The 288,358-nt window shown below is 36.3% G+C and overlaps 1 protein-coding gene across 1 annotated transcript; it reads left to right on the top strand.

Moving 5' to 3' along the window:
• Nucleotides 1-60,800: 60,800 nt before the first annotated feature.
• Cntn6 (contactin 6) lies at nt 60,801-272,605 on the top strand. The gene is made up of 21 exons (XM_038319610.1): nt 60,801-60,919; nt 67,607-67,782; nt 111,608-111,703; nt 136,148-136,351; nt 138,349-138,451; nt 184,444-184,628; nt 189,277-189,413; nt 191,087-191,216; nt 194,769-194,919; nt 219,691-219,818; nt 244,878-245,053; nt 245,394-245,511; nt 246,100-246,258; nt 248,063-248,212; nt 251,310-251,380; nt 256,726-256,960; nt 257,081-257,196; nt 259,085-259,271; nt 270,535-270,647; nt 271,479-271,647; nt 272,508-272,605. Exons 2-21 carry the CDS (start codon nt 67,641-67,643, stop codon nt 272,603-272,605), a joined length of 2,868 nt encoding a protein of 955 aa, XP_038175538.1. The 5' UTR covers nt 60,801-60,919; nt 67,607-67,640.
• The last annotated feature ends 15,753 nt before the right edge of the window (nt 272,606-288,358 follow it).

The raw sequence follows: 288,358 nt of genomic DNA, 5'->3' as shown, positions 1-288,358 counted from the left end.
ACATCATATTGAGTGAGGTATCCCAGACCCAAAAAGACAAATATAACATGTATTCACTCACAAGTGGCTTTTAGATATAAAGCAAAGGAAACTAACCTACAATTCATAATCCTAGACAACAAAGAGGATCCTAAAAGAGACATACATGGATCTAATCTACATGAGAAGCAGAAAAAGACAAGATTTCCTGAGCAAATTGTGAGCATGGCGACCTTGGGAGAGGGTAGGAGGGGAGGAGAGAGGAGGGGAGAGGAGTGAAGAAAAATATATAGCTCATTAAAAAAATTAAAAAAATAAAATCAAGACAGAAACTGAAAAAAAAAAAAAAACTGCATCCAGCATCAAATTCTACTAAGGAGCATAGTGCCCTAGTTGAAACCTGCTGCTGTGCACTTTGAAGATCTACCTGCAACAGGCTGAGAGAGGTAAGGTCAGTAATGTACTTAGCTGTAAGCATCAGGACCTAGGCTTGATAGCCCGAATTCATTTAAAAAGTTAGCTTGGTGGTGGGATGTGTAATATTATTACTGGAGAACAAAGATAGGTGTACTACAGTGATTACTGGCCATACAACTGAACCTACTGTGTATAAAAAGAATAAAAGATTCAGACTCAAAATAAGCAAAAAGACAGACAGGTAGGAAGAAAGAAAGAAAGAAAGAAAGAAAGGAAAGAAGGAAGAAAGAAGAAAGAAAGAAGGAAGGAAGGAAGAAGGAAGGAAGGAAGAAAGAAAGAAAGAAAGAAAGAAAGAAAGAAAGAAAGAAAGAAAAAGAAAGAGGGGGACGGAGGTAAGGAGGAAGGGAGGAAGAGAAGAATGGAAGGGGTGGATAATAGAGAAAGGGAGGAAAAAAGAAAAAAAGAAAGAAGTGGATGATGTCCTAAATAATAGAGAGAGAGAGAGAGAGAGAGAGAGAGAGAGAGAGAGAGAGGGAGAGGAAAGAAAAAGGTGGATGGTGTCCTAGGAAATAACATCAGAATCACACACACACACAGAGAGAGAGAGAGAGAGAGAGAGAGAGAGAGGGAGAGGGGGGAGGTGGGAGGAAGGGAGGCAGGAAGAGGGAGAGAGAGCTATGTCATTCTAAGCAAGTATTAATTATATTCCATCTTTCAGAAAAGCCATTCCCTTTAATTCCACACCACTGAGAACCAGCAGAGCTATCTAGGACCTTCTAAATTATTTTACTGTTGGTCTCCCTTCCAGCATCTGGGAATAGTTACTGCATGAACCCACATAATTTTCTCTGTCTTCCAACTTCATATCTATTTTTCATGAAACAGTTTTAAAAAGTCTTTGATTTACTTAAGTGTTTGTTTACTCCATTTATCTGTTTCTGAAGTTCTACAAGAAGAACAAAAGAACATATGTATGTCCTCTGCATATGGCACTCATAATAAAAAAAATAAAATGAAGCAGATTTTTAACATTAAAGTGGTATATGAGGAAGGGAGATACAGGACATTGCTATTGATGAAGTTCTCAGCAAGCTTGAGCATCTGGACTCAGCAGCTTGTAAATATTACTCACCAAATGTAATTCTTACAGAAAAATTGTAGCTAAAGAAACTAAAGGCTGAGAAGAACTGTTTTCAGTATCATACTCTCAGTGGCCATTCCAGATCGTTCTGCCTGGGTAAATGCCCAGTCACAGCATTGAGATATTCTTGTCAAAAGAAGGAATAGCCTGTGATAACAATATTGTCATGTTTCTCTTTTCATATATTAAAACCCTGAATGAAATGTGTTCTAGAAGGTTACATTTTCTTGACATGACAGATTTTGGACAAACAAACCCTATATGCATGGGAGCAAAGGTAAGTTTCTTTCCACAGACCTGTCAGGAGGCAAACTTTCTCTTTGTAAAAATGATTTAGTGGCGACTGGCCTTTCCTCTGCTGGTCTCTTCAGGTCTAACTTGGCCATTCATCATCGGAGGCAGAAATCTCTGCCTATTTTCACATCAGACATGTGTCCTCCTGCTGGAAGGTCTTTATCCTGGCAGAGATAGGTTCAAGTCAAGGTCTGTGCTTGCAAAATAGAGAACTTGAATCTCTTTATATCACACCAGAACTGACTTGGTGCCACTGACCATTTAACCTACTTCTCTTCCAATTTTAAGGCACTTTTCCCTCTTTGGCTTTTCGGTCAGCTATGACATCTGTCTGAAAGAGAAAATATTTTTCAGGATCTAGTTCACACTAAGAGAGTCCCCCATCCTCACTGCAGCTCTAGACAGGCCTTGCATTGAACAGCTCTCTTTCTCCTTACTCAGGATTATAGAGGATCTTCTGGCTACTTGGCTTCTCCTATTAGAAACCTAATCCTTATGCTAAATCCCTTTGTGTGATCTGAACATTCACAGGAACTCAATATGAATGCTCAAGGAAGACAAACAAAGAAGAGCTGACATGTTTTCCATAAATCCTTTGCATGAGTTTTCTTAGATATTCAGAAAATTCTGAAGGTTAAGATACATACATTTCTATTTTAAATAAGAAGAATGAGTCAAGAGAAACTCAGTAAGTGTCCAGCTTCATAGAGCTGGCATGGGATAGAATTGGGATTTGAACACAGGTCTACCCAATCCAAATACACAGGATTTTCCCTAGATTACCCTGTCTTTCTTTAATTTTCTAAAAATTGATGTGAGCATCTACTTAGGATAATATTTCACTGTTTTCATCATTGTATTTTTTATTTTCCTTTTATTGTTGCATAGTGTACATGCATATATCGTTGTGTACAGGCGTGTGTATGAGTCCATGAAGGTGTGTAAAGAGGTCAGAGGTTAAATATCGGTATCTTCCTTAGTTACATTCCATTTGTTTTTTTTTCCCCACTGAACTGGAGATCACGAACTTCGATAGGTTAGTAGGTCATTGAGCTCAGCAGTTCCTGCTGTCACAGCATCCCCCTATCTGGAACTACAGGCACATGTTATCCTCTAAGACTTTTTGTCTAGAATTAACTCTTTTATCACTAATATTTCATATGTAAGGAACCTAGACTATGCCAGGCAGTGGTGGTGCATGCCTTTATTCCCAGTACTAGTGCCAGCTTAGTCTAAAGAGCAAGTTCCAGGACAACCAATGGTAGACAGAGAAACCCTGTTTAGAGAAAAACAGAACAATAAAACAAACAAAGAACATATTAGACTAGAATTCCTACTCTAGACATGTTTTACTTCCTCTCATAAATACTATATATCTCTCCATCTGTTGCTTTATTTGTAAGCTGATAGAGTGGTAATTATGACTTCTTAATACTCTTCTCTCTCTGATATTATGAAGTTTTCTGATATGTCTCACATTTCTGCCTAACAAAGGGATTACAGAATATAGTAGAAGAATACCAGTAATAGAAAATTCTATATTCACATCTACTTAGCTTTACTCTCATTCAAATATCTCCGTAGTTCTCTCTAGAGACTCCAAAAACTTGCTTAATTTAATTTATCCCTTTATAAAATGGATCTTCTCAGAAAACTCCCTGCTGGAGGCACTTCTCTTGTACCCACACAATACATTGACTTTTACAGAGGATTTGCTTTTTTCCCCTAAGAATTTCCTGTTCATTTATCTACAGCCAGAGGTAACGTTAACAATTTGTACATCTCTTCAGAGGCACACAGTTTACTAAATGTCTCTTAATTGGCATGGGAGCTCGTGAAGCACTTTGCAAAAGGCAATGGGAAGAATTATTTCCTTAATTACAAATGTATAGAGAGGGCATTTTAGTATGTATCTTTCTATATGCAATAGAATATCCTGAACTCCAAACTGATTATAGAGCAGTATCAAACACATCTTTCCAGGCTTTCTTTCTGAAGTATTCTGTATATCCATTCCAAATGTGACCCTGAATGTTGAAAATCTCTCCAAATGACCCATCCATGTCCCCTTAAGGCTGAAACCGTGACTAATCAGTAAGAATGATCTAGTGTTTTGTTCTGAAGCAACTTTCTAAGATTAGACTCTAAGCAAAGTACTAAAAAAACTGATGTTGGCTCACTCCATAGGATATATACTGCAGTGACTGTTTATTCTTACATTTACACATCCATTCCTGTGAGGACTTCCTTTGTTACTTGTTTTTTATACAATAATGGGCTTCGTAAAGGTCCTTCTGTTCAAGTATATCATATGTTTTCACTGTGTTCCTCCTTTTCCTTGTCCTGTCTCCACTGTACCCCTCATTTCGTCCTTCTCTTCCCAAGTAATCCTCTTTTATTTCCATTCATAATATAATTTATATATGTAATTATATTACATATTTTAAATCACACTTATTATCAATGCATTAAAATATTCATGCCATTAAGAGATTTCAACAGCAAACTTGCTTGCTTTGGAAAGCTCAAAAGAAACACTCTTAAAGAATGACCGTTCTCCCTATAGTCAGATTATTTACTAAATATTATTTAACTAGAAATATCAGATAAAACATTCTTGAGAAATACATAATAAGCAAACAACAGAAAAAGAAAGAATAGAAAATCTAGGTGAAACAAATACAGGCCGCCCAATGTCAAAAGAAAGAAGACAATGAAGATAATGTGCAGAAAAGATGCTGATAGGTCAGCAGCAAGTGGAGGACCAAATCATGTGAAACACTAGGGTTTGTTAGGTTTTCTTTTTTTTAATTATTGTGTTCTAGTATTTCAGTTGTTGCTATGGTTGCATAAATATACTGAAGGATTTCCAGCTGTAAAATGGATAATGAGTCAGGAGAATGATCAAGCTATGTTGGATATGCTGTTGCTCTGGCAAATGCACATTGAAAATGGAAAAATGGAAGTTATAAGACAATCATAGAAATAATAGCCAAAAATGGTAACTGGAAATGTCTAACTATAGCAAGAAAGTACTTGAATAGACATAGGAGAAACTTAAAGGTTGAAAGTTGATGAGGTATCATATTTATAAAAAGGCAAGAACTGAAAGCTGCTAAGGAAGTCATGAACGTGTTTGATTTCACAAATTAATTTAATGGTGTGGATGGTCTCTGAATTAGAAGGAAAAGTGAACTCTACTGATAGATGGATCGTGTTTTCTCTGTGTAGACTTGAGGGGACTTTGAGGGTTTTTTACTTTTTTGTTCATATAGAAATATTGAGTAGAAAAATTAATGTCTGTGTAACACAGCAGGATAAGAATGACTTGGAGCCTTGATGACTTTAGGAATAACCATTATATCAGTACGGATAAAAAACGGCAGAAACAGAGGAGAGAAGAGTCTCCAGACCAAACATGGGGCAACCCAGTTATAAATGGTTAATTAAGGAGAGTGGCTATCAGAAACTAATTAGCATACCAATGTTAATGCAGGTGCCTAAGTTAGAAAGATAAAAGCAGGGGAGAGTCCAGATCATAAACTTGAAAATAAAATTTAATTTCTAAAGGAGCTATGGAGATAGCTCTTTGGGCAGAATACTTGTCCTACATGCATGAATACTTGAGTTTAGATCCCCAGTATCCTCAAAAAATTGAGTGATGTCATCATCACTCTGTAACTCCAGGTCTAGAGGGTAGAGAAAAAAGACAATCAATGTAGCCTAAATTGTAAACTCCCTCTCTATCTCCAAAAACTTAGGTGGAGAAGTGCTGAAGTTCTTGAAAACGACATCTAGATGTGGAACTCTGACACATCTCCACATGCGCCCACACCAGCAAGCACACTCCTGCACAGCAAATGCATTCACCTCCATCCCCTCCACAAAGTCAGTAGTGAAAAGTACTTGTAAGGAGAAATGGCTCAGTGATACTACCACTTATGTCTCTTGGAGGGCACCTGGGTTCCCTTCACATCACACAATCATATCTCCCAACCAGCTGCAACCTCAGTTCCGTAGAATCCAATGTCCTTCTCTGGCGGTCACTGCATGCATGTGATGTACATACAGACAGACAACCAAAATATACATACATATAAAATAAACAAATCATTTATTTATTTGCTTTGAGATTGGGTTTCTCTGTGTAGCCCTGACTATCCTAGAACTCACTTTGTAGATCAGGCTTCTCTAGAACTCAAATACCTACCTGTCTCTGCCTCCCAAGATCTGGGATAAAAGGCATATGTCACTATTCTTAGAAATAAATTAAATTTAAAAAGTATTTACAAGGGAGATAACTATCAGTTTTCACTGTTTACTTAAATCAATGGAGAACAAAAAATAATTAAACATTTCTTCTATGTGATATAATATTTTTAAAAATCTATGTGACAAAACAATTTTACTTTTATGTTACTTCTATGTTATGTGTGTTTACTTTAGAAAGATAAAATTTGAATTTTGTGAATAGAAAATAAAAAATAGAACAATGAAAATACAAAAAATTTATAGGTGTTTATCAGTGATTTAAAAGCTCACTTATCTGTGTCACATCTGTTTGTAGTGTGTTGACTGCCATGTATTATTGTTGCCCCCTCACCAAGCTCATTTTTCTTTTCATGGTTTTCAGTTGAAGCTAGCCACAATTTCTACGTTAAAGACTAAAGAATAAATGTTTTCCAAGGTCAACATGAAAGCTTTAATAGTTGTGAGCCTGAGAGGTGCTGATACAATAGTTAGTCCTCCCTGTTCTTAAGATTTCTTTGAGGACATTTGTGTCTATGATGAGAATTGGTTTTCATGAAGATTTTTCTCAGTATGTACTCTCCACCATCTTTGGAGTTTTCTCTTTACTTTTTTTTTGTCTAATGTGCTTTCCACAAAGATGGCTCATACACAGGTTTGTAACTGACAAGGTTGTATTCCAATTAGTTGTCACTCAAAAATCTTAGTTTTAGATAAATTCTCTGCAGCTGGATTTTAGACATGCAACTTTGTCAATATCCCGTTGATTGCTTTCCCTGGATATAATGCTATAATTCCACAATCTCTCTCTCTCTCTCTCTCTCTCTCTCTCTCTCTCTCTCTCTCTCTCTCTCTCTCTCTCTCTCTCTCTCTCTCTCACACACACACACACACACACATACACATGCACCTTTGTCTCTCTCCTTCACCCTCTCTCTTCTTCTTTTTCCTCTTCTATCTACATTTGCAATAATTGTGCACCAACTCCCTAAGATCCCTCCCCCTGCCTTGATAAACTCTTAGGAGAACAGGGGAGGGCACATCTTTCCTTATATGGTTAGTCTCTTCACTGTGTTTTGTGTAGTGTTAATTTTCCAGCTGACAATTATCCTAATGTTTTAGTGAGGTTCAAAGACAGCCTATAGCTTGGATGCAAATTTCTCCTGTATCTCACACATCTATCCCTAAAAGGTAACTTGGATGAAACCCTTCTTTTGTAGCTGTGTCTAAATAATCCACACTTCTTTGCTAATTTATCATCAGGTAATAAAATGCAAGATAACCTTGTGTACCATGTGTTCTATGAATACACATCTCTTTTGAATGAGTTAGTTAGCATTCTTGTGATTTCAGCTCCTTGATTGAAGAACAGTTGTAAATCTGCAATTTGGTTAGTTCATTTTTGTCTTTCTAAGATTGGGCATAATTCTGTGGTAGTTCTTTTTCTAGTTTTGTGCATTAGAAGCAGAAACTAAACTTTTCTAAAATTCACGTTCAAATGAGTTCACTAAGAAAAAAGTGAAAACAAATGCAAAAAAAAAGACAGTATGCAAGTGTAAAATCAAGAAAGAACTTCATACAAGGTCAGAGGCAGTGATGAACAGAGAACACAAATGAGGAAAAAGAACCGCTGAGTCTTTGTGAAGAGAATATTGGTGTTTCTAATATCTTTATTCTCATTTTCATGGTAATGTAGTGTTATATTAAACCCTTAAAGGCATTAATTAAGATATAATTTGTTAGATGAAAATATCTTTCTCATTAGTCCCAAACAAAGGAGCAAATTGGTGTTTTAGTCTTACCTTTTCTTTATAATGGTCACTCTAAGACACTTTTACAAACGTGGTTTAAGAATCCAAGTTTACTAAACATTTACCCACTTGTCTTTCAGCAGCTTTCAAATACTATTGGAAAATTTTTGCATAAATCAATCGCTCATTGAGGCTGTCAGCCAGTAAAAAGAACATTAATTAGACTTGATCTAAGAAAAAAAGACATCCCTGAAAGCTGTGATTAGTTCACATTTAAGGGATTTGAAGCTCAGGAATGTCACCACCTCTGCTGATCAACAAGAGTTGAGCTTACTCTGACTTTTTTGTGTCCTGTCCTTGGTTTCCTTCTTTGTGAAGCACTGATAACATTTCTTACTTCCCCTGTGATGGTTACATCATTATTATACACTAAAATGCTTTGTAATTCTTTAGGAAATGTCCCACAGTCTATGATTGCCATTCTGTGCCTGGTGTTTATTTTTCTCAATTGTTAGAATCCATTCTGTGCTTTTGCTCTGCATTTCTATAATGTCCTTGGCCTTTGTTCTTACGTTATTATCGCTTACAATGTTATAGCCATTTACAACTTCATATTAATCAAAACCGTGAATTTCAACAAAGGCAACAGCCCCTGCCTCATCTGTGACCTTTTTCCCTTTGATCTTCCCATCTGAAAGCTTTTTATACATTCTAATTCTTTTCCATTTTAATAGCTCTGTGAAGCAGTACTATTTTCTTTGACTGATAAGATCATTGAAGGTGACCTGATTTTTCTCCAGAGATACACAATGAATAAAACACATTCACACATAAACTGAAACATGTTCCACAGAAAGGGAAAAGAAAATCCAGTTTTATTTCTCTCCCTCCCTCCCTCCCTCCTTCCCTCTCTTCCTCCCTCCCTTCCTCCCTCCCTCCCTCCCTCCCTCCCCCCTCTCTCCCTCCCTTTCTCCCTCCTTCCCTCTTTGCCCATCTCCACCTCTCTCTCCACTCTATCTCCCTTCATATTAGGAGAGGATGATTTCTCAGACATTATGATTATACATGTCTCATCAAATTATGCAAGCTGACTTTCTTATTGCAGACTAGATTTTTTTGTTTGTGTTATTCTATCTTGTTTGCCATAAAATTGAATAGCAAAAAAATTTGCAACAAGAAATAGAATGGCATTTGGCTTGATTTTTGGTTTTGTGTTCTTAATGAGCTCTTATAATACAAACACTTTTATTTGAAGGTGTGTCTGGTTGAAGCAGTCCATTAATAGTATTTCTCCGTGTTTTTGTGCATGCATGTCGCTCGGTATGGTTTTGTGCATGCATGTCACTCAATATGGTTTTGTGCATGTGTGCCACTGGGTATGGATTTCATGCAGATTTTAGGTTGCAAGGTGACCTGCTTCTTTTTAAGAGTATATTTTCCATAAATTTTCCTCTATCTTATGAATTGTTCATCTCTTATTAATGACTCATGGCTTAAACAGGTAGGGTATTCATGAGTGTGGAAAATTGATATCTGAGAGCATTTTATTCTGCTCAGTCAGGCTTATTCTTTATAAAGAATCAAAACAGTAATAACATTTACAAAATAATTCTAACTAAAATGTGCATTGTGTTTTTCTGGTATCTTTCAACTGCTTTACAGTGGGCCCTCTTCTGCCCACTATCGCACAATAGCATTGCTGTGCCCACAGCCATCAAAGAACAGATTCCCCTTTAAGTCTATTGCAGAGTATTTTTAAAATAATCCTTCTAATATTTCAAGCTTCATATTATCTATCTACTCAGTGTAGATTGCATGATTTTAAGATGTTCTCCTAGTCATCTGAGATGCTAATTTTTCCTGAACTATTTGCAAATACTCCTCTAAGCGGCTTGTTAAGAATAGTATAAATTACAACACATTGTTTCATTTCTGCTGCAGAAAGACAAGCCCAAAATCCTAACTATGTGATATGTCTGTAGAATGTTTCTCTATTAGATTGGAGTGGAGCATGAGTATTTCGTCTCTCTAAGATCAATGGAAGCTTCCTGAAATTTGTTTCCACAATGTCCTGGAGGATATACTGTTCAGTGAAGCTGCTGTAGACATACAATAACTCTAATATGTTTTAAGACTTTTAATTTTATTATTCTTCAAAAATGTCAATATCCTGACCAAGAATGCCAAATATGTATATGTAGTATATATTACCCCAGCTTACATTATAGCATTAATCAATGTTCTATATTAATGATAAGCATTTCCAAATAGCCCACTGCCATTTTCTCTATATTTTTCTTGTTTATTTTTAACTTCAGTCATAGAAGTTATGTATAAAATGTGCATGTATTATGACACATATCACACCTTTTGTATGGACAAATAATAGAAAATTTATGAAAGATGCCTAAATGCTTGTAGCATAAAATTATAGTTTAGTTCCAGCTATAAAAAGTGTAATCCAATTGAAATGTTTATCATGCATCTGTGAAGGTTTTCTCTTGCATGCCTAATGGTGTTGCATGGACAATTTAATTCCTCTCATTTAAAACAAATCCTGGTGCTATCCATTCTCTACTATAGAGTACCTGCATGACAAGATCAGCTATCCTAGAAACCCAGGTTTAATACAACCTTTGCACAACACTAAATCTTTTTTTATCTTTTAGTTGTGTTACTGACTTTGCTGTCTGCAGTCACTGGTATGATTTATTTTAGGTTTGACTTTTTCAAAAGTACTTTTTATAAATTTTATATTTGAAAACAAAATGTTTACATCATCTCTCCCCTTCCATTTTCTTCCTCCAACTCATCCCAGTGCTGACCCACCCTGCTCTCTTTCAAATCCTTCGCCTCTTTTTCATTGATTGTTATTACTACATACATTCATACTCACTTATATGTACATGTACACACACATACACACACACACACACACACACACATATATATATACAATCTTTTCAGTCTCTATAATGTTACTTATATGAACAATAAGGATTCATCCCCGGAGTAAAACTATTTTTTCTACCTTCAGCATACTTTAACTGCCCACAATTATTCATCTATGGTTGAACATCCAAAAGATCTTCTCACCTCCCGTGTTAGCATGTTTCCTGGAGTTGCACTTGTTCTGGTCTTTTTGAGGGGCTCATATTGTTGACATATCCTGGGTGATGATTCCCTGTTGTTTCTAGCAGATACAATCTCATAGCAGTTTTTCTAGACCTTTGGATCTTACAAACATTCCACCCTTATTCCATGTTGTTTATGAAATTTGATGTGCACTCATCCTTATACCCAGAGATAATTGTAGCTCTTACTCACCATCAAAGAGACTAGTCTTGCAAAGGTGGAGACCATTATAGAAAGCCTCAAGGAGTCAAAATGAACAGAATTCCTGACCTTTCGGTACCTAGCTCCAGTTGATAGATACATCTACACTACAACTCCTGAACGTAGAGGACACAAACAAATGTAGAATTTAAGTGATAATGCATATTATTGGCATTGTATAAACATTTGTGAATTAAAAAGAAAAGTTCAATTTATCATCATTAATGTCATCTGAAAAAAAATGACTGTGACAAACTGAAGTCAAAATGAAAACCAAAGGCACAAATACACCATCACTTATTCAAATAAGTACAGTGACTTTATATTTTCTATTGACCAACAAGTAATAATTTTTACAAGAAATTTTGTCTTTTAATATATATATATATATATATGTGAAAGTAAAAATAAAAAAATCAGTTCTAAGTTCTAAGAAGCATAGATAAATAAACATTTGAAAGAATTTGTGTGCCCCATTAGCGTTAGTTGAGAACCACAGCTTCAGAAAGTGTAGTATTCTTATCATTAATTTATATTTTGCATTTTTATAATCCTTGATGCTATACATTTTCTATGCAACATAAACACATCAGTTGAATATTTTCCAAGTGTTCTTTACTTTCCATTAGAGAATGTTTCTTAAACTCAAAGCCCTGATTCTCTTGCTGGCAACCTTCCAAGAACACTGTTGTCTGAATCCCTGTATTGATTTCCTGTTCCTGCATGGCAGTATTTTCACAAACATAAAGACTTTACACAAACATGCCTACAATGTCAGGATGTCTATGGGTCTGTATTCTGGGTATACCTAGTTTGCTACAAGTTCTCAGCTAAAAACTAGAGTCAAGGTATTGATCATGAGTGACTTTTGTTTGAAGACTCTTCTGAATAAAGGTCAGTTTCTAAATTAACAGGGCTTATGGCAAAGGTTAGCAGCTGCAGTGTTACTGGAATTAAGTCCCAACTCCTCACCGGACACTAGTTGTGGGCAAGCCCTTTGTGCCTGGACACATGGAACTGTCCTAAAATGCTGCTTGGATTCATTAAAATATCCACATTGATGTGGTCATGAGAGACAACTTTCTTCAACACAGAAAGCACAGCAGATTCTCTAAACATTGTATGGTGTATTGCTTCAGTGTGAATCACCAGATGTCATGCATGATTGTACTAATATAAGATGAAACATTAATGGGAAGTACAACTATTAAAAGATGATCAGATTATGAGTTATATTGGACTTTATGAATGTATTGAGATTATCATTATAGAAATGGAATGTAGCAGTAGATCCTTTAAAGTAAGATAGGTTCAGCTACGGTATGCATATGCTGAACTAACGTCTGTCATCTTTCCATACTGTGATGACTATCAATGAAGACCCTACCAACACCATGGACTTCCAGCCTTTTATACTGCGAGAAATAAGATTCACTTAATTATAACTAACTCATATTTATGTTTTCTGTTATATCATAGGAAAGTAGACATACTCTGACCCTTTTTCTATGTTGATTAGAAGTGAGTCTAATACTACTCAAACACCAAAATTAAGGACTGGCCATAAATATACCAAGAAGCAGTTTTGAACACTATGAGAATGTGCCCACAAGAGTTTTGGTCTGTAGTTAGAGGTTTGTCACTTTATCAAGTGAAGGCCATAGATGTACAACAGAAACTAGGGTATCTGACATTCGATATTGCTTTGTTGCAGAAGCTACAGAGTACAATACTGTTTATTTAGGTGACTAAGATCATGTGTCTTGCATAATAGTAAGTATCATTCATAATTCACCAAGAATATAGTTTGAGAGGAGTTTAGACTACAAGAATATATATGTTTAGAGAGAAAGAGATAGTTATGTGTGTGTCTGTGTGTACATATGTACATTAAAAGTACATATGCACTTTTTAAATTAATTATGGATATTTATACATGGTTTTAGGTATTTGTACCAATATTAATGTTCTATTTTAAGGTGACAAGAAAATTTACACTAAAATACTAAATAAACTACTGTTGAAATTCAGAAATATATTTAGGATATTGCTGAAACTAGTTTATTACACTGAAAAAAGATATCTCTCCCTGTGATGATTTGAAAATAAGTAAAGGTGATTTCATTGCGCTTTAAAAGATATTTGCACACATAACCATAGGAGCAATGAAACTCCCAGAGGTAGAATTCAAATTAAGTAGTCATATGGGGATACAAATTTTCTATTAACACATAAGAATATATGGGTGTATGCTAACTCTTTCATCTTAATTTAACCTATTTCTATTAATCTGTGTATCGCCATGTGGCATTGGCTTACAAGGTAAAATTCCAGCGTCTGTCTCTTGTGGCTCCATGGTGTCTCTCTGACTCTGGCTTTTTCCTCCCAGAATTCAGTTCTGTCTTCTCAGCCTACCTAAGTTCTGCCCTATCAACAGACCAAGGCAAATTCTTTATTCATTAATGGAAATCACCACACACAGAAGGGACTCCAATATCACCTCTCCTTTTCTGTTTAAATAAAAAGGAAGGTTTTAAGTTTAACATAGTAAAATTACATGTAACAAAACAGTTATCAACCAAGAATTACAGTTATAATATTTATATCTACTTTATCTTTTATCATAACTAAGGAAAGCTATAAGTATAACTATAAATTCTTCAACTCCATCAAAAACTCCAGAAGGATATAATATTACCTAAGAAACATGAAATGCATTGTCAGCAACTTTCAAAAATCTAGAATTGACAGAGACATCTTGCTGCCTGGACAGTTACACAAAGTTCTACTTATTGTATGTAATTTTGAATTAGGCTTAGGATTATCTTATTTAAACAAAAGGGCAAGGTGCTGTAGGAAGTGGCCTATTATACTATTTATGCTGATGTAGAGCATGTGTCTGGTCCTTTTTCTGGCTGCAGGACTCGGTTTCTGATCTCCATTCCAGCAGAGGATTCTGATTTGTGAGTCTACCCCTAAATAAACAACTCTCTATTTCTCAATTCTGAGCTAGTGTGAGATTTTTTAAAGTGTCCTCTGCATATTTAGAGTATTATGAAAAAACTAGTGCTTGTTTTGAGATTAGGTTAATATACATTCAATGTGACTGTTACAAAAGGGAGAGATAAATAAGAGTTAAATTTAACATGAAGAAGCCAGAGTGTGGTGGCACATGTCTGTAATAACATTTTGGAGACTGGATTAGGAAGGCTGCAGTCCAGCTAGAGCTAAACAGTAAAATTCTGTCACAAAAAGAAGAAAACAAATACAGATAAATAGGTAGACAAGCATATAGAAAGTTAGGAATTTAGAAAGAGGGTAATTCTAATAATTTTTGGATTACTTATTCCTTATCAAATCTTTAGTATAGAAGGAGTTTCAGGTTTGTCAGAACTTAACAAACTAAGTCCTATTGGACACAAATACCACAATGTTACATCTTTAAATTTTTGTATTTATGAAATTACTTCACTAGGCTGGAGAGTTGGCTCAGCTGTTAAGAATATTTGCTGTTCTGTCAGAAGACCAGAGTTTGCTTTTCAGTACCCCTATATGACATCTTACATTGCCTAGGGCTCTAACTCCAGGGCATCTGATACCCTTTTATGGTATCTGCGGGCATTTCCCTCATGAGGCACACAAACACAGACACAGACACACACACAGAAAAGACAGACAGACACACATGCATGCACACACACACACACACACACACAAACATAAATCTTTTAAAAATAATACTTTGCAAACTCTTTTTAAATTACAAATAAATTGTGAAAGATGTTACTTTAGGAATTCTTACTTTCTCCAGTGAAAAATCACTGCTTTAAATAGAATATACAGAAAAGAAAAATAATGGACATTTCCAAACCACTTTTGTCTTACATAAAGCTTTGATTCCAGAAATACTGTTAAAAGGGGTTCTCATTCCATAATTTAAAACATTCTGGGTAAAAGGAAATCCTTGCAAATAGGAACAGCTCAGTGTACTCTTGGCATAGGAAAGGACAGTAAAAGTGGTCATCCATGCTACCCTGGCACACGGCCAGTTTCATAAATAGGATTCACGGTACCGATGAGGTAGTACATGCACTTACCAGAGGCACAATAAATGTTATTTATTAGAGAAGCTGTAGAGAGCTCAGCAACTGAAGCACAAGCTGCATGCTGATGCAAGCCTCTGCTACCCTGTATGCACGAGTGAACCAATTAAGACTAGTACTTGACTATTCTCCCTTGTAATGGTGAGGTTACTGTGGGTAATATGCAAATGAGTGAACTACTTCCTCCTGCCATCAAGAACTCCATGATGTCAAAAATGATGGCTATCCTATTTCAAGAAACAGACATAGATTTACTAATATGTTTTACTACTTCACACTACCATCATCTAATAAATACTTACTAATTCATCTATGAAGTTCAAGATACTAAACCAAAGAGTCTAAGGAATACCAAGGGAAATTAAAAGTGTGATTTTCATGGGAGACATATTTATTGTTCGAGGAGACAGGATATTTTCACATGTAATAAAAGCCATGGAAAATCATAAAAAAACCTCAAGATATTAAGTTTACATAGTACTAGATGTGCCACATAAATGGTATGGTGATGTAAATGATGAATGTCTCCCATAGACTCACATATTTGAATACATGATCCCCTGTCTTCTCCTTCATTATGGACCACCTGTTAAAGCCATAAATCAAAATAAAATCTTTCTTCCATAAGTTGCATTTGGTCACAGTACTTTATCACAGCAACAAAAGTAACTGATACAGATGTCTGAGGCTACCCGAAGGTCCCCTCTCCTGTCAAAGAGATTTGTAGAAATAAGTTTACATCTGTGTCATTACTGTCAACCCAAACCCATTTTAGAGAACTTTTATAGAAGAGTGCAACTACTGAAAAAAATAAAAATTAGAGAAGAATACGAGCTGCTTCCCTTCAGTCATTTAGATAAATTTTACCCACCAACAAAGATGTTGTTTCAGAATATCTCAGAATCCCAAATATCAGATCTCAGGGATCAACCGGTAGAATCAAATTCAAGTGCAGCCTTTTCCCTTTCCTACTTTTCACCGTTGTGGTTTTTCTTTTTGCTCATTCCTTGTGAGTTAGCGCCCTTTATTTTCTACTGCTGGATGTTCAGGAGAACTGGAATGTCAGGAGCCACCTTTTTGGGGTGACTTTTGCCATGGTCCTAGGCAAGGCAGATTTGTATGTTCTGAGTATGAATACGAGGATTAGAAAAGTTAAGTAGGAGGAACAGAGATATGAAAGAAACACAGAGACACAGGAAGTAATGGGAGGGCAACTTAGTGAATACTGAATGCTGAATTCTTAGTTCTGAGTAATGCCTGCATCTATTTTCCAATACAAAGGTGGGGAAGAAGTCAAAAAAATGTTTTAACATGATACAAAAGACAACCAGAACAGTTACTTTCTCCAATACTTGAAACAACAAGCCAATACATTTGGAGAAAAGTATTTGATGCTTGGAGCAGTGAAAACACCCTATACTAAGTATCCTGTAGGCAACTGCTCCCTGAGTCAAACCTCATATTTCAAAGGAAGGAGCCTAAGTATGCTTGAATTTTTTGACCTTTTGCTAGGGTGGAGTAGAACTATCTCTCTGGGACATTTTAAAGTCCAAAGTACCAAGTAACCATACCTTAGGTCAGGTTATGTAGCCACACTTGTTGTCAACAACATTGAGCAAGCAAAATAAACTCAAACTCTCTGCCCTGAGACATGGTGGAATAGGCCCACATTTTTGGGCCTCCACGCTGGCACCTCTTTGTTCCTAATTTGAAGGAAAAAGAAAAAGCAGAAAATGGTTACAGTGAGTTGTCTTCTTAGTCTAGCAGTAAGGAGACCCTTTTCAGGGAGTATTTTCCTGTCGAACAGCTAATCAGCTAACCGCCAGTTACCTTTCAGATGAGAATCATTGTCTCCCCTTGACTTTATTTAATGTGATAGAAGAGGGTTTTAGAAAAGAGGTAAGATAACCGGTTAGCACTGGCTAGCGGCTAGCGTTGTCCCTTCACCTCTCCAGCTCAAAGATGCACATAAAAGAAAATTTCCCACCTACAAAGGTCTGTTTTATGATACCTCAGAGGAGAACAGAAGCTGGAGAGTTGAGGCAATTAAGGGAGACTACAGAAGAGGGAAGGTCAATGTATACCCCAAATGCCCTCAAATCGGGACTTTTTCTTTTTTCCCCCTTTTGTATCCATATGTAATGACTTGTAAAAAAAAAAAAACCAAACTCTTTCTGTTGCTGTTTGTATGTTGTCTGAGGTTCCCTCTGATAAATCCCAATGGTCCTTTTCCCCCTCAAAGTGAAAGCCTTCCTCTGGGAGCGATAGAAGCTGGCAAACTGCCTGGTGTGCAACAAAGGACTTCTCTCTTTACCCCATACCAGCTCTATCACTACATAAAATACATTTCCCCCTCTCTCGTACCCTGTCATCCCCGGTCTTACATTTCTTTGAGTCACAGAAGCCAATGAAGATGAAATAAGTTCGTGCCTGGTGTGCAGCAATCACTCTCCATAGGCATGGATTCTGTTTGATCTTTTATGGAAAACACAGCATGTTTATATACACAGTTATAGAACTATAGTGTCTGACTGCACAGGCTTCTTTTGACTTTGCCCAGTGTCCTCACTTTATTTTCCAAGAATTGGCCCTGTATTTTCTCTTCTTTAGCTCAGCAGGTGGCTTGGTTTTACTTTGGGTTCTTTGGTTGACATAAGGGTAAAGCAGTAGAGAATTAGGAGCCACAGCAGGGCACCAGGATTGTTTCTACCCAGAGCAGGATACATAGTTTTTGGAGCCCAGGGTTAAGCACAAATAAGCCATTCTTTGCTCATAAATAATAGAGTAGATTCTTCTCAACAAGGTACACACACCATGGCATTGCATGTCATATGTGGAAGATGCTGACTCTACCTGTACTAGCCCAGAGCATGGGCACACAGTTGGTCAAAGACAGTGACTATACCTGTCCCTAGGACAAAGAAGTTGTGTGGTTAGCCAAATATCCTATTAACATTTGTTTGTCCTTCATCATGTTAGCATTCTTCTGTAATTTACCAATTGAAAGCTCTATGCTGTACCACACTACTAATGGGCAACTCTATCAGTCTTCCTAGGATCATCTGTTGCCCCAATGCCCTCTTATCCTAAGGCTCTCCTTCCACACCCCTACTTCAACCACATCCCTGTAGAGATTTTAACATCAAAAGCATTGAAATTTCTTATGTTACAAATGTAAAATTAGGAAAACTTTTTACTCTTTAGAATTTTCAGAAGTTAATATTTATTAAGGATTAATTTTAGTAGCAGAAAAAAAACATAGGAAGATACTGGCTATATGGAGATATATGAAACTATCCATTCTATCATTTCCTTTATATATTTGTTTGTTAAATTAAAATTTGTATCTATTGGTTATTTAAAAGTCAAACATCAATGTGGGGTTTTTAAACCTTTCTTTTATTTCAAAGAACTTATCACTGAAAAATAAGAAAGATATATTAGTATAACATCAAAAATGAATGCTGCCAATGACCAAAAGATTGTCTCCCAATGCAGTGACATTTTTAATATACAGAAAAGCAATTTTAAGTTGGCTCATGGAAATCAGCAGGCTTTCCTCCAACTCTTAGCTGAGTAATATGATGAGAAATTGCTACAAATACATTTTCAAGAGAAATCTTCAAGTTTTTTTTTCTTCATTGGCCCCATTCTCTGGTGTCTAGAACAGTTCTGTGTTCTGTTTATTTTTTTGTTGGTTTTGGTTTTTGCTTCTTTTTTCCTTCATGCTTATATTACCTCTTATGTGTATAACTAGCACTGCAAATCTGCATTTAATTGTCACAGACTGGCTAGAACCTCACCTTTGACTTCAAGATATATAAAGGTGATAAGAGAAATCAGGGCCCAAGTTCATGCATTTAACCAAATGTTATTGAAGTCATTCAACCAATCTACGTATTTTGATACCATAAGAAAAAATGCTTAATTAGATTTATTATGAACAGACAGGAGCTTACTTCCCCCACTCTGTTTCCCTTTAGAACAATGTCAATGGCAGTTATTATTGTCTAACTTGAATTGAGAACTTTAAGCAGTTGCATACCAACTCAGGATAAAAGAATGTTGTGATTTAATAGCAATATCTGGGAAAGCCAGACAATAGGATGGACAATACCAACTCAATTGAGAAGAGATACCTACCTTGGGTATATTCCACCCCTTTGGTTTTCATGGGTTTCAGAGTAGCAAGCATTCCTTACATGTCAGACCATCTCAAAATTATGATTTATATCACATTTCTAACTATAGTACCCTAACAAAATACTGCATACAGGGTGAACTAATTAACAGCAAATTATTTTCTCTTCAATCTGAAGAGTAGGATTTCATGATCAAAAGATGGTTTGCTTAAACTCTGTTCTTTTCCTGAATTGTAATGTGAACATTTTCTCTGGATACTCCCATGACAAAGGGTATGGCTAGGTCTCTGGACCTCTTTTTGTCAAGGCATTAATTTTGTAAAGAGCTCCTCATTCTCAGTCTCATCTAAACGTCAACTGAATTTCTTCCCTAAAACTTCCATTTACCTGTGTGTTAGGGCTTGAATACAAGAATTATGGAGCATCTAAACATTCCATCCCTAACTCCGGGCACCTGCACACTCTATACTATAATGTTTCCTTGACATTATATTACTCTTGTTCTCTTTATATTGAGACTGCCTTGGTTTTCATTGTTTCATGCTTAGAGAAAAACAAGCTTCAGGAAATACACATGGTTGTGTTTGTGTGTCAGTTTATACACTGAATCACAGTGATTAAACTCTGAATGTGTTTATGACATGGGTTTCCTCCAAAGAACAGTTTAATACAAGTTTAAAATTTCAGAAATCTGCAATCATATCTATTATGAGAAAAAAACTATTAAGCTATAAGAGGAACGAGAATGGCACTGGCAGTATACCTCTGAGAGCACAGCTGAGGGAGAAATGCCATGAACGACCTGTAAAATATCCTCTAGCCTGGCCATAAGTCAAGTCCAACCTGCTCTCCTTGATACTTGATTCTCTGTCCAGGGACTTCGTGTGCTTCCATACCTCATCGTCTGGGCTGAGTCTTGCCAACACAATTTATTACTCAGGTGGTAGGCACTTGTTACCAAATGGAAAATCCATTGCTCATCACTTCGCTGTCCTTTCTGATATTATTGTCTTCAGATCTGTTTCAGCCACTTCATCAGGTTTAGTCTTCTCAGAGCACGTTCCTCATATGTGCTTTCAGAGTGAAGCAAGGAAGTCACCACATGTGACATATAAGAAATACATTTTTTTTTTATTTTCTGTTCCAGGTTCTAACAGAGTTCCTAAAACTTGTGTAGTTTCCTGAAAGCACCTGAAGGGTTGAAAATACCTTTTGTCAAATACTTGGTTTGGTGTTATGGCCCCTAAAATGGAATATCAAAATACTTTGTGATATGTTTAGGGTCATTAGTGTATCTTAGACACCTTAGAGTGGGTACCCAGACAACTTCAGGATGGAGGATACAAACAAATTATGACTAGAAGCTTGGGATAGTCCATGTTAGACTGCATGGTTTGTGTAGTGTATGTGGGGGTGGGGGAGAAATGGTTAAAAGTCATTTTCAATTATGTATATAACTTACATTATAATGCTTCAACTGTGAAGCCTCTGGGTTTGGAATGCATCTAGCTACTGTGAGCGTGCTGCACCCACAATTTTCATACACAGATGCTCCTGTGTAATAGATTCTCGGGGAGCTTTGGCCTATGTGTCCTTTGTAATACAGCATAAAATGTAATTGAAGTTATATGTAACATCTGAGTGTAAATTTAGCCCTTTTCAAGAGGCATAATGGCTGTGAGAACCTTCAGTTTGTAGCCATGTGGAACTAAACTATGGGTGTTGTGGACACCCAATGCTTACAACTAGTATCCGCCATGCAGGTGGCCTTAAGAGGCTCAGCGCTTTAACTACAGTAATTGTTGGCACTATCAGAGATGAAGCTATGCAACGTTTAAGTGACATGTGCAGAATCATAGAGAATTGCTCAGTGTGTAAAACCAAATGCAGTTAATGCTACAGGTTAGTGAATAGAAAAGAAAGTTTTCAACTAAGACTTGGTTCATGGAGGAAAAAAAAATCCATTGTATAGAAACCCCAGCATACAATGAGAATATCATTTTGATTTTTAACCTATTGGTTGTTTTCCAGAAGTATGGGCAACTGCATTTCAAGTTCTTTTTCCAATTACCACCTCCTTTTGACCCTTTTATGACAATCTCCCATCACCTACTTTACAACCTGCTCAGGTATCCTAATTTTATCATGGCCAAACTCGTATAACAATCCATTTTTTTGTAGAAGGATAATTCTTTATCCCAGCTGTACTGAAACCTATAATAAACATTCTACTTTTCTACAGTCTTCCTTTCTTGGTCTGCAGAGTGTTATGTTCAGAGATCTGTGTGGTTATGCCCTGTCCATTGTCTAAAATCTTCACTTAACTAGAAGGTCTTCTTGACTTTTTAAACTAAAAGTGCCAACAGTTATCTTCCAAACTATGTCTATTGCCTACTTTTCCCACCACCTCATTCTTTCCTTCTATTTTTTGATAACCTTTTCCTACAACTCCTTACTTAACCATGTGTTCAGGCAAATATCTGCTGGCAAGAAAATCTTTCTCTAACTTTAGGACTGAAGGATGCTAGGACCAGAATGACTGGATGGCAAGCACTCAAAGTACTTGGTATCAAATATGCCTTATTTGGTTCACAAAAATAATGGCTATTATGCACCAACATTTCTAATGAATAGAACTCAGAAATAACTTCAGAATAAAGTGTACATTGACTGAAATCCAAAAAGTAATTAATCAACAAATGAGTAGATATGGGGAAGAGGGGAGGTGACAAGGGACTTCAGGAGTGGAGCAAGGGAAAATTTGTAGACTGGAAGAATAAATGTAAAAAGAATTATACATCTAGTAACAAAAATGGTTTCAAAATTCATATATAGTATTGCATCTCAATATTAACAACAACTGAACAATTGTACATACACACACAAATACACATATTCATACATAGTTGTGTCCTTCTTAAAAAATGGGCACACTGTTACATTTACACAATGGAGTACAACACAGCAGAAAAATAACAAAATCTTGAATTTTGCAGGCAAATGGATGGAGCTAGAAAACATCATTTTGAGTGAGGTAACCCAGACACAGAAAGACAATTATCACATGTACTCACTCATAAGTTGTTTTTTAAACATAAAGCAAAGAAAACCAGCCCACAAATCACAATCCCAAAGAACCTAGACAACAATGAGGACCCTAAGAGAGACATACATAGATCTAATCTACATGGGTAGTAGAAAAAGACAAGATCTCCTGAGTAAATTGGGAGCATGGGTGATGTAAGTAGATCTTGGGAGAAGGTTGAAGGGAAGGGTAAAGGCAGGGAGGGGAGCAGAGAAAAATGTAGAGTTCAATAAAAAAAATCAATAACAAATGGGCACGCATTTTGAGGAAAAGTTCTTTAAGTAACTTTGCTATTGTTATGGATAGACAACAGGAATTCTATTTACACACATCCAGATCAATTATCAGTTATTTACTTAACATGCCTCTGGACACAATTAAGAGATATAATGAACTCAGGAGAGCTAAAGTAGCTGCATTTGTAATTTGACAACTTGTTTTTTCAGTTTTTTTTTAAATATAGTTTTCTAATATAATGATTTTTAAATATATTATGGTAAGTATATAAGCCAGAGACATAGTTCTTTATTAAGAACATCAACTATTACGCACTGTACATAACTGTGTGCTCTGTAATTTCATAATACACGCAGTAAGTATGTTTATAACAGTATTGTACAAATCTGAATCATAAACTGCACTAATGAGCTTAGATAATGTATCTAAGCTTCATTTTAATCTTTGAGGACCTTTTTCATGTATCTGGCACATTATTTAAATTTTAGGTGGCATCTGACTTGTATATGTTGTGTGCATATGAATAACCACATATATTGCATATGGAGATTCCTCATACAGTGAGAAATTCATAACAAATACAAAAGCAAGACTATTATTTTTCTACCAAATCATCAGAAGTGTAGAATCATTCTCTCTTAAGAAAATCATTATTGCTTCTCAGTTTAGTACATCACATGATTAAACTTCTGCCATGTGAGCAACTCACAAGTAGATCTGAGGTTTAGGACCAAGGTCACAAAATGTCTAAATAAACATAGACAGCTCCCTCCTAATCTTTGGCAGCTTCATGGGTAGTATGTACAGGTATTTACCTAAAGATGCTGAATTGGCTTAAGGAAATGTTATTGCCATTTTTTTTTGCCATTTTGAGAAATTATAGCCCTGAGTTACCCACAAGAAACAAGAAGGTCTACTAATTGCAGGAAAAGACAACTGGCTATTCTTTTTACTGACTTTATTTATTTATTTATTTATTTTTTCTTCTGCATGGACGGGCTCTGTGGGAGCCTTCTCAGCTTGGTCGATCACCTTCCTGGACCTGGGGGGAGTTGGGAGGACCTTGGACTTAGCATAGAGTGGGGAACCCTGATGGCTCCTTGGCCTTGAGAGGGAGGGAGGGGAGGTATGGGTGGAGGGAAGGGGAGGGAAGGGGGAGAAGGAGGGGCGGGAAGGGGGAGGAGGAGCGGAGGGAGGGGGAGGAGGAGGGAAGGAGATGGAAATTTTTAAATATAAAAAAAAAATAAACCATGAGAAAGAAAAAAAAAAAAGCCCATGAAAAGCTAAATCACTCCAGGTCTAGAGACATGAAGAAAATGTTGCGTTTACACAGTAAAAGTCGCTGACCCCAAGCTTTAGAGGCTAACATCCTGAGGGCTGCTGGGCAGTTCTCACTTCCAGCATGGAGCCTTGGTTTCCAGATGTCTTTATTATTCTGAGGTGAAAAAATTTTTAAAAAAAATATAAATAAATAAATAAATAAATAAATAAATAAATAAATAAATAAATTGGTCAATGAGCCCTGGGGGATGGCTGCACTTTTTACTGACTTTTATGTGTAAAAATTAGAAGGACTGAGGAAAGTACAGAGTTTACTATGCAATGAATCAGGCTCATGAGGTGATCTAGACTGATCAGCACTGGCCTAGCACAAAAAATGCATCTCAGTAGAAATAATATGAACTCATAGAACTTAGCTCTACACCATGTTAGCTATATGACTTTAAATACATCATTTTCCTTGCCTTAATTCATGTGTTTCAAATGATTTAGATATGAAATAATAGAGTTGGTATTGTAGGATTGATGCAAGCACAGATTCAAATGAGTTGGACTTGCATACATAGTCCTTAGCATGTGGCAAGCAATCACTCTATGTGCTTGAATATTTTTCTAGTGATCACTGACATACTATGACTGACATTATATCAAGTCAATTTCCTTTTCAGGCTTCTATTTTCTCAAGGGATTTATGACTCAATTTATAAGTATGGTATATATCAATGCATTACTCACGATAAGGCAGGAAATCTTTCCCTTGCCTTAGTAAGGATCTCCTGCAATTATTCATTAAAAGGAAAAAAATAGAGAGTGCTTCAAAAGCATTATTTAGGCACTTGCCAGTTACATCTTCATTGAGCCACTTTCAGTTCATAGTGCAGGAAGTGTACTGCCCCTCACAATTCAGATCATCTTTAATACTCTAATCCAGTAGAAATTAGATAAAAGAATAAAGTCCAAAGAGCTATTTGCCATTGTAATTCAGTCTGCCCTTAGTTAGCATTACTTTTAAACTATGGAACAGATAGGGTCCATACTAGCATCCTTTAAACCTTACTGATATCATAGGGAGATGAGGGGACTGTTATGCTTTGAAATCTGCAGAGAAGCAGATTCTGTGCTCTGTAGAGTTGCAGATTAGTTGTTCATCTTAGCAAATTCAGAGTTGATTAAATATTTTCGGTAAATGCTGAATAAGCTATTTTAGATGTTTCTACATATATCAGAAAAATATCATATTGATTTTTATCACATACTATAATTCATGGCTAATATGATCATGGTTTTGCTTTCTCTTTATTTGCTAGAGTAGTTTTATTCATTTCAAAATTAGGCAATGCCTCTTTTAATCAACCTTTATTTGATGGCCACCATTTGTTCCTTACAAACATTTTTAATCTTTGCCAAGAAAATCAGTGTTATATGACTGTCTGTGATTTATATATAAATAGAAACAATTTATCACTTCTCTCTTAACTATAGACAATTTTTCTCCTTGTTGAAGGAGCAATAATAAATTCATTGGAAAAATGACCACTTTATTGCTTTTTTCTCAGTACCTGGAAGGGCAGGTTAGTCACATTTATTGTTTAAATTTTTGATGTGTTGGCATCTTGCTCCTTGCCAAAGACAGCCTTTATTAGAGTTAAGGTTTCTCTCTCTCTCTCTCTCTCTCTCTCTCTCTCTCTCTCTCTCTCTCTCTCTCTCTCTCACACACACACACACACACACACACACACACACACACACCTTTTATTTGCCAGGCTGCCAATGTAGAGTTTAGATCAAAGGTCTTAGATCTTAGGTTCATTGGTATGATCATTTCTTCTCCTCACAGATGCTCAATTTCCTGAAGATGACAAGTAGCGCCTTCATTCAAACTCTGCAATAGATCAAACTTCCTTTTCCAGCCGGGCGGTGGTGGCGCACGCCTTTAATCCCAGCACTCGGGAGGCAGAGGCAGGCGGATCTCTGTGAGTTCGAGACCAGCCTGGTCTACAAGAGCTAGTTCCAGGACAGGCTCCAAAGCTACAGAGAAACCCTGTCTCGAAAAAAAAAAAATAAAATAAAAAACAACTTCCTTTTCCTCCTTTTCCTCACATGGCTCTTCATACACATTGTACATATAAGCTTTTGTTTGATTTTCTCTAAACCCTCTAACTATGGCCAAACTGAAATTTCCTGGAAAGGTCCTGTTGGCAGGTTTGTGCCCTTGGAGATGTAACAAATTGTCTATACAATTGTTAGTCAACTTTCAGGCTGTTGGTCCCTTAGTAGCCAAGTAAGCCAAACTATTCCTCTGCATTACTAAACATATGTTGTGTAGTTGGTTGTGTTCAAAAGTACCAGATAGCCTTGAGAAATATTTATCAGATAAGGTTGAACATGGCAGCCCTGATCCAAGACATTTTAAAGTAATAAGAGAAAGCTAGATTTTTAGCAGTCTGAATGTTAAAGTTCACAGTTAATAGTGATATTGAGCATTGTTTTGTGTTTTACTTTTTTAAATGTTAAATGTGATTATGTGTTTCATGAATGGGTTTGCTGTAAGAATTCATGCACGCAATGCTCTAAGGAGTTAGGGGGTGTCCATGATGACCCTCCCCTTTTACTTCCTGTCACTAACAGACAGTTCCAGAGGAATCATTTTTACTTGCAGTATCACAGAATTGCATACAACTTTGATTTTGTTGCCTGTGATGTTTACAAAAAAAGATACGGTTACTTAAGATGCACTTAATGAATGCTAGATGCAGTTACAATGAAAGGATTTCTGTAAATTAGCCAGAAGACAGAGGGCAGCTCTCAGGAGAGTATCTCATGTGGACATTTCAAGGGTTTAATCATTAATTCCTTTAAACTTTAGTATATGCTGTTCTTTTCTCCAGTCAAAGATGTGTGACAACACACAGGGACATTCACCTGGTTCTTACTCAGGTTTTATTTAAACTTGGTCATATGGACAGCTATGTGACTGTTCCGAACCTCCAGTCTCCAGACCTCTGACAGATACCGGGGGTCCAGGCCCCACTTTACCTCCTACACCTTAAATCATGTAGTTAGCCAAGAACATTCAGTTCTGCCAAAGCACTACTGTGAATTACACTGCTGGCATAGAATATGTAGTTTATAGCTCAAGAATTCTTGACAAAGCAATAGTCTTATTTGGTAAATCGTATATTCCTATGTCATAGAAACTGTCTCTCTGGAAAAACAAAACCCATTTTCTGGGATGAGGTCAATTCTTTACTCAGAAAGTACTTAAACTACTTGTCAACTCATCAAATAAACAATCAGTCTTAGTATTATTACTGACTCAAAAAAGTAATTCATTCAACAATGAATGGATCATTGGAAAAAATATCTTATTGAAGAATATGATTAAAATACCACCAACCTCATAGTCTCCTGATCTTTGTTTTCTGTGTCCACACAGATAACAACATGTAGTCATCATGATAACAAAGGGTAACAGATTGAACCCACAGCCTTTGATTTTTTCTCTACTTTATTCTGCTTCTTAGTTCAGCCCTTGAAGTAACTTGGGTGTCCACAAACATTTTCAGGTACACATTCATATTCAACCTCTAGGGCTACTTTGACAGATGGTTGATCTCATTCGTTATGCATAAGATCTTAGTATTCTCACCTTTTGTGTAATTGTATTTCCAGTTCCTGTGGGGCTACACCACAGTTACTTTCTGTATGCTGGAGAAACCCTATGCCTGATAATTCAGCATTCAGCATATCTTTTTTTTTTCTATGAGCCCAAACAGGACATCATAAAAAACTCAACTGCAGCTAATTATCCCCTCATACAATTCAGGCACTCCAGTCAGAAAATGGTGCTTTCTCACAAAAGCAAAAAAGACCTAGAGACAGGTTGGCTTTTTACTGTACCATTGCATTATTAGTGATGTAAACTCAAAGCTGGTTTGCTGGTCCTTAAGAAAACAGCTCCTTTAAACTTGGTGACTCAATCAGAAAGAATTTGTTTTCAAGAAGAGCATTGCTTAACTTTATTTGGCATTTGCTTAAGCTAAACATTTATCCAGAGACCATAAGCTTTCTTTATTTCTTTACTGTGATGGTCTCTAAAAAATACCTTAGAAAACACAGGGCAGTAAGCCTGGTGTGGTACGGCTTGTGTGGAGGCTGTGTGTTTTGATTATCAGTAAAGGTTCCACACTTGGGTGCCTGGATGACTCCAGAGACAGCTTTCTTATGACCTCAGCCAACTACTCTGCTAAAAGGGAGACGGTAGTAATACTGTTCTTTACTGTTCAGATTTATGGCAAGGATAGGTTCAGATATCTGCTGCATATTCTGTTTCTAAGCAAAATGAACATCCAGAAATTATATAATACTAACGTCTATACCAATCATTCAGAGATAAACAAAGATAATGATTGTATAATACTTAATAATTAATATTATATATAAACAGAGATAATTGTTATACAATACTAACATATGTCCTGAACATTTAGATATAAACAAAAATAAGTCAAAATTTTATCTTGCTGACCCGGATAGGGAGCATGTCAGATGCCCCTATGTCTGTGGCACTTGAGGGAAGAAAACCTTCTGGAAGTGAACAGAACAGATGTTCTGATCATCAACTATTAATCATGTACCATTTGTGGGTCGGTCAGCTTCTCTGAAACCCTTGAGGGACAAAAGCATTTTCTCTGACACAGAGATGATTCTGAGATGCTCCCTTTCCTGCCTGTATCTGCCTGAGAGAGTCTCAGCTAGTTGTTTCAGCCTATAGACATAATTGGCCATCAGTCATTTGGGTACCATTGTTCATTGACACCGAGCTCAGGATCATCTCTCAGCCCTCTCAACAGCAAGGTCCTGGTTTCTGATTAATCTTTGACTGGTCATTGACTATACTGAAGTAGCTTCTGGTTAATGAGACCATTTGTGTCTAACCTCATCCATTTTCTGGATGTACTAGGAATAGAAGTGCTAACGCTTCCAAGCACAGCCCTGAAAATGCACTAATCAATCAGTCTTTGTGATTTGCTAGGGGTTTCATTGTTAGAGTTGTCGAAATCAAATTGTAGTGAGAAGTCATAAGTGGGCATTTTTATCCCCAAGTCAGTTATATCCATTTAATAAACCTGAGGAGCTCATACAGTTAAAATTCTTAAAGAAGCAAAGAGCGACAACTGGAACAATTACTTACATGAGGTAAACACACAGCAAGGCAGTAAAACGGAACCTAGCTGGGAATGAAGTCCACGTTCTGATGAAGAGAGGGGCTTCTCCTTTCACTAGCTGTGTGCTCATGAACAAGGAGGACATGATCCAGAAACTTGGGCTTCTTGCTATAAGTGATGCCTATGATGGTGTTGAATTTCTACGAAATAGCATTCCACAGGCTAACTCAATGTCAGTGATGTGTGATCATTATAGTGAAGGGACTGAAATTCTAGAAGGCCATCCTTTCCCCAGTTCATACAAAAAAAAAAAAAAAAAAGCATTTTCTGATCACTCACAAGGAATGTACCTATGAGTGCTTGATGTGAAAGAGTCTTCTGTTTGTGTTGATTTCCTTCGTTAATAAAGAAACTGCCTTGGCCCATTTAATAGGCCAGCCCTTAGGTGGGTGGAGTAGACAGAACAGGAAGAAGGAAGTGAAGTAGATGGCTCAGACAGATGCCATGCCTCTCCTCTCTGAGCCAGACGCAATGAAGATGGACGGACGTATGCTAGAATCTTCCCGGTAAGGCACCACTTTGTGCTGCTACACAGATTATTAGATATGGGTTAGTCAAGATGTGAGTAAGAGGCTGAAACTAATGGGCCAGACAGTATTTAAATGAATACAATTTGTGTGTTGTTATTTGGGGGCATAAGCTAGCCGGTGGCCGGGAGCAGGGCAGCAGGAACGCAGCCCACAGCTCCTCACTACAAGTGCTTCTACTGGATGTGCAGATGTCAGATTAAGAACAGAGAGGGAAGCTGGGCTATTTGCACCTGGCTTCTTGAGGCATATATACTAGATACACAGTGTTTAAGCCAACACTCCCAGCGAGAATGGTAGACTGAAAAGTAGTGAGTTTTATTCTCCAATAGCTATAAGGTCTTCTCCTCATTAAAATTTTCTTGGAATTTTTCAAAAATTAAGTTGATTTTTTAAAATTAATTTTTTGAATTGTTATCAAAACACAGACAAAGGAACAATAAATAAAAAAACCTGCATTCAGTAAAATATATGAACTAACAACAATATTTTTTTAAAAAATCCTCATTGTTACATATGGCTGTATAAACCCATAGGCATCTGCAGCCTGAATGTTAGGGAAACTTTCTGAGTTTCCATTAGTTAGGAAGTTGCTCTATTGTTAATGCAGAGCATACAGGCCACAGATTCTTTCCTGATCCTGCTGTTGAATCTGCATTTGAAAAATGTAAGATGATGATCCATGTACCTAAAAAGACAAGCTTACAGAAGGGGTTGAATGAACTTTCCAAACTCTATTTCTAAATAAATACTAAAAAAAATAAATAAATAAAAAACCTGCATTCAAGTAAATTTGAAATGTATTATTATTTTCTTCTTTGAAGTACAATTTCCATTTTGCTGGTGGGGGAGCAGATAAATTAAGAAACATTCTAACAATTGGTATAAAGGGACACATATATCCTTAGTTGACTTTCTCACCTGCTCCACATTCCACATCTCCCACATGGAACAATTAAAATGCACTGAGTGGCAGCACATTGGCCTGTGGCATCTTCTCCAAACCTCATACTCACCTCAACGTTAAGTAGGACCTTATTTCTGGACAGGGTTTGTAGAAGTGGTTACTTAAGGGTCTTGAGATGAAATCATCCTGGACTTTTATTTGACCTGAAATAAAATCGCCAGAATCCCTCCTCCCCCCAAAAAAGACAACTCTGCTTAGGGTATAGGGAGAAGGTGGGAATGTTAAGTATTGAGGCCAGATTGTAGTGATCTATATAAAAGCTAAGGAATTCTGATAATTGATGACATTCACCAAAAGTGGAGAAAGGTATGTGAACCCTTATTCCTCAAAAACTCTAGTGAGAATAACTGCTGCCATATATTGTATTCAAATTTGTAGTACTTGAACTGAAAAAGAATAATCTGTCTATCATGTTTCTGTACATGTGTGTCTACATGCCTACATATATCTTTTTAAGAATATATCTTATGATACTACATACATGCTCCTTTACATATATTTACAATACTTTGATTGCTATTTCAAATATGAAAATAACTGCACACACACAAACACACACACAACACAAATATCTTCTGCCTGTTTGGTCTGGTTCCATTTGTTGATTCTGTGAAGTATGGGTGTGAACCTGGAATCTGAGGAGGGTAAAGAAGCAGCATTGCCTGCTAAGAACTGTGAGGAAGAGCTCACTTATTTCCAAAGCCCCCAAACCCCTCTCCCTACCCTTCAGAAAAGTGGAGCCCTCTCATGCCTCTCAGCCATGGCTTATCAAGTTGTGGCAACACAAGGCACTTCCTCTGTTATTAAGGCTGGGTGAAAAAAATAAGCATGAGGAAAGGGTCCCAATTACAGGCAGAAGAGCCAGAGACAGACCTCACCCCTTCTGCCAGGAGTTCCATAAAAAGACCAAACCACACAACTATAACAATCATGTAGAGGTCTCAGTTCAGTCTCATGTAAGTTCTGTGTTTGGCAGCCCAGTCTTCATAAGCACCCATGTGGTTGACTCTGTGTTTTCTCATGGTGTCCTTGGCCCCTCTGGCCATAAATTTTTCTTACCCCGATTCACAGGATTTACTGAGGTCTGCCTGATGTTTGGCTATGTATGGGTCTTTTTCTATCAGTTGATGTGTGAAGCCTCTCTGATGAAAATTGGGCTAGGCCCCAATTTATGACTGTATGAAAATATTATTAGGAAATATTTAATTGACTTTTTTTTTTTTTTTACTTTTTGACAGTCATATTTGGTTCTGGGTCTCTGAGCTCCTCAGCCTTTTGTTCCTGGGCCTCCAGGCTATGCCAGTGGTAGACTCAATCTCATAGTATGGGTCTCAAGCTGAACCAGTTGTTAGTTCGTCACTCCATAATTTCTATGCCTCCTTTATTCCAGCATATTTTGTAAGCAAGGCAGATTGTAGGTCAGAAGTTATGAGACTGGTTTGGGGTACCAATCCCCCACTCAAAGCCTTGCCTGGTTCTAAGAAGGGCAGTTCAAGCTTCATATCTCCCATTGCTAGGAGTCAATGGATAGGACTAGAAAAAAACTCATCCTGAGAGAGATAGCCTAGTCCAAGAAAGAGAAACATGGTATGTACTCTCACATGTATATTAAGGGTATACATGGATATACAAAAATAGCCATTCTATACTACTGACTCAAAGAAACCAAGTAGCAAGGAAGGCTCAAGAAATGAATCTATGAGGGTGAGCTAGCATGAGTTTTCCTTTTCTTGTTTTATTTATTTAAATCCTGGCTACCACTTCCAAAGTTTCCATTCCCTTCTCTTCTCCCAGTGCCCCCCTTCATCCCACTTCTGTTCCCACACCAATATATCCCTCCTCCTTTTATGTTTAGGAAAGGGCAGGTATCAACAAAACTTGGCTTATCAAGTTGCAGTAAGACTAAGCACCCCCCATGTATTAAGGCTGGATAAGGTGACCCAGTATAAGGAGTTGAGTCCCAGAAACCAGGAAAAGAGTCAGAGACATCCCCTGTTACTACTATAACACAAGAAGAGAAACACAAGAAGAGTCCCACAAGAAGAGACAGCTGTTTCCAGTAATCTTGTGTCAAAATTGAGTCTTTCAATAGAGGTGGCATTATGTGGATGGTCTACCTGTTATTTTTCTGAAATATCCATAGAAATGGTAAGGTCAAGATAAGTGAAAATATAAAGGAATGCAGCAGCACTTTGTGCCCTGACAGGGAAATTAAGGACAAAACAGCATTGTTCTATCTCTGAATTTTCTCTCATGTCCAAAAATAAAAAGAACAACAACAATAAAATCATCCTCAAATTGGAAGTTTAAAACGTTTAAAGGCAGGTTGATTCTTTCATTGATTTTGAGAAAGTCTTGTTTGCTCAGGCTATCCTCAATCTTACAACCTTCTTGCCTAGGCTGCCTGCCCAGTTTTCAAGTTTATAAATGTGTACCAATATGCCTAACTTACCAAGCTTTGGATTTAGAATTTTTGTTAAATTACATTTATTTTTGTTGCCAATAAGCTGGGGTATGGGTATGCATGTACTATGCATATTTTGTGTGCTGTAGTCCGCAGGAATCATGCAGTGAAATTTCAGATGATAAGCAAGGCTGAAGGCTGACCCACCAGAACAAATGCATTCTGATGGAGGCAACCTCAGTTCACAAGGCTCTGGACCAACCACCTTTTCCATATCGACTAGTTCTCACAGTGAATCTCTTTTGAAGCCATAAGCACTCTCCCTTGGTGCAGGATTCAGCTGAGTATGGATTATTGGGCACAATTCTTTCCCATGTTCTGGTATATTGAGTTATCCCCTCATTCCGTGGCACCTCCATTGGGAAATTTAGTCACACAGTCAATAACCTTGGTTCCCACAGTCTAATCTCCATTTCATTCCCTGAGATACATTAGAAGCCACCTTCCTTCAACTATCTTCCATTTGGCAGGGCATGCAGTCAGGAAAAGAGTCTTTCATATGGATCACATTTGGGACCCTCAGAAACAAAGGGGCATCTAAGCTCAGAGAATCACCTTTGTCTTGTGTGTGTATATAACTGGAAACTTTATAGAATAAACTAACACAGAAAAGTACATAGTGGAGAACTCGTTTCACCCTCATATATAAGTCCTGCGCCTACTGTGAGTTTTCTTTTGGACCCTGAGGGGGACACAGAGGCTGGTACTCAGAGGTTCTGATTTTTGTGATCAGAGGACAACTTTCTCCCTTCTCACTTTAGCACGTGGGTTCAAGGAAGTCCTATATTTGGAGTATTCAAATGCTCTCTCTCTCTCTCTCTCTCTCTCTCTCTCTCTCTCTCTCTCTCTCTCTCTCTCTCTCTCCCTCTCTCTCTTCCCCTCTCTTCTCCTTCCCTCCCCATAGCTCTCCCTCTCTTTCTTTTTCTTTCTCTCTGTCTGTCTCTACTCACCCACACATGTGTGTGTGTGTGTGTGTGTGTGTGTGTGTGTGTGTGTGTGTGTGTAGCTTGCATTTGAGTGCATGGTGTATATGCCGTTCTGCTCATGTGGAAATAGAGGCTAGAGGATGATGAAACAGGATGTCCTCCTCTTTTATTACTTCTTAAGACAGAATCTGTCAGTGAACTTGGAACCATTTACCTTAGTAAGGGCAATACATCAGTGGGTAGTCCACTGAGGAATATGACTTCACTGAAACCTCTGAATCTCCTGGTCTCCTCTGGGAGCAGAGAGGAAGTCCTGCTCCATCCATGGTGGAAGGTTGATTGGGCTAAACTTGTGCAGTAGTAACACACAGTGGCTTCTGTGACTTCATAGGTGACACACATGGTTAAAGTCGTTCTGGTTATCTCCATAAACAGTGTCCTGTCCAGTCTTTGTCTTAACTGGAATTTACTACTTTAATTTTGACTTTAGGCCTTACAACTATCCACATTATCCACAAGCTTATTCCCTTCCTGCCTCTGCCTCAATCATGCTGGGGTTAAAGAGGTTGTGAGTTCTTAGCCATAAGGTATTTTCATTTTTTCCTTACTTTTCTGAGCCCATTTACTGATGCACGATTAATAAAAACCTAGAGACAGAAATTGGGGTTCAACCTGAAGGTAGAAATGTAGAAGAGCCAGCAATTGACTCTTACCTCTACCTCAGGCCGAAATGGTGATCCTGCCTCTAGGAATCTCAGAATGAGACTGTGTGTGTGAGCTGTCTCCTCCCATGTTATAATCCTCTATTGTACTGGGATTAAAGACGTGAACCACTACCACCTGGTTTCTATGGCAAGCTAATGTGGCTACTGGGATTAAAGGTGTGTGTCATTGCTTCCTGGTCTGTAAGACTGGCCAGTGTGGCTGTTTTACTTTCTTGATTCCCAGACAAGCTTTATTTCTTAAAATACAAATAAAATGCCATTACAATTTACTCTGAATTCTTCTCGATAAAGATCATTAGTACCATGATATCAAATGTTAGTTTAGCTGCTTTAAGTTCTTTTAAATTAGGAAAAAAACAAAATTTTCATCATAGAGTCCTGATAAGATATGAAGCAAATGACAGAAGCCACATCAGCAGATAAAGTACTGAGCATCCTGTCAGAAATGTCACTGTCATATTATCTTTCAAATATCAGTGTGGGTCATTTGCAGTGTGAAATGGGCTGCATCTTTCCTTTTGCTTTAGATAGAAATTACAGAGTAGCCCAAATTCAAATCCCCTTATATAGAGAAATTCAACTTCTAGAAATTAATGCTGAGAAATGAGTCTTAGTTATGGAAGAAACATGATCTTTACTGCTTATATTACAGAAAAAGTCAAAAGCATGTAGATATATCACACGTGATGAATTATACTTAACATGTAAAACACCAAGTTGTTTGATTAAAATTAAATGTTAAAATGCCAATTAATAACAGAGAATATATTTATTTTACATTATTTTCTAAAAAGTCCTACCAACAGAAGCTTGGAATAGCCTAAGAATAAAGGACAGTATCTGAGATATGCTTAGCATCAGGGATGTTGTAATTTCACAAGCCAGAGGCAATTATTTACATTTCATTTAAAAAATGAATTAAAAGGTATTGATCTCCTAATAGTTATTTTTTCGATGGCATAGTTGACCACTTTTAATTTATAATTCTGGATTTTGTAATTATTCCATATTGAACATTTACAATTTTTATAATGACTAGAAATAAGAGTCTTAATCTTAAAATACGTTGTTTGTGTAAATGGAACATGTGCTTAAGAGTGAGAACTGTCAGGTGTTCCTCTTGTTTTATTTATTTCTGTGATAAAGAACGCTGGAACAAATGGATATGGAAAAGTGAAGCATGGGTAATAAGGAGATGAGCAATCCTGATACACTCTCAGCCTTGTAAAATACTTACAATGTCAATGCAACATTTAGGGGACCGTGTTTATGTTCAAAAACCAAAGTGAAAAACCTAGAAAAAACAACAACAGCAAATCAGAACTGCTGGAACCTTGAAGGAACAAACAGAAATTTCCAAGGTCTTCTCCCTCACAGGGAACAATCTTCCTGCTCATCAGAGAAATCTAAAGATCTTTTGTTGATTATAAGTCTGAAAAAAAATTTAAACTTTGCTTCTGTAAACTATTCCCGTCATCTAATGTTTATACTGGGGAGAAAACAATATAGCATAATGAATCAGAGGATGCTACTTCATTTTCTTATTTCATATTCCAATTCAGTCTAGTATAATTATGGTGTTTATGAAGTTTGAAGTGATGTATGCAGCAGGGGGAAATAGAGAGAAGGCCTGCTCTGTCATGTCAGCGCAGAGCCCATTTCCTGAGAGGAATATAATCTCTTAAGAGTTTAAGTAATATATGGGTTTTTATCAACCAAGATATCTCTGTAATGATTTAGAAAACAAATAGTGCTATTTCTAAATATGTAAAATCTACATCCAAACAAGGATGGCTATAGCAGAAACCTTTCACACTTAGAGCAAGACAGAATACTCAACAGCAACCAAAAGCAATAACAACAAACCTTGCTCAGCCGGTCTCTGACAAAAGAACTAAGAAAGAGACCAAACAGGAAATTATAAATCTGCCCTTGGCTGTAGGCAGGATCTCTGAGACAGCATTAAGGGATGAGGTTACCAAACACCCAGGAAGATATAAGCTGATAAAACTTAATCAGGCTAGTTTCACAAAGGTCGAATCTTTTCTGACAAATTTGGTGGCATTTTTGCCTGGCACAGAGGGCATAAAAAAGGAAGGACGTGCCTGGAATGAGAGAGAATGCAACTACGGAAGACAGGAAGCATAGACAGCATCCGTGGGAATAAGATTCAGCCATAGCTTGCCACAGAAGGCTACTTGGATAATGTGTAACCTCAAATCACCAATTTCATTAAGACATTCATGCCAATCATAAGCACAGAGACGCAGGGTGGATGAAATGGCATCCATAGCTGAGGGCCATGTTACAAAATTACATGTCTATTATCTTCAAACACTGTCCATTTGTGGCACATATCTGTACTCACTATTTTGAGTTTCTGTAATATTTTCTCTGAGTTATTTATCCTGAATTTTTTTCTAAATGTCCTCCTTTTCATTTGTTCTTGCTGTATGCACAGGAGCCAGTGACATTTCACAGAGACACACTTTTTTTTTTTCTCCCAGAGCAACCTATGGGCCATGGTCATATTTGGATGATAATAATGGGTTTTTGTGTGGGGTGTTGTAGTGTCTTTAGTCTAGGACATTTTAGAAAAGTGCTTTTAGGTTCTTAGTGTACTTGACAGCCTGCTGTTCTTTTTCAAAGGTTAATGTTGAAATGCTCTAAAATTGGGCAGGTAATAGGGTCAAAGACACAGAAGTTCAAAAGATGGAATCCCAGTCTCCCGCTCAGCTGGCGCAACGGTGTCAGTCCACAAATAGGCTCGTCTCTTTCATTCTAAAAATAAAAATATCCAGAACTGAAACACACACATACAAACAACTTGTCCAAGTCCTGCTGTGCTTTTTGCTCATTTCTTTTCCTTTATTGTCTGACTTCTCCGCACCATTTTCTCTTTGCCTTTTGTTTAAGCATGGCCTGTATGTCTCAATACACCGTAACTTTGATCATGCAGTTTCTTACAAAGAACCAATAGGAGATTTCTGGATAACAGACTTGTGTTTTATGTTGTTATTGGGCTTTTGTTTTCATTTTCAATTTTATCCATTGCAATTCTTAACATGTTCAACAAATATTACAATTAATTATATCAACCTCTCCTTTTTTGCTTCCACAATGATAGATAAAACAGTCAGAGAAAATCCACTTACATTTATATATCCCTGCAAAGCATAGACATGTAGCATTTACAAGGTAAAGTAGAATTAATTACATATAAATTGCAGTTGCTTATCAATTCTTAGAAATGGGAAGAATACCTTAGATTACCTGTTTGGTACGATGTAATCACAAATGTCTTTAAAGGTAAAAGAGAGAAAGGGAATAAAAGAGAGTGGGGGAAGGTAACTATGAATGTAAAGTCAGTCACCCGATAAGAGGAGGATGGAATGTGTCACTGCCCACTGTGGGAGTGGAGAAAACTGTACAGACATGAGTGCAGAAGTAAAGGTTAGAAATGGGGCATGTAGATAGTGCAATATAGTTCGGAAGAGTTCCATTATTGCCTGATAACATAGCTTTGTTATTTGATATCCTATTAAGTACTTTTCTTATTGTTTGGCAAAATATTAAGCAAAAGCAACAAAAAGAACAAAAGGTGTGGGACTATAAGATGGCCTAGCAGGTAAAAGTACTTGACATAAAACCTGATGACCTTATGACCCTTTTGCTAGAAGGAGAGAACTGAACTGAGCCTAAAATGTTGTTCTCTGATCTCTACACATATGCCATAGCATATGTGTGTTTGTAGAAACACATAAATTTAAATAGATTAGATAGATGATGGATAGATAATAGATTAGATTAGATTAGATTAATAGATATAGATAGATGATAAAAAGATGATGTATAGATAGATAGATGATAGATAGATAGATGATAGATAGATAGATAGATGATAGATAGATAGATAGATAGATAGATAGATAGATAGATAGATAGATAGGTAGTTAGATAGAAAATTTATTTTGGCTCAAAATATGATGGGCCAGTGCTAGGCTTCTTGAGCCTCGTTATTCTCCAGGGAAAGATGAGTGAACTATCTGCGCATTCCTGAAGTCCCACAATGCAGGATGCAGGAGAACTCAGCCTCACGATGCAGGAAAATCAGGCACATTAGCAGGAACTCAGTTTATTGCTGTGAGTGTCTGCTTGTAAAGGTTAAGCAACACTCTGTGATGTACGCATACCTTCAGCCAATGAGAGGCAGCCAAACCCTCCCCCTGGCTAGAGGGATATCTACCTAGTTTTTGCTGTCTCATCCTCACTCAACTTGAGCCAGGCATTTCCCTGTCCTACAGGCCTGAAATCGAGGCCCTGAGCTCAAGCCAGGCTTTTTTCTATCCTATAGGCCTTGAGGTACAAGCCCTGAGATAATTATAGCCCAATAGTCCAGGTCCTCAGGTTAGGGAAAAACTGCCAACAAGAGCATGAGTCATATTGTATCCACCATCAGGAAGAAGCACAGGGAATGCCTGCTCTCAGCTCACATTTCTGTTCATTTCTGGACCACATCGCATAAGGATATGCCTTATCACACACACATTCAGCGTGATCTTCCCTTATTAGTTAAATCTTTCTGGAAATGACCTCATAGACACACTCAAAGGTATCTATCTTTCCATCATGATTTCAGTCAGACCCAGCAAAGTTGGCATTGAAAATAAGCCAACACATTCCCCATTAAGTCTGAGAAGATCTGTTAAAGCTACAAAGGAAATGAATACAATAATATCATAAAAAGTGTATACTCAAATGTCTTTCTTTGTTTTTATATCTCTCTTTTGTCAGTGTCATAGATATTGAAGAATCCTGAAGTATATTGTATTTTCATCTTATCCATGTTATTGCTACTTTTACAAAACAGTACCATGTAACCTCTCTCTAGCCAGCTTGTTCTGTGTCGCTGCTGCGATGTCTACATTTCATATACCCATGTGATGTGGGATTCCCCTCTGTATTCAGTGAATATGTTTTATTATCTATGGTTAATAAAGAAGCTACTTTGGCCAATGGTAGGGCAGAATAGAGTTAGGTGGGAAAACTAAAGTGAATGCTGGGAGAAAGAAAGCAGAGTCATGGAGATGCCTTGTAGCCACCAAAGGATAAAGACATCTGCCCACCAGCCTGCCAGAACCTTACCAGCAAACACCAAGCCTCATGGCAAAATATAAAATAATAGAAATGGGTTAATTTAAGATGTAGGGGCTAACTAGAAATACACTTAAGCTATTGGCCAAACAGTATTGTAATTAAAATTGTTTCTGTCTGATTATTTTGAGTCTGGGCAGCCGGAAAGCAGGTGCCGCCTATACTCCTGGATATTTCGAACTTACCATTTTCTAATGGTACATTTTTAAGGCAGCAAATCTTGAATCTTAAATGTGATGAGGGCAGGTGAAAGGATTTTTTTGTAGTGTATTGAGAAAAGAAACCAGTTAAAGTTATGATTTTAGTGAGGTAGTACTAAGACACATGTGCACAGTTCATAAAGATTGTTGAAAGGAATTTATAGACATAGGCAGCTTTATCATTGCTGAATCTCATGACATATGAATTATCCTTCAAGGATGCTGTTACAAAAATAAACTAATGGTCTAGTTTATCCACAAGGGAAAATTGGGGAAAGAAGCACCAGCTTTTTGCTGGACATAATTTATATGTTTTTGGATGGCCAAAAATCATTTTTATTCTTAATAGTTTTTTTTCCTCATCACATTGTGGTGAAGCAGAAGACATTGAAAAACAGAATTAATCAAAATAGTACACTCGACAAGGACACTCCACAATCTTTTTACCTCTAGATTGAAATCTTTCTCACATTTTTTTCTGGAATGTCCTATTACCTTTCAGTGGTGTTTTTTTTTTTTCTCATTTTCCTGATAATCATGTACTTGACTGTTTCTTTTAAATTTCCCCAACCTCTCCCATTTTTGAATCACCTTATGCCTTTTGCCCTACTTCCGAAGGAGTAAGACAAATGCTCAGCATCATATGCATGCTGTCTATATGTAACAGAATGTTCTCTTAATGTAATAGCTTGTTGTTCCTGCATGTTACACCATGTTGTCCTTACATTGTACTGTGTTGTTCACATGTAACAGTAGTCTGTCCTTATGTAACTAGTTATTCTGCCTTCCTTCCTTCTATTCTGCATGACCCTCATATTGCACAGTAAGGCAGGTATCTCTCCTGCCAAATCTCCACTGCCAGATCAGATATTATCTTCATCCTTTCATCTACCATCATGTTGTCTATTAATTCACGGTACTCAGATTATGGAAACATGCTGTAGATCTTCATCTCAATAGAGTAGTTCAACTCAAGACCCTGCCTGTTTCTCCAATATTACTATTTTTCCATAAACCATGCAATAGATATCCACGTTGAATTATTTTTCCTTTCTCACTATTTCCAAATTTTTCTTATATTCATTCTTGATCATACTCCTCCCCTGACCCATTTTACCAATCTGCAGGTCTTTCTAGGTTTAAAGTCTTATCTTCTGCATTGCTAAATCTCATACTTTATTTCTCTTTCATCTCACTTATACTATCACCTTTCTTTGGAGCAATTTTAACAATAATTTAACTATTACCATTGGAAATCCTTCATAAACTATAGATTAGGTCCATCACTGTCTGACGACCAACCCCTTCAGGACTGACTGTTCTCTCTCAGAACCTGTAGTAGTTTATGTGTCAATTCTAGTTTTCAACTGTTGCTCTATTTTAAGGCTTCACAGTTACATCTTTTTCTTGTAGACACCCATTCTGATACTCCTCTAATACACTTCAGCTTATAATTATCCCCTGCATTCCAGACTCATGTTACAGAATGACACACTAGACATATTTAGTAAGAGGCCAAATAGAAATCACAAACAACATTGAAAATAAACCACACTTGGTGCTAGGCAAATAGCTCAGTCAATAAAGAGCATGTCTGATAATCATGAAAATCTGTGTTCCTCAGAGTCCATGTTAAAAGACTGGTGATGGTGGTGCATGTAAAGTGAGTACACATCTATATTCACACACATGTACATACATCCACACTTAACATCACAGGTGTCTTCACCAATACAAAAAAAAATCGTTCCTTGATCTAAAAAAGCTGAGATGCTCTCTATGTTTCCCCACTCTGTCCTGTATCTATCTGTCCTCAGTCTTCCAAAACTCTGTGGTGAACTTTGGTCAACTAGTGGCTCCACTTTCTTATTCAAAACAAATTTTAATGACAGTCGCGGGCATGTCAGAATGATCAAAATATCACACAACACAGTGTGACTCTTCCCAAATGTGAGCAAGTTATCTCTAGAAATGTCTGTTTCTGAGATGAAGAAATGCTTTATACTGTCGTTGACTTTCTATTTCTTCTAATGCATCACAACTGTCACTGTCTAAAACAACAAAAAACAAAAAGGGCAAAATATTCTCTGGACTTCAGCTTATTAACCTCCACTGTAAGCCCTCTGCTCTAATCACTGTTTTGTTGCAATTAAATTATATAAATATCCTTCTTTGAGCCTTGGGGTCTGTACATAACCTGTTTTTCTATCTACAGTTTGATGCATACATCTTATGATGTATTCACTTTCGATGATATCAGCAGATCAATGATAGAATCCTTCATCATTAAAAATATAAAAATCACACTCCGCCCCAACCCAGATTTCCTGTCTCATGAAACCCTCTCTTTTCCTTCAAGTACTTACCACATTCTCATACAATGTGCATTTATTTGTTGATTTATCTTACCTATCCTCCAATTTGAATACAAAATCAATAGCAGCATCAGCTTTAGCAAGCCTGGTGGTTGCTATATTTTTGGCACTTACCAAGCCAACTAAAAAATGTTTGCTCAGTAAATACAAGGAAAATGAATGGAACTTCTGCATTTTTATTTTCTCTTGGCCTCAGTGCCCCCATCTTTCTCTCCTTTTCCTTGGTGAAAGGCTACAGCATGCATACATGTGTCCATTCATCCATCCATAATGGCTGACTCAGATTCATCGTAATATTTTCTTTTCCTCATCCCTCACTTCCAATCAGCTTTTCTATTTTGTTGGAAATCTAAATGCTTCAAAATAGCTCTCTCATCATTTTTGCTTGCTTCTTTCCTACTGGCAATATCCAATTATCTCAGTGTTTTCAAATGTGGGATAAATAATCTCTCTGATGTGTGATTTCCATTTCTTTATCTTTACTACAGAGAATCATAGATCTAAACATGTCACAATACTGCATGAAAAGGAAAATGCTCCCATGCTTTCTATTTTCAGATCAGATACAAATATCTGTCATGTCACTTGAAGTCAGCCCTTCAAAGACATTCAAAACAGACTGTGACATCCTAATAGCCACAGTCCTCTTCCTCTTATTTTCCAGGATAGGTATATTCTTTGAGTGACATGCACTTCCCAATCTTTACACAGCTTTGCTTCTGCACAGAAATTACTCCCTTTAGTGTTCCGTTCAGCAGTGTTCATACCTTCATACTTGTATACTTTTATGGCTTAATTTTTTTCTTTTGGCATTACTTCCTATCCTCTAGGTCAAATTAATTGCTTCCTCCTCAAGAACCATTTAAAATTATATTTATCCTTTTGGTATAATATTTATCCTCTAATATTGTATGAATTTAATTATTTTCCCATTGGCATTCCTTCCTGTGGTGTAACTCATAATCTCATAAGTATGGGCTTGGTGATCCAATTCTTAGATTCAATATTGGGCCTCGCATATTTCTAGAAAGCTATGTAGGCTGTTTACATATCAATTTCTTTGTATTTAAAGCAGTGCTATTAGAATATGCTCCACAGGATCAAACAAAGGTCATTGTTCATGTGCGAGTTCAATGTTAGCCTTGGCTTCAACTTTGTTATGAAATTGTTACTCTGTTTCCTTAGTATGAGTAAAGTCTATTAATTTATTAATATTTTAAACTGTCAGTGCACAAAGAAAATTTAATATATTCTTAAGTAATAGCTGTCAGTTGAATTTTCTTTTCCTTGGTTTTATCTTTTATTGGGATTTATTACTGTGAGAGAACCATAATAAAAAAAGCAACATTGTCCTTATTCCTTCTGACCTAAATCTGAATTATTTACCAAAATGTAGAATATATGTTGTGGGTGAAACTTATTTTGATTCATGTTATATTCTCTGAATTATTTCTAGTGCTCTAGTGCTTTTAAGTCAGGATCAGTCTTCAACTTTCAAATAATGAGGTCACCATACATGTCTACTAACTGGAATGCTGATCGCAATTTTTATAACATGCACAAAGCAGTATTTTATACAGTTGGAGTAACATACATAAAAATAATCACAATGTGTCAGTAATATTAAAAGAAAAGTTTAGCTACTTACTCATAAGTGGAGACTGTTCATTTCCAAGCCTCCCACCCAAAATAATCACACAGAAACTATATTAATTTCAAAATTTTTCAACCAATAGCTTATGAATATTTTTAGCTAATTCTTTTTTTTTTTTTTTTTGGTTTTTCGAGACAGGGTTTTCCTGTAGTTTCTAGATTAGCTAATTCTTATATCTTAAATTATCCCATTGCAATTATTTTCTATTTTACCATGAGGATTATGGTTTAGCAGTAAGGTTTCAGAGTGTCTGTCTCCTTTGGCAGCCTAAATGGTGTCTCTCATCTCCAACCCCACTTAATCTTTTTCTATATCCCTTGCAGCCTGGTATATTCTGTCATGGATAGGCAAAGCATCATTATTAACCAATAAAAACAACACACATACAGAAGGACTTCCCATAACTTTCCCTTTTCTGAAGTTGGCACCAACGTGGGTGACTACATCCATACAACCTGAAAGAGTATTTTTTTTTTCAAATAGGCTCTGTCTGCTCATGGCAAGTAGTAGTACCGTGGCTCATTTAAAAGAGGTCTTCCTCATTCAGCAGTATCAGAAAAAAGTGTGGTTTTGAGATGGCAGCTTCCTGTTTCATACTTCCAACATGAACTCTGGCTCTTTCATGAGGCTGACCACTTGAATGGGGTTTGTGGGCAGTATGCTATATGTTTCTTGGTGGCAGCATGGACCAACTGGTTGCCAGAGTTGAGGAGGTGTGTATCGCTCCCATCCAGCAGTCTCAGAGGCAGTAACATGTCTCTGCTATGTTAGATTGGATGGAGTCGAAAGGCAAAACAGCCTTAGTCCTAGCTATGGCACTTAGCATTTTAAGAAACAGTCCTGGTCAGAAAAGGATTACAGATACACAATAAAGACAAATTCAGATGAAAATTACCTCTAAGTGGGTCAGTGTGTTTTAAAAAAACACATAGGATTCAGAGAGAGAAGAAAAAGAGTTTAGACAATTATAAATGGAAATAAACAGTTAAAAAATAAAACAAAGTCTTTAAAGAGAAAAAGTACAGACAGTCATAGATTAAAGAAGAAAAGAAAAACATGTAAAGATGAAATATACACAGAAGAATCTGGATTATGTATACTATTGTGTGAATGAACTAAGTACAGAGCCATTTCATTGTATGAGCTGCTAAGCTAAACCAACACAAATATATTTTAAAAGTACCTTGACTTCAAAATTTGGGCCTAAGTATTTGTTGCTTTGGAAAAGAGGGTGTTCTTTTGCTTCCACATAGGATTAGGACCTGTGGATTCCTTCCAAGCTAAAGAGGTTTGATGGACAAGACCCCATGAAGGATCACTGTAAACAACCCCCCAAAATTACTTTGCCCAACAATCAGCAGGAAGCAGTTTGGAGAGAACTATGCCCAAATTCCATAAATGATTGCTTATAAATTTTTGTTTATATTTAAAGGAGAATATGATATAGAGATCAATACTTTGAATTGGTATGGCTCTTGGTGTATTTATATAATTTTAAAATTAATTTTGTGTGTATATATATATATATGTACATATATATTTTTCTGCTTTTGATTAAGGTATTGCATTTGTGCAGCTCATTTAAAAATATAATGTATAATTAATAAATATAGGTTAATAGATAATAATCTATAATATTCCAGCTTGTTGTCATACTCATTAAGTTTTCTAGATTTATAGACATATATTTAAGTTAGATAGGTATTCTCCAAATCTTTCAGAGACCTTCAGAATATGGCATTTAAATGTTTTAAAAACTTAAACTTTTTATAACAATTAGACACAACTGCTCCTGACAGCACCAATAATTTCAAGAGGAAGATGAGCATTGAAGAGGCTCCTTATATAGTTTAATAGCCATTTGGGCCAGAAACTGCTCTTGCCTGAACTGATTAATGGTATGCTGTATAAACTGGACATCCAGAATCCACAAAAAATGGCTGCTGAAGCTGTTTAATGAAGGCGAGACTATCCTTTGGGGTTCCTGATTCATGAAAGAGTCTGATTGAAGATCCAAGTGTGCCTCAGGTTCAAGTTTAAGAGACATAATCTTATGAAATTATTTTTCTTTCCTTTGTAAACATTTTCTATCTTAAAATTCTATGAATTGTTTTAAAAACAAGGAATATAGAGAAAATATCAAAAGTTGGAAATGAGAAGAGAGGAGGGGGAGGAAGGGAGGTCGAGAGAAAGGAGAAAAAAGAGATAGAAGGAGAAAATGACAGATACTCGGAAAACAGAATCATAGGGAGAGAAAGGAATCAGGAAAGAAGGGTGTTTCATCTAACTTAAATTCTGAGAAAAATATAGTTGAACTAAACTGAGGCTAGATTATTTAGTTGAAAGTAGTGGAATTTGAGTAATTAAAATACTAAGTGTGATAAAAACTAAAGCTAAAAAGTGTGAAAGTTATTCAATCTTCCCAATATCCAGGCCTATGTCTGTGCCTTAAACATTGCTGCACTGAATTGCCTAAGAGAAGGAAAGGGAGGAAAAATTTATTTTGTTCATGGTTTTAAAAGTGTCATTCTATCATGCAGGGAAGGTGTGGTAGAACAGCTTACAAAACAGGAGGCAGGAATCCTAGTATATACTAACACGAAAACGTGATAAATGACATGCCCAAGGACAACTAATCAGTGACTCAATTCTTCAACCAGGCTTCACCTTATACAATTCCATCATGTCCCATTACTCTATTCAGATTTTCACTCCATTGGATACTTCTAGTTCAAAGTCTATGAATAAATGCCATGAAAGATACTAAAGCTTCAGACACACACCTTTTATTTTCATGGTGTGTCTTTTGAATTATAATGAAGTTTGAATCTTAAGTGTCTCCCAAAGGCCATTACGTGAAGCACTTTGTCTTTAGCCTGTGCTATTGGGAAGATAAAAAATTATAAGTAGTTTCTGCCTGGTGGGAAGAAGTTATGTCTGTTGGGACATACTTTCTGAATAGATATCATGATCTGCCCCTCTTGCTGTCTCCCAGCCACCATGAGTTAAACACACATAACATGCCATAACCATGTTGGATTTTAGCACAGTATGTGAAAAGATGTATGACTATTGAAGTATATTGTTGCTAGAGCTTACAAAAGAAAAGTTTAATTCCAGGAAAGCTAATAGCATACAATAAAGAGAGAGCATAAAAGCAGAATTCCAGTACAGTTTTAACAACATTGCAGATTTTATTTTAATTTTCTATTCAAGAGTTTCTTTTTGGAACTCATGCACTGTGAAAGTTTTGCCGTCATACTGAATAAATCACTTCTTAGAGTACTATTATAATCACAGGTGATTTTACAGGATGCTGTGTCTCCACACAGTTATTTGATCACTTATTGTTACAGTGGCTCAAAATATCTGCCCTCCTTATCCTGAGATATTCTTAAAGTAAGACTACTTGAAAACTACTTTGATTTTTTGAATTTGATATTAGATCCTCACAGATTTCCTACTCTTTTTGCATGGAAAAACATCATTGTCTTTGAAGGAATAGACAGTGCAACAAAAGCTTCCTTTACTTAATTTTTCCACAATAATATAAAAAATATATTCTGACAAGCAGTTTTAAAAAAGTACTTGAAGCCCAAACATTTTTTTTCACCATCAAGTTTTCTGTTTTATTTAAGATTTTAGTTTTAATTCTGAAAAAAGAGGTACATTTCCTTGTTTTTAGTTTTAGCATCAGGTTATAACCAGGTTTGTTTTCTTTTCTCCTGTCTTTTCAATACTGCACAAACCCAAACATTTCTTTATCATTTGGAGTGACTGTAAACTGTTAAAAATGAATAGCAACCAGAGGCTGAGTCTCTATGCACAGCTAAGGGACTGTGGCAACAGAATGGAGGGGTTTGGAGGATGAGAAGTCACAAGAGAATGAAAACTGATTTGAGTCACGCCATACAGTGAGAAGACAAAAGGAAATAGGAAAGAGATCAATGTGAGCAAAAGAATGCTCTCACTAGCAGTCTCTGACCTCAGAATGGACCTCAATCCAAGATGTGGGAGGAGGAGACAGTGCTGCCATGCTTGGGGTCACCTCTGAATAGCCAGTGCTCACATCTGTGACATTCTAATCTTAAAGTCCACCAGCAAGGGACAGCTGAGGTTTAGGTCTTATGTCTACCTGCCCAAACAATGACAGGCTTTATATTTCATTCCTCATGCAGGCACTGTGAGGTGTGACAGCAGCAGATCCATCCTCAGCCCCTTGCTAAGTGATGCTCATTAGGCCATGATGGCATTCCCGACATCACTTTTTTCTGTTTGCAATGCACGCATATGTGCTTTACAGAATTGTGAGACTTTTTGTCTTACGTTCCTCACCTGTTAAGCTGAAATGGCTGCTTTCATTTTACAAGTGTATCATGGGATTTAATGTAGTGTTGGGTGTATGTAATAGACATTTAAACACTGCCAGTTATTCGTACAAATATAATCGCTTACAGTTCTGGGGATGCAGCTGTTAGCAGACTGCTTGGCTAGGATGGATAAATACTGAGTTCTGTCCCCAGCAAGCAATGTATAGCCCATGACTATAATACAAACAATGGAAAGTTGAGGCAAGAGGATCCGAAGTTCAGGGTCGTTCTCTGGTTTGAACTACATATTGATTTCAGTGCTAGTCTTTGAACACAAACTTCCTCTCAGGGGAAAATAATGAGGTAAATATACTCCTCATTTGCTATTTCTCAACTTTGAACAGAATGTTTATCAAAGTAAAAATAAAAAGGTAAATGAATTAATATTTTTGTGAGGCTCTTAACATAGAAATATTTATGAAATGACTTTATAGGACAGCATTTTTGTGGGATGTGATATGATAGCAGGAAAAATTGTTGAAAAATTCTCTACTGAAAAGATCATAAAAGCTGTTCTATATCCTTATTATATAAAAATTGGTTGCCATTTTAATATGTGTTCTAACAATATTCTGTCTTAATATTTTTGTTTTTTATTTGTTTCTTTGTTTTATTTTTATTTTTTTAATTAAAAATTTCCACCTCCTCCCCTCCTCCTACTTCCCTCCCCTCACTATCCCTTCCCCTCTCTCTCCAGGCCAAAGAGCAGTCAGGGTTCCCTACCATATGGGAAGTCCAAGGTCCTCCCCGCTCCCCCCAGGTCCACAAAGGTGAGCATCCAAATGGACAAGGCTCCCACAAAGCCCATCCATGTAATGGAATCAAAACCCAGTGCCATTGTTCTTGGCTTCTCAGTCAGCCTCCACCGTCCGCCACATTCAGAGAGTCTGGTTTGATCACATGCTTCATCAGTCCCATTCCAACTGGCCTTTGTGATCTCCCATTAGATCAGCCCCACCGTCTCAGTGGGTGGATGTACCCCTCGCAGTCCTGACTTCTTTGCTCATGTTCTCCCTTCTTCTGCTCCTCATTTGGACCTTGGGAGCTCAGTCCAGTGCTCCAATGTGGGTCTCTGTCTCTATCTCCATCCATCGCCAGATGAAGGATCTGTGGTAATATGCAAGATATTCATCAGTGTGGCTATAGGACAAGGCCAGTTCAGACACCCTCTCCTCTGCTGCCCAAGGAACAAGCTGGAGACATCTCCTTGGACACCTGGGAACCTCTCTAGAGTCAAGTCTCCTGCCAACCCTAAAATGGCTCCCGTAATTAAGATATCTACTTCCCTGCTCCCACATCTAGCCCTCCTCCATCCTAACCATCCCATTCCCTCAGGCTCTCCCCATCCTCCCCTTCTCTTTTCTCTCTCCCCAACTCCCCTTATCCCCACCCCACCCCCACCCCCGTGCTCCCATCCCCTGCCCTGCAATCTTGTCTACTTCCAATATCCAGGAGGATAATTATATGTTTTTCTGTGGGTTCACCTTCTTATTTAGCTTCTCGAGGATCACAAATTATAGGCTCAATTCGGACCAGCCTGTCTTAATTTTTTAAAAAAGAAGAAATTCTTACTTTTATATATTTTATTAAGTATTTAAGAATTTCATACATTACATTTTAATCATATTTAATCAGTTCTCTGACTCCTTTCATATATAATTCCTATTCCACACCCACCCTACTTTATGTGTTAATTTTTTGTAAAATCTTATCTAGTATAATTAGTGTTGCCTATATCCTTTTGTGTATGTTTTCATCCACTTGAGCACGTTAGACCAATGAGGGTCTATATCCTTAAAGAAAACTGACTGGACTTTTCCATGTAGATCATTACCAATTAACTCTAAATCCTCAGCAAGAGATCAGGCTTCCTTCTTACCTCCCATTCCAATGCTGACATTTTGTCTGACTAGGTTGTACAGGTTTTGTACACATTGCTGCAATTGCTGTGGGTTCATATGTGGAATAACCTGTGGTGTCCAGAAAACATTGTTTCCTTGTAATCTACCACATCTGGCTTTAAAAACTTTTGTACCCTTTTCAGTGATTTTACCTGTTGTCCCTTTAATATCAGATATATTTATTTAAATCATCCAAATTTTGAAAAAATAGTCAAAACATGGAAACATTTTTTCAAGTAAAATATTAACATTTAATGAAGTTACCAACTCCTTTTGAGGTATTTTCAAAGCTGTATTAATGTATAGATAGCAAAGAATAAAGGAAAAATGTATATTGCTATACAGGTAAGACCAGGAGCTGGTGAGTTAGCTCACTGGACAAAGAACAGGTCATGTAAGGGAAAGAAACAGTTTAAATCCCTATTACCCATATAAAGAGATTAGAGGGTATGGCAGCCTGCCTGTAATCTCAGTGCTTGGGAGCCAAAGAAAGGGGTTCCCTGAGACAAGTTGATAGGTTATATAACCAGGATTGGTGAATTCAGGGTTCAGTGATGTATCCTGTGGAGACTGATCAAGGCAAGCATCTGATTCAGCCTCTCGATCACACATGTGTACAAATACCTGAGCACAAGCACTGAACACATGCTTATAGGACATAACTCACAAATATAAAATATCATACACAAATATCAAATCATACACACTGCTTTTAATATTAATCAATTTTGATTTAACCAAAATAGGACTGAAAAAACTTACATTGAAGAACAATTTTAACTTGTGATATCTATTTGAAAGAAAAGTGAAGTGCTTTAAATTTAAAAACTATAATAATTGTTACATGCTTAGGATAGCAGCCTTTGGAAGACCGAGGAAGGAAAAAGGTGTAAGAGGTTAGGGTGTATAGATGTGTATTTATTTATTATTTTCATCACCTTTTATATTTTTCTGTAAATTTTACTGTCTTTCTTATCCAAACATTTCTCATTTATGCTAAATTCTACATAATTATGTGCTTTATTGTTATGTTGTCTGAATATACAATATACACCATTATTTCTTCTATATAATTGAAACATGTATACTTTTTTCTTAATCATTTTTTTCCAAGCCGAATCATAGTTCCTACTCATTCCTTTCCTACCAGCGCCTCCGCAACCTCTCCTCTCTTTCCTTTTTATTCACTCCTTCCCCCTTCTTTTCAGAAAGGTGCAGGCTGCTTATATATAATAGATATCAATCATTCATGGCATATTAAGTTGCAGTAAGACCAGGCACCTCTTTTCCTATTAAGACTGGACAAGGCAAGTTAAGCAGTAGGAAAGTATACCAAGAGCATGCAATGGAGTCAGAGATGGCCCTCACTCACTCTACCAGCGTTCTCACAAGAATATCAAGACATACAACTGCAACAAATGTGCCGAGAGCCCAATTCAGTATAATATAAGTTCTCTGATTGGCAGTTCTGTCTCCATGAGCTCCCATGAGGCCAGGCCAGTTGACTCTCTGTTTATTCTTATGGTATTCTTAGCCCTTCTGACCATCATAACTCTTTCTTACCCTAGTCAACGGGATTTACTGAGGTCTGCTTAATGTTTGGCTATGGGTCTCTGCATCCATTTCCATAAGTTTCTGGGTGAAGCTTCTCTAATGAAAATTGGTCTAGGAAACCATTTATGAGTATAAGAAGAATATCATTAGGAATCATTTCATTGAATTTCACTTCCTTTTTTTTTTTAGAATTATCAACAGAGATTTCTAAAATTTTAATGTTCATAGTATGCACTTAATGTCTATATAAAGGAGGCTATTTTGTTGTTTGAGAGTTTTAATTTTTTATTTAAAGGATTCTTAGATTTTACATACCAAGCACAGTTTCCCCTCTCTCACCTCTTTCCACTCCCCACCTAAATCTTCCCCTCACCCATTCTTCCATCCAGTCCTCAGAAAGGGTAAGGCCTCTCATGTGGCATCTACAAAGTCTGACACCTCAAGCTAAGGCATGGCCAAGCTCCTCCCCCTTTTATCAAGGCTAAGCAAGGAATCCCTCTATAGAGAAAGAACTCTAAAGAGCCAGTTCATACACAGGGGATAAATCCTGGTACCAGTTCCCGTGGCCCCACAGATTACACAAGCCACAGAACTGTCATCCACATTCATAGGACCTAGTATGGTATGATGCAGGTTCTCTAGCTATCAGTCCAGAATCAGTGAGCTCCCACTAGTTTGGATCAGCTGTCTCTGTGGGCTTTCCTCATGTGAGATTCCCTTCTTTTTTTTTTTTTTTCCTCATGGTTTATTTTTTTTATATTTAAAACTTTCCATCTCCTTCCCTTCTTCCCTCCTCCCCTCCTCCCCCTCCTCCTCCCCCCCTTCCCTCCCTTCCTTCTCCCCCTTCCCTCCCCTCCCCTCCACCCATACCTCCCCTCCCTCCCTCTCAAGGCCAAGGAGCCATCAGGGTTCCCCACTCTATGCTAAGACCAAGGTCCTCCCAACTCCCCCCAGGTCCAGGAAGGTGATCGACCAAGCTGAGAAGGCTCCCACAGAGCCCGTCCATGAAGAACAATCAGAGCCCAGAGCCATTGTCCTTTGCTTCTCAGTCAGCCCCCGCTGTTGGCCACACTCAGAGAGACGGGTTTGGTCGCATGATCCATCAGTCCCATTCCAACTGGAGTTGGTGATCTCCCATTAGTTCTGTCCCACCGTCTCCATGAGTGAACGCACCCCTCTCGTTCCTGACTTTCTCCCTCATGTTCTCGCTCCTTCTGCTCCTCATCAGGACCTTGGGAGCTCAGTCCAGTGCTCCAATGTGGAAGATAATAAGAAGAACCTCCACCTGACGATAGATGAAGAAAATGACAGAGCCCCACATTGGAGCACCGGACTGAGCTCCCAAGGTCCTGATGAGGAGCAGAAGGAGAGAGAACATGAGAAAGAAAGTCAGGACCGTGAGGGAACCTCCAGCTGGTGACAGATGGGGAAGGTGACTGAGATTCCCTTCTGTATGCTGCAAATACCATTGGTTAATAAAAAAAGATCCTTGGGCCTATTTCAGGGCAGAATAGGGCAAGACAGGAATTCCAAGCAGATAGATGAGGAAAGAGTAGGCAGAGTAAAAGAGAACCATATAGCCAACACAGGAGACAGATGTAGGATGCCAGACAGAACTTACTGGTAGGCAACAACCATGTGGCAATACACAAAATAGAAATGGGTTAATTTCAAATGTAAGAGCTAGCTATTGGCCAAGCAGTGTTGCAATTAATATAGCTTCAGTGTGATTATTTCTGGTTTAGATGGATGGGAAATGAACAAACAGCCTCAACCAATATTTTATCATCGTGATCTTGACCCTTTTGCTCATATAATCCCTCCTTCCTTTCTTTGGCAGGATTCTGTGAGCTCAGCATGGTCCACAGTTGTGGATCTCTACATCTGCTTCCATCAGTTACTAGATGAAGTTTCTATGATGACAATTAGGGGGTCATCAATCTGTTTACAGGGAAAGGCCAGTCAGGCACCCTTTCCTCTATTGCTAGAGGTCTTAACTGGGTTCATCCTTGTGGATTTTTGGAAATTTTCCCGTCATCAGGTTTCTTCTTGGCCCTGTAATGGCTCTTTCTATCAAAATATCTCTTTCCTTGCTCCCCCTCTCTCCCCCAACTAAACCATCCTGTTCCCTAATGTTCTCCTCCCACCTCCACTTCATCATTTCCTCCTTCCCCCTGCTCCCAATTTACTCCAAAAATCTTATCTAATTTCCCTTTCCAGGGGCATCTGTGCTTGTCTCTTTTTGTTCTTTTTGTGACCTAACTTCTCAAGGGGTGATGAATTGTAGCCTGGTCATCCTTTTCTTTTTATCTAATACCCACTTATGAATGAGTACATACTGTGGTTGTTTTTCTGGGTCTTGGGTAATTCAGTCAGGATGGTTGTTTCTAGTTCCATCTAGTTGCCTGCAAATTTCAAGATGTCTTTTTTAATACATGAGTATTAATCTATTGTGTAGATGTACATTTTTTATCCATTCTTTTTTTTATTAAAAATTTCAACCTCCTTCCCACCTCCCATTTCCCTCTCCCTCCCATAACTCCCCTCCCCCTCCCTTTCCAGTCCAAGGAGCAGTCAGGGTTCCCTGCCCTGCGGAAAGTCCAAGGTCCAACCCACTCCATCTAGGTCCAGGAAAGTGTGCATTAAGTTGAAGGCCATCTAGGTTGTTTCTAGGTTCTGGCTATTACCAATAATGCTGCTATAGACAAATTTGAGCAAATGCATTTGTTGTATGAGTGGGCATCCATTGGGTATTTGCCAAGATGTTCTTGCTTGGTCTTGAGGTAGATTGATTCCCAATATTCTGAGAAATGGCCATATTGATTTCCAAATGGCTGTACAAGTTTGCACTCCAACCAGCAGTGGAGAAGTGTTCCCCTAACTACACATCCTCTCCAGCATAAGCTGTTATCAGTGTTTTTGATCTTAGCCATTCTGACAGGTATGATGGTGAAGGATTTTGAGAAATTCCATAAGTGTCGTTTGATCATCTGAGTTTCTTTTGTTGAGAATTTTCTGATTAGATCTATACCCCATCTTAAATTGGATTAGTTGGTATTTTTTTTCCTCATGGTTTATTTTTTTATATTTACAAATTTCCATCTCCTTCCCTCCTCCTCCCCCCGCCCTCTCCTCCTTCTCCCCCTTCCCTCCCCTCCTTCTCCCCCTCCCCTCCACCCATACCTCCCCTCCCTCCCTCTCAAGGCCAAGGAGCCATCAGGGTTCCCTACTCTATGCTAAGACCAAGGTCCTCCCAACTCCCCCCAGGTCCAGGAAGGTGATCGACCAAGCTGAGAAGGCTCCCACAGAGCCCGTCCATGCAGAGGAATCAGAGCCCAGCGCCATTGTCCTTTGCTTCTCAGTCAGCCCCCGTTGTTGGCCACACTCAGAGAGACGGGTTTGGTCGCATGATCCATCAGTCCCATTCCAACTGGAGTTGGTGATCTCCCATTAGTTCTGTCCCACCGTCTCCATGAGTGAACGCACCCCTCACGTTCCTGACTTTCTCCCTCATGTTCTCGCTCCTTCTGCTCCTCATCAGGACCTTGGGAGCTCAGTCCAGTGCTCCAATGTGGGGCTCAGTCATTTTCCCCATCTCCTAGTGGGAGGTCAGTCCTCTATCAGATATGGAGGATTGAATGAGATTTCCTGGTAAATCGGAGGTGAGGGAAGACCATAAAAGGAAAGGAATGGGAGATGAGAACATGAGAGAATAACATGAGAGAGAGCAGGGAGAGGGATGGAGTAGAGCAGTTTAAGAGAGATCTTGATAGAGAGAGCCACTAGGGGGTTAGAGATAAATCTGGTGCTAGGGAAATTCCCAAGTATCCACAAGGATGACCCCAGCTAAGATTCCTAGCAATAGTGGAGAGGGTCCTAGAACTGGCCGATCCCTGTAATCAGATTGGTGACTATCCCAACTATCATCATTCAGCCTTCATCCAGCAACTGATAGAACCAGATGCAGAGATCTACAACCAAACACCTAGCTGAGCTGCAGGATTTCAATTGAAGAGATGGAGGAGGAAATACATGAGCAAGGGAGATCAAAATCATAATAGAGAAACAGACAGCTGTACCTAGCTTGTGGAAACTTGTGGACTCTAGACCAACAGTGTGGAACCTCCATGGGACCAAACCTGGCCCTCCATATGTAGAAGACAATGATGAATCTTGATCTATCTGAGGGCCTCTGGCAGTAGGACCAGGATCTATCCTAAAGCACAAACTAGATTGTTGGACCTCATTCCCTATGATGGAATGCTATGCTCAGCTTTAATGCTGGGAGAATAGGCTTGGTTCTGTCCAAATTAATATGCCAGACTTTGTTGACATCCCAAAGGAGCCCTTACCCATTGGGAGGAGTGGATGGTAGGAGAGGGGTGGGAGGAAGAACTGTGGTTGGAATGTAGAATAAAGAAAAAACATAAAACTAAAAAGGAAATAAATTCTCAAAAAATACTATTTTCTCAAAAATAAAAAAAAAAAAAACGAATTTGTATCCTTACTTTTATATCTGGCAAATTCACTGGCATCTATTACTCATCTATTTTCATCTTTGCAGTGTTATTTTTAAAACAATTCTATTCAAATACACACACACATACACACACACATACACACACACACACATATATACATGTGTTTGTGTCTATGTGTATGTGTGTTATGAATAAAACTTTTTTTGCTTTCTTGAAGTTATGTGTTGTTCTAGAGTGGGCAATTTCTGTGTACCTATGGTTTGCTGTGTTTATTGCTGTCATTTTCCTGTGTATTTGATTTCTTATAGTCCATCTTCCCTTATTGCTCATGCTTGAGGAGTTTTTGTAAAAATGACTTCCTATCACTGGATAGGCAATATATTCCTCATCCTCTTAGTCATCTTATCTGGATATCACATAATTTATTCCTTGTCACTACTGTTTGGACTTTGGATATATTGTGAAAACTCACCCTTTCTGGTCTTAGGGAATCATGCATCATGAAGTTGGGTGAAATAAAGTCTTTGTGTTTTGTTTTCCATATTGCTGACACTGCTAACATGTTTTAAATGACTTGCATTAAGAATAGCCTTGGATAAACCATAAGTATACATCACTGGGAGAGGTTACACTTTCCTACTGTACTCTGCAGACGTGGCTGGGTATGTTTAGGCCTGAGTCTGAAAAAAATGGAATCAGTTTCCTAATCTGTTAACCAACCAATTAAATAATTTTGGGTAAAAAGAAGTTTGATACAGTAACATCCAATCCATGTGCATCAGATCTGGTTACCTATAGATTTGAATATTGTAAAAATAATTCTCATGATGTTATTTCATGAATAAATCAAATGAGCAGGGGCAAGAGTAAGAATTTGAAAATTTTCAATTCTGTGACCACAGTCAGACTGCCTTATATAGGAAGGCTTCTTAGTTTTGTTGTTATTATCAGCAAATTTTTGTTATTGTTTTTATATATATGTTTGATGCTCCTGTATTCTATTATATCTTTTTTTTTGTTTGTTTGCTTTTTTTGTTTTTCGAGACAGGGTTTCTCTGCAGCTTTAGAGCCTGTCCTGGAGCTAGCTCTTGTAGACCAGGCTGGTCTTGAACTCACAGAGATCTGCCTGCCTCTGCCTCCTGAGTGCTGGGATTAAAGGCGTGCGCCACCACCGCCCGGCTTTATTCTATTATATCTTGCAGATATCACAGTTCTTGGAGTAAGATACATTCAGTCCATTCTTTCTAAAATATTCTTTACTATTTTAGAAAGTCTAAATACCTATGTTGTATGTTAAGTCTAAATACCGAGGTCTAATACCTATGTTGTATTCATTAGAGGGGCATTAGGATTAACATTATGGAGTAATTTATCCAGCACTGTCTAACTAATAGCTGACTGCTAAAATTGAAGCTTTTGATGCCTATACTACTTGACAAAGCCAAATATACTGAAATTAAAACTTAAAATTACAATTGAAAAAATTATTTTAGTTGGGTAGAAATTTGTTTAATGGAAGTGGAGTTGGTAATTGGATCATGAGGAAGAAATATGGTTATATTATTTAATTTTATGGCTTCTCTTTTTCATAAGATTTTTTAAAAATACCAATTCAAATTCCCACTCCTTCCCCTGTTCCCATTCCCTCCGTACACCCTCCCACCCCAACCCCTCTAATCCTGAGAGAGGGTAAGGCACTTTGCTTTGTGGAAAGTCCAAGGCCCTCCCTACTACATCTAGGCTGAACAAGGTATACATCCAAAGAGAATAGGATCCCAAAAAGCCAGTATATTCAGTAGAGATAAATTCCAGTGCCAGTACCAGTGGCCCCTCAGTCTGCCACAGCCATGCAACTGTCAGTCACATTAAGAGGGACTAGTTTGGTCCTATGCTGTTCCTTCTAAGTCCAGCTGGAGTTGGAGAACTTTGATTAGCACAGGTAAACTGTTTCAGTGGATGAACCCTTCATAGTCTTGACCTATTTGCTCATATTCTCATTCCTTCTACTCTTCAACTGAACCTTGAGAGCTCAATCAAGCACTCCAATGTGGGTCTCTGCTTCTGTTTTCATCTGTTGTTGAATGAAGGTTCTAAAATGATATATAAGATAATCATCAGTCTGACTATAGGGCAAGGCCAGTTCAGGCACCCTCTCCTCTATAGCCACAAATAACATAAAATATCTTGAGGTAACACTATCCAAGGAAGTGAAAGACCTATTTGACAACAACTTTAAGTCTTTGAAGAAAGAAATTGAAGAAGATACCAGAAAATGGAAAGATCTCCCATGCTCTTGGATAGGAAGGATCAACACAGTAAAAATGGCAATCCTACAAAAGCAATCTATAGATTCAATGCAATCCCCATCAAAATCCCAACACAATTCTTCACAGACCTTGAAAGAACAATAGTAAGCATCATATGGAAAAACTAAAATCCCTGGATAGCCAAAAGAATACTATACAATAAAGGAACTTCCGGAGGCATTACCATCCCTGACATTAAGCTCTATTACAGAGCTACAGTAATAAAAACAGCTTGGTACTGGCATGAAAACAGAGACATTGAACAATGGAATCAAATTGAAGACCCAAATATTAATCCACACATCTATGAATACCTGATTTTTGACAAAGAAGATAAAATCATACAATGGAAAAAAAGAAAGCATCTTCAACAAATGGTGCTGGCATAACTGGATGCCAACATGTAGAAGAATGAAAATAGTTCCGTATCTATCGGCATGCACAAATCTCAAGTCCAGATGGATTAAAGACCTCAATATACATCTGACCACACTGAACCTGATAGAAGAGAAAGTGGGAAGTAGCCTTCAATGCATGGGCATAAGAGACCACTTCCTAAATATAATCCCAGTAGTGCAGACACTAAGAGCAACAATAAATTAATGGGACCTCCTGAAACTGAGAAGCTTCTGTAAAGAAGAGGACAAAGTCAATAAGACAAAAAGGCTGTCTTCTCTTAAAACAGATACAAATTTAAAAAAATATATATCTGACTTACTATATTTAAATTTCTTCATCTAAAAATAATTAAAATGATAGCAGTGATGATGTTGTTGTAGATGAATACTATCATAGCTCATTGACTTGCCATTTTCTTGTAACCAGCATGATATGGCATAACTTATAAAAAGAACAACATTAAATTCCCAAACAATAATTAACAAAGTCATGGGTGTTGCTCATACCTGCTAAGGCTGTTTTGATTCCAGGTTGTATATTTTAAAACACTGTTCTGCTGCCTTTCCAAACTGAGAAGTGTGTATTAATTTATAAGATTTTGATTCTCTGGCACTACCTGTATGGACTGAGCATCCTACAAATAAGTCCTAATGTCAAGTTTATGGTTCATAGTGTATATTTTAATATAAAAAAATGCAGTCTTCTACTCTGTACATTGGCTCTTCTTCTGCCTTTCACCCTTGTAAGGAAAACTTCCAGCCACATTAAATGTAAGAGCACATTCTCTGGAATCCCAGTGCCAGATGTGGGAGCCACCAAGGTGTAATAAATGAACTGATGAAGGGAAGAATAAGGGGAGAAGTGGGTCAGAATGAGTAGCACTCAACTGACTGAGTGTAATTACATGAAAGAGAAAGAAAAGACAGCAATTGAGTGCACTTAGATTCTCAACTTTGATTACAAAAGGTTTCTTTGAAAAGATGGTTAAATGAGATAAAGGATTAGATGATTAAGTACGTTAATTACTTAATACTGTTGTTTTTATTGTATGGTGTAGAATGTTCTTTGTTTATAGAATTGTAAACTATTAAATTTGATATGAAAGCAGCCTAGTTCACAAAGTTATTTCACACAACTCAAAAAAAGGTCATTTAAAAATAATTTACTGCATTAATTTCTGATGATTACATATGTTGGAGTACAAAGGACCTAGGACAACTTTCAGGAGTTTGTTCCTGCTTCCCTTCTTGCAAAGCAGTCTATTTTTTTCTGGTGTGACACTGAATAAGCTGGTCTAGTTTTACTTTCACAGGGGTTCTGGGATTCAAATTTAAATCATCAAACTTATGTAGCTGGTACATTTACTTGCTGAGCTATGTCCTCAGGACAGAAAAAATTAATATTTTTAACATTCTTGAAGAATTTTCTTTATGATCAAGCTTATTATAACATCCTATTTTCTAATGTTTGCAGAGATGAAATTTAATACACATGTATTCTCATCAAGGGGGAAGTAACTCGGTGGATATTTTCTTTTCTATCCCCAGGTGAGGGTCGTTTCAGCCGTCCTATTTTTATCCAGGAGCCACAAGATGTCATTTTTCCTCTGGATTTATCCAGATCTGAAGTCATTCTGACTTGTACTGCAAATGGTTATCCTTCACCCCATTACAGGTAAAACTCCTCTTCTTGGTACCAATGTTTTCTTCTTTGTGGTTACTTTAAAATGGATACATAGTAAGGATTCTCAGAAACAGTCTATATTTTTCAGAGTATACCTCAAGATATTTTCCCACTGCTATTCACCTTTGCCTAGACAAGTCATCTAAGCACACTCTAAACCCCCACACATTCCCTCACGCTGCATTTTAGGCATCATTTCTAGGTAAACACTACTATGTAACTGTTGCTTATTTGACATTTATTCTCAACATTAATCGAAAGTAGAGCCATACATACTTAGAACTGAGAAAGAGTAAGGACTATAAAAAGAAAAAAAAAAACACAGGAAGACAGACACGGATAAAGAAAGATTTAGTTTCACAACTTGACAAAGTTCTAACTTATTTTGCATTCAGTATACATCTACTTCAATTTAAGTACACTGTCTCATTTTATCCAAATACAACAGCTATGAAAATGGTTCTCTATAAACAAACAATCACAGTAAAACCTTCAACTTATCTCTGAAACTTCCCTGCAACTCCCATTGTGCCAAAATTATTAATTGTAGAAAAACTATGTTGGAAGCACTGATGTACATTCTAAGGCCTAGAGGGGATTTCTAGTACAGGAAAAAAATGTTTGTTTCTCATAGAGAATACTGTTTTCAAAGTCTTCATTTGTATGTTATTTATAATTGCTCTGGTTTATTTTTGTCTATCTAAAAAAACATATAAAGTGTTCTCTGGGATCTTTGCAATATACAATATATTTGCTTAGATTAAAATTTTAACAAAACACTTAAAAATAATAATCTTCTCCTCAGACATCCTTCAGTCTTCCAATCACTACAAAGAAATAAAGCAAAGGGCAGGGTGAAAGGAAGGATGAACATTTTTTTCTTATTTACTCAGTTGTAGTGTGAGTAGAATTAAAAAATCTATAAATATATGTAATTAAGTAGTATTTTTAAATGAAATATTCTTTTGTTGGTAAGAACTGTGGGCACTGTGAATATAGGAAGAAAAGTTATAAACATCAGAATGGCATTTGCTCATTTGGTATTTGGATTTTAAAAGCATACTGAAAGTTTTAATTTTTAGACATGAATTGAATTGACATACACAAAAAGCAACAATTAAGTAAATTTTAGAAAATTGGGTTTACTTTTCTGCCTTTTCATATTGTGATGAAATACAGTCCACATCTATATATCATTACTAGAGGAATTGGTCACACATTTAAATGGGAAAAGCTAAAGTCATCTGTGCATTGTCTTGGATTTAGCTCCCATTTCCTAGAATATATTCCTCATTTTACATTCATAACTAAACAGTTTAAAAGCTAAATCTTTTTATTATTACATTCTAAACCCAATGCAAGTCAATTGAGAAAAACCATTTTACTAATGGTTTTACTCAAATTGGGACTTTTTAAAATTTATTTTGCTGCTAAAAGAAAAAACAAAACCAAAAACGTCTTGAGGCTGGTGAGATTACTCAGTATTGAAGAGTCTTTGTTGCTCAAGTAAAGGACCAGGGTTTGATTCACAGCATCCAAATGGTATTGACAAGAGTCTGTAACTCCAGTTTCAAGAGATCAAACACCATCTCTGGCCTCTGTTGGCACTGCAAGTACATATTCCACAGGCATACATCAGGCAACCACTCTTACACAGAAAGAAAAAAATTTTAGAAAGGTGACATAACTTAATTTAACCTTAATTAACCTAATTAAAAATGGACAGTATAAAATATGATTAAGACATTCTTCTAGAAATACCATATTTGAAATTATAGTTTTGGAGTTTAAAAATTAATTCAGTTGATCAAAGACATAGGAAAGTTGTCTGGGATGGGAGGAATACCTGAATGCCTATATGTTTTTAAGTTTGTTAAATATAACTTAAATAAGTAAGGTATATTTAATATGTTTGTTTTGGCCGTACGTATAGAAGTATATACTACTGTATAGAAAGAGTTTATCAGTTAGTGCGTCAATGAAGACATAATAAGGAATATGGCTAGGAATTCTAACAGTGCTGAATGGCATGTGTTGCTCGAATATTTGTAAACTAGAAAGCTGAAAGCAAGCAATTTAGCTTCTTATTTTTAATTTTTATAAAGTGCTCGACATCCCTCTGTTTGCAGGATAAGGCACTCATGGCAAGAGACTTTGAATAAGAAAAGAATTAAATTTTTAATGCCTAAATGTCAGACACAGACCCAATTTCTTTAATAATACAGCAAAGGGCAATGGTATTTCACCCATTGTATTCTAGTGTATTATAAAATTTAGTTTCCACACTGCCATTTCTGCTTACATTTGTTTTTTTTTTCTTTTTACAATTTACTAATAACAACATAAAACTTAGATTATTTGGTAAATGTACACTAGAGAAAAGGTCTTTAATATTACAGAGTCCAAGGCTATATAGGGTTATTTCGTAAAAATTAGAAACAGTATAAGAGAGCTTTCCACTTAAAAATAAGAATTGTGCTTTGCTGTGGCAATTCGATCCTACAGACAGCCCTTGGAGGATCATTTCTCTTTTTAGCAAATACTCCCTTCTCCCTGGAGTGACGGTGGCCTTTCCTGGAGAGTATTTTTAACTGTGCTCCCTTAAAATTTTGGTTTATTGTTCTAATCAGGATCATAGCACCAAATTTATTCTATTTTCCCCCAAATGTATTGTTATATTGATTATTCTGTGGAGGGAAAAAAAGACACGTATATTCTTCTTGCTGCTGTTGTTCTGTAAATTCAGCAGAATAAACTGAAACTCATGGAAGCAATTAGCAATCTTGAAAGTAGATCTTTGGAATTAGTTAAAGAGTAATTTGAGTAAAGTCATGCTCAGTGAAACAAATGCTTTTATAAACAGGAGCACGATAAAGTCAAAAACGAAGAAGGGTTGTTTGTATAGTTTCAAAGCTCAAGGACCACATGAGATGATAAAGCTGAGTAACGGAGCCATGCAAAGGTCAAAGAGAGTGGGCTACTCAAAGCCAGTGGTAGGAGGGGATTGCTAATAACTAGAATAGGGACGAAAGTCAGATAGCTGAGAACTTCATCCCAAATGCTCTATCTGAAAGTGTATATATTATTTCTCTACATCATATGCTTTCTCACAGACAAAAGAAGTAGAAATACCACTGATGATTTCTGACTATTCTCCTTCTAATCACATATAGCCAGGAGAGAACCAACCCACTCATTAAGTGTTAGCCTCTCCTGAAAAAGAAGAGAGTCAGTAAAGTCTGAGGAGGTGTTATTCTTTCCTCAAACACTTCTCCACTTCCTGTTAAAGACTTCCTGCAGTCAAATCTGGTGTATGCTGTAACAATTTTACAGTGAATGGACACAAGGATGCACAGGGGAGCTGTGACAAAGCAGACAAGAGGACTTAGAGACAACAGGTTAAGTTTAGTCTCTAATATCAGCAGCAAACCAAGTTAGAATGTAGATTTCAGTGCTTTTCTCCAGATATCTCGGGCGGGCTCAAAGTGAGGTGCTTGTAAGAAGCACTGAAAACCGAGAGCAGATTTGTGAGACAACACACACAAAAGCATGCATGGATGTACACATTCCCAAAGGAAAGAAAATAGAGTTCTTAGTCATATTAGCCAGTCAGGTCTCAACCACTTAGTTGTGAAAGATATTCCTTAATAAAAGGATCCTCTTCCAGTTCAAATTCATCACATCTCCTAGAAACAATGTGTTAGTTCGTGTGTGTAAAATATTCACTCGACACACATTTTCTGGCTTGTGTCATGGGAAAATTTGCTTGGATATATAATGCGATCAGGAAAGTATGTCTGACAGTCACCTTAATGAAGTAAAACTATTTGCCCATTTATTTAAGCATATTAATTAGGACAAAGCCCACACCCAGAGCTGAACTCCTGATCTATATGCACAGCTTAATAATCATTGTACCATAGTGATTAGAATGATTACGGGGCCACTGTGAAAAATTCATTTGCTGCAGCTAAGCCAACAACTTTGAATTTGTGTTGAAAAACAATTACTGCGCTTAATTAGGAACATGTAATGATGACAGCAGTTGTTTCGGTGATTGATTCCAAAATTAAAGAGAGCTGGCAAACTAAGTATGGTATACCCTTCTCTTTGAAAATGATAGAGAACACTGAGGTCGGAGACCATGCCCTGTAAGTGAATTTAAAAAGAGGTTCACAGTGAGATCAAGAGAGATATTGGTATCTTGAGACAGCCCAGCTGGAAGAAAAGTTTTCTGTGTTTTCTGTCCTAAGAGCACAGACAAGAAGCAGTATGGACACATTATTACTGAAAAAGTGGTGGGAAAACCAAGCTGTATAGATGGACTCTTGATGGCTGTTGTTCATCTTCATTTTATTAAAAAGAAATTTACATATGCAGGAGGGGGGCAAATCATTATAAAGTTGACAGGATTGGTTCAAGTCCTCTGAATTATTAATATTTGAATCATCACTTTATATCTTTAGTAGTATGGAGGAGTACCCATTTTGTATTTCTTTTTTATTTTAGTAGGCATTAGTCAGATTTTTCTCCAGTGAATCTGTCACAAATCCATCCCCCCAAATTAATGGTATTCAAAATAACTTTGGGAATGCCATTCCTTTCTCACATTTACCCATCCTAACAAAACATTTTAAATATAATTTCACTCTTAATAGAAAAATCATAACTAGGTAGGCATATACCCTAAAAATATAATTTGAAAACTGTATGTATTATATAGGAAGAGGCCATTTAGTGGCAGACTCAGGACAAATACCCTAAAGCAGGTGTTCTCAACCTGTGAGTCATTACCCATTTTTGGCAGTCGAAGGACTCTTTCACAGGTGTGAAGGGGAGTCAACCATCAGAAAACACAGATATTTACATTATGATTTGTAATAGTAGAAAATTAAGTAACTGAATTAGCAACAAATACAATTTTATGGTTTGGGGCCACCACAACATGAGAAACTGCATTAAATGGTTGTAGTATATGGAAGGTTGAGAACCACTACCCTAAAATCAGGAGTCAATAGCAGAAGCTGAAGGGCTTTCACACCTTCCTTTGCCCTTCTAGTTTTCAACTAAGCATAGAGTTTTCATTTCAGAGGTCGCTTCCCAGAGAACCTAAGAAAGTTACTTACTTTTTCTTAGAGACATAATCATCAGTGAAAACATGGCCAGTTCTGCTGAGTTTTCACTAACTACAAATATCAGCTTTTACTTGCTGTCAATTTTATCCTGGAAACTCTTAATTAAACCTAGCATTAAATATGCAGTTCTGTCTGTGACTGGGGTTTTGCTTCTGAAAACCCCAATTTCATAAAAGTGCTATATTGAATGACTGAGTATGTGATAATACACTGTTATAGGCCCTCAAGCATAATCCTGACAATGAATAAAGAAAAATTTTGCTTTTTTAATTTCTGTATTTTTCTACCTCTACAAGTATGAGTTATGATTCATTACTTTTAAATGCCCATTTCCATAAATGCTTTAAATGACTACATACAAATTATAACTATGAGAGATATACTTCATTGATATGCAATGTTTATAATTTAAAGCTTGGTGTTGGGAGCTTTCCAATTCAAGAAGTAAATCTAGTAAGAGGTGGTGAGTCCATATTTACTGTCTTGAAAAGACCAAATGAAGTCCTCTAAAGCTATTTATGCTTCCTTCCAAATAGTGCTAATGCCCTTTTATAAGTAGATAATTCATACACCAAAGGACTGTTGACTATTAGCTAACTTGAGAGATTTTTGGCTTCTTAAAATAAAAAAAAAAATTCTCAAGCTGTATTTGTTTTGCTGGCATATAATTTTAGGTTGGCTTTCCTAAGAGCCATTGAAATATTTTCAATGTGATTAATTTTCCAAGTGGCAGACTCACAAAGACAATCACATTTTAAAGCTGTCGGGTTATTATTGTTTTGTTATCAGCCTTGAATGGGTATTGTCAGATCCTTGCTGGCATTCTTTGTGCTGCATGTAATGTAGCCTTCTTGGGTTTCTGTCTCTAAGTCATTTCTGACATTCAGTTTTGCAGTGTCAATTGTGAGGATTCGGGTATGGTATACATTATTCGAAAAATCTCTAAAGAAATGGATGTCAGAATTATTAACTGACATATAATTTTTTATTTCTCATGTTAAGAGCGCTAATGCCTTTCTGAATTCTTGTGTGTGAGCTATTGTAACTTATAAAAGGTTAAGAGCTTCCAAACAACCTATCAGTTTGCATCGCTGGCCCTAGAACAGTTGTATTTGCCAGGCTTGGTAGCATAGCCCTCTAATCTTAGCTTGTGCTACAGTAATAAAGGAGGATTGCAAATTCCAGGCTAGGGAAGGCGTCAGAGTGTGTTTGGGGTCAGCTGGGGCAACTTGATGAGAACATGTCTGAAGATTTTAAAAAAAAAAAAGTTAAAATGAGTCTGTCGATGTAGCCCAGTGGTACAGCACACAGGGAGAATATGTGAGGTCAGTCCTAGTTCAAACCCCAGTACTACAAAAAAAAAACAGAACATGCTTGCCCTTAGTGAAATTACAGAGATCTCCCAACAGGTAATCATGCATTTTGTTTTGTTTTTGTTTGTTTATTTTATGCTTATGTGAATTAAAATCATATATTTTCATGATAAATAACATTCGGTTCTTTATATTATATATGTAATTTTTTTTCTTTTGTTTCCTTGAAGGTGGAAACAAAACGGCACAGATATTGCCTTCAGCATGACTTATCGCTATAGATTAGATGGAGGCAGTTTGGCCATCAGCAGCCCCCGCACAGATCAAGATATTGGCACATACCAGTGTCTGGCCACCAATCCCGTGGGCACCATTCTGAGTAGGAAAGCAAAACTACAGTTTGCATGTAAGTTTGTGAGAAAATTCCATATTGAATATTTATCCTAGAAAATAGTCTGGTGATGTATCTATATTGGGCCAAAAAGACAGATTTTTTTTCAGTAATCTGCTCTTTGAAATCAAATGAAATTTTATGTGTACAAAAAGTTTTGGTTGTATAATTTATAAATCTAGGTTCCTAAGGATAATGGAAATCTGTTAATTTTTTGTAGATAAAAATATGTTTGTAATTATATGTTGTGAAGTACTCTTGAAGTACCAGTTACCAATATTAAGACATACATATAATATTGCTGCCCTTTCTTTTAATAAGGTGTTAGTGTGAACAGTACAGAAAGCAACCCCAAGGCAGTGGTGTCATGTGGGGCAGACGGGCATTTCTCTAGAAACAGCAGTCATACACCCACAGTGATATGTAGGTGGAAATAAAGTGGTTGCCACAGGCAGGCTTTGTATTAACTGTAACAATGTCCAGCTGCATCACATAAATGTCATCCAAGTAATTACCTTTGTGACATTTGGGGACATTAGCAGATGAACAATAGACACTGCTTCTTATATCCTGTATATATAGCGTTTCCAGGGACTAAAATACTTTATATTGGATTCAGTGAAAGCTTTTTTTGAGAGTAATTATATCTCACAATGTGGACAAAGTAGAAGGCTTGCATTTCCCCCCTGGTATGACTCCCTGCACTCTAGATAAGTAGGGAACTGAATGTTAATTGTTGCTGTCTGGTGGCTCAGGAATATGTCTATGCTGTCTATAACTTTCAAAAACCAAATTTAAAGACTCTGTTTATGTCTTATCCTACCCTGCAGATGTGTTATCAAGTGTATTCTGCACCAGAGATCACATGATCTACACAAGATGCTTGGAGGTGCAATGCTTGGCACAGAGCCTGCTTTGGTTTTATACATTATGTGCATATGCATATAACCAATAATCATTACAAGTTGATTTCTGAATTCCTCTTAGAGAATCACTTGAAAATATACTATATACTATACACATACCCTACAGAAATATACAGCGGTTAGAAATTGGTTTGTTTGGAAGGTGGACATCCCAGAACATTGCAATCAGATTATACACTGACAAATTGCAAAGAAAATTTCGTAACAGCCAGAATATTTATTTGGAAGTTCCCAAGTTTCTGTTGCATTATCTATTAAATATCAGACCCTTTCATAGTGGTGGAGGCTTGCAATGCCTTACTTGAGTGCTGAGACTATCTCAAAAAGAGACAAACATATAAACAAATTAAATAAATCTTGAATGTTTACACCTGAAAGTACCACATTATAGTTTATATAGCCACACATTTCTTTTTAATTGCTTGCACCCAAAAAAGTACGTTAAAAATCATCTCTATGATTTTGTTATCTTTTTTGGCTTAAAAAAATACATCTATTTCAAACTTTTCCTAACTAAAATATATATTTATCTTCGCCAAAATGGAAAAAAAAGTTAAACTAAAAAGAAGTTGGATTATTTACTTGCATAAGTGAGATAAGCCAGTTCTTTGGCTATATCTCCATTATTCTTTTTCCATTGGTGGCCTAATGGTTAATGGCTACTGTGCTTGTCATGTAAGCTTGAGGATCTGAGTTTGAACCTGAGCACCCATATAAAAGAAGCTGAATGTCCTGAAATAACCCTGTAATTGCAGTCCAAGGAGGTAGAACAAGAGGATCTTTGAGGCTTGCTAGCTAGCTCATATAGTCTATTTGGTCAGCTCCATATTCTGTAAGAGATCACGAGTCAAAAAATCATTTGGGAAATAAATGAGGAAGAAGCCTGAAGGCAACCTCCAGGCATCACAAAATGTACACACACGGGAACCACGTATGAAACAACACAAACTTTCACTACTATCTATGCAAAAAGTTGGTCTTCCCATATTCAGTAACTGAATTTTGTTTTGCAAACTTAAAAGATTGTAGGCATTAAGACTGACATTTTGAGGAGATAGAAAAAAACCCAAGTATTCTGCTGTTCCGCATAATACTTATACTGATGTAGTGTCTGAAAGGATTCCTGTTGCATACCATTGAAGAGCTTCAAGAAAATAACATGAACAAAGTAGTCTAGATGCATACTGACTCAATGGAAAGTTTCTGAACTTCATGACCTGTTTCTTCATTCTTGTATGCTTTATCATCTCCTTCTTAAATTAACAATGGTTGTTTGACTGAAAAGGTTATTGGCTGAATAACAACGTGGGTCAAATGTTGGAATCTCAGATAAAGTCATTCCCAAACTCAACTTGTATCCAACAGAACACAATTAGGTCTGTTTTCACAATAGCCTTCTGGTGAGAAATTTACAGACTGAAACACTCACCATCATTCAACATACATGAAAATGACATGGTTTACTTGGGATATGAGTGTGAGGTTTTTATTCACATAAACAATTGAGAAATGATATCACTAATTCCCAATTTCATTATTTCTCTAACACATTCAAGCATTATATACATATATACATACATATACACAACACACATATACACAAATACATATATCATATACATATATACATATATAATCTCATATTTTAAATTATTATTTCACATTGAAAACTCTTCCTATTTGTATCTAAAGATTCTTCTTGTATTTCAAATTGATTTAGGGTTTTTATTTGCATACATTGATTAAATAGAAAAATGATTTTGTACGCACACATTTTTATATAAATGATCATCTTGCATACTGTTGAAGAGCTTCAAGACAATAACATGAAAAACGTAGTCTAGATGCATACTGACTCAATGGAGAGTTCAACAGCCAGAAGACAGTATTGCACAATCGTCCACATCCCCTCTGTACTTACATTCTATTTGACCCTTTTCTCTCATGTTTCCTGAGCCTTGAAGGGATGTGATACAAGGTCTCTCATGTATGACTGAGAATTCAGCATTCACTTAATTCTCAACACTTTTACCAATTAATCTTTATATTTACCACTGCCCAACACAAAATGTTTATCTAACTAACCAGACAGAAGCACATAATAAGGCTATAAATACAGTTAATTGAAAGGAAGTTTCTTAGATGTACCATATTAATTTAACAACAGAAAACCCAAAACAAAACAAACAAACAAAATAAACAAGAGTTTTCCCACCATGGCCTATGACCTCCTCAGCCACACTGGTTTTTACTGAGTTTACACTATCAACTATAAATTCTTTCTTGTGATAGAAGTTTCCATTCCAATTAGATAGTAACTGATAATCCCCAGAACAGGCCCACCATCATTTAATCAGAAAGTACAGGTTGCTTGGGCAATCAGTAGCATTGCACATAGGACCCACAGCTGGGTATGACAGTTAGTGAAAATTTTCTCCCAGCAGACTGGATAGTAGCATCAGGCACTAGAAGCATAGCCAGCAGGGAGTGACCTTCTAGTTCAATTCTAGCTTGATTTCTCTGACTCTTAAGCAGAGCATGTGGTGTCTTTGTGGGATAGGGTTTTACTTAAAGAGGGAGGGATCTCTGTGATTAAGGCAGGTTTTTTAAACAGGTACAAAATATAAAGGACACATGAAACAAAGCTGCAATGCTGCTGCTGCTTCAGCTGTTGACCCTCTCATTCCCAGGGAGATCAAGGAAATCCAGGGAAGGTCTCCAAGTTGCCACTGTCAGTGACCCCTGCGTAGTCCAAAAGAGAGCCTGTGATACTTCCCCTGAGGTTTAATCGAGTCACATATCTCCATAGAAGACCACATCCACTAGTACAAGCAACCACAATACAATTGGTTTTCAGACTGAATTCCTACAACATTTCCCCCCCTTTTGTCTAAAATAAAAAGGAAGTTTCTAATCCCAATAATAATAAAAAGTATATAAATAGAAATATTTATCAATTAAGAAATTCATCTTGGATATCTGAAATATAATTAATAAGCATTTTATAGATATTATTCCAAATAGCTATCCTTTCCTGCAAAATCTAGGCTTATCCTGATATATCTTTAGCTAAAATCCATGAGGATCATATCTGTAACTATCAAGTCTTCAATCTCATCAATGTCCTGAGAAGGACCAAATTACCACAACAGTCACTATCTAGTCCTTGCTTTCTACACCCTTAATTTTTTACAGAATTTATCTATCTATCTATCTATCTATCTATCTATCTATCTATCTATCTATCTATCTATCTATCTATATCTATTTATTTATTTATTTATTTTTCCTTTTGTTCTTTTTAAATACTTTATAAATAATACAAATCAAAATTTCCACTTCCTTCCATCCTTCCACTTCCATCCCACTCCCCCACACACCCACCCCCACTCCCTTCCAGTCCTAAGAGAGGGCAAGGTATCCAGCCCTGTGGGAAGTTCAATACCCCCTCCCACATCCAGGCTTAGGAAGGTATGCATCCAAGTAGAATAGGATCCCCAAAAGCCAGTATATTCAGTAGAGACAAATCCCAGTGCCATTATCATTGGTCCCTCAGTCTGTCCCAACTGTCAGCCACATTCAGAAAGTACAGTTTGATCCCATGCTCATTCAGTCCCATCCCAGCTGGAATTGGTGAGCTCCCATTAGATCAGGCACACTGTCTCATTTGGTGGACCAACCCCTCATGGTCCTGACTTCCTTGCTCATATTATCCCTCCTTCTGCTCTTCAACTGGACCTTGGGAGCTTAGTCCAGTGCTCCAATGTGGGTCTCTGTTTCTATCTCCATCCTTTGTTGGACAAAGGTTCTATAGTGATATTCAAGATAGTCATCAGTCTGACTAAGGGACAAGGCCAGTTCAGGCACCCTTTACTCCACTGCCCAGGGTCCTAGTTGGGGTCATTCCTCTGGAGTCCTGGGAACCCCTCCAGAGCCAAGCCTCTTGCCAACCCCAAAATGGCTCCCTTAATTAAGATATCTCTTTCCCTGCTCCCATATCTGTCCTTCCTCCATCTCAACCATCCCACTCCTACAAGTTCTCCCCAACCTTTCCCTTCTCCCCTTTCTCTCCCCATGTATGTAAAAGATCCACACTCTTTATATTTAAAGTCTCATTGAACTGGCAAATAACAACAAAGTCAGATATTCCTTTTGTCTCTATTTCATAGAATAGAGGCTTAAGCCCTAAAAGATTGTGGTTTTTCTCAGGGTACATTGCTAACAAACACATTTTAATTTAATTATTTTTATTTAGAAAAAAGCAAAACTTTCTTTCTAAAATGAATGTTCCTAGTTCTGACCCCTTTATAGAACTCTCCATAAAAGTCAAGGACACCCTCTTTTTTCATTTTAGGTTAAAAAAAAGCAATTTATTTTCAAATAATTCTCAAAATGAATGTCTGTAAGGCAGTAAGCTGCCTAATAAGCTTTGGGGTTCGTGGTGTAGTACCTGATGCACTACTTGTGTATCATGAAAGACGCATCCTGTCCCAGCTATGCAGCTTCCTCTTCTGTGTATTTAATACTCCAGCTCTGTCCAGAGGATGATGTAAGACACAGAGGAGAACAGGCCTGTCTGTCCTTGATCTCTGCTCCCCCATTTCTGTCTTCTTCTGTGAGCTTTCCCCAATTCATCTCTTTTGAAAAATTTAATAGACTTTCCCTTTTTTCAGAATTATTTTTAAGAACTCCGTTATTCTTTCTAACGTTATTTTTGTCAGCACAACCACATCAAGCTACCAAGTAGGTAACTCATAACCCTGTGAGATTTTAGTTGCTTCTATCTAAACTTTATTTGTTTATTTATTTTGATAACTTCATATATAAGGTATAATTAATTGATCTTATTCATTTAAATTTTTCCCCACTGCATCCTACCTTTAAGCAACCCCAAGGAAGACAGAAGTTATTCACTATCAAATTGTTGGACATTTGGCTTTCTCACATGTCAAAAATTTGTCCATAATCCCCACTTATACAAATTCACCTAAGTCAGAATCAAGTTATACATCAAAATGAAAATGTTTGTGTTTGTGTACTGTCTTTGGTAGTTTGCCGTAGCATCAATTAGGCCTGCAGAATCAATAGACTTATAAGCACTTTTCTCAACGCATGCTGTTCATGTGAGGTATATATTAGGTAACTGATGGTTTTTGCTTACAACCTTTATCTTAGTAGTAGCAGTCTGACGGTACAACCTAAGCTTATTTTAGATATGGCCTATAACTTTCTGTCTTATGACTCATCTCAGCATGAAAATTTCCTGATAATGTGGTCTATGTTTTTTAAAAGTGCCTATTATAAAATAGGGCAACCATGGCTTTAGTCTTAACAAACCATTCACCTCCACTTTTAGGCATGTTTTACATTATTGATCACAAAAGTTCATGACAACCTTTCTTAGCATAGGACTCTGTTCTGTCAAGTATTCAGGCATATTCTAATTTCGTCCCACCCCACCCAACCCCATCCAAATTTAACTCTGAAAGGAAATTCTGTCCCTTGTCACCTCTTTTCTTTTACCCCAGTGTTTCGAAGTGATAAATCCAGATTGGCCTTTGAAGCCACTTGTAGCTGCTTTAAATTTTCCTATTTCTCCAGGGTTTAGTTGGCAAATGTTGTAGGTGAATTTCCTTCTTTCATGTGAATGCTAATGAATTGCTTTGTACTCCTGTATTCCAGTGGGGTATTGAGATCTTTTTCTGCCATTTAAAATATTGTCCCGAGAAACTGAAATAGGTGTTAGGAAAGAAATCTAAAAATTTACTAAGCTCTGTTTAGCAGACGTTTAGTATCTGCTTTTAGAAATCTGTCAATAAAATATATAGACACTTGGCTTGAAATCATGCTAAAACTTTTGAATTCTGTTGTATATCATATTTAATCAGGGATGATATGTTTCAAATACATTTCTTCTCTCAGTGCAGAAGGAAAGGCAAATTGAAAGCCTTCAAATTGATTGTACATTTATTAATCTGGCCACCACCTGGATATACTTGGTCTTATATCTGTTAGACATAATACTAGGTTCTAGAGACTAAATGGTAGAGCTAATACTGGCAGACACTTCCTATTTTTACAGAACAAAAAAAATATAAGTAATTAAGTAAAATTCTAAACAAAATAATACAAAAAGAGAGAAAATTACCCATGCATAGTACATACTATTGAGACTTATACAAAATGACTGTCTTCTTCCTTATGGTAAAGCCTCTGATAGGTTCAAAATCTTCTTTTTTCAAAAGGGAAGAAAGAACTCATTTGTCCATAAGCACAGAAAAACATAAATCAATATTCAATCTCAGAGAGAGTGGGACATAAGAACCCTCCCCGCCTGTACTCGGCACAGCCTCAAGAAATCTTATAAGGTGAAATAAAAGGTGGACTTCAAGTGACTGAGCAGTACCCTTAGTAGGCAGTAGCTAAGGTTGGAGAAAGAGCAAGGAATGTCATCCAAAAGTGAAGTGGCTTGATTTGAGCATGAGATAGTGCAGAAGCTAGGTAAAGTAGGACATTGAGATTCAACAGGAAAAGTGTGTGGCCAGAACCGCATGGAAGAGGCAAGGACAGACTGAGCATGATAAAATAAGCAAAACACTGGATTGGGAAATGACTGTTCTTGGTTGTGGCTGAAAAGGAACTTTGTTCTTCTTTATACAATGGGACAGTTGAATGAGACTGTGAGACTCTGAGACAACTTGGGAAAGTCAGATGACAATGCAGTGGACATAGGTACCAAAGCAAGCTACCTGTTTCTGAAGATTGTCTGCACTGTGACATTGTACCCAGAGTTAACTCATGTGTAAAATGAGAGTAGTGGCATTGTCCAATTCATATAAGATGAATAGAGGACTAGATATCAAATACACACAGACCAGAGGGCAAGGGTAATGGATAGATTGTTGTTAGATGAATATAGCAAGGCAACCCATAGCCTCGCTCCGCACTGTTAACAGGACAGAATTTGCTTTTCATTATTCATTCTAGCACCAAGTATTTGATTCATGACCAGAATTTTGAAGCCGCTCATAAAAGGCAATTTGAAATGCACCATACATTTTCCTTGGCTATGTTAGCTTTATATATTAAAATTATTAATACCAAAGTTATACATGTTTAGGGGTGTTGCAAGCCTTAGTTCATTTAACTTATATGGTGAGATTACAGAATCCTGCATCATATCCCAGAACCAACTTTGAATGCTTCAGGGTTAACATGTAATAACAGTTCATTTTAAATCACCATAAACATGTAGACATTTACAGCCATCATCATTTTCCAGAAGAATGCAAAAGGTTTTATACCCAACAAGCCATTCATCATTTTTCTGAACCTGTAAACTATTCTAAACCATATTTTACAGATAGAGAAATTCAAGGTGATACAACTATGCTCCTTGCCCAAGGTCACTCAGCGTTTACAGGCTCTGAATTTCTCATGTGTACATTGTGAGATATTTTTATAGTGTGCATTTATTTTGAAAGTAGAATCCTCATGAATCAAAGAAACACTGGCCTAGGAAAGTAGTTTACTAGGGAAATCTTTCCCTTGCAAGCATGGGAATCAGAGTTCAAACTCCACAAAAACAAGATGTGATAACACATCTCATCGTTAAAGAATCAGATAAGGAGATTCCTGGGGTTTGCTGTGTAGCCAGCCAAGCCTACTAAGTGAGTTCATGACAATGGCTCTGTCTCAAATAAAAGCTTAGAGTGCTTGAGGGATCACCACTGGAATCATCCTGACATCCACATGAACCCATATGCCCCTGACACATTCACATGCACACACACACATACACACATTTAAAAAAATAAACAATTATATATAGTAGGTAGAATCTTAATGTAAAGATCATTGACTACAAAAGGATTTCAAGACACTTGTAAACTTTCAAGTTATGTGTTTCATTATTTCTTAAACTGGAGGACACTCATATTGATAAACAAAAATAAAAAGCATTTTGGGACCAGAGTAATTCTAAATGTCATTGAAGTGCAGCCCAAACTACACATGATACTCATTATGATAAAGTGCATTTATATATGGAAAATAAAATTAAGTCCAGGAAAAGAACTTTTTAAAAAATAACACTCAAAAATGCATTTGGAAATTGCAAAGACTCTGGTAATTGTAAAGTGTGCATTAAGTGGGTAATGCATACCCAATTATCAATGAAAATGCCAAATGCCTTTTAACATCGCTTGTGTAAAAGAGAATGACATGAACATGTACAAGAAGAAATATTTCTTTCTAATTTCATAAGTGAAAGAAAGTTGACAAATTAGCAATGCTTTTCATTATAAAGTTGAAGCAGTACTATCTTATTACAATGGATTTAGTGTTCTAAATTTATTTTAATGCTATAATAACATTGCTGCCAATTGGTATATTAAGGAGAAAACTTTGCCTTTAAAAATAATCCACATCTTAAACAAATGGGCTGTGAGAGATGCATGGTTCAATTACAACTCGTTCCTATCTTATTTATCTTAAAAATCAACAGGAATGTAGATTATCCAATGTGTTAGCCTCATTTTCCCCCACATCATCACTGCTGGAAATCTATTTATGTGTCTTATCAAAACTGATACTTATTTTTTTTTTAAATCAGCCTCTCCCAATGCCTTCCTCTACTTATGTTCAGCAGGGCCTAATCTTTATGCTCCATTTGAAGAAAATTGCACGTTTAAGCTGCATGGGCTAAGAATCATGGTGGGAGAGGAAGATATTACAAAGTAAGAGATTTATCCCGTCAAAACTGAGAGTTTCTTATTTGTTAAGCTGCAGAAGAAAGAGGAAAGAGAATAGATTTGCTGATGACTCACTGGACAAATGGCTTTGGGCTAGTTATGTTCATAGCTCATGAGAATGTATCTCTGGGAACTGATGAAATGCTACATAGTAATAAAGTTCTCATTTGCTTTAAAGAATAGGATAAATTGTTTGGTAGCATTTGTTTTGAATATATATCCAGTATTATCTAAATTAGGATCTGCTGTTTAAAAAACAACTACTCATAATAGATTTAAAAGACTCCCATGGAAATGTTATTGTTTTAAATTATTAATTTACATGATCCTTTCTTAAAAAGCATGATGTTTACCAAAAATATAAAAAAAATAGATCACACTCAATGGCACTCAACTAAAAGAAGTATAGATATAGAATAATACCAACATCTTAGACAACCTTCTCTCTATGTTTCTCCTTCCAAATCTTCTTGCTTTTTTAAAGATGAGTCTCATCTATATGTCAGTTGATCATTTTAAAATTCCCTTTCTGTGCATATATGATGTGTGTATGTGTGTGTGTTCCTATATGTGAAGGTCAGAGAATGTGTAAAAGACTGGTACCAATTCTCATCTCCCATCTTTTTGTTGTTTGATGCCAGCGAGTTTCCAGGGAGTGTCCTGTCTCAACTTAAGAGGAGGACTGGGGTTATAGATGCTGGCTATTATGATTGACTCTATGTGGGCTCTGATAATTCAGATGAAATCCTCATATTTATGTGGTAAGTGTGTTACCCATTAAGCCAAATTTTATGTTAAAATTGTATAATCTATGTCAGAATTTGATTTTTTTAGCCAGGTGGTGGTGGTACATGCCTTTAATTTCAACACTAAGGAAACAGAGGCAGGCAGAACTCTGTGAGTTCAAGACCAGTCTGGTCAATAAGAGGTAGTTCCAGGACAGGTTCCAAAGTTACAGAGACACACTGTCTCAAAGAAACAAAAAAAAATAGAAAAAAAAATGGAATGGTCCTTTAGACAGTTGATTTGTTTTTAAGTGCAAATATATATATAACTCTAGTATCAACACTTTACCTCCTGCATTAGTTTCTTTTATTACCGGTGTGACCAAATATTAAACAAGAGCAAGTTGAAGAAATAAGGGGTTACTTTGGTTCATAGTTTGGGGATATAGTATACCATGGTGGGGAAGGTGTGGTGGCAGCAGAAGTCTGAAGCTGCTGATCACATCACATCCATAATCAGGAATCAGAAAGAGATGCATGTCGATGCTCAGCTTAGTTTCTCTTTTTTATGAGTCTAGGATACCAACCTCTGTAACAGTGCTACCTATGTTTAGAGTAGGTGTCTCCACCTTAATTAAACCAATATAGAAAATTCCTCTCGGATCTGTACAGAGGTGTGTCTCCTGAGTGTTTAGATCTTGTCCAGTCAACCATCAATATTAACTCTGACATTAATGAATCTTTTCACATGTTCCTGTATACACTTCTCTATTGTTCACACATAAAGCAGAATCTAAGAGCACTCCTGTGTAAATAAACACTTCTAAAGAAAACACTAGCTGGACCAGGTATCAAAATGTATAGTCCTAGTGAGAACACAGAAGCTGAATTCTGAAAGTCCCTGCAGAAAAACAAAAACAAACAAACAAAAAACAAGCAAAAGGCAATACTACTTTATGATTTCATTAATTTATAGTCCTATTGACAATATTTTGTTCTTCATTCTTGATGATTCTTGCTAAGTTATTTTTCCTAATTTTCAATTCCATTGACTTCTTTTTCACAGCAATTGATTCTAGATAAGACCACTTTTCTTGTTATACATGGGTAAAACATCTCCTACTGTGTGGCTTGTCTTTTATTTTCTTAATTATGTCTGTGATGAACAGAACCTTCTAAAATCAATATATTCCAACTTATTTTCCTTTTCGTACAAGGGTTGATAAATTTATACATAAAAATTCTCTGTCCTTTGGTTATGAAATCAGTTTCTAAAATAAATTGTCTTGTACTTGATATTTAAAACTGCAGTGCTCTTGAAATTAATTCATATACATACTGTAATACTAAAGATCATAATACGTGTGTGTGTGTGTGTGTGTGTGTGTGTGTGTGTGTGTGTATACTTACTCCTCAACTTCCAAGAGGGATTGATTTTAGGACACCCAACATAACCAGATCTGTTCATCTTAATGTCTTTTACATATAATGAAGCAATGATTTTTATAACCAGCATGCATCCCTTGGTACCTTGTGATTCATAAGAAAAATTCTTTGAGTACCTAATATAATATAAATGCTGAATAACTAGTTTTGTTCCGAATTTTGTTTAGAGAATAATTAAAATAATGTTTTGTTCATGATCAATAGTGATAAATTTATTTTTAATGATTTTGATCCATAGATGACTCAATCCACAAAGGCATAATCCATGGAGACAAAGAAATGGTACATTTTGTATATGTAGAGACTGAAATGAATTTTAATATATAAAATCTAAAGTTTTCTTTGCTATCCCATAGAGTCACCATCTCTGAAAAGAATCGAGTATTTATTTCTGCTAGAATCTGTTTTCAGTTTCCAATTTTCTTTTCCTTTGTTTTTATTTATCCGTGTTTATACAAATGCCTCATTTAGGGCCTTATTTTCAAGGTAGGCTTCAAGAACAGGAATTTGTGCTTATCATACAAGACCTGAACTACTCACTGTGTCTCCAGACTTTGTAACCCTTAGATTTTTATCGTCATTATTTTTTGGTCTGCTTTTTAGTTTTGTTTGTTTGTTTGTTTTTTAATAACAGTATCTATGTAGATCAGGCTAGCCTTCAATTTGCTTTATAGTCTCAACCTATAGTCTTTTGGCTTTTTCTTTCTGAGTGGTAGGGTTATGGACATACATTAGTAAACCCCGGTGACTGTCAACTAATTGTGGCAGCCTACTTATAATTACAGACTAGAAATCAGACACAGGGAATCCCAAGAGATGCTGGTTAGGAAGACTAGCTAAAACAAGACTAAGCTCTATCTTTGATTGAGAGACCTTTTCTCAACAGAAGAAAATAGATCAGTGATGGGGTCTCACACTCATATAACTTCCCACATACATATGTTGTCACATAAATGTGTAAATTTTACACATACAAACACATTAAAGAAAAAATACATCATTAACATTTATTAGGTACTAATAAAGTCTTTCATGTAATATTTGCTACGAAACTTGCCAGCTATGAGCATGGGTGATTTCCCATGTAGTCATTGCTATTGCTCTTGGGAATCTTACTAACCTGAGGCTGGAGCTCTCATAATGTCATAGAAAGGCTCCATGAAAACTACCTAATGGGACTGAGTTGCTAAACTCATCAAACCAATCAAATGTTTGCTTTGCCTATGTATTGCATATGTATTATATACATATACATATATACATATATACATATATATATATATATATATATATATATATATATATATATGAAAAAACCCAAACAGTAGGAAACTCCAAGCTTTCTGCTTACCCTTTCCAGAAAACTAGCATGGAATATTCATCTTGGTTATTTCTTATGTACTTTTTGTGGGCCTTTGGAAGTCAGATTTTCTGTATCCCAAATGACTATGAATACACTTATGTGGCCTCTCTCGGGTTTGTAGCAGCGAAGTGATGACAATGTACAGAGTTCCAATAAATAATCCTTTCGAATTCTGTGAAGCTAAACACAACTTTTAGCTTTTATATCTCTGTTTAAAATGGATTCTCATCCAAATAACAAGTTTTACAATTGTTTAAATATTTTCAATTAAAGGGGTAATATGGAGACTGGAGTAATGGCTCAGCCGTAAGGAACATCCACTGCTCTTATAGACAGCCAAGATTGTGTTCCCAGCTACACAGGGGCTCACAAAGGCTAGCTGTAACTACAGTCCCAGAGGATCCGATGCCCTCTTCTGGCATCTGCAGACAGCAGTCACTTAGAGAATGAAGGGAAAAGACTCATATTAAAGAAATTAAAAATAAAACAATCTTAAATTAATTTCTAAAATGATATAATCTTTAATTCTCAAGATTGTCGTATACAAATAATGTTCTAGCTATAACACTAGTTTTATTAATGACAAAGTATTATTTAGAGATGTAAAGTCAAATTTCCTAGAACAATAGGAAAGAATTAATCTGAGATTCAGTTCTGGGCACTCCCATGTTCTATCTGCACTTGCGCAATTATCTGTAACTAGTGTTTTTAAAAATAGATAGCATGTGATAATTCCTGGCAATTCATATCAAAAGTCACTTCTGAATCAACTGGTTCATCACAGTTCCTAATGTTAGACATGTATCACTCCCTAGTAACATTGACATGGCTGACATTAATATAAAACTGTGTGTGGTAGATAGCCAGTATCAAGAAGGAAGCCTATTATCAAAACCACCAAAGGGTCAAAAAGAGGTGTTTCAGGAAGGCCTGTTAAACCCAGTGGAAAATCAAAATTTAAAGCTGTATTTTGGGATTCCAGAATGATCTTTCAACACTCATCTGACCATCTCTACAATGTATTTATAGAACAATTTCTACATATGAAACGCAAATGTAAGCAGCAAGGACATTGCATATCCTTTGTATTTATGCATATGCCCACATATAACTTTAGTCTGACTTAAAGAAATAAGCAAATCCATTAATGATATGGAAATAAAGATCATCAGAGGACTGGGCTTGAACATTTACCAAAGCAATAGGTTTTCAAATGTAATCCCTTCTCAGAAATACTGCCCTCCCAGGCAATGCTTCTACTCAAGACAGAAAATGCAAATAAGGAGAAGCCTAGATATATAGCCCTGATTTAACAAGACAATTGCTGGGTATTTTGCCCCTTTGTGAGAACTGTATAGTTTGGAGATCTATTTTCACATACATACTAATGAGTTGTTTTACATAAATCAATTTTGTTTGTTTATGGATAGAGATTATATAACTTTCCCTTAATTCTTTCAGAAATCCCAACCAAACAAAGTACCAATGTGATTACTAGGGTCTATTCCATGTGCTTAAAGGATTTATTTTAATTATTTTATATGGTTTAAATAAAAGTGATTGTTTTTGATTAAAAACAAACAACTGTGCTGGAGGTCAACACCCATTTCCCTCTCTCTCAGAGACATCTGAGAGGGTTCTCTGTTTTTGTGCAGCTCTCGGTATTCATTTACAAGGTTACCTGTTTCATTTGACGAGGAATATAAACCTAGATCACACATAAAATTTATGACAGTTTTTTTTGGTAAGCCTATTTATCTGAGAACTGTGACTATTGTATTAATATAAGTATTGCTATTCACAAAAGTTAATAGGTATGCTGTCACCCAAACGCTAGACACAATAATCACCCAACTTACTGAAATACTCACAACACTGAACCCGAAGATGATTGGCAACAGAAATCAAGCTTTGAATGCAACTTTGGCCTTGGAAAGCATTTCCCTGCTGCAGATGTCCTAACAAGCCATCTAATTCCAGATCATAACTCTAGCCAACTCCTCTCTATCTATTTGTGCTTATACAGTTAACAGGAGGGCATGTCAGAGGATGTGATTTTCTGGATAAAACCATCTCTCCTCAGCTCCACATTTTTATAGCAGGAATGAAGAATCATACTTTCCATGAATACACACCCCAAACTGACACTTGGAGCCCATTCTTTTCTTGACACTGGCATCAGTGTTTCTGTGACCCCTTTCCTCCTGTGTATGTAAGGCATTATATTAAACCCAAGACTCCTAAGATATCTCATATTACCCAATCCTCATTTACCCAGAGAACTGCATTCTGTATCAGAACTCTGTTCCAAATTCTCCTAAGGGGTTAAATGCATCTCTGGCCTTCCAAATAGCAAAACCAATATTTAACAAATCCTTGTCATCTGCAATCCTCACAAGCTACATTAGTTTTAGTTGAATATAACTAGTCACTTTTTCAGAGACATTCCATGGGTAATGTTAAAACAGAAAGATTATTAACACATAGCTTTTTTTTCCTTCACCAACTCAGCTATCCTTAAACATTTGATTTTCTCATTTGCCACGAAATCTTAAAGCTTCTAGTCAGTTCTTTGTATCCTACAATTCAGACTGGTATTTTTTACGTTTTTTAAACATAAAATGTGTATGCTATTACTTGGTAATTATATGTAAGTAAACAATGTTTAAAGCTCAGGTCAACATGTTCATACTCTGCTAGATATTTTGAAATATAATTTGTTCTAATCAAGAGTTACTCCACTATGCTAGAGGAAATAAAACTAGTTCCTCTTTCCAGCAGTGGTGTGATGCCACTTTATTTTTATCTTTTCTTAAGATTTCTTTTTATTATTTTCAATTATGTATGCATGTATATACTTGTATTTTGCTGTGTTCATATGAATGTAGGTGCCTTTATAGGCCAGATGTCATTGGATCCTCTTTTTTATTCATTTTTATTAAGCTCTACATTTTTCTCTGCTCCCCTTCCTGCCTCTCCCCTCCTCTTCAACCCTCCTTTTAGGTCCCTAAGCTTCCAATTTACTCAGGAGATTTGTCTTTTTCTACTTCCCACGTAGATTAGTTCTATGTATGTCTCTCTTAGTGTCCTCATTGTTGTCTAAGTTCTCTGGGATTTTGATTTGTGAGCTGGTTTTCTTTGCTTTATGTTTAAAAACCACTTAAAAGTGAGACATGTGATAATTGTCTTTCTGTATCTGGGTTACCTCACTAAAAATAATGTTTTCTAGCTACATCCATTTTCCTGCAAAATTCAAGATGTCGTTATTTTTTTCTGCTGTGCAGTACTCCATTCTGTAAATTTACCACATTTTCTTTATCCATTCTTTGGTCGAGGGGCATTTAGGTTGTTTTCAGGTTCTGGCTATGACAAACAATGCTGCTATGAACATAGTTGAACACATGTCCTTGTGAGACGATTGAGCATCCTTTGGTTATATACTCTAAAGTGAGGCCACTTTTTCTAGCGTTTCTTCTGTGCTTCCTGGGTGATACTATTCTACCTCATTATAAAAATAAGCTTTTTAATTTTCACAAATTACTCAGAAATTGTGTTTTTATGTGTATATATTTACAAATGGGTATAGTTCTGGTGGAAGAGAGAAGATATCAGCTCCCATCTAGTTGGTGTTGGGTTACAGAGAAATAAGACTTAGAGGAACCTGGGGAGATATCAAGTATCAAATAGAATGGCATTCTGACCATGCTCGCTTATATGAATCAGTCCTAATAAAAAATACTATAATGATAAATGATCACATTGTTCATTTTTATCTTATTGTATTGTTTGCTTTGTATAGAGCATTATAATGTAGCCAAGGCTAGACTTGGGATTCACTCTATAGCTTACACTATATTCAAATATATCTCTCTTGTCTTAACTTCCTAAATTCTAGCACCACAGACATATGCCCTGACACCTGTTTTATCTAATTAAATTTTTTTATATTTTAGTGAACTAAATAATCTCAATTTTTCTATTATATAATTTGTTAGATTATTGTTACCTGTAATTTAGATTTTAACTGATTTCCTTGTCCAATTTATATTAAAGTATGAACATAGTTGTGAAACAGTTTTGGAGGGCTTTTCAACCATTTACATGTTACATAATGAAGGCATATGAGAGATTGGTATGGAGATAAAAGAAGCTGGCAATATTGGAGAATTAAATGACAATTATGTATCTTTTTACTTTTTGGTCAATTTAGCCTTATTGTAAATACTTAGTAGCTCGATTTTTTTTCAGGAAAATATGTTAAACATTTTAAATGTCAGCATGTCTTGATTAACAGCCCTTAAAAACTAGTTATACAAGTATTGCTTGCAACATCCTTGACTGGATATGTTCTTACTCTCTTGATAAATTATGCCATTCATTATTTATTCTTAGCAATGTAATTAGTGAAAAATTATTGCATTTTTCCTTTTCATTTCTTGAGTTATTAATTAAATTGGACTTTTCTCACATGTTCATTGGTAATTTAGAAGCATTGTGAAAATATCCTAGTTATGAACTTTGTCTAATGTTCTGATAAAGACTACAGAATAATTCCTAAAAGTGATTTAGCATGAACATTGATAGTTTTCCATTATAAGTGCTATGAAATTGGACCACGTTTATTTTAACTTGGTAATGGTGTTTATCATACAGAAATGTTATCATGCAAACTCAGCTGGTGTTAAATTAAATTTATTTCTTATTTCTTTAGAAATTTAATGTGTGTTATGCGTTAGAACACGTTCCCAAGCTCTTGGTTATAGGCCTATTTTGTACAATTCTCTTCTAATTTCTTTTCTTACATGTGAGCCTTGTGTCCCATGGGAACTTTCTTTAGTCCTGAGCCTGAGATAAGTGTCTTACTTTGCTTCCTCAGTCTTCCTACATGAGGTTGTCTCATTTGCATTTAGTAAGTAGGCCACTGTTGACACAATGACTTTCCAATTAAATGCTGCTACTGCTAGCCCTTTGCTGTGTTCACAGTATCATGATACATTGTAGTAGCTAAGAGTATAGTTAAGTCCTCTGAAGAAATCTTCCACTATGCTGTTTCTTCTGGCAGAATGAGACACTAGTTGGTTATAGTGAATTGTTGAGCCTACATCTGTAAAACCGGATGATAGTTCTCCTGTAGAGAAAGCCTAGTTATCAACTAGAGGCAAGCTTTTAAAATGGCAACCCTGCCTAGATTGGTGTAGTTTAGGAGTTTTATTCTTCCTATGAATAAGTCAGATACAAAGTATTTAAAGGCAGCATGAAGACACCGCATCTGAGACTGCAGAACTGCCTTTGAGTCTGTTCCATCAATTTCATTTTAATCTGATTTATTTGGCTATATGTCTGCTCCCCTCTGCATTTTCTGTGTCAGCTTTATCAGAAATCACTCCCCTGAAAGTTGTATTGGAAAAGCAATATGTATGATTGAGATACAGTTAACAACAAAGCCCGTTCAGGTTCCAGGGCTGTGATATTCTGTTTGATAAAACTTAATATTTGAAAAGGAGGGGAAAGCATTATTCCTACCTTTTTTTGCATTATGGGAGAAGTTCATTGTATCACCTCTACTTTCATTGTAGTAAAGTCACTGACATTCCAATAAATAACTGCCTGCAATATCAACATATCCATATGATTTTGGGTAATGTTGTTGCTACATAGTTGGGTGAGGGAATACAAAAAGAGATAGTTGAAGTTCTGCAAAAAGCATAGTCTTAGCAATAAAATAAGGATTTTCATTGACAAGAATCTAACAAAATCACCAAATTCATGTATATTTCACTGTCCTAATACAAATAAATCTTGCTTCATATGAGTCACAAAGCTTAAATGTCTTGTGGCCAGACAGTGGTGGTGTCTGGTTTATGTTTGAGGGATTGAAATATAATTCATAAATACTTCAGGTAAAAAAGAATAAAGCAACTTGGTTTTTCAAATAAAGCAAGTGTCACTCTAATGTAGAGTTTAGGGTTGTTCAGAGTCAGCTGTCTATATTTTCTTCTGTAGTTGACCACTTTATAATTGTAGATCCAGATCCTCTCACTATTCTTAGTTAAGATTTTATCTGCTGTATGATTCAACCGTTTTTTTTTTTTTCCTACAGGGATTGCCATTCCTTTTGCCATAATTGTTTGCTATGATAGTTTTAATTGTCAGCTTGACACTATCTAGATTTACCTGTGTGGCCAGTAGCAATGAGGAAGTATCTAGATCATTTAGTTCTATGAGTATATAAATGGGGGAGAGTGTCTTAGTTAAACTAAGGGATGTTGAGCTGGGGAATGGTGGCACATGCCTTTAATCCCAGCACTTGGGAGCCAGAGGCAGGCAGATTGTAGAAGTAGGGGTCACTTGTACTTTCAGGTCACCTGGCTAGCTTAGGTCCAAAATAATCACACAGAAATTGTATTACATAAACCACTGCTTGACCCATTATCTCTAACTTCTTATTGGCTAACACATATTAATTTAACCCATTTCTATTAATCTGTGTATCACCACGTGGCAGTTGTATACCAGCAGAGTTTCAGGTATCTGACTCTGGCTGTAGCTCCATGGCATCGCCCTCACTCTGCCTTCCTCCTACCATGCTATAGGCCAAGCCAGCTCTTTATTCATTAACCAATAAAAGCAACACATAGACAGAAGGACCTCCCACACCTTTTCCCCATTTTTCTTTAAACAAAAAGGAAGGTTTTATCTTTAACATAGTAAAATTACATATAATAAAACAGGCATCAATCAATAATTGCAGTTATAATATTTATATCTATTTTATCTTTTATAATAACTAAGGAAAATTATATCTATTCTTCAACTCCATCAAAGACACCAGAAGGATATAATACTACCTAAGTAAACAGGAAGTGCATTGTAAGCAACTTCTAAAATTCTAGAATTGACAGAAACATCTTGCTGCCTGGAGAGTCACTCAAAGTTCCTCTGAAACATTGGGGCATCTATCTTCAGCTTATAAGTCTATAGTATCTAGAAGACTTTTCCATGAAGCAGGAAATTTCAAAGACAGTTCAGTCACTTTCTTTTGTATCCTGCAGAAAGTCTCACAGACTCTTTCATGAAGCAGGAACCCTGAAAAATCATCTCACCTTTAGGCAAGTTCAGCAGTCGTTTCTCTGTGGGTCCTGCATGTCCAGTTCAGCAGTCCAAGAAGGAGCATTTTCTTGCCCAAATGGCTAGCAAACTCCATATGAAACCTCTTCAATGCCCATCTTCGTCTTGAAGTAATTGTTGCTGCCAGGAGCAGATGTATCTCATTGTCATGAAAAGTCTTAAGTTCTTAAACATTTTTATGCCATATTCTGAAGGTCTCTGAAAGATTTGAAGAATACCTAACTAAGTGAAATATATCTTTATATATCTAGAAAACCTAACTAACATGACTACAAGCTTGACTATTATAGATGACTCTCTATTTACCTATATTTTTTAATTATACATTATGCTTTTAAATGAGCTTTAAAATCACAATACATTAATCAAGAACATATATATATATATATATATATATATATATATATATATATATATATCTTGAACTTAAATTAACTAGGATCCATACCAATGCAAATCTCTACAGCTTATCCCCCTTTAAATGTAAACAAACATTTATAAACAATATTTGGGAATATGAATGTAGTTTTTTCAAACTGCTTTTTGCTGTTTATAGGGTGAAGTATTTTCTTTGTGGCAGTATTCACAGCAACTTTTCAGGGGTCTTGATCCATAAAACCATATTAGTCTGGAAGAAATCTACAGGTTCTCATCATCTGTGAAAACAAAAGAAGAACCTCTTTACCAAAGCAACATTCTGAAATCAAGATGCCTTTATAATATGCATGCTGGCTTGTAATATCAGCCCATACAATGAAATGTCTCTCTGTACTTAGCTCCTTCATGGTCAAAAAATTCAAAGATAACACAATATAAATAACCTAGAATCTCTGTGAATTTTTTTATCTTTATATGGCTTATTTTCTTTACTCCTTTTAATTTATGACTGTCTCTTTAAAGACATTGTTTTACTTTTTAAAAACCATGTAGTTCTTTTTTAACTCTCTATACTCTTTTTCTTCCCTCTCCCAAGCCTACATACATTTATCCAACACTGTGACCCATTTAGAGGTCTTTTATGTCTCAATCTGTCCTATTGTGATTCTGTAATTCTTTACTGTCCAGAAGTACTTCTTAAAATGCTATGTACTTCTTAAAAACTTAAGATGTATCATTGCTAGGGGAAATATGGAAGTTCCTGCTTACCATACCCAGTCCAGCATGGCGGAGCTGCTAGCTGCCTCTGAGAGATATGCACAGTTCCCATCTCTAGGCACACAGCTGTAGGAAGAAGGCCCACTTGTTTGTCTGGGCCATCTGGCTAGCTTAGCCCCAAAATAACCACACAGAAACTGTCTTAATTAAATTATTGCTTAGCCCATTAGCTAGCTTCTTATTGTCTAATTCTTACATCTTAATTTAACCCATTTCTATTAATCTGTATATCACCACATGGCAGTAGCTTACCAGGTAAAAATTCTCAGTGTGTGTCTCAGGTGGATCCATGGCCTCTCTCTGACTCTTTTTTTTCCTCCCAAAATTCAATTGTGTCTTCTTTGCCTACCTACATTCTGCCCTAACAGGCCAAGACAGTTTCTTTATTCATTAAACAAAACAAGCAAAACACAGAGGGGACTCACCTCACACAGCTGGTCCATGCCACCCACCATTAAGCAAGCTGTTTCAGTTTGCTCACAAACCCCACTCAAATACTCTTTCTTCCATCATGCTGGCAGCAAGACTCAGAAAACTGGCATTTCAAAATGATTTGGCTTTTTTTGCTGCTACTAGTGAATCAGGAAAAACTCCTTTAAGGGAGCTACAGAATGCTGCCAGCTGAAAAACAAATGAGGCTAAACTTTGTTTTTCTGTGTCTATAATTTCTTTTCAAGCATTTTTAGTTTTTTTAAGTGGATTTAGTTGGCCACGTGGGAGCCAGCAGATCTTTATGAGTTTGATGCCAGCCTGGTCTACAAGAACTAGTTCCAGGAAAGGCACGAAAGCTACAGAGAAACCCTGTCTCAAACAGCCCCCCCCCCCAAAAAAAAGAAAGAACGCTAAGGGATGTTGGAAAACCCAGTCCACTGTGGACAGATACATTCCCTGGTTTTGAGTTCTGGACTGTGTAAGTATAGAGATGGGCCTAAGCCTAAGTGGGAGTAAAAGCATTTGATTATTTTCTGCTCTTGACTATGGACATGATGTTAATAGATGTTTTAAATTACTTCTCAGTTTTCTTTTACTTTAAAGGTAAAAAGGAAAACTTCCTTCCCATAGTTGATTTTCATGAGGATATTTTTTTTCACAGCAACAGAAATGAAACTAGGACCCTAGTCTATGTCATTTATCTATATGCAGGATAGATGAAGTTTTTAGTTTGTAAATGCCAGGTATTAATAAACTTTTCTTTACATAGATACATTGTTTCAGGATAAAGTCAGTCATCAGTCATATTAAACAAAAGGGTGTTGCTATGTTCCACCATGCTCTATTTATAAAAAGAGCCAATGTACTCAATTTGGCTAATATTCTATAGTCAAATTATGATAGGATATTGAATCCTGGCTCTATTTGTAGGCTATGAGATTTGGACAATTTATGTTCTGAGTCACAAATTGTTATACTTGTGCAGTTGGAGAAACTCTGTACATAATACACTTGAGTGTACTAGAGAGATAACTCTATGGTTACCTCAAAGTCTCTTGCCAAGGATCTAAGTTCAGTTCCAACAGCCACCTGGTTACAAATGGAGGCTTGTAACTATCTATGACATTTGTCTTCTAACATTCATGTGTGGGCAGTAACTCTCAAAAATAAACACATATACATGTAAATAAAATTCCAAGGTTATTATCAGAAGCAAAATTATTAAAAAGTCAGAGTCAGAAATTGAGGTTCAACCTGAAGATCTGAAAAGCAAAACAGACAGCCATTGGCTTCTACTTTGACCTCAGCCCAAATTGGCAGTCCTGCCTCCCAGAATCTCAGAATGAGAATATCTGATAGCTGCCTCCCCTGTGTTACATTCCTTTCTAGGGCTGGGATTAAAGGCATTTACCACCATCGTTAAAGGCATGCACAACCCAATTTCTATGTCAACTAGTGTGGCTACTGGAATTAAAGGTTTGTGTTATCATAACCTGGTCTGTAAGGCCGGCCAGTGAATTGTTTTACTCTCAGATCTTTAGGCAGTCTTTTATTTAATAAAATACAATTGAAATGCCACTACAATTATTATTTTTTTCTCATTTTTTTATTAAAAATTTCCATCTCCCCTTCCTCCTCCCCCTTCCTTCCCCTCCCTTCCACCCATACCCCCACTCCCTCCCTCTCCAGGGCAAAGAGCCATCAGGGTTCCCTTCACTATGTTAAGTCCAAGGTCCTCCCAACTCCCCCTAAGTCCAGGAAGGTGAGCAACCAAACTGACAAGGCTCACAGTGAGCCCGTCCATGCTGTAGAGTCCAAGCTCATCGCCATTGTCCTTGGTTTCTCAGTCCTCCTCCACCATTCAGAGAGTCCGGATTGGTCGCCTGTTCCATCAGTCCCATTCCAACTGGACTTGGTGGTCTCCTGTTAGTTCTGTCACATCGTCTCAAAGGGTGAACGCACCCCTCACGGTCCTGACTTCCTTGCTCATGATCTCCCTCCTTTTGCTCCTCATCAGGACCTTGGGAGCTCAGTCTGGTGCTCCAATGTGGGGCTCTGTCTCTATCTCCAACCATTGCCAGGTGAAGGTTCTATGGTGATATGCAAGATATTCATGAGTATGGTTATAGGATCTGGCCCTTTCAGGCTCCCTCTGCTTAGCTGCCCAAGGAACTAGCTGGGAGCATCTTCCTGGACACCTGGGAACCCCTCTAGAGTCAAGTCTCTGCCAACCGTAGAATGGCTCCCTTAATTAAGATATATAATTCCTTGTTCCCATATCCACCCTTCCTATATCCCAACCATCCTATTTTCCCAAGCTCTCCCCATCCTCCACTTCACACTTTTCTCTCCCCATCCCCCCATCCAACCCCACCCCCAAATTCCCATTTTTTGTCCAGCAATCTTGTCTACTTCCAATATCCAGGAGGATAACTATATGATTTTCTTTGGATTCACCTTCTTATTTAGCTTCTCTAGGATCACGAATTATAGGCTCGATGTCCTTTACTTATGGCTAGAAAGCAATTATGAGTGAGTACATCCCATGTTCATCTTTTTGGGCCTGGGTTACCTCACTCAGGATGGTGTTTTCTATTTCCATCCATTTGCATGCAAAATTCAAGATGTCATTGTTTTTTACCACCGAGTAGTACTCTAATATGTATATATTCCACAGTTTCTTTATCCATTCTTCCACTGAAGGGTTGTTTCCAGGTTCTGGCTATTGCAAATAATGCTGCTATGAACATAGTTGAACAAATGCTTTTGTAGTATGATAGGGCATCTCTTGGGTATATTCTGAGAAGTGGTATTGCTGGATCCTGGGGTAGGTTGAACCTGAATTTCCTGAGAAACCACTACACTGATTTCCAAAGTGGTTGAACAAGTTTGCATTCCCACCAGCAATGGATGAGTGTACCCCTTACTCCACAACCTCTCCAGCAAAGGCTATCATTGGTGTTTTTGATTTTAGCCAATCTGACAGGTGTAAGATGGTATCTCAAAGTTGTTTTGATTTGCATTTCCCTGATAGCTAAGGAGGTTGAGCATGTCCTTAAGTGTCCTTTGGCCATTTGAACTTCTTCTGTTGAGAATTCTCTGTTCAGTTCAGTGCCCCATTTTTAATTGGGTTAATTAGCATTTTAAAGTCTAGTCTCTTGAGTTCCTTATATATTTTGGAGATCAGACCTTAGTCTGTTGTGGGGTTGGTGAAGATCTTTTCCCAGTGAGTAGGCTGCCTTTTTGTCTTAGTGACAGTGTCCTTTGCTTTACAGAAGCTGCTCATCTTCAGGAGGTCCCATTTATTCAATGTTGCCCTTAATGTCTGTGCTGCAGGGGCTATACGTAGGAAGCGGTCTCCTGTGCCCAAATGTTGTAGCGTACTTATTAACACTTACCTATGGAAGTGTTTGGACATTAAGTCAAATTTTATCACATATATTACAGTACAAATATAGTTATCTATAATTAATTACTTGTGTATCCAAATATATATACAGGTATACACAAACCTAAACATATCTTAGAGCATAGTTTAGAATTACTTTATCTTCACAAGAGTAAGAAAAATTACTTGTTTGAATGATATAAACTAAAATTGCTTCGAAGTAAATTTTAGAAGAAAAGTGTGCACAGTTTGAGGCATAAAGGTTGTTTAGGGTCATTTCTCTGTCTTCAGGCAGAAATATACTTAAGTCAATGCAGATTAGACCATGTCTATTTCTTATAGAGAAGCAATTTAGTGAAAATGCCTATGTACCATTTGCAGAAGTAGAAGCTTTTGAATACAAATTGACTCCCTGCTTTTAAGTGACTTTGTGGTGACAAAGCAAGAGAGCTGTTTTCAAAAATGCAGAATATCAAAGACATTTTCGTTGATGTTTTGGTGGGTCAATTGCTTTGCATGCCTGATACTTCTAAATGGGGTTTCAGACTCAAAACACCCAGGGGCTCCATCAATACTTAATATGCATCATGGTATCTCTCAGGTTCCACAGAATATTCTCTATATTTTATATTATTAGTATTATTAGTGGTCTCAAATTAGGATTCAGGGCAGATGTTTAATGTTGCCGCATGTTCAGTTTGCTGAATACTGTAGAGAGTTTCCTTGCCTGTGTGACATTTTCCCTGGATACCACCACCATGAGAGTCATCATACCATTGCATGCCTGAGGTGACTTTTCCACGAAATAAAAGCAAACTTGATGCATTTCCCTAATTCATCATATTCTCTGCTTCATGAAGAAATGAATAAGGAAATAGATGTTTCAAATTTAACATGAGGCTTGTGAAAATTACATGTATGGAGTGTGAAATAAATTAGAGAAACAGTGATTCACCAGGATAAAAATAGTTTTGTTTGTTTCGCTTGTTGCTGGAAGTTTGGCTTGAGCAATGCTTGGCAAATAGGAAGTGTTCAATAGATTTGGCAGCTAAGACTTGTTTTAGATGTCAGGAGCATACTCTCTTCCTCTTCAAAAACAGATGTCATGACAGAGAGAGAGATAAACAGTGATTGCGTGGTGATCCCAGGTAGCAGGTCACGGACTAGGAGGAAAGGTAGGGAACAGGAAAACCAGAAAGTTTGAAGTAATGAGTGAGTCGTGCGTGTGAATAACTGTGATTCAGAAATGCGAAACAGATCTCAGGAGCACTTGGCCCTTGGTCAAGCAAGATGGGCTACTTTCTTACTTATTCTCATAACATTGGTTGAGAGTCATTCCTGAGAACAGAAAATCCTCAGTAGTCAAACAAATCCTCTATGGAAGGATGTGCACACCATGGGACACACAAGAATTCAGACTATCTCAACTAGAGAAATTACATTTTTAAGGTAGTGAACCCTCAACTTTTACTGGCCTCGGTATGACTGGTGAATTCGTGAGTACAGTAGAATGATAGAAGGTGAGGAGTTACTTTATAGGGATTAAAAACATATCATATATTACAAGAACAAGAATGCCTTTATTTTGTAAAATTTTAGTCATTCTGTGGGAAAATTAAAGAAACTGACTTGTGTTGGGCCTGGAAGCCATGGAATCCTGGCAGGAAGATAACATGTTTGAGGTTATTTAGGGCTAAGCATTAAGGATAGTAAGACTCTTCAGGAATGAAAAGAAAAGTATAAAAATGACAAAGGAAATTGACAGTGCATTAACATTTATTATATCATTTAAATTTTAAAAGTCATCCATACTCTAAATCAGTCACCAAAACCTTATATGTGTCACAAAACTTATATAAAAGTTCAAAGTTAGCAGGCCAGGAAATTAGGAACTACTTACTTCTTTTGCTCTATAAGTGAAAAGGTTATATTTCTGCTCTTCAGTGAGTATGACCCTTATAATTAGGCTGATTTATTCTATCTTTAAAATAATTGAGATACATAACAGGTTATGAAGAACATTAAAATGTGGTCTTCTTGATTAATCATTATCCTCAATTTGGTAATTATTTTCTGCCCTACCTGTGAAAGAGCAACTTTGGATGCCAATATGGAGCTTCTTCCATAACAGATGTCAGGCAGTGAATTTCTCAACTACTAGAAGTAACATACAGGAAACCTTGACAGTACGCTCAAGAACTGAGAGGTTTTCAGAGTACTGTAGCAAGGATAAGCCAAAAGCACACTGCAGGGTGATAGCCAATAGAGCCAGGAAAGTGATCTTTGGAGGACAGAATGAAAGGAAAGAAGAGGAAGTGGTGGGTATAGTCATTGGCCTTTCAGAATTTACAGGTGCTTTTTATGCTCTGAGGTTTTTCCTGACCATTTGAAATGCCTCCGTCCTTTGACTTGGATGAAGTTAATTCCTACTGATGCCATGCAAATGGACATAATGTGCTAACAGAAGCAGGAACGACCTAGAGAATGAAGCAATCCATGACTCTTGAATGGTAACATTATGTTAAAGTTAACAGGACATGTGTGCTAGCATTTCATTTCAGTTCAGTGACCTAGATAATATTATTTTAAAAATTCTAGTGACTTAGTAATATACAGGAAAACATATACAATCATACTCATATTTATCACATAAAATGTTGATATAGTCTCCCTTCTGAATCTGAGTGAATAGTCTCCACACCCACCTAAGCATCTCAGACCTAACAGTCTCCAGTTCCTTTATGTAAACATAGTAGAGTATTTGCATATAATTCACACACATTTTAGATTTTCAATAATTTTAGATTTATTTTAAAGCTAATTACAAGTCCTATGTAAATTAGTATTATTTGAAACTACAATAATATAATTGTCTGTACATGTTTAGTGCAAAGACATATTTTTTTAGTTAATTTTTTGTTCTTCAGTTAAACTTCATTTCCTGGAACATACAAACATAAACTCATATATATATATATATATATATATATATATATATATATATGCTGGTAGGGTACTTGCCAAGTATGTACAAAATTCTGAGTTCTGTCTCTGGCACTGTCAACACTAGATGTGATGATACACACCTGTAATTTTACCATTTGGAAAGTTGAAACGGAAACATCAGAAGTTTCTGGGTCATCTTCAGCTCTATACTTTTGAGGCCAGCCTGGACCACATTAGCACCTGTCTTAAGTAAGTAAATAAAGTAGTAAATAGGAACATAGACAAAAACTTAAAGTATAAATAAGTATAAAATTTATCCAGCATGCCAGTTAAATAAACTTAATCTTTATGAACTTATTTAGGGTCATTTAATAACTCATATTGAACAAGTTATTTATATTGTCTTGTCAAAATATTAGAAGAGAATAATTTGAAATGTCAGAGTTTAATATGGTCCTCTATTCCATAGTATTTTTTGAGTGTATTTTATATATGACACTAGATATATCCGAGAACACTGAGAAGCAACATTCTTACCAATAGATGATTTATGTTGTACCCTTAGTCTCAAACACAATGCAATGATTTTGAAGTTATATCCCCCTGTAGGCTTACTTCGTCCCCAGTTGGTGATGCTCTTTTGAAAGACTGTACCATCTACATGAATTAAGCCTAGATGGAGGAAGTGGATCTTTGAGGGGACATAATTTGAGATTTGTAGCCCATGTCTCCTCTTCATCCATCTCAGTTTTCAGTTGCACGAAGAAATGAGGAATGGAGGAGTTGTAGTCATATGCCTAGTACCACCTAGTGCCTAGTACCACCTATTACCATGTCTTCTCACCTTAATGAACTAAATGTCCTTAAGTTAGAAGTCAACAGAAATCTTGTTATTTCAGATAGCTATGTTTTCACAGTGATAAAAATATAGCTTGTCATTACAGAGTCTTCATCCAGTAACTTTTGGAAGCAGATGTAGAGTTCCACGATCAAGCACTGGGCCAAACTCTAGGAGTCTAGCTGAAGAGAGGGAGGAGGAATTATATAAGGGGGTGTGTCAAGATCATGACCGCAAAACCCACAGACACAGCTGACCTGAGCTTTTGAGAGCTCTTGGACTCTGGACCGACAGTTAGGGATCTCGTAAGGGACCAATCTAGGCCCTCTGCATTTCGGTGACAGTTGTGTAGCTTATTCTTTTATAGGGCCCCTAGCAGTGGAACCAAGACCTATCCTTGACTCCTTGTGGAACTTTTCCATATGGTGGGACTGCTTGCCCTGCCTTGATGCCGGGGGAGGAGCATGGTCATGACTCAACTAGATATGCCACGTTTTGTTGACTACCTTGGGAGACCTTACCATTTCTGAGTGGAAATAAAGGAGGAATGGAAAGGGTGGGGGTAGGAGCAGAAGGGAAGGAACAGGAGAGGAGAGAAGAGAAACTATAATTGATAAGTAAAATAAATAAATGAATAAAATTAAAAATAAAAAGAAAATAACTTGTATGTACAGAACTAAAATATTCTCTTTGTACTCTGTGAAGCAGTTCGCATTGAAGTCAATTGGATAAAAACCTTGGTAAACTGAGAGCTTATGTATGCAAAGGGTTTCTGAGAACACGTTTTTACTTTCTGCTCTTTTGAGAAACACAAGAGTAACCTATTCAGTTAGAGGTGTTTCTTTATTCCTTAACTCTACCTATCATATCTCATACAAGTCACTAATGTTAAATGCTAACGATCTAATGAAACCATCAGCACAAGCTCAGTCTGAGGAAGGGTAACTACCCTTACCAAATATCTTTCCTTCTAAATCATTATGTTAAACTCTAAGGAGAGTCATAGAGGTGAATTTCAGGGCACTGTGGATGCCATTGATCCTGGGAAGGTGAGGGTTTCATCTGAACCAATATTCTCACTCTGTGCATGACAATCATAGTTAATCACAGGTGAACTTCTACTTAAAATCCTTTTAGATTCTTGGGAAGCCATGGCCGCTCTGAACTTCTTTGCTTCCAGGTGGCACAACTTTAATCAAAGGCGACACTGTATTTTACCAAGAGATAGAACCTAGCTGTTTTCTCTAGGATAAACCTTCACTTATAGGCTTACTCCCTATTCTCTGTCTCAGTATTTCCTCTTCTGTTTATGAGGAGTAAATAGAGTGATTTCTTGATGTCTAACCATGTTTCTGGATCAGAGCAGGATAGGAGCCCTTAGATTATCCTCCTTTAGCTGTGCAGTCTTGGACAGGTTGCTTAACTTTTCTGACCATCCATCCATGTGTAGAACTAAAATGAGAATAAAAAAAATGCTTACATGCCATTTTCTCTATGAAGTGTGAGGAACCAGAAAGGGACTCAGTAAATACTATTCTCCTTCATTCCTGCTACAGGTGTTGCTTTCATGCATTTGATGCATATTTAATAAAGACGCACTGTCCTTCGATTTACTTTGGTGTCCACTGAGACCACCAAAGGTATCCTACCTATTCTCTACCATTAAGAGATTCCTTTAAGAGACGTAATTTATTCTATTAATTAATTAAGAATTTTAATTAGTGGAATTTTAAGTGCTCAGCTCTAAGACAAAGGCCCTGATGACACAGTGCCTGATCTGCTTCTGCTCTCCTACAGCTTTATTTGCCCAAAGATCCTGTCTTCTAGCTCCTCTCCTTATATCATTTATCCATCCTGGGATTTACAGATAGCCCTGAGAAATCCCTGCAGAGATTATTGACTTAAAAGACTGTGTACAACAAAATGTGGGGAAAATGAACATTCACCCAAAGTCAAAAAGCCTGTGACCTTCCTGGACTTAGGGGGAGCTGGGAGGACCTTGGACTTAACATAGTGAAGGGAACCCTGATGGCTCTTTGTCTTTGGAGAGGGGTGGAGTGGGGGTATGGGGTGGAGTGGGGGTATGGGTGGAAGGGAGGGGAGGGAAGGGGGAGGAGGAGGGGAGGAGATGGAAATCTTGAATAAAAAAATGAGAAAAATAAAAAAAAAAAAGCCCGTGACCATGAAGATGAGAAGCCTAGGTTTTTATTTATTTGTTTGTTCATTTCTCATTGTTTTCTTTTCTTTATTTGTTTGTTTTGATGGCTAAAAAGTTGTATCAGTTTCCAACTGGAATGCATAGCTTTTCTGGCTAGTGGGGTTCAATGTTCCTCCATCTAACAGCGTGTCGTGTTGGTAAAAACATTATGTGGAATAAAGTACAACTTGATGTTGCTGTGCTCAGAATAAGATTCCTGTACTTTCGACTTGAGGCAGGATTTTTGTTGTTGTTGTTGTTGTTTTCATTCACTGAACATTTGAGCTATCCACTGGGATGTAGCAAAGGAAGACATACTTTTCTTAGGTTGGTCCATAAGGAACGCTCATCTGTCATAAAATTGGTCTAACCCACATCCTTTGATTCTGAATTTTGACATTCTGAGCACACACTGATTCATTTCTGTAACCCCCCTTCAAAATAACAATGCCTTACAAAGAAAGAGGATCTGATCTTTGGTATGGCTTGTGAGACCGTTGTACTAATTATGCCTCTCTCAGTCAATTTGTGATTTTCTGTTTTGTTTTCTGTCGTGGTTTAAACAGATAGTTGTCCTAATTGGTGACTTGTGTTAAATATTATAGGTAGGGTTAAAGTGGGTCTGCTGTGTCCTTTATGGGAACAATATTACATTCGCTTGAGATAAATGTGGGAGTACCCTCTGTATGCTGTAACTACCATTAAATTGCCTTGGCCTGTTGATAAGGCAGAACTTAGGTAGGCAGGGAAGACAGAACTGAATGCTAGGAGAAGGAAAGAGTCAGCGGGACACCATAGTACTGCTACCAGAGATAGACATGCTGGAACTTAAGCCAATAAGCCACTGCCATGTGGCAATACACAGATTAATAGAAATGGGCTAAATTAAGATGTAAGAGTTAGCCAATAAGAAGCTATAACTAATGGGCCAAGCAGTGATTTAATTAATATAGTTTCTGTGTGATTATTTCGGTTCTGGGTGGCCAGGAAAAACAAGCAGTTCCTTGCAACATGAGATCTTCGTTAACATTTACTCAATTTTAAAAGTGGAGACAAATGAAGTAGAGATTTATGAAACTGTCAGTACTTTATGTGGCAAAGTTAGTATTTGAAAGCATTATGCAGTTCTAAACTTATGCCCTGATCATTATTCCCATCACAGAGACTTTCACAGAAAGTCCTATTTGATCTACGTATGCCTACAAATATATACATATATTATTTTCCATTCAAAATCCCAGTACTGTAAACTAAGGTTTTAAATAAAAAGGCATCTCCAGTTATCCTAAACTAGCAAACCTACTTCACTCCCTCATTCCTTTTAATTTTTCTCATCTAGTTTTACTTAAGATGCATTTAAATTTTATTTACTCTTTTGTGTATATGCCACATGTATGGGAGTATCCACAGAGGTCAGAAGAAGCTAGTCAGATCCCTGGAACCAGAGTTATAGGTCAATGATAGCTGCCTGAATTGGGTGCTGGTAACTGAGTTTGAGTCCTCTGGATGAACAAGAAGCACTCTTAATCATGGAATCATCTCTGTAGCCTCTCATATGATTTTAATTGTGAGGATCTCAAACTTATGGGTCAGGTGTAAGGCCTGCCTCCCCCCTCTTTTCCATGGGTATAACTGTTATTGTCATTATTCATCAGATAAATTAATTTATTATAGTAAGTTCTCCATCTCTATCATAATAGAGGTCTTAGTTACTTCACATGCGTTTACTTGTTCTATTTACTATATCCATATCTTTTTGAAAAATCTAGATTCTGGACTGATGAAGATATTTTTTATTTACTTAAATTAAATGCCATAGAAAATAGTTTTCTGGCAATTTATCATTGGCACAGTATGCACATTGAGATTAGAGGACAACCTGTGGGAATCTATTCCATCCTCCTACCAGGTCCAAGGGATCAAACACAGGTTGTCAACTTGGCAGCAAATACTCTTACTCACTGAGCCATCTTGTGGCTCTCTTATTTATAAATTTTAATAGAAATACTTTTACATTAACAAAAAAATGGAATCAAATTTTAGTTGGGATTCTAAATGGATTTGACACCAGAAGCTCTTAAAATAGGCTCTTACTTCCTACTAGGATATTAGCATTCCAGATTTGTGTCTAATATTAAGTTTTAGCTATTGCTTCTTTTACAGGATTTGACAATAGACTTGCACTTTATTAGGTTATGTCATGTTATGTTACTGAGTTAAGCTAGGAAACACAATAATATCAGAAACAATGGAACTGCGTATAGAGAATCCAGAGAATGAGAGCAGAAAATGAAACTGGGCTAAGCAGAGATATTTTTGTATGCCACTTAATAAAAGTCTGAGAAAATTAATAATAGAACTAAGATCTTTTTCCTATTCAAACCACTCAAAAAATAGAGGAAAGAAATAGAAGTATGGAGAAATATGAATTCAGTCTAGAAAGTTTGAAATAGTTTTTTTTATTATTATTATTCTTAATTCTAAAAGGTCCTTGCATTTATACCTGGTAGTTCTCTGGGAGCAATAGAGAACTAGGAGACTTTTCTTGGTGTCTTTGAGCACTTGAGTTTTGCTGGGTAAGGTATCATTGAGTTTGCTGGGTATTGTGCTCAGCACAATGTTTTTGCCTTGGGCCAAAACAAAACGCTCATCTTCAACCTGGGGAGCTGCAGCATGATGGTGAGAGTGCTCCCGAGTCCTGTTTACTCCAGTGTACACTTCACACGGAAACTTCTTCAGATGGATTCTCAAAGCGGGGAAAGAGTATTTGATTGCTGAGAAGCAAGGAGCTGGAGAAAATAAATTTCAGCGCTTAAAGTCAGATCTAATGGCTTCAAAGAGACAAGTAATTGAAATTGCTTTTAAGGCATGGAGCAAAAGACGAACTGAGCAATGCCTCAGGTTTGGGAGCAGATTGCAGAGCCTGTGTCTGGGGGAAAGCTTAGTGAGAGGACATTTAGTCTGGTTTTCAAATACAGATATTTTAACACATTAGTATTAGGAAATAATTTGTTATTTCCTGGTATCCTTTGGAAAGGTAGTGTAGATTTCTTAATTTCTGATTGATAGAAGTAGTTGAAGTAAATGATCTGATTTATTTTAGTTCAGTTTTTAAAGGAAAGAGTGAATCTCTTCCTCAAAGGACAGTAACAGGGATGGAGGGTTGTTGAAGAAAGAATAGGCATAAGCAACAGGCAGTGTGGCTAATGAAACACACACCTTTATAATAGTTCATTGAAAAAGGTTTGAATTACATCTTGATAAATGAGGAAGACTGGCATAGCCCCAGAACATGTTAAGGATTTTTTCTTGCTACCCTGGAGGCTTTGTATCTTTAGGTAGGTCAAAATAAGGTCAGAGTTCAATTTTGCATTGATGTGAACATAGAGTTAAACCACGAAAGAGACAAGGATCCAGAAAAGTCAGAACACCTTTAGTCTCTACTCTGGAGTTTACATAAATTCATCAAAGACATTTGCCTTTGGTTGGTTGGCTGGTTTGGGCATGTACTAGCAGGGTAAGTTGCCTTAATGTCAAAACAGTGAGACCCCACCTGACATCTGCAGCATAGAACATCATGTGTTCAGAGCATGAGTTCAGGAAGTACCCTCCTGACCTGACACCTAGGAACCAATGAGACATTCAGCCTCAGCTTCCTTCTCAGCTCAGTGTGTGAGCCAGTTTCAAATGCATTACAAGCAGTTATGAGGGTTCATTGACTGTTCTCATAAGGGTTTGTGGTCCGTGGTAGCTAACCTTGATCTATGAATAAGAGAGAAAAATAAAAGGAACACTTCCAGTGTTAAAGTAAATGATTTTTTTCACATTAAAGGGCGAAGACACGTTATTCAGATTTTTAAGAATAAGCCTTTGCTGTTTTGCAACCCATGTGGACATGTTTTTTTTTTTTTCTGGTGAAAATGTAATTTCCCTTATCCTCTAAAGTTTAAGTGTTATCTGGCTGATGGGCCCTAGGTACTCATTGCCTTCCTTCAAGCTTATGAGAGTTGGCAAGTCATTGGTTCCCTTTGGTGTCAGAAGCTGGCACTGCCACCACATCTTCTGAATGTGATCCTCAGGACTTGGCATCAAAGGCACAGTTTCTTGCTTTAATTAAGCTGAGATGCATTCCTACATGTGACAGCTGCAAAGATGTATTCTCTTTACAATTGAATGTTGGAATACTTAACATTGCATAGACTTCATTTTAAGGACTTTTTTTTTCATCTTTGTCCCTCTACTGTACCATGGTGGTTCTATGAGAGAACATATGGCCCAGTAATTCTTTAAAGCTCATTTTATGGGCCATTTTCAGGCACTTCCTGCTGGCCTTTGGAACAGAGCCTTGTTTGTGACTGCATTTTTGCTTATGTTTCTGCCAAAAACTTCCACCAAAAAAAAAAAAAAAAAAAAAAAGGCAATAAAACCACAGGGCCCTGTAAGCTATGGTCATCAGAATAGCTTAATGAAAGCAACCTCAACAATTGAGGTCTTTAATAGCAACCAGCACTGCAGGACTTAAACCCTGAACACAAGGACAGGCTGTACAGGTCACCTTTGTGGTTTATGGGAATATCTCAAAATGTTATAGAATTCAAGACGATCTCAGGGAACGATCTCAGAGCAAGCTATTTTTCTCTTAAGCAAAAAGAAAAAAATGAGAGGGTAAAAATAGAAATTGGAGAGAGATATATGTAAACATTTAAAGGTATTATATAGCAAGGAAAATATTTTCGGATGCTCTTATTGCTACATAAATTCTTTGGCTGTTGCTGCAAGTTTTATCTCAACTAAATTGTGATTTTAGATGGCAGAAAGATATTTGAAACACAGACTGGGTACAGAAAAATAGATCCTGATGAAAGGAGATTCCTGTGCGGGGCATCTAGTGTTAATAATTATGTCTTGATTATGATCTATGTGCTACTAAACAGTTTTACTATCAGAATTATGATTTGAAACCAATGAACTAGTGACATTTTGCAACACGTGTGTTTTGATAGCATGCAGGATTTGTGCGACTTTTTGAGAGAAAGTGATTTTCTTGTGCTGCTAATATGAACCCTGTTGTAATAACAAAGATCTCAGAAAAAATATGTTACCAATGGATGACATTTAGGGGTCTTATCATCATGGCCATAATGAATTCTGATTAACCCTAAAAACCTGACCCATGTTTCTGAGCTTAAGTGGCTGACAATTTGACCCTAGGAGCATTCAATCCAAGGTGTCCTAATATCACACCGCCCTTCAGTTTCTCATCACTTACTTTGACAGGGTTTTTCTTCCTGTGACCACTAAAAATGAATGATAATTTAATAATCTCTTTCAAATATAATAGTAAAGGGGGATAAAAATATTCAGATTAACCATCTCTTGGGGCTATAAGAAATAGAAATAGGTCTATCTATTGACTGTTAATTTTGAAATATAGTTAAGTAAGATTTGATTTAAAGAAATACAAAGCCAAATCTCAAAGAACACACAGTTTAAGTCAATAGTTTTCTTTTATCAGTGCTGAACTTTGAACCCAACATTCGTGTATGCTTGTCAAGTGTTTACCACTGAACTGTGACCCTAATCATATTAGTTTGTATAGATGGCACCAATATACATGAATATCTCTCAGTTTTTCTATAATCAAAAAATGGAATGAATTTAATTAAATAACACTGCACAAAAAGCATGCCAGGCTTGCCAGATCCTCTGGTCTTACACAACTAATGACTGTTGATTAAGAGCAAATGGAGAAACAGGTCCAATTATGGGGATAAACAAATTACATCTTGAAGAAATTTTTCATTTCAAACAGTCTGAAGCAGGTGCTGGAGAGAATGGCTAAGATATTTGCCTTGTGACTGTGAGTTCTTCACCAGAAACGCTGTAAAAAAAAAAAAAAGCCAGAACTGATGACTCATACTTATAATCCCATCCCTGGAGAGGAGATAGGCTCCTGGAAATTACTGGTCAGCTAAACTTGACCCAGGTGAGCTATAGGGTGATAAGAGATAGTGTCTGGAGACTGACACTTGAGCGTGTCCTCTAGTTTCCATGTGTATGCTCACACTCATGCTTGCCCATCTGCACATGTATGAATGTTAAAATGTCAAGAACAGATGCGTTACTAATCACATAACATGTCTCATGCATCTCTTTCTCTGGACCCAGAACTTCACATTATGAAAACCAAAACAGATATTTATTTGGGAAGTAATGTAGTTCAACAGCAAAAGTGCTAACTAGATAATGTTTGATGGGGAGCTCAGCCAATCACATCTGGCTAGGGTATGGCCGCCTGGAGCCCACATAGAAAAACAGGGGAGAAAGATGCGTGCGCTCTCTACACTGTGTTCGCTGGACCATTGCGGATTTCGGACCTCTCACTCGGTTAGCATGAGTTTTCCCTTTTTTCAATTATTAAAAAACATAACTGTTGTTCTTGAGCTGGTCTGGTTATTCATTGTACCGACTGGGCACGCAAATGCTACAAATGTTTCTTGCATTTTCTGTCTTCGCAAATAAACTAGCAAATATTCTCTTTCCAATTTCATCTGGAGATTTGGATTATCCAAAGTTTTTATTCTATTCAGTGAATACTCTGTAGTCCATTTTATATTCACACCCAGATCACTTCTCCTGATTCCATTTTCTTACAAAGGGCTGTCCCTCCACATGCCTTTTGATAGCTCTTCTAGCTTAGCCAACAAACTAATCAGTAGAGTTCTCCAACACCTTCCATGTTCTTCATAAATCTTCCCTCTTGTTACCAGCTTGCTCTGAAGAGTTGAATTGTATGCTTCTGAACCAAAAGTCCTTATCTACAGTTGGTTTTTGTCTGAAAATGTCACTAAATTTGTTTTCCCAATATCACATATGATGAGCAATATCTGTCTAAACTTTTTTACATCTTCATTGCTCATTCCGTATTTTCTCTTGTCCCTTTATCTTTCTCTTATAACTTTCTCTTATCTCATTGTTACTCCTCCTCTGAACAGTTCATGTTTTCAGTATTTAAATCTAGAGGCATATTTGTTAAATACTTCATATTAAAAATTAGAGTGTCACTCTATATTTATTAATATAGCTTTAAGTAATTTATTTGTTCATAAACCCTCTTCTTATACAGCTATACTTTATCTTTTCCCTATCCATGGATGAGATGTTCCAAAGGCAGCATGTCACTACTATAACCTCTTATTTGTTATAATATGTATAACTTTTCAGATCATACTATAGTTGGACTTTAAACAATCTTAAAACACACTCTAAAGTCAAGTACACAGGGGTTACAAAATGTTCATGCAACTGACAAAGAACCTCCACCTGACGATAGATGAAGAAAATGACAGAGCCCCACATTGGAGCACCGAACTGAGCTCCCAAGGTCCTGATGAGGAGCAGAAGGAGAGAGAACATGAGAAAGAAAGTCAGGAACGTGAGGGGTGCGTTCACTCATGGAGACGGTGGGACAGAACTAAAGGGAGATCATCAACTCCAGTTGGAATGGGACTGATGGATCATGCCACCAAACCCGTCTCTCTGAATGTGGCCAACAGCGGGGGCTGACTGAGAAGCAAAGGACAATGGCGCTGGGCTCTGATTCTTCTGCATGGACGGGCTCTGTGGGAGCCTTCTCAGCTTGGTCGATCACCTTCCTGGACCTGGGGGGAGTTGGGAGGACCTTGGACTTAGCATAGAGTGGGGAACCCTGATGGCTCCTTGGCCTTGAGAGGGAGGGAGGGGAGGTATGGGTGGAGGGAAGGGGAGGGAATGGGGAGAAGGAGGGGAGGGAAGGGGGAGGAGGAGCGGAGGGAGGGGGGAGGAGGAGGGAAGGAGATGGAAATTTTTAAATATATAAAAAAAATAAACCATGAGGAAAAAAAAATGTTCATGGAGGAACTGACATACTTCAGATAATCTTCTAGTATAAACAATATGAAAGATTTTTAAAATATCCCTTTATAAGATACTTTGTAACAGCTTATTAAGTTGCTTACATGTCATATGTATGTTCTTATTGTATTTCTTTTACAATTCAGTAGTAGTATAGATTTATTCTGAAATATGTCTCTCTCCTATTGTTTAACAATATGACATTCAGAAATTTGTTTTTATTTGGGACAGGAGTTTTAGGCACCTAAGTCTATATTGTGATTCTCATTTAAGTGTCTTCTTGGTTTTGAAACTACAGATACACACTACCATGCATACTTTATTTTTTTTTTTTTTTTTTTTTTTTTTTTTTTTTAAAATTATTTATTTATTTATTATGTATACAGTATTCTGTCTGTATATGTGCCTGCAGGCCAGAAGAGGGCACCAGACCTCACTACAGATGGTTGTGAGCCATCATGTGGTTGCTGGGAATTGAACTCAGGACCTCTGGAAGAGCAGGCAATGCTCTTAACCTCTGAGCCATCTCTCCAGCCCCCATGCATACTTTATGTATTTCCAAATCAATCTGCTCTGAGTTGATAGGTTCTTTCTGATTAATTGAAGCGGGTATGATTTCTAAGATGATTTATTATTACTTTTGACCAAATATTCTTCTTTTATTTTAGTATAGTCCATATGAATATTATATTCAGAACCCAAATTGTCTGTAGAATGACAGCAAAAGTGGTTTCTTTGCACTATGAAGTCTGTGCATCTAGAACTTTAGTCTCATTTATTTTCATTTATGGAAGGAATAGTCTCCCTTCCCTGACATAGCCAAGCTTGGTCCTCTAATGCTATATTAGATCTGTGCTTTCTTCATTTCCTTTGAAGGATGTCTGAAGGTAAAAGGTTAAATTACAGTAATAAAGATTTCACTCAATAAACACCTCAAGCACAATAGAACTTGAGGTTTTGATCCATACAGCCTGCTTTAAAAATAATTAAACTCATTTTTAATGTGCCATATATTTATACAACATATAGTGATCATATCCATCCATCATTTCCACTGTCCACCTCCTCCTAGAGAGCCCCCAGTCCATCTCTGACTAAGCTTCTTTTCATTTCATTATTTTTATTAATAATACATAGAGTCCAGTTATGGCTGTGCATAGGCACATGGGTATGTGGCCACCACCACTGTGACTTGAGTCACCTCCCAGTATCACATCCCCAAAGCAGAGTGATTCTCTCTCCCTCCCTCAGCAGCATCAATTACCTGTAGTTCCTGATTCATGCTGGATTTTTGACTAGTTTGATTTTGTGTAGGTAAAAACGGTGCTATGATTTGATGTGTAATAGACATGTTATAAAGTATCAATAAGTCTTTATGTCTTAGCTCTCTTCCACCTCTTTACCATGAAGATCCCAGAGCTTAGTGTGGGAAGGTTGATATATGTCCCACCCACAAACCAGTGTTTAGAGTTATTTATACCTGGCACTCAAACCAGGTATGAGTTTCTACATTAACTACTATCCATTACCAAAGACACTTCTTTGGCCAAAACTGAAAGAAATATGTCTATGCTATCAAGAAATGTTTAGTCCTGCGCTCCAATGTGGGTCTCTGTCTCTATCTCCATCAATCGCCAGATGAAGCTTCTATGGTGATATGCAAGATATTCATCAGTATGGCTATAGGAAAGGGCCATTTCAGGCTCCCTCTTCTCAGCTGCTCAAGGAACTATCTGGGGACATCTCCATGTATACCTGGGTACCCCTCTAGAGTGAAGTCTCTTGATAAACCTAAAATGGCTCCTTTAATTAAGGTATCTTCTTCCCTGCTCCCCATCCACCCTTCCTCCATCCCAACCATCCCATTCCCCCAGGATCTCTTCATCCTCCCCTCCTCACTTTTCTCTCCACATCTCCCCATCACCCCTTACCACCACCCCCAAGATCCCAATTTTTGCCTGGCAATCTAGTCTACTTCCAATATCCAGGAGGATAACTATATGTTTTTCTTTGGGTTCACCTTCTTATTTAGCTTCTCTAGGATCAGGAATTATAGGCTCACTGACCTTTTTAGCCCAGGACTGAGCTTCCAAGGCCCAAATGAGGAGCTGAAGGAGGGAGAACATGAGGAAGTCAGGACCGCAAGGAGTGCGCCCACCCACTGAGATGATGAGGCTGATCTAATGGGAGCTCACCAAGGCCAGCTCGACTGGGACTGAAAAAGCATGGGATCTCTGAACTTGGCCGGCAATGAGGGCTGACTGAGAAGCCTAGGACAATGGCACTGGGTTTTGATTCTATTGCATATACTGGCTTTGGGGGAGCCTAGTCTGTTTAGATGTCTACCTTCCTGTACCTGGATGTAGGGGGGAGGACCTTGGACTTTCCTGCAGGGCAGAGAACCCTGACTGCTCCTTGGACTGGAAAGGGAGGAGGATAGGAGTGAGGGGAGGGGGAGGGAAATGGGTGGTGGGGAGGAGGCAGAATTTTTTAATAATAATAATAATAATAATAATAATAAATAGAAATATTTAGAAGACAATTTGACATCATGAGTGTTTATCAGAACAAAAACAGTAGGTTTTTCCATTAAGGCCTATGATCTCTCAAGACATGGATTTTGATCAGATTTATAGTACCTGGTATGAAATACCCCTCATGTCCAATTGATATGTCATATTTTAGTATTGCACCAATTGAGTACATTTTGATTTTGCCAGGGAGGTCAGTAATTTAGCATGTAGAACCTGCATCTTGTAAGACCACTGGTATCCTTTCTCCCTTAATTGTCTTCATAGTAAACCCTGGTACTGCGTAAGCTTTGTGGGAGGAAGAAGAGAGTTTTGTGGTCAGGTCAAGGTTGATTTCTCTATGTCCTGTTACAAAAGTGAGGGGTGTCTTTAGCACTAGGGTCTTACCATGTGGTTATGCTGGGCAACCAAGAACAATGGGCACTACTTGTCACAGTCTCTTAAGTAGTCACATAAAAGTAAATCTTTCATGTCTGAAAAGTAACTTTGAATGGAAGTAGCTTGGATTTTGTTTTATTGGCATGTCAAGAGTTAGTGAAGTTGAGTGAAAAGGAACCCTGAATGTTTGTAAAGTTGAAGTCTCAAACACAGGAACTGTTATTTTTGATATATATATATATATATATATATATATATATATATATATATATATATATATATATATATATATATATATGTATATATATATGTATATGTATATATGTATATGCCTACAAAGAAGTCTGGAGAATGTATCATCTAGTTAGAGAAATATGTTTGATTTTAACCCTGCTACTACTGAAAAATTGAGAATAGATGCTCACAGGCAGAAGACTCAGTTTCCAAATGGTCACACTTTGTTAACACTGTACTTTTTGGTAAATCTGATTTTCCTATTAGATGCTCAGCAGAATAATAGTAAGTCAGACCTTTGCTATTTTTTTTCGAGATAGGGTTCCCTGTAGTTTCTAGAGCCTGTCCTGGAACTAGCTCTTGTAGACCAGGCTGGCCTCGAACTCAGATCCGCCTGCCTCTGCCTCCTGAGTTCTGGGATTAAAGGCGTGAGCCACCACCGCCCAGCCAGACCTTTGCTATTAATTGTTGTTGTTGCAAATATAGCTTCTGCACTTAATCAGCATTCCTATCCTTTAGAAGGTGACCATTTCACTAAATGAGTGACTGAGTGAGTGAGTAAATAAATGAATGAATGCATCAAGGAATGGGTGGATGATGTATTTTACAGATGAAGACACTACTTCCATTCAGATGTTCAGAGGGAATTGAGCATTTTCCCATTCCTTCAGGTTTTTTACCTTTTCTAGGAATGTTGAAATATTTAAACATTAGCTCCATTGTTTATGAAGGTTTCCCCCATTTCTGACTTTCTAGACTTCCTAGGTGTCTGGAGTCGAATCACACATGGCAAGTAATTTAGAGAAACGGCTTTCTGAGGGAATATAGACACTAGAGGATGTGTTTTCTGTCTCACAGGTCCTGTCAATGACAGCTTTGTTTCTCAGGCTACTGTATCATAAGTCTTAGACATTGTCTAACTATGAAAGAGCAGCCATTAATCTAAGAAGGCAGACTTTAGCACATTGGCTGCATAACCATTTATTTATTTACTTATGTTTGTTGGTTTGTTTTTCAAGACAGTGCTTCTCTGTGTGAGAGTTCTAGCTGTCTTGGTACTCTCTTCATAGATCAGGAAGGCCTTGAACTCACAGAAATCCACCTGCCTCTGCCTCCTGAATGCTGGGATTAAAGGCATGAGCCACCACTACCCAGCAAGCATACACTTTTAAATACACTTTGTCTGGACATATTAAGTATGAGCTATGCTTAGAGGACCACCTCTTGACTTACAAACTGTCTGAGAGAATAAAAGTAAACATAGTGAGTAGCCATAACAAATGTGTTCATCACAATCTTTACTGAATTATATTTAAATGAAAGACAGAAAGACTTTTTGAATGAATCACTACTGTAGATAAATTATCCATTAGCTACATATTCTCTTCAGTCAAATATGAGTATCTGCTGCTTATAACAATCAAAATAAGTTCCTTTTAAGATTTGCAGATTCTTATGAAACTCTGAAAAGTAAGGAATTCTAAACCTGTTTTCCTTGTTTTCTAAGATATTGAAGACTTTGAAACGAAAACCAGAAGCACAGTGTCCGTCCGAGAAGGTCAAGGTGTGGTGCTCCTCTGTGGCCCACCACCACATTTTGGAGGTATGTTGTGTGTAGTTTGTGTCAGCTAATTCTTGGGCTCAATTGGAAGGTGAAGGAGGCACACAACATCCTAGAATAACTGACATTTCACCTACATTCATAGGATCTGAGAAAACTCCAGGAAGTTCATCAGCTACCTAGATAGTCCTGCAATCTAATGTTTTATTTAAAATACTCTTCAGAGCGGGGCAGTGGTGGCTCATGCTTTTAATTCCAGCACTATGAAGGCAGAGACAGGTAGATATATCTGTTTGAGGCCAGCCTACAGAGCAAGTTACAAGACAGGCTTCATAAGCTAACAGAGAAACCCAGTTTTAAAAAAATAAATGATGGATGGAGAAAATGACAGAGCCCCACATAGGAGAACCGGACTGAGCTCCCAATGTCCTGATGAGGAACAAAAGGAGGGAGATCATGAGCAAGGAAGTCAGGACCGTGAGGAGTGCGTTTACCCATTGAGACGGTGGGACAGATCTAACGGGAGACCACCAAGTCCAGTTGGAATGGGACTGATGGAACAGAGAACCAAACCGGACTCTCTGAATGTGGCTGACGGTGGAGGAGGACTGAGAAACCAAGGACAATGGCAATGAACATGAACTCTACAGCTTGGACGGGCTCACTGTGAGCCTTGTCAGTTTGGTTGCTCACCTTCCTGGACTTAGGGGGAGCTGGGAGGACCTTGGTCTTAACATAGTGAAGGGAACCCTGATGGCTCTTTGTCTTTGGAGAGGGGTGGAGTGGGGGTATGGGTGGAAGGGAGGGGAGGGAAGGGGGAGGAGAAGGGGAGGAGATGGAAATCTTTAATGAAAAAAAATCAGAAAAAAATAAATAAACCATGAAAAAAAATAAACGAAACAAACAAAACAAAAATATCCTCTTTTAGCTACTGGACAAATATGTCCTTGACAAGATGAAACTAGGAGCACTTAACAGTGCTCGTGTTGGCCTGCTATAAAACTGAGTGCATGATCTGATGCTATGACCCATCACTCAGGACAATTTTTATGTCAATGAACTCTGAAATTCAGCTTCCTCTTACATAGAATTAGGCAAACATTAACAGTGCTTTATATCTAAATTAAATTGACTTATATAATGTACCTTATTAAAAATGAAAACTAAAATTATTTCATTTTTTACGTTTTAGGCTAAAAGGTTTTTTTTTTTTTTTTTTTTTGGTTTTTCGAGACAGGGTTTCTCTGTGGCTTTGGAGCCTGTCCTGGAACTAGCTCTTGTAGACCAGGCTGGTCTCGAACTCACAGAGATCCACCTGCCTCTGCCTCCCGAGTGCTGGGATTAAAGGCGTGCGCCACCACCGCCCGGCAGGCTAAAAGGTTTTAAGCAGAGTCTACAGGGAACTGTCCCATGTAGGCATCCCAGACATTCATACTGCCTATTCATATTAGCTTCCATACTAAAACGGGAGAGTTCTTAAAAAGATCAAACATATTCTTTTAAGATAAAAGGCAAATTTTGCTTCTAATGTTAAACTAAATCTTTTTTATAAGTCTTTAAAATATTTTATTATTATTTTCATTTTATATCACCTTTGTGATGTGCCAGCACAAAAAGCAAAGGATCCTAATTAGAAGCTAACAATATATTTTTCCTCACTCCTAACAAATATGGCATTATGTTCACCTAAGGTGTTAGAGAGTTGCTATGTGCACAATGCTGTCTCAGCATCAAGTTATATTCTTGTAAAGTGCACACGAACATTGCTTATGTTTTGGATAGTGTCTTTTTTTCTTTCTTGACCTTATGGAAAATTCTATTCCTGTAACAATGGCTGAAATTGAAAAATAAGGAAACTTTAGTTCCTTTGGTACTTTGACTATATTCAAAGATTCCTGGGGGTGTTGAAAATTTTTAGTCTTGTTTTAATCATGGATGATAGAAATGGAAAATAATTGTGAGTAAACCACACACACACTCACACACACACACACACACACACACACACACACACACTCTACAGGAAAAACAGTCTTTTAAACATTCTTTTAAAGCAAAAAGGCCTCACTGTCTATCATGTAATGAATCCTATGAAACTAAATCAGTGGATAACACTGAATACATTAAAGTAAGAACTTTGTAAGAAACAAGAGTCTTAGATGAGAGTGAATGCAAGTTTGCCTATTTCCATGGGCAATGATCAGAATCATTCCATGGAGATCTGACAATGATGATTTCTGGGTAGCATAACAATTTCCTCCTGGAAAATTTTATCATTGATCAAAAGTAAATTCATCTTTTTGAGGAAAGGTATGATGGACATAGAACATAATGTATCTTTGTGTCTTCTCATGGCTTTTGCTATATATTTCTTCGGAGTTATACTTTCATTAAGAGCTTTTATTTCCTTGAGTTTTTCTAAGTGTCTGCTATTTGTTTGTAATTTTCCCCATTGGAATTGTTTTGTCTATTTTTCTCTTATAAAAAAGTTATTGACTTTTATCTGCTATTTTGCCAAAAAGGTTTGTTAGTTATGTTGAGATGTGACATCTTTATATTCATTTCTTCTTCTTCTTCTTCTTCTTCTTCTTCTTCTTCTTCTTCTTCTTCTTCTTCTTCTTCTTCTTCTTCTTCTTCTTCTCTATCTCTCTTTCTCTCTCTCTCTTTTGAGAAAGGGTTTCTCTGTGAATCAGTCTTGGGCTATATTGAAACTCATTCTGTAGATTAGCTGGTCTCGAACTCACAGATATCCACCTGCCTCTGCCTCCCACATACTGGATTAAAAGCGTGTGTCACTACCCCCTGGCACATTTTTTCAAGTAATTTAAAATATTTATCTTATTTATTTTTGTTTTCTGTATGTGTCTTTTTCATGAGTCTTATGTGCAGATATCAATATTGCTTCTCTTAGAAATCAGTTTTAAACTCCATAATGACAACAGGTCATAAAGGCTGATGGTTTTTAAACAAATTATGTACAAGTTAGTTCTGTGCCTTTCTGTCCACACACATCTAGAATAGTGTGTGCAAAAAGTCTTTCTACATAAAGGGAAAAGTCATAATAATTTTGATATTATTAGCATATGTGTGTGTTTTGTTGTTCCTCTAGTATATTCACAAAATATATTCAAATCATCTTTTAACAATAGAAGTATTTGAAATATATTTAAAGGTGTTTTATAAAGAAACATTCTAAGAACAAAAGGGAAAGCCTTAACATGTTTGAGTTCTATAATACTTTCTGTCAACTAAAGTATCTGTGCCCCAAAACAAGATATGAGAAAGAGTTCATGGAGTTTCCATATAAATGCTGACTAATAGCATAACATAATAACAATATAAGTATTATAGGACATAGTCATTCATCCATAACAGCTGCAATTTTCATGAGATTAGCTATGCCTATTTGCCACAGATCATGAAGGCTGGACTGTTGACATTACTTCATGAAAGGAGGGGCTTGTGACAGCCTATTGGACCTTTATCTGATATCGCAGTTAACCCTCCCAAACATTTGTGTGCAACTTGGCCTTCATTGCACATGGCCTGGACTGAGGTTGTACCCATAGTGATACATTACATAATCTGGGGAAGTTAATAGAATGAGACTCTACCTACATGGCTATGCAGTAGCCGTCATCTACATTACGTTTTACATTGGGTGTAGACCTTCCTGTACAATTGCTTTGAGGCCACCATTACCCCTGTCCACAAACGCACTCAGATTCTGTAAGTGGGCACAATAAACTCATTGGTTCCACAGTGTAAACTTTGGTGGATAAGTACTTTGATTTGTTTTTGTGTCTTTATGAGAATGGAGAAGACAATATTTAAGAATCCCCATGGGAGAAATTTCTTCCTGTAACATAGCATTACAACACAGCATAGCACAACATGAGAATTTAACCTGATATAATAATTTAATCTAACATATCATGAGAATATAAAGACATAAATTATGATATTCCTACAACTGAACAGATAGGATTAAGAAGTTATTACTCCTTTTGCATGAATAGAAGAAAACTGACCTCTCGTACTGATGTTTTGTGAATGTTTTCTTCCCAAATTTAGCAGTAACCGAGAGTGTAGAGATGCTATCCCTCTGGGGGTAATGGGGAGGATTTCAGGGAGGCTGAAGCTATTCTAACAAAGAATGGGCCTTTGAAATGGAAAAGCAACCCCTGAGCATATGAAGAAAATAATCATGATATAAGCTATAATTTTAGTATATAACATTTTAATAAAATCAGAAGTGATTTTAATAATCTTAATATTTTATTATAATCTTTATTAATCTTAGTATTCGGTCTAATTTGATCTTATGTTATCTGCATCAGCAAGTTTCTTGTCTCTGAAACATATTCCTAAAATAACACATGTTTAAAGATAAAGAGCTTGTTTGGGGTCATGGACATAATGGCAAAATGACATAACCTGTATGTTCATTCTCTCTCTCTAAAACATATGTTTATTTATATATTTTGAGAGCAACATGAATATATATGTTTATATATGTGTGTATGTACATATATACATAAGTATACCCATATATGTATCTAAATATCTCTATCTCTCATAATATATAAATAAATAGATGATTTCTCATTGTTCGATTGTTTGATTGGTTTTTTTGTTTTGTTTTGTTTTGGTTCGAGACAGGATTTCTCTGTAGCTTTACAACCTGTCCTGGAACTCCCTCTATAGACCAGGCTAGCCTTGGCTTCTCAGTCAGCCCTCATTGCCACGTTCAGAGAGTGCGGTTTGATCCCATGCTTTTTCAGTCCCAGTCGAGCTGGCCTTGGTGAGCTCCCATTAGACCAGTCCAACCGTCTCAGTGGGTGGGCGCGTCCCTAACAGTCCTGACTTCCTTGCTCATGTTCTCCCTCCTTCAGCTCCTCATTTGGGCCTTGGGAGCTCAGTCCAAGCTCCAATGCTCCAATGTGGGTCTCTGTCTCTATCTCCATCCATTGCCAGATGAAGCTTCTATGGTGATATGCAAGATATAATAATAATAATAATAATAATAATAATAATAATAATAATAATAATAATAGAAATAAGCCACATTTTAAAAAATGAAAAATCAACATTTCTATGGAATTATAGTTTTCACCATTGAAGACAAAGAATCTGCCTCATAATTTGGGGTATGAACCTTTCAGTTCTGCCTTCATAATATTTGTGAATTCTAGTTTATTTTAAAGGAACTGCCATTTATTTTTTTCTGGCCCATGTCTCTGGTAGAACCATTGACTGTGTGCCAGTGGTTGAGATCAGCTGTGCCTGTGGGAAGAAAATAGCACTGTTTTGTGAGCCTAATGTTTGTGTTCCTGTCATAAAGTAGTTGACAGTTTAACTTAAATTGAAAATCACTCCAAGGAATGACTCAAAACAGCACTGTGTGTGTGTGTGTGTGTGTGTGTGTGTGAGAGAGAGAGAGAGAGAGAGAGAGAGAGAGAGGGAGAGAGAGGGAGACGGCGATGAGAGAGGATAGAGCCGAGAGGGAGAGAGAGATGAGGGAGATTCGTCTCTTCTACCCCTCCCCTCCTCCTCCGCCTCCGCCGCCCCGGACCTAAAGAAAGAAGAAAACTACATTGAGAAAAATTCCAAACTTTCATGTTCCCTCCCTCCTAGTAGGTGTGTCTTCTGTTTCTGGAACAAATAAAAATGGTTTTCTCTTATTGTGTCGAACAATTCACAATGCATACATCACAGTTTTTTATTATAAAAATTTTATTTTTCTCTCATACTTCCTGACCACAGATTCCCCTTCTTCCACCCCTCCTCATCCATACCCCCACATTCCCTGTCCTCTAGATCAACATATCCTGTTTCAAAAAAAAAAAAAAAAAAAAAAAAAAAAAAAAAAAAAAGAACAGGTCTCCCAGGGAAATCCAAGAACATGTCTTCACAAGATACAATAAGACTTGGTAAAAATCCACATGCCATGGCTGGACACAGGGCAACCCAGTAGGAGGAAAACTGTTGCAAGCAAAGATAAAACATCAGAGATGTGCCCCAACTCCCATTACTGGGAGGCTCACAAGAACAGCAATCTACATAACCATAAGATAAGTCCAGATGGCCTAGCTCAAACCCAATCAGAATCTGTATTTTTTGCCCCAATTTCTGTGATTCCCTATAGCCCTTGCTTAGTTGATTTTGTGGGCCATGTTCTTGTGGTATCCTTGACCACGCTGACTCCTATAATCCTTCCTTCTCCTCTCCCATGGGGTTCCGCTGGCTTTGTCTAGTGTTTGACTGTGGGTCTCTGCATCTGCTCCCATCAGTTGCTAGATGATGACCTTCTGATGACAATTAGACTAGACACTGCTCTATGAGTATAGCAGAATATCTTTAGGAATCATCTCATTGACACCTTTTTTTCCAAATTGTGTTAGCTCTATCCTAGGTCTCTGGGCTGATCTCCTCTGGTTATTGGTCATGTAGCCGGTGTCAGGTGTGGACTCCTTCTTGTGTAGTGAGGAGCTGCGGGCAGGCCTGCTTTTCATCCTGCCCGGCTCTCGGCCACCGGCTCGCTTTACCCAAAATAATTACACGGAAACTGTATTCTTTTAAATACTGCCTGGCCCATTATTTTCAGGCTCTTACTCACATCTTGATTAACCCATATCTAATAATCTGTGTAGCACCACGAAATGGTGCCTTACCGGGAAGTTTCTAGTGTATGTCCATCTTGGGCTGGAGCTTCATTGCGTCTGGCCTCTCTCTCAGGAGAGGCACAGTGGTCTGTCTCACTTAGGAGAGGTGTGGCATCTTACTGATCCTTCTACCTCACTTCCTCTTCCTGTTCTGTCTACTCCACCCACCTAAGGGGCGGTCTATCAAATGGGCCAGGCAGTTTCTTTATTAATTATCCAATGAAATCATCAGATAGATAGAAGACACACCTACATCATTCTTGTGGTCATATGTTAGACTAGTCATGGGTCAGCCACTCCCACAAGTTCTTTGCTACCATCACCCCTGAACATCTTACAGGCACATGGGGATACTATGGGGATACTTCCCTCTTACCAATCTTTGTAGGCACACTTATAAATCCAGCACTAGAGAAGCAATGAAGTGAGTATTATGAGTCGATGACACTTTGCTACATAATGGATTTCTATTTTTAGATATTGTTTAATTATTTTTTCATTATTTTTACATAATGTTCACATTTCCCCTCCCTTCTCTCCTCTCATTCCCTTGTCTTGCCTCCCATCTACCTGCTTCTTCATCCACTCCTCCTCCATCTCCATTCAGAAAGTGCAGGCTTCCCATGAGTATCAGCAAAGCAAACAAAACCCATCAAAGTTGAGGAAGGACAAAGCTCCTCACCATATATCAAAGCTGGGCAATGTAATCCAGCATGGGAAAGAGGTTCCCAAAAGCCAGCTCAAGCAACTTGAGCAGGTCTCTGTTACCACTGCTAGAAGATCAACAGACAGACCAAACTACTCAATTATCATCCACATTCAGAGGACCATGCAGGCTCTGTAGCTGATGGTCCAGAGTCCATGAGTTCCTACTAGCTCAGGTCAGCTGTCTCTGTTCGTTCCTCTGTCATGATCTTGACCTCCTGATTCATACAAATCTCTCCTCCCTCTCTTCAATAGGACTGTCAGAGCTTGTCCCAGTGCTTGAGTGTTGATCTCCGCATCTGCCTCCATTAGTTACTAGATGAAGGCTCTTTGATGACAGTAAGGATAGTCACTAATCTGATTACAGTAGATGGCCAGTTAAGGTACCTTCTCCATGATTTGTAGGAGTTTGTGCTGCTGCTGTTATATTTAAAAAGTTGTCTCCCATGCCAATGTGTTCAAAGCTACCTTCTACTTTTTCTTCTAACAGGTTCAGTTTGGTTGGATTTAGTTGATATCTTTGCTCCAGTTGGACTTCAGTTATGTGCATGAAAAAACATGAGGTTCTATTTGCAATCTTCTACATGTTGACATCCAGTTATTGCATCATTTGTTGTAGATGCTTTCTTTTTTCCATTGTATAATTTTGGCTTCTTTGCCAAAAATCAGGTATTCATAAGTGTGTGGTTTTACATCATTCTTCAATTCAGTTCCATTGATCCACCTGTCTGTTTTTATGCCAATATATTGCTTTTTTATTACTATAGTAATAAAACATAGACACAGCATACAAACATGGACCAGTACCCTCACCTGAATGTACACATGTATGCATGTACACACACATACACACACACACACACACACACACATATTAGAACTTAAAGTCAGGGTTGGTGATACATCTGGAAATTCCTTTATTGTTTTAGTTATCCTGTTTTTTTATATGAAGTTGACTTGTTCTTTCAAGTTTTTTTTAAAGAATTCTGTTGGGATTTTGATGGGGATTACATTGAAACTATAGATTGCACTTGGTTAAACTGTCATTTTTATTACTGTGTTAATGCTACTGCTTCAAGAGCATGTGAAATCTTTTCATTTCAGATATTGTCTTCTATTTCTTAAAGGACTTAAAGTTCTGGTCACATAGCTCTGTCACTTGGGGCTAGAGTTACGCCAAAATATTTTATATTATTTGTGTATTGGAAACAGTGTTGTTTCCTTGATTACTTTCTCAGCTTATCAATTGTATGTAGGAGGGCTACTGAGTTTTTGAGTTAATTTTGTATGGAGCCATATCACTGAAGGTTTTTTTATCAGCTGGAGGAAATCACTGGTAGAATTTTAGGGTCACTTATGTATACTATCATATCATCTGTAAATACAGAAAGTTTGACTGCTTTCTTTCCAACTTGTATTTCTTTGATCACCTTTTGTTCTCTTAGTGCTCTGGTAGAACTTACAGTAGTATAACAAATAGATATGGAGAGAGTGAACTGCCAAGTTTTGTTCATGATTTTAGTTGAATCTTTTTGAGTTTCTCTCTATTTAATTTGCTATTAATGGTTGTGTATTGCTTTTATTATGTTTCAGTATGTTTCTTATATTTATGATCACTCCAAGACCTTTTTTGTGTGTTTCAATATGTTCTTTATATTACAGATCATTCCAAACCTTTATCCCGTAGAGGTGTTGAATTTTGTCAAAGGCTTTTTTCAACATTTAATGAGATAATCAAGTTCTTTTCTTTTAGTTTGTTTATATGGTGGATTACATTGGAAAATGTTCATATGTTGAACTCTGGGATGAAGTTTTCAAAGTATGACCTAAAGTATGACCTCTGAATTTCCTCATTGTCTTTTGGATGTCCTCCTTTTCATTTCTGATTTTGTTAATTTGCATGTTCTCTCTTTCTCTATATTTTAGTTAGTTTGGATAATGGTTTGTCTGTCTTGTTGATTTTCTAAATCTCATTGAATATGTAAAAGACAGGTAACATGCTAACATAATACTCATAATGCCAAAAAGTTATTGAGCATGCATGTATATATCACTCAATTTTTTTTAAATATAATTAATGCTTTTGATTTTTCCATATTCTTTGGAAACAATGAATAAAAAGGACAGTCTTTTGCTTCACAAATTGTAAAGATTTTTATACAAATCACAACATTTTTCAAGGAGAAAAATAGGCAGCAGAGAATAGGAGATAGAAAGAATTCCTACAACTTGTCTTTAGGTTAAAAAAAAGACTTCATTAACATTTTCGAAAAGTAATGAACATATTAGAGAGGAGTTTTATGAAAAGAAAATTTAGACATATATATATGTCATACCAAGATAGACATACCAAGGATCTATGGTAGAAATCCATCTGGCTTATTGAAGGAACAGGAGAAACATCAGGGTGGGCATACCAAACCATTCATGGCAGTGTCATTGTACATAAAGAATCCTACTTTGAAATACTTCAAGGCCTTTGATTTAATTTTGCTTTGTTCCTGAATGAGATCAGAATATATTAAATTAAATTGAGAAGAAGAGAAACCCACTTTCTGTGATTTCCATTTTTATTATTTGATAAGAAGAATATCATCAGTTGAACAGTAACCACAATATTGGGGTGAGAGATAGTGGACTTAGACCATTGATAGTGGTCAACAGATAATATCTCACTATCTTCAGTATGTGTGTAGAAATTATAACTGAAACAATTTCCAAAAAATTTGGATTGAGATCATATGAGAAAGTCATGAATAGCTCCAGGGTCTAGGTTCTTGGACTAAACTTGAAATTGGATGTTACTTAGTGGTATGGAAACACTAAGATGAGGTCAAGAACATAAAAGGAGCTGTAAAAACATAAAATCATAGAAATAAATTTTTATGTTATTAGTTTTGAGAATTTTGTACAGAATATTTTAAATATATTCTCCTTTGCTGTTTTCCTTCTTTTTCAAGACAGGGTTTATCTATAGCTTTGGAGCCTGTTCTGGAACTAGCTCTTGTAGACCAGGCTGGTCTCGAACTCATATAGATTCGCCTGTCTCTGCCTCCTGAGTGCTGGGATTAAAGGCATGCACCAGCAAAGCCCAGCTTGAATTTATTCTTTGTTCTTCCTCAACTCCTCCTAGGTCCTCCCTCACCTCCCTACCCACACAGACTCATGTTCTTTCTGAAACAAGCAAAAAAAAAAATAAATAAATAAATAAGCACACACATACATACGGAATTATTCACCCAACTACTTCTGAGCGTAATGCCTGCTTTGGTGTATAGTTGACATATGCAGTGTCTCTCCATTGAGAACGACTTGGTTTCACTCTCCCAGGAGCTAGCACTTAAAAATGCATTCTTGTCTAGGTGTGTGTGACCTTATGCCAATTTCTCTGGCTCCATGCTGGTATTTTGACAAACTTAATCAAATGAAGATCCTGTGTAGGCTTCTCCAACTCTGTGAGTTCATATGTATATCAGCTCTGCTTCATCTGGAAAGCCCTGTTAGTACATGTTAACTGCCAAATGTCAAACAAATGATGAGAGCAGGATACAGTACTTGGTCAGTAAAGGCATAGATTGCAAAGCAGCACCTCAGAGAATATTCTAGCTGGAGAACTGGAATGTCAAAGAACAGTTTGATTCCATTTTTGTTTTGTTTATTGCTTTTTTCCCCTCTTCCTATGTTTCTCCAGTAAGTCCTTTAGAAAGCATCCTGACCATCAGTTCACTATTATCCTATTTTCTGAGAGCTCTCTGGTATAGGAGGTTCTTCTGTTCATGTATTGCTTTCATTAGTTAATGAATAAAGAAACTTCATTGGGCCTGATAGGGCAGAACTTAGGTAGGTGGAGAAAAGATAACTGGATGCTGGGAGGAAGAAGGGCAGAGTGAGAGACACCGTGGATCTTCTGCCTGAGACGGACATGGGTTAGAATCTTGCTGGTAAGCCACCATCACATGGCAATGTACAGATTAATAAAAATGGGTTAAATTGAGATGTAAGAATTGGCCAATGAGAGACTGTAACTAATGGGCCCAGCAATGTTTTAAGGAATACAGTTATCCTAAAGTTCTGTTCTCCCCTTCTTTCCCACTTAAGTTCTTGCTTATGAATATAACACAGTAAGACATTTGACTAGGAATCTGTAGTAAATGCCTGGGTAGCAAGATTTGATTTAGAGAGATGAATTCATAACATGCAACATATAAATAATATTATCTGTCACGTGAATGGGGAAAATGATGAGTATCCACTTTAGTCAAAATACTTAGGTTCTGTAACTGTGATACCATACCTTGGCCAAAGAGTAATTTGAGGAGGAAAGGCTCGTTTAGCTTGCATATTTCTGGTCATATTCCACTGAGGGAAGAAAAAGGCAGGAGCTCAGACAGGAACCTGGAGGCAGGAACTGAAGCAGAGACCATGGAGGCATGGTAAACCTTAATAACTTGTTCCTCAAATCTTGCTCAGCCAAGACAATAGCATCCAGGATCACCTGTTCAGGGGTGACATAGCCCAAAATGGGCAAGGCCTTCTGTTAGTCAAGAAGATAGCTTGCCCAAAGGCTATTCTGGTTGGTGGCATTTTCTTGATTGAGGTTCTAGTTTGTGTAAAATTGAAAAATGTTTAATTAAGGCAGCTGTACATTTGGCACTGAGCATATCCAATTTTATAGCTCAGTTTATTTGACATTTTCAAAGAAACTATTTCACTGTTATACCTTTAGTAAAGGTTTTTAAGTTGTTAATTCGATTGTGATTGTATATCTGGTACTCAAAGGAGCCTACCAAAACAACAATTTATTTATACTTTTGCATAACTTGGATGGCTTTGTCTGGTCCATTCTAGCTGAGAGTATGGATTTAGCGCTACATAACATAAAAATGCATGTGTATATTTTACCAAGGACAGTGGATTTTGTTGTTTAAAATGCGTGAATAGTGCTGCAACCAAGAAGCATATGGCTTTCCCCACTCTTTGTAAGTGACCAAAGTTCAATTTGGCAAGTGTCACTGTTGCTACATTTTTTTTTTCCTGGAAGAGACATCATGCACTATCACTACCTCTTCCCAAGAATCCAGAGACAAACCCAAGCACAAATCTACAGAAGTTTATTCTGGGGAAACAATTAGTTCATTAGCGATTTTACAGAAATTACTTATAGGAGTGAGGACATTCCTCTCCAAAATGCTGCACCCAGAAAGCATTAACCATGAGGCATGAGTGTTTCCTTAAAAGCTGTGTAGGTGGAATCCTTTCTCTAGTCTTCCTTGGTCTTTGTATATTCCAGCCCCTGCTCTGGGTCACACATAGCAGTTTCTAGTCAGTAAGGAACAGTTGGATGCTCAAGCAAGAATCTCGTGCCCCATTTCATAGCTCTATTCAGGGTGTAAACCATTGTCCAGCTACCCGGAATGATCTTCTGCTAGGGAGCACAGCCGAACTATCCAAGATTGTGGTTGCTTGGGTTAGATGTCAGTCACGGAGGTGCACTCTTCATATCCCAACTGCTTACTTCCTCTATTACATTCCTTTCAGTTCTGGATAAGTTTTTTTTCTTGTTTTCAGACACATCAAACGAAGCTTTCATGGTATAGAGTGCTATCATGATAGAACCCAGATTTTTTCAATGTAATGGAATGATTTACAATGTTGAAACAAGTTTTCTTATAGAAAATTGTTTACTATGAGGACCTGAGTTTAGATCACCATCACTCACATGAAAAACCTTGGACATAGAGACATGCCTGAAAACCCACTCCTATAAGGGAGAGACAAGGTCCTTAGGCCTTTTGGCAAGCCATTTTATCCCAGATTAGAGTTCCAGGTTCAGTTTGAAACTGTTCATAAACACAGTAGGAAACAATTAAAGATGATATACAATATTCATCCCTGGCATTTACATGCACACCCACACATATGTACGCATGCATTCACCACATATCCACAGTGAAGAGAAAATAAGATAAAATAGCACAGGACACTGTGAAAATATTCTTCTTCATTCTTATTCATGACCACCAGATGCTACACACAAAACACAGTTACCATCATCTCCACATTGTGTATAAATGAAAAAAATATATTTTGATCTCAATAGATACCTCTTAAATAACCTAAAGCATTCTTGGTTGACGACATATTATATAGCCTCTTTTCTGCATACTTCTATAGAATAAGGATCTGAGACAAAATAATTAAGTATATTCCTTATACATTTATATTCCTAAACTTCCATATCCTTCTTGGCATTGCAGTTTTCCCAGAAGTGTTTTCACTTCTTCTCTATGTAGAGTTTGCACTGTACAATTAATCCTGCAATTATCTGGAACCATACTGGTTACTCAAGGGATTTTTATGGGGTTGTTTGTAAGTCCCAGAAACTCCGTTTTTCCATGGTTCCAGAAAATAGGTGTGTATATCAAAAAAAAAAAAAAAAGATCTTATAAAATCCTGATTCCCAAACAGCATTTGGAGACCACATAGGTGCTCAAATAGGGATTGATGACAAACATTTCAGGGCATTTTCCATATTGCATCATAACCTTACTCCACACAATATCAAGTACTTTGGCACAGTAAAGGAATTATTATTCTTAGGGTAGTTCTTTGCCAGTGAGTTAGTGTACCCATAATTTACTACCCAAGAGCTTCTCAAATTAATTCCTGAAGAACCATGCAAGATTTAAAGAATTGTAATAAAATGTGCTTATTCCAGAATATCCAAAGCAAGTGAGGTTATCCATTAAATATAAGTACTGTATTTCAGATTATATATATAATAATTTTTTTGCTTCATGAAACATAACACCACTTTTGAGATCTGTTATGAAGCCTAATGAAGTTTTGTGGTGGGAGGCACAATATTTATTGCTTTGGTCTCTTTCATCAAAGACAGTTCCCTCTAATAAAAATTACCCTTCATGTAATGGTTATCCTTGCATACATATATTTTTCTTTGTATTTTAATTATCATGGTATTATGTATAAGGCTGCTAATTATGTCAAAACACAATTGTCCCCTGGGGACATGGCATTTGTTGTATGCTTCAGAGAGCAGCAGATAGTTTTCAATTGCTTGCTGCAGAACTGTCATTTCTAATAATAATAGAATTGTAGAGGATGGTGTTAATGAAAAAGTACAAGAATGCTCCAGAAAGGACCAATTATCATTCTGTACTAATGTTGCTGCTGAATCATCATAAAAAAGAATGCATCACCACCATTAATAACAGATAAATGTCATAGAGGGTGGAGAGAATATTTTAAAATCCAATGGCTTCAAACTAAGTGTCTCATGAATTATACATTTAATTAAGAAAAGCCAAATGCGAAGGTTTTTAAACTTCTAACTTGGAAGGTCTATTTTTTTCTTTCTCCATTAAAAATATACAAATTATGTCCCAGCTGTGGCTGATGATGAAACTCAAAAAAATGATCCTTCCACTGCAGGCTAGCTGTGGGCATGGATGAGCAGAGACAGTCCGTGGGGAAGGGAGCAGGGCAGAGAAGAACAATAGCGGCTGAAAGAACCCAGAGCTTTATGTGTTGTGACATTATAGTTCATGTCTATAAATAAATGTGTAAACTCTCATATATATAGGATGATTGACAAATATGATATTTCATAAAGTAAAAAAATGACAACTTTTCTATCTACCTCTGAGGGCTTTTATTTACACCATATACAGAATAGACTGTCTTGCAAATGTTGATCAGGAGAGTTTCAGCATATTTGGTACACACACGCGTGCATGCACGCAAGCACACACACACACACACACACACACACTTGGAAGAATGTCACATTTAAGACCAGGATAGGAAAAACAGAATAGTACACATGCCACCTTGTTTGATACTTATAGAATGCAGAGACTATTACTCACTGCTCCTCCAATTTTAAAATAGACATGAAATCTATAGCTCAGATCCTCATGGTACCCAGTGTATGTGATGCTTGTTACTGTGGTTTGAGCCCAGGGTATTTTACATGCTAGTTGAGAATTTTACTAGATGAACAACATTCCTACCTCCAGTATACTGCCATTTTAGTGCCACAGCTTTTTGTTGTTGCTCTTTATTCTTTTTTTTTCCTTTTTTTCCTCATGGTTTATTTTTTTTATATTTAAAAATTTCCATCTCCTTCCCTCCTCCTCTCCCCTCCCTCCCTTCCTTCACCCCCTTCCCTCCCCTACCCTCCACGCATACCTCCCCTCCCTCCCTCTCAAGGCCAAGGAGCCATCAGGGTTCCCCACTCTATGCTAAGACCAAGGTCCTCCCAACTCCCCCCAGGTCCAGGAAGGTGATCGACCAAGCTGAGAAGGCTCCCACAGAGCCCGTCCATGCAGAAGAATCAGAGCCCAGAGCCATTGTCCTTTGCTTCTCAGTCAGCCCCCGCTGTTGGCCACATTCAGAGAGACGGGTTTGGTCGCATGATCCATCAGTCCCATTCCAACTGGAGTTGGTGATCTCCCATTAGCTCTGTCCCACCGTCTCCATGAGTGAACGCACCCCTCTCCTTCCTGACTTTCTCCCTCATGTTCTCGCTCCTTCTGCTCCTCATCAGGACCTTGGGAGCTCAGTCCAGTGCGCCAATGTGGGGCTCAGTCACCTTCCCCATCTGTCGCCAGCTGGAGGTTCCTTCACGGTCCTGATTTTGTTTCTCATGTTCTCTCTCCTTCTGCTCCTCATCAGGACCTTGGGAGCTCAGTCCAGTGCTCCAATGTGGGGCTCTGTCATTTTCTTCATCTATCGTCAGGTGGAGGTTCTATGGTGATATGCAAGAAATTCATCAGTATGGCTATAGGAACTGGCCTTTTCAGGCTCCCTCTCCTCAGCTGCCCAAGGAACTAACTGGGGGCGTCTCCCTGGAAACCTGGGAACCCCTCTAGAGTCAAGTCTCTTGACAACCCTCAGGTAGCTCCTTAAATTAAGATATATGCTTCCCTGCTCCCATATCCACCCTTCCTATATCCCAAGCACCCCATTCCTCCGAGCTCCCCCCGTTCTCCCCTTCACACTTTTCTCTCCCCATCTTCCCTTGGCCCAGTCTTGCCCAACCCTCAAGTTCCCAATTTTGCCTGGCGATCGTGTCTACCTCCAATATCCAGGATGATTACTATATCTTTTTTTGGGAGTTCACCTTCTTATTATCTTCTCAAGGATCCCAAATTTATAGGCTCGATGTCCTTTAATTATGGCTAGAAACCGACTATGAGTGAGTACATCCCATGTTCATCTTTATGGGTCTGGGTTACCTCACTCAGAATAGTGTTTTCTATTTCCATCCATTTGCCTGCAAAATTCAAGATGTCATTGTTTTTTACCGCTGAGTAGTATTCTAGCATCTATATATTCCACAGTTTCTTCATCCATTCTTCCACTGAAGGGCATCTAGGTTGTTTCCAGGATCTGGCTATTACAAATAATGCTGCTATGAAGATAGATGAGCATATGCTTTTGTTGTATGATTGGGCATCTCTTGGGTAGATTCCCAAGAGTGGAATTGCTGGGTCCTGGGGTAGGTTGAACCCGAATTTCCTGAGAAACCGCCACACTGCTTTCCAAAGTGGTTGCACAAGTTTGCATTCCCACCAGCAATGGATGAGTGTACCCCTTACCCCACAACCTCTCCAGCAAAGGTTATTATTGGTGTTTTGGATTTTAGCCAATCTGACAGGCGTAAGATGATATCTCAAAGTTGTTTTGATTTGCATTTCCCTGATAGCTAGGGAGGTTGAGCATGACCTTAAGTGTCTTTTGGCCATTCGAACTTCTTCTGTTGAGAATTCTCTGTTCAGTTCAGCACCCCATTTTTTAATTGGGTTAATTGGCATTTTGCCGTCTAGTCTCTTGAGTTCCTTATATATTTTAGAGATCAGACCTTTGTCAGTTGCAGGGTTGGTGAAGATCTTTTCCCAGTCAGTAGGCTGCCTTTGTGTCTTAGTGACAATGTCCTTTGCTTTACAGAAGCTGCTCAACTTCAGGAGGTCCCATTTATTCAATGTTGCCCTTAAAGTCTGTGCAGCTGGGGTTATGCGTAGGAAACGGTTCCCTGTGCCCATTTGTTATAAAGTACTTCCCACTTTCTCCTCTATCAAGCTCAATGTGTTCAAATTAATATTGAGGTCTTTAATCCATTTGGACTTGAGTTTTGTGCATGGTGATAGATATGGATCTACTTTCATTCTTCTACAGGTTGACATCCAGTTATGCCAGCACCATTTGTTGAAGATGCCCTCTTTCTTCCATTGTGTACTTTTGGCTCCTTTATCAAAAATCAGGTGTTCATAGGTTTGTGGTTTAAGATCCGGGTCTTCTATATGATTCCATTGGTCAACTTCTCTGTTTTTATGCCAATACCAAGCTGTTTTCAATACTGTAGCTTTGTAATAGAGTTTGAAGTCAGGGATGGTAATGCCTCCAGAAGAACCTTTATTGTATAAGATTTTTTGACTATCCTGGGTTTCTTGTTTTTCCATATAAAGTTGATTATTGTCCTCTCAATCTCTGTGAAGAATTTTAATGGGACCTTGATTGGGATTGCATTGAATCTATAGATTGCTTTTGGAAGAATTGCCATTTTTACTATGTTGATCCTCCCAATCCACGAGCAGGGGAGATCCTTCCATTTTCTGGTATCCTCTTCAATTTCTTTCTTCCAAGACTTAAAGTTCTTGTCAAATAAATCCTTCACTTCCTTGGTTAGAGATACTCCCAGATATCTTATGCTATTTGTGGCTATTGTGAAAGGTGTTAAGTACAGTGTTTCTCCCTTCCCTTTCCTCTCTTTAAACCCTCCCATATACCTTTCCCGACTCTTTTCAAATTCATACACATCTTTTTTTCATTCATTGTTATTGCATGCATATGTATATTTTATACATATGTATTCATAAATATAAACTTCAGAGTTCATATACTATTACTTGTATATGTTTTCAGGGCTTCCTGGAAAAGTAAAACAAGTGTGCTCTTCCCTTGGAAAGACCACTTCTCCCATTCAAAATTTACTCATCCGCTTATATTCCTTTGTGTTCAACTGTGGACCTATAGGCTTTTCTCTTTCAGTTTGGCATGTTAATTGAAGTCATCCTTGTTCAACTCTTGATTGGGCAACATTTAATGAGACTTTACAGATATGGCTTCTGATGTTGCTAGATATTATCTCATAGCAAAATTCCTGATTCTCTGAATGTGGTGGTATATAAATTAAATCTCAGCACTCAGCTGGTAGAGGCAGGAAGATAAGGAGTTCAAGGTCATTCACAGCTGCATAACTCATTTATCAAAATGAGGGTACCTGTAACCTTGTCTCAAAACAAAAACCAAAACAACAAATCTTAAATTTCAGTTTTCAGATAATACCTTTAGCTAGGATCCTTTCGTAAAACACTGGATTCAAGTTGCAGGCAGAGAACATGTATTTCTGTAACTAGAGCCTCAGCTTTTTAAAGACCTAGTTTAGTGGCGTTGGGATGACTTGGTCCAAAACTTTATATATTTGACTTCCCATGAGAATGAGCAATAAATCAAATGACAGATGAACCTGCCTTCTTATGTAGTTTTAAGTTCAGACATCATAAAGATAGTGGTGCTAAAATAGATGAGGAGTAGTTGGTACCTTTTAACTTTCACCCTGTGTAGGGTTGAATACATTGGCATCATGGAGGCTTAGAAAGCATTTTGGAGTCCATGCATGACAGTCAACAGATAATTTTAGATGAATCAAAAGTCTACTTTAAGGAAGGAGCAAGGAATTAGGCTTCTGAAGGATTTAAGTTTGATTTATATTCCTTATACATGACAACCTGATTCTGAAAATTTATCTCTGTACTGGAGTCTCCAACATCCTTTCTCATATAATGATCTTGTTAACAATATTCTGATAGTTTTCATAAGACAGGTGACAGAAGGATGAAACTAAGGCCCCTTAAACATTTTCTTAATTATCTCTCTCTATTTTTTCATTCTTCCAACAGGTTTTAAATATTCTATTTTTTAAAAGGATACACTACACATAGGAGCAAATGGGAAAGTTTGAGTCACTGAGATAAAAAAGAATTCACTGTGAGGGAGAGAAGGAAATTACAGTCTAAGGTCCTAAGATTATAGGGTGATGAATACAAAGATTTCCCAGGCACTAGCAACAACCTGTAATTTTTATGAAGTGGAAAGGGCTCTGTTGCTTTCAAAAAGCTAACTCTTATTTCTTTGCTCAAAAAGGCCCTGAATAAGGACCCCAAACTGACACATGGCACTAGGAATTTGCTCAAGATTGTCTTTATTTCACAAAGGGTACAACAGATAAGAGTCGGTGAGAACAGGTGAATCCGATCTATGATTTTTTTCTTCTTTTTATGCTGAGGAAGAATTTACTATCTAGACACATCTCTAGCTTCAAACTAATATCTTTGAGTAACTATTTGGTGGAGACAGAGATAGGCATAGATGTGAGGCCGAAGGTACATCAGTAAAGGAAGTTAGAAGACAGCACAGGGAATGTGGGATATTCCCAATAGGCATTCGGAAAAAAAAACAAAACAAAAACAAAAACAAAATCAAAACAACAAACCCCAAAATTACCTTTCAGTAGCTGAGAACAGGACCATAATTTCAAGCCATAGTTTTTGTAATGATAACTGGATTTTGCATATGCATACATGACCAGGAAATGTCTACTCTGAGGTTCCTGAGAATACTGAGAGTGAAACAGATCATTCATATAGGGGTTACCACTCATGAGATGTAAACATAAATCTTTTTGTTTATTTTTTTCAGCTTCCCTTGTCACGATTATCCATGCTCTCTGATCATTTTTAATGACAGACAGAGTTCATCTTTAGAAATCAACTCTCACAGCTCACAAGTTTACCAACACATACCCTTTATTGTCTGGAATACAGGTGGCATTCTACTCACAAGGAGTAAAGGTTTCTTTTGCTTCATGGGCTTGGATGTTGCTGCCTTTGACTTCTGGGCTTTCTGGATAGAGATAGATCAGGTGTAGAGGATTATGTGGAAGTCTGTGAGGTCAATCTTCTCACTTTATAATTGGGGAAGAAAAAAGAAAAAAATTACAAGGGATACAAAGGGACTGGATTGCTCCTATTACTTTTACAGCATGTCAACCAAGCCACAGAAGTCTCATGTTAAGCTCTAAGTAAGTTTGAAAGTTTCCACCATCTCTAAACAGGGCTAGACTGAGAAATCAAGCATTAAATGCATTCTAGGTTCAAGACAACCTCGGTCTTAGTTATACCATGGACCCAACAACATCCTGAATCAACAGCCTCAGTTCCCTCTTGGGCTTCTTTGGTGTAGAAAACCTTTGCTTAAATCTCACATACTCCATAGCCCTCCAATGTATGGAGATGGGTTTAACCTTGCATAGTTATATCGTTAGCTCAGAATATAGGGTTTGCTTTTGTACTTTCACTTGTGACATAACTTCAAGCCTTGGCTACATTTTGCCCTCTATCACTTGATACACTTGAAATTGATCAATCTTTATTCATTAAAGTCTGCTATAAATACAATTTGAAAGTTCAGCTACCCCGGAAATTGTTTAAAATGCAGATTGCATGATATATCAGTAGAATAGAATGAAATTGAACAACAGGAGCCGAATTACTGATCTGTACTTTAACAAATTTCCACAAAGTTTTTTTTTTTTTTTTTTTTTTTATGCACATCAGGCTGTGTATGAATTCCTGGTGAAGATGTAATGTTCCCTCCATTCTGGGGAGTTAGAAGTGAGAGTTCTTTTACTCTTTTATGTTATCAGTTTTTTAAAAAATCCCTTGATGCTCATTCTCGTGTTCAGCTCTTCAGACAGTATTTTCTCCCTGTGTTATTTTGCAGATCAAATGTACACACACAGCATGTGCTAATTTAAATTCTAGTATGGCAGAAACATTATACTTCCAGTAAATATATTCTGTATTTTCTACCCCTCACTGGGGAAAATTACTACATAAAATTAGAAATTTATGTGGACATATGTAAACATGAGTTTTTTATTCAGCTGTATAATTTTCAACAGGTAAGACTAAATCTAAATGTTTGATACGTTTTCCACATAATGATGTAGCTTATGTTTTTCTCTATTGATTGTCAGATTATTATGTTAAACGCTGATTCATGTAAAAATGATGTTTTGTTGCTGTTGCTTTTGGTCACAGCTTCACCTCATATCTTCATTCCTGAGAAAAATGCTTGACGTTTGTCTGCATAGAGGACTTTGTTTCGTTAATATGGAAGAAGTTTAATTTGTGAATTGCTGTTAAAATGACTTCTTTTGTTTAACCTTGCTATTTATGGTCTTTCCCTGATCACATGCTTTATTTTACGTTTCCTTGGCTTTTATCTCCTCCTCCATATCTCATTTTTTTCTTTCCTTCATGAAGTCTAATTTCTTAAGTATGCTTTTCATGATAAGTGTGTGAAAGAGATAGAAAAAAGATAGAGATAGAGAGACTGTATTTTTCATATTTATATTGCTGTGATAGAGAAAAAGCATTTTAGGAGAAAACTGAAGTTATTTGAACTACATTTCCAGAGGGGAGATCTTAAATCATTTTGAGAGAAGCATGGCAGCAGGAACATGAGATCAGCCGGGCAGTCAGGAAGCAGAGAGAGAATATATACTTTCTGACTTGAATTCTTGGCTATCAAAGAGTTCAGCAAATTCTGCCTAGGCTGGACCTCTTTGACAACTAATTTAATTAAGAGGATTCCCCAACTCCCCTAAGACATACCCACAGGTCTAAACAGTGTAGATAATTCCTAATTTAAAGCAACTTCCAGTTGATTCTAAATTGTGTCAATTTGACAACTAAAGCTAGCCATCACTGAGATCTTAGTAGAGGAGACATCAGAATTGTAATATTTCTTCATTCCCATTTCAGGTGATGTTGGCAATATACAGATAAATTTTAATTTATAATCACTGTTAACCTATACTCACTTCTCGCATATTTGAGAGTTCAAGGCAGTACAGTTATTAAGGAATGTTTCAGAAGATCTTCCAGCTGAGAAACACTGGGACAATATATGGTGTCTTGCTTCTACGTCAGGCTTTAACACAAATGTGGATCATTCATATGATGTAAGACCTCTCTCTAGACAAGAAGCTACTGGGTACATGAACTTCTTTTTGGTTACTCTGATTTTGTTATGTGTGAATGTCTATTCACATGAATATTTTTTTAACCTAACTATAAACTTTTTCCTCACTCCAGGACTTTAGACTTATTTTCCTTATTGAGAAATCTCATTATAATCAAATGTATTTTTTCATATTCTTGAACAGAGCTCTCAAGACATTTCTCACAGTATTCTTAATTTCATAGGTTCACTAAGCTTTAATCTATAAGCATATTTGTGTAAACTGAGACTTACAGCCATAATAAAAGCATGACAGCATATTCTCTGAGAGAGAGAGAGAGAAGAGAGAGAGAGAGAGAGAGAGAGAGAGAGAGAGAGAGAGAGAGAATGAATATGTGTGTGATATGTGGAATAAACAGAGCTCTCTTTTGTTGAAAATAGAGATTTCAAGATGCCTGGAACTGAGACACACTTTTAAGATGCTTTATTTGATATTTGATCATATATTTATCTTATAGTTCATGTCTAATAAATTATCTATAAAAATTAACATGAAAAGTCAAATTAATTTTCAATTAATTCTAATCTTTGATGACCCCAGACTGGAAATACATCATAAACTACCCAATAGCAAGGTGTTATATTTATAAAATAAATTATAACTTAGAAATAAATAGAATGTTAAGGCTCACAGTGAGCCCGTCCATGCTGTAGAGTTCACATTCACTGCCGTTGTCCTTGGTTTCTCAGTCCTCCTCCACCGTCAGCCACATTCAGAGAGCCCAGTTTGGTCCCCTGTTCCATCAGTCCCATTCCAACTGGACTTGGTGGTCTCCCGTTAGATCTGTCCCACCGTCTCAATGGGTAAACGCACTCCTCATGGTCCTGACTTCCTTGCTCATGATCTCCCTCCTTTTGCTCCTCATCGGGACCTTGGGAGCTCAGTCCGGTGCTCCTATGTGGGGCTCTGTCATTTTCTCCATCCAATGCCAGGTGAAGGTTCTATGGTGATATGCAAGATATTCATGAGTATGGCAATAGGATCTGGACATTTCTGGCACCCTCTCCTCAGCTGCCCAAGGACCTAGCTGGGGGCGTCTTCCTGGACACCTGGGAACCCCTCTAGAGTCAAGCCTCTGGATGGAGATAGAGACAGAGCCCCACATTGGAGCACCGGTCTGAGCTCCCAAAGTTCTGATGAGGAGCAGAAGGAGAGAGATCATGAGAAAGAAAGTCAGAACCACGAGGGATGCGTTCACCCACTGAGACGGCAGGACAGAACTAATGGGAGACCACCAAGTCCACTTGAAATGGGACTGATGGAACATGCGACCAAATCGGACTCTCTGAGTGTGGCTGATGGTGGAGGCTGACCAAGGAGCCAAGGACAATGGCGATGGGCTTGGTCTCTACGACATGGACGGGCTCTATGTGAGCCTTGGCAGTTTGGTTGCTCACCTTCCTGGACCTGGGGGGAGTTGGGAGGACCTTGGACTCAACATAGTGTAGAGAACCCTGATGGCTGTTTGGCCTCAAGAGGGAGGGAGTGGGGGTGTGGGTGGAGGGGAGGGGAGGGAAAGGGGAGGAGGAGGGGAGGAGATGGCAATTTTTAATAAAAAATAAATAAACTGGAAAAAAATGCTTAATACTTTTGAAAACATTATAAAACACTGCTTTGAAATGGGCAACACTGAGGAATTACTGTGACCCTGTTAATCAATAGTGCTTTCTATATTCTGTAGATTTTCCTAAAAAAAAAAAAATCACCTGTTTGTTCTCTAAATATCCTATCATTTTATTCCTAATTGAAGAAAACAGTGAAGGAGAGAGAAAATCTCCAAACTGAGGTATATGTGAATATAGGGAATATTCTAATTACTCTGCCTGGAATATAGCTATAAATTATACAATATAAACAGCCTTTTATTATAACGATTAAACAAAACACAGAATTTGTCGATAAGAATGATTGCAGTAAGATAATTCATGCTTTTCTGTTTTTCAGATTTATCTTATGCCTGGACCTTCAATGACAACCCCTTGTATGTTCAAGAGGACAAGAGACGATTTGTTTCTCAAGACACGGGGAACTTGTATATTGCCAAAGTAGAACCCTCTGATGTAGGCAATTACACTTGCTTCATCACGAACAAAGAGGCCCACAGAAGTGTCCAAGGACCACCTACTCCTTTAGTACAGCGCACCGATGGTAAGACCATGAGTTATCTTCAGACTCCACATTGAAACTCTTACATGGTAGGGAAGTTTTCAGGGTCTTTTTGCTTTATTTTTATAATTTGAACCAACTATTTGGAGTTTAGATTAAATTCATAGGCATAATGGAGGTGAGGTATTACTAAAATCAAAAAGAATTCTGTAAATCTGAATTCTGTAAATACCCACATGGTACAATTTACGTGTTTCTGGGTATAATGTGACATTTCATTTCTGATACTAGAAAAGCTTGTCTTCTTGTTGCTTAAGGACTGATGTATAAAAATTGTGTTTGTATGGGGGAAATTGGTGTGTGTGTATGTGTGCATGTGGATACCGCCAAATTTTCATACTGAATTGATGAGCACATTTTGCAAACTCTCGTATTGTCCTCTTTCTTTTCTATCATTGCCATTATTTCTTGCTGTTGTTGTTCAACTTTTTTTTTTTTAAACCTGGCTGGCAAAATAGAAAAGTGAAAATATTATACCCGAGGAAAGCAAAGCATTCCAATGATGGAGTGAAAGATTTATGTTAAATTATATCTCCAAGGAGAGGGACTCAGATTGGTCTCTGAGGAGCACCATACCTTAGTCAAGCCGGAGGTGGTGCAAGATTTAGAGAGCTAGAAAGTCAACTGAGTGGAAAAAATCCTCTAGTTGATTCTCTAATTAAATGTTCACAGTGGGATATATAAAGATAAAAAATCTCTTAGTTAATTTTATTATCAGACTTTGAACTTGAAAGGCAGTACCTCATAGAAATCTCTCCCCCCTGAAGAGTTTGAGACAAGCAAGGATATAATGATAATCAAGCTAACACAGAACTGTGAAGCCAACTCCCCAGAGTTCTCATGGCAGAGATTTCAGAGCCAGTAACTATTCAAATATTTTTTCAAGGGATTTTATTCACATATAAGCAAACATTAGATTTATAAGTTCATTTTCTCCCTTTCTGTGAGTATTCTGTCCATGAGAGGGTAAGTGTATGAACTAACAATTTGCATAGAGATTATACAACATATTTTCCTGTTTTATTTTTTTTTTACTCCTAGGTTTTACTTCCCCTTCTTAATTCTTTTCTTCTCCCACCTCCTCCACTCCTTTCATCATTTAATGATAAAAATAGATTGTAAACATTATATGTAATATAAGTCAATTAACTTCTCTAAAAGTTGGCATGAAAAAACTACCAGTTGTTAAGAAAATAGGAAAGCAAAAATGAAAGCAGCCAATTTAGTTTTAGAATGGGCATCTGGTTGGGATAGTGTAATAACAAAGGTTTAATAATTAGATATTTTTATTATATATTTTTGATGTAATTTCTGTTTCCCAGAGTCTCACTGACCATCCAATGTCCCTTTAGTTGTGGTAGGAAAGTGTTACTGTGTTGTTTGTCATATCACTTTATAAAAGGATTGAAGTTGTAAAATAATCCCAATATAGCATTGATTAATTCAGATGAAAATAGCCTAGAACTATTTTTGCTTGTTGCGACTCTTCTAGCAGATAGTGTGTTTCTGACACCTTAGAACACTGTTTTATTCTAACCTTAAATTTTAATTCCTTATAAAAATCCTAAAATGGCAGAAATAAAACTTTTATGGGTGTGCTTTGAACATGGCAGCAAAATCTTCTGGTTCCAATATTAATGTACATATATAATCTCACTGGCATAGTTACTTTATATGTTTTGCTGCAGAATAGTGCTGTTTTTGATTGTGGTGATGAAGCAGAGTTCTGATAGTGTTAACTGGATCTTCCTCCCTTCGCCACAAAAATTTCTGGCCCATGAGTTGTACAAAGGGAGGATGGAACTGTATGTCCCTAATGAAAAATCTTCGTATAAAACTCAAAAGCATGTGTCCATCTCATGATTGGAAGTCCTAACTCTGCTTAAAATCCAAGAGTCACATTTTGGTTAATGAATCATTTACTTCTTAGGAAACTTCTGTTCTCCAGAAATGCTGCTAGCTGTTTTGGTATTTAACAGGTGTCATGGGGGAATATGAGCCAAAGATTGAAGTGCGTTTTCCTGAAACAATACAAGCTGCAAAGGATTCATCTGTAAAACTGGAATGCTTTGCCCTTGGAAAGTAAGGTTGTTTTTTTATGGTTGTTTTAATTTTTTAAAATATTTTTCTTATTCCAACATTGCTCTAAGGAAAAATTGCGAACAGATATCAAGGGCTGGGCCTACTGGGACTTTCTGATTGGAATTTAAACAACGACAAGATATCTAATACTCTGAAACTGATTGGGCCTAGATAGAGCTTGAATACATTGTGCTCCACACAATACACTCACAGTTAGAAAAAATGTGCACTTGTAAAAAATGATAAAAAAAAATCATGAAACATTTGACATACTCTTCACTCTTTTCTGACACCTAGAAATATATTCCCTGGAGTGTTTCTGTGCTTAATTATTCAGCAATTCTTATAAACGAAAACCTGCACCACTTTCTTCCAAAATAAGACTAATTAACATCCATTGTTCACAATGGATAATTAGAATTGAGCCCAACCTGCTCTAGGTAGTTTGTTTTATTCAGATAAATGTGCATTTACAACAGGTTTGGATGCCTTTAAGCCATCAAAATATCTATACACTTGGCGCAGAACATTATGTAAATTCCTTTGCTTTCCATGGTATTCAAATATTACATCAGTGCCTGTAAACAACAGTAAACACCAGGGAACGGGACTGGTGGGTCAGTTCTGTTGTTTTCAAACATTAGTGTACACATGAGTTACCGTGGTATTTGTACAGTTAAATTCAAATTATTGGCTACTGCCTAGGGTAAAGCTTGATTTAGAAACCCCCCAGCTCATAGCTATTTTCCAATCCTTAGAACATAAGTAATATGAGAGCAATTTCTGAATGTGAGTAGCAAGGCATTATTTTAACCTAAAGGCTATTTATAATGTGACCATCACAGTAGTAACATACAGATTGACTTTCCAGACACAGAAAATCATCCTTACAAGTGTCAGTCTTTTATTAAGTATGCTAGCAGTTCTGGCATATATTGGCTGCCCAGTCTTGGTTCCTTGTCATTAAGTGGCATTGCATACAGCTCTGGATTAGATTTCTCATATAATTCATTTCTTATAAAATGAAACAATCATAATTTATTTATATATAGCTATGGTCTCACGGTATTCATCCAGTAAATACCTATTACTTGATTAATAACTCTCAGTGAAGTAATACGTAAATAATGTTGATTGTATGACTCTTGAAACATGATGACTTCTACCACTCGAAACTTTCTCAGAATCATAGTGACACCAGTCATCCAAAGTAGGTCAATAATATCATGAGGATTATTTTAGAAAGAAGACCAGTGTAATAGAGTCTCAGAAAAGAACACTATTCTATCATATTTGTTATAGGGAAATAGTCATTAATTAAAACAAATTATACCATAAGAACAAAATCATGAAACTGCTTGAGGAAAGTCCTGAATGGTCTGTTAAAAAGAGTTTTATTTCTCAGCCCCTATAGCAAAGCGTTCATACGAGAGCATCTATGTCTCTTAAAATTTTGCAGAATGATATTTTTTCATTATGTGTGTGAAAGTGAAGCTTAGAGTGAATAAGTAACTAACCTGTTTTCAAAATTAGGAATATTTAAAGAAGTAGTAAGGTGGCTGCTTTTGAAATAATTGAGGATAAATTCAATTCCCAAGTTTCTCAAGAGTTATGTTATCATTAGCATACGTTTATATCTTCTGTGAATTTCCTTATTCTCATCCAACAGAAATTGTAAGCATCCTTGCCTAGATGGCAGGGGAAGTAAGATTGGGTAATACATATAAAATATTTAGCTCAGCACCATCACTAAGCCTGTAAATGTTCACTGAGTTATTCTGAAGTCACAGTGTGAAATTCATTCCAATTTGGATAACCAGAATTGCAGTGAGTGGAAGGCTTCCAACTACAATGAGTATCAGAGTATCTGTTATTCTCTCTCAGCAATGCATTAGTCTCTCTGATTGCTGTCTATGAGACTATGGAAAGAAGTAATCAGAGTCAGTCCTGGAGAAAAAAGAGGAAAAGAAGGAAGGCAACATGTTTGCCATGCTGTTTTGATTGTTCATTTTATTTGTGTTTTTCTGTCGTTTTCATATAGATTGAAAACTTAAAATTTAAAACTTGGAAATGATATTTTACACCATGTAAACAATTGCCATGACCATCCTTCCCTTCATCTTTTCAACCTTCTCCCTCCCGTTCTCTCCCCTTGTCTCATCCCCTTTCCCATCTCTTCTCTTCTAAGTTCTCTCTCTTTATTTCCGCCAATTCATACACACCACACACACACACACACACACACACACACACACACACACCACATACACATATACACTCTTTATCCCCTATTCTTTATTCCAATCTCTCCATCTCATAAATAAATTGTTCATAATGAGTAATCTTATCTGTAATTTAGATAATATTTAAACTCAGAATAATGCTAAAGGTCTTAAAGGTCTGTATCTCCTTTCAGACTAGTCTTTTATTTTTGGAAATTAGGAAATGGAAGAATGGATTAAGATGTAGGTGAGAACTGTTGACCCTGTCTCTTAACTTCACCATTTAATTGCATGACTGTGATCTGTCATAGTTTCATGTTAGAAAACGTATGAGCAGCATGTGGGAGAAGTGAATTCCACTCAATGAAAGTGAAATCTTTGAACATGAGTCCTATGGAACAAATTATAAATAAAATTTCATTTATATTTTTACTATGATTACAGAAGCAATATGTTTAAAACTAAAACCTTAAAGAAGATATATAATTTATAATCTTAAAATCACCAGAAAGTACCTAACTGATTTTATAAAAAAATAAACTATCAACATTTAACTCAGGTACACTTGAATTGGAAAATATTTTAATTATAAATATTATAAATAAATTTATATGGAAAGAAAATGTTGCTGATTGAGAAATTAGGTTTATTTTTAAGATGATACAAAAAAACTATTTCTCATGAAACAATATTAAATGAAAACTAAAAGGATGGTGAAGATTCCTCAAGTGCACTTCTTAGAAATCATTATGACAGAATCAGTTTTAGAAAGAACACTTCCTCAAATTGTATTTGATATGATTATTCAACACTAAGAATATATTTATTCAATTATCATTAATACTAAACTGAAGTGCCATGGGATTGAAACTAAAAGTCCAAAACATCCTCTGGATAAAGGATACTTTAGACTGCCCTGGATGAAAAGCTTACAATGAAATGTTAGGGCACATTCAACTTTTTGAAATATGAAATTGTTGATTAGATTTTGGAAAACATTAAAATGTGAGTTACCAACAAAAGGGTTTTATATCTGCTTGCCAGTTGCTTTCAAAAAACTAATAATGTTTATGAAACATCACAAAACTGTGAAAATAATTGTTGGTATTTTCCAAATTTTGACATTTACCAAATAATATTCTCTTTTAAATTTATAGGGACAAAATTAATGAATATAAAAATAGTTTACTTGCTAAAGGGTACTTTGTTATAATATCTAAACCTACATAATTATATGCTGTATAATTAATAATCTGAAAATAAAATCAACTTTCTTAGCTTTTAAATTAGAATTTTATAATTATATGTTTAGTGGCACTTCTTTCATAAACTCTTTATAACCAAGCCTTTTAAAAGTAGTCCACACAGCAATGAGAAAACTTAGTAGGCTCAGAGAGGAATGAATTCAAATATCTATTACTGGATTTGCACAAAATATGCTCAAGGCCATGCACATGAGAGAGACATAGAAATGAGAGACAGACAGAGATGGAGAGAGAACCAATAGCTGTACATCTTAGAAAATATTTTATTTCGTATAAAAAGATAATTCCTGAAGGATCTCTCTCTCTCTCTCTCTCTCTCTCTCTCTCTCTCTCTCTCTGTGTGTGTGTGTGTGTGTGTGTGTGTGTGTGTGTGTGCAGTATTTGTGGATATCCAGGTACACTTACATGCATATGAAACGTCATCCACATTTCAGGAATATTTTCCCTTCCTTTGCCTTGCTTGTTGTTCTGTCAGCCTGGAAACATAATATTTGGAATATGTCACTAAGTAAAAAATATTTAGATATTATTTCAAAATTTTCCTTGTTATGTCATACTTCAGCCTTCCTATAACATATCTTTTATACCATTAGTCATTGCCCACATTTTTATATTATGACACATTTTCTATTCCATTCTTTTTGCATTTCAACTTGGGAAATGCTTCTACTGCTGCTCCTTCTCATTCATTTCACCTGCTTATCACACATCTTCCATCCACATCTGAACCACCAGGCTTTTTTCTCCTTAGCATTAATGTATTTTATGTCCAGAATCTTCTTTTTGATTGTTCCTAAGCATTTTTCAACCAGTTCCTGTATGAGGTCGACATCTTCTGTTATGTCTCTTTGCATTTCAGTCATAGTGATTCCAATTTACTGTTGTTAATTCAATTAGATTTGAAAATAATGATTTCACACTAAAATGTTCTGTCTAATAATTTTAAAATCTTCATCAGTTTTGAGTTTTGGTCATCTAAATTGTTTTTCTCTATGGGTTGCATTTTTAGTGTAATATGTGTGTTTTCTTTAAACTAGGATATGGTATGTTCCCTGAAAGGAACTATGGCAGCAGTGGTTTTGAAATGTGAATTTTATATTTGTTTTCAAATGATTTGAACTTGCTGATATCCTGCTATAGATTTACTGTCAGCACCCAAACTAGTCTGCCCTGGTTTTGTCTCTGTTTCCTTTATTGTCTCCTAATTAGTTTCTTAATAGACTATGATTTGTGGTGATGTCAACAATATCCCTGTTAGTTTTATGAAATTCAGTCCTTGTTTACTAAGTTTAGCATCTTGGCCATTTATATGACTGTTCATTTGTTTGTTTGTTTTTGTTGTTGGCATAATCACTGTTATTAACTGTTCTACTAATTGGAGAAGTAATTATTTTAGGGTAAATATTTAACATCATAAATAACATTATTGAATGAAAGATTGTAGTATCCAGCTTCAATCTCCACACAGTTTATTTCATTGGGTCTGCTTTTGAAATTATAATTTCTTAAGTAACTACAGTGAGAGGAAGAGGAAAATTACAGAAATATAGCATGGTTCTATGTCTTCATGAATCTGATAACAAATTCTGATGTACTACTTCAGGTGGATAAAATGCAAAGGCATAGGAATATGACAGTAAACACTAGACATACTACTTGGATTTTATAGCTATGAATTCATACACCCTGTATGGAGCACTATAGATAATAATTAGGTGGGAAAGGTTCCCAACCTGATCCAAGTAGGGCAGAAGGCAAAGCCGAGAAGCGTTTATGGAATGTCACAGGTGCATAAGCTCTCGGATTCTACAAAAACAGATTAAACAGAAGGTTTTCATCTAACACAGGAGGCAGACACTAGTGTGTCTAAAACTATTACCTCTATGCAGAAGATGAATCATCTCAGATGTTTTATAACCAAATCTTTTTGGGCAGGGAAGGCATAATATGAAGAATTTTGTATTTCCAAACTCCAAATCTTTTATTTTTCTACACTGTCTAAACCAGTAACCACCCTGAGAAGCAGTGTGGAACCAAGAAATCAAATTTCCCTTGGAATTAGATTCATGAACAAAGACCTACTTGAGGGGAAGTTCAGACCAGCTTCAGACAGTGGCTAATGATAAATATATTTGTGAAGCTGCATCCCAAACTCTGATGAGAGGACAGATATCAGATGTGGGTAAATCTAAATTATGGTGCTAAGATGGAGATCTTTGTGGCGAAGAAACTTACGATCACTCAGATCCAACCCTTTCCCATGCCAATGAAGATTCATTTTTTTTCCATCAGACTTGTAATCCCAGAATCAAAGACACTGGGTGAAAAGCAGTGGCTTCTTGGGAATGTGCCATGCTGTACTTGCACAGTGGGAATGACGCTTACACTAGAGGGCATGTCTTGGGGTTCTTGGGCTCAAGTTGTTTGGAAACTTTTGAGAGCTGTTCATCAATTCCTTGTTTTCACACACTCACATGTGAAAAAACCACTGACGAGAGTTCAGCCCATCACACCGTTAGGGAAACCAACACCTAGCTCAACCTATAAGCATCTCTTTCTGGTCATTAACATGTTTGCTTTCAGAGAAGTACTCCACACCAAGCAAAAGGAAGAGGACATTATTGTACATTGGATATTTCCACTCCTTTGTCCTCAGATGAAGAAAAAAAATGACCCTTCCAAAATTTTTCTTTATTTTCTCTGCATTTATTTTATTTTTATTCCTTGTGCTTTAATCTCATTTTCTTCATCTCTTTAAATAAATCTTGCTTTGATACTATACAGGTTATCCATTGGTTAAAAGAACTTATTGTTTTCCAGTTGTCCATATTCCAAAGTTTCAGTTCTAATCCCCCACATTAGACAGATCACAACAGTCTGTAATTATTCTGGCACCTGTGTGCACCTGTACATATAAAGAATCCACACACAGAGAGACAGAACACATTGCCTATTAATACTTAAAAGAAATATTCTTCTCCAGGGAAAAACATACAGACTGGTTCACTAACAAAAAAGGTCAGTCCTCAAAAAACATACATCCAATTAATATTCCACAGAGTGATCAAGTTTTATTTAGGAATATAAATAGCTATATATGCATGTAGCAATTAATAAGACTGGAGGCCATGAATTTGAAAGAGAACAAAAAGGGGTATATGGCAGGGTTTAGAAGGATAAAACTGAAGGGAGAAATGTTGTATTTATATTATAATTCAAAAACATAAATAGAAATAGTCTATCATGCACTCAATACTATACTGGGTGAATTATTTATACATTATCTCTAATACAATCATGACTGTAAAAAAAAAACAGTCAAAGACTTGATTGAAATCAGTAAACCCATGATTGCACCCAAAAAGTTTTCTCTTCTCTTTTCATGTCTCCTTGCCTCTTTCCTTTTCTCATGCACTTCTAATTACCTTCAACTTTCTTAATTTTTCAGCTCATTTTTCTCATTTAAATAGTTGGCAAAATTTTGTTATTTTTCTTACTACTCTCTCTTGTGAGTGGTACAACACAAGACTGCCTAACAAGATGATCCCTATAAACTTTAAAGGAACACCATCCCAATCTAAATTGCAAAGCTAAATTATGAAACAGAAAGGCATTCAAACCATATAAAACTCAGAACTCCTCAGTTTCCTAGTGGAAAAATAGGAAGTTGTTGAAATCTCAGGCAAAGTACTCAAAGTGTGGTTTAGAAATGGGAGATGAGGATTTTCAGGGAGATGCAGAGAAACCAGAGAATGAAGCAAGGCAGTGAAGCCAAGACTTGGACAGTAATTCAGCCTCATGAGTAAGTAACTCAGCAAAAACACTGAAATTAAGAAAAAGCTCAAAAGGAATCAGTGGACTAGATGGAGAAGAAGAAGACTCCCCGGGACCAATAGAATGCCCAAGCAATCATCACATCAGATGAGAAAGAAAAAGACGAAATATACCACAGTCTGTAAGAATTCGGAGACATGCTGCACCAAAGGTCCAAGGGCTGTAAAACTGAATTTATATATAAACTAATGGTGAGAAAATCTCTTTCTGGATATTATACCAGAAAATCCCCGAAATCTTCAGAGAAATATGGACATGCATAGCTGAAGAGATGACTCAGAAATTACTGCTCTTAAAGAGAAATGGGTTTTACTTTGTGGACACACACCAGTTAGCTAAAAAATGATTGTTAACATCATATCCAGGAGACCTGACATTCTCTGGTCTCCAGGGCACTGCATGCACCAGGAACCATAAACTCACAAAGCCACACACATACACATAAAAAATAATTTTTAAAAAATGTATCTCTAGTAGAAATGACCAAACAAAATTTTCCTATGTTTCACTATATTTGATATACTACTGAGTCCAGTAAAATAGAATATTTGATAGTTACAGGAGAAAAAGGGCAACAAGCATCACAGACAAAATATCAGATCGGACTCTAAGCAGACTAAATATTCAAAACACTAGAAATAATGTATTTTAAGACCACAGAGTAAATAACTGCCAATCAAGATAATATTCAGCAAAATTATATTTTCATTTAGTTTTTCTAATTTTTTATTAAAAATTTCCATCTCCTCTCCTCTTCCCCGTTCCCTCCCCTCCCCTCCACCCATCCCCCCACTTCCTCCCTCTTCAGGCCAAAGAACCATCAGGGTTCCCTACACTATGTTAAGACCAAGGTCTTCCCAACTCCCTCCAAGTCCAGGAAGGTGAGCATCCAAACTGACAAAGCTCACACAGAGCCTATCCATGCCGTAGAATCAAAGCCCATTTCCATTGTCCTTGACTTCTCAGTCAGCCTCCACAGTCAGCCACATTCAGAGAGTCCGGTTTGATCACATGTTCCATCAATCCCATTCCAACTGGTCTTGGTGGTCTCCCATTAGTTCTGTCCCACCGTCTCAGTGGGTGAGTGCACCCTTCACAGTCCTGACTTTCTAGCTCATGTTCTCCCTCCTTCTGCTCCTCATCAGGACCTTGGGAGCTCAGACCGGTGCTCCAATGTGGAGCTCTGTCTCTATCTCCATCCATCGCCAGATGAAGGTTCTATGGTGATATGCAAGATATTCATCAGTATGACTATAGGGTCTGGCCTTTTTGGGCTCCCTCTCCTCAGCAGCCCAAGGAAGTAGCTGGGGGCATTTCCCTGGATATCTGGGAACACCTCCAGAGTCAAGTCTCTTGACGACCCTAAAATGGCTCCCTTAATTAAGTATATGCTTCCCTGCTATGCTTAATTAAGTATATCCACCCTTCCTATATCCCAACCATCCCATTCCCCCAAGCTCTCCCCATCCTCCCCTTCACACTTTTCTCTCCCCATCTCCCCTTGTCCCCATCCCACCCCACCCCCAAGTTCCCAATATCTATCACCATGCACAAAACTCAAGCACAAATGGTTTAAAGACCTCAATATTAATCTGAATACACTGAGCCTGATAGAGGAGAAAGTGGGACATACTCTACAACATATGGACACAGGAAACCATTTCCTATGTATAACCCCAGCAGCACAGACATTAAGGGCAATATTGAATAAATGGAACGTCCTGAAGCTGAGCAGCTTCTGTAAAGCAAAGAACACTGTCACTAAGACAAAAAGGCAGCCTACTACTGGGATAAGATCTTCCCCAACCCCGCAACTGACAAAGGTCTGATCTCCAAAATATATAAAGAACTCAAGAGACTAGACTTTAAAATGCTAATTAACCCATTTAAAAAATGGGGCTCTGAGCTGAACAGAGAATTCTCAACAGAAGAAGTTCAAATGGCCAAAAGACACTTAAGGTCATGCTCAACCTCCTTAGCTATCACGGAAATGCAAATCAAAACAACTTTGAGATACCATCTTACACCTATCAGATTGGCTAAAATCAAAAACACCAACGATAGCCTTTGCTGGAGAGGTTGTGGGGTAAGGGGTACACTCATCCATTGCTGGTAGGAATTCAAACTTGTGCAAACACTTTGGAAAGCAGTGTGGTGGTTTCTCAGGAAATTCGGGATCAACCTACCCCAGGACCCAGCAATTCCACTCTTGGGAATTTACCCAAGAGATGCCCAATTATACTACAAAACCATTTGTTCAACTATGTTCATAGCAGCAATATTTGTAATAGCCAGAACCTGGAAACAACCTAGATGCCCTTCAGTGGAAGAATGGATGAAGATACTGTGGAATATATACATATTAGAGTACTACTCAACGATAAAAACAATGACATCTTGAATTTTGCATGCAAATGGATCGAAATAGAAAACACTATTCTGAGTGAGGTAACCCAGACCCAAAATATGAACATGGGAAGTACTCAGTCATAATCGGTTTCTAACCATAAATAAAGGACATCGAGCCTATAATTAGTGATCCTAGAGAAGATAATAAGAAGGTGAACGCAAAGAAAATCATATAGTAATCCTCCTGGATATTGGAAGTAGACAAAATTACATTTTTAAATTGGTATAATTCTTTACTCAGAAAACTAGGGTTTTTGACTCATTTCTTCCCTTTCTTAGAAGTCTTCTGCTGTCAGTTGCTCAATTTGTTGACTGAGCTTTCTCCCCACCATTTACCAAATTTTCTGTTTCCAACAGGGAGGTAAATCAAGTCCTAATTGCCATTTCATTGCTGAAAATCAGTTTTAGATGATAATTTTGAAATGAAATAAAGTCCAGTTTAGAGACTTAAAATTACTTGATCTGGCATTCACAAATTTTCCTTCACAATTTTGACTTCAATGCTCATTCTCATAATTCTCTGATATTTATGTCAAATTACCATTTACATGTGTACCTCTGTGTTCTACATCAATATCCATTTTCTGCACATCCTTTACTAATTACCAATTTGGATTTGGGGCATAAGGTCTCATGTCGCCCACGCTAGCCTCAAATTCTTACTTTATCTGCTTCTGCCTCTCAAATACCACCATGGAAAGTAGAGATGGTCCTGAAGATCCATCTCAGGACTTTTTGAATGATATGAGCACCCTACCTTCTGAGCTATATTCCCAGCCTTTTAAAGCTAATGGCCAGCACATATTTTACAAAATGAAAATATGAAAATATTTATCATATATAGTGTCTGTTGATTAATAATACTCCAACAATAAGGATCTTATTTTAATACTAAAATGAACTTGCAAAATACTCATTTAAAAAAATCAAACTATGCTTTTAATAAGAAAAAGAGAGTATTTTTCAGATAATCACTCTGAGCAATGAGAAGATTAGACCCCACTGATATGTTTTCAAAATTTTCTCTCTAGAGATAATTAGGAGGAGCTCTGAAAACACAATTTAAATAATTGCATACAACCTAGAATGCTGTTGCAGTCAAGTAAATTTCATGTGTAGACACACAAGTCTAGAGAGAGCTAACTGAAACATTCAGTTACAAATCTCACCATCTTAAACCTCACAACTAAACAACTAATAATTAGGACAATATCTGTCTAAATAAAAATTACTATGTCTTGGGGACATGTACCTCACTTTCTATGAGTTTGATTTGAAAGGGAACATGATCTCAGATTTCAGCTTTCAGCTTTCTCTCATTTGTGTAACAAAACAGACTTTTAATTGCCTAAGTAGTAAATTAACTGCATTGTGAAATATCTTTAAAAACTTCAATTCCTTGTTGCCCTGAAAATGTAGTGTGTCTGACTGATGGATTTATGTGTTTTTTGAAAGAAACATTAGCTCTCAGTGGAGATAGTAAATGGATGCACTCTGGAACTCTGTTCTCTTGCTTCAGTAAACAGAACAAAATAATACATATTTTTGTTAATACAGCTATTTTTCTTTAATACTCAATACTGTAAAAAATATTAGTGGAACTGAATGTTTCCATGTGTTCAGGAACCTTCACACAGAGCGTGACATTTGTGTATATGTGCCTTTCATATATATATATATATATATATGTATATATATATATATATATACATATATATATATATATATATATATATATATATCTTGTGTATATGTGCCTATGTTTAATATTCTTAAAAAAGCTAGTTATTCTCTCATTCACTCATTTGACAAATTGGGGCATCCATCTTCAGCCTACAGGCCCATAGTATTGTGAAGACTTTTCCATGAAGCAGGAAATTTCAAAGACAGTTCAGTCTCTTTCTTATGTATCCTGCAGAATATCTAGCAGACACTTTCATGAAGCATGAACCCCGAAAAAATCATCTCACCTTTAGGCAAGTTCAGCAGTCATTTCTCTGTGGATCCTGAATGTCCAGTTAAGCAGTCCAGTCAAGAGCTGTTTCTTGGCCAAATAGCTAACCAGCTCCATAAAGAGCCTCTCTGATGTCCATCTTCCTCTTGAAGTAATTGTTTCTGCCAAGAGCAGATGTGTCTCATTGTCATGAAAAGTCTTAAGTTATTAAAGCATTTTAAATGCCATATTCTAAAGGTCTCTAAAAGATTTGAAGAATACCTATCCATCAGAACTACATTTTTGTACATTTAGAAAATCTAACTAAAATGACTATAAGCTTGACTATTATGGATGATTATCTCTTAACCTATATTTCTTAATTATACATTACATTATTTTATTTTCATTGATTTTTATTAAGCTCTACATTTTTCTCTGCTCCCCTCTCTGCCTCTCCCCTCACCTTTTTAACCCTCCCCCAAGGTCCCCATGATCTTAATTTATTCAGGAGATCTTGTCCTTTTCTACTTCCCATGTAGATTAGATCGATGTAAGTCTCTCTTAGTGTCCTCATTGTTGTCCAAATTCTCTGGGATTGTGATTTTTTAGGGTGATTTTCTATGCCTTATGTTTAAAAACCACTTATGAGTTAGTACATTTGATAATTGTCTTTCTCTGTCTGGGTTACCTCACTCGAAATAATGTTTTCTAGTTTCATCCATTTTCCAGCAAAATTCAGGATGTCATTTTTCTGCTGTGTAGTACTCCATTGTGTAAATATACCATATGTTCCTTATCCGTTCTTCAGTTGAGGGGAATTTAGGTTGTTTCCATGTTTGGACTATGACAAACAATGCTACTATGAGCACAGTTGATCATATGTCTTTGTGGCATGATTGAGTATCCTTTAGATGTATACCCAAAAGTGGTATTACTGTGTCTTAAGGAAGGTTGTTTCCTAATTTTCTGAGAAATCACCACAATGACATCCAAAGTGACTGTACCAGCTTGCATTACAACCAGCAATGCAGAAGTGTTCCCTTTTCCCCACAACCTCTCCAGCATAAGTTGTCATCTGTGTTTTTGATCTTGGCCATTCTTAGAGGTGTAAGATGGAATCTCAGAGTTGTTTTGATTTGCATTTCTCTGATGACTATGGATGTTGAACATTTCCTTAAGTGATTTTCAGTCATTTTAGGTTCCTCTGTTGAGAGATCTCTGTTTAGGTATGTACTACATTTTTTATTGAATTATTATTTATTATTTTGATAACCAATTTCTTGAGTTCTTTGTATATTTTGGAGATCAGACCTGAACTATACAATCACAATACATTAATCAAGATCAGAAATACATATACATGTAACAAAATTTACTTTAAATTTGTATCAATAAACCATGATCCACACCAATGCAAATTATCCATCTCTATAGGTGGATAAATATAAATATCCCTCTTTAAATCTAAACAAACAATTATAAACAATATTTTAGTATATGGGCATTATTATTTCTCTCCAAACTTCTTCCTGCTGTTTGGGGGCATGGTTAATCAGGTCTTTCATGATATATCTTATGTGTTAGGTTCATCTCAGTCAGCAGATAGGTGAAGTAATTTAATTTTTAAAGCATGTTCATGGAAATTTTTCAGGGGCACATGGTCCATCAAACCATATTGGTCTGGAATCAATCCACAGGTTCTTATCTTCTGTGACAACAAAAGGGAACCCTCTTTTCCAAAGCAACATATCATTATACACAAATTCTGAAGTCGTGATGCCTGTTTAGCTTAGCAGCCCATACAATGAAATGTCTCTCTGTACTTAGCTCATTCACAGTCAAAAAAATTAAAAAATAACACAATAATATACATAATTTGTTCTTTCTGTGAATTTTCCATTTTTACATGGCTTATTTTTCTTTACTCCTTTTAATCTATGACTGTACCTAGTTAAAAAACCATTTACTCCTTTTGTTGTTTTACTCCTTTTTATAACTCTCTATACTCTTTTTTCTTCTCTCAAGCCTATGTACATTTATCCAACACCATGACTCATCTGAATTTGTCTTTATTACACATTTGTAATTCTTTACTGTCTTGAAGTGCTTTTAAAATGGTAAGCAGCTTGTTTGCAGCTTCTCTGGATGCTGGCTCTGCCTCTCTCAACTTTTAAAATGGTGGAGGCTCTGGATCCACCAGGCTGGAGCTAGGCTCAGCATTTTAACTCTGAGAATGAACATGAAGCACACAAACCCTTTTTTTATCTCCATAATAGCTAAATCTGCCATGCAGAGCACTTCACAGCCTGGAAATATCTCTGTGTATGGTGGCAGGAATCTGTCACGCTCTTGCCTATGCAAGCCTCTTAGATCTGATCCCCCCCCACCCCGCGCCTACCCAGGCAAGGAGTATGGAGGCATGTGCATGGTCTCAGCTGCTTTCCTCCCTACCCTGAGTGGGCACAAAAAGATCTGGGCCCACAAATGCCATAGCCAGAGTTTAGGCTGGTGGCATGGCCCAGGAAGCTGCATTTTAAAATTGCATAGCTTTTTTCCTATTAAGGCAGAATCAGAAAAACCTCTGTATAAGGAGACATGCCTTTGCTTGTTTGTAGCAAACAAAACCCACCCAAGAAATGCCTCTAGGAAACCACGCTTAACTATGTTCTTTTTTTTTTATTTTTTTTTCATGGTTTATTTTTTTATATTTAAAAATTTCCATCTCCTCTCCTCCTCCTCCCCCTCCCTCCCCTCCTCCTCCCCCTTCCCTCCCCTCCTTCTCCCCATTCCCTCCCCTCCCCTCCACCCATACCTCCCCTCCCTCCTTCTCAAGGCCAAGGAGCCATCAAGGTTCCCTACTCTATGCTAAGACCAAGGTCCTCCCAACTCCCCCCAGGTCCAGGAAGGTGATCGACCAAGCAGAGAAAGCTCCCACAGAGCCCGTCCATGCAGAAGAATCAGAGCCCAGCGCCATTGTCCTTTGCTTCTCAGTAAGCCCCCACTGTTGGCCACATTCAGTCCCATTCCAACTGGAGTTGGTGATCTCCCATTAGTTCTGTCCCACCGTCTCCATGAGTGAACACACCCCTCACGTTCCTGACTTTCTTTCTCATGTTCTCTCTCCTTCTGCTCCTCATCAGCACCTTGGGAGCTCAGTCCAGTGCTCCAATGTGGGGCTCTGTCATTTTCTTCATCTATCGCCAGGTGGAGGTTCTATGGTGATATGCAAGAAATTCATCAGTATGGCTATAGGAACTGGCCTTTTCAGGCTCCCTCTCCTCAGTTGCCCAAGGAACTTACTGGGGGCGTCTCCCTGGAAACCTGGGAACCCCTCTAGGGTCAAGTCTCTTGACAACCCTCAGGTGGCTCCCTAAATTAAGATATATGCTTCCCAGCTCCCATATCCACCCTTCCTGTATCCCAAGCATCCCATTCCTCTGAGCTGCCCCCATTCTCCCCTTCACGCTTTTCTCTCCCCATATCCCCTTGGCCGCATCTCGCCCAACCCTCAAGTTCCCAATTTTTGCCTGGCGATCATATCTACTTCCAATATCCAGGAGGATTACTATAACTTTTTTTGGGAGTTCACCTTCTTATTATCTTCTCAAGGATCCCAAATTATAGGCTCGATTTCCTTTAGTTATGGCTAGAAACCGATTATGAGTGAGTACATCCCATGTTCATCTTTTTGGGTCTGGGTTACCTCACTCAGAATAGTGTTTTCTATTTCCATCCATTTGCATGCAAAATTCAGGATGTCATTGTTTTTTACCCCTGAGTAGTATTCTAGCATGTATATATTCCACAGTTTCTTCATCCATTCTTCTACTGAAGGGCATCTAGGTTGTTTCCAGGATCTGGCTATTACAAATAATGCTGCTATGAATATAGATGAGCAAATGCTTTTGTAGTATGATTGGGCATCTCTTGGGTAGATTCCCAATAGTGGAATTGCTTGGTCCTGGGGTAGGTTGATCCCGAATTTCCTGAGAAACTGCCACACTGCTTTCCAAAGTGCTTTCACAAGTGTGCTTTCCCACCAGCAATGTATGAGTGTACCCCTTACCCCACAACCTCTCCAGCAAAGGTTATCGTTGGTGTTTTGGATTTTAGCCAATCTGACAGGTGTAAGATGATATCTCAAAGTTGTTTTGACTTGCATTTCCCTGATAGCTAAGGAGGTTGAGCATGACCTTAAGTGTCTTTTGGCCATTTGAACTTCTTCTGTTGAGAATTCTCTGTTCAGTTCAGCACCCCATTTTTTAATTGGGTTAATTGGCATTTTACCGTCTAGTCTCTTGAGTTCCTTATATATTTTAGAGATCAGACCTTTGTCAGTTGCAGGGTTGGTGAAGATCTTTTCCCAGTCAGTAGGCTGCCTTTGTGTCTTAGTGACCATGTCCTTTGCTTTACAGAAGCTGCTCAGCTTCAGGAGGTCCCATTTATTCAGTGTTGCCCTTAATGTCTGTGCAGCTGGGGTTATGCGTAGGAAACGGTTCCCCGTGCCCATTTGTTGTAGAGTACTTCCCACATTCTCCTCTATCAAGCTCAATGTGTTCAGATTAATATTGAGGTCTTTAAACCATTTGTGCTTGAGTTTTGTACATGGTGATAGATATGGATCTACTTTCATTCTTCTACAGGTTGACATCCAGTTATGCCAGCACCATTTGTTGAAGATGCCCTCTTTCTTCCATTGTGTACTTTTGGCTCCTTTATCAAAAATCAGGTGTTCGTAGGTTTGTGGTTTAAGATCCGGGTCTTCTATAGGATTCCATTGGTCAACTTCTCTGTTTTTATGCCAATACCAAGCTGTTTTCAATACTGTAGCTCTGTAATAGAGTTTGAAGTCAAGGATGGTAATGCCTCCAGAAGTACCTTTATTTTATAAGATTTTTTTGGCTATCCTGGGTTTCTTGTTTTTCCATATAAAGTTGATTATTGTCCTCTCAATCTCTGTGAAGAATTTTAATGGGACCTTGATTGGGATTGCATTGAATCTATAGATTGCTTTTGGTAGAATTGCCATTTTTACTATGTTGATCCTCCCAATCCACGAGCAGGGGAGATCCTTCCATTTTCTGGTATCCTCTTCAATTTCTTTCTTCAAAGACTTAAAGTTCTTGTCAAATAAATCCTTCACTTCCTTGGTTAGAGATACTCCCAGATATCTTATGCTATTTGTGGCTATTGTGAAAGGTAATACTTCTCTGATTTCCCTCCCTGCTTCCTTATCCTTTGTGTATAGGAGGGCTACTGATTTTTTGGAGTTGATCTTGTAACCTGCCACGTTACTGAAGGAGTTTATCAGCTGTAGGAGTTCTTTGGTGGAGTTTTTGGGGTCGCTTATGTACACTATCGTATCACCTGCAAGTAATGAAAATTTAACTTCTTCCTTTCCAAATCGAATCCCCTTGATTCCCTTATGTTGTCTTATTGCTATTGCTAGAACTTCAAGTACTATATTGAAGAGATAAGGAGAGAGTGGACAGCCTTGTCGTGTTCCTGAATTTAGTGGGATAGCCTTCAGTTTCTCTCCATTTAATTTGATGTTAGCTGTTGGCTTGGTGTAAATAGCTTTTATTATATTTAGGAAGGACCCTTGTATCCCTAATCTCTCCAAGACCTTTATCATAAAAGGGTGCTGAATTTTGTCAAATGCTTTTTCAGCATCTAATGAGATGACCATATGGATTTTTTCCTTCAGTTTATTTTTATGATGAATTACATTGATAGATTTTCGTATGCTGAACCAGCCCTGCATCTCTGGGATGAAGCCTACTTGATCGTAATGGATAATTTTCTAATGTGTTCTTGGATTCGGTTTGCCAGTATTTTATTGAGAATTTTTGCATCAATGTTCATGAGTGAGATTGGCCTGTAATTCTCTTTCTTGCTTGAGTCTTTGTGTGGTTTAGGTATCAGGGTAACTGTAGCTTCATAAAAGGAATTTGTCAGTGACTCTTGTGTTTCTATATTATGAAATACCATAAGGAGTATAGGTATTAGGTCTTCTTGGAAGTTCTGGTAGAATTCTGCATTGAAACCATCTGGTCCTGGGCTCTTTTTGGTAGGGAGGTTTCTGATAACAGTTTCTAATTCTTCGCGACTAAGAGGACGATTTAGAGCATTTACCTGGTCCTGGTTTAACTTTGGTATATGGTATTTATCTAAAAAACTGTCCATTTCTTTTACCTTTTTCAATTTTGTGGCATACAGGCTTTTGTAGTAAGATCTAATGATTCTCTGAATTTCCTCTGTGTCTGTGGTTATGTCCCCCTTTTCATTTCTGATCTTATTAATTTGTGTTTTCTCCCTCTGCCGTTTGATTAGTTTGGCTAAGGGTTTGTCAATCTTGTTGATTTTCTCCAAGAACCAGCTTCTTGTTTCATTGATTCTTTGGATTGTTTTCTGTGTTTCTATTTTGTTGATTTCTGCCCTCAGTTTGATTATTTCCAGTCTTCTACTTCTCCTAGGTAAGTCTCCTTCTTTTTTTTCCAGAGCTTTCAGGTGTGCTGTTAAGTCACCAATGAGTGCTTTCTACGTTTTCTTTAAGTGGGCACTTAGTGCTATGAACTTTCCTCTTAGCACTGCTTTCATTGTGTCCCATAGGTTTGAGTATGTTGTGTCTTTGTTTTCATTAAATTCAAGAAAGAATTTAATTTCTTTCTTTATTTCTTCCTTGACCCAGGTGTGGTTCAGTAGTTGACTGTTCAGTTTCCATGAGTTTGTGGGCTTTCTGGGGGTAGCATTGTTGTTGAATTCCAATTATAATCCATGGTGATCCGATAAGACACAGGTGGTTACTAATATTTTTTTGTAACTGTGGAAGTTTGCTTTGTTACCAAGTATATGGTCAATTTTCGAAAAGGTTCCATGAGCCGCAGAGAAGAAGGTATATTCTTTCCTATTTGGGTGGAATGTTCTATAGATGTCTGTTAAGTCCATTTGGTTCATTACCTCCATTAAGTCTTTCAATTCTCTGTTAGGTTTCTGTCTGATTGACCTGTCCATTGATGAGAGAGGAGTGTTGAAGTCTCCAACTATTAGTGTGTGTGGTTTGATGGCTGCCTTGAGTTCTAGAAGTGTTTCTTTTACGTAAGTGGGAGCATTTAAATTAGGGGCATAGATATTCAGGATTGAGACTTCATTCTGATGGATTTTTCCTGTTATGAGTATAAAGTGTCCCTTTCCATCTCTTCTGATTGATTTTAGTTTGAAGTCAACTTTGTTGGAAATTAGTATGGCCAAACCCGCTTGTTTCTTAGGGCCATTTGCTTGATAAAACTTTTCCCAACCCTTTACTCTGAGCAGGTGTCTGTCTTTGTGGTTGTGGTGTGTTTCTTGTAAACAGCAAAATGTTGGATCCTGTTTTCGTATCCAGTCTCTTAGCCTGTGCCTTTTTATAGGTGAATTGAGTCCATTGATATTAAGTGATATTAATGACCAGTGGTTGTTAACTTCGGTCATTTTTTGTAGTAGAGTTTGTGTGTTTCCCTTCTTCTAGTTGTGCTGGTGAAGGGTCGCTAGATGCCTGAGTTATTGTGGGCGTTGTTGGACTCCTTGGTTTGTGATTTTCCTTCTATTACTTTCTGCAAGGCTGGATGTGGCTACGTATTGTTTAAATCTGTTTTTGTCCTGGAATATCTTGTTTTCTCCATCAATGGTGAATGCAAGCTTTGCTGGGTATAGTAGTCTAGGCTTGCATCCATGTTCCCTTAGTGTCTGTAGCACATCTATCCAAGCTCTTCTGGCTTTCATGGTTTCCATTGAGAAATCAGGTGTAATTCTGATAGGTTTCCCTTTATATGTTACTTGACCTTTTTCCTTTGCAGCTCTTAATATCTGTTCTTTATTCTGTATGTTTTGTGTTTTGATTATTATATGGCATGGGGATGCTTTCTTTTGATCCAGTCTATTTGGTGTTCTGTAGGCTTCTTGTACCTTCATAGGAACATCCTTCTTTAGGTTGGGGAAGTTTTCTTCTATAATTTTGTTGAATATGTTTTCTGGGCCTTTGAGTTGTAATTCTTCTCCTTCTTCTACCCCAATTATTCTTAGGTTTGGTCTTTTCATGGTGTCCCAGATTTCCTGAATGTTTTGTGTTAAGAATTTGTTAGATTTGTTTAGTTCTTTAATCTGTGAATTTATTTCCTCTATAGTATCTTCAGAGTCTGAGATTCTTTCTTCCATCTCTTGTATTTGGTTGGAAATACTTGTCTCTGAAGTTTCTGTTTGTTTACTCAGAGTTTCCATTTCCAGTCTTCCCTCAGATTGTGTTTTCTTCAATACCTCCATTTCATTTATCAGGTCTTGTACTGTTTCCCTTACCTGTTTGATTGCTTTTTCTTGTTTTTCTTGGGTATCTTTGAGAGATTTATTTATTTCATCTACCTTTTTGTTTGTCATTTCCATTTCTTTATGGCAGTTTTTTACCTCCTGTTTAAGGTCCTCTATTATTTTCATAAAGTACTGTTTAAGGTCGGTTTCTTCTACATCTTCTGGGGTAGGGTGTTCAATTCTTGTTGTTTCTGGATGTCTGGATTGTGGTGATGTCATGTTGCCTTTCATGTTGTTGGAGGAGCTCCTGCATTGGTGCCTGCCCATCTCTTCCTTCAAAAGGGGCCGGAAGGCGCTTGGTGTCCTAGACCAATCTTTGCTGTGACAGAAACTGGTTGGATCTCCCCAGTGCCAGAGGAGGACCTATTCCTTGTGTCACAATCTGAAGAAGCCCGCACTCCCTTGCAGGAATCCTCAGACCTGCCTGGGGGCCAGAGTCTGACCCCTTGGGTGGATAGCCTTAGAACAGGAGCAGGACACCTGAGAACACTAGGGAAGGCTTAGGAGAGGCAGGGACGGGAGAAACAGAGACAAACCTGCAGAGGGAGCTGGGGGGCAGGGGTCTGTGCTCTCTTCCAGGGCAGGTTGCCCCAGGGTCCACATTCACTCACCAGTTCAGATGGAACATCAGGGCATAGGTTCAGGGATTCTAGGCAGCCCAGGGAAGCAGCCCGGACAAAAGGGCCAAGGTGGGGGCAGGGCGGGATGGAATATCACACAGCGAACCTGGCAGCACAATCTGAAGGAGCCCGCACCCCTCCGCAGGAATACTCAGGCCTGCCTGGAGGCCAGAGTCTGACCCCTTTGGGTGGATGGCCTTAGTACAGGAGCAGGACACCTGAGAACACTAGGGAAGGCTTGGGAGAGGCAGGGACGGGAGAAACAGAGACAAGCCTGCAGAGGGAGCTGGGGGGAGGGGGTCTGTGCTCTCTTCCAGGGCAGGTTGCCCCAGGGTCTGCATGCACTCACCAGTTCAGATGGAATGTCAGTGCACACTGTTCTTTTGTGTTTAGAATTAATTTTTAAGCTTCCTCAGGTTTTCCTTGGAATTAGTCTACCACGTTGGTTTGCCAGTCTCTGGAAGCACACCACTTGTCTGTTTGTTGGTAGTATACAGATTAACATCAGATCACCTGGAACTATCACTCATACACATTGTTATGAGCCATGATGTTGGTGCTGAGAACTGAACCTAGAACATCTACTAAAGCAGCAAGCACTCTTAACCTCTGAGTCATCTCTCCAGAACCATTATATAACACATTTAAAAATTAAAAGTCCTTTTAGAACACAAAAATTGAGCATTCACTCTAATTTAATCCCAGGTAAATCCACATATTTCATACTAATTACTTGACTCATGGTGGTGTATTTGTTACAAATAAGCAACCAATATTGATTAATTGTTGTTGAAGTAAGATGGTCGTTTGTTCCCAGCCCCTTATACCCAAAATAATCACTCAGAAACTATATTATTTGCAATACTACTTGACCAATAGCTTAAGCATATTGTTAGCTAGTTTTTATATCTTAAATTAACCAAGTTCAATTAATCTGTGTATTACCATGTGACTGTGGCTTACAAGCAAGGTTCTGACACATCTGTCTCTGGTGGGGATTACATGGCTTCTCCCTAATTCTGCCTACTTTCTCCCAAGATACACTTTAATTTTCCTGTCTTTCTCTATTCTCGTCAATCACAGGCCAAAATTAACTTCTTTATTCACAACTCAATAAAAGCAGCACATATACAGAATGTACATACCATTTCCCCCATTTTGTTCAAACAAAAAGTAAGGTTTTAACTTTAATATATTAAAATTGCATATAATAAAGCAGGTATCAAGCAAGAAATACAGTCACAATATTTATATCTACTTTATCATTTATCATAACTAAGGAAAACTATAATTATAACTATCTATTCTTCAATACCATCAAAGTCACAAGAAGGATATAATATTACCTACCTTAACAGGAAGTGCATTGGAAGCAACTTCCAAAACTTTAGAAATGACAGAGATATCTCACTGCCTGTACAGTCACCCAAAATTCTTTTGTAACATTGGGACACCCATCTTCAGTCTACAGGCCCATAATGTCCAGCAGGCTTTTCCATGAGCAGGAAATTTCATAGATCATTCTGCCTATATGGGCAGTATGTTGAGCACTTTCTTGTATGTCCTTCAGAATGTCTGACAGACTCTTTCATGATGCAGGTACCGTAAAGGACTGTCTCCCTTCTTTAGGCAACTTCATCAGTCATTTTTCTGTGGGTCCTGTAAGTCCATTCAAGAAGTTGAGGCAAGAGCAGTTTCTTGCCCATATGGCAAAATAAATTCATGAGGAGCCTCTTCAATAATTATCCTCTTGAAGAAGATTGGTCCTGTCAGGAGCAGATGTGTCTCATTGTCATGAAAAAAATCTAAGTTCTTAAAACATTTTAAATGCTATATTTGGAAGGTCTTTGGAAGATTTGAAGAATTCTTATCTAATTGAAATATATTTCTATATATCTAAAAAACCTAACTAATATGATTACAAGCTGTCGGGGTCTGGTGCTAGCCCAGAGCATAAATTATTAATCTTGACCAGACTCCAACATAAACTATCTCTCTCTTGACTGGTGTGGAGGTGCAGGAATAAAGACACAACTCATATGGCTTTATCAGGAAGGAGACTTTCCATGATCCTTCATGAAATCCTGAGTTCACATGCTGAAGAATTCCTCATTTATTCCCCAAACAGTATTTATACCAAAATTTAACTGAAGGGGAAATACATTAGCATCCTGTTTCCTAGGTAACCAGGTGAACAGCTTTTAGCCATGTCCACATCTACCTGTGCCTGCTGTCACATCTTCCTGGTCAGTATGGTAGCTGTCACATAGGCTGAATTAGCATTTCTTTTCAGGCATCCTGCAAATTACAAAGAAAGAGCAGAGCAACATCTTGACCTTTTATTAGGTTAGTGACAGCCTGTCTGGGAGGTTCTGTGACCACCTCAGGGGGGAACTATGGCTTGATATATATACATATACATATATATATATATATATATATATATATATATATATATAAATTGATCTTAAATTTGCATCAATAGAACAAGATCCGTACAAATGCAAATCTCTATAGCATATCACCCTTTAATGTAAACAAACATTTATAACAAACATTTGGGTATTTGGGCATAGTTTTCTCCAAACTGCTTTCTGATTTTGGTTGGGCAAAGTAATTTTTGGGGGTGTTCATGGTGACCTGTCTAGGGGTCTTGGTTCATCAAAATACATTGGTCTGAAAGAATCCACAGGTTCTCATCTTCTGTGGAAACAAAAGAACAACCTCTTTTCCAAACAACATATCCTTAGACCCAAATATCGAAGTCACGATACCTTTAAAGTATATCGGTTTGTTAAGTTTACCAGTACCCAGAATAAAATGTCTCTCTGCAATCAAAAAATTCAAGGAAAACACAATAGTCTGCATAATCAGATTCTGTATATTTTCCATCTTTAGGTGACCTATTTCTCTTTATTTCTTTAATATATGACTGTCTATACACTGTGTCTTTAAAGACGTTGATTTTTTTAATTTCTTCTTTTTCTTTCTTTTTCTATATTCTTTTTCCTTTATCTCCCAAGCCTACTTACACTTGAATGCACTGTGTCTCATTTAGAGGTCTTATATGTTTTTATCTGTCTGTTGTGTATCTGTAATCCTTTTTTGTCTTGGAGAACTTTTTAAACGGTAAGTAGTTTGGCCACAGCAGCCTTGTGTTCTGGTTCTGCCTCTCTCAGGTTTTCAATATGGCAGAGGTATTTCACTAATAGCTCTGGGACTGCCAGGTGAGGGCCAAACTTATCACCTCATCTCTGGGTAGCACCATGAGCACATAAACCTTTTTTTTATCTGAGTAAAAGATAAATCTGCCATGCTGGAAATATCGATGTGTATGGCAGCAGGAATCTGCCATGCACTCTTAGCAAACTCAATCCTGCTAATTGACCAGGAGGGAGCTGCTGACTGTTGGCATTGTCCTAGCTACATTCCTCCCATCCCTGAGTGAACACACAAGTATTCAGACCCAAAGTGGGTGGTGGGCATCATCCCCAAACATTTCAGACCACACTGACACACCATTTTGTGGAGAAAAGAGTGCTCATTTGTTCCTAGCCACTTACCCCCAAAATAATCATTCAGAAGCTATATTATTTGCAATACTGTTTGGCCAATAGCTTAAGCATATTATTAGCTAGCTCTTATATCTTAAATCAATCCATTTCTCTTAATTTTTGTATCACCATGTTGCTGTGACTTACTGGCAAGAGTCCAGTGCATCTGTCTCTGGTGGTCACCACATGGCTTCTCCCTGACTGTGCCTACTTCCAGTATTCAATTTAGTTTTCCTGTCTAGCTCTAATCTGCTCTATCATAGGCCAAAGCAGTTTCTTTATTCAGTAATCAATAAAAGCAACACATATAAAGAAGGACTTCTTATACCAAATTATTATTAAGTAAAGTACATATGTCTATCAAATTCTCTTGGTCTTCCTGTTCATATAAAATACTTAGCACATTTCATAGTTTATTTTCTCTATACAGTCCTCTTGTCTGTAGCAGTAGCTCAGACTCTTGTTTCGGATGCTCTTGATTGAGTAAGGAGTAATGGTTAGTTTTATTGTTATCTGTGAATACCTTAAAAGAGCCTGCTAATTAGACAGTGTTTACAGCTTTTAGGGAGGAAGAACAAGGAACAAAAGTTTCATTTTCATCACATAATGCCATGGACATGTTTTTCTCACCATGATTTATGAATGCTGAAGCTGACCTTCTTTACCAGCTGAAGTCATTTTTATTAGGTTTCTTCACAGTAAAATCACATTATTTGGTTTCCTTTTATACTGATTATTTGTAAGAAGGTTAATTTGTGCAGTCCAGGGTTCATGAGTATAAAGTTTTTTCACTTCCTTTTGCATATTAAATCTACATAATTTATTTTAGAATTTAGCCTGAGAGATTTGATACTTCTCCATTTCATAATTTTCAATAATTTATTTATTAAAATACTAGCTCATAAATAATAATTTTCTACTTTGGGTTGTAATTTTATACTTTGGGTTTTAAATACTGCTTTGGTCAAGTTGTTTCAATTTCAGATGAAGAACTCTTTTTAGCTGATTCTTGTTTCCTTTTCCAAAGATTTTATTCTGATTTTTAATGTATGCATGCATGTTTGTGTAGGAATGAGTGCACATGTTTTAACTTCTGTAACTTTTACAGGTGCCTGCAAAGTTCAGAAGATGGCATCAGATACATTGGTGCTTGATTTACCAGGTGTGGCATGGATGAGTGCACCCAGTTCAGATCCTTTGGACCAGCAAGATGATTGTTGAGTCATCTCTCGAGCCCCATCTTGCTTGTGCACTTGCTTTTATGGCTTCATTAATGTGTGTTGTAGCTATAATATTATTTTACTGTTTGCCCTTTGGGGGCACACCACCCAGCTCCCCCCAAAAATACACCGAGACTTATTCTTACTTATGAATGCCTGACCTTAGCTTGGGTTGTTTCTAGACAGCTTTTCTTAACTTAAAATTTCCCATATACCTTTGTCTTTGGGCTTTTACCTTTCTCTATTCTATATATCTCATTCTTCTTGCTCCATAGCTGGGTGTGTTTCTGGGTGGCTAGCCACTGGTGTCCTCCTCTTATCTTTTTTCTCACTCTTTACTCATCTCTCTAGTCCCATTTAGACTCTCTTACTGAATAATAACATAATATCTGATTGTGAGTCTCTGCATCTGTTCCCACTGATGCCAGAGGAAGCCTCTCTGATTGGTTTTACCATAGGTTTCTGGGCTATCTAGTCTCATGTTCTTGGTTACCAAGCTGTGTTTGGTATGGATTCCTTCTGGATTGCGACTTAAGTCAAAGCATACATTGGTTGAGTACTCCCATAAGTTCTGTGTCACCAATTCCCTAGTATACCTTGCAGGAATAACAGTTAGAGCACACATTTCTCTTTTGGTAATCTGCAATGTACCCTCAAGCACCAAAGAGATGTGGGGCTGAGGCTTGTAGGCACCAGTTTGCCTTGTCCATGTTCAATGATTTGTATGAGTGTTTTCCTCCACTATGGACAATGGAGTCATACTGTCAGTTTGTAGGAAAACAACTCCTTGTCTGAGCAATATTCTGGGTTGTTTGGGGATTTTCATTGGATCACCTTGGCCAAGAACTTAATTGAGTGTAATCCAGTCCCTCCATTGGAAGCCTTGCCTGGTAACAAGAGATAACCAGTTAAGACTCCATACCCACAGTTAGTTTTCATTAAGATCACCTTCATACATTCAAGGAAGTTTCCATTGAAATATATTTCTACCTGCACAAATGCTCTGCAATTCTTGTACTCTCTCCTTTCATCCCATATCCACACACTTCATCACCCAGTTGCCAAATCAGTCTGCCATTAAAATATATTCTATCTCTCCTTCTCAGAATTATCCATATAACACCCGCTACACACTTGTGCACCTCTCCTCTTGACCTTATCTCTCCATGTCTATAGTTTGTACCTTGGCTATCATTTCCTCCGTGGCTAATATATCCTGATAAGGGGATTATATAACATAATTATTTTCTGGGCCTGGATTATTTTATCCTGGATGATTGTTTTTCTATTTGTGTCCATTTTATTGCTAATTTCTTGATGCCATTTTTTTTAGCAGCTGAGTTATTGTAATATGTACCGCATTTTTCATCTACTCTTCTATTAAGGGACATCTAGGTTCTTTCCAGTTTCTGACTATCATGAATAAGGTCATAATAAACATGATTGAGCAAGTGTCTTTGTGGTAGGATGGAGAATCCTTTGGGTATATGCCCAGGAGTGGTATACCTGGATCTTGAGATAAATCCATTCTCTACTTTTGGTGAGCTGCAATATTGATTATCATAGTGTCTACACTAGTCTGTACTCCACCCAGCAATGGAGGAGTGTTCTTACTCTCTAGCCTTATGAGCATGAGCTGTAACATGTGATTATTTTTCTTAGTTATTGTTGTACATGTTAAGATAAAATCTCAGTGTTTTTCAATTTGCATTTTATTGATGGCTAAGAATGTTGAATATATCTTTAAGTGTTTCTTATCCATTTGAGTTTCTTCTGTTGAGAATCCTCTGTTTAAATTTGTACTCCAGTTTTAATTGGATTATTTGTATTTTGAAATTTAGTGTTTTTAGTTCTTTGTAAATTTTAGATATTATTCTCTATCAGATGTGGAGTTAGTAAAAATCTTTTCTTATTCTGCAGGCTGCCATTTTGTACTATTGATGCTGCCTTGATTTACATAAGCTTTTCAGTTATATGATACCTTATGTGTTCATTGTTTATTTTTGTGCCTGTACTATTGCTGTTCTGTTCAGACAGTTGTCTCCTGTAACAATGTTTTCAAGGCTACCCAACACTTTTCTTGTATCAGCTTCAATATATCTGGCTTTATGCTGAAATTTTTGATCCACTTGGACTTGACTTTTATGCAGAGTATTAAATATGGGTTTATTTGTATTCTTATGCACTTGGACATTCAGTTGACCATCACTATTTATGGAAGATGCTATCTTTTTCTCTAGTGTGTTCTTTTGACTTCTTTATAAAAAATTCTGTATCTATAGATGCTTAGAATTATGTCTAGGTCATTGATTTAAAAATCACAAATGGTGAAACCTCCAACAGTTCTTTTATTGTTCAGGATTATTTTAGCTAGCCTGCATAGTTGGTATTTCCATATGAAAATGAGAATTGCGTTTTCAACGTGTATAAATAATTGTGTTGGATTTTGGTTGGGAACAGATTGAGTTTACAGGCTGCTTTAGTAGCCAATTTTACTATAATGTTTTTAGTTATTTGTGAGCACAGATCTTTCCATCTTCTGATAGGTTCTTTAATTTCTTTCTTCACAAACTACTTTTTATCATATAAGTCTTTCACTTGCTTAGTTAGAGTTACTCCAAGATATTTTATATTATTTGAAGTTATGGCTAAAACAGTTATTATCCTGATTTCTTTTCATTCCTTTTGTCAGTTGTGTATGAGGGCTACTGATTTTTTTCAGTTAATTTTGTATTACTGCTCTGCTGAAAGTGTGTATTAGCTGTAGGAGTTCTCTTGAGGAATTTTTAGGGTTACCTATGTATACTATTATGCATTCCAGGGGAGACAGCTTCTTTTTCCTGACTGCCTGGCTAGCTTAGACTTAAAATAATCATATAGAAACTGTATTAAATCACTGATTGGCCCATAGCTCTTGCTTCTTATTGGGTAACTCTTAAATTAATTTAATCAATTTCTATTAATCTGTATATTGCCATGTGGCTGTGACTTACCAGGTAAAATTCCCAGCATCTGTCTCTGGCAGCTCCATGGTCTCTCTGACTCTTTCCTTCTCCCAGCATTCAGTTCTGTCTTCCCTGCCTACCTAAGTTCTGCCCTATCAACAGGCCGAGGCAGTTTCTTCATTCATTAACCAAGAAAAGCAACACACAGAGAAGACTCCCACATCACCTCCCCTTTTCTGTTTAAATATAAAGGAAGGTTGTAACTTTAACATCTCTCGCAGAGTCTTTCATGAAGCAGGAACCCCAAAGGATTACCTCACCTTCAGGCAAGTTCAACAGTCATTTCTCTGCAGGTCCTGCGTGTCCAGTTTATGCAGTCAGCCAAGAGTAGTTTCTTGCCCAAATGCTAACAAGCTCAATAAGAAGCCTCTCTGTTGCCCATCATCCTCTTGAAGTAGCTTGGGTGCTACCAGGAGCATATGTGTCTCACTCTCATGAAAAGTCTTAAGTTCTTAAAACACTTTAAATGTCAAATTCTGTAGTCTTTTGAAGTAATGAGGATGCCTACACATCTGAAATATATCTATGCACATCTAGAAAATCTCTCTAATATGACTATAAACTTGATTATTATAGATGGTTATCTATTAACCTATTTTTCTTAATTACACATTATATCTTTAATTGAACTACACAATCTCAATACCCCATTCAAGAGCATAAATATATACATATAACAAAATTGGCCTTAAATTTTTATCAATAAACCAAGATTCATACCAATGCAAATCTCTATATCACTTTAAATGTAAAAGAACATTTATAAACAATATTTGGGGATGTGAGCATAGTTTTGTTCATACTGCTTCTTGCTATTTGAGGGTGCTGTAAATTAGGTCTTTCATTGGGGTATCCTTTGTGTTAGGTTCAGCTAAGTCAGGAGGTGGGTGAAGTAATTTTTTGAAGGTATTCACAGTGACATTTCAGGAGTCCTTGGTCCATGAAACCATATTCGCCTGGATGCAAAACAGGGGTTCTCATCTTCTGTAAACACAAAAGAACCTCTTTTCCAGAGCACCATATCTTTAGACTCGAAGTCTGAAGTCATGGTACCTCTATAATATACACGCTCGTTTAGCTCAGCAGCCCATACAATGAAATGTCTCTCTGTACTTAGCTTCTTCACAGTCAAGAAAATTCAAAAGAAATCACAATAATATACATAATCAAGACTCTCTGTGGATTTTTCATCTTTATGTGGCTTATTTTTCTTTATTACCTTTAGTCTATGATTACCTATACTGTCTTTTTAAAGACTATTTTTACTTCTTTTTTAACTCTATGTTCTCTTTCTTCTCTCTCCCAAGCCTTTTTACATTTATCCAGCAATCTGACTCATTTATATGTCTTTTTTATCTGCATTTGTTTTTCTGGATATCTGTAATTATTTACTGTCCACAGGCACTTTTTAAAATACTAAGCACTTAAGAATCTACCCTGCAATATTACTAGGTCAAATAAGGTACTTCCTGCTTGCCATGCCCAGTCCAGTATGGTGGAGCCACTTGTGCATTGAGATGCTCATTCTACCCCGCTTCCAGGCACACCTCAGTTCTAAGTTGCTATCAAGCTGCAAGCTGCAACACACTGCTCACAAAACACATCCAAATACTTGGTCTTCTGAAAGAGCCAAAGGTCATGCTGGCAGAAAGCCTTTCAGAACAGTGCTGCTTTTTTTTCTGGTGCTGCTGCTTCTGAGTCAGGAAAATCTCTCTTAAAAGAGCTGGAGCAAGCTGCCAGCAAACAGCAAGAAGCTGTGTTAAATTCTGTATTTTTTCTAGAATTCCTTTTCATGTTTTCTCAGGTTTTACGTGGATATAGTCAATCATGTTAGAGTGCCAATTGTCACCTGCAAATAAAGATGCTTTGACTTTTTCTTTTCCAATTTCTGTCTCATTGATCTCCTTCAGTTGTTTATTGCTCTCGCTAAGACTTGAAGTACCATACTTCGTAGAGAGTGGACAACCTTTTTTCTGTCCGGTTTTGGTGGAATTGAGTTTCTCCTTATTGAATGTAATATTGACTATAAGATTGCTATAAATTATTTTTAATATATATATTATCTCTACTGTACTCTTAATCTCTCCAGGACATTTATTATGAAGGGGCATCTGTTTTGTCAAAGGTTTTTTCTGCATCTAATGTGATGATTATATTTTTTGTTATTTCAGTTTGTTTATATAGTGGATTATTTTTAATGATTCTCATATATTGAACCATCCCCATTTCTATGAGATGAATCCTATTTGAACATGGTGGGTGATCTTTTTGAGTTTTTGTTGGATTTTGTAAGTAAGTATTTTATTGAGTAGTTTTGCATCTATGTTCATAAAGGAAACTAGTCTGTAATTTTCTTTCTTTGTTGAATCATTTTGTGGTTTGGCTATTAGGCACTATGGCCTCATAAAATGAATTGGGCAATGGTCCTTCCATTTCTATTTTGTGGAATTATTTGAGGAATATTGGTATAAACTTTTCTTTGAAAATTTGTAGAATTCTGTACTAAAACCTTATGGCCCTTGCATTTATTGGTTGGGAAATTTTAATGAATGCTTCTATTTCATGATGGGTTTTAGGTCAATTTAAGTTGTTTATCTAATCTTGATTTAACTTTGATTAGGCAGTACCTATTGAGAAAATTATCCAATTTTGTGGTGTACACATCTTTAAAGGATATTCTTTTAATTCTCTGAATTTCCTCACTGTTGTTTGATATGTCTTCCCCTTTCATTTCTAATTTTGTTGATTTGTATAGTCTCTCTCTCTCTGCCTATTAGTTAGTTTGGCTAAGGGTTTATCTATCTTGTTGATTTTATCAAAGAACTGACTTTGCTTCATTGTTCCATTGTATTGTTCTCTTTTTTCTATTTTATTGATTTCAGACCAGTTTCATTATTTCTTGCTATCTACTCTTCTTAGGAGTGATTACTTCTTTTATTATAAACCTTTCAGGTGTGTTGCTAAGTTGCTAGTTTAAGATCACTCCAGTTTTTTTTTTGTTGTTGTTGTTGTTTTTATGTTGGCATTTAGTACTTTGAACTTTCCTCTTAGTACTGCTTCCGTTGTGTCTCATGAGCTTACATATGCTGTGTATTTATTTTCCTTGAATCTTAGGAAGTCTTTAATTTTTTTCTTTAAGTCTTGACCCATTTTTCATTTAGGAGAGAGTTGTTCAGTTTTCATGAGTTTGTATATGTTTTGTTATCTTGTCTGTTAAGATTCAGAGGTTTATTTCAGTGTTCTTGTATGATGTTTTCTTAATAATCACTTTCACAGAGTTCTAGGTTTCGCTTGATGGTGACTTTTTTGTTGTTGTTAAAGGACAATGCTTTTTGTTCAATGTGAAATGTCATTAACACAGACACGGCGACATAGATTTGTGACTCAGTCATATTCTTGATATTTTAAAGTTTGCATTTCAAATTTTGGTTTATATTGTGTTTTGTATTAATTTTGTGATAATCTCAATTTTATGAAGGAATAAATTCATTTCACCATCTGCTGAAAAGATAGAATGATCTATACTGCATTACCTTTACCTTTGTCAGAGACATTTTAACCAAGTATATGGAAGTCAATTCTAAAATTATTCCTTTTCCATCATTTTATTTCCTTTCTCCTCCTCCTCTTTTTTATTTTTTTTTAAATTTTATTTTACATTTCAATCACAGTTCTCTTTTTTTTTCTTTTTTCTTTTTGGTATTTTGAGACAGGGTTTCTCTGCAGCTTTTTTAGAGCCTGTCCTGGAACTAGCTCTTGTAGACCAGGCTGGCCTCGAACTCACAGAGATCCGCCTGCCTCTGCCTCCCAAGTGCTGGGATTAAAGGCGTGCGCCACTACCGCCCAGCCACAGTTCTCTTTTGCATCCCTACCACCAGCTCAACACTCATCCCATCAGTGGCTATGATGGGCAATCAACCAAGCCTGGCACGTTAAGCTATGGCATGACCAAGCTTCTCCCTCCTGCATTAAGGCTGAACATTGCTTCTCACCATAGGGAATGGACTGAAACAAGCTAACTCATACATCAGGGATAGATTCTGTTCCTACTGCCAGGGAACCCACAGATAATACAGGCTTCAACACTCTTTCCCACATAAGGAGGGCCTTGTTTGGTTCCATGGGAGGATCAACAGCTGTCAGTCTAAAGTTTGTGAGTTTCTATAAGCTTGGTTCAACTGTCTATAGATTTCTTCATCAGATTCTTCACCTCCATTGCTCATATATTCTTTCCTCCATCTCTTCCACTGGATTTCCAGCCACTAGCTCTGTGCTGAATTCTTCTGTCAGGGAATTCCTATTTATCCTGATTTTTCAGTATTCTATTGGTTTCTCATCTGTTTATTTTTACTTTGTTTTATTTCTGAATAAACTTGAGATCAGTATAACTATTACCACAAAATAAGATGTGATGGTATTATTATATCATTTTAAATCTCCTGATTATCTCAGAAAACTCACATATAAAAAAATTAAGATTTATGTTAGCATAAAATTGTTCTCCATTTAATTAAAGTTTCTCTAATCATTTTATGAAATATATTTATATATTAGCAGAAAACTACTTTTACACACACATGATTAAACTTAAACATTTCAGAGTTTGTCATAGTATATAAAGTAATATTTTTTTTGAATTCTGATATTCATTGTTAATTTAAAGAATGAAATACTCTTGAATTGTGTAGATTTCTAAAATTCATTTTTAATTCTAGAATCTTTTGAAATTAATCTTTGTAATTTTTAATTTTGTAATACATAACAAATAAGAGATTCATTTCTTCCATAAAACTTTTGTAAATTACTATGTATATGGAGATTATATTATATTAATTTTATATTATAGTCTTACATGAACTAGGTGTTTCACTACAATGTTGACTATAATTTATGGCAGGAAATATAATTGCTTTTAATTATGAATGTGGAAAACAGAGACTCTCACAATAATAGTAGATTATTTTTACTATGTATTGAGTGGTGAGTTTTTTCCACATGCTTTTGTAAGAGTGCCACATGATATAATCATATGAAGTATCTTCTACTGAATAACAAATTTCAGAATTTCACATATTATATTGGGAAACATCTCACTCAGTTTTTTGCAATGGAGTATTACTGGGTATATCAACTACATGCCAGATGAGACCTGATGTCCCAGTGTAGTTGCTCAATACCAAATGAACTCTATGTTACTTCATTGGCTTTTTGTGTATGTTTTTTGGGGGGTACTTTTTTCTTTGTTGGTTCATTATTGGTTTTTATTTTTATTTTCATGCTTTGATTTGTTTTTCAGAGAGATACGAAGTTGTGGGGTAGAGAGGCAAGGAAGATTGGAACTAAAAGCATATATCAAAATATATGAAAATTCATTAAATAAAATGTTTTGTTAATATTTGTATGTTTTTTAATTACTTTGTTTCTATTTTAACTTATAAATGGGAAAATGTGATTATTTCTTTCTCCTGTACATAGTAATTCCACCAGTGATCCTCTCTGGGTCTGGTAAAACTTATCATTACAATTTGTTTTCTGCAGATTAGACTGTGATAGTGATAATTACCTTCCTTCCTTGCTTCTTTGCTTCCTTCCTTCCTTCCTTCCTTCCTTCCTTCCTTCCTTCCTTCCTTCCTTCCTTCCATCTTTCCTCCTTTCCTTCTTTCTTTGAGAAAATGACCCCATCGTGTGCCAGATACTAGTTTGGAACTTGCTATTTATGACTATCCTCAGCTTTTCACTCTCTTTCTTAGTCTCCTGAGAGCTGTTTTTACATACATGCCCCTTGACACTCAGTGACTTTAATCTTAATAGTACACTCTGTCAGGGCACTTCCTTACATGGTTAGATTATGTGATTTCTGATCTAGTCAATCACTTAGTCTACTGATGGCTTCCAAATTGACATAGAATTCTGGGGAGTGGTGAACCTGTAAACGGAGGGCCCTGGATGAAGAAAGAAATTCCCTGAAGGTGTATCTTTGAAGTGTATATCTTAGCTTTGGAACCATCCTTCTTCTTCCTTTCTTCAGGTCAGCTATGATGTGAAGAACCTATGCCTCATAGTCTTATTGCTCTGAAATTCAGAGCAGTGGATCTTGTCAGTTAAAATCCATAAAACCCAGAAAAAAGTCTTTTCACTTGTAAACTGATTCTTGCAGGTATTTATCGTAGCAGCAAATAGGTGACCAATGTGAAGTATCAGTGCAGCCCCATGTAACATACATAACAATTGTCCAGTGAAAACAAGAGGGAAAGGGTTGAATCACAGAATGGATTAATGCTCCAGACCAGAAATTTTGAGAATAGTTATTCTATTTTCCTGTTTACAACATTCACAATCTAGGAAAGAATACCCATAATGTGTTATAATGTACTCAGTTGTTATGGAGTTTTTGACCTTTAAAATGAGACCTCTCTACATAGCCAGCCTCAAGAAAAGAAAGATAAGTTTGGCTAGCCTTTATTTAAAACAAAACAAACTGCCTAGTGAGGCTTATTTTTTTTTTGTTATTGCAAAATGTTAGCTTTTTCATTTGAGACAGTGGGGTGCTCCTATACTGCTCTTCAGCCACTCTTAAGCTCAAGAATATTTCATTTTCTATTGTGCTGTTTCCATTTTTACCATTGTGGACAATCATATGCCAAATTTTCCTGTGGCTGCATTTTGATCACATACATATTAACATGTTCTATTTTTAGATTTGAGTTACTGATAAAAGAAACATAAAGTGGTACATCTCTTGAAATATCTTGTCAAACACTTCTCAAGAATAATTGTAGAGAAGCCATTCAAAGTCCACAAGCCGATTCTATGAAGGCCTCTTTTCATTTTAAAGACAAGTTCTCAATCTATCTTCAAATATGCATTTCTTTTTTTTCCAGTTTATTTATTTTTTATTAAAAATTGCCATCTCCTCCCCTCCTCTTCCCCCTTCCCTCCCCTCCCCTCCACCCACACCCCCACTCCCTCCCTCTTGATGCCAAACAGCCATCAGGGTTCTCTACACTATGTTGAGCCCAAGGTCCTCCCAACTCCCCCCAGGTCCAGGAAGGTGAGCAACCAAACTGACAAGGCTCACACAGAGCCCGTCCATGTCGTAGAGACCAAGCCCATGGCCATTGACCTTGGCTCCTCGGTCAGCCTCCACCATCAGCCACCCTCAGAGAGTCCGATTTGTTCGCATGTTCCATCAGTCCCATTTCAAGTGGACTTGGTGGTCTCCCATTAGTTCTGTCCTGCCGTCTCAGTGGGTGAACGCATCCCTCATGGTTCTGACTTTCTTTCTCATGATCTCTCTCCATCCGCTCCTCATCAGAACTTTGGGAGCTCAGTCCGCTGCTCCAATGTGGGGCTCTGTGGATGGAGAAAATGACAGAGCCCCACATAGAGCACCGGACTGAGCTCCCAAGGTCCCGATGAGGAGCAAAAGGAGGGAGATCATGAGCAAGGAAGTCAGGACCGTGAGGAGAGTGTTTACCCATTGAGACGGTGGGACAGATCTAACGGGAGACCACCAAGTCCAGTTCAAATATGCATTTCTTTTTTCAAAAAAACATAAATTGGATTTTTACAGTACTATTTCAAAAAAATTAAATTAACTTAACAGCTATAAAAATCATCCAAGAAGAATATATTTACTTCTGTAAGTGAATCCCCATCTTTTTCTTGCTGGGTTGAAGCTGCCACTCTCAAGAGGTCCATTGTTCTTCCACTGAAGTAATTGGCAGTTTCGAGAGATAAAAATTCCATTTCTATTTTGGAAGTGATTTGAAAGAAAAGAACAACTTACTTTATTTCCTTCTTTTAAGGTAGTTTTGAAACCCATCACAAAGCTTTACTTAAACTTAAAATTAATATGCCAATACTAAACAAACATTAGTCTTCTGTTTTTTGTACAAATAGGATTCTTTCCACTGATTATGAAACAAGTTGAGTCAAGAACATACTACTAATAACATATTGTTCTCCTTAACGTAGTTTAAATTCATCTTGTTGCTGCATAGATTTTGCAGGAGCAATAGAGACATGGTGTTTTAGAACTCAATGACATTGGAATGATAGTGTAGCTTTGTTTTTAATATACTGTATGATTTGAGTACATGCAAAAACACATTCTTCATCTATTTGTTCTCAAATGTTGACATCAGTAGTTATGTGTTACAAATCATTTGTAGAGCATTGAGATTGCTAATACATAGCATATAATATGTATTAAATAAATGTTAGTTATAATGATAGGATAATTAAATAATAGTATACTATTTTATTGTCTCTTTATAAGAAAATTTATGATTAATTAATTTAGATAAGTCAGGAAAAAATAGAGGGAAATAAAGTCCTTGGTTTCCTATAAATGATGACACTATTTCTAAGAGTGGAAGCAGTGTTAATCTAGAGCTACTTTTTCTTTTTTCTTTCTTTTTTATTAAGATTTTTAAAAACACAATCTTTTCTCATTTTACCTATCTATTCCCATTCCCACTCCTTCCCTTCCTTCCACCCTACCCTTCTCCCTACCCCACTGTCCATCCACTCCTCAGAGAGAGTATGGCTTCCCATTGGGAGTCAACAAAGTCTGACACTTCACACTGAGGCAGGACCAAGGCCCTCCTCCTTATATCTAGACTGAAAAAGTTATCCCTCTGAAGAGAATGTGGTCCTAGACACCAGTTCAACCATTAAAGAAAAATGCTGGTCTCACTGCCAGTGGACCTATAGGCTACCCAAGCCTCACAACTTTCCCCCACATTCATTGGGCCTAGTTTGGTCCTATGCAGGTTACCCTTCTTTCATTCCAGATTCAGAAAGTTCTCACTAGTTGAGTCAACTAATTCTGTGGGTATCACCAACATGGTCTTGACCCTTTTCTCCTCCCTCTCTTGTACTGGTCTCTAGTAGCTCAGCCCACTGCTTCCCTGTAGATCTCTATATCTGCTTTTATCAGTTGCTGTTTGAGGGTTCTATGATGACATTTAAGATAGTCATCAGTCTTATTATGGGGGAAGGCCAGTTTAGGTGTCTTCTCCACTGTTGCTTGAAGTTTTAGCTGGGGTCATCCTTGTGGATTTCTGGAAATTCCACTAGTGCCATGTTTCTCACTAGCCCTTTAAATGTTCCCTCAATCAAGATATCTCTTTCCTTTCCCTCACTGTCCTTTCCCCTTCTTGGGCATCCCATTTCCTCATGTTATTCTCCTTCCTTCCCATCTCCCCTCCCCTTCCGCCATCTTTCTGTCAATCCCAGTTTTCTCAGGAATTCTTGTCTGTTCCCCCTTCCCAGGGAGATCCATGTATGTCTCTCTTAAGGTTCTCCTTATTACCTAGTTTGTCTGAGATTGTGGATTACAGGCTGGCCATCCTTTTTTATGTCTAATATCCACTTATGAGTGCGAACATATCATGTTAGAGCTATTGTTAACCATTGACAAAATTATTAGCAAATCATCTTTTGTACTATATGTGGGATCATATTTAGTTCTGTGACACTGTGAAATGTGAAGTTCAGTTTATAACTCATATGAAATTCATGTTTACTTTGCCTAAATCTAAAACAGTAGGGGCTGGAATTATGGTTTTATGCCTAATAGCATTGCCTGCTCTTGAAGAGGACTTGGCTCAAGTTCCCATCAACCATACCCATTGCTTTACAATCCTGTAATTCATTTTTCTAAAGATTTGACATTGTCTTCTGAATTCCTAGTTATCCTGCATGGTTGCACATGGTATATATAAATAAACTCAGGCACACAAACACACAAATCTTTTTAAAAGATCAGTGATAAAAATTTTGACTATACACAACAGTCCCTTTGATCCTTGTCAGTAATGGTAATCTTGGTAGTTATTTTATCTTAGCTTTATTTTGTTTCAAAATTTTTATTTCATAATATCCTATTACTGATAATTTCTATTATTTTAGACAATTGTTAAATCTTCTTATTTGCTAATTAGCATGTAAACTGAATGTATGTGCAAGGGAACATGATATACCTCTAGAGAAGAAGTGTAACTCATAGTGTCATATAGATTTCATGTGTGCTATTTTATTGCATGGGAAGGTCTCATTGACTGTCCATGGTTACTACTAATAAACCAATTGTAAATTTTGAAATTCAGCATTTGTGGGTGAGTAATGCATCCATAACATCTCCCTAAGGGAAACCAAGTGTTGGTCCCTTCAGAATACCAAAACAAATACCAGTCTACGTGGGTCATAAACTTTATAAATGTATTTCTCCAATTTCTAAGAGATGTGATGCCCAACATCAATACAGATGGATGATTCTATGTCCAGTGAAGACCCATTCATTGTTTCTTAGATGGTCATTCAAACTTCTGTCTTGCACAGTGCAAGACCACTAATTGCATTAGTGAGGGCTCCATCCTCATGTTTAATTTAGCTCTCAAATTCCTCACTCCCTCAACCATGATCTTAGGTAATGGAAATTAGCATATATATATATATATATATATATATATATATATATATATATATGCGCGCACACACACACACACACACACACACACACTTTTCCAAAGTAAACCCTGAGGAGTTAAGAGAATCATGACAATGACAATATTTAAACCACTCAGGAAATGCTTATCCCCCTTTTAAAAAGTGGGTGACATTGCTCTCTATGGAAATCAAAAAAATTATCTATATTATGACCCCAAAGGACAGTCTTACATTCCAAGCTCTTTGTATGAATATTTCAAGTTGGGAAAATGAAAGCAGCTAGCTGAACAACTTTAAAATTTAACAAAGGCCTTCTTCAGTGATTTTGCCATACTGCTTCACTATCTGAAAATGGTCACTGACAGGATTTTCTAAAATTAGGTTTAAGTTAAGAATAATCCCAAACACAAGCATCTTAGGAAACTGGTTGTCTATACCAGTCTCTAGTTGAAATATTGGGATGGCATGGATTTAAGCTGTGGATCATTAAGTTTAAGAAAACCTCAAGAAATATAAGCTTTTACAAATGGTTCTAGTAATGAAAATTCTATTTATGGGCTAAAAGTATTGAATGAAAGCATAGTTCCTACTAGCATGTGGAAAGCTTTAATTTAACTTTCAATTCAGGTTAAAGTAGGCCAGATGGTTAACAAATGCATTCTCTATCTTTGGATAAAATTAATAAGATACTTACTCTGGAAAGTATAACTATGTGAGAGAATGGAATAGAAAGTCCTCATTTCTGGTACTGCTTATTTAAGAAGCACAAACAGAGAGTGAAGGAAAGGGGAGAAGAAAGGAAGGCTTTGCTTTTATATCTGTGGCATTTTAGAACTGTGAGAACTTACATTATAGGCAAATGGTTTATAAAATAGAAATGTAGCAAGAAAGGGCATTAACAATGCCCATTGTGAAACATAAGGTGGAAAAATCCCTCATCTAGGCTGCTAGGGAATATTGGAAGATAAAATAGCTTCTAGTTGCCTTTCTTTATTATTAAGATTTTCATCGTAGATTGAATTCTTTCAAAAAGCATCTAAAGAAGTGGGGAGGGGTACAGATAAAAGGGGAATGTTTTCATAAATTGCAATTTATGTACATAGAATGGTAAGTAGCAACATGAATAGCTTGACTCCTTGTAATTACAGTCTAATATTAATCTCCATTATGAGGACCACTCAAAGTTTCCTGTAGTTCCAAGGTATTTTCAGAGAGATGTTAAGTTTTGCATTTTTATTGGTAGTAAAATGTTTCAGCATATAAAGGCACCTGCTGCCACACCTCATGACCTGAGTTCAATCCCCAGATTTCACACATGGTAAGAGATCGTACTTCTTCACTCTATATGGTCTTTCTTCCACACAATTGTGGAGGCATACACCCCAACATATACCCTTGTACATAAAATAAAATGTAAAAATGTAATAAAAAGTTTTTTTAAAAAATCTACTTTGGTTAGAATAAGTGAGCTGCCCGTGAATATGGCAGGACTAGTGTCATTAACAGAATCAAGCCAGGTAGAATCTAAAGGAATGACTGGACCTACAGAGAACGGAAGAGTCAGCTGTGCTTGTAATTGAAAGGGTGGCAACTGAAAAGGATTAGGGGGTGGATCACAGTTAATTAGCCTCTCCTGGAACTTCAAGTCAAGGAAAATTGGCAGATAATAATTTAGTAGAAATTATCTGTCTAAACGTGAGTACCATTCTGAGCAGGTAATTAGCATTGTTAGAAGCTTCCAGCTGAGGATTTAACTCACATGACATATGGAAGCCACCTGTCACAGTGCCTGGTACATAGTAATTACTCAATTAATGATTATTATTAATCTTTACTTTTAATGCCCAGCTCTTAAACACAGTGTTTCTTTTCTTTGATGAACATTGTTGAATTTCTTTTCTACCTACAACAATGGACTCTTGATACTGAAACAGACCTTTTTAAAAGGATCTTCAAATTAAAGTATGTCTTCACCTGAATCTCTGCACTTGCCAGCAAGGCATGAACATGACCAAGTAGGATCAGGGTTAATGTTTGTTCATTAAAGGGAAAAAGGCAGGAAATGTACTTTGAGGGATATACATAGATGGCTGCAATGATTTCAATTATGGTGTGGAAGTCTGAAATCAGTTAATGAAGGATTTATAAATTATTGAGTTTCAAATGCCTCATCACATAGAGCCTTAAACAAAGAGAAGAAGCACACACACACACACACAAACACACAAACACACACACACTCACCTACACACACATATGAGGGACAGAGATGCTTAATGGAAATTGTTACTTTTGACATGACAAAGCTAATATTCAATTATTTAATTGGATATTGATATTGATACTTAAATATAAGGCTTAACATCTATCATATTTTTTCAATAATTAGCATTTTGTGTTTGTTCTCTGATTCTATATCAAGTAATATCAATGCTATCCAGGAGGACCATAATAACTGGAAGAATCAAAACATTTATTTTATCAACTAGAAAATCTTCTTGCTTCTTCTCCAACTAGTTTATTAAAATGAAAATTTGAAAAATAAAGTATTGTTTTTGGTGGTTTTGTTGTCATGATGATTGTAAAATATTAGAATATAAAGTGTATACAAAGAATTCATAATATCATATAATTCGAACTTGCTGAAAAAACTAACATTGAGTTGGGTGTGGTGTCACACGCCTTTAACCCCAATTCTCAAGAGGCAGAGGAAGGTGGATCTTTGGGAGGTCAAGGACAGCCTAGTCTACAGGAGCTAGTTCCAGGAAAGCTAGGACTGTTACACAGAAAAACTCTGTCTTTAAAAACAAGCTAACAAGCAATCAAACAAAGAACTAACCTACATCTCATTTGAACTCAGATTTTACAGCCTATTTAATCTGGTGCTCTTTATTGGCAGTCATAATAAAATGCCCCAAATGGGTCAAAGACAAGAGGAAGATGCAATAACAAAGTAAATTGGTCAAGGAGATGTGGATTTTATGTTCTTTAGTGAGACTTGTGGATTTGTTTGTTTACTTGGATCATTTGTATGTTGTTCTAGAAATGTGTGAAGTATTTAGAAATTTTTCTTCTTGTTAGTTTTGATTTTCATGGATGATTTGTCCATTTGCTTGTGGATTGTTGACTAAAATCTTAAAATTTCATCTCCTTGGATTGAAATGTGGAGATAAACACTCGTTGGAAGCGATGCCCTCTTCTATAGTTTCCTCAAAATCAATATCGACATCAAGGGAGTTATCTTTCATTGTTTTGCCCTAGTTCTCACCAACCTGTAATGGGAATATATAAACAGTGCTCTCCATCCTAAATTTACACATTGAGATGCCAATTCAATTCAGACCAAATAAAGAAAGAAGATTTTTTTTTTAATTTAAGTTAGAAAAAGTTGAAAGAGGGACTTCCTGCTTGCTAGAAAAGTACGTAACCACTGAGTTTCATCTATAGTCTTGTTTTTTTTTTTTGTTGTTGTTTTAGACAAGACCTAATCAAAATTTTCAGACTGTCTTTTAACTCAAATTGTATCTCAGGTAGGCCTTAAACTCCTGGTCCACCTGCTGCAGCCTCGTGAGCAGCGCAGATGACATCTTTAGGACAAGTTTCTTAAAGAAAATAAAACGGTGACAAAAACCTAACATTCGCTGGAGATATGGAATCCATGACTCTGTCTGTTTTATCTTGAGAATTGAAAGCTTTAAAATCAGAATGCCATCTAATCCAGCTGTGGTGGCATATACCTGAGAAGCACAAGCAAGCAGATCTCTGGATTCAAATAACAAGTTTCAGGGCAGCCAGAAAAAAACCTTAACCCAAAAACATGAAACAATACTAACAGAAAAACACAGACAAGACTATCAGGTCTTAAAACCTTTTCTATTATTAATATCTGGAGAGATATTTTCCAAACTACAAGTGAAATAAGAAAAATAAAAGCTTTTGTTCTTCCCCTTTTAACCAGAAAATGATCCCATCTCTGTCCATACACATTTTTTTCAACATTTCTTGCTTTTGCCTCTTAGTTTGGTGTAATTTTGATCCTATAGGAGAGAAAGTTCTTAAAATACATTTCTCAATGCATGGTTTGGCACAAGGGTTCTACTGCTTGCTTTTTACGTCACTGCTGTTTAATTTTACAGACTTCCATTTCTGTGCAAATGAAGCATCTATATTAGAACCACCATTCTGAGACACACATAAGGATTCCTTGCAGTTGGTATTTCAGCTGAAGCAGCACATGATTAGAATGTACAGAGATTCTAATTATCTGTTCTTCTAGGAGGTCTAGTTTGAAAGGACAGTTTTCTGAAAGGGACTGTGAGAAGACTTCTTAGGAAGTAGCCTTAAGAACAGGAGTAACTGAGGCAGAGAAAAACAAGGTAAAGGAGCAGATTCAATTCAGAAGCAAGCCAAGTTTTAAATCTGCTTTGGTTAACTAAATGAGGTCTGAAGAGAATGGAATCACACCCAGTGTTGTCCTATAGTCAAAGACATGGCAGTTGGTGTGGTATATTAAGAACTCTTCTTAGGGCTATAGATGTTTCTACATTCCTTCAGTATGCGATGCAATTATAGTTGTCTAAAGCAGTTTGGCAGCAGTTGACAAGAAAGAGCTATAACTGTTAGTGGCAAGATACATGGGGATCTGTGGGGCATGATAGCAGAAGGAGCAGACATGGCGAACTGACAGATACCTGATGCTCTTGCACCTAATGGAAATCTGCATCTATACAATCATTTCCTTTCTACTATTAAAGAACACTTATTCGGTGAAAATCCAAGGTAGTCCCCGAGTTCTTTGTCCATGGGAAACTCAGGATAGTTAGCATTAGTTGAGCTTGCTATGTTTGACACCACATAGTAGGACTACTGAAAATAGAGATACACTTTTTGAAATCATAGATAATTAGGTTTCAATGTGTGGTTGTTGCAATATGAGTGTTTCCTTGAAATTAGGGATAGAATCAGTAGCGGAGATAAATAAACCCCTACTTCTGATGGTTAGCTCTTAAGGGTGGTCAATGAAATATCATATTTACATTGTAATTATATACAGTATCTAGCAAATACTTTATTTCTAGTAAAGTTTAGCCATTTGATATATTATAATGATTATGTTTTCTGTCATTTTCCATATATTTAAACATCTAGCAATCTGAAAATTTAACGTATATCTTCACAACAAATGTGAAGCAAAAGATAAAACTATGAGAAAATATTCAACATTTGATTATTTTATCTAAATGTCTTAGGATATAAGCTTTTGGATAATTTTGTGAATTTTTGTCATACACTTCATATTTTGAATTCTGAACACATAATAAAGGACACTGAATACATACACATTTCAAATTCTCTATTGATAATTTGATAAACTAATTTTCAGAAAAAAATTATAACACAGAATAATCAGCACGGACAGTCATGGAATTATTATTAGTATACTATTATATTAGTAGTGAGAATCATAAATGGCATTTGTTTCACAACCACCCAAAGACAACATTACTGTGCTTACACAGACAACGTTTCTATATTTGCAGTTTGAAATGTTTCAGACATAGGGACTATCTTTCCATCTAAATACATTTATTTCCTTACAGAACTCCATTTTCTTTTATTAGGACCTCAAGAAAACAAGTGATAAGAAAACCAGTAACCTAGGTTAATTGTTGTCTGGAATATGCCAATTTATTAAAATGTCAACCTAAAGTTGTGGCAAATGGCATTTCAAAAGAAAACCTAAATATGGGATATTTTGTGTTGAATAAAATCAAATTATAACAGGAAACTATACATTAATTTTGAGAAAAAGCGATAACTCAGGCATTGATTTGGAACATGTTTTCTGATGATTATGTGAAAACCCACAAGTTTAGCGTGTACTTGTCATTGATATATGAAGCAGGACAATCATACTGTTCAGCCAGTAAGAATTCCTAAGGTTTCCCCAGGGTAGTGGCTGTCTTCAAAGCTTGTGGAGCTATCACTCATTTTCTTCACTTATTTGCTGCGCAGACTCTATAGATCTTTATCTGTCAGCTATGTTGCTGCTGATTGGATGCCTCTCCAACATCACTCTTGGTGATTTAAAGAAACCTCACATCTTCCACGAGGCTGATAAATGGACTTTGCCAAAGGACTTACTAATATCATTGTCAGTATCAATTTGAAATATTAGAGTAGAGATATCTAAGTCATCTGAAAAAATCTATGTGGGAATAAACCATAGCTTAATGATAGTGAAGAAGAGAAGCTTACATAAAAACCCTGGAGTTTCATTTCGCAAATGATGAGTGTTAGTAAACCTTTTCTTCATGTGACTTCTTATACCTGTGTTGCCTCCTCTAACAGGGATTTAAACACATCAATTGTTTGAAACAGTTTCATATCATTTTTCTTATTTTAAAAATAACCATATCAGATGATACTATTAAATTCCTATAGGTAGAAATCTCAATAAATATTTTCTATTAAGACACAGGTATAATGTAAATCCATTTTTATTTTATTGCTAATTAATAGTATACAAGTTACAAACAAGAGGAAATGAAGATTGGGTTTCAAATTTCTACAGGTTTTTTTATGTTACCTCATATCCTTGACAATCAAACTTACCTATCATGCATATTTTGTTTTAAAAAACTAATTTAGCTATAGAAAAACCTATGATTTTTAAATTATAATCTCTCAATATATGTAGAATCTACTTTAGTCTTACTTGTTAAATTCTCAAAGGACCAACACATTTCCATTGATCAAATTGTGTTACTGTCTCTGCATCCTATTTCTTTTGTCTCAGTTATTACAATTTGCAAATAAATTTATTTTTACATTCTGATTATAATATGTTTCTCTATTAAGCTAAAAATAATACAAGGACAGAAGGCATGTATATTCTAACAGTAATATGTTTCCCAAGGATAGCACAATGCCATGTAAATGGCAAGTGATTCAGTAGATCTTAAATAGACGGCTGAAAGAATGAGTGGTGAATGACTGTGTGATCTGAAAACTAATCACACTTTAATAGACTGGATTGCCTTACTTGAGAGTGATTTTCAAGGCTTCTCTTATTTTATCCTGCTGTCACATTGACAACCATTGTCTATTCTAATGAAGTGTAACTGTTTAGTCCAGTCCCTGATATTAGTTGGAGGAGGTTGGATGGAAGCCCGATGCCAGGGAAAGTCAAGTACAGCAAATTCCAAGCTATCCTTGAAATCCCCAAGTTTCAACAAGAGGATGAAGGCTTTTATGAATGCATCGCGGGTAACCTTCGAGGAAGAAACCTTGCAAAAGGTCAACTCATTTTTTATGGTGAGTAAATACAACGGCAAAATTGTGAATTTTTACTGTGCTTCAGAGCAAATAGGAGAGCCACCAATATATTGTAGACATATATCATGGGAAAAAATTGGAAAAGCACATTTCCAGTTGGGTGATTAGTTCTGTGACTGACAGGTGTTGTAATTGTTTTTAAAATTTGATATCTTATTGGAGAAAATGCTAGTGGCACAAGTATTAGAACCTGAATTCAAATCTCCATCAAACACACACAAAAAAGATGTACATGGGGTTACATGCATGCAATTACCTGTCTGGGAATACTAATTAATAGTCTATTTGAGGAGATTTTACTAGTTTAGCCAACTAATGAGCTCCAACTTCAGAGAAAATTACTGCGTCAAAATAAGGTTGATGACGATACCCACTCAACATCCATCTCTGCACTCCATATATGAGTGTATGAACATGCACAAGCATAAACATATGCACTGTGCATATATAACCCACACAGAGAATGCAATAACATAAATTCCAACACAGTCTATGCATAACATTGTTTATTAGAGTTGACTGAAGAATGTCAGCAATTTCATGTTAACGACATTAAAGTTTGTCACACAAGGTTTTCATGACGAAAATATACTTCTCATAGAATATTCAGTAGTAGCCTATGGCAGTCTTAATTAATATTCTCAATAGGATTTACAAGCAAAGGAAAAAGTGAATAGAAAAATAGACTGAATGACAGAATACATTTTATTCCTTATACATTTTCAGTACTTGTCTGCCCATCTGAAGATAACAGAAAAATAAGTTCATTGCCTCATGATACAGCTTTGCCCTACCTAGTTTCTAAAATATCGTTTGAGCTAAAGATACTTTGTGATATAATAAATGCATATATTATCCAAATATTATCTTTTTATCTTGTTTCATACAGACCAAAATATAAATGTCTTTAAATTTTTCTATTTTTTTATTTTATATGAATTTTTTTTACCATACACCACATTTATGACTGTTGCCTAAGACACCAAATGAAGGTGTTGGATTCCACACTGTCATTGTTCAATGCTAAAATATTTTCATATAGTCTGATTCTATCACTGATAAAGTTATTAAAAATAATGTTTGAAAAGTTTATTATAATTATCTCATAGCTGTAATAACTGATATACTGTGAGGAAAACTTATGTGCTTTTGGATTTATTATTTTCCATTTCATTTAGGATTTCCTATTTTAACCTGAAGTAAAAGTTGTTTCGTATAAATAGAATAAATTTTCTTTTGATTATTGTTCTACAATTTATTGATGCTTGCTAAGAAAATTAATTTGATTTTTGAGTAGGATTTGATTCTTAAGGACATTTTTGTCAGGTAGTATCTTTGGAAATGTATTATTAAAGAAACAACTGAGGGTTTTACCACACTAATAAAAACTAAAGGTTTCAGCTCAGTTTTGATAAAAATACTTCATGTTGTTTATATAACAGAAAAAGCTACAGCTAAGTGATGAATCAAAATAAAATTATCTATAGACTAAATTAGCAACAAACTATACTTTATGTCTCTTTCAAGGCATGGGATTTGAAAAATGTTAACTCATAATTTCTATAATAATTTTTGGCATAAATAATTTTCAGTGATGCTACAGTTTGGAGATTTCAGATTAGTTTTGCAAACTCTCACAAGCACTGATATTCAAGTTCAAGGTCAAAACCTTGAAGAATCGTCTAAACCTGGACTCTTTTTACTTGACAATATTTTTTAACTTAATGATCCCAGTCCAGCTCACTATTCAACTGTCTATGATTATTACCATTCCTTTTGGAAGAAAAATAAAAAACTGATGAGTTAAATAATCATTTTGCGTTAGAGCCACATATTAATTTATATGGAAAAACATGAAGATATGTCAGCTCATGTTAGAATTGAATAATACTTGAAAATCAAGAAGAAGTATCCAGCCAGGCAGTGGTGGTGCACACCTTTAATCCTAGCACTTGGAAGGCAGACGCAGGAAGATCTCTGTGAGTTTGAGGGTAGCCTGATCTACAGAGCAAGTTCCAGGATAGGCTCCAGAGCTACACAGAGAAACCCTGTATCAATAAAAACCAATAAAATGAAAGAAAAAAAGAAAGGAAGGAAGGAGGAAGGGAGTGAAGGAAGGAAGGAAGGAAAGAAGGAAGTGAGAAGAAATAAAGAATTTCCATTTTATTATACTGATGAGCTTAAGCTAAAACTCAGAATCCTCCTGCATTTTGTATTTTAACCTCTGAAATTTGCCTTTAAGGTATTACTATAATTACAGTGACTAAAATGTGTTTTAAAAGTTACTTGATGTTACATAGCTAGCAGTAGGAAAGAACTATCTGAAACTCAAGTTTGTATGGTAATCACAAGTTATTAAATGATTTTTTTCCTATATTTCTTACTTAGACAGACATTTAAGACCTTTCTCATTAAAATGGTAAGAGTCAATGAATATGTACATTAAATAAGTGAACATGTCTTAATGTTGCAGTTTTACAGTACGCAATATGTATTCACCCATGTGCTATGTATGATGTATTTTGAGACTTGAGAAAAAAATTTAGATTTAAGCGAATGTACTGCTGTTGCAGAGATCTGATATCAATTCCCAGAACATATAGCAGGCAGGTGGCAAGAGGCCATCTGTAACTCCAGCTTCATGTGGATCTGCCACCTCTGACTTCTGTAAGACATGTACATTCCACTACAGAGACACACACACACCTAGAGATCATATAAATATACTTATATTTTGCATACAATTTAAAGTGATAATGATAAATCTTTTAAATTTAGATCTTAAACTTTACAAGCTATGGATTTGTATACAAAAATGCAGTTTTCCCTAGGCCAAATATGTATTCCCACATTTTTTTCACAAATATTTACAAATTATATTAGCACACAGAAAGAAGCTTCAGTTTTTGTCGGTGCACTGGGTTGTTAGAAGCCTTGCTGTGATTTGTTTCTCAGGGCTTCAAGAGATATGTTCTAAAATTGGAAATAGATCTGATTTCCACAGGAGATAATCATAGACTGAGTTTTACCACCCAGGGATACCATGACTTCTTCTATTTGGTGACCAGCTCCCTGCAGAGCCTTAATGGAGGCATGTATCACAGTAGAAAAGCCTGGAATCAGATACAGGGGTTTTGTGGTACATAACATTTCAACTCCACATAGCCCCATTCCTTCCTCTGCTTGCTGCAGTGAGCGCAGCATAACATGTTACAGGGCTACACGAGCCTGGCAGCGAAGGCATGATAAGCACCTCATTTCAACGTCACGCTTTTTTGTTTTATTTTATTTTATTTTGCTTCTTCAACAGTCAGCTCAGTACTATTGAAACCGTAAACAGGATGCATAGTACTTTATCCTTAGATGATTGTAGCCAGGAACCAAGGAATACTTGTTTCCGTGTCTACTCCCTAGGTAGACAGTTCTGGGAGATATATTAGAAGTTTGTTTAAAACAAAACACCCCTTGTTTTTGGCTTAGTCAGTAACTCCTCTCTCATTGGCTTTGTTTCTGTGCAAGCTGAAGAATCTTAGCCTCAAACTTCTCCATTGTAGTAGCATTCACTGCAAGGCAGTGCTTTCCTTTGTTCTGTGATTATAATTTGACTCCTGAATTTTTAAAATGACATCTTGAAAGGGTTACCTGATATCTCCGCAAAATTCTAGTGGCATTGAACCCTGTTGAAGCCAGAGACAAAGGCAGTGGTGAGCCCTTGATGTGGCTTCTGGCAACCTACACTAAATTAAATGCAGAAGTGTCAAACATCTAGGTAGACTTATCCAGAGATTTCAGGGAAAGGCGGGAACTCTGTCTTTTACAAGGATACAAAGACAGAACTAAAGGAGATATGAGGTGAACAACTGTGTACAGGGATCAGGTACTGTAATGGAAAGACTATATATGCTAATGCATTTAATTCGTACCCAGCTGTCTGCCCGAATGACGGTAAGGTATCTTTCCTTTTATATTTGATACACTAGTTGCTTTATGCTTACTCCTGTGCATAACTTGTTTAGATCAGAAAATGAATTTTATCAAACTCCATGTGTGGATTTAAAGTGAAGTATTTCACTTTAGTAAGTTATAGTACAACTCCCACAGTCTGCATTCCTTTTTAAGAACCCAGAGATACTGGATTATCTTATAAAAAGTGGAGGTTCACATTTAGGTCTTGTCAAGATTTGGGGCTGAATTATTTCTGGTTTACATACATTTTCTTTTTGTTAGCTTTAAACTTACATATTTATCAAAAAATTGTTTTCAAAGTGTGTAAATTTAGTCATCACTTCTCAATTGAGTATGCACCATGATTTAGCATGGGCAATATTCTTTAGCTGTCTTCTGAATTTTGACCTTTACTCAGAATTTACAAGTTGTTGCACAGGTGCAGCAAAATGACAGACAGCAACCTTTAGTTTGAGCCAAATATGGGGTGATAATTGTGACGGTTGCCCTACTAGACTCTTGAATTCCTCCCCTCCCAATTCTCACATAGTGAATTCTCCCAATTTTCAGTTCACCTGAACCCGCTTAGTCTCCAGATCACTAAGAACTTTAAACATACTGTATTACCTTACTTGAGTTGCCAAAAAGATATTCTCAATTCTGTTTACTTTTTTTTAAACAGCCCCTCCAGAATGGGAACAGAAAATCCAAAATACATACCTTTCTATCTATGACAGCTTGTTTTGGGAATGCAAAGCTACTGGAAAGCCAAATCCTTGGTACACATGGCTAAAGAACGGTGAACGCCTCAAACCAGAGGTAAGGAGTTATATGTTAGAAATTCATTGCATTATAGCACATTTTGTTAGAATAACAGTCATTCCCAGTAGCAGATCATGTCTTTGTAATATTCAGTGTACTCCAGAGCATGAAGCTTACATTTATGTAACCCTTAAACAAACTCAGAGCAAGTAAAGGGTACTGGGATTGAACACTTGAACATACTAGCAGTTAGTGATAAGTTCACATTCAGATGACATTAGCACATGCTCAGGAAGCATTAATTGGAATCCGTGGGATAATAAAAAATGGAGAAGAAAAGAAAAAGAAAGAAGGGAGCATGAAGTTGGAAGAGGATGTTTGGGATGGATATAGTGGGAGTTACAGTGGGGAACTGTGGGGGGTATTATCAGGAAACATTTTAAAAAGCTTGAAATCTCAAGAAATAAATAAAATATTGTAAACAGTAAGAAAGTAAAAAGAGTGTATCATCATCAAAGCTGACATTTGATGAGCTGCTCTGTGTGTTAGGTCTTATACCCTGTTGTTTTCTGTACATTGCTTTGTCAAGATAATGTGTGTGAGAGATAGAGATCATTCCTTCAAATATATGAAGAAATATATTCAGAGAAGCAGAGACACTTGTCTGAAATTGTAAAGAAGCCAGTGAAGTTAAAGTTAGCTTTCAGAACAATCCCTGTGGGTACCATCCAGACAAGGAACACAGAGAAGTGAAATAGTTTTCCAAGGTTACTGAACAGTGAGTAGAAGATGTAGTCTGCTAAACTTTGTCTAATAGGAGGACTCAGACTCTGAGTTGATACCCACTCTCCCACTTCTAGGAATTGTGATGACTATCCTTGCTCCACAAGAAAAGATCTGAGGCTTTGTACACATTTTAAATATGAACATATCTTCTCTTACGGTATCTGTCCCATGAGAGTACTTGTCCCTTATCCAATTCTCCAGATAATCGTGTTAGTGTATTTTATTTGTACATGGATCCATAACCAGAGTCATAAAGAATATATTGTTTGGAAGCTGAAAACAATGTTTTGTGTGTGTGTGTGTGTGTGTGTGTGTGTGTTTAGTGGAATGTTCCTCCAGGATGCCTTTAGAATGCATTCTCTTTTTCTTTTTCTCTAACCCACTTATATTATCCTTAGAGAATGGTAGTGGATTCATTGAAATGTTTAGTTTAGGTTATATATTTGCTATCAACAACGAATTTCGTGTACTAAAATTATAATTCAGTACCCTAAATGGTTCCTTGTAGCAGATGTTTGATGCTGAGGCCGGAGGTCTTCAGAGGAAGTTACAGAAAGGAAGGCTGTGGCTTCTCTAATTTAGAACTCGGACAACATATTGTAACATCATCACATTTGTAGAGTAGTGTAACTTTCTAAATCATTTTAAATATTTTATATAAATATAAAAGAGACAGTTTCATATCTTCCATTTAGAGGATGCCAATCTTCACAGAAATGATGTAACATAGGTTATTCCAGTGCCCCAAAAAATTAATCCACAAAAATTATGCCTTGTACATTTTTTATCTTTAGAAAGTTACTCAGGATCTTCAAGTGAAAGTTCTCAACGTTTGGCAAAAATGTTTTCCATTAATATATTTTGTGCAAGAGAATGCTTACATTAACAATGAAACATCTTTTATATTAATGCAAAACACCTTTTGATGACTCTTCCTTTATTAGGAGAGAATTCAGATTGAAAACGGGACTCTTATCATCACCATGCTGAATGTGTCCGACTCTGGGATCTACCAATGTGCTGCAGAAAACAAATACCAGACAATTTATGCAAATGCAGAATTGAGAGTTTTAGGTGAGCCATTCATTTATATCCAAGAAATATGAAACGAAACCGTATATGTTGCTATTTATATATCATCTGAATCCAATTCTTTTCCTGTGAACTAGAAACTACTATCCCTAAAAACAATGAGAAATATCTCAATTAGTCTTTTTTATTTAAAATTAGTTTATTCATTTTACATACCACCCACAGTTCTCCCTTGCTGCCCTCTTCCACCCCCACTCCTCCCAATGCGCCCTCATCCACTCCTCAGAAACGGAAAGGCCTCCCATAGGGAGTCAATGAAGTCTGACAGGACCAATCCCCTCTCCCCTTGATCAAGGCTGGGCAAGACATCCCAACAGAAGGAATGGGCTCCAAAAAGCCATCTCATGCACAGATAGACCCTGATCCCACTGCCAGAGCTTCTCCAACAGACCAAGCTACACTACTGTTGCCCACATACAGAGGGCCTAGTTCAGTGCCATATAGACACCCCAACAGTTGGTCTAGAGTCCATCGGTTCCCAAGAGCTCCAGTCAACTTTCCCTGTGATCTTTTCTCCATCATGATCTTGCCCCCTTTTGCTCATATAATCCCTCCTCCTTCTCTTTGACTGGACTCCAGGAGCTCAGCCTGGTGCTTGGCTGTGAATCTGTGCATCTGCTTCATTCAGTTACTAGATACAGGTTCTATGCTGACAGGTTATTCTCCAATCTGATTACAGGAGAAGGGCCATTCAGACATCATTTCCACCACTGCTAGTAGTCTTAGCTGGGGTCATGCTTGTTGATTCCTGGGAATTTCAATAGCATCAGATTTCTCTCTATCTTCATAATGGCTCTCTCTATCAAGTTAGCTGTTTCATTGCTCTTCCACTCAGTCCCTTCCCCAACTCGACCATTCCATTACCTCATGTTCTCATCCACCATCCCCTCCTTTCTCCCTCCTTCTTCATTTCCAGTTTACCCAGATCTCGTCTGTTTCCCCTTCTCAGGGTGATCCATGCATCCCTCTATTGATGGAATGGTGGGGCTGCGTCCCGCCACCCGGCTAGCTTTATACCTGAAATAATTAAATGGAAACTGTATTCTTTTAAACACTGTCTGGCCCATTAGTTTCAGCCTCTTATTGGTTAATTTTCATATCTTGCTTTAACCCATATTTAGTAATCTGCGTAGCACCACGAGGGGTGGCTTACCAGGAGAGATCTTAACCTGTGTCCATCTCGGAGAGGAGAGGCATGGTGGCTGCATATGGCTACTGCCTGAAGCATCTCCCCAACTCTGCTTCCTTTCTCCCACAATTCTGTTTTGTCTACTCCGCCTACCTAATTTTCTGTCCTCTTAAAGGGCCAAGGCAGTTTTATTATTAATCAATGAAAGTAACACATAGACATTCCTCCATCATCCCTCTTAGGGTCTTCCTTGTTACTTAGCCTCTCTGGAGTTGTGGATTATAGTCTGGTCCTTTGCTTCACATCTAGTATCCACTTATGAGTGAGTACATACCCTCTTTTGTCTTTCTGGGTCTGAGTTACCTCACTCAGGTTGATTTTTTCTAGTTCCATCTATTTACCTGCCAAAAGATATTTAAGGAATTACTCAACACCCTTAGTCATCAGTGAAATGCAATTAAAACAACTCTGAGATATCATCTTACACCTGTCAGAATGGCTAAGATCAAAACCACTGAGGACAGCTTATGTTGGAGAGCATATGGATTGAGGGGAACACTCCTCCACTGATGGTAGGAGAGCAAACTTCTACTGCCTGCTTTGGAAATCAGTATGGAGATTTCTCGGACAACTGGGTATCATTCTACTTGTTCATTCTAGCGTTATTTGTAATAGCCAGAACCTGGAAACAACTTAGATGCCACTCAACCAAAGAATGGATTTAAAAAGAAAATGTGGTTCATTTATACAATGGATAAATGATTGATAAATATTACTCAGCTGTTAAAACAATGCAAAATTAAACAAAAAATGAAATGAAATTTGCAGGAAAATGGATGGAACTCAATGAATTTTTTTTATACCATAAAAGGGTTTTAACTATTTTTCCATTTTGGCACTGCATTAGGTTCCCATCATTATATGTGTCCAAATTCAGCTGTGTTTTAATCAATCAACTAGATTCTAGTGAGTGGTCTTGAAGACAAACAATGGAATCCAGAAGAAATCTTTTCAGCTACAAATATGAGCATGAGAAATATTTTCCTCCACACAGGCATAAGAAAAGCAAGAAACTTAAGACATTGTGAACTCTCTACCTCTGTTTACTTGTGCACTGGCTGTCAAGTAGTACACTGTAGCTAGGTAGTTATACTGTGAACCCTTTTCTTCAGATGTGTAGATGTGTGGATTCAGGATGGCTGTTGTAGCTGCAGATGTAAAGTCCATATTCAGGTCAGGAAGAAAGGGAGGAGACAGTTCCTTCCAAATCTGTCTCTTATTTAAAAAGAATGGTTCGTTAAGATTTTCTTTGTCTCCTTAACTAAACCTCTTGTCACATTGTCATGCAGATATTGAAGAAAGCGTAGAACAAGGAAAACAGTTCCTTAGAGGGGAAAATACTGAGGTTGGAACAATGTGAGATTGACACCTCATGAAATTCAAACAATAGTGTCTGCTGCAGTAGATAAGAGTGAGGTGTTTTTAACCATGAGTTGATTAGTGACAGAAAGAATGGAGGAAACAAGAATAAAGTAAGACACCAAATATTATAGGCATTTGGGTGTCAGGCATTTTGTTCCTTCATTACTCATGACTATTTCATTGGCTTTTTATTATTTCCCAGGCTCCAAGAAAAGATACTTAAACGAGAGTGACCCTCACCTTTACTGAACTAACACTTTCACTAGAAAATAGCCAATTTTAAACTGAACTGTTGGTATGCAGAAACAAGGCAAACCAAATGGAACCTTAACTGAGAACACCCCTTTCAATCTTGGATCATATAAAAGCAAGTTGCATAGGACAGATGCAGGCAGAGAAGAAATTCCTAAAAAAAGCCAAGAAGTCAGAAAATCTAAAATGTTTGAAAACTTCAGTTCAATTGGACTTTAGAAATTGAGATTAGACACACAGATGGGACATGGAAGCTTAGTTGCTTCCCAAGCCCTCTTTTATGTTCTCTTTTCAAAGAACTATTGCTTATCTAACTTTGTAGGAACAAAACTAAGATTGACAAATGTGAGGTTTCTAAATTTCACTTTGCTGATCTAATTCTATTGAAGTCATATTATATTTCTCCACCTTAAGTTTTCTAAAAGAAACTGGACATAAAGATAAAATACTTCTGCTTTGCTTCAATGAGACGTAAATCATGTATATACATTTTTCCATGCATATGTAAATATTGTGCAAATGTCTATTTGTATGCAAGTGTGTGTGTGTGTGTGTGTGTGTGTGTGTGTGTGTGTGTCTGTGTACTTAAACTGGCCTTAAGTCAGCTTGACTATATTAAATTTAATTCTGAAAATAAATGTCAAATTTTATCCATTATATTAGTTTAATTTTAAGTTACTGCGTGTTAATTGAGTGATTTAATTAATCATTTTTTTAATTTTTGCTTTTAGCTTCAGCTCCAGATTTCTCAAAAAAACCCATTAAAAAAATCTCTGTTGTTCAAGTTGGTGGTGACATTTCTATTGAATGCAAACCAAATGCCTTCCCTAAAGCATCTATTTCTTGGAAAAGAGGAACAGAGAGCCTAAGGCAAAGTAAAAGGTAAGACATTTTTACTTTATAAGTACATTTTTTTTTGTATTTTATAATGTACCAACTCCCAAAACCAGCTTTTTCCTCTGTGATAAACTTTCAGTGGAGTACCCCGAGATGCCAACGGTTTCACATCCTATGTAAACATAAGTAGTTATAAAGCTTGTTTGTGTAATTTGGCTGTAATATTTTCATTGCACATACTTATAATAGAGGCATATTTTTAAAATCCCTTAATACCTTTTTTCTATATTCAGTTTGAAGCCTTTTTCCTGACCCAGCCTGCTGAGAAATCAGCGAGAACATTATACAAAGGCAAGAGATACTCGTAGGCACACACCTGGTGCTATGGTTTTTAAATAGTCACACAGGTGTTCACCCCATGACTAAATGAATTCACCACATGAAAAAAAAAGTGTGGAGAGGTTCCTGTAGAGAAGCAGGAGAGGTTTCCTTCCAGAATGGTTGCAGGTGAGAAACTTCAAGTCCTTACTTGAATGTTTTCTAGCACAGTGCAGGAGAATGGAATACTTATTCTTTTTCAAACATATAATATAGTTCATTACATTGCTCTATAGATTCTTGTGTATAGGAAGGACAGTCAGACCACAGTTGGCAGCTGTATTTGAATGCCCCCTGTGTGTGACTGAGTCATCGTGTTAAGAATGAACCACTGTGCACATATGAATTCATAGAGCTTTTCAACAAAAATATGTAGCAGTGACCCTTATCTGGCAAGACAGAGCACATGAAAGAAAAGTAAAACGCAATAGAAATAACTGGAACACAGACAAGGGGATGAGGTGACTGACAAACACTACAAGCCTTTTGGGGGGCAGGGGCTGCAGAGGAGGTCTCTGTAAGAATCAGAGCCTGCTGGCTGCTTATAAATTCAGGTAGTTTTAGGACAGAAAGGGGTAGGTGAATTTGAAAAGTTCCTTTTGTTGTTCTCAGTTGTATATGGCTACGGGGTTAGCAGTAAGTAGTTAAAGAATTTCAGGAGATGGATAAATGTCTTTGCTGGATGGCTTTTACTTGAGGGACCACAGGACAGGAAAGGTGAAAAGCAAAGAGAGAACATGAGTCTGGCAAGTAGATTATTGTAGTTAAGGGTATTGTCACAGCTCAGCTAAAATGGAGGAGCCTTTACCCAATGGCTTGGTACTGGATAAGTGTGCCAATTGGTAGTTTTAGAGAAAGACTAGTTTGTGAGCTGTCACTTCACATGAACATTCACAACTTGATTTTGGTCAAGTGTTGCAAAAGCAGATTCACTATGTAACATACTTAATATTGCAGGATAAGCTAGAAATACGGATTTTGACAAAGAACCTCTTAAGGTTTTTCTAGGGAAACAAAACTCCATAGGCTAGATTTGAGGACCTTGATTTGATGTTTGCATTCCTAATATTGCCCTTGGAGCCAAGAAAGAATAAAGGGGAGACAACAACAAACATGAGAGATTTGCATTGGTGCTAGTAGCCCTCCTGGCTCTATCTGCTGTCCTATAGAGCACTCCAAATACCTGATGAAATGTTTGAGAGGAGGCTTTGTAGTGCCTTCCTTAATTACTTAGCTTTGCCTTTATAAAAAGTTTTTATATCCCTGTATTAAAGACATCCTAAAATAGAAATTCCCCTGAACTTTTAATGAATGAGTCAGAATAGATGAATGAGTGAGGTATTAGTCTTAGAGAGAGGCTTTACTTAGGGAAAAGCCTCAAGACAAAGGGACAGATATGTAAGCTTATGGAAAGAGAAAGGTGAAGGTAGCATGCTGCTAGAGCCCAGACTGGCCTCTTCTGGGAAGTTACTGCAGAAGCCCCCTGTTGAACATCATAAAAGTTGCTTTCCGTACATGTTACCTTTCACCCCTAAAATCAAATCACATTTTAAACATGCTGATGTAGAAGACTACTCCAGAACTACTCCAGCAGATCTAGATGTTATATATACTCTAGTGATGTGGATCTGAATATACTGATGAACAGTGCTGTGTTGGATAAAGTGGTTTTAAAATGTGAAGCCAAAGAACAGGAAAAGATGACAGTGACCTTTCATGACCTTAAAATGCCCAAACACAAGGTACGTGTGAGGAAAAGAATGAAGAGAACTTGAGAAACTGTGTGGAACAGATGGAGAGGATCATGGTGAAATAAAATTCAGAAAGCATAAGGAACATAAAATTTTCAAACATTTATTGCTTTCTTTTTATTTTGTTTGCCCCAGATAGAATCAGTCTTAGCCTCAGAGCAGTTAGTCATAGTCATAGTATAGTCAAGCTCACTTCATTGTGATGAAAGAATGAATGATCCTGTGACTTCTTAACCTACAGAGTCTTGATAATAACATCTTCCACTAGTTTGGAGACTCCATTACATATTTTAACAATAAAAGCGAACGAATTAAGTTCTGAATGTTCATTCTAAGAAACTGAAGAAATAATTGAGCCCTAGCAGGATCTAGTAATAACAGGTATCTGTATCTATCTGATTTGTTGAGTACTAAACAGTAATTTGCCAAGGGCATGGAGTTAACTACATGAGACATCTCTGCAGGTTTTCTGCCTTGTTCCCTCATCTATGGTCTCCTGTACTCACTGATTTCATTAAATGTGTGACTTCGAGCTGCTTATTGGAAAATACAGCATTTATGCTTTTAGCAGTACGTTTTTATCAGGACTGCCAGCCCACAATTAATGACATGGAAGCTTATTATTAGTTATGAAAACTTGGTCATTAGGTTAGGCTTGTTCCCCTAGTACTTATAACTTAAATTAACTTGCCTTTCTTAATGTATTTTTTTTCCACATGGCTCAGTTTCATCTACTCAAATCTCTTCAGTGTTTCCCTGGGATCTCATCTGCAACACATAAGCCTAGACTTCTTCTCTTCCTCTCTCACCCCAGAAATCCTGCCTAGCTACAGGTCATTCAAGTCTTTATTATTCCAATTAAGCAGCCCATCTTCTCACAGTGTAAAAATATTTCACAGCATTCCATCCTTTTTGTCTAAATAAAAAGGAAAGATTTTCACTCTAACATACTAAAACTTTATAAAATAAGAGCTAGTATCAGAAAGGATTACATTTACAATGTTTCATCCATTTGTATTTGTCAAATTTGGAGAAAGTACTGCATTATCTTATCTTTGTGTGTTCAAAGGTTTATACCTAAACCACTATCATAACTGTATTACCATAATAAAAGTGTTTCTTTAGATATTAGAATACCTTTTTAGATGAACAACTTAGCTTTTGTTTCTCAACCTGATAAACTTTACATCTCTCATGTAGGTTTTCTTTCTGAATTTGGAAACAAGAAAAATTGTATCTATATAGCTATCTAGTTTTTAATTGCATCAAAGAGATGGTATAATAGTACCTGAGTAAACAATAAGTGCAGAGCAAATAATTTCCAAACTATAGAAATAAAGAAATATAGGCCTGGACAGTCACCAAGGTTTCTATTCAATGTTGGGGCATTCATCTTTGGCCTAAAGGCAGGGGAAGAACATCTGATAGACTTTTCTGTGAAATAGGAATTTTAATAAGCTTTCTACTCTGTCTTGGTAAAGTTTGGCATTCACCTTCTTTTTGTGCCCTGTTCATTAAATTTGGACAGCTTATTGTCAACAGTTGAGGAAAGGGAAGTTTCTTGCCCAGATGGCTAGTTTTGCCACATTTAAAGCAAACTTTATATGGAGGTTCTTTGATGACTGTCCTCCCTTTGTGAAATTAATCGATGCTACCAATAGCAGACATATCTCACTCTCATGAAAAGTCTTGTTAGTAAATCATCTTAAATGCCATATCTGTATGTCTCTGAAGGTGTTTGGAGACCATCTGTCTATCTAAAATATTCCTCTGTTTGACCTTGAACATATCTACATGACTACATGTTTGTTTATTATAGGTAACTAACTACTAACCTACATTTCTTAATTATCCTAAATAGTTTTTAGTAATAACTTTTGAGGACTAGAACTATACAATATATTTTAAATGAGCTGCATAGGTACAATACCTTAATCAACAGTAGAGTCATATATGCAGTTTTTATAACAAAATAACATTAATTTTATATGAATATACAAAATAATAACTATGTAAAATATTTGAGGATAATAGTTGTTTTTTAAAACACAGATTCAATAATCTGAACTTTTTTTCTATAATCTTTATATTCCGCCATTTATTTACAGAAAGAGATCCTTAAATCAACCTCTTTTTTTAATATTTTTTTTTCTGAACATGACCAGTAACAAAATGAACCTAATGCCCCTAAATGATGACCCACAACCCCTGAGCAACCGGAAATCATCCACCCCACTTTGGAAATGTGGGCATCATGTATCTAGATTGCTTCCTGCTGTCAGGGAACAACAGCATTTTTAGGGGATCCTGAGAAAACATATAATGGTCAAGTTTTGGGAAAACTAGCTCTATGATTTTTTATTTAGTCTCTGTGTGCGGCAAAATTGTAGAGTTTATCTTAAGCCCTGTTTTGAATATTCTTCCCACCGCCTGGCTTCTGGTCACCTGGCTAGCATATACCCGAAATAACAACACACAAATTATATTCATTTAAACACTGCCTGGCCCTTTATTTCCAGCCCCTTATTGGCTAACTCTTACATATTAGTTTAACCCATCTCCATTAATGTGTATTGCCATTTGACTGTGGCTTACGGGCATGAGTCTAACCTGCATCCATCTCAGAAAGAAGAGCCATGGTGTGTGCAACACTGTCTTCTTCCTCCCAGAAATCTGTTCTGTCTACCACACCCATCTAATGGCTGCCCTATCAAAAGGCCAAGGCAGCTTCTTTATTCAATCAATGAAATCAACACAAATGAAGGATCTCCTACACCATCTTTTAAACTAATAGACTGACCATGAGGTGGGAACTGAATAATTTTCTGTATTCAGAAACCGCTTTTTCAGGCCACTGATGTTGGATGCAGAACAAATACCAGCAAAGTAACTGTATTTAACTTGAAAATGGCTACCATAATAAAAAACAGTTTCACAGAAGGAAAGTATTAAAGTGCTAGGCATTGAAACAAATTATTTTGGCCATAGAATTGAACTGGTCTTGAACTCACAAAGTTCCACCTGTCTCTTTCTCTCAGTTGATGGAATTAAAGACAGAGGTAGTCACAAGTAGACTTACAAATTATTTCTAATTACATCTAGAGCATAGAAATTAAGATTATTGGAATAACAATGTCTGTGTATATCTACATGTGTGTGTGTAGATTTTCAAGGCAATTGAAATTAAATTTTCTAAGAGCAAACAAAATTTTAGACACAATGGGTGGTTATAGATTATTTTTAATTTAGATTTTAAAAGTCAAGGTAGTCATACTGCTGAATAGTCTGTCGTAAAGGGGAATGACAGAATATTGAGCCAATTTTCCAATTTGTATAAGGTCACATCCTGAACTTTAGTCACATAGAGTTCCAGAGCATGTTCTTAATGTAATTCCAAATTCATCATTCCACATAAAAATATACGTATCTTTAAACTTCTCATACTTTGGTAATAAATAACTCACTTGTATGCAAAGAAAGAATGAAAGAGAAATAAAGAAAACTAGTTGAAATTTTCAGTGAATCTTAATAGAACCTTTTCAGTTCTTGACATTGGGAGTGTTTCCATGGGAAAACAGACCTCTTTAGTTTCCAGTGTAAAACTTCTATATGATACTGTCTTCTTTGAAATTTCATTATCACTGACTCTTACTACCAATAAAGTATAACTACTTTAAGGTGGTTGAGAGAGCTTTAAAGAAGCCTATTCAAAGTAATCAAAGTGTATTGGCTACTTAAAAAAAAAGTTAGCAATATATGTTTTTAGACAATTTCTTCCCTCTTTTATGAATCTGGAGTTTTCATAACAGACACAGTGGGTGATAAAGCTTACTTTTGGAGACTAGTTCCCTCCCTCTGTATCCAGGTTGTTGCCTTTATGGTGCTAAAGGAAAACTTTCTCAACTTTCCCTTGTTTGAAGTCATAATGACAAATGTTTTAATCTATTGAAATGTTAACTTGGATCAAAAAGCAGTTCTTTTTAAACTTTTTTAAATTGGTTTTATTGGGCTATACATTTTTCTCTGCGCCCCTCCCTATCTCTTCCTCTCCCCTCCCTGTCTGGCCTCTCCCATGGCCCTATGCTCCCAATTTTCTCAGGAGATCTTTTCTTTTTCTACTTCCCATGTAGATTAAATGCATGTATGTTTCTCTTAGGGTCCTTATTTCTGTCTAGGTTCTCTGAGATTGTGAATTTTAGGCTGTTTTCTGTGCTATATGTCTACAAGCCACTTATGAGTACATATAATGTTTGTGTTTCTGGGTCTGAGTTACCTCACTCAATTTGATGTTTTCTAGATTCATCAATTTTACTTCTGCATTGCTGGTGGGAGTGCAAAATGATAAAGCCCCTTTGCATATCAGTATGGTGATTTCTCAGAAAATTAGGAAAAAATCTTACTAAAGACCCAAAATACAACTTTTGGGTATATATCTAAAGGATTCTCAATCGTACCACAAGGACATGTACTCAACTATGTTCATAGCAGCATTGTCTGTCATAGCCAGAATCTGGAAACAACCTAAATGCCCCTGGACTGAAGAATGGATAAGGAAAATGTGGTACATTTACACAATGGAGTACTATACAGCAGAAGAAAAAAACAATGACCTTGAGATTTGTAGGTAAAAGGCAGTTTTAATATGGCTAGCATTTTCTTATTAGGTTATGCACTATCATCAAAGCCTTGTTTGCATTAGGACTTCCATAAATTGTAATAGTCTATGAACATGGAAAATTCTAATCACAGAAAGTTTCACTCCCTGTGATCTTGGGTTATTGTCATTAAAGAGTCGAAACCTGCTTGATTTTTGTGTGGGGAATGAATAGGTATACAATGTTCCCTCATTCTCTTTAGTGAGACCTAGGATTTAATAGCAATGTATAAATTAAACAGAAGACAAAACATATATTGCAACGACCTCAACATTGAACATTAGACAGCCTAGGTTCCAGTCACTCTCCTTGAGGAGTATCATGGCCCCGAGGAAAACCACCAGGCTACTTTTAGGTCACTATAGTAATTAAATATTGATTATCACAACCACACAATGCCTGGAGATTATGGTTAAATTAAACAGAAATGAGTACTTGGCTAGTTGAAAATAGTAAGATCTTTGTTGATTTCAGGTTCATATATTTCTTAATGGTTTACTCAGGTGCAGAAGTGACTAAATTGAACACAAATATTTCTGTTAATTATACAACAACTCAATTGATCTGTTTGGGGAAAATTCAGAGTTTAAGGGGAACTCTGCAACTAAAGAGAAAACAGTTGAAGACATTTAGCCTCATTCTTTCATTCAGCATGTCAATTTGAACACTCAACACAAGTGGAACACAATATATATTTTTGTGTTCTCCAAACAGTGCAAATTAAAGTTTACTTTATTTATTTTTTACTTTATTTAATTTTTACATTAATTATATCAGCTATTCTTTTTTTAAAAAAAGATTATTTTAAAAATCTATCTTTTCTCATTTTACATGTCAAATCCAGTTCCTACTCCGTCCCCTCCACATTCCATCCCATCCCACCTCCCATTCACTCATCCAAGAGGATAAGACTTTCCATGGGGAAGTCAACAAAATCTAGCACATTGTCTTGAGGTAGGACCAAGGCCCTTCCTACTGTATCTAGGCTGAGCAAGGTATCCCTCCAAAGAGAATGGGTTCCAAATAGGATGGATAAATCCTGGTCACACTGCCAGTAGTCTCCTCACAGTCTACACCAGTCATACAACTGTCACCTACATTTGGAAGGCCTGCTTTGGTCCTATGCTAGTTCCCTTGCTGTTTGGCCAGAGTTGGCAGGCTCCCATTAGCTCAGGTACTCTGTTTTAATGGGTATCCCCATCATGGTCTTGACCTCTTTGCTCATATTCTCACTCTTCCCACTCTTTGTCTGAACTTTAGGAGCTCAGTCCAGTGTTCCACTGTGGATCTCTGCATCTGCTTCCATCAGTTACTTGATGTAGATTCTATGATGACATTTAAGATAGTCATCAATATGACTACAGGGCAAAGTCAGTTTGTGCACTCTTTCCACTATTGCTTAGGGTCTTAGCTGGGGTCATCCTAATAGATTCCTGCAGTTTTCTCTAGTGCTAGGTTTCTTGCTAGCCCCATAATGGCTGCCTCAATCAAGATATCTCTTTCCTTGCTCTCCATTTTTGTCCTTCCCTTGTATTGACCATTCCATTCCCTCAAGTTCCCCTCCCCTACTCCCTTCTTCCTTCCCTTCTTTGACCACCGCATGCTCCCAATTTCTCAGGAAATCTTGTCTATTTTTCCATCCCATGGGGATCTATATATGTTTATTTAGGGTTCTTCTTGGTACTTATCTTCTCTGGGATAGTGGACTATAGACTCCTTATCCTTTGCTTTAAAGATAGTATTCTCCTATGAGTGAGTACATACCATGCTCATTTTTCTGGGTCTGGTTACCTCACTCAGGATAGTTCTTTTGTAGTGACAAAACATTATGGCCAAAAGCACCTTAGGGTATAGTTTATTTTGGCTTACATTTCCAGAGGGAAAGTCCATGATGGTGGGCAAGGCATGGAAGCAGGTTCAGGGGCACAAAGCTAAAATATCACATCTCCAAACACAAATAGAAAGCAGAGAGAGGCACCTGGAAATATGGTGAGGCTATGTAGTTTTAAAGGTGGTGCACAGTGGCATATTTCCTGTCTCAGGCCTATACCTCCTAAGTTCACTAATGTACCTCCAAACAGCATCAACCAATTGGGGACTAAGAGTTCAAAGAACTAAGTCTATAAGGTGTATTTCTTATTAATACTATTATATTCAGCTGAACTAAACTTCAAGTATAAATAAAACCATGATGTACTCATTTGTTAACTCTTTTATAAGCTTTATACATATTTATTGAACACTTTTTATATATCTACTACTATACTGTACCCTGAGGCTAAAGCGTTAAACTACATTGCTTCAGGTACGTAATATTCTCTTCATTTTTTCTAAAGAAATAGTTTGTCCTTAAAGTTATTTGGAGTCAAAGACTGTGGTTAAGGCCTCAATTTTACTTCTCATTTAGTTGATAGCTTCTAGCAAATCCTTTAGTTTTTCTGGTTCTCAGTTGAACCATTTTAGAGAAAATAGTGCTTGTATCTCACAGAGGGGTGTGTGAGACAGAAATGACACAGTTTATGTAGAAGGGCATGAAGTCTCTGTGCATTCTAAGATGTCTAAACCTTTCGAGAAATAACTTTGACCTCTGTGCAGTTCAATCTATGCATATTTACATTTATGAGACAGAAGAGCAACCAAAACCTCATCTTGGGAGGTCAAGGCAAGTGATGATAAAGAACACATCTTCAAGGCATTCTCAGGACACTAAAGTAATTAATCCCACATCTGATGAATTTGACTAATCACTTCTTTTCCTTGGAGATCTACTTAGTGACTAGACAGGAATCAAAAGGCTTAAATGCATCTCGTTTTTCCCTATAGGTGCTGGCTTCATATTTAGGGAACTTGTTGTGAATTTCATAGGAAATGTTAGCCTGCTGAACAGACGGGTCAACAGTTTGCTCTGCCAGGCAACATTAAACACCGAATCGCTGATCCTTGTTGGTAGTAGACACAGGACATCCAAACTACAAAAACAAAGAACAAAAGACCATTCATTTTGTCCTGTTATTAGAAGAATCGCAGTGGAATCCATAAGTAAATCACTGGATTTTTACCTTCTTTCTAAAAACATAAAAATATAATAAAACACACTTGCATCCAGAAAAATATTCAATGATTGTAATAACCCTCATTTAAGTAAATTATTATTTGCTAAGAAATGTATCTGGCCTCTTACCTGTCTCAAAAGAGACACATTTTTTTCATATAGTAATATACAACTGAGGATCAGTATTGTCACAGAGTACATGTTACACGGGTGTCATTTTACACCATGTAAACACAATGGTTATATATAGAGAAACTTAAACATTTGCAGTCAACTTCCCTAGAAAGGAGAAATTCTATCCCATGGCAGTTGGTCTGAAAATGGTATTATTTTTCATAGGCTCAAAACAAGAGAACATCTATTCTTCTGTTACAATTTCTGTTTCCTTCTCTTACTTATTTAAACCTCAAGTTTATGAGCAAGCCTTGTGAAATCATTGTTTCTCTGTGTATTGCCTTACTTGCAATACCACCCTTAAGCCCTGTATATATTCAGATGTATGGCAAATGGAAGTCACTGTACTGACAAATAATCCCATTGATTTTTATAGAATTACCCAGTTACTGAATGTAGTGGTTATTCAGTGTATTTGTGTGGAAGCACAAAATTTAAAGTGGATTTACAATACTGCCATTTTCTTATCACTACAACACCAAGACTTACCTTCTGGACAGAGCACTGAATTGTGGGAAAGAATGATGTAGACAAAGACTGTTCATTTGTTTCCTGGACACCCAGACCCAAATAATCACATAGAAACTATATTAATTACAACATTGTTTAGCCAATAGTTTAGGCATATTCCTAGCTAGTTAACACTTCTTAACCCATTTCTATTAATCTATGTATCATCATAAAGTTGTGCCCTACACGTATAGTTCCAGTGTCTCTCTCCTTCAGCAGCTACATGACATCTCTTTGACTCTGCTTATTCTCTTTATATGTCTCTGGATTTTCTGCCTGGCTTTACTCTGCTTAGCCAGTAAAACTTTGTTTCACTCTAGCAAACAGAACCCACTCAAGAAAACGATGCTACCAAGAGCCCTGCTTAACTCTGTTCTTTTGTGTCTAGAATTCCTTCCCATGCTCTCTCAGATTTTAAGTGGATATACTTGGCCCAAATTGGTACCATTTGTAGGCAGAGGCTGCTTTTTCATTTCTTGACCACCCAGACCTGAATAATCACACAGAAACTAAATTTATTATAGCACTGTTTGGCCAAGAGCTTAGCTGTATTCCTAGCTAGCTCTTATACCTTAAATTAACCTTTTTGAATTAATCTATGTATCACCCTGAGGCTGTGGCCTACCAGTAAGTTTCCAGAGTCTCTCTCCTTTGGCAGCTACATAGTGTCTCCTTAACTCCACTTACTCTCTCTATAAATCTCTGTTCTGTTCTGTCTGCTAAGTCATTGACAGAAACAGCTTTATTCATTAGCCAATAAAACACCACATATTCTCCAAAGGGAAAAGTTACCTGTGAGAAGAAATGTCTGAATCTTGTACCATGGACTAAAACCACACACACACACACACACACACACACACAGAGAGAGAGAGAGAGAGAGAGAGAGAGAGAGAGAGAGAGAGAGAGAGAGAGAGAGAGAGAATTTAGTTTGCTTTTATTTTTCTCTGAGAAAACTACCTGGACTAAGCAGTTATTTATTAAGCTTCAAGATCCCATTCATATACTATTGTATTTTGTCCCTAGAAACTTTAAGTTTCTATCTTAATTTCTGGGGCATCAGCCCACAATGATCTAGCTGCATAGATAAGTGAGAGAGTCCAATTCTTGTTTCTCCTTGTTAGATGCTTCTCTATATTTTATAGTAACTACCTTCCAAGTGATTATTATACATTTTCTTTTGCCTACTCTCCCAACTGCTACCTTAATAATACAACAACCCTTCCTTGCACACTATTTCCTTGTTGCTTTAATCATACTCCAACAAGTACAAAAATTACTTCTCTGCATCTTCTTGCTTCTTGCAGAGCCTCCTAATAGAAGAAGCAAACAAACCTAATTTTATTTTGTATTACCAACTAATTAATGTAGTAGTGTTTAGTCCATCATGTAGCATGAGTATCAAGAAGGCAAATGAACCATATGTTCCCGTGTTTAAGGCAGAGTGGCAGCCTGCATAATGCCAGCCTTATTAGAGCCTCCTTCCTGTGATGCTTCTTAGAAATAAAATTTTAAATTGTTCATACTACACTCCTGAGAGGCTTGTAAAGGTGAGCCTTTCCCAGGGAATACATGCTGAATATGTCAAGATCCATCTGATACTCTTGCCTTTGTCACAGGATAATGTAATGAGCTAAAATCCTCTGTGTGCCCTTGTCTATCTTGCTCTCCCTGTTCACTTCTGTCATCTACTTCTCATTACTTTATTCCTATTGGCCTCTACCAATCCTTGTCTCATACCTTTTCATAGAATGCATGCAGAACCACCTGCCTGGCATTATCTAAAAGCAGTTTTCATTCAGAAAAGAAATACAGCCTAGACTGGAGTGCTGTCTTCCTGTATAAATTCCTTGTTGCACAAGTCTGAGGGCATCAGTGTTTATCCTCAGTATCCACCTACAAAGCTAAGAATATCGGTTTGAATCTCCAACCCCATGTTGGGGATGGGGAGGAGAGACAGATGGAGCCCAGTAGTGCCTGCTTGTCAGTTTAGTGAAAACAGAGAGCTCCAGGCTCAGTAACAGAACACTTCTAAAGAACTCTGTCCTCCACACATGCATGCACCCATTTGTGTACCCATACGTGTATGTGTAAACATGCTTAAAGCATTATACATACAAACATGAACACACACACATTCAAAGAGAGTGAGTGAGTGAGAAAGAGAGAGAGGAGAGAGATTTTAAGTATCCCTTTAAGCCCAGTCTGCCTATTGTGTATGTATCATTCCTTATGACTGCATTATGTCAGATTATTATGGTTCTGGATCACAATTTCAAGTATTTCCCTCTTATTTTCAAACCAAGGTCAAATGTCAAAAAGTAGCTCTACCAAATATATACCATCTTCTGTGAACTCAAAGGCCATATCAGAAAGTTTTGAATTTGATCATGCATCATGAGAAGCTTGTGAAAAGGGCAGATCCTAGAGATTCACGCAAAAAAAAAAATGATTCTGTAGCTATAAACTAGGACAGAGGTACCTAGAATTTGATTAATTTAACAGACTCCAAGATAATCTGAGGCTAGGTTTCAACATGTACATCTTCTCATAAAATACATACTTCCTCCCTGTTTACTTTTTTCTCCCTTAGGGGATATACACTGAAATCTCATCTCTTCTTCCTTCAATGTTGCAAAAACACACAAGTCCTCTGTTGCCTTGCTTTTTGAAAATATGAATCTAATTGGCCTTAGAACAATGTCAACTTACTATTAGCACTCATTTCCAAGTGACATTTATATCTCCAAAATTCACATAAATATTCAGCAGCCATAATCTTATAGACAGAAAAGGTCAATTATTTGTGAAATTTATACAAATGACCTTTTGTTCTTGGCTTGACTCTTTAAAAAGAAGTGACTGCTGGATATGTTTAAAGTACAATGATCTTCAGAAAATGATGGTTTTGTCTTGATTCTGAGAACAAATAATAAGTAAAAATAACTGAAAGACGATTGCTCTCTATTGTGGCATAGTTGAAGTAATAAAAGCTAGAACCATGGTGTAGAAATCATCTGTGGTTGTGTGATCAAGATGACGTGTGAGGCTGGCAGAAAATTTTGTTACACTTGTTAAAATTTTACAATTTCCTTTTGGTTTTCACAATTATTTTTTAATTTTTCCAAAAGATTTTATATAAGAACACATTACTGAAGCACATTGAAAAACTAATCTGCCCAATTTTTAGTTCCTTTTCTACTTCTCACAATATTGTGGTCCATGGTTGGAGTGATAATCCCTCAAATTTCCCAGGACTAGAGTTTGGCATCTACTGACATACAGGAGTATATCCATAATGTTTTTTTCCACCAAACTATTCATTTATATATGAGCACGGAAGGGAATCAGCCTGACTTACATTGTGTAACATCCTGTGCTTGGTGTCTAGTGTGTGGTAAAAAGGCCCACATACAAAGGGTCAGATAGATACCTCAGAAGATAGGATGGAAGTGTGGAAAATTCATTATGTTGTCTCCTATAAGCTTGGAAAGGCAGAAAGGATAGTAGTAACTGAAGTGGCACTGGAAGTGTGCATGGAATTTTCCTACATCAAGGAGAGCAGGAGTGGTGGGAGCTTGTTATGTGAACAACTTAATCTGCAGGTTTAAAGATTGTCTGACACTTGGCCTAGTTACACTGCAACTCAGAGTTTGGATATTGACTTTCCTTCCCTGTGATAAGAGGCACTTCCTCAAGGATCCTCTGTATACAGGAAAAGAAACTAAAATTGTTCCATGAGTCATCCAACAGCTGACTTGAGGAATGCTTAGTTATACTTAATAATATATATTTTCTGCCTACTTCTGATTAAATTAACCAAGGCATCCAGACATCTGTCCTTCCCATATGTGACCCTGACTTTCATCACAGAAGAATAATGATAATGGTTATAAACTCTATTTATAACATATCCACTATGGATATGTTATTAGATCATTTAATGTGATTTTTCACCATATATCTATGAAAGGTACACATTTACAGTATTTATCTTTTGGATAGATAACTCTAAACCTTAGAGAAGTTAAACATCACACTGACAGTCATGCCACCAATAAGTCACGCAAGGGCATTCAGCTCTAGAAAGCTCTGACTCCAAGGCTGAATATAATTGTAACATCACACTATAGATTTTTTAATTAGATTTCTAATGACGTATAGTACACATTTGTTGAGCTAACAGCAACCTTAAAACCATACACATAGTTTTTTTCTTTGTTCTGTATTAGATTGAACCTTCTCAGAATATTCACACATACACGCACACACATGCACACACAGAGAGAGAGAGAGAGAGAGAGAGAGAGAGACAGAGACAGAGAGAGAGACAGAGAGAGAGACAGAAAGAGAGAGAGGCCAATATACTGTTTTTATTTATTAAATGTATCAAATGTATTGGGAAAATTTTATCTAAATGGAATCTTTACAATTCACATTTATGTGGGTACACTTGCATCTGGAAGCTAGTGATGAAGTTCAAGAGTCATTCCTCAGAAAATACCCACCTTGTATATTTTGGGGTATAGGATCTTTTATTGTGGGTTGTCACTCACTAATTGTGCCCACTACTTTTGTCAGCAGGCTCCATGGACCCTTCTGTCTGCATCCCCAGTGTGGACACTTTAACAACAGTGATAATGAAATTGATATGGGTGTAGAATTTTAATAAGCATGTAGTTAAAGACAGAAAATCACACCCACATTGTTTGCCTAATCTCAGTCACTTTTATAAACCTAGCTATGTAGTCTCCAAGGAGTACAATCAAGATGGAGCAAATCGAGGTCCAGAATTGGAAATTCCACCAGGGTGCATCACGTCCATTGTCACCATTCCAAAGTAGGATTGTCATTTCCCAGGGATTTCTGTAAACAGAGGCTTTTTGTCCCACCTTGTCCCACAGCAACTATTAAAATAATCACTCAGAGGCTTAATATTAGTTACAAACTGTTTGGCCTATAACTCAAGCTTGTTAATAACTAGTTTGCACAATGAAATTGTCCCTTTATAATAGTCTATATTTTACCATGAAACTTGTGAATTGTTGCCTCACTTTTTGCCTCCCCAGTGGCTGCTGCCATCACCCAGATATTTCTCTTCTGGTATGACCAGATTACATAGGCCAGGTGACAAGAGGCAATAAGTAATATCCATTAGTTTTCTAGCTCATCTCCTTGTATTCCAAGAACATTAGGGATGAAATCACCAGCATAAGGTCACCTGGCAATATTTGAACCTTGTTGATGTCGAAGTCAGCCATACACACAACTTTCCACCTATAAATTCTTGAAACCAGTCCATGTGTAAAAGCCACAATGAATAAGTGCTCTGACATTCCAATGTTTCGTTTTCTTTTAGTTCCCTTTGCTACCAGTCTCTGTGTTTTCAGTAGCTGCTCTTTTAGCTTTTTTGGCATGGGGGCAGTTTCTATTCCTGATTTCTTTTAAACTCTTTCTTTTTGTCCTTTGGCAACTTTGTAATTTCCCAATTTTTTTTCAGTTTTCTGAGTGGTGAGACATAGACATGCTTGCTTATGAATCTATATTATCTCCCTTCCATGTTCATTTCAACACCCCACCAGATATGATAGCAAAAATGAACACTCTTCTCTCCCTTCTGCTAGACAGTTAAGTGTTCCTCTAAGACCTGCTTCATTGGGTTAATTTAGCCCAGTTTTCCATCTGATGTGTATAGTTGGTGCTAAATGACATTGACTTAATATTTTACGGAAAGCAGCCCACTAGCACACCATTTGGCATGCCACTCGGATAAAGACACATCATGACACCCATTTATTATATCATTTAGCAATTTCTGTTCTGTCATCTTTTAATTTGTGTCTTGTTTCAGACATCAGGAAACTGAGTTTGTGGTCTGCGTTCTTCACTACAAAGCTGTTGCTTAAATTATGTCTGTATCATAAACAGAAAGATAAATCTTAATGGATTCTGAAATCTGAATGTCCACTTCTTTGGTTTTTTTTTTTCCCCCTTGGAATTTAGGAACATTGAAGCAAAGACTTCGAATCTTTTTAATGTTCACATCCATAATATCACATTAGGCATAAAGTAGAAATAAATATGAGATATAGTCAATAAAAGCATTTTATTCTTACTTAAAATATACTAGATTTAATGTCTCTTACATAGATAAGACATCTAAATAGTGTTTTTTAAAATACAGACTTTTCATTATTTCCATAAAAAACTCGAACAACTTTTTGGATAATTAGTTTATATGAAATACTTGTCTGTTGAGAAAGATTACAAAAAAACAGATGGGTTTGATCACTCAGTCCTGAAATCCTGGATATTCAAGAGACTGAAGCAAGAGAATATTGCATTTGCAGTCAGCTTGAACTGCAGAATGAGATCAAGGCCACCTGGTTCACATCATGTGTTCAAAGGATTTATTTGTCACCTAAGTGAGGGTCTGTCTCATTTATTTTAAATTAGAAAAGAGGGGAGAAAATAGGGATGCTCCTTATTGGTAAAGTACTTGCCTATCATGCACAGAGTCCAGGGTTCATTCCCTGGAATGTAACTTAAAGAAATTCTAGAATGCTTATCTTCCATGAACTGTAGAAAAACCCTGCTTCCTAAGCAAAGGAAGTTTTGGGGTCCCTTCTGTTAACAATGTCTTTTCATAGATCTTCAATTTGGTTTCTCTTTCCTTCTTCTTAGTGTTACCTCATTCATTATACAGTAAACCAGCTAACTTATGACTAACATAACTCGGTATACGGGCTCTAAAAAAATGTATTTTCCTGGAGAGAGGTAAAAAAGAGGCCAAAGAAAGAAAAAAAAATACTATAGATTCATCGCAGCACTTTTGGTAAGCAAGGAAAATATTTAGGGATCACCAATTTAGGTTTATATTATAATAATTTAAAATATTTTGTGCACTATAGAGATACTACAACAGTTGAGTGCTTAACCACTCTTCCTAAGGACAGGAGTCTGTTCCCAGAACACACACTGGGTAAATTACAATCATTTTACCTCCAGTATGATATTCATATGTGTATACATGCCCATAAGCAGATGCACTCCACAAAATTAAATATAATAAAGATAGATCTTTTAAAGATATTTTGTAATGGATTGTGTTGTAATATTTAATTCCTTGATGCAAATAATATACAATATAAACTAAAATAATTCTATTTTTCAATTTTCCTGCTACCATCTACAAACATATAGAAATCAATCAGCAAGTAGTGAATCGATAGTTGGAAGATTGTTTATTTATCATGAATAAAGTTCTGGATTTGATCCCATCCCTGTATAAACTAAGAACAAAGACAGACTTGTAAAAACTATAACAAGGATGTGGAGGTGGGGTGATCATTAGTCAAGGTCATCCTCAACCACATAGAAAAATGTCACAGCCACAAGAGGTAGTGACCCATTAACTGAATAAGCACTTTAGTACTTATTTATTTTTATTTATTTTTTAAACAAAATGCGCAAGTTCATTAGTATATTGAATTATTAATGATATCAGTAAATTAAAAATGGCCTTTACCAATAAGGATAAAGAAGATTAAACATTATAAAAATGCATAATTTTTGAAATACCTGTTAATTGCACACATTATAAAATTCAACTAATTATGGAAATGGAGCATCTATAAACTTGCCATCATTATTTTTCTTGAATAAACACATAATACACACACTGTATATACAAACACATATTAATATAGAAACATACATATTAATATCTACCATACATATTAATGTATATGACATACATATCTCAGACTAAACTTACTACACAAACAACACACATGCAGTAAACATCATACACACATATCACACATACACACACACACACACATATACACACACCATTCACACACATTACAAAAACATCCCAAACACATATATAAGAAATTGTCTTCTCATTCAAATGCCACCTGTTTCAAAGAAAATGTAAATTTAGATTGTCCACTAGATGCAGAGAGCAAGCAATTTCTTTAAAATGAAAACAAAATTTATTCAGCCATGCTTTAGTAGAGGAAGCCCTTGCACAGGCTTGACTAGATCTAGTAAGTTTACTAACAAAACACCCATGTCACAGTTTACTGATGTGAAATAGTAATACACTCTTTAGGAATGAAGAAGATCATACTGTGAACTGTAGACAAGATGGCTTAGAGATATCTGTATTCCTTGTCATAATTTCCAAGGAAGGAGAGATTAGTCCTTTGCTCAGGGAAGGATGACTGAGTAGTGAAAACAGAGTTTGTAGAAGATCTTTTCTTACTGCCCTACCAGACCTCACTTCAAAACATGGAGACATTAGGTTTCCAGCCACATCAGTGGTCCCTGGAGATTCTGTAGAGGAACATCATCTGGGCACTGTCTACAAAGAAAAGGTGGGGGAACTCATCTGCCTAGCATCCACTTTGCTGCTGAGATCATATTATATAGACCTATGATGCAGGACATTAGAGAATATGGGAGATTCCTAAGGCATTTTGGAAACATATGGTAGAAACGGAGGTTCAGACAAGCAGAGTGGAGCCACAAGCTGGTATATGTGGAAAGAAGATTTTAGGTGGTTTATTTTTTTTTCTGGCTCTTCAGAAAAAAAAGTTAAACTTCTGTTGGAAATTCTGAAAACATAACTCCCCTATGGGTCTTTCAAGTCTCTACTTTTTATGAGTATATATATGGATGTGTGTGTATTTATATATGTGTAATTATGCCCATATATGCAGACTTTTTCTCAAATTTTAGAAGAATAGAGCATAGGTAAATAAAATATTTGCTCATAAATGTTCCTGAACTTCCCTGCATATCTTTCTTTCTGTTTGGATACTGGTTTAGATAGCAGGTATATGGTGCTGTGCAGGAGATGACCTGTGTCACTCAGTATGTTTATGTGCCTTTCAGTCCGGTCCCTGTGACAACAACTGCAATTTAACATCTCTCTTTTAGTTTTATTCACATTTTGCTATATGAATTATTCCATGAGAATATAAACTAGGTTCTAATTAATTAATTCTGAAATTTTATCCTGCCCAGAGGTGCCAGATAGTCTCTCTGTTCTACTATCATTAGTGCCATTTAAGTAGTTGACATGAAGACTAGGAAAATGTTGACAGAGGTGTCTCTGCCACCAGATCCTGCAACTATTCAGTCCCAAAGAAACACACAGAGGCCTACATTAATTGTAAGCTGTTGGCTTATTAGCTCAGGCTTCTTATTAACTAATTCTTACATCTTAAATTAGTCCATAATTCTTGTCTGTGATAGCCACGTGTCTTTTTGGCAGTGAGGCACTCTCACCTTGCTTCCTCTGTGTCTAGGTAAAACTGCAGACTAAGCCTTTCCTCTTCCCAGAATTCTCCTGTTCTAGCTTCCTCACCTATACTTCCTTCCTGGTTGTCCTGCCTATACTTCCTGCCTGGCTACTGGCCAACACAGTTTTATTAAACTAATACAAGTGACAAATCTTTATAGGGTACAAGTTCCACAGTACTTACCCTTTTCCCCATTTTTTTCCAAAACAGGAACTCTGAATCTGACTCTTTTGTTTAGTTTTTTTTCTTCCTAAGTTACTAGGCCCCCTGTTTATAATTAATGTAGACCTATATGTGGTTTTTTATTTTTGTGTGTGTGTGTGACTGTAGGATTGGGCAGAACAGAAACCTCTGTCAACATGGAAAGATAATCTTTATTTTTATTGATTCATGTGTGTTTTAGTATTTAATTTTTAGTCAATTAGAATGCTAGCCATTTAGGTAACTTGTTAAGTGATGAATTCTTAAAGAGGGGTTATTAATTGATAATGTGTTTAGCATAGATATTCCACCATACCTTAACTATAGTGATCAGCTGAAAAAACCTTGAAATGCAATATCAATATTTGATGTAAAATGGATTCCAAAGGGACATTTTACTTTGAGGCTGAATTGTGAAGAATAAAATTTATACACAGTTTCTGCCTCTCATCTAACTCATTTCATTCCAATCTATTTTACATTTTCCAGATATCAGTAAAATTAGACAGTCAATTAAAATTTCATGGTCTACAGTATTATCTTTAGACAGAACCAGAAGCAATACTCTAGTTAATAATCTGACTATAAAAATAGCAGTATTGCTCTAGTTTCAGCAATAAGAAATTATAATTGCTCAATGTCCTAATTTCCTTTATTTTAAGAAATTTAGCTGTTGCTATTCTTCTGTGTCTTTACATCTTGATAGACTATCACAAAAAAATACAGACTCTTTTTTACCTCAGATTAGAGTCTATATATAAAGGCCTGTTTTCTATATTTAAGGGAATTGGCTATTTGTTACATAATAATAAATTAGAGTTATAAAATATATGTAAATATTATTCTTATTTATACAGTTTATTATATTATATAATAGATACCACATTCTCTTTAGGGAAACAAACATACAAAAAAAAAAAAAAACAAAAGCAAAAACAAAACAACAGGCAAAAAAGAAAATCAATATATTGCTTTGAGAATTTGATGTCCATGTTCCAGATAACTGAACTCTAATTGGTTATTTGCTATGTTGTTGAGCCTCCCAGCTTTGTTATTTACAATAGCCCATGGGGCAGAAGACTAATGGTTTGAAGGAGCCTGAAGGACATTACAACTTTTTATTGCTTTATTTGCTTATGATTCTTCTATGATACTCAAAAGATAGAAATGTTGCATGTCCAGTTGCTTGGTAAAATCTTGCTTAAGCCTTGACCTTGCTATGTCTTCATGTGTGGCAGTTTTTATATGCCAAGTAGCAACCTACCCACTATCTTTTGCTGTCAAGCATGGTTAGATGTACTGAATTTCTATATTATGTACAAATTATTAAATAAAATGGATATTTTGGTTACAGGAAACTACTACCTATTCCCTTTTCTGTAAATTGCATGGTAATGCTACACCTATACATGTGAATGTTGTTAAGGTCAACTTCTTGCACCATGTTTTAAATATAAATGTCATAATGTACAATTTATTTAAATAATAAAACATTCATATTAAATAAATTGTGGGAAATGTCTCTATTTAATTAAATGATGGGTTGAATATCCCAAGTTAATAGGTTACTTGAAAATAAAGACATGAGGGAAATAATGTTTTTCTTTAAATGTAGAGACACAAGTCAAGTGTCAAAACTTGATGACACCAAAACCAGAAACAGTCCAGGAATAGATAAACATGACTGATTCAAGAAAAAAAATAGATGGATCCAAACAGATGCAAGAGAGTAAGAACCAGCCATAACCAAAAAAATGTATCTGAGAGAATATTTTTAACTATTGCACAAAGCAAAGGCCCAAATAAAAATATTATCACTGAACTGAATTAGAATGACAGGAATAACTTGCATGTAATGAATTAAGTTTTCATAATAATTCTATGGAGTTCATATATATCTGCAATAATGTACATTATTGGTATTCTATGGATGTTGTCTGAAATTAAAAAGTTTATAGTCAATCAAATGATTACTATTTTTTATTCTTCTTTATAATTATACTCTGTTAGCTGACTATTCAAATTTCCATTTTTATTATCAGAATGTTCTTCCTGATTTGACATCCATACACACACACACACACACACACACACACACACACACACACACACACATATATATATATATATATATATATATATATATATATATATATGCCTGTATATTTTTCTTTAAAGGCTAAGGAAACCTAAGTATAGTATAAATATATTTTAAATTCCTTTCTGTATGTGACAATGAAACTTTCTTATAATATATAGTAAAATATCAATGTTGTTTCTATGAAAGTATTGTCAAATTGTGAAGTAAAGTTTCATCAGTTCATAGTATGCCTTTGCCCTTACCTATAAATATCAGTTTCACTATAACTTGATTATGGTTGGCTGTATTCTTGTTCTTTCTTCTTGTTGTATTTGAGGAGTGTTTTGTTATTGTTAGCAGCAGCATACTGTTTTTAATAATGTAAAATGGTTTATTGTGCAATATTGATTTTAGGCTGTGGGAAAAGATTTTAGTAGTCTCTGAATGCTAAAAGTAAAGAAGGCACAGCATTGCTTCTTACTCTGACCTTTTCTCATTAAGTCGGCCAAAGGCATAATTTTTGTATACAAGAATAAGTTTGCTACTTTGTCAATGATGTAGTTTTGCAATTCTTAAGGTGAATAAGGATTTATTAAACCAGATGCTTCAGAAATCAGAAATATAATTTACACCCACTCTGAAGGAATGCTATAATGTCATAAATTTCATAGCCTAGAACATTCTAATTCCTTTTCTGCTCACTGACAGGAATTTGGAATTCTTCCTCAGTAGTAAGCCCAGCATCAGACACTGATTTCATGTAAATTCTAGTTGGCTAATATTCACAATGGTTCAAATTGGGTAATTAATTATATTAGCACCATTTTGTGTCATGCACATATTAGAAACAATGATCTATTTACAATTCTACAAATACCATTTTGTTATAGTTAATAGATATGACATGATTGCAAATGGACTTCCCATCTTTCTTTGAGAACAGTCGTCACCAATATTAGTTTGTTGCTACTTTCTTTCTGAATTCTGAATGGAAACCATTATTTTAAAAACTGCCATTTGTAACATTGATAAATAAATTTATATGCCGTTGAAATGGAAACCTAAATTTGGAAAAATGTGTCATAAGCCATTTTGGGAGGTCACTTCTGCTATGATCCTAGCCATGACAGGTTTGTATGTTCCAGAGTTGGAATGTGAAGATTAGAAATGTTAGGTAGGTAGAACAGAGGTAAGAAAGAAACTCAGAGACACAGACTAGTAATGCGAAGGTAACTCAGCAAATACTTAGTGTTGAATTTGCCCACATTTTTTTTTGTTGTTGTTGTTTTTGTTTTGTTTATTTGGCTTTTCGAGACAGGGTCTCTCTGCAACTTTGGAGACTGTCCTGAGAATAGCTCATGTAGATCAGGCTGGTCATGAATTCACAAATATCACCTGCCTCTGCATCCTGAGAGCTGGGATTAAAGGCGTGCACCACCACTGCCCAGACTATTTTTTATAGGTTTTTATATCCCAATACAAATGGGAGGAAAAAGGCAAAGACTACTTTAACGTGACACAAAGGACAACCAGAACAGTTACTTGCTTCTATACTTGAGACATTAAACCATTATTTCCCGAGTAAACGTTTTGATGTTTGGGACAGGAATATGCAGTGAAACACACCCTAGACCAAGTATCATGTAGACAGTCACTCCCTATGTCAAACCTTCTGTTTTAAATAAAGGAGTACAGAAGTATGCTTGAATTCTTGCATCTTTGGTCAGGATGGAGCAAATTCACCTCTATAGGCCATCATAATGTCCAAGAAACACAATCAACAACACTCTAGGTCAGGATATCTTTTCTTGTAGTACAACTATTGTCAACAAGTTTAAAAGAGCAAAACTTGTTGAACATCAAAAAGTTCAAACTCTGACCTTCATACAAGGTGTAACAGGCTCATATCTGTATGTGTCCCAGCAAAAATGTTTTATTTGTTCCCATTTTGTCTCTAATAAAAATATTTTTTGAGGAAAGAAAGAATAAACTTGGGTTTTCTCTATTTACAATAAATTATGATGTTTGAGTAGATACTTCTGAATGTCAGAGAAAACTTGAAGGAACCATTCTGGAAAGACTGGAATCTGTGATGTTTCATCTTCTGTGTAGTATATGCTAAAAGAATATTTAATTGCAAATGGTACATGAATAATTCATGATTATACTTTACTCTGCTACTTTCTGGTATGATGTGTTCCAAAATAAGCCCGGCCCTTGCTCACAGAACCATACAGATGGTCCTTCCCACTGTCTCGCAGAGGCAAAGAATTTCATGGTTTACAGCATATTGTTTGGTGATTTAAAAGCCCATGTAAACTTGCTTTATGAATACACTGACTATAATGTAAAGGTTGAACTCCATTTTTACGAATCCAAGTGCAGTTTTCAAAAGCAGTTGACTATTTCAAATGTATGATAAATGCTTACATTTCTTATTCATTCCTCAATTGAATGTTGGACTATCAGGTACTCAATTACTTGATTTTTAATATACACTGAAATAAACAGTAATAATTCAAGCCATAATATAATATTTGTACCCAAAATCATAAGAATTTATGCTGTTTAAGATGTTTTGAAATTAAGAGCATGATAATAGTAAATGATTATTACTATATAATCATCATTTAAATAGCATTTGAAAATATTTATAATTTATTCATATCAAATAGCCTTCCATTGTATATTTTCTTTTTAGAATATTTATCTTGGAGGATGGCAGCCTTAAGATATGCAACGTGACCAGGTCTGATGCTGGGTCTTATACCTGTGTAGCCACAAATCAGTTTGGCAGTGGGAAAAGTAGTGGCAGTCTCATCGTGAAAGGTAATTTTTTGGTTTCAGGGGGCCTTGTTACATATTACAGTCACCTAGGCATATCTTGACTAGTGTTACCATACCATACTGGTAACATATTGTATGCGTAGAACATTTTAGTCCAACGTTTACTTAAGAGTTCTGCTACCACATTCATTAATGGGATGCCAACTGAAGGAAGGTAATGCTGTGATAAATGTGAATTTTTTGGCAGTTAACAATGCCAATGTATGATTTTTGCAGTGTTAATATCTGCTTCAGAATATTAAAACTCTCCACATGTCTTAGTGTTTGGGATCATAGACATTTTGATACAATTCACAGGTAGCCCCAATTTTTGGTTAAATGCCATTCAGATGCTCTTGTTTTGTATGAACATTTTCCACATGTTACTTTTCTATTTTTATGAGGCAACACCATGACCATAGCAGCTTAATGAATGAAGGGTTTATTTTCTTGTTTCCAGGGAAATAGGAGTCCATCACCATAATGGCAGAGAGCATGACAATACACAGGCAGGCAAGGTGGGGGACAGAAGCTGAAAGTTCACATCCCAGAGAACACATTGGGAATACCTCAAGCCTTTTGAATCCTTAAAGTTTATCCCCAGGCAAGCCTCCTCCAAAACAGCCTTACCTTATAATCATTCCAAAAGAATTTTGCCAACTAAGAACAAAGTTTTAAATATTTGATCCTATGGCAGATACAGGGGCATTCTCATTCAAGTCATAATGCTGTGTATCTAAGATGGTCCAATATAAAACATGTTGATTTGTTTAAACAACTCTTGGTACATAAGTAAGAAAAGATGGAGTTTGTGAACCCACAAAAACAAGAAGCATTTTTTTTTTTTTTGGCTTTTTGAGACAAGGTTTCTCTGAAGCTTTGGAGATTGTCCTGGAACTAGCTCTTGTAGATCAGGCTGGCCTCGAACTCAGAGTGATCTACCCTCATCTGCCACCCAAGTGCTGGGATTAAAGGCAGGTACCACCACCGCCTGGCTAGCAGATTTTTTTCAAAGAAAAACATCAAAGTTACATTGTCCACAGGAGATACCATATCCCCCTCCTAGCAAACAATCTTGTATGATTTGGCAAGGTGAAACTGCATATTCCACTGTTAAGTCTTAAGCTAATATCAACTCAAACACACGTTCATTTATCACCAAGGAACATAATTAGAATCAGGATTGTCTATTCTCTACTTTTGCTACTTTATTATATTTAATATCAGCTCATGAAAATGGTATGTTTACTGTAAGCCATGTCACTTCTATTATTTCTTGTCTCCCAGATGATAAAAATGGCTCAGTAAAGCAGTGTGTGCAGTTAATTAAACCCAAATGATTCGATTCTGCAATTTTATTTTCTTGTATTTTCTGTATAAAAATAAATATATTACTGAAAAAGAAGTTAGTAACTAAGTTCAACTATCATTTAAAATAACTCAAAAAATACTCACCTTTATCCCAGGAAGGTGTTTCTGCCAACTTGTCTCAAGTGTATGATATACTGTAGACAATTGTTGAGACACTCTGGGAAAATGTAACTGATAAGAATCATTGTCAAAAATCCCACCAGTGTAGCACATTTTCAAAAACAAACAAAAATAAACCATCATTCTTATGATTGCATTGTCATCAGTGTAAAACAGAGATTGACTTAGTGTTTCAAGACACATGTTATGGTTTTATTGAATAGGAAGGTATTTCTGTAACAAAATTTCCAGTGCTTGTATGCATAAAACTGCTTTATATTTGAAACATGCTTTATATTTGAAGAAACAACATGTTATGGAAGAGAAAAATAAGTTTTATTGTATCACTTCTAATTAAGGCTGTTCAGAAAGTATATTTTTATTTAAGATAACAGATGATAAATAAAGCATGGTGGAGAATGTCATGCTATTGTAGTTAAATATTGCAGGTATAGAGAAGCCCATGAGTAGTAGAGAAGTCAACAGTAGCAATGTATTCTGGTGTGCGAAGTCCTTCTGTATATGTGTTGATTTTATTGGTTAATTTAAAAAGCCGCTTTCAGCCAATGGCTTTACATAATAAAGCTAGGTCAGAAGAGTTATATATAGAGAGAGTAGGCAGAGTAAGGGAGAAGCCATGTAGTCACCACAAGAAATACATACCTCTGCTGGAGCCCAGCAAGATTTTCCCCGTAGGCCACAACCTCATGGTGATGCACAGATTAATGAAGATAGGTTAATTTAAATATAAGAATTAGCCAGAAATATTCTTAAGCTATTGGTCAAACAGTATGGCAATCGATACAGATTTCTGTGTGATTATTTTGAGTCTGGGCAGTTGGGAAAATGAACAAATGGCCATCACCAACATTATTCTATGAGAATCAATTTGTGTGGAATATTGAGGAATTAAACTGATCTACCCTTCAATACATCAAAGTAGGGCAGACGATTTTTGTTGGTAAAATACCTTACATCTCCTCACTCCAAGAGCTAAAAAAAGAAATGGTTTCTGGCTAGACAAACTGAAGGAAAGGCTTCTTCCAAGTCAAGGTCCCCAAAATCTTTAATATCGCAATGCTCACTGCACAGTATTAGTTAATGTAAATAAATGAAGAGTGACTTACTTAGAATTGTCTGGAATGTGCTTTGTTTTGATGATCACAGTGGAAGTCTTTTTATTTTTGTGTTCTGTGGAAATTGTTTCTAGTTCTTGTAATCAGAAAAAAAAATTAATCCCTATGTGAGGGCATTGCTAACAGCCCCACTGTAATCCACAAATATTCTATTTCCTAAAGAAAGTCTCGGTTATATTTGATTATTTTCATTTTTTTAACAAAAGACAATGGGAACAGACTTATCCTTTTGTCTACTACTGTTTACTGGACTTGTTATTTTTTAATTTAAAGTTTTCAAAAATTTAATAAATGAGTACACTGTATTTCCATCATTTGCACCCCTCTGACTCTTCCTGTGTTCGCCAATTTCCCTTGAATTCATGAGTTCTTCTATGATTACCATTGTTATATATAACCTATGGAGTCTATTTAATATTAGTCTTATGTTCACGTTTCTAGGGCTGACCACTTGCCCTTGAATAACCTATAAAGCCCTGGGGAATAAACAATTTTTCTCTTTTCACCAGCCACTGATTGTATATAGCTCTTTTTTTCAGAGATGGCACCTTATGAAATTTTGTCCCTACATGTGGTTGTGTGGTCAACAGGTAACTCTTGTTTCAGCAACCACATTGTTAGGTATCAAGAGGGCAGCTTCCTTGTGAAGTCAAGAAGGTATGTCTCAAACAGGAGTCCTGTTAGTATGGCTTTTAGCATCCTTCCACGTTGTTCACTTTGTCACTAATGGACCCAAGCATCCTTCTACACGTCAGTCTTTTTACAGACTATATAGTTCACTAACCTACTGTGTTGATAGTCAGGGCACTACTTTCCATTTTAGTCCAGTAACATAAATAGGGAAAGAACAATTATGTTTTAATCTGAGATGAATTCCAAGAACTACAGCACTAACAGCTGTTTCATGTGCCCAGTTATAGAGCTTGATATGGTTATTCTGCAAATATATCCACAAATTTTTGCTGTACTGGATTATTTTCTCTAAAATTTGACAGTTTTGACTATTTCAGAATCCAACCTTTAGAAAACAACTCACAGCAAAGAAAAAAAGAAAACGTGAATGCAAATTTTTAAATATTTTCACCTTTTCCATTTTGGATTTTTTATATTCTCTGGTTTCAAGTAAATATGACTTAACATACGAGGGTAAAGAGAAAGCTTTAGGAAATCTGAGAACTTTATGAAGAAAATCCACTGTCCTAGTGGGGTCTTTGTTTGCTTGCTTGTTCTTTTTGTTTTGTTTGTTTGTTTTGGTTTTCGAGACAGAGTTTCTCTGTAGCTTGGTCACCTGTCCTGGAACTCATTCTGTAGACCAGGCTGGGTTCGATCTCACAAATTCTGCCTGTCTCTGATTCCCAAGGGCTAGGATTAAAGATGTATGCCACCACCACCTGGCTCTGTCTTGATGTTTATGCACTGGAGGTTGACTGACCAGCAGAAAACGTGCCACTGTTAATGTAGCTGATGTCAATATGTATGGCTGTCTAATTATTATTTACTTTCATTTTATGTGCATTGGTATTTAGTATGTATATCTGTGTGAGGGTATGAAAGTGTGAGATCTTGGAGTTACAGATAATTGTGAGGTACCATATGGAATGGGAATTAAAGTTGGGTCCTTTGGGAGAAAAACCGGTGTTCCTAACTGTTGAGCCATCTCTCCCACCCCAAGTTATTATTTATTTGTATATAGCTATTGAAATGATATTTGTTAGATTTTTTTATTTTAATTTTTAGAAAATATGTAATCTCACAAAAAAGGAATTTGAGTTTTTGTTTGTTTACCAATAACAGAAAATACTACATAATATGAACTTACAGAAAATTATATCCATTCATACAACAATAAAATTACAGATATATACAAAATATATACATAGTGTATTTACAAGCAGTTTTAATAAACTATCATTGACGTGTGAAATATATCCTTGATTAGATTGTTCAACTTTCATATAATTCTGTCTCAACTAGGCTACTGCTTTTCATTTCTTTTCATTGGCAGTGGCACTGTCAAAAACAAAAAAACAAAAACAAAAACAAAACAAAGAACAAAAAATCTACCGTTTTACAATCTATAAATCTGGAACCTTGGTCTGAAAAAAATACTATATATTGTACTAACCATTTTCTTTCCTTCTAAGATGGCTTAGCATTTGTAAGTATGTGTGCTATCTGATACATAATGTCCATCTGATGGTCATTACAAAATCAAAGATTTTATTTCTCGAATCCAAATGAGCACATTCTAGTGAATGTAATGATAACAGTGGTGAGTAACAAATAAGAAATTTCAATCAAGCTGATAAAACAATCATATCCCTTTGAATTTATGTATCAGCTTCGGTCATGCAGGAAATGCTGCTGTTAGATAACATGTTAAAGATAATGGTTACAAGAGCGAGATATTTTCCATCTTCAGTTTAGCTGATGCGGCTTATCTGTGTTAAGAGGATTCTGAAGTTATCTGCGCTGTGTGTCTGGAAATTTCTACTTCGCTAATGCAACAGGATGAGGCAATTTTCTATTCAGACACTGTGAATGCAATTAGCAGCTGCCTTGCAAGATCCTTCCAAGATGTCCAATGTGAACTGAGGACATGTTCTATAGGCACAAACAGGGAATAGAGAGGGAAAATAGTTTTAAAAGTTCTCATTTTTTAGGACTTAGGTAAAAACCACATCTTGTACATATATGAAATTGTATATAAATATCATATAAAGGAGTGAATTATATGATGTAGTGTTTCGAAAATTATTAAAAAAGCAGAGTAACAGCAGGCTATAAAAATGATCTTGTTTGCAGGCAACATTTGTTTTTGTTTCCCCACTGGAGAAGTTTTGGATGTTCAATTATAGGCCTCATTGCTTCAGCATTATTTTCAACTGAAATGTCGGAACTTGGAAAAGCATATCTAATGTGCAAATTAAGTTTATTGCCGCTCATTTAGTTGTTTATTCTTTGTGATAGAAGTCTTTATTATACCCACACACAGAATGCCCTCTGCTTTTTCTCATGCAGTATGAGAGCACTCTCTAAGATTGGTCAGCATTACTGAGCAGAATACATATCCAAGACAGGCAGATAATTGGAGGTTTTGTGGACTTAAACAGCAATGTAGAGGCTTTGAAGAGTTTAGCCAACCTTTATCAAGAAGCTCAGCTTGTTTGAATGTAAATTTCCAGAGAAATGACAGGACATTGGAAAACATTGTCATATTGTAGAGATTGAGATCATAGCAGTGAAGTTTAGTGAGTATGAACATCTCACTAAAAATGTTCATTCTAAACTTTTCTTACACAGAAGGGATTTGATGTATTTTAATGTAGATAGTTTTGAATTATAAAGTATTAATGGAGAAATTATTTTTGAGGATAATGTATATAATTTTAACACTTGTCTGGACAACTTTTTTATTTTTCGTTTTATATCACAAGTAATGTTGGAGTTGTTTCTTAGTTTTCATTTACTAGATACTTACAATTTTATGAGTGCATTTATAGAAACAAACTGGTGATTTGAAAGAAAATGCCCTTATAGGCACATAAGGAATGGCACTATTAGGAGGTTTGGTCTTTTGGAGTAAGTGTTTCACTGGGAATGTGTTTGAGATCTCAGATGCTCAAGCCTGTCTCAGTGAAACAAGTCTCTTCCTGTTGTTTATGAAACCAGATGTAGAATTCTCAACTCCTTCTCCCATAGAATGCCTGCCTGCATGATGCCATGCTTTCCATCATGACAATAATGGACTAAACCTCTGAAACTGTAAGACACCCCAATTAAATGTTTTTCTTTATTAGAGTAGCTGTGGCTATGCTGTCTCTTCACAGTAATAAAAATGTTAACTAATCAAAAGCAAGAAAAATACGTATTATTTCCTATCATCTACAAACTCCTCAATCCTATAATGCTGATTGGAACCTTACAGTTGAAAAAACAGACAAGTGAAATGAAGACCTTATAAGAAAATAAATTTAATAATACAAGTATAATAACAGCCTATTAAACACATAGAGCTTTGGAACTGAGTAGTTTGATGTTTTCAACTAATTAAATTATTCTTTATCAATAAAAAATTGGGAATCAGATATAGGAGTAAAAGCTAGATGGATGAGAGAAGTGGCAAAGCAGCCACCAGTGACTTCCTGGCTCTTCTGATTGTCCATCCAAAAGAGCTAAGACCTGCCTTACTACTTCCTGTCTCCTAAACTTCTATGGTAAATTTTTGTTAGTTAGTGGCTAGTTCAACTCTCTGACTCTAACAAGCTTTATTATCAGAATGTGATTAAAATATCACACAACATATTTGGCATATCTAATTCATTGTATAGAATCTGTGGAGCAGATTTTCAGAAAAAAATGACAGTTTCTGCTTTGATTATTAATTCATATATAGATCTTTATTTAATTTGTCATTCTTTTCTCTCCTTTTATTGTTTTTACTGAGCTATATATATATATATATATATATTTTTGCTGCTCCCTTCTCTTCCTCCTGCCTCTCCTTCAACCCTCTTCTATGATCCCCATGCTCCCAATTTACTCAGGAGATCTTATATTTTTCTACTTCCCATGTATACTAAATCCATTTATGTCTTTCACAGGGTCATTTTTATAGTCTAGGTTCTCTGGGATTGTGGATTGTAGCCTGGTTTTTCTTTTCTTTATGTCTAAAAGCCACTCATGAGTAAGCACATATATTTGTCTTTCTGAGTCTGGGTAACTTCATTCTATATGTTTTTTTCTAGATCCCTCTATTTGCCCGCAAATTTTGATATGTCATTATTTTTTCCACTGTGTAGTACTCTATTAGATAAATATACCACATCTTCTCTATCTATTTAAGTTGTTTCCAGGTTATGTCTATAACAAATAATGCTGCTATAAACATAGTTGAGCACATGTCCTTGTGGTATGATTCAACATCCTTTGGGTATATACCCCAAAGTGGTATTACTGGGTCTTGAGATGATGTGGAACAATGGTCTGTACCCTGTCATTTGTATTTTAAATAAATGCTGATAGGTCAGTAACCAGATGATGTAGGTGTGTCTTCTATCTGATGATTTCATTAGTTAATTAATAAAGAAACTGCTTGGCCTAATAGGTTAGAACATAGGTGGGTTGAGTGGACAGAACAGGAAGAAGGAAGTGAGGTAGATGGCTCAGACAATTGCCCCGCCTCTCCTCTCTGGGACAGATGCCATACCTCTCCTAAGTGGGACAGATGCCATGCCTCTCCTCTCTGAGCCAGATGCCATGAAGCCAGCCACCAGGTCAGACATGATGAATCTTTCCCTGTAAGACACCACTCGCGGAGTTACATAGATTATTAGATATGGGTTAAAGCAAGAGATGTGAGAATTAGCTAATAAGAGGCTGGAACTAATGGGTCAGGCAGTGTTTAAATGAATACAGTTTGTGTGTTGTTATTTCATGTAAAGCTAGCGGGGCGGCCAGGAGCTGGGCGGTGGAATGCAGACCGCTGCTCCCCTCACTACAGCCAGACAGGAAGTATAGGCAGGGAAACCAGGCAAGAAGTAGAGGTGGGACAATGAGAATTCTAGGAATAGAGAAGTTTCAGTCTGCAGTAGTAACGCAAGAGAGAGAGGAAGTCAGACATAGAGCAAGCAAGATTTGACTGCCTAACCAAAAATGATACTAAGCCATGTAGCTATCACTGACTAGTATTATGGGCGAATATCAGTTATAAGAGTTAGTTAATAAGAAGTGTGAGCTACTAGGCCAACCAGTTTTTAATTAATGTAGGTCGTTGTGTGATTTCTTTGGGATAAAATAGCTATGAGACCAGGCAGGACAGAAAACCTCTGTCAACACTAAGATAGGTTGAAGATCTTTTCCCATTCTGTAGGCTGCTTTTTTCTCTTGTTGACCATGTCCTTGGCTTTACGGAAGATTTTCAGTTTCAGATGGACCCATTTATTAATTGATTCTCTCAGTGTTTGTGCTACTGGGATTATATTTAGGAAGTGTTTTTCTGTGCCAATGTGCTCAAGTGTACTTCCCACTTTCTCTTCTATGAGGTTCAGTGTAGTTGGTTTTATGCTGAGGTCTTTGATCTATTTGGACTTGAGTTTTGTGCATGGTGATAGATATGGATCTGTTTTCATTCTTCTACATGTTGATATCCAGTTAAGCCAGCCGCATTTGTTAAAGATTCTTTCTTTTTTTCATTTTATATTTTTTGCTTCTTTGTCAAAATTCAGGTGTTCATAGGTGTGTGGATTAATATATGCATCTTCGATTTGGCTCCATTAGTCCTCCTGTCTGTTTTTATGCCAATATCAGGTTGTTTTCAGAACTGTATATCTGTAGTAGAGTTTGAAGTCAGGGATTGTGATGCCTCCAGAACTTCCTTATTGTACAGGATTGTTTTTCCTATTTGTTTTTTTTTTTTTTTTTTGCTTTTTAATAAGAAGGTAAGTATTATTCTTTCAAGATTTATAAAGAATTTTGTTGGGATTTTAATGTGCATTTTATTGAATCTGTAGGCTGCTTTTGATAAGATTACCAGTGTTACTATTTTAATTTACCTACCCAAGAGTATGGGAGATCTATCCATTTTCTAGCATCTCCTTCAATTTCTTTCTTCAAAGATTTGAAGTTCTTGGTCATACAAGTCGTCCACTTGTTTGTATAAAGTTACTCAAAGTTTTATATGTTATTAGTTCCTATTGTGAAGGATGATGTTTCTCTGATTTCTGTCTCAGCCTATTTATCATCTTTGCAAAAGAAGGCTATTGATTTTTTTAGTTAATCCTATATCCTGCTACATTACTAAAGGTGTTTATGAATTGTAGAAATTTACTGGTAGAATATTTGGGGTCATTTATGTAATTTGCTGATGATCATATCATCAGCAAACAGAGTTTGAATTCTTCTTTTCTGATTTATATCCCTTTAATCTTCTTTTGTTTTCTTATTGCTCTAGCTAGAACCTCAAGTACTATATTGATCAGATATGGTTAGAGGACACAACCTTGTCTTGTTCATGATTTCAGTGGAATCATTTGAGTTTCTCCCCAGTTAGTTTGATGTTGACTGTAGGCTTGCTGTATATTGCCTTTATTGTGTTTTAGTATGTTTCTTGTATCCCTGCTCTCTCCAAGACCTTTATCAAGAAGAGATGTTGTATTTTGTGAAGGCTTTTCAGCATCTTAGGAGATGATCATGTGGGGTATTTGCGGGGTGGGTTGTTTATATGGTGAATTACATAGACAGGCTTTTGTTATGTTGAATCACACCTGAATCTTTTTTGGATAAAGATTTACTTGGTCATGATGGATTATTTTTCTAATTTGTTTTTAGATTCAGTTTGCCAGTATTTTATTGAGTACTTTTGCATCCATGATCATGATTAAAACTGGTCTGTAATTCTCTTTCTTAGTAATGTCTTTGTGTGGTTTAGATATGAGGGTCATGGTAGCCTTGTAAAAATAAGTTTGACAATGTTCGTCCTGTTTGTATCATGTGGAACAATTTGAGGAGTATTGGAACTAGTTCTTCTGTGAAAATCTTGAAGAATTCTGTGCTGAAACCATCTTGTCGTGGGCTTTTTTTGGTTGGAAAACTTTTGATGACTCTTTCTATTTCTTTAGCATTTACAGGCCTATTTAATTTGCTTATCTGGTCTTGATTTAATTTTGTTAAGTGATATTTATCCAGAAAATTATCCATTTCTTTTAAATTTTCCAATTTTGTGGAGTGTGCATTTTCAAAGTATGGTTCGAAGGCTCTCTAGTTTTCCTCCATGTCTGTCTGTTGTTATGTCCCTTTTTTTGTTTCTGATTTTGTTAATTGGGATAATTTCTCTGCCTTTTGTCCATTTTCTTGAGTTTCTATAAGAACCAATTCTTTGTCTCATTGATTCTTTGTATTATGTGCTTTGTTTCTGTTTTATTGATTTCAGCTCTCAATTTGACTATTTCCTGCTATCTAGTCCTTCTTGGTGAATTTGATCCTTTTGTTCTAGAGTTTTCAGATGTTCTGTCAACTAACTAGTGTGGAATTTTTTTTCCAGTTTCTTTGTGTAGGCATTTAGTGCTATGAGCTTTCTTCACACTGCTTTTATTATTCTTATTTTCCAAGAAATTATTTCATATAAACTTACATAGTTCCTATAATTGCATAATATATATATATATTCAATATATATATATATATATATGTATATACATATCTAGAGATACTCATTGCCTAATTCTAGTTTTTGTTTATTTCTTCTTTAAACTATGAAATTATTTCTTATTTTTCTGGATTATTTACATATTGTTATAAAGAAAATGGGTAGTGGTGACTTCAGCTAAACTGGAATATGTGAACCACGATTACCATGATTACTTTGTGCTTTGAAATTAAAGGACATCGATCCTAACCTATGGTAGAATATAACCAAAGCACTGCATGTATATTTTAGTGTATATGAACATACTTTATCAGATAATCTTAGTATGTCCCAAAGTATTCTTAGTATGTCTCAAAATATAGACCTTTCTTGTTTTTATGTTTGTGTGCATGACAAGCAAAAGCACTTAAAATAATGATTAAATTTTCCATTTTCAATTAGCTAAAGTTACAGAAATAAAGTCCACATCATACCAATTTCTGTTATATTTTTGTTGCTTTGAAGATTACGTGGGAACTTCAACTTTGATTTTTCTGTGTTTTCTTACCCTTGTTTGTTTTCTTAGTGTTCTGTGGACATGAGTGTAATTCAGTTCCATGTCTATCTCAGTTCCTCCCTTCTGTGTCAACCTAACTGCTACTGGGTATCAATACTGTGTTGCTTAAATACCACCCTGTTCTTTTGTTAAATATATTCCCTTATTTTTTACATATTTAACATTCCAATAGTTTCTGAAAATTAACTCCCTAAGGAAACAACTTAGAAAATGCCTTTATTCTATGATTACCCTGGAATAATAGTTTGCTCAGAAATACAATTCTGGATTTTAATGGTCACTCTTAAGATTTCATGATGTTACCATGCCCTGATAACTGAAGACATTTTGCTTTCTCATCCCTTCATTCTACTGTCTTTCTCTCTAGCTAGGACTCTACTTTCTCCTGATATGCCATAATTTCAAAATGGTGCCTTGTAGTTCAGTTCACTTTTCTACTATGATATTGAACACTTGACAGGCATTTCTTAAAATCCTATAGTTCCTGGATTGGGCTATCTTCTATAATTTCATAATTTACTTCATCTTATCTTCTGAATTTAATTATTGGTTTCTCTAAAGTAGTATTCTAGCTTACATGTATAATTATATGCAGATAACAAGCATACATATATATTTTACTCTGTTCCTGTTTACTCCTAGTGCTTATTCAATTCTATTTCAAGTTTAATCTTCTGGAAATAGATAATTTTGATATACTTTAAATATTTTTAATTTTTGACTATTCACTTATATAATATCTTTGTATGTTCTTTACAGAAAGTATTTCCTGGAGCATGGTTCCCATTTAATCTAAATATACCCTTTTCTTTCCCAAACTGATTTTTCATCTTTCTTTGGTTAACTTTCTATGCTTTATCAATAGTACACAAAGATCCCTTGTGAATCTTCGCTATTTATTCATTGATAAAATAGAGTTAATAAAAGTTTTATCATAGTTCTGATAATATTTAGGGTTTTACTGATACATTGCTCTCCCATCAAGGTGGCCCACTAGGCTGGATACATTCCAACTTTGAAAGTTCTCTGTTGCAAACTTTCTTGTCACTTATTTGGCAATTCTGACCACCAGCGTCCTTTCAACAGGTTTGTCCATCCTCCAGCAGAGATGAAAAGAATTGCAAGAGATCACATGTGAAATTTTCTGTAGGGTCCCCACCCTCAATTGTGCCTCAAAACTACCAGTTTATATTCCTTTTGCTTTGTTTACATTACCCAACCAACTATCACAACAGCAAAATGAGGTTCTTCCTCAAATTAATAACAGTGAAGGAAACATTGTTTGGGAGTTAATGGAGCATTAATACTCTTCAGCAATATTCTCTGATTTCCTTTCATATCCATCGTGTTCACCCCAGCAATGATTCTTATTTTCTCAACCAAATAACCCCACAAATACCAAAATGAGGAAAATTTAAAAAGTCCCTTTCGAATAATCTTACAGGGTTGCCATTATAATTTTCTCTTTAAAACAGTGTAAAACATGTGAGATGATCATGATTTTTAGTATGCTCTCACACCTAACAACTTATTGCCATAGTCAAATATTAGCATGCTTGTCTGCATTCCTCCTAATAATGCTTTCATTTGTGGTGACAATACCCAAAGCTAGGTCTCTTATCAAATTTCCAGGGCACACTACAGTGTGACTAATCCTGTCACCCTGCAGGTCACTAGTGTACAGTGGTTACTCTTCATAATTACCAACTACTTTTGTTCCCACTGGCCAGTGCATCTGCATACCCCTACCAATCTTCTCCTGGTAGCCACCATTGCACAAAATGCTTTTATGTGTGTGGCAATCTTGGGTTCTTCATATAAATTAGTTTTAGAAATATTTTTTTCTTCCTGCAAACAATCGTATTTCTCATGTCATCCTGGCAGATCTATGCTGTCAGAAATGAAAACACTTTTCTTTGGTCACTGGACTGAATAATATACCAATGAAACTCTGGTGTGACAGTCTGTATTTTCTTTATCCTCCCAATGAATGATAGATACAAACTATGCTTTTGTATATTAACTCTTGTGAATAACACTGCAATGAACATGGGAGTGTAAGAAGACCAAAGTGTGTTGGGTAATATGAAAGTTCTCATTTTATGTATTTATCAAACTTCATTATTGGTTTTAATTTTTTCCTAATTGTTGTATCTAATTAAAAATATAATGAAGAAAGCATGTGTTACCTATACTTCACAGCCTCTTATCTCTTGCCTTTTTGTTAAGAACTCTTCTAAAAGATGTAAGTTTTTAATTTGCATTTCTTTGATAATGAGGAGTGTTAAGTATCTTCATAGATACTCTTGGCCAGATACATGTTTTCTTCAGTGAAACTGTGTATTTACTTACAACTTGAACTACTCTCACATTAATAAAGCTCTCATTGTTCAAAAAAAAAAAACAATTCCAATAGAGGCATGTAGATGCAAAGATATAGAGAAATAAGAAAAGTTAGCATATTAAAAATCGAGATTTTTAGAAACTTAAGGAGGAGATCATCTTTCAAAGCATATTTTAATGTTTCTAGTTTTTACAAGTTATTCTGTAAGAACAAAAGCAAACTGTAGGATAATGTCACCAATTTGAAGTGTAAATAGTATACTACAAAACTTTTTATTTATATCTTAGCAACATTTCCTGTTATGTTATAAATACATAAAGGCAGAGTCCCATGTTTGTATGGAGAGAATGCACTGTTTGGTACATTGTGGAACTTGGGCTGGAGTTATCCTCAAGCAGTCACCTTCAAAAGATCATCACACACAAGTAAAGATTTCAACCATGTCAGTTGTGTAAAACAAAATAGAGTTACAAAAAGTAATTTATTCATTATGGTCAATGATATCAGACACACATTTTCTAACCTTTTTGGGACTTCTAAAATGTTCTGAAATAAGTATTATATTATTAATATAATAAATAAATATTACAACACATGTAATATTGTCCTTGACAACTGATGCAGAGAACAAATTTAATTTGTCTTAACAAAAACAGATTTTGTGTTTCTGACATGTTTTATGTGATTAGTTTCCCTGTCTACTCGCAAGTTCGTAACTGAAAATAAATTATGAAAAAAATTATTGGCAAACATGACTTTAAATTTGAGGAAAAAATTATCAAAACTGATCTGAATTCTATGAAAATTTCCCTTATATATCTGAAAAGCAAGATGGGTATGTGAAATTATTTTGGTGTGATGACTTTGTGTTCCAATGAAGATTTTCAAAAATGGTTACTACTGATATTCCAAAACTTCCCATTTGTATGTGGGATATGCCTTACAACTTAGTTAGTTTTTATTAGCTTAGGAGCTATGTGTAAACTATTTTTCTATATTGTGTGGAGCAATTTTCATTCCACTTACCATTTTATGACTGTCTTCTATTGTAGAAACATTTTAGAAATACAATAGAGCTAGAGGAAATAATAGAGTTTTATGTTCATATCTCCCAGTGTGGAAATTAAACAACTAATTTCTAAATTTCTTTCTTGAAAACCTTTACTTACTGAACCAACACTTAACCTATTTAACTGGAGACAAATTCCATATATATTATATTTCATCTGTAAGCACTTCTGAATATATTTTTAAAATATTTAGGAATATTTAATTAACAAAAATAGAGATAGTATCTTAAAAATTTGAAGCTTTTCCTCTAATATTGAGGGTTCTGGTTTTCATGATTATCTCATAAATATTAATATGTGTGTGCATTCATCACATATGCTGTACATTCACATGATCTATTCATTCCCTATTTCATAAAACACATTAAAGTTATTAAACAAATGAAAAACATTATGTATCTATGAAGTATAGGAATTCTTGAATAAGTATGTATCTGTATTCTATGAATTCTGGAAATTTCTTTACACTAACCTGTCATATAGAGCTCTAAAAATGCAATTAAACACAAAATTAATTCTGGGGAACACTGAACCACCGTGCTTACAAGTAAAATTTTCTTAATAGTGCATTTTACTGACAGTGAAATTTTCCTGTATCCAAGGTATTAGTCTCTTTCTGATGTTCTATTTAAGAGAGTGTCAATTGTCCTAAAACAGAAATGTTATTTAAAATTTTTATCAATGTCTTCTCAGCGTAGCATTTGCAATAACTACACAAATCAACTGGAGAGTTTTCTGAAAAGTCCACACTAAGGGATCTCACTTGAAATCTACTGAATCAGTATTTTATGTGGGACCTGAGAAATTTGCATTCTGAGAACATTCAACAAGAAAATCTTGTGCATGCAGAAATTTCAGCATCATTTGCCTAGACATCCAATGAACATGGATGGTATATGCAAGAAAAAGGAAATAATGTGAAATGGATTATTTTATCCTTTTTGTTTCAAGATGAAGATGGTTAATGAATCTGAAAGTTTTACTAGTGGTAGTCTAGTACAGTCCACTTCTCTTCATTTAATTTGTATAATTCAGACTCGAATGCATTCACCAATTAACAAATTGTAAGAAGCATTTCCATATAAACTTCAAGTAAAATAAACTTCTCTGTTGGAACATACCCACACTTAGGAAAGGACTAGAATATATGGAAACATGCATTCTTTTCTTTTTTCTTTTCTTTTTTTTTGTCTGAGTGTTTTGAATAAATCTCTGAGATACTTGACTTTATTAACATATTCAAGACTATGCAAATGAAAAAATAATGGATAACAAAGTTCACTCTTTTCCCCCTGAAAGTACTCATAAATATTTTGCATATTTGTTTAAATCAAGTATCACTATTTATTTCTGAAAACATGATCTTGTTCTTTGTCCTATGTACATACTTTGAGTTTTCCTCTGGTGCTGAGCATGGTTGCAAAATGATTACCCTAAGAGAATGACCAGTGCTCCCTGACTGTTCGGAAGTTTCGTAGATAGTGTAAGATTGGTTCCTATGCAGTTTGGAGAGAAGAACATGAGACCCAAGCCTTGCTTTGTCTACACAGGAGGATGCTTACAGGTGATGCTATGCTCAGTTAACCACACATCACTTTTTCTTGGATAATGTGTCTGTCTGTACTTGGCAGTTACTTTTCTCATTGCTCTGATAAAATAGTTGACATAATCAACTTAAAGAAGAAAGTATTTCTTGTGGTCACAGTTTGAGAGGATATAGTCCATCACAGCGGGCAGGGCATAGGAACAGAATTCAGTCATTAGAGTGTAGAATAAAACAAATACCAGTGTTGCCTGACTTCTTCATTTCCTCCTTTTAATCTAGTCTTTTCTCTTAAGCCATGTTATAGTAGCACCTGTAATCAGGATGCATTGTTCCTCATTAAAACTGTTTAGAAATACTTCAAATATATGCTCAGAAAAGTGTCCCCAAATGATTCCAAATCTATTCAAGTTGAAAATGTGTAGGAAACTCATAATAAACACCCCATTTTTCATAGCCAAGATCAGGTATACAATTAGGGCCAATACTTACTTCATACTTTCAATATTTCACATATCTTTCAAGAAAATTACACATTTCTTTTTTAAAAAATACTTTAATAAACTAAAGTTGCATGTATCTATATAACACTGCGTGATGTTTTCATTGTTATAGTATTAAATTAAGCTAATTAACTTATCAGTCATGTAATACTTATTGCTTTTAAAATAAAATTATGCTAATTATACTCAGAAAATCTGAGTAAGTGATAGATTATTATTAACTATAAATCCTGCTGTTGAATAAGCATTCAAACATTATCTTCCTAACTAGATGTAATTGTATTCCCTATGAACATCTTGTTCTCTTTTCCCATCTTTCCTATCCCATCATCTTCTGGTAATTCTGTTCTCTTCTTCTTTACTCATATATAGTGATATAATGATTAACATGGTATGCAGGGCTTGCTCCTAAGACACTTTACCCAGTCTCACGTTGTTTCCTGCTAAAATGTGTATCATACTTGATTTCATATTCCACTGTTGTCTTAAATTTCTTCATCTGCCTATCACTGAACTTGTTTTATACTTATATCTAGTGATGTGATGTAGCCTGCACATGAACATATGAGCGTGATTATACTCTTAAGCAGTAGCTCAGGACTGGGTACTGTTCTGGTAGTGCACACATGAGAAAATAGCCCATTGTGCAGGTATGCATGTTTATGCCTAGCTAGGTTCCCAAGTGGGCAGGTAGGCACATTAGGGTCTACATCCATGTGGGGGCAACAACAGAGAGCAGCTGTGGACAGCAATAGCAGCTTCAGTTGAAAAGATTCTGACAGTCAGCCCCTGACCCAGGGAAAGAATCAGCCAGGTTGCCTAACTCTTGCTGTGGCAATTTCAGAAATATTAATTCTCCAGTCTCAGCAGCAGGGTATGAGCTGGTAGTACATAGGAAATAAACTTTGCCAGCAAACTTTTACAAAAAAAAACATATATTTATGTTTGGGCAGTGCAATAAAGCATATCATACTGTTGCCTGAATTCTTTAGAGTTTAGAAAATCTATGAGTTTTGAACACTTCTACAGCATGACAAAGTTAATATCCACAGGGCTAGAAATAAAAATTTAATTTGAAGATTATTTGATACAAGGAGAAGAACTCTATTTTTATATGAAGCTTCAGGAAAACCAATTATTAATGAGTTTTTTGTTGTAATTGAAAAACCACAATGGAATGAACAAATGACATTTAAACTAATACACAAATCATAATGCCATGCCAGCTTCCTGCACAATGTCTATTGTTTACAGTCTATATCAGAACAAATTCCAAGGTTCTCTCATATACATTTACCTGAAAAGATGAATAAAAACTTTCATAAAATATATTTTACAGTGATAAAAGCTTAAATTATTTTAGAATAAATAATACCCTGCATTCATGTGTATATTAACAGCTCATGTTATAAGAAGCAATTTATCAGAAGTTCACAGAAATATTGCAGTCTGAAACTAAAGTTCATAGCTCTAATAATGTTATATTGGCCTTAAAAGTCCTTAGTAAAATAAACATCTTAAAAAATGTTTATCAATCCTTCCTATATCCCAACCATGATCTAACGGGAGACCACCAACTCCAGTTGGAATGGAACTGATGGAACAGGGGACCAAACCGGGCTCTCTGAATGTGGCTGACGGTGGAGGAGGACTGAGAAACCAAGGACAACGGCAATGAATGTGAACTCTACAGCATGGACGAGCTCACTGTGAGCCTTGACCTTCACCTGGCGATGGATGGAGATAGAGACAGAGCCCCACATTGGAGCACCGGACTGAGCTCCCAAAGTTCTGATGAGGAGCAGAAGGAGAGAGATCATGAGAAAGAAAGTCAGAACCATGAGGGATGCGTTCACCCACTGAGACGGCAGGACAGAACTAATGGGAGACCACCAAGTCCACTTGGAATGGGACTGATGGAACATGCGACCAAATCGGACTCTCTGAAAGTGGTTGATGGTGGAGGCTGACCGAGGAGCCAAGGACAATGGCGATGGGCTTGGTCTCTACGACATGGACGGGCTCTGTGTGAGCCTTGTCAGTTTGGTTGCTCACCTTCCTGGATCTGGAGGGAGTTGGAAGGACCTTGGACTCAACATAGTGTAGAGAACCCTGATGGCTCTTTGGCCTGGAGAGGGAGGGAGTGGGGATATGGGTGGAGGGGAGGGGAGGGAAAGGGGAGAAGGAGGGGAGGAGATGGCAATTTTTAATAAAAAATAAATAAACTGGAAACAAAAAATTCTTTTCAATAAAAAACAGACTATCAAAAAAATGTTTATCAAACACTGGCAAAGAGTAGTGATGTAGCTCAAGTAATTACCTCCAATGAAAATAAAGTTATTAAAATATAGATTCCAGTGGTCTGATGAATTTATAAAATAGCAAGTAAGAAAAATCTTATAATCAAGATATAAGTTCAATAAAGTGGTATGTGTTCTAATATATACAAATTGATCGAACCATTCATGTATCAATATCACTCTTCTCAAATTTTATAAACAGTAAAGTATTTTAGAGAAAAAAATGGTAAGTCCAAGGTCCTCCCAGCTCCCCCTAAGTCCAGGAAGGTGAGCAACCAAACTGACAAGGCTCACAGTGAGCTCGTCCGTGCTGTAGAGTTCACGTTCATTGCCATTGTCCTTGGTTTCTCAGTCCTCCTCCACCGTCAGCCACATTCAGGTGAGCTGGGAGGACCTTGGACTTAACATAGTGAAGGGAACCCTGATGGCTCTTTGTCTTGGAGAGGGGTGGAGTGGGGGTATGGGTGGAAGGGAGGGGAGGGAAGGGGGAGGAGGAAGGAAGGAGATGGAAATCTTTAATAAAAAAATGAGGAAAAAAAAGAAAAAAAATAATATAAAAAATGGTATTAAATAGTTTCAAAAACAAACTTTCCATGTTGCTGGAGCTAAGCCCATGTTTTATCTTGCAGTGGTACCCACTAGTTTACTGACTTGATATGCTCCAAGTCCCTCTCTCTATGGCTGTTAGGAGACTTCATCTTAACACTTCACTCATGTCTTCCTCTGACTCATCAGGACTTTCTAACATCTACCAAACAGAGTTTTTTCATACAGATACCTTACAAATATCATTGACAACAGGGGATATGGCTCTTTCTTGCCACATGTGAGCTTTTCTTGAGATTCTTGTACTTTCCATGAACTTCCTTATTAAAGCAATCTCTTTTCTACAAAATAATCCCTCAAAAGTAGAACATACTAATGGAATTACTTCATACATATGGAGCTGCCTCAGTTTTGGTGATGTATACAATAACACAATCTCATATATGACAGCCACCCTCTGTTGACACATTTGTGAAGGCAAACATACAGTGTTACTCAGTGCTTGTTTTATATCCCTTCTCCCACAATTATTTGTCTAGTACTTAACAGAAGGATGGAGGGATGAAGAGTCCTCAAATAAATATTTGTCATACATTTAAAGGCTGGAACAGTCTAGTGAAAGTATAATAGTTATATATCATACTATGATAACTTCTTATTCATGAAGCTTTAGTCATTACTGTATGGCCAATGAGCAACACATATAGAGAATAATTAGTTTAATTTTGCCACTATGCTCTATCTTAAATGGAAGAAGTGGTCATAAATTTTAATGCTTGAATATTAGTTAAAATGCTTAATGTAAAAACTTAAACATGGACAGTTTGACTTTACCAACACATCTAATTTGCCAACTAATCTGCCTACAAATATCAATAAAATGATAGTGATTTTTTCAAAGAAACTACTAGACAAAAACCTTTCCTTATTACCAAAATTGTGTTTAAAATGTTAGATATCACTTGGGAAGTGATAAACTGTGACAAAGTTGATTTTAAAAAACCACTTTAAATTGCAAATGGAAGCAGTTGTCAAGTCCTCTGTTCAGACTACTCCCAGGTTGTGACATAACAGAATATATCTAACATATTATTCTCTCCTTTATATTCAGAAATGTAAGGTTCTCTTTCATTTTTACCACGGCTGATTCATTAAGTTACCTTAAAACCTACAAATATTATTCTGGAGAGATGACTATGAAGTTAAGAACAGTGGCTTTTCTTCCAGAGGTCCTAAGTTCAATTCCCAGCAACCACATGGTAGTTTACAACCATCTGTAATGAAATCTGGTGCCCTCTTCTGTCATACAGGCAGAACACTGTGTAAATAATAAATAAATCTTGAAAAAAACCCTATAATTACTACTTCCTATATTCAACTTTTATGTCTTTGCCAATATGATATTTTAATACAAACTAGCAGTTTAACATTTTGTAGGCAAAATTGAGTGATGCATTGTTTCAGTATGTTTCTGTTCAAATGCCCTCCCTTTAGTAATGATGAAAAATTTGTTTTCTCTAAGAGTCTCTCCAGGTGTACAAACCACTCTTAAAGCCAGACCCCATGCTCAGGAATAGATAGCTAACATAAACTGAACTGAATGGGATTTCTGGAACTATTTTCATCTCATAAGGCTTTGTCTGATCTTCTCCTCCCCCTGCTGCTTCTCCTCCTCTTTTTTCTTTCTTCTTCCCCTACTCCTCTCCTTCTTCTCTTCTTTCTCCTTCTCCTCCCTCTTCTTCCTTTCCAATAGACCTTTTGCTTATATATTATATAAGTACCAATCTTGTGATTTTAGGGGATTTCTGCATGTTCCAATGAATGTGTCTCTATGTCTGTATGTGTTTCTTTTGCATTTTCTTTTTTTCTTTTCTTTTTTTTTTTTTTTTTTTTTTTTTTGGTTTTTCGAGACAGGGTTTCTCTGTGGCTTTGGAGCCTGTCCTGGAACTAGCTCTTGTAGACCAGGCTGGTCTTGAACTCACAGAGATCCGCCTGCCTCTGCCTCCCAAGTGCTGGGATTAAAGGCGTGTGCCACCACTGCCCGGCTTGCATTTTCTTTATGTTGCTTTTGTCCTAAACAGATTTGTTTACTTCTATTTTATCTTTTTTAGCTCTTTTGTCTTTTTATAGATCCCTGTTTGTTTTTTTTTTAATTAATTATCTTTATTCTATATCTATTGGTGTTTAGCCTGCATGCATGTCTGTGTGAAGATGGCAGATCTCCTGGACTGGAGTTATGGACAGTTGTGAGCTGCCATGTGGGTGCTGGGAACTGAACTCAGGTCCTATGGAAGAACACCCAGTGTTCTAAATCCGTAACCATTTCTCCAGCCCTACCTGTCTGTTTTAATGAAAATCAGAACAAGAAAGGATGTAGATTTGGGTGGGTGGGGAGGTGGTAGAGATCATTGAGATGCTGAGGGAGGTAGAATAACATGACAGATTTTATGGAAAAAATTAACAACAATAAAGAAAGAAATGATGGTTCTTGGTGTTGGTGAATCCTCAATGCTCTGGAATCTAAGCTGCATATTTCACTATAAATAACTAAAATGCCTATGAATGTTATTCTTTCTAATAACGCAGGAAACCTAGATTCATCTTGGAAATGACTTTGAAATTTTATGCCATGATGTAAGGGGACATGTGGAACAAGTATTGGCCTCTAGGAAAAAAAAAATCCTAAAAAGAATGTTTCTATGACAGCTGCATATTTTGATATCAAAAATTTTGGGTTTACAAATAGAGACTCCCATCTTTCCTATTCACATCTCAACTTTAGTTAAAAGAAAAAAATTGACTATTACAAGCATTCTTAATATAAGTTTCATTCAAGCTTTTAAATATAAACATGCAATTATAAAACTACACAAATTGTGGTGTATCTAGACTTAGAAATGCAATTTGTCTTATGGATTCTTAAGCTAATTAGTTATTTAGAGTGGTAACTATGTATTTTTTAATATTATCGTTAGATATTTAGTTTAAAATGTAAAAATAGTGTGGTTCCTTAAATGTGGAATGTTGTCTTATGAGATCCTTACTTTTTACACCTTAATAAAGAAGAAATGGTGTTTAATTGAAGACATGTATCATTAATTTTAAGAATTCCATATAATGTGTTTAGATTATTCTCATCTACCTCACACTCACTGCCTCTAATCATCTTAATGTCCACCATATCCACCCATTCTATTCTCCTTACCCTAACAACTTCATATATCCTTTTCTTTCTTTTTTTAATCTTTGAAAATAAAATATACTTTGATTATGTTCTCCACTCCTAACTCCTTGCAAATCCTTCCCACTTCCCTAAACATTCAATATCAGGTTATCTCTCTAGCTCTCATAAAGAAAAAAAATAAAAAAATAGAAAGTAATATAATAAAAAGGAAAACTAAGATAAAAATACCAAAACAAAACAAAAAGCACACAAAAGACATGGAATCTGTTTTGTTTTTCCCAATTACTCATTTCGGGGCATGATTTCTGGGCTAACTTGGAGTGTGGTTCATATACCCACCATTACCCAATTAGAAAAAAAATAAACTGATTTTCCCATTGACAAAAGGTATCTATTATATGTAGCTTCTTGCCTAGAGGTAGGACTTCATTTCTACTTCTTCTTCCACATGAAGGGATTTTGTCTATTTTTAACTTGTGCTGATATTGTGAATGCTGCCACAGTCTCTACAAATTCATATGCCTATGAGCCCTGCTGTGTCTGAAAGACATTGTTCCTTGCTTCCTTGGACACATTCACTGCCTCAAATTCTTTTGTTTCTGCCTTTGCTACCTTTTAGACCCCTTAGTCTTGAGGGGAGAGTTTGAATAAAAAACATTCCTTTTAGGGATGAGTGTTCCAAATTTTCTTACTCCCTGCCTAAAGTCCAGTTGTGGGTCTCTTTGTTAGTTACAACCCCGTGTAAGAAAAAGCTTCTCTGATGAGGGTTGATGCTTTGTTCTATGGACATAGCAGTATGTAATTAGGAATTATTTTGTTTCTGTGTTCATTTAGTAGGTTTTCACTTAGACCCATGACCTTATCTAGTTTCAGGTTCTTGGCAATTTTAGCAGTTGTCAAGTATGGATTCCATCTCATAGTGGGGGCCTTAAATCCAATCAAAAAGTGTTTGGTTACTGCATAACATTTATATCACTATTATATTAGTATATTTTGCAGGAATTTCACTGTTTCAAGGTCACAGGATTTATGGTTGGGTAATATTAGTCATTAATTTTCTCCTCCTGTAGTGTGCAAAGTAACTTTTTCACCACAAATGATAGTCATTATGGGTGAAAGTTCTAGTTGGGCACCCACTCAATTTCTCCATGCTTGATGGCATAAGTAAGTGTGTCTTCATCAATAGAGTCTTACCATTAGAACTGGAAGGTAACTAATAACTGTGGCCATAAGCTGTAATATTTAGGGGGTTCAGTAGAGCTCCATTGGTATAAGATATTTAGTTGGAATACTGGCTATCTTATCATATTATAGCTCCATTTAAATTCCTTGAATATATGTTTATATTTCAGGAAGCATCTAAATTGATCCATAGATCAAGGAGCTCAACATAAGACTAGATAGCAGAAATCTGAAAATAGAGAAAATTTGGAATAGGTTTGTTCTCGTTAGCACAGGAAAGTCCATGGTACAGAAAAGGATGATCATTCAGACCACTGATAGCACAGCCATTAAGATCAATGATTGATCAGTAAGACACAGGAAGCTAAAAGAAAGTTTCTGTATAGCAAAGATCAGTATCATTTGAGCAAACCAGCAACCTACAGAATAGAATAAATCTTTACTAATTTTACATGTTAAAGAGGATTAACAACTAGAATTACAAGGAACAACAAAACAGAAAAACAAAACAATACCAAACAACCAAACTGAAAACCCTGATCATCAAGAAAAAAAAAGATAATGCAATTGTAAATATACAGCATAGAACTAATCAGAAAGTTCTCCAAAGATAAACAAACATCTGAGAACACTTTAAAGAAAGAAAGCAAAGATAACTTTAATCTCCTACCCCCCCAAAACTGATCAAGCACTCTTAGTCCCTCCATAACAGGGGGGTCTCATGAACCTCTTCATGATCTATGCTACAGTGTTGACTGGCTTTATCTAGTGTAAGCAAACAAGGGTCTATGAGGATATCAATGAAGCAGCCTTATAATCTCCCCAAAATGCTGCTTCTCACCAGGTCTCCAAATCTCTTTCTCTTAATATCTTCCTGCCCCTCTTCTGGTTCATTTCCTCAGATTTGGGAGTGAGGGTGATACAAATGACTCATTTATTTATAATGTTTGAAAAAAGGAAGATTTTTTTCATATTAAATCAAATGGTGTTTTGTTTTTTCTTTGAGGTAAAATAATAGCAAAATATTGAAAATTATGTGTTAGCATATTCTAAGCCTTTAAAGCTTAATCTTTTCTCAACAGAAAGAACTGTCATTACAATACCACCATCTAAAATGGATGTTACAGTCGGTGAGAGTATCGTTTTACCCTGCCAAGTATCGCATGACCCGACTATGGAAGTTGTATTTGTTTGGTACTTTAACGGAGATGTTATAGACTTAAAGAAAAGTGTGGCTCATTTTGAAAGAATTGGGGGAGTAAGTATCTAAAAATGTTAAGTTCTTAATGAAGCATGTTAAACATGAGTCCACGTAGTCCATAATCATTCTCTCCGTCTTTATTATAGAAATAATCACAATCTGCACATAAAGCTGCATCTGTTTTTTGTTTTGCTTTATTTTATGTATTTCACAAAAATACTTGTTTCTAGATGCAATTAACAGGGATAAGAAAGAGATAAATTATAGAAAACTATAATAATCTTAATGTCTTCTAATTTCAAAACTGTCTTATGTTTAATATCTACCCAGCTGTAAAGAAAATAGGACCCGCTGTGTGTGATTATTCATTCATCCAATTCTCTTTTTCTGTCTACAGGAATCTGTTGGGGATTTGATGATAAGGAATATTCAATTAGGACATTCAGGAAAATATCTATGCACAGTACAAACAACACTGGAACGCTTGTCTGCTGTAGCTGATATCATTGTGAGAGGTGAGCAGAAATGATGAAAGAGGGGTTCTATTCTTTACTCATGATCATAAATGTCCATATATAAATGGCAGCTATTTGAGGAATTAAATGTGGATAAGGGGATGAGGGAAAAACAGATAATTTCTTGTTTTGTAAATTCCAAGAGTCTATCATATTGGTTCTGTGTTTATGGGCAGTAAATGACTATGTTTGGCACAAAGTATAAATTCCTAAAATTTAGACTGGCTTACCATTTGCAATAATCAGTTACTGTCATAACAGAATAAAATGTATAGGATTTTACATTTGTCGATATTAGTTATATTTACTTAAACTACATTTGAGAGAGAATGGATATTAATTTTTAAATCAGCTCATTGTAACATGTTATTCAATAAATACATTAGTATTGCCTACTCTATAAAGATGCTTTTCTAAGTTAATGGGTCCTCTTGATTACACATCTGGATAAGATAGATTTTTAGTATTTATTCAACAACCATCAGCTTGTATTCAGTAATTTACTTTACATATATTGCAGGTAAACTAGTCCTCAATTGATATGTCTAAATATTTCCAACACAGTTGTCATAAATGATGTTTTTCAAGGTCCCCCTGGTCCTCCAGAAGATGTAAAAGTGGAACACATCTCAAGTACCACATCCCAGTTGAGCTGGAGACCTGGTCCTGATAATAACAGTCCCATTCAAATATTTACTGTTCAGACTCGGACACCCTTCTCGGTAGGCTGGCAAGCCGTTGCTACAGGTAAGTGACTTCCGTATTTGTGATGATTGTCTAATAATGATACTCACTGATATAAAATCTTAATTTGATAACCCTAATAAACATATTTTACAATACTTAATTTTATAATATAAATTATTAGCTATACCTCCAAACTAGAGATACCACATATTAATAACTTAACTATATACTTGGTAGCATTTTAAAAAGCAAGACTAAATAAGAGAGTAGATAGGATGAAATAAACTCAGGGCTGAAATCAGTGAAATAGAAATAACAAAATGTGCCAAAGGAAAAAAATCAATAAAATAAAGACTGATTCCTTGAATAAAAATCAACTTTTAACCAAAATAACAAAAGGAAAGATAAAAAAGATCAAATTTCAAAACTGAGAAGTGAAAAAGATATTCTAACAGACAATAAGGAAATTTGGAGAATCATAAGGATATACTTTGATAATCTGTGTTCTAGCAACTGGAAAACCTAAAGGAAATGAATTAAGCTCTTGATATATTGGTCAAAATTAAATAAACCATTTAAACAGACCCCAAACCCATAGCCAAATATAATTAGTGATTAAAAAATGTTTCAGCAGCAACAACAACAACAACATCTATGGCCTGATAGATTTAGTGCTGATTGCTTTAAGATGTTCAAAGAAGAACTAATGCCAATATTCCACAAGGTATTTTAGAAAACAGAAACGGAAAGAATATTTCCAAATGCTTCTTATGAAGGAATTATTAAACTAATGCCCAAACTATATGGTAATAAAACAAGATAAAAAAAATCAAACAAAAAGGAAATAATAGCTCAACATTCCTTATTAACATAGATGCAAAAATTATCAATAAAATGCTTGAAAACATAATATAAAGACAAACTAAAAAGGATTACCCACTGTGATTCAGAGTTTCATCCAAGAGATGCAGTGATGTGCAAATCAACAAAATAATTTATTACATAAATATTCTACATGACAGAAACTACATGGTCATTTCATTAGCTACCGAGAAGACGTGAAAAAATCCAACACCCTTTCATGTTAAAAATCTTGGAGAGGCTTTGGGTATGAAATACCTCAACATAGTAAAGATAATTTACAGCAAGCCAATAGCCAGTACTATTCTAAATGGTGAGCAACTCACAGGTTTTCTTTTAAGATTAAGAACATGACAAGAATGTTCATTCTTTCTATAGCCATTCAATACAGTGATAAGGCAACTGAAGGGGATCAGGGGGATACAAATAGGAAAGGGAGAAGTCAAAGAATGTAAGTTTCTGCAGATGTTATAATATTATTCATCACACTCCCTAAAGACTCCAGCAGGACATTCCTATAGCTAATAAATACTTTCAGCAAAGTAGCTAGACACAAAATTCACAGATAAAAATCAGTAGCTTTCCTATATTCAAATGAAAGTCTAGAAAGAAATGATGGATACATAACCTTTCCTAAGAGCCTCAAAAGTTAAAATACCTTCTAATAACTCTAACTAAACAACTGAAACACTTATATAATAAAAACTATAAGACTTTGAACAAAAACGTTGAAGAAGTCTTCAGAGGATGGAAAGACTGCCCTCCCATGCTTATTGATCAGTATAATTAATATAAAAATGACCAGTCTACCAAAAGCAACCAACAAAATTAATCCAGTGTTCATCAAACTTCCTAAATAATCCTTCACAGAAATAAAATAAAAAAAAAACTTTCAGCACCATATGTGTACAAATGCAAAAAAATAAGGATAATTTTGTGCTCTTGACTAGTGCATATTCATGACTTTAAGTACTCAGTTCAGATTTTTGTTTGTTTTCTTTAGTCCCTGAAATTCTCAATGGACAGACATATAATGCAACAGTAGTTGGTTTGAGTCCTTGGGTGGAATATGAATTTCGTGTCGTTGCTGGGAACAACATTGGAATTGGAGAGCCAAGCAAGCCATCAGAATTGCTGAGAACCAAAGCATCAGGTAATAAAGAAATCAATGTTTACTCCTTTCTGTCAGAGTTCTTAAAGAAGGAATTTTACAATTGTAAGAACACAATTAGTGTTGGGAAGTTAGGGTTCCAGTCTTCACATTTGTAGATGGTAGTAAATAATTAATATAGCATCTACTTGACTCAACCAATCCTCATTTTCATCTGTTTTTTTTTCAACTTTGATCTAGTTATAACAATATAAATTCTTCTTCATGAACATAAGGAAATGCCTAAACCACTAAACAAAAATGCTAATTTAGTACCGGATAGTTCATTGAACAGCAGAATCCAAGTGAAACCTTACTCCAAATCAAGTCTTTGTACATTTTTATAACATACCCTCAGCCTCAGCCTTTAATTCCCCGATAGCATACCCAGTCTTTTGTCATCTAAAGTTCATATAATTCCATTTTATCCAGCCAAGTAATCATAAAATACCTTTGTTCTTGCTACCCTAGTTTAAAAAAACATGAGTTAAGTTATTTCCATAAAGGATGAACAATTATCAAAATTATCAGATACTAATAATTTCCTTTTAAAGGAAAGATTTTGTTTTCTTTTCTTTTGTTTTGTTTTTGCAATTCTAGGAATGGAATTCAGAAGCTTTCCCATGCCAGACAAGTGCCCTGAAAAGCAATGCACATCCCACACCCGACACCATTCTTTTTGCTTTAGAATAGATTATCAAAATAAATATATTTGGCAATACTAACACTGAATTAAATCATGTTGAAATGTGAAAGTGAATGGGAGGTTCCTTTATTTTATGGAGGACGGACTGAGAGCAGGACCTATAAAACTCTTTGCTTCTGGCATTCTGTATTTGAACCCTAAACTATGGAGTTCCACACCCAAAACTGTCCAAGTAGCACTTTACTCTCCACCCACATGAGCTTCAGGTCCACCTTGGAACCTAAGATTCAGGCTCATCCTCCTGACTCTGGACACTAGCTTTAGTTTCCAGGATTTTTTCCAGTCACTGTTTCACTAGTTTTGGCTGACTCCAATTGCGAAGTTAATGAAGTAACATTTGCATGCATACTGATCATTGTCACGCTCTAGAACAAGAAGACTTGCAGATTTTCATACTGATATTCTACAAAGGTATCCTCTATCATACTAAAGTAACTGTCCATACCCTCTTTCTGGTAATCAAGAATAACTTTTTTTCAATATGGTTTTAATAGTAAGGCTAGTTTATGTTAAATTGAATAAAGAAAGTAGGGGATGAAGACATGGCTCAGAAGTTAAGAGTTCTTTGCTTTCTGCTTTTCCGAAGGACCTGGATTGAGTTTATAGCGTCCAGATTGAGTGACTCACAACTCCCTGTACTTCCAGTTCTATCACTTGTTTGATTTCTACAAGCACCTGAAAATGCACGGTGTATGTTTACACAAATACAAAATACATAAATTATATAAATAATCTTTAAAAGAAAATGTTTTTCTGCTTATCATTACATTGGAAAATAGAAACAAAAACAATTTAGCTTGATGTGAAAATATTACTTAGATAACTAACAATGGAAAGGTCTTGAATACATGTGAAGCTGTCAAATACTATCTATTGAGTAACTCTTGTAGACATTACTCTGATCATGCCATTTTTGACAAAATGAATAATACTTAGACATTACAGTTTATGTTTAGATGAAGTTTATGAAAAGAATAAGCAAACAAAATGATGCGTAAACTGAACCTTAAAATGTATGGTAGAAAATGCTATCTTAAGAAGGAGCATCAAGGGGGCTGGAGAGATGGCTCAGAGGTTAAGAGTATTGCCTGCTCTTCCAAAGGTCCTAAGTTCAATTCCCAGAAACCACATGGTGGCTCACAACCATCTATAATGGGGTCTGGTGCCCTCTTCTGGCCTGCAGGCAAACACACAGACAGAATGTTGTATACATAATAAATAAATATTTTTAAAAAAGATCCTGTCTTTGAAAAAAAAGGAGCATCAAATTATCATACCATTATTGCTGATGTTGCTGATGGAGCTAATACATCTGCATAAAAAATGAAGTAAACAACCTATAATTCTTTAGTCAGAATTTATTCACAATAGTCTGAAAGAAAACTGACATAAGTAATTGAGTTCTCCCTAAATACACACACACACACACACACACACACACACACACACACATTTTCATCTCTGACTGAAATCCCCAACTATACCCAGTGATCTTATTTCCAGCTTCTGAACCTTGGACAAAAATGGTGTCATGTAAATAATTTTACACAGTTCAACATGCTGCATACATAGCAGCTTAATCCAATATTAGATTTAGTTTGCTTTGTATTATGTCAACAGAAGGAATATTTTTAATTCCTCTATATATGTGTTAAAATCTGTATTCTGACTCTGCACTCCCTTTGAGATATATGCTAGCTCTTTTATGTTTGCAATTTACTATCAGCCATGTTTACCACTGCAGTCCTCATAGACTTAGAATTGAAAAACATATTCATAGTATTATATCAGTATTATCAGGTGCCTTTGTCTTAGATCTGAAAATTAAGCTGAAGTCAGAGCCCCTCAGTGACTTTCTGTACAAGAGAAAACTCTGATTTTACAAGTGAAAAGTTAAAAATTACTCTTATTCTCTCCAGAGTAATTTGAGCACGAGAGTTTAATTTTAAATGTTAAAATATCCTGATGGTTAAGAAAAGAAAAACATCCAGCTTGTTTATTGACAAAAAATAATTAATTAATGTACTGCCTGAGTAACTTGTTTACAGCACAACTGTATAATTAGGCACTAAATCAGCGGTGTCACCGTTACCATCTGAATGCAACATCATTTTGCCAATTAGTAGATGATGCATAATAATGTCAAACACACGATGTTACTTGATTTTTAATTAATTTGGGAGCCAAGGTGCCCATGTATCAAACAAAACTGTGTCCCCTCTCTTGGAAATTTGGATATGTGTAAACATCATTTATGTTCATTAAAAATTCAACACTCTCTCAGTCTGCCAGGGTGAGAGCTTTGAAAGGTGAAACCCTCCCAAACAGAACTCTTCTTGATGAAGTTATTTCTTTCATCCTTACCATCCACTTTTTTTTCTTGATTGTCTGTAGTCCCCAGTGTGGCACCTGCAAATATCAATGGAGGTGGTGGAAGCCGGTCGGAGCTCGTCATTACGTGGGAGGTAATTTTCTGTCCGACTAAGTTATTTTTGAATGAGAAACATTTAGCTAGCCAGGGAGAATAGTGAAAAACAACAAAGCTTAATTTGATTGTTACAGAGTATCCTCTGTATAAAAATTCAGGGCAAAAATGTACATCACCCTAACAATAAATGATTTAAGGGTGGTATTATGTAATTCTTATTTCTACTAAAGTAAGAGAATGTGGCTAACTCAGCACAAATTGTTCCACATATAAGAAAACAATAGCAGTATCTACTGAGCAGTGGTCAGTAGTCTTGTGATTATAACTGGTAGGTTGGGTATCATTTTATTGATTAGTTATAAAATTCTTTTATTGGGGATATTGCAGACTTAGAAGAGCACAGGCCAAAATTGATTATCGTTCTAACAGTGCCCTTTACAGCATCACCTGTTCTTTCCCTGTATCTAGAAGAATGTTAGTAGCATCAAATAGCTTTTTTGGTCATTTTATTTCAGTGTAACATATAGATTCATTTTCTTTTACAGATTACAAATTTTATTATCATTAGGCATAATAAACTTCAAAGCAGGTGTGTTCAGTCTTTTGACATTGCAACATGGTCTTGCCACTTTCAAGTTGTCATTCAAGAATGTATTAAAAAAAATCCCTCCTAACCTTTTAAGTAAATTTGCTTTTTTTGTGTTGGGCACCATTCATTCATTCATCCATTCATTTATGCCTTTACCCAGTCACATGCAGCCTACAGAGGAAAGGTTGGGCCTGGCTGCTTCAGTTTCAGCCAGTATATATTTCCTCATTTGTAACTCCATACTTTCTTAGCTAGGAATTCTATAGTATGTAGGAGATTTGACCAACACAATGTTCAGTAGTTAATAACCAAGGTATTGGGTGTTGGCAGGTATGGGAAAGCCAAGTAAAAAGCAGATTGCTGCTGGAAAGCCTATTATGATACATTATATAGATATCTACAACAATTACCTAATGCAAAATGTTACTAATGGCAAGGTTGAGGAATTTGACAACAGAAAAAGAGAATGAGCAAACAATTGTGAGACAATGTTAATCATTCATCCTGCTTATATGTGGGGGGGAGACTAGGGAGTAAATGTGGCTCCTCTAGGTTATAAATGACAGTGAGAGACCTTCTGTAGATGCCCTGGAATTGATCCTTGCTTCTATGTCACTTATTTCATGAGATTATTTTGGAGCACAATGCTTACGTGATAGGGTGCCATCCATTAATACTCTTTGGTAGGATCTGTGAACTAAGAACATAGAATGTTCCAGGCCTAAGGGAGAGGAGAGACACATTTGTGCAGAACTGCAGGGTTTTGTGGGCCATCCAGAGAGACTCAAGCCCCTCCAAAAAGGTTATAAGGTAGGGTACAGAGATGTCATTTAAGGGAACAGATTTAAGATGTGGATTAGGTGGGCACTTGCTGCAGGAGCTCCTTCTGCTCCTTTAACCAATAGCCTTTAAGATACCAACCCACTTGGGCATGGTCTCTTTTGCTTTAAAAAGTCAGCATACATATATGTGTGTATATATATAGCTGTGATATGTATATATATATATATATATATATATATATATATATATATATATATATATTTGTGTGTGGGTATGTGTGTGTGTGTGAGAGAGAGAGAGAGAAAGAGAGAGAGAGAGAGAGAGAGAGAGAGAGAGAGAGAGAGAGAGAGAGAGAGAGAGAGAGAGTGTGTAGTGTGTGTGTTTGTGTGTGTGTATTTTGAGACAGGGTTTCTCTGTAGCTTTGGAGTCTGTCCTGCCTCTGCCTCCTGCCTCCTTCAACAAATCCTACCAGAAAAACAGGCCTCTTTTTAAAGCAAAATAGATCACACCCAAGTGGGCTGGTATCTTAAGGGGTATTGGCTGAAGGAGCAGAAGGAACTCCCACAGCAGGTACTGAACATTTGAACATAGGATTCTTACTTCATACTCTTCCATGTAGTCTTAACTCATACAGAACAGAGTTTTTCAGCAGATGCTTTAAGCAGTCAATTAAACATTATTTTTGGCCATTCGATTTGATGTTTCAACTGAGTTTAGCTAAAAACTTGATTTTGGTTTTGATGGTAAATATAAAATTTAGATGTCTACATTCATCAGATGCTGTATAAAAATCTTTCTTCCAGTATATGTGAGTTTTACGGATTTGTTCCCATGTGTTTTCTTCTCCTCCAATATCAGAAATGCTTTGGTTCTTCTATAATTGTCTTTATGTACACTATATGTGTATTTTGTGGGTGGTGGTCTATGTTGTAACTTTATGAATTTAAAATCACTGCATTACAAAATTTGACACCATATCTATGATATTAGAAGTAAATCAGATTCAACAAACACAAACTGAATAGTATTATCCATCTTTATTTTGTGGTCTCTACTAGTTGAGGTGTGAAGTTGTGTCTCATATCCAATATGGCCATAAACAGGGATATAGGAAAAACATAATAATAAAGGCCTATGACTGAGGTTGGCAAGCCTATACATGATGAAAATATTAAACATTGTAGATAATTTTGTCTCCTTTATAAAGTTTCACTCTATTATTATAATACCAAGGTTTGTATATGTATATGTATATGTATATGTATATATATATATATACATATGTACATTTATACATATTTTATGTATATATAAAATATATGTACATATGTGTTTATATATATACACAAAAATGAAGATGTGTAGTTATGTTCCTTGAATCTTTATTTTCTATAATTTGAGAATTTCATGCATATTTACATTGTTTCCACTGCTACCTCCTTTCCCTCTTACTTGTCCTGTGTCATGCTCACTCTCTGAACTGCATGACACCTTTATTCAGTATATGGTACTGTGTTACCTAAATTCTTATTTTCAAAACCAGCCTGCAATTCAGGTGTGAATAGGCAAGGAGTTGTCCTCTGCTTACAGAGCGAAACATTGCAATTTATATCTGAGAATGAAGAAGCTTCAAAATAAATCCAATGCAAGTTGCTGAATTCTTACAAACCTCTTCCCAATCTTTCCAAATTAAGTAGTTAATTCTGGTCTTCCTAAACACAAAATAAAAAAATATTACTCTTGCCCCATCTCACTAGCTGTGGTTTTCTCATCTTTTTACTCTGTTTGTTAGACTGTTCCATGGTCATATCGATTAATGGGGAGTTTATTTTAAAGCTAGAAAGTCAAGAGGATTTGAAAAGTGTCTGCAGTCCTCCTCCACCGTCAGCCACATTCAGAGAGTCCGGTTTGGTCCCCTGTGCTGACGGTGGAGGAGGACTGAGAAACCAAGGACAACGGCAATGAACGTGAACTCTACAGCATGGACGGGCTCACTGTGAGCCTTGTCATTTTGGTTGCTCACCTTCCTGGACTTAGGGGGAGCTGGGAGGACCTTGGACTTAACATAGTGAAGGGAACCCTGATGGCTCTTTGTCTTGGAGAGGGGTGGAGTGGGGGTTTGGGTGGAAGGGAGGGGAGGGAAGGGGAAGGAGGAGGGAAAGAGATGGAAATCTTTAATAAAAAAAATGAGGAAAAAAAATAAATAAAAGTGTCTGCATCTGACTATGTGGTCAATGGACTAAGTGGAACATTGTCCATCACTGTAAACCATGGGAGTTCTTGTCCATGCTCAGGTTTCTTATAGTCAAGGCCCAACTCTCCCAGTTTCTTGTGTGCTGGAGGAAGTCCTACAGCCAGTATTTACCCTCCCACTGGGATGTGGCCTCATACTATTTATGCTGATGTAGAGCATGTGTCTGTCTCTTTTCCAGCGGTAGTATTCAGTTTCTGATCTCCATTACAGTAGAGGATTCTGATTTTTGAGTCTACCCCTAAATAAATGTCTATTTCTCAATTCTGAGCTAGTGTGAGATTTCTTTTAAGTGTCCTTCTTCATCTGGCACCCAATGTGGGACATGAAACTCTACATACACATTTCCTTTGTTTGAAGTTTTGCACCTGGATGGTAGCAAAATTCTATTTTCTCTTTACTTACTGTAGAGCATTTTAAAGATATTTATTACATTCATTTATTCTCTTCTTGTGGGTTGTGTGTGCTCATATGCATGCATGTGTCCATTTGAAGGTCAGAAGACAGCTGTCAGGCATCTGTTCTCTCCTCCCACCATATAAATCCAGAAATAGATTCCAGGTCATCTAAATGAGTGACAAGCACCTTTACCTGCTGAACAAACTCTCTTGCCAGAGAGCTTAAAACACATAACAACTGTCTCTAATACCTCAATGTTCTTTCTTTCTCATATTTTCTACTTATTGCCTAGACTGGTTTTACTTCATTACCCTCCAGACCCCAGAGGAATCATTTGGGCTTACTAGTTGCTATAGAGCATAAGAGTCTACAGCAGAACTTATCACAGAATCTAGGGTTTATGGTATAAGATTCTTTTGGTTCTGGAGTGTATAACTGGAGGATCTGGTGCAAGCAGCAAGCCAAATGGATTCAGTAAGTAGATATGTGACCATGAAAATCACTAGGATTGTACTGGGTCAGATACAAATTACAAAAAAAATATAGCAAAATAATTAAACAGAAATATTTTTCTTGCAGAAAAGCAGTAAATTCCATTGATTCATAAATAAAATGTAGCTATAATCAGGTGAGATGTTTGTTCAGATTGAAGCAGAATTTCATTTTTTCTTGCTGAGTTCATATAATTATATTTTTCATCTATACAACATTCTGAAAGAACACATACCAACTTTTGTTTAGTGAGAAGAAATATTAAAGGTGCTCTGTGGAATTTGATTTTTTGAAAATTTATAATGTGTATATTTTGTAAGGACAAATACAAAGTGATGCTGTTTGTGAGGCATATGCTTTAATAGGCTGAATGTTTCTTTATATTTTTGAATAAAATAGTCTATTTCTTACAGGATATGGTATTAAAAGTGAATATATTACACTCATCTTAGAATTTCTCAAAATATTGAAAATAAAGTATATTTAGCATGAGATAAATAGTTAATAAGTTAATTTGGTGCTGAGCTTAAAAATTCATGTAAGATTATGTTGTGTGTGGTATCATTAAAGCTTTCAGTGTTCTAGTGTATTTTATCATTACAATTTATTAATATATGTATGGATGAGATATAATATGTCATATCTTATTTATATTTTTTTAAAAATTGTAGCTCTCTCTATAACTTCCTTGCATTAGAATCATTTTTCTAAATGACACTCTGAATAAAAGTGCCTGTAATTCTTCATTAAATATTATAATTATCTAAAACTGCTTTTATAGAAGAATACATCATGTGATCAACAAGTATAATAATAGTGCAAAAGATTTCTTTAGGATGACTTAATGGTTGATTGCATTCTGCCCAAGTCCATTCCAGAAGAACTTCAGAATGGAGAGGGATTTGGATACATTGTCATGTTCCGGCCAGTGGGCTCAACAATCTGGATGAAAGAAAGGGTAGCTCTTGTTGAATCATCAAGGTTCGTTTACAGAAATGAGAGCATCATGCCCCTGTCTCCCTTTGAAGTCAAAGTAGGAGTGTACAACAACGAAGGAGAAGGATCGCTGAGTACTGTGTCCATTGTCTACTCTGGGGAAGATGGTAAGCTGCCTTTAATGCTGGGATGCTTTAGTTTGTTCCCATGAACAATTCTCTTTTATGTTGGTTTTGTTTTCCTTGAGATTCTCTATTATATAGTGATGTCTTTTCCTTTGATGGTAGAACCTCAGCTGGCCCCAAGAGGAACTTCTGTGCAGAGTTTTTCTGCTTCTGAAATGGAGGTTTCCTGGAATGCCATTGCGTGGAATAGAAATACTGGAAGAGTGCTGGGCTATGAGGTAATCCACGTTGATGTCACTCTACATATTTATGCAGACCCTCATGACGCTTTTCACAGACATTTATTAAGATGCCCCTTTTCCTGTCATATAACAGTACATCTGTTGTTACTCTGCTTTATACCAATGTGTCCAAACAGCTACAAGAATACTTTAAAAGAAGAATGTGGGAAATAGGGGTGAGGGGATGCTGGAGGGAGATGCTCTTTTTTGACTCTACCTGCAAAGATGCACATGCTCACAAAAGCAAATGCACATACTTTTACACAGTTGCATACATATACAAAAATATTTTTTTATAAATAAAAGCATTAATAATTTACTTTGGCTCACAGATACAGAGCTTCAGAATATAATTGGCTTATTGATTTAGGGGGTCACAGTGAGGACATACTACCTGTGAAAATACCAGGAAGGGGAAAATGCTTGCCATGGCAGCCAGAAAATGATATGTACAGGTACAGTGTCACACTATCTCTTTCAAGGATGTGACATTAATAATCGGTCTCTCTTTAGAATGCACCACCTCTTTAAGATTCCTCTACCTCCCCATAATTTCATTGGCCTGTGGCTCATTCAATACAGGGTGCTTTGGTGTAGCATTGAAGATTCAAGCTTCAATGTTTTAATTCAAGACAGAGATAAGAAGATGGGAATATTTCCAGGTGGTCTTAAGCTAACAAATTTACCATTATAAAATATCTGTTTTAATCAGTATATAGTTGAAACTAATTAAGATGAGTGACCTACAACATTGCAAGTATCACATCAAAAGTAATGGCTGAAAATCAGTTGAGAGGACAGAGCTCATGTGAATTCTTTTTAACACAATAACTTTTCTTTGGATTATCATGAAACTGCATTATCTAATTATTCAAACTATAGTCACTACATTCTTAAAAAGTGGAAAAGATGAACTGTTGTAGATCTTAAACCATAGAATTTTACTGACTTTAAGATATCTAATTATCAAGGTCAAGGAATCAAAAGAAAAAACAATTCAGACTTCTTCCAATTAAAGTGTACAAAATGAAGTAAAATACATTTGTAAGAACATCATTAATCACTTACTGTTCTTCATTTTTTAATTCCAATGTGTCAGGGCACTGGTATTTTGTCCTTCATAGAACAGTACCTTTTTTTAAAAAAGAACTTTATTTTTTCTTTTCACTTTTTCTCTCCCTTTCCCATAATCTCTCTGAGAGAAACAAAATCTTATCCTCCAAAGGCAAGTGTTTTTGAAATTATCTAGAATGTCAAACTTCATCATGCCCCCCCACCCAAGCACTGCTATTTATCTAAATCCTATACTCCTTACTGACCAACATTTGTTTTCTTCAAAAAATCAGCTATTTCCATTTCTCCCTATTTGGAATTTATCCTATGCTTTCTTTACACATAGAAATTCCAACTTGGGAACTTAAGTGCTCTTACAGAACCTTATATTCTGTTGTCTTGTTTCAGTGTGTCTGAAACAATGTTGTTACATAGCAAGTGACTATAGTGAATTTAGTTTTAATTGTTCTGAGACACTAAGAACTCTGAAAGAAATGGTAATACTAAAAAAAAAAAATCAGAACTGAGAAGTTGATTGATGGCATGGAATTTGTTTTAGTCTGAATTATTATGCCTTTTGTTAAAGCTGATAACCTTCTGATATTTCCTTAACTATTTTAGTGGCCTAAAAATATTCAGGTTTTCTTCTTTCACAGTGAATATTTCTGTTTTACTCTCCATAAATATTAAATATTTACTTTTCTGTGTTTTGGTTCATTTTAATTAAACACATGTTTTATCATTTATACTTGTGTCATCTTACAATATTCCAGGGATTATTATATTTTCAGAAAACATTAACTTGTTCACGCCATTTGTATTTGCCATTTAGGTCTTATATTGGACAGACAACTCCAAAGAATCTATGATTGGTAAAAGTAGAGTCAATGGAAATGTCACAACCAAGAACATTACTGGTCTAAGAGCTAACACAATTTACTTTGCCTCCGTGAGAGCCTACAACACTGCCGGGACAGGACCCTCAAGTCCCCCAGTCAATGTCACAACCAAAAAGTCTCGTAAGTATATATATATATATATATATATATATATATCCTAATCAAGGCCTTGTCACTAATTTGTAAATGGCTACATTTTATGTGCTTTGTATTTCATACTTCCTACCAGATGGTTTTACTGCTGAGTCTGTTTGGTGGCTTTGTTTGTGCCTTAACTACAGATATGTTTTACACTATGTGACAATAACTAAAATAAGTTACCTGGCTATTTTTGGAATTCTAAAAAGAAAGAAGTTTGATTATGTCTTAGAGTAGGATCTTCATTACCTTCTACAAAATATGCTGAAACACTGACCTCTCATAGAAGACAAGTTGGTCACTTATTCTTCAGAGGTTTAATCATCTTGTCTGCATAAGGACAAAAAAGCAAAACTATTTGTATTCTCATATAATTTAGTCAAGGTCAAAGAGATAGTTAAGAATAAAGGCCTAATTCCAATTTTAGTAAATTCTGAGTTTTTATAATTAAAAACAGTCATTGCCAAGTGATGATCTACTTATCACCTTAGCTATGGTTCTTCAAGGTATTTTAAAGAAGTCTTTATTTTTAATGCTAACAAGTTGTTTGCCATAAAATAATTGCTCCTGCTCCAGTATGCAACCTCAGTCATCACATATAATTTTCTACATATAGTGATACCTTGCCCCACTGCTCTCTTCTTTTCCTTGAGAGAGGAATGTATGTGGCAATATTAGTAGCTCAAATAATATCAAGCGTTACTAGAAATATATGTGGATAGTAGTTAAAAGACCCAAACATACATATTGCATTAATATGAGAAGGTGAGAGATATTTCACTCTAGGTACTGAACCAGGACTCAGTCCAAATCTTATATATACAAACTCTTTGTTCCTTGCCCTAACTTTTTCCTCTTCAAAGTCTGAAGTTTATAGTGGTGCCCGACGGTTAACTTTCTGATCACTATATGTTCTTTCTTCTATAGATACTCTGATTAAATCTATTTACAGGAGTTGCATTTCTTTTTTGTCTTAAATGGGTTAATTTTATTTTTTTGTGTTCATGAGATTGCACGTGTGTGTGTGTGTGTGTGTGTGTGTGTGTGTGTACACCTGCTGATTTTAGAAGAGGATAACAGTTACACCTAGAGTTATAGTTATAAGTGATTATAAGCATTACAGGTAGATGATGGGAGCCAAACTCAAGTCTTCTCGAAGAGCAGTGTGCAGGGGAATGGCAATGACCAGTGTCTTCTTAGAACTTAGTAGGCATATGGTCATATTAAGAACATGTTTAAGCTATGGCTTCTCTTTTTTGCTTTCAATCTTGAGTGATTATTATTGGCTCTGAGCATAGATACACAGATGAGTGACTCAAAGGACAAAACAGGAAGACAAAGATTTTGAACTTTTATGTTGCCTTTAGTTACCATGTGTCCCTTGGCATGTAAGTGCAGTTTCTAAGTGTCTGTTGTAGTATAAGTAACTGAAATGTCCCTGCTCTGTTTTACTTCATTTAGCTAACTTGAGATAGAATGGATAGAAAAATTTTTAGAAAAACACTACATAAGCATGTATTCCTGTTCCTCCTCTTGTTTTACAATGAGTTGACTGAATCTATATATTATTTTTGTTCTATATTTGTATCATGACTATGTTGTTTTAAACAAGAAAGGCCCTCATAGGCTCATATGTTTGAATATTTGTCCCACCATTGGAATTATTTGAAAAAGACGAATAAGTATGCTCTTGATTGTAGGCTTTGAGATTCCAAAAGACTCATGCTGTTCCCCGTGTACTTTCTCTGTCTCTTGTTTGTGAATCAAAATGAGAACTCTAAGGCGTTCGTACCACCATGCATTTGCTCTGTCTTCATGGATTATAAACTTCTGAAGCTATAACCCAGTTTATACCTTATAGCATAAATTGCTTTGAACACTGGGTTCTGCCCCAACAGTAGAAAATTAACCAGTACAATGTTACTTATAGGTATATGATTTAGGGCTAACCGTTTGGTATTTGATAAGCAATATCAAGTGATACTCCTCCCTGGGGAAGAGCATTATTCTTACTCTAAGCATCCTCCAGTTTCCTGTCCTCTTAGTTTAGGTGTGAAGCTTTAATTTCTCACTTTCATTAGCATATCCTTTCTTTGTTATTATTGTTCAGGTCTTCTTTATGTGGCCGTATTGATTAGACATTATGGGTGTAGCCTCTCTCACATTCCTAGAAGAAAAAGTTTCTCTCACAACAAACTTCTTGTTCTTCTGTCTCTTATTCATTCTCTCCTCTCTTCTGTAATGATCTGTGGTCTTAGTTGTAAGAGTTGGGTTAGTGTTGTAAACCTAATCGACTCCTGAGGCTAGTGAGGTAATGGATCTTGGAAGCAAACTTACACCTACTATTTAATAAATTATCATAATTTCTGACTACATTCTAAATATTAATCTTTATATACACAGTTAAGTGTAGCTCCCCTCCCTTACCACAGAACATTCTCTTTAATGCAGTTGAAGTCCACTACAGAAAACCACAGCAGACAAAGTTGCAAAGGGCAAGTGATCTGGTGGTACCCACACATAAATGGTAAATCTACAACTATTTTTAATGTTATTAAGTAAACCCTCCGTTTTTAGTGTCCCTGATATTCCTAATAAGAGGGAAATGTCCTCTTTATGACTCTACCAATTCCCTTCTTCAATATATTTGTTTCTGAAGAGAGATCATATAACTTTGGATTATTATAAAACAGTCTTCAAAAAGATATAACTCCAGGGTGAGAGAAATGGGGACATGAATTCTAACTTATCCACACACTATCATTTTGTCTCATGCAAGCATTGTGTGAAAGTTTCTGGTGTGGTTGCAATATATGTGAGGATTATGCACCTATGTGCATGTTTCTGTGGAAGTTAAAGGACAAACTCAGGAACACATCCAACTACTTTGAGATAAGGTGTGTGAACTGGCTGGTTTTGTATATCAACTGGACACAAGCTAGTTCCATCAGAAGAAAGAGTCTCAGTTGAGGAAATGCCTCCATGAGATCCAGCTATAAGGTATTTTCTTAATTAGTAATCAATAGGGGAAGGGCCCAGCAAATGGTGTGTGGTACTATCCCAAGACTGGTGATCCTGGGTTCTATAAGAAAGCACACAGAGCAAGCTGGGGGATACCAACCAGTAAGCTGTAGATGGAGACTACACTTTTGTTTCCTGGCAACCCAGACCTGAATAATCATACAAAACTATTTTAATTGCAATACTGTTTGGCCAATAGCTCAGGCATATTCTTAGCTAGTTTTAAATCTTAAATTAACCCAGTTCTATTAATGCATGTAAAACCATGATGCTGTGACTTACTGGTAATATTCTGGCATATTTCTCTTTTGGTGGCTACATGACATCTCCTTGACTCTACCTACTCTCTCTATATATTGCTGTTTGCTTCTCTTTTCCTGGCTTTACTCTGCTAAGCCATTGTCCAAAACAGCTTTATTCTTCAATCAATAAAAGCAGTACATTTACAGGATACTCCACATCATCTCTTCTTTACTGTCTATTTAAAATGGAAGATTTTAACTTTAACATAGTAAAATTACATATACAAAACATTTAACAAGCAAGAATTATAGTTACAATATTTAGTTCATTTACATGTGGCAAATTCAGGAAAATACTCTATCATCTATCATAAGTCTAAAGGATTATATCTAATTTATCTTATCATAACTAAGTAAAACTATAATTATAACTATCTAGTCTTCAATTCCATCAAAGACCCCAAAAAGATTATTATTAAATTACCTAAGTAAACAGAAAATACATTTTAAGCAACTTCCAAAGTTCTAGAAATAACAGAGACATACTGCTGCCTGGACAGTCACACAAAATTATTTTGTAACTTTGGGGCATCATTCATTGTCAGTCTCTTGGCCTATAATATCTAACAGACTTTTCAATGAAGCAGGAAATTTGAATATATTCTGCTTTGTACTGGCAAAGTTCTTCAGTTGCTTTCTTCTGTGTCCTGCAGAATGCTTGGAACCTTCTTCTAAGAAGCAGGAATACTGAAGGACTGTCCCATCTTTAGGAAAGTTTAGCAGTCAGTTTTCTGTGGGTCCTGCATGTTCAATTCATATAGAATACCATCAGGCCATCCAGGCAAGAGCAGTTTCTTGCCCAAATGTCTAGCCTTGTCACATTGAAGGCAAATCCCATAATGAGGTTTTGTGATGCCCCTTAGCTACTCTGAATTGCCACTCCAGAAGCAGGAATGTATAACTGTTAAGAAGACTCTAAGCATTTAAAATATTTTCAGTGCCATAGTCTGTAGGTGTTTGAATAGTTTGAAGAATACCATCTGTAATATATGTCTGTTTATCTAGAAAATCTAACTTACATTACTATATGTTTGATTATAACAGATGACTAACTCTTAATCTATATTATAAAATAAATTACATTTTTAAATAAGCTAAATAAATATATTACCTTAAACTAGTATAGAAATGTACATATAACAAAAATGACCTTAAATTTGTATCAAAAAATAAAAGTTTAAACCAATGTATTCATTTCTATATCATATCCCTCTTCGTTTTTAGAAAGACCTTCACTGTGACCATTAACCATTTATAACCACACCCTTTAAATAAAAACAAACATTTATAAACTAAATTTGGGATTTGTATACAGAAATTTAGTCATTTATAGATGGAAGTTTATGTTCTGGCCAGTCCCACAGCTGTTCATTCCCAAAGAAACACACAAAGACTTATATTAATTGCAACACTGTTTGTTTAATGGATCAGGTGAAATTCCTAGCTATCTCTTACATCTTAAATTAACCAATTTCTATTAATCTATATAATGCCATGAGGCTGTGGCTTACTGGTAATATTCTTGCATATTTCTCCTTTGGTGGTTACATGGCACCTCCTTGAATGTACCTATTCTCTCTATTTATCTCTGTTCAGTTTCCCACATGGCTTTAATATGCGAAGCCATTGGCTTAAACAGCTTTTTTTGTCAACCAATAAAAGTAACACATATACAGAAGAACATTCCACATGCTCAGCTCTCCTCCATGCCCTTTACATTAGCTCCTATCTTTAGGATCCTGTCCTGTACGAGTTTTTATCCAACTTTGTTTGGTGATGAACAGCTATGTAGAAGTGTAAGCCAATAAAACTTTTCCTCTCTAACTTTTTGCTCATAGTGCTTTGTTGTAGCAATAGAAACATTTTTTTTTTTTTTTTGGTTTTTCCAGACAGGGTTTCTCTGTGGCTTTGGAGCCTGTCCTGGAACTAGCTCTTGTAGACCAGGCTGGTCTCGAACTCACAGAAATCCGCCTGCCTCTGCCTCCCGAGTGCTGGGATTAAAGGCGTGAGCCACCATCGCCCGGCAGCAATAGAAACTTTAAGTAAGACAGTGTCTCATTGGTCTATGATTTACAATAAGCACAAGCTAGAGTTGCTGGCCAAAAAGATCATGCATCCTCCTGTTTCCATCTTCCAGAGTATAGATTTCAAATATGCACCACATACTGGCATTTTTAAATCCTGATAATTGAACTGTCTTCTAAAGAACCACTTTACCAACTGAGTTATCTTCTGAGCCAAGGTCTTTTTACATGATAATTATGAATATATGTTTATATCTGAGAAGCAGAGCTGGGGATCATGCTTAATTTGGAGGTAGTTGTGAGAACTAAAGATATAACATATTTAAAGGAGACCCAATGGGTAAAATATAGTGAGGGCTCGTTGCATGACAAAAATGTATTACACAACTTAGCCATAAATTTTACTTTAGTAGCCGGGCGGTGATGGCACACGCCTTTAATCCCAGCACTCGGGAGGCAGAGGCAGGTGGATCTCTGTGAGTTTGAGGCCAGCCTGGTCTACAAGAGCTAGTTCCAGGACAGGCTCTAAAAAAGCTGCAGAGAAACCTGTCTCGAAAAACCAAAAAAAGAAAAAAGAAAAAAAAATTAGTTTTTTTACCCCTTTTAAAAGAAATGAAACTACTGCTACTTTTTGCTCTTTTTCATGAATTTTTTTTAGTGAAATTTTCATCAGGGGCCACAGAAGGACACCCAAAGTATTAGAGGTGAAATGAGTTTAATGAAACATTGAAAGAAGTCCTGATTCTAAGTGGCATTATTGGATTTAACTTTCATTTTCCATGTCCTTGATGTGATATCAAGACTATCTCTGAATACTGGTAGCAAGTAAAAAAAAAAAATTCCTTATCCATCACACATTGAAACTGTCACCATCTAGATTTTCAATTTGTTACTTTCTCTTTCATTGTAAAGTCAGAAAAATGAGAACTCACACTTACCAAAATCTCTAACTCTCATGATTGACTATCATGAAGTGCCAAGCTGTAGAGAGAAGACAACTTTATTATTTTATTTTTAAATCCAAAGATTCTGTCATCTATTCAATGAATAGTGCTGCTGTGAGCCACATACAGTCCTCAGTTATGATGTATGCCTGCCTGCTAAATGTCTCTTTTACTGGATAAACAACATAGAGTGAGAGTAAGAAAACTGCTACATGTTGTAAAGAGTACCATGAAGAAAACAAGAGGCTAAGATACACATAAGGAAGAGTATGGAGTGGGATGTATATTTCAGTAAGTATACACAATATTGAGAGGTCAAAAAATCTCCATATCTCTTTGTATATGTCTGTATGTATACAATTACATATAAAGCCTCATTAGTAGTTTATCTTTGACATTTAATATAGCAATAGTGTCAATAATGATTGTATGGTGGTTGTTTCCAAATAATACATATGATGTACTTTTAAATACCACACCTTAGTAAAAAAATGCGTTTCTAAGACAACAAAGAGTTATAGCAAGTGCACTGAAATCAGCACAGGCATCACTTCGATAGCAGTTAGATTTACAAAAAAATAAAAAGAAGAAAAAAATTCAAATCAATTGCACAAGAAAAAGAAAAGTATAAACAAAACAACAATATAGAAACTTATTTTCAGACACTGCACCAGAAAGTGTTTACAAATCTTGACTCAGCTTGGACCTGGACATTGACTGACTAGCACTCTGTACTAGACTCTTTTCTGCTGTAAATATGCAATCAATCCATATTTAGACATAAAGGAAGCATTAAGCTTTTATTCCATCTTGCACTTATGTTCTTTCTCTCTTGCCCAAATGTCAACCCCATGCTGTTACTTAGAAGTGTAACATAAGAAGTTGTTTTTGAATTGGGTTCACAGTGTGAACTACAGCTGAATATAAATGCCATCTACAGAAAAATTGATTACAGGGAAACCATTAGAGCTATGAAGGGCTAGTTTACTGCCGTTCTGTCACTTCGTTAATAGAACATGATTTAGGCCTTTAGAAATTGCCTGTGAAAATTAAAACAAAGTAGAAAAGGTGTTGGCTTGTTGAATCTACCACTCATGAGTATGATCCAAACAACCTAACATAATTTGTAAGATACATGCCACGAGTATGTTGGTTCTCTTAAGGTATCAGAAATTTTAATTTCATTAAAGAAATTTGCACTGTCCTTTAATCCTCCCCATTAAACCTGAACTAATAGCAGTGAAAATATTAAGGTGATAGCCTGTAAAACTCTTTTAGAAGTTTTTGGTTGTTCTATTTTTGTTGTTGTTTTCCGTGAGGTCAAATACATGACACTGACAGCCATGGTTCTAAATTAAGATAAAATAAAGACAAAAGTGTTCATAAACCATAACTTCCCATTGTACCCTTTCAGTACATTTTCCTTTCATAAGTATATAGTGAACTCAAGAGCAGGGTCACAAAAGAATGATCTTCAAATTATGATAATTATATTTAAGCAATGAATCATTTGCAAATGTTGGACTCATGTTATTAGTGGCAAACCACTTCTGGCATGACCGAAAATTGATTATTTCATAACATGACAGTGGAGAACCAATATGCTTAGAAGACACTAGTAATGGTCATTGAGACTTTAATATACACCACTGGCAAAGTGAAGGAGGCTTCCTATTGTACTTCATATAAACCAAAAACTTTATAAACTAGGAATTACGATTTTCATTTAAGAGATAATAAAACTAGGGCTTTTGGGAACAACTTCAGCTCTTTGACCTCAAAATCAAAGTCTTTCTATCATCCAGACAGTAAGAGTAGCCAAACATTACTTGTAAGTAATCTGTGTAATTGGTAATACATTCCAAGGAATGCTTCCCGTGGTGTGCCCATGGGAAGTTTGCTCTCCGCTTAGAAGAAACAAATGAATTCATATAAATGACAAGGTGATTGCCAAAATCAAAACTGTATTCCTTTCAAGACATTAAATCTCAGCTCCTGTTTTCTTGTATGTTGCATCAACAGTGAACTTGTTATTGAAAGGACTCCTTTTACTCTAAACATGCTGAACAGACAAAAGGCACAGCAACAAATGAATGATATTTGCAGGAAATAAAACTACCAGTGACTTAGAAGGGCTGAATATGCATGCGCTGTGTGCTGATTACAAGATGTTGTTAGTGCTGATGGATTATTGTGAAGAAACATGTCCAAAGAGTATACTAGATATTAAATCTCTGATCTATATTGGGCGTATTTATATTAGCGCTTTTATAGCTGAAGAAAATATTATAAAGTTCAACTTGGAATAAATTAAGAGAAGATAACTGTAACAGTGTGATTGCCACCAGGCCAATCACAAATAAAAATATCCCTTGGCATATGTTAAGTGAGTAATAAACACAGATATTTTATGGCTTTAATTGAAAATTGGATTGTTTTGTTAAGAAACAATATTGGGTATGGCCAGTCAAACTGGTTCATATAAATATGTGTGTAAGGGTATAGGTGTGAAAAGGAAAAATTTCCCTTAATCACAGGGTAGAATGATGAATATAGTGTACCCATTTAGTCACCTGTGAATCATGCCAATATCCACTGCATGTTCACTATGACAAAGAAAATATAAGACATGGCACAGTTTTAGTTTTAGACTGCATGGTGTGGAATTTTTTTTTCTTTTTTTCTTTGTTAAGTACATCTGAATTGTCAGCTTATGAATGTTTGATCCATGCACTATGCTAGTTTTGATAATAAAGAGTAGAAAATGGCACGTGCCCTCAAAAATTTACTAAAAAACACAAAAAGTTGCCGGGCGGTGGTGGCGCACGCCTTTAATCCCAGCACTCGGGAGGCAGAGGCAGGCGGATCTCTGTGAGTTCAAGACCAGCCTGGTCTACAAGAGCTAGTTCCAGGACAGGCTCCAAAGCCACAGAGAAACCCTGTCTCGAAAAACCAAAAAAAAAAAAAAAAAAAAAAAAAAAAAAGTTATCCTTCAGTGAAGTGAAACTATAATAAATAATAATTGGGTCCCATAAAATTACTAGGTAAACACTTCTCTAGTTGTCGCACACCAAATTTGGCAGCAAGGTTAAGTGATCAGGAGTGGGCTTGGGGAGGCCAATAGCAGTGCCCCTAGTTCAGCATGTTGAGCATATTCAAGTGACACATAAGACAGTAAATGTTGATCCAAAATGCTCAAGAAGTCACATCTGTTTCTATCATAGCTCTAATAACTTAAATGCTAGACTTATTCAGCACCTCACACTGAGAACAGAAACATCTTTCTGGCCTGTTTAATCTCTGCCTCAGCATTTTAGCTGAACTATTTTACATCTCTTCTTGATTTTTTTCAATTGAAAAAAATAGTTATGAGGAGTCTTTGCGAAGCAACAATTTGTCATGGAGAATGCACTGGATGGGAATCAAGAGACCAGGATTCCGTTTCTACTCATCTCTTTGTTCACTGTGTACTTTGGGAAAATTGGATTTCTACTCTACAAGTCGCATTATCATTCCCATATGTAAATCCTTAAAGTCCAACTTCATCTATTGTTTCAGAACAGGAATTCTGCATCCTCCTTTCAGTGTGTGCTACTTCTCCTCTCCAAGACAGCATTCATCTCAAAGGACTGCGATCCCTAGTGCGGCTTTATAGTAGCCATTATTTGGAGAGATCAAATACCTGTGAAGATTTTCCCTATTTTTGGGACCAAAGACATTATTTATAATATAAAACATACTTTGTTTAATCAATGCACAGCCAGCCTTTGTAGAGAGGAGCTGCGGGCTGCATCCCGCCACCTTGGTAGCTTTACCCAAAATAATTACATGGAAACTGTATTCATTTAAACACTGCCTGGCCCGTTAGTTCCAGCCTCTTATTGTCTAATTCTCACATCTTGATTAACCCATTTCTAATAATATGTGTAGCACCACAAAGTGGTGTCTTACTGGGAAAGATTCAGCATATCTGACCTGGTAGCTGGCTTCATGGCGACTGTCCCAGAGAGGAGAGGAAGGGTAATTGCCCAAGGCATCTGCCTCACTCCCAGCATCCTGTTCTGTCTAGTCCACCCACCTATGTTCTAACCTATCAGGCCAAGCAGTTTCTTTATTAATTAACCAATGAAACAGCAGATACAAACACTCCTACATCAAGCCTTGATTGAACTAACATAGACATGTGTTTAAATTAAGGTCTTTCATCACGTAATTGACAGATCACCAGATTTCCTTTAGGATTTCTCTCCTGGCTATCTCCACGTAGAAGAAGTTTCAAACTTTAAGTATTATGTAAAGTTATGATTTCTGTCACCCATATTGAGTAGTCTATGACAAGATTGCCAGAAAACAAAGCTATGTGTTAAGAAGGGCAGAGGAAATGTGTTCACTTGATGACACTGTTTCCCTTAAGGCACTGCCAGATTAGGTAGGGTTCAAAGAAATTACCCTATATATTTCATGTTTTATTAGTACCATTTTTCTTAAAATACCTTAAACTGGTTTTGTTGATTACAGTCAAATAATAATGCAGCATGAAAGTTATAAAAGTATTAGAAATGAACACCAGTATATATGTTCTCTGTTTATATATAGAACGCTTCCAACTTGATATTAGCTATTTTGTTCTTTGATTAATAGCCAACTCAAACAGTAAATATCTGAGCTTTCCATATTTTTCTGTATTATAAAGTAAGCAACCTAAATACAATGATTAATAAATTAATATTGGGCACTCAGCAAACCATTATTCATTCACAAGTCTGTCAAAACGATATTATCATATGACCAGAATTTGAATAAACTCTTACTGTGATTATAATTGTTATATTTCAAATGACAATAAAACATCTTTACTCCTTTTATGCTAATGTTGGAGACTTATTTTTCTTTTCATGTTGTTACATTATACTATGAACTAAATAGCATTCATTTGAATCTTTGTATCTCAAAGCTCCAAGCCAACCACCAGCAAACATTGCCTGGAAGCTGTCAAATTCTAAATTATGTTTGAACTGGGAGCATGTAAAGACCATGGAAAATGAGTCTGAAGTTCTGGGCTATAAGGTAAGTATTTAGATATTTATGTAATCTTATCAATTTTGTTATTAAAGAGAAATGTTATAATGAAATAGAAACAAAGATTGTGCACAGGGATTTCTCAGGCTATTTTTAAAATTTGCTTGAAAATAAAACTGGAGCCTTCAGATCATCACTGTAACGGTTCTGTGTTCTAGGTCCTGTAATGGATATGGAGTTATGTGATATGGAAAATGGGAAACCCAAATCCTACAGCATGAAATTATTTAATCTCCATGATAGCTCCACTGCTATCAAAATTAATAATTCGTTATTTTTATAGATGTGATACCTGACTGATGTCAAAGAATTAATTTACTAGAGCATTAGAAGATAGGATAACATCTTACATGGGCTTTTAGCAGCACAAAAGTAATCTTGCAAGAGCATCATTGAGTAACAAGAACATCTCTGAGTGCCCAGGGTAATCTCCTGTAGTGGTAATGGAAATTACCTATGGGCAGATGTGTGTGTGTGTGCCCAGAGATGATAATTTTATATATATATTTAGACATTTTTACTGAGTCCAAACTGAACAATGACTTTTCATAGTAAGCCCCGGTGCTAAAATATTCAAACTCTATAGTTAAGGTAAATCTACTCTTATTGCAGGAACAAGAATCTCAAATAAATATCGTTTCTTAAAAATAAATGTAATGATAAGCCTGGGTGTTTGAACATGAGGAGTATGATGATGGTAATACAAATTTCATTATAAATGAGATTATTATAAACATGTTTCTAATACCTCTCCATAACAGCATCTGAACCTTTAATAAACTTCAGCTCCATGTGAACTTGATTCTTCCTCTTATACAGATTCTCTATCGGCAAAACAGACAGAGCAAAACTCATATTTTGGAAACAAATAATACATCTGCTGAGCTTCTGGTTCCATTTGAAGAAGACTATTTGATTGAAATAAGAACTGTCAGCGATGGTGGAGATGGAAGCAGCAGTGAGGAAATAAGAATTCCAAAAATGTCGAGTAAGTTGAGTTGCTCTTTCTGGCATAGATTTTTTAATCTAGGCAGCTGCAACATCAACGTTACCAGGGACTTTCTAATTAGTGTGTAAATGCTGAGTGACAACCAAAAGGGAGTTTGTTTCTATTTTTGAACATGCATTTTTGATATTTATTGAGCACTACATTTTTCTCTGCTCCCATCCCTACCTCTCCCCTCCCCTTCAACCCTCCCCCAAGGTCCCATGGGACATTAATTTTTTCAATGTTCTATTACTTTATTTGAAAAATGAAAAAAAAATAATGAAAACCACAAGGAAAGAAGAAAAGAAGAAAGGAAAAAGAATAAAAGAAAAAAACACAAAGGCAATAATTCCTAAGTTTTAAACAGGCACAAAATTTAGGACTTCTTTTTTAACAAATAGTCAAAGGTTTCAAAGTAGGAACAGTGAAATAGAAGCGTGCATACCTATGTGTTTCTATGTTTGTGGCAGACATATCGAATCAATTGTAAGATTTAGATTGAGCTGAAGCTTTCTTAATCACATTTTCCAAGTAGGTCAGTCTTAGAAATAATACTGTTTTTGCTTTAGTGGCATTAAGTTCTCATATACACAAAGCTTCTAAGGAGAAGTCACTACTCACCAAATGTTGGCCAGATTTAATGTTTTCAGTAGGCTTCACCAATTCAGTTATTTTTCTTTTTCAGTTTTCCATTTAGGATGTAATCTTATGACAGAAGGAGTAATTTATTAAAATTAAATATAATGTAATAAAATATTATTTGAATACAAACCTGACTGTATAGTTGTAGTCTTATGTTATTAATCCAGTCAGAAGTCTTATTTCATGTGACGTGATTATTTGATGTTTCTATTTTCCAGGTTTGAGTTCCACAGGAGTTCAGATTTTAAAGCCCTGTACCGAGTTCCTGTCAATTGTTGGGATTTTTTACTGTTTTGCTATTCAACCACTTTCATGATGAATTGATTTATGGATCTTTGGGAATTTTCTGAAATCAAATCATTCTGTAAATACATTCCCCAGTCTCCATCACAAGACATATTCTTAATACAGACTTGTTTGGAAAGAAAAAAAAAATGTATATTACTAAGATCTTGTAAATATCTGTGGTACATTAATAAAACAGTTTTAAACACTTTGAAACACTTTGAATTTTAATGTTCACACATCATTTCACATTTGAGCGTGCTAAATTAATCTAGATTATAAAACTGCTGTGTCTTTCAGGTGACTTATATGGCGTGTATAAAGAACCACCTCAATTAACGATCATAGTTATGGAACAGATGTAAATTCATGTCCATTTTATATACTGCAGCAATATACTTCACTATTTACACTCTTAGCTCTGTTTGAAACAAAATACAATCATTTGTTTATAGTAGGGAGTCTCCCAGATATCAGATATTCCAAGACATGTTGCTGCAATTTCTAAATCCAGTTGAAAAAAATATTCATACTTGAAAACATGTCAGTATGCTTGGAGATCTTCTCAGTTTTTAGAAGGCTTGATAAGAAAAAGTGAAGGTGGAATGTTAGTCAAGGAAACAAAAATGAAGAGAAGTGAGCAACCACTGAAAATAATTCTGATATTTGGTAACCAAGTTCCCATAACAGAGTTTATTCTTCTAGCAGAAACCATATCACCCTAAATTAAAGACTTGTGAATAAATTCCTGTTACTTCTTATAAACTGATAGTTCTTTACATAACCTTATTTTTACATAATAAAAATCATTCTTAAACATGTATTTGATCAGATTTTCTACATTTTAGTTGTAGTATTTTTCTTAAATGTCTCTGTAATTATAAAACATAATCTTGATTGGAAAATAATAATCTTGTGAGTCTGGACCTAGTGCAATTTTTGAGTTAACTCTTCTCTGAGGTTAACCTATTTAAGCCAGCAGCCCCATATGCTACAAAAGCATTGTCTGGAGAAAAATAGCAGGTGAATGTGATTCCTCTGACATTTCTATTTCATTCACTAAAACAATGGATTTCATACTGCTGTTGGCCTGTTCCATTGATTTTTACTCTGGAGGATTAGATTTGCCTTTTAAACATGGTTCAAGGTGTTATTTTTATTTATTAAAGTATTTGAATTTCCCTCACAGTCTACAAATCACATAGTCCTCAAAATGAAATAAATATACATGGGTGCATGTCCTTTTATTAAAGTTTTATACATACATATAATTATTTTAATCAAAAGGATCCCAAGTCCCTCTTCTCCAATCCTTTTTCCTATATTCCACCACCAATTTTTCTTTCAACATCAAGTGTCTCTTTTTTTCTTTAAGCCTAATGAGTTCAGCAAGAGCTGCTCATTCATGAAAGAGTACCAGAAATTCTACTGATACATGAATAACCAATCTGGGGCCACATTTCTGAAAAAAAAAAACAGTCTCATTCCTACAACAGTATCAATTGCCAATAACCTCTCAGCTAGGGTTGGAAATCAAGAGCCCCTTTGACATCCATGCTGGAAATCTGATTGGCTTCATCTTGCTTAGGTTTTGTGCATGCAGTCAAAGTCAACTATTTAGTTCATATGTGTGAGAGTTGCCATGTCCAACAAACTGTTTTTCTGAAGACACCCAATATTTGTACTTTCTTCAAATCATTTTTTCTCCTTTATCATTATTTAGTTCTTCCAGAGTTTCATGAAATGTGTTTGATTATATTCACCTCATCATCTAACTCCCCCAAAATTCACCATTTTCTCCACTCACCCAATTTTATTGTCTCTTTAATGTTTTTAATAATGATGAGTTCAATTTTTGCTGTTTGTTCATTCTTGGATGTATGGCTTACAAATTTAGAATATAATTTTGAATTCATCATAACTAACAAGTCTTTTGATTCTATTCACACCTCTACTCTAGTGAAGGATGAGATTTAATTTCACACTGCTAATATCATATTTATAGATCATGAATCAACTCTACAAGTAGATGTGATTGTTTCCAACTCTGAGATAATCCCCTGGATTCACAGGGTGAAAAGCGAGACCAGATCCCTGGAGATGGCACTCTGTATGGAGTTACACAGATGATAGCACACACCTGAATGCATAGACTAAATCCATAACTCTAATAAAAATTTCCAATGATTATAGAAAAGTATGAAATACTTTATGTGTTTTGAAGATTATTCTAAGTTGTTCATAGATGAAAAAATTATCTGCTCCTATAAAATGAACACTCAGTGAGGTAAAGTGTTGTTCATCCAGTAGCCAAAGTACTATGAAAAAATCAAGTCTATGTTCATGTTAAAAATATTTTAATTTTGCATTGTTTTAGTTAAAATACAATATAATAAGTTTCATTAAGACATCTTTTACACATATGTATCATTATCCTTAGCTCATAGTTGCCATATCAGCCCTACTTGTCCATGCTCTTCTCTCCTCAGCTGGTTAGTTGATCACTTTTCTTCTATGAAACTGTCTTCTGCTTTCGTGTCACATGAATACACACAAACACATACACCACATTAAATATAGACTTGGTATATGAGATAAAAATGTGATACATACCTTTTTGATGTTTTTTATATAAGATTCTAAAACAACTGGAAAAAATGAAATGTCCACCCACTTGATGTGAAAGGACACTAGAAAATGAAATCAGTGTGTGGGGGACAAGTCCATTTCAGAGAGACATTCTCTTTATGCATGTCCTCATTTGATGATATGAAAGGATAGCCAATTGAACCTTCCATTAAATAAAATAACTATTTTTGCAAACATTCCTGAACATAATAATCTATTTTCATATTTCTTGGAGAAGGCTAAGATGACATTGTCTGGAAACAAGCAGAAAAAGGAACTAGGAAGAAGGATTGGGCAACTTAATACAGGAGAAAAGTGATTAAGCTGAAATAATGTTCCCAGAGAATGTCAATGTCAGACTCTTGATCATGCAATGATTCTTCCAACTCTTTTGTCACCTATCATATTCATATGGGAGAGAGAAGTATATAGAAGGGTAGGCCAGCTCCATTTAGAAGCAGACAGATCCACATGTTGAGAACCTATCTGCAAACTCATAAGGAGTTCAAATGTAGTGCTACCTACTCATTGCCACTAATGTGTAATGCAAGGCATTGCAGTTGTTTATTTAGTTAGACTTGATTTATAGTCAAGGATTACTTTGAATTACTGTTCCTCCTGGTTTTAACTCCAGAATGCTAAAATTATACATGATCTCAGAATACCTAGTTTCATGTGGAAGTGATAATGGAACTTAGGATTTTATGCAAGCTAGGCAAACACTGTACCAATTGAGCAATAATCCCACCCAAATGAGAAAGATTTCATGACCATATATGAGTATAACTGTGAAAAAACTATAGATGTATTAAGACAGAGTTTTGTGGGTTTTGTCCTAGAATTCTGGGGTTTATTATGCTTCTTTTGAACTCAGTAAGGATCTCAAGAAAATATAGTGAATAAGCTCTCTGTCTATCTTTGTGAAGTGCCTTACCAAGTCAAACTCTGAGAGCCAGAAGAACCCATTCCATGAATTCCAGTAAGATTGTTAGTTTATTTTTTTTTTGTTTTTTTTTTTGTTGTTTTTTTTTGAAATGATCATGTGCTTTTTATTTTTTTTTTCAGTTTGTTTATATGGTGGATTACATTGACAGAATTTTTTTGTTTTTTTTTTATTTTTTTTCTCTCAGCTCATGTGTACAGTAAAATATTACATTACCAGACGTCAGAGAACCATGAAGCCTTATAATTTTAAAGTACACAGTGTGACAGTTTCTGTCACAAACAGTTTTCAATAGTCCTTAGCAACCCAAGATTTCATGATGTGTGTTCACAATTGTTCCTCTATCTGCAATAACTGCATTGGGGTTGCACAGTTCACATTAAGATATTAAGTATATATTTTTTTAAATGATGTAATAACGTCAGGGAATCAAGCCCATCTCCCAGGTTCTTGTGGACTGATATGATCAAGTACTTATAGAAGTGTTTCTGTGATAAAAGGTGTCATGATGTAAAAATATAAGATGAAAATTCCGTTAGTTTAGTTAACTTCACCCAGGTAAATTATTTGTAAAATATTGACCTAGAATAAGTGCATAAAATTGTTATCCAGTGTCCTTTATCATCAAAGTTCTGAGGTGTCTATAATTATTATTTGTGTTCACTAGCTCAGTCACAGATATAGAAAAGATGGCTTAGCATTCATAACAGCACTTACTGTAAAGAAAATAACAACCAAAATAGAATGTGAACATCCAGATACCATTTATTTGTTTGTTTCTTTGTTGAGATAGGGTCTCTTTATACACCATGGCTGCCCTGGACATCACGATGTAGAAAGAGTGATTTTGAAATGGCTGGTTTTGAATTCACAGTGATCCTCCAACCTCTGTCTCCTAATGTCTGAGTTAAAGGTGTTTGAATGTCCTGTTACTTTTATTTTCTCAAAAGTTGTCAAAACTTTATTTTTACCTGTTTTGGTTATACATCTTAGGGAAATTTTATATTGTGGTTTTTCACTTCCCTTCATGCTTAGGGAATAAAACGAAGTCTCTCCATTTGTTTTTCAGGATTTCACAAGCTATTTTAGTGAGACAAATGATTCCCATTGAAATACAACTTTGGTATCTATGCTAACAATCAGGTGGATACAACAGCTGGATTTAGCAGCTATAAAAACCTACTACCCCCTCTACAAATGTCTGTTTCATGTTGCTCTACTAAAGTTCTAACAAAATCATGTGGTTGTTTGCAAAATGCAGGTTTATACTTAATTTCTTCCCTGAATAAAATTCTTCCAAATTACTTTCATGTACTGCAGAGTGCATTTTAAAAAATTCTTCTCTTATACATTAAATCAGGCTGCAGTATTCCTTCCCTCCTCCCCTCCCAGTTCCCTCATACTTTCCCTCTCCCCTATCCACTCCTTCTCTGTTTCCCTCCAGAAAAGAGCAGGCATCCCAGGGATATCAACATAACACAGGATAACAAGTTACAGTAAGATTAAGCACAAACCCTCATATGAAGTCTTGAGGAAGCAACCCAGTAGGGGAGGAAAGTGTCCCAAAAGCAGGAAAAAAAGTCAGAAACACCCCAGACTTCCACTGTTAGGAGTCTCACACGAACACCAAGCCAAACAACCATAACGTGTATGCAGAAGACCTAGCTCAGACCCACATAAGCTCTTTTTTTTTTTTTTTGCTTCTGTTTCTGTGAGCACCTGTGAGCCCTACTTAGTTAACTCTTTTGGCTGTGTTCTTGTGGTGTCCTTGAAAATCCTGATTCCTGCAATCCTCCCAACCTCCCATTCCATGAGGTTTCCAGAGTGAGTTCAACTACTTAGCTCACTCAGTTGTTTAGGGCATGGTGCTAAGGACACCAAATTCATGCTTTCAATCCCAGTACAATCCAGCTAAGGAATGTTTTCTTCCAATTATTTACCATGTCCCTCTTAACTTCTTTCTTCAGCCAAACAGAGAGTCTCATGAACTATAATACACTTAATGTTCAGATTCTGATCCTGTAAATTCTCCTATTGTTTTTTTAAGAACAATGAGATTTATGATTCTACAGCTGTGCAGACCATCTCAAGTTTTTACTCATTTATTAGTTTTCAGTGTTGTTTATTTTATAAAGCCCAAGGGCTTTGAACTTAGAAGGCAAGTGTTCTACCCGGGAGGACATAACCATTGTTCAGGATATCCCTACCCTTAATAGCACTTGGCATAATTCCAGGAACTAAAACAATGATTCAAAAATGTATGTACTTTTGAAATGATTTATGCAGCCAACTGTTCAAGCAATTTGCTGTCCCTTAATTAGCTTTCGAAAGAGAAATACTTTTCTAAGCCTTAGGTACTAAGCTAATCTTAGCTCCAGATTTCGATGACAAACAGATATATGTAGAACAAATAAGACAAACTGACTTCTGGGAATAGCAACGAGTTTTGGAAAACGTTAACGTTTTTTTTTTTTTTTAACTTTTCAAAGCCTATACTTTAAAATGAAGTTAGCTATGTCTCTGTTGATGTGCGTTCTTTTCAGTACAAAGCTTAGACAAGAGAAAACTCTTTGAATGAGAGTTATAAGCACACTGTTACTCAAGAACAATAAAGTAGAATCACTGATGTCAAAGTGATGTGCCTCACACTCCCATCAAAGAAGTGTATTGGTCTGAAATATTTGCAGGTTTGACATGTTATTTATTCCTGGAACTAAAGACTCTGATGGGTAGGGTCCTGTTCTCAGTCAGTGATAATTAATATTTATAAGTCACTTTAAAGATGAAGAGCTTGACATAAATTTTTATTTTTATTAAAGTGATTTTTTTTCCCAGAAGTATATTGACTTTTTTCAGTGGCACTTTGGATACACACGCATTAGTGTCTGAGGCCAGGGACTATGTCTGGAAGAAAACAGTAATTGGGAGTTTTGAAAGGTAATAATTTGAATAAACTGAAATTTTAGAAGAATTCTTAATAGCTTGCACAGACTAAGTAATTTTAATTCAAACCTGAAGTAATCTCTGTCTATTTATGATTGAGTTTTCAGCTTATAAAGTAAATGTCAGAGCAACAATTTTTTTCTCCTGAAATGATTGGTGTATATGCTCACATCAGACTTCAAGTATGCTCAAGCTTTTTGGATAGTTACAATAATTACATTAGGCAACTTGTATTACCTTAAGTGCAGTAGTTTTGAGATCTACCTTCGCAAATCTGAGCAGGGTAATTTCAGTCTGCTTGTGTTGATGGGAAAGTGTAATTGAATTCCAGCCTTCTCAATCAGATAATTTCCATATCTGTTTATAACAAGAGTTGGCATTTAATTGTTGTAGTATTTATATTTGAAAACTCTTCAGTAGCTATTTTCTAATTCTAAATTCTTCAGAAAACGAAGTCCTTAGAGGTTTGAACAGAGACTCTCAAATGCAAGGATGTATCTCAACTTATTTTGGGCCACATATGGAATTAATATGTCCAGTCTGGCAATAGCCGAAGGAGTTGTAGCTAAAGATAATCTTGAAATCTGATATAACAGTCTAAAAATGGAAGGAAAATAAATACCAACTTCATAGATGAGAACAACAACTAGCATACTATATTTGTATGTACTAGCATACTATATTTATAATTTGAAATTAATTTACATTCTTCACCTGAAATTGCAGTGTTTTTATTATAACATGCTATATGATGTCTCATCTTGTTACATTATAGGACAGTGTGTGATCACTTTATTTCTTACAGCACAGGAACACTGTACTAGATACACAGTCTGACCTTATACCTAATGTATACCCTGGGTTGGGCTTGACCTTCCCGATTCCCCTGCTTTAGCACCCTGAGCACTAGGTAGGATAACAAGTGTACCTCATCATGCCTGATAAAATATTTTATTTGTTCTAAGATCCTCTGGGATTAAAATGGTTTCAAAGTATGACTTTTTTTTATTTGAAGATACTATGAATGGAGATTTTATTCACCCAATTTTGAAAAAATAAACAGACAAAACAATAAAATATGTATTTTTGGAAATAAGACTATCATAATTGTATAATTAAGTTGTGTAATCAACAGGTATAGCATCATGAACTTTTATGAATTATTCCAGCATCTAAATTATAATTATTTGTCCTAAAACCAGGTTAATTGAAGTTCATATTCTTAAGCACACATGAAAATGAAATGTTAGAAACTTGTCATACTTAAATATTAAACCAACCAACTCTCACCTCCTCTACTAAGATTGGCATATATGACCCCGGGATCTAACTTCTTGTTTGTATGTGAAACTTTCTTGTGTCACATTGCAAGAATCAGTCACCTTTATTTTCAATAATTCAAAACACATAATGATCTGTCTTAAAAATCTGAAGGAAAAAAATAGTTCTTGGGCATTACAGAATCCACAAATCCGCACATTCGGAGCCAGGTGAAGGTCAGGTCTGAGAATTGAGATGTTGTCCCTTATTTGAATGCTGCAATAATTGCCAGTATTTACTTGTGAGATTTCCGGTGAATTAGTCCTTCCTTGGGTTACTCTGAGCTGCTTTTCTAGGTGGCACCAATTTAATAACCTAATGAGTAGCTTTCTTTAGAGACAAAGTCTTCTCTTTTTCTTCACTCTTACCTCACATCTTGCATTTTAATTTGACCCATGCCAGTTTTTACACAGTGTATATAGAAAAAATTATGCTGTGTTCTATAGACAATGGGCTTATAGATCCAAATTTAATATACTAAACTAACAAGACTTGTGCTTACTCTCAACTTCATTCATTTTCTTCATGTAGAATATCAGAATGGCACTCTTACTAACTATAAGAGGCAGAAGGCTGTTCAAAGTAATGTACCAAAATACATTCTGAAAAGAGACCATTGAAATTGTTAAAAATGAAAGAAGCATTTGTTGGTTCATAGTCTTGTATTTACTTTTCTGATGAAGTGTGACACTGACTCTCAAATAAGCCTGTCAGCACAGTGTTTTTCATGGAGTCACATTACTTATATCGATTCCTAATGTTGCCGCCGGTTGTTGATAGCTTAATGATATTGTCATTGTTTTTCTCTGTGTGTTGCTTTCTATTCATCTCCATAAACACTTCATTCTAGCTCTCGTGAACTGTGACTATTTAATGTAAGAAAATAGGACATTTATGCAAAATTAGAAGATAAGGGTATAATTATAGGAAATGTATGCTTTAAAAAATCTATCTTTGGCTCATACTAGGGTCGGGAGCCTCAGGACTTTTTGTGGAATTGATATGCACTTATAATTCACTAAGTTACTGAAATGTTTCTTGCTGTCATTGTATACATTGTACTAGACAAGAAAGAAAGAAAGAAAGAGAGAGAGAAAGAGAGAGAGAGAGAGAGAGAAGAGATAGAAGGGGAGAGAGGGAGGGAGGGAGGCAGGAAGGCAGGGAGGCAGGCAGGGAGGGAGGGAGAGAGGGAGGGAGGGAAAGAGGAAGGAAGAACAATAAATGGAGGTGAGAAATATTGCTAAACATGTGAGTAGAAAACCAACCAACCAACTTTCTCCTCCTTTACAAATTATCACAACCTGCAATAAAAGTGTTTGTTCATAAGAAACTGCAAAGGTGTTAAGACAGAGAGCAATATAAGATGCTTTTGTTTGGTGGGTAAGACTTCCTGCTGGAGAAATTGCTTTTGCTGTGAATTTAAATACATAAAAGGAATTGGGCCTATAAAATGGAAAGGATTAGCTTAGTTATACTCTAGAGATTGTTGCTGGAAAGATGAGGAAAGACTATACAAAAGACTTTGGTAGTGGAGAATTGCAAAGAAACAGTGTTTTCTGGACACAGCAGGAGAGCTGCGCAGACAAATTTAGAGTATTCAATTCTGACAAATTGCACAAAATCTGAACAAAATGAAGCCAGACAAAATGCTAGCATGGTTATGGGATGTAGGCATACAGTCTCAACCATAGCTAAAGCAACTAAAAGATTCTGGGAAAGAAATCATCAGTATTCTTGTGTGTGTGTGTGTGTGTGTGTGTGTGTGTGTGTGTGTGAGAGAGAGAGAGAGAGAGAGAGAGAGAGAGAGAGAGAGAGAATGTATTTATTTATTTTTATTTTTAAAAATGAAAACAAACTCTTTTTTCATTATCATACCAATCAAAGCTCCCACTTTCTCCCCTCCTTCCATTTTCTCCACTTACCCCCCATCCATTCCACAGAGAGGGTAAGGCACATTGCTTTGGGAAAGGTCCAAAGTCCTCCCTATTATATCTAGGCTGAGCTAGGTATCCATCCAAAAGAATAGGTTCTCCAAAAGTCAGCACCAGCAATAGGGATAAATCCTGGTGCCACTGTCAATAGCCCCTCAGTCATGCAACTGTTACCCACATTCAGGACATCTTATATTTTCTTATAGTTTGGACATCTGCTTGTTCCTTTCCAGTCCAACTGGATTTTGCAATCTCTCATTAGCTCAGGTAGATTCTTTCAGTGGTTGTACCCATCATGGTATTGACCTCTTTGCTCATATTCCTACTCTTCCCACTCTTCAACTTGACTTTGGGAACTCAGTCCAGTGCTGCAATGTGGGTCTGTGCCTCTGTTTCCATAAGTTGCTAGATGAAGGTTCTTGGGAATATACCCTAAAGATGCTCAATCATACTACAAAGACATTTGTTCAACTATGTTCATAAGAGCATTATTTGGAATAGCCAGAACCTAAAAACAGCCTAGATGCCCCTCAACTGAAGAATGGATAAAGAAAATGTGGCACATTAACACATTAGAATACGACTTATGGATAAAAAACAATGACATCTTGAAATTTGCATGCAAATGGATGAAACTAGAAAACACAATCTAGAGTGAGGTAACCCAGACCCAAAGATACATATAGTATTACTCATAAGTGGATACTAGCTTTGTTTATACAAGGTATGTTGAGCCTATAGTTTATGATCCTAGAGAAACTAAGTAAAAAGGTAAACTGTAAGAAAAACATATATAGATCCACCTCAAAAGTCAAAATAGACAACATCGCCTGACAAAATTGGGATCATGAGAGTAGGGGGAGAAGGGAAGGTGAAAGTGAAGAGGTGGTGAGAAGGAGAGGGGTGAGGAGAGCTTAAGGGAAAGAGACAGTTAAGATAGAGAAAGGACAGAGATGAGAGCAAGGAAAGAGATACCTTGATTGAGGGAGCCATTATTGGGTTAGCAAGAATCTTGACTCTAGAGAAATTCCCAGGAATCCATGAGGATGAACCCCGCTAAGACCCTAAGCAATAGAGAAAGGATTTCCAAACTGATGAATATCTTAAATATCATCAGTATTCTTATGGGTGCCGCCTTCTTTGGTTGACTACAAACGTAACACTAGGCTGTAGAAGCAGTTCCCAAAGCACTGATGGATTTTTAAAGAAAAACAGGATGTTGGTAAGTGTATAGGAAAAGGTTAAGTGGATCTGGAAGGAGTCGAAGAAAGGTAAGTACAATCAAAATATGCTATAAAAATTTCTCAACTAACAAATAAAAGTAGAAGAAAATAAAAGGAATATTCCAGAGAAAGAAAAATCCAGCAAATTCCTTGAAGATTTCCTGTTATGTTTTCCATATTCTGAAAGATACATGTGTGAAGGATTAGCCAAATAGGATTGGAGTATGGGTTTAGAGGTAACTGAAATACTGAATTTTGCAGGCCAAGAAATAAATCTGGATTTGTATTTTACATTCTCTTTTTTAAGGTCCCTGACCAGCTTCTGTGGTAAATGGATTGTCAGGAATATTAACAGAAAATGTTCTTGACATATTTTTTTCACATAAATGATGGTGAAACTTGTCTGACAGCAAAGATGAATACCAGTCAGGAATTGCTGATTGCTAGAATATACAAACAGAAAGATACGATTTGGGTGTTTTCTATTGAGTGATTTTTTCATCAGATGGGTAGCAAGAAGTAAGAAGATTCCAAAGAGATGAATTTGTTCAAAATTTCCTTGGACATCATATTAAATCTGAGATATTAATGAGAGCTGTGTTGAGATGTTAAAAGAATATATCACTGACAACACAGTGAAGGTGGCCTGCATTTTTCAGGTGAACCCAGACCTTTTATTAATGGGTATAGTGGACTCTTGACCCCAGAGGTGATTCTACAGATGTATATCACTTCCTACAACCTCAAATTTGTCTTCTGTATTGCACACTATATTGCTAGTGAAGTTTAAAATTGTCTAAGAGTATTAACATTATATAAATGATATTTATAAATTATCATGCTGACTTTGTCAAATGTAAAAACTCCTTTTTTCTTACCTATAAAATGCTTGGGAAACAAATACTTATAGTAGACTCAGTGGAACATTCTTCAGAAATAAAGAAGAAAGGTGTGTCTGTTGTGACACCATGTAAAAATATGGAGAACACAATACTGAATGGGAAAGGTCAGGCATAGGAAAGAACACTGCATGAGTATCACACATGGAATCTAAAAATGTTGATTTCCTAAGAGTAGTATATAATGTTATTTCACAAGTGTTGTGATTATCATAGAAGGGAAAGAGCTTAGACATGAAGAGATATTGATCAAAGGACTATGAGTTGAGTTTTACAAAAGAAAAATATTCAGGAGATCGATTCATGCATGAGAACTAATGGTAATTAAAAATTATATTCTTGAAAAGAGCTAAAAAATAGATATAATATATCTATACAAAATAACTATATATTTTAGTGCTTATGTCCCTTAGCCAATGTATTCTGCATATATGTTTGTGTGGTACAAAATAAGAGATTAATTTTATTTAAAATATAAAATTAAAAATAAAATAAAATACAATGTGACAATACTAATTCATTTTTATATTGAAAAAAGAAATTAGTAATGAATACTGATTTCTTGATTTGATTTTTTTGGGTTTTGTGGTGTGTGTGTGTGTGTGTGTGTGTGTGTGTGTGTGCAGCTTTCATTGTCCTGGAACTCACTCTGTAGACCAGGCTGACCTCAAACTCACAGAGATCTGCTTGCCTCTGAGTGCTGGAATCAAAAGTGAGTGGCACCATTGCCCAGCTCATTTTAATAATTTTAAATAGCAAGACAGGTTATTATTTTTATTTTTTTTTTAATTTTAATTATTGTCATGTGTATAAGTATATGTATACATGTTTGAGGGCATGTGCATGCCACAGTGAACATGTAGAGCTGGAGCTGAGTACTTTTAAGCAGTAAATTGTCTCCTTTAACCATAAATTTCAAATACCATCCTTTGGTCTTCAGGCTTTCATAAAAAGTTTTTGAGCCATTGAGCCATTTCCTCAGCCCAAATAATTAGAACTAACCTAATTCCTAAATAAAAATGTGGTAATTCATTTAATTTTTGAATCCATTAGCTCTCTCATCAGTGGTTTTGGAGGAACTGAGTAAATTGTTATTTGCTGGCATTTTCCCTGTGTGTCATTAGACCTCTGTTTATATGTCTCTTTCCTTGGGGACAGCTCTATGTCCTTTGGCCACTGGAAAATAGCATCTTTAAGTCAGGAGTTTCTGTGCCAGCACTTGCCCCCGTCTCCTCCTCAAAGTGAGCTCACAGCTCTCTTGGTCCATTTTGCTCCCTGTAACATCTCTACCATAGACTTCCGTACTTAATTTTTCAACTATATTTTTCCTGTTTTCATCATACGGTGGTGAATTAGTTGTGTATTATAGATTTTTCCACATGACTAACATGTAGGGATCACAGCATGCTTTGTGGAATATGCAAGGAAAGTAAGAAGATGGGCAGGCAACGAGAAAAGGTTTATGTTTGCATGTTTATTTTCCAGGTTGTTTGGGCACATTTTGGATGGCACACTTTCTCATTGAAAAGTAAATGTTAGAATAAGAAAAGATAAACAGAAATATTACCAATGACACTTTTATTAGTTTACAGATATGGGAAACTGTGAACTGTAATTTCACACTTACCCATTTTAGGGAGCTGTATTTAAGATGTTGGGTTGGCTCCTGGATTGAAGGCTTGATATCAATGGTGGTAAGATTGAGAGGGAGTAGAACCTAAAGAAGAGCCTACTGGAAAGAGGTTGGGACATTGAAGATAAACCCAGCAGTGGACAGTGTACTCTGGTTCATTTCCTTTCCTTTCCTTCATAGCGATCACGACTTGAACAGCTTCCTGTTCTATTGTTCAACACAACAATTGTCCAAGGTCTGGGATCGTTGAATCTGTGAGCCAACATAAACTTTCCCTCCCTTATGTTAGTCATCCTCTGTATTTGCCACAGTATTGGGTATTAACTTACATACTCAGACTGCCCCTGCTATTTTTATTTTCACCATATACTTGGAACATTTTGAAAATTATTTCATGGCCATATTGTTTAAATATATTAAACAACCATAATTTTCCTTTGTGTAAAGAATATCAGATATTTTCTCATGTCTTCTATGCTCTTAGTCCTAAATTATGACACTAGGTCTTTGTATTTAGATTATAGGATATTTTAGGAAAATTTAAAATAAACATAATAATGGTCTTTTTAAAGAAATCCAGTTTCTAAAACCCATATTCTCTGAATATGTTGCTTTGCAAGGTCAATGGAATTTTGGATATATGACTAAGGAATCTCATATGGAAAATAACTTAAAATGTCTAATTATAAAGTCACAAAAATGGGTGTAGAATTAGGTTAAAGCTCACAATGATGTGAAAAAAGAAAGATTAAGTGGACCATTGCTGCCTTTGAAAAAGGGATGAGGATCACAGCCTATGACATGTGTTCAGGCTTTAACAGTTAGAAAAGAAACAAACAGTATCTTTGCAATCCCACAATAGAACAGCCTTCCCAAAACCTTGATATAAATTCAATTAGATTAATGCAGTGTTTTTCTGATTGGAGGCATAAGAGTAGAAGGGAACTAATAGGCTGAATTAAGAAACCTGCTAAGTTCATACTGCAAATTGATAGACACATAGAATTCCCTTTGTGTGTGTGTGTGTGTGTGTATCAGTTGTCTAAGTAATTGTAATATAGATATATAAATATGTAACTACATAGGTGTGTAGTCATACACACATACAAACACACACACACACACACACACACACACATATATATATATATATATATATATATATATATATATATATATTCCTGTCAATATGTTGCTCTGCCTTGTTTTCTATTTTATGAAAATATTGAACCTTTATGGCAATGAAAAAATACAAATATTTTTAGTATCAGTGTACTCCTATTTAAATGTTAATGAGATTTACATATTTGATGTAAATGTGGAAGTATCTTACCTTTTTACATGTTTATTATTTATAACACATATATACACACATACTCATACACACATGTAGACTGTATGTGCTTGATACCTGTGGAGGCCAGAAGATAGCACCAGATCCCCTGGAACTAGAGTTCTGGATAATTGAGAACCACCATGTGAGTGTTGAAAATTAAATCTGGGTCCTCTGAAAGATCAGCAAGTGCTTCTAAATGGTTGAGCCATCTCTCCAGACCCTGAGTGGGTGATTAAGTTATGTGTATTTAGCCTGCTTCTCCAAATGCTAAAAGTGTACTGAAAAGGACAGCACTTAAAAGAAATTACAGTTCTAGCTTTTAACAGTCATCTACAGGGGGTCAGTTCATTGTAGTTTACGTACTTATCACCTCTCTACGTGCATACATCTATTTTCCTTTAAAAGGCCATGAGTATTTATAACTATCATCATTAAAATAGTTAAATTCTTCAAAACGTAGGTATGAAAAATCCGGAAATGGAAACTAGTGGAAAGATAAGAAGTGATAGCTAGGTAGCAAGGCAAAAGACGCAAGAGAGTACTCAGCAGAAACAAAATAAATGACAACCAACTTGGGCAGTAACTGAAGAGATGTGTAGTTTCTCTTGAAAAGAAAATGCTAATGGCATGTGAAAGAAATGTTAAAATGTTGGATTGAGACAATCCCCAACAAGAAACAACTCCCTAGATTCTTATACAAATCAGATCTGTGTGTGAGTCTGTCATCTTTCCACATGGGTAATATCTTGAAAAACATGTTTCTTTATGGACCTTTTTTTGGGATAATCACCCCTGTCAACCTTTTAGACTGGTTGAGTAATGTAGGTTGCTCACTTATTGTAGTGAGGAGCTGCTTCCCGCCACCCGGCTAGCTTTACCCAAAATAATTACATGGAAACTGTATTCTTTTAAACATTGCCTGGCCCAT

The sequence above is a fragment of the Arvicola amphibius genome, chromosome 2 (assembly GCF_903992535.2).
Source record: "Arvicola amphibius chromosome 2, mArvAmp1.2, whole genome shotgun sequence".
Lineage (NCBI taxonomy): Eukaryota > Metazoa > Chordata > Mammalia > Rodentia > Cricetidae > Arvicola > Arvicola amphibius.
This window is presented reverse-complemented; position numbering and strand designations above follow the sequence as displayed.

Excerpts from the sequence above, each read along its gene's own strand:
- Cntn6 (XM_038319610.1), top strand. The coding sequence starts at position 67,641 with ATGACTTATCGCTATAGATTAGATGGAGGCAGTTTGGCCATCAGCAGC. Across the intron at positions 138,452-184,443 it reads GAATGCTTTGCCCTTGGAAA|TCCAGTCCCTGATATTAGTT; the intron begins GTAAGGTTGTTT and ends GTAACTGTTTAG. Across the intron at positions 184,629-189,276 it reads AGGTCAACTCATTTTTTATG|CCCCTCCAGAATGGGAACAG; the intron begins GTGAGTAAATAC and ends TTTTTTAAACAG.